The sequence below is a fragment of the Candoia aspera genome, chromosome 5 (assembly GCF_035149785.1).
Source record: "Candoia aspera isolate rCanAsp1 chromosome 5, rCanAsp1.hap2, whole genome shotgun sequence".
NCBI lineage: Eukaryota > Metazoa > Chordata > Lepidosauria > Squamata > Boidae > Candoia > Candoia aspera.
Window position 1 is genome coordinate 115,456,216 of NC_086157.1, and position 288,358 is coordinate 115,744,573.

The 288,358-nt window shown below is 48.3% G+C and overlaps 1 long non-coding RNA gene across 1 annotated transcript; it reads right to left on the bottom strand.

Moving 5' to 3' along the window:
* Window positions 1–8,241: 8,241 nt before the first annotated feature.
* On the bottom strand, window positions 8,242–134,109 carry LOC134499347 (uncharacterized). The gene is made up of 3 exons (XR_010068118.1): window positions 134,045–134,109; window positions 43,738–43,827; window positions 8,242–8,339 (listed from the first exon to the last, which is right to left on the bottom strand). It is a non-coding gene; the product is annotated as an uncharacterized LOC134499347 (long non-coding RNA).
* Between the last annotated feature and the right edge of the window lie 154,249 nt (window positions 134,110–288,358).

Below are 288,358 nucleotides of genomic sequence, written 5' to 3' on the forward strand. Positions count from 1 at the left end.
TGTCAATAAATAATAAAATCACAGCAATGCTCTGCATTCCACCAGAATGCTCACACCAGGGAGGGCTCTGTCATCAGATATGCAGGACCAAGGACCCACAGCCTCCCTCCTGGTCCTGCAGATGGCTTGTTTTTGGAGATGAGCTGATGGGAATCCTGGGAACCCCTAAATCAGTTTTCTCCCCACATTTCAGCCAAGCTCCAAGCTGGGAGGGTTCTGTTTTTGCCAGCTCCTGTTGTCTCCTCAAAGCATCTCTCTGCAAAACTTATGGTCTCCTGATCTTGCTAATCCCCCCCTGCCCGCCCCACGATGGGAGGGAGTCCCTAGGGCGGTGTTTCTCAACCTTGGCAGCTTTAAGATGTGTGGACCTCAGCTCCCAGAATTCCCCATGCTGGCTGGGGAATCCTGGGAGTTGAAGTCCACCCATCTTAAAGCTGCCAAGGTTGAGAAACACCGCCCTAGGGATTTTCAAAGCAGGGGGAGAGAGGAAAGAAACCTCTACCACTTCATTAGCCAAGGGTGATTTTGTTTCTAACGGAAAAAGGGGAGTGAAAAAAATAATTCAAGGAAGGCAAGGAACAGAAACTCCAGCGTGAACCTATGGGGGCCCTTGCACTTTTTCATGTCAGTCTCTGTTTCCAATTTGTCTTCGGTTCCGTCTGATGCATTTTGCGGATGCGATTAACAGTGGCTCGCCACACAGCTGAACAAGATGAAATATGAAATGCTCTGGGCGGGGGACGGGAACCTGACTCATCCGCACTGATTTTCAAAGAGCCCCCTCCAAATCTTCTGATTGACCCCCCCAATATCCAGTGGGTACGCATTTTCCGGCTTCCTGGCGCAGCCACCGTACTCAGCCCACATACTTGAAAAAAAAATTGTAATGATCTTTGCAAGGCTGGTTCTGTTCTTTCTGGACCCAGCGTAGACCTGATGAGCAATTTAAAAACCGCATTTCCTTCTCCCCACCCCCCTTTTTTTCTTCCCATAAAAGTGACAAACAAATTGACTCTTGCTGTTGTTTTAATTTGTTGCTATTATTCCCAACATGAGCTCGTTGTTATGTGGTGCAGAAATGGGCCTGCCACCTCTCAGAGGGAGCAATTTCCCACTTTCCAGATCGCCCACAGCAAGCTGCAATTATCCCAAAGTAAATAAGTGAGTGGCATGGAGCCCTCCCACCTTCCCTGCCTTCTAAGGCCCCTTGGCAAGGCGGGGAAAGGACTTCCCTCTCCTAGATCTTGCAAAGCAGGTATTATGACATCATAATGTAAAATATGGGCGGGGCTGGGGCTGGGAGGAGCACTTCAAAGGGAGCCCACGAAACTTCAGAGAGACCCCCAATTTCTCTGGGTACGTTTCTGCTGTGTGGGGGTTCTTGTTCAGGGAGGGCTGGCCACGTGGTGAGGAAGAAAGTTTACTGAGATGGGCATGGTCCTTGGTGCAAGGAAGAGACCCCACGATGCACCTGCAGATCCCAGAATTCCCCATCTGTGTGGCCAGCTTCCTGGGGAATTCTGGAAACTGCAGTCCCACCTAGAAGGGGCCAGGCTGACTTGCTGAATGAATAATCTTCTTCTACGCAGTTCTTCAAACGGTACATCCTCCACGTGCAGTGTGTGTGTGGGATGGATCAGCTCAGTTTCGGGCTAATGAGATTACTGCCCCCCTCCCTTGCAGGTTATAGCCCTGCCTGTTATTTACTGCAGACGCGTCAACAGCGGCCCAGCCAATCCCATTCCGGATTGTGCAATGCCTGGGTGGAAGAGAAGAAGGGCCCCAGCCCCTCTCAAATGACCGGCCCAACCTCCGGGGCTACATGTGGTCCTGGGCCAGCTGCTGCCTCTGATCCAGCAGAAACCCAGTGGGAAGGGCAGGTGACTCAGGCACTTGACCCCACCTGTCTGGGCTTCTGCAGTGCGCAAGGGCTACCTTGAAGACCACCCAGAAGCTACACTTGGTGCAAGATGCGGTGGCTTGTATCTTGACAACCCCAGGCCATATAGAGTTTTAGGGTCACTGCAGTGGCTACCAATAAGACGGCAGCTGCCCTGGTTTAAACCTATAAATGCATCTCTGGCCTGGCATCAAGGTACTTTCAGGACTGTTCCTCCACCCAATCCATTTCTAATGGCTTCCCCAATCCTTACCAGACGATTCCTCAGGGAGACACCAAATCTTGACCCTTCCAGGCCAAAAGGCACAGAAGGATATTGATAAGAGATCCAGGATGGAATCTACAGCGCACCAGGATTCTTCAAATCATCAATAATTCTCCCTTTCTAATGATTCACATGGGGACAAATGGTTCTTCCAGAAGAGACCTGGAACGGATCTCCAGAGACTAGGAGGCCCTGGGCAGGAAGATGAAGAACGGTGCTGCCAAGATGGGTTCCTTGATCACAAATGGTTCTACCTACATGAAGGATTCCTGGCCAGAGATGGGCTACATCTCTCAAAGACTGGGAAGGGTGTCTTTGACAAACAGGAGGGTTTTAGGGCAAAAGAAGAGCATTGCAAAAATCCAGAAATGAATGTCTCACCATGGGTTGAAGAGGAGAAGGAGGGGCAGAGATTGGCAGGAAGTTACATCAGCAAAGCTACTGGGAGATATCACTATCTTGAAGCATATATAGGTAGTCCTTGACTTATGACCACAATAGGGACTGGAACTTCCATCGCTAAGTGAGGCAGTTGTTAAGTGAGACATGCCTGATTTTATGACCTTTTTTGCTGCGGTCATTCAGTGAATCACTGTGGCCTTTAAGTAAATCATGTGGTCATTAAGCAAATCCTGCTTCCTCTATTAACTTTGCTTGTCAGAAGCTGGGTGGGAAGGTTGCAAATGGTGATCACATGACCCTGGGACACTGCAACCGTTGTAAATACAGGCTGGTTGCCAAGTGCCTGAATCTTGATCATGTGACCGCAGGGATGCTGCAGCAGTTGTAAGTGTGAGGACCAGCCGCAAGTCACTTTTTTCAGTGTTGTCGTAACTTCTAACAGGCACTAAACGAATGGTTGTAAGTCGAGGACTACCTGTAATTTGGGAAGCAAGCAATGAGAACTTGAAATCTTAACACAGGGGGACAAATATGAAGTCATAAGCACCACCTGCTTCTCCTTTTTAAAGATAGGACCTCCAGGAATTCTCAAAGATTACAGTTAGCAGGTCTGCAATCCCCTCTCCAGCACAATTCCTTCCACATCCCAGGATGAAATTTGTCTGGCCCTGAGCCTTGAATTCATTTTGAATAGCGCTGGAAGGCAGAAGATTAGGAGAGGCAAAGCTGACTATTTGACAAGGATCTGGATGTTGTAGTAAACGACAAGTTGGACATGAGCCAACAGTGCGATGCAGCTGCTAAAATGGCAAAGGCCATCATGGGGCGCATTAACAGGCCTACAGAGTCCAGATCACGTGGAGCAATTGTTTACGCGCATGCATTTCTCTAAAACTTCAGGGGACGGTCTTCCATCCAGACTAGAGTTGACCCCTGCAAGCTCTTCCATGAACAGAGTGGAAAGGAGCGCTAAATCAACTGCTCCTCACCCCTCTCTACCCCCTGTCCCTCCAGCAGCGCCACAAATCAGTGGCCTGACCGTGGAGAGAGCTCATCCCCAGAAGTCAAGGGAGCCAGGGAGCAATAGAGTGGCTGCTGGATTCAGAGTGATCAGCTGAAAGGAGGAATTGGGACCTCTCTGATCCTACGTGTCCTTGGCTTGGTGTGTCCCAGCAAAGGCTGGAGAGCCTCCAATCTGGTGGCTTTCCCCTGTGGCCATGCCCTAAGCAGGGGGTTGGACTTGATTCCTCCATGTCGTCTTCTAATTCCGGGCTTCAGGTTGGCTGACCCCTTGGGGTGCGCCAAGGAGCAGACCAGCCCGCCCTCTGAACCACTGGAAGGATCTGCTGCAGTGGGTCAGCAGAGGTCCCAAGCAAAGAGTGAGCCCCAGACGCGGGGAGACGTGTCGGTGGGATCCCACCACGCCTCCATGGGGCCGGGGCCAGGGAGTCAGCAGCCTTCTGCCCTCTGCTTGCACACCTGCCACATCCTGGGCAAATATTTGTTTACTACCAGGATTCTCATCCCCACGTGTCTTTTATAGCTCAGCACAAACCAGGATTTATGTCCTCTTTTTCCTTTTCAGACTGTTTGCTCAAAAGTCATTTAGCCCTTCCTGGTGTTAATGGCTGCAATTGATCAAAGAAGTTCCAAGCGGGGAGTTGCTGGGGAGCGATGTTTACTGCAAGGCGGGGGTTCCTTTGGTAGAGTCCATGTTCGCTGCCCTTGTGGCTTGGGGATGTTTGGAGATGCAGCCTAACACATTGTGATGCTGCTGGGTTGGGGATAGCTGGTGTGTGTGTGGGTGTGTGTGTATCAAAGAACCAAAATACAGCCAGATTTCCTTTTTCTGGACCTGCATTCAGCAGACTTCGCATGCAGTGGATCAAATTCTGCTGCAATCTACATCTTTTGCATAACCATGCCATTACCCAAAGGACATAACGGGCCATTTGCACAAGGACATCATTATACAAATGGGCCAAAGGTCATGCTCTGTGACCTACTGGACTTTGGAAAAGAGCAGACGCCCTTCCCTGCAAGTGACTTCACTTTCTCTCCTTTCAGCCACCTGATTTCTGGTGGATCTGAGCCACTTTTGCCCAGCATGCAGATGGCATTGGGGTGGTGCTGTTTGGCACAGGGTTGCCCTGCTTTCATTTGCCCACACTGCTTTGCAAACATATTCTCTGAGCAGGAGCAGCCCATTTTCCAGCTGATATTGCTAAGTTTCTCCACCTGAGCAACAGCGTTAAGACGCAAAGATGCTTCTGACAACCGGATTAAATGGCAACGGAGGGCAACGGAGGGCAACAGAAAGAAAGAACAACTCTAGGATCAATACAACTGGCAATGCTACAGGATAAGCGTGGCAGTGGGAGGTGGAGGAAGCTGGCAGCAGGTGGGGGGGCGTAGGTTTTTCTCTGGAGGAATTGCCCAAATGTGGCACTTTTGAACTGACTACAGAGGCAGAGATATCCCAGGGGTTGGAGGTGTCAAAAAATCAGAGTGTCAGCCAGGACTATGTGGTTAACACACACACCCTTTTAAATGTGTTTTGTGTCTGTGTCAAAAAGGAATGGGGCTCCATTGCTGCCCTCCTCTTGACCTTTTTGACCCCTCCGGGAATGCCCATGTTGGGAAAGCTTGGCCTTGTGCCACATAATCAAGGAACTTATTCTGCTTTTCCCACTGTAGCTCTGCTGATATATTATATTCCCACTGCCTTGCAGGGATCCCCTGCCACCACAGAAGGCATCTTGGCAGAATTAATCTGAGTTTCATGTCCCAGCAAACACATGGAGTGAAAAATCAACTCCGTGTCCATGTTAGCCTCTCAGGCAGTTCCTGGCAGCCTCCTGGAGCAAGTAATTAAATGACAGATCTGCTGTTTAAACAGAGAGACAAAGTGTTTTTTCATGGGAGGGGAAATGCTTTACAAGTCCAGATGGGACCCATCGCTGGAGCAAGGGATGTAGCTGCAGCTCAGTAAACCGTACGTCCGCTACGCCAGAGAGCGAAGAGGAAAAGTGGTTGAGAAGAAGCAGAGGAAAATTCACTTCAGAGATGGTCACAGACAATCCTGGGAAGAAGTTACCACCCAGAAAAATATTGCCCCGGATATTCTTCGTTCTGAGCTTGTAAGAAAACGGAGAAAGAAATATTCTTAAGGAATATGATGTTTGCACCATCCTTTGACCTGGATCGATGCATCTATTAGGGACGGAGGCAGAGGAGTAGTGGGGCAGTCAAAAGCGCTTGATTCGCACCAGGGAGATGCCAGTTCAGATCACGGTCAGCCAGGGAAGCGCCTTGAGTGACTTCAGGCCAATCGCTTTCTCTAACAGTTGCCTACCTGACAGGGCTGTTGTTGCAGGGAAAAGCTGGAAGGAAGATTGCTATAAGAGCCTTGCGTTCCCAGAGGAAAGGTGAGATATAGATCAAATGGAGAAAGGAAGTAAAAAAAGGGCAGGAATTTGTTTTTCCTTCCCTAAAAACAAATTTATCTCCAGTGCAGCAACAGTGATGGCCTCTCAAACCAGTCCACTGTGCAGAGAGCCAGACATCACTTGCACATCAAAGCCTAGATGTTTACATTTCAGGGGTGTCTGCAGCAAACGGTCAAAAAAGTCAGGAGGGCAGCCAGGATGGTGCCACTGAAGCACTGCCTGTTTTTTAAAGTGTAAGGCACATAATGTGCCATGTGCAGAAAAATGCACATCATGTTGAATGCACATTAAAAAAACAAAAACAAGCGGAGCTTTGATCATTCTATCTATCCTGGCTTCCCTGTTGACTTTTTTGAGCACACTGCATCTAAAAAACAGGCAGAGCTTCTATTGAGCCGTCCTGGCCACCATCTTGACTTTTCTGAACACATTCTGCGGACACCCCTGTCCCCCCCCGCCCGCCCTGTTCTGCAGCATATCCTCAAAGGCACGCTGCCATAAAAAGCTTCAGCCCCCTCCATTTGACGCGGCTGAAGTCCAGCCTGCTTTGCAAACGGGGTGAGGAACATGCCATTCGCCAGAGATCAGGGGCATTCAGACGGGGTTCCTCTGTGCTCAGCCCCTCCGTCGCCACCGAGAGACCAGAGCGCCAAACACACGGTGGCACGAGCCAAGGCCGCCGTGGGGTTTCTAATGGCAATTGTAGGGTAACTGCCACATGTTCCTGTAATTGATTTGTTAATGTAAGGCAAGTTAATTTGCAAGCTGTAGACCGGCAGCCAAGGATACAGCAGGGAGGTTTTGAATCAATATATACAACTATCCCATCCCTTTGCGGGCTCCTTCTTCCCGACGGTGGCATGAAAACAGGCACAAGGCTTGCAGGGCAGAGGAGCCAGCTTGGAAATGCCGGGGCGTGCAAGGCTTTCTCCCTGTCCGCATCAAACCAGATTTTCCGGTTTGGCTGCACATTCGGGCCACAGAGCATGGCAAGCATCTGTGACATCCCTCAGATATCTCCTCCGTGCCCACCCCAGCTGCGGGTTGCGAGGGTTTTTTCAGTGCCACATTTTTCATGCTGAACAGCAGACACATGCCGTGCTGCTGTTTTACATTACGAGGTGTCTGAATAAAAGACATCACGGGGTTAATTCAGATTTCTCTCAGGACTACCCCCCCCCCTTCTGCTTTCCTGTTAAGAGAAAATTAATTATTACAGGAATTGGCTTTGATGTCTCCAGTGGAAAGGAAATGCTCAATATACGGCTTGGCTTGCTTATGGAAGTCATCTGGAATGGCTTTCTAACAGTGTAGCTGGCCTTGTTTGCAAGGGGGGAGGGGGCTGGTGATCAACCGGGCCAGTGAAAATTAAGTGGGGTAGATTTAGCCCCCAGCAGCCCCTGTTTGGGGTTTAATTATCTCCCCAAATTCATCAGTGTCCTCCAATTATCTGAATAAGGGACTTAACTATCTCATTCCTCCTTGGCAGCAGAAAAGACATCCTAGAGGAGCCCTACAAACACGGGACCACTCTAGGCATCCCCACTCTGCTGCTCGTTTGGTATTATCCCTCCAAAGTGGCCATAGGCAAAATATAAAATGGGCAGAAAGGGGTGTTTGCTGCTAGCAGGAGCATCAGGGGGGTCAAAAATGTCAAAATGACAGCCATGCCAGTGCAATTCAAGAACCACCCCTTTTTTATTCATGTGCCATGATGGCCATCTTGAATTTTTTGACCCCTGAGGACATCCCTGAACCTGTCAGATAGGGTTTTGCCCTATTGTTTGACCACTCCAGGCAACAAGCAAAACAAAGTCTAATAACAATAACAATAACAATAATCCTTTAAGAGAACAGAATTGTATACTAGATTATAGGCAAACCATAGCAGTGCCTCCCTGCATTGGCAGCGGCTGGGTTTAGGTCAGTGTTTCTCAACCTTGGCCGCTTTAAGATGTGTGGACTTCAACTCCCAGAATTCCCCAGCATGCTGGCTGGGGAGTTCTGGGAGTTGAAGTCCACACATCTTAAAGCGGCCAAGGTTGAGAAACACTGGTTTAGATTATCTCCAGAGGCCCTTCCAAGCTTTACTATCTAAGGTTCTGTGAAAGGACCCCGATCGTCCCAGTGATGCTCTCTCTCTCGTTCCCTAAAGAAACCATCTGCCCTTGTAAATGACGGGCGTTCACATGTCTGTGGGTGCACGTGGGTACCGAGACCGAGTCGAGCCTCACCTGAGCTGGCCCTCCTGCGGAAAGTCATGTGGTGGGTCGCTGCAGGTCAGACGCGCTTCCCCATCCAGGAGGTAAACAAACACTCTTTCCTGTAACACAAAGAGTGAAAAACGCTGAAACTAAGATCTCTATTGCCCCAGCAAGTATCACCTGCAAGGATATATTAACTAACTTAGGGCAGCCCTACCTTGGCTGACCTGGAAAACGTTTAGCAGAATTGGACCTGGTTAGAGGGGCTCTGCCTGGGCTGCAGAACTCAGATGAACCACCAGGGGGCAGCAAAGCCACAGCACAAACTGACTTCCTTCCACCCCAGTGGCCGTGCGGAGTTTTGCAGCCCAACTATATGGTACAGAGGTCCCAATGTTGATAAATCCATTAAGGCAGCAATTCTGGACAGACTTACAGGTAGGCTTCACTTAACGACCACAATTGGGACTGCAATTTCAGTTGCTAAGTGAAGCGGTCATTAAGCGAATCAGACCCAAGTTTACAAACTTTTTGTGGCAGTCGTTAAGCGAATCGTGTGGTACCTCATTGATTTTGCATGCCAGAAGCTGGCCGGGAAGGTCGAAAATGGTGATCACGTGACTGTGAAGATGCTGCAACAGCTGTAAGTGTGAGGACCAGTCGTAAGTAATTTTTTCCAGCACTGTCGCAAGTCCGAACCATCGCTAAACAAATGGCCATTGAGTGAGGACTGCCTGTACTTAGGAACAAGTGCCACTGAATTCAGGCGGGCTTCCTGCATGGCTTCAGACGGTGAAGGCCCATGCTGTGGCTCAGCCTGTCGTCACTGCACATCTAGGAAAAGGAATGTTGGCAGGTGCAGGGCTGAAATCCCCACCTCTCCCCGACGGTGCAGCAACTGTGCCCGCTGCAGCTGTTGAGACGGATGTGGAACTGCTGGAAGGGCTTATTATAGGCAGGCAAAATTGGCCTTGGCTAGAAAATGATTCTTCCCCTCCCCCCCGGCATCCCAGAGGGTCTTCTGTGGCCGCCGAAGGCAACGCTTGCCATAGACTGATGCTGGGAATGGGTGCAACCCCCGACGTCCAACTGATTGCTGGATTGATCGATCGAGCGATTGAAGAAAAAAAGAATCTCCCCAGACTCTTCATCCAGATGCAAAACCCTGGGGAAAGAAAGTTGGCTGCGTTCGAGGGAACGTCGTCCTTTCTCAAACGGTGCTCTCGAGTTCACTCAAATTTGTGGGGCACAATTTGAAACGGCTGATCCTGGCTGGCAATAAAGCAATTAGTGGTGCTTCTCACCCTCGGCTGCTTTAAGATGGGTGGACTTCAACTCCCACAGCTGGCTGGGGAGTTCTGGGAGTTGAAGTCCACCCATCTTAAAGCAGCCAAGGGTGAGAAACACTCAACTATTGGCTTTGGGGGGAATAGGAAAATGAATGCAGGGAATGGAGGTGGGGGAAGCATATTTAACCTGCCCCAGATTTCTGCACTGATAGGGAGGGTCTGAAAAGTATCTTCCACGGGACTGGGAATCCCATGCAATCAGGAAACCCAATTATGCAGAAAATGGCAACCATGTTTGATCAGCCACTGCTACATTTCCATTCTGGCCTTTCCCGTTAAGTAGTGACCCACCTTTCCTTAAGCTCCTTTTCTCTGCCCTCTCTCCCAAATAGCTATTTACAGGTAGTCCTCGCTTAATGACCACAATTGGGACCAGAATTTCAGTTGCTAAGTGAAGTGGTCATTAAGTGAATCCAACCTGATTTTATGACCTATTCTTCAGCTGGCGTTAAGTGAATCACTGCAGGTGATGAGCAAACCATGTGGTCATTAAGCGAATCACGTGGTTCTACATTGATTTTGCTTGCCAGAAGCTGGCCGGGAAGGCCAAAAGTGGTGATCGTGTGCATGGGATGCTGAGATGGTCATAAACCCAAACTGGTTGCCAAGCGCCCAAACTGTGATCACATGATCATGGGGATGCTGCAACAGTCGTAAGTGTGAGGACTGGTCGTAAGCTGTTTTTTTTCCAGCCCTGTCATAAGTCTGAACCGTCACTAAACGAATGGTTGTTAAGCGAGAACTGTCTGCATGTTTCTCCTTCCCTTTTTCTTTCCCTCTCAACACCCCTGGAATGAGAACACCCGTTTTTTCCTCCACTGGTGGAAGACAGGCGATGGCAGAAAAAACCCAACGTTCAAGTCAGTTTTCCCCCAACCAGGATGGAACCACAGAGGGCAGCTCTCCTGTTGGGCACCAATCAATAGCTCTCCTGAACCACATCTAGCGAAAAAGATTTTTATCTATCTGATACTGTGCAAAATCGCATCGTTAGAGAGAGGCTAGCTCGGAGCAGAGAAATAACAACGAGTTATGGTAACGTCCATTATTTTCCTGGAAGGGAACACAGTTTGCGCAAGCACACCCTTTATTCTCACGTCGCACGTTCAAGCCTAAACTGTGCCAGCCGCAGGCCAGAAGGAAAACCCGGATGCCTGCAAATAGGTGGGATAATAAATGGAATAAATGAAATAAGAGGGAGGGATGGGGGGGCTGCACCAAGAGAGGCTTCGGAAGGATTCCAGCCTTGGAAATGAGAACCTTGAAAGTATCTGGGATGGTGCCCCAGTGGGCCGACCTTGGCAAATTTATCCCAAGATGGAGAGCAGAAAATCCAAGCCGCAATATCCTTTCGCAGTTCCTTTTACAAAGTATTCAGAGAAACTGGTATGGTTTCAAAGACAGGCAGGTCTGCCCAGAGGGGGTCAAAAAGGTCAAGATGGTGGTCACAACCATGCGATCAAAGCCCTGCTCCATGTGACGCCTGGTTGTGGCCCCCGTCAAGTTTCGTCACACGGTTGTGGCCCCCATCTTGTATTTGATTATACATTTGTGACTGCCATCTTGACTTTTTTGACCACCTCCCTGCAGAGATCCTTGTTCAGGGAGCTGAAGTCCACGCATCGTAAAGGGGCCGAGGTTGAGGAATGCTGCTCCAGCTGTTCCCCAGAGGCCCTTCCAAGCTTTATAACCTAAGATTCCATGAAAAGATCCAAATCTTCTAAGTGGATTTCAGCAGAGAGAGACTGGAAGAACTGGGAATGCTTAGCCTGGAGAAGAGAAACCCGTCCGGGATATAACGGCACTTCCAGAATGCAGGATGTGGAATAATGCAGATTCCAGATTAGACAAAATGTCCTCGCAGGGCAACTGTTTCCCCAAAGACGGGCCGGCCCCTCCTTCACTGAACGTGTCCAAAGACAGGCTAGTCGGCTGCCTTTCGGGGCACTCTGGCTTGGGTTCCTGCTCAGAAGAGGGGGCTGGACTGGATGACCTCGAGGGTGCCTGCCTTCTCCAGAATCACCTTGGAACAATGCACCAAAACGGCTAACAGAGTTTGTGACAGCCCCCCTCCCAACTCTAAGTCTTGCAAACGGTGCCTTCCAGCCCCACCATTGTCAGCCCTCAGTGTGACTTCTTCCAACGTTCACACTGATCCGAAATTGAGCTGTAATTATTGGATTAGTTCTTGGCTTCCTGGGCCTGTTGAGCATAAAGCTTCATTAAAAAGAGGGCCGCAGCATGGATGCCTCAGCCCTGGAGAGGGCTCGCCACCCCACATGGAAACACCGAGAGGCATCGTTGCGCTTCCCCGCAGCCTCTCCAATGCCCGAGAGCCCAGCATCAGAACTAGCTGGCCTGGGCACCCCGTAATGATTTCGCTTCCTTCCTAAAATGACTGCCCTGAGCTGGGCCAAAGGGTGAGGCGTTGTCTGCAGGAGACACTGTCAGGGAGCCCTGCTTCTGGCTCCAGTTAGCTCCGATTCAGACATTCGCATGAGCCAATTAAATTGTCAAGGATGGTGCCAACGACCCAGCCCAGGAGATGCCGGGCCATTAGCTGCTCCAGGCAGCTGGGAGAAAGGGCTGCCACGGCACCCACCTGGCCGTCCCCCGCCCAGCGTTCCGAAATCAACCCAGGCTTCCTGAGAGCCTTCCCAGATCGCCAACATCTTAACCTCTCAGAGCAGCTTAATGATATTTGGCATTATCTCCCAGTGTCTCCATCACTAATGAGCTTCACAATTAGTTCCCCTCCAGCGTGGCGGCCGCTGCGTTCCAGGGTGCCTGGCAAGCAAGCGTTTTCTTTTTTTTAATCTCACTTTCTTTGTTTGCTTCTGTGAAACAACTCAGGGACTGTGGCTGGAGGAAGTCCATCCTGGAAGAAACGAGGTCTTCAACATAACTGATGCTAAGGAAAAGCCACACATTTCATCTCCCCTCTTAATATTGGGGGGCACCGATAAGCAGAGCAGGCTGTCTTCATCGAAGAAAACAAGGATGTCACTGAGAAAAAGTATGCTGGGATCCAGAACTTTCTGCGGGTAACGCAGGATCCATAAATACCTCCCCACTGCAGATCGGATCCTTTGGGGAGCAGGGGTGGGTTTGTGTCTGTGATCCACGCCTGAACGGCCTCCATTCATCAAACAGATAAGCTTAACATCCCTTCTCTCTTGCTCAGATGAAATGTCAGCCTGGAAGTAGGTCTCACCCAGTCCATCACTATACCTGGACACTATTTAGACCATTCATTTTTTTTAACCCGTTCCTTCATGTCTGATTCTCGGCGACTGCCTGGACAAATCCCTGAAGTTTTCTTGGCAAGGTTTTTCAGGAGTGGTTTGCCATTGCCTCCTTCCTGGGGCTGAGAGAGAGTGGCTGGCCCAAGGTCACCCAGATGGCTTTGTGCCTAAGGCGGGACTAGAACTCACAGTCTCCTGCTTTCTAGCCTGGTGCCTTCACCACAACGCCAAACTGGCTAAATCTGATGAAGAACAGGATTGGCTATCTCAGTCCAGATCTCCAGAAAAAATCTGCCCCACAAATTCTGTGTTGCTGGGAAACAGAATGGAGGGCAGAGAAGAATCTTGAGGAACCCCAACCTGCAAATGCCTGAGCATCACCTTTGGAGAAGAGGCTGGGCAGCCCCCTCTGGAGGATGGTTTAATTGGTTTTCCTGCAATTGCAGAGGGTTGGATTAGATGATCCTTGTAGCCCCTCCCAACTCTATAATTCTAGGATGCATCCCTACAAGATGAGGGGTGGTTCCCTCACTCAGCTTGAGCAGCCTAACTAGTGAGGACCATCATGTATGGCAGGGTTCCCCAAAAAGCCTATAGTTCAGTGTTTCTGAACCTTGGCCACTTTAAGTTGGGGGGACTTCAACTCCCAGGATTCCCCAGCCAGCATGCTGGGGAATTCATGCTGGCTGGGGAATTCTGGGAGTTGAAGTCCACCGGTCTCAAAGTGGCCAAGGTTCAGAAACACTGACTTATGGTATCAGAAAATTCTGGGAGGCCGCTGAAGCTGAACGTTCAATTTTTTTGCACACTTAATACAAAGGAAAGATCCATCAGGAAAGGCCCTGAAGCTTGGAAAGCAAAATGACACTTGAAAATAGAGGCCAGCAGAAGATAAGATGGGGAGATGCAATCACTAATTGGAGCTTGCAATGACCGAGAAAAGGAGCCACTGGAGGCAATCTTGGGAAAATAGCATTTTCCCCCTCTCTAGTTATGTTTCATTGGGTCACGAAAAGTTAGCAATGATGGAAGAACAATACGAGGCCCAAGAGAATAATAACTTATCTTCTGCCTCCCTCCCTTGGCACATGCCACCACCTCTCTGCTCGCTGCTACCTCTGCCATGGGGTTCACAAAACAATTTTGTTGACAGGGGGCTCCCATTATCTCGCTATCATTTGAGAAAGATCCCAACAGCCTTCTCAAACCGAATGAGAAATCTCTAGATCTATGCCCCCTCCCCTGCCCAGATCCCACCCAGTTTCTTCCTCAGACGAGGTCAGAATGTCTCCCGGGTCTCGTCAGCCTCCAGTGGGAGCACCGAGCCAAGCTTGAAAACCTAAACGGAGCTGGTTTGTACCCGGATGGGAGAACCACACCCAGATAATCCCAGGGCTTGACCGGGAATAGCAAATTTTATAGTACTGCCAAGAAAACCACGTGGGCATTTTTCCCCAAACCTGTTATAGTACCAGGGAGATCTGGGAGAGGAGGGGAGAATAAATCAAAGGGACACACTGTCCCCCATTACCGGACCTGAGTGTCAGCCACTATGCATGGAGACCTGGGGCAGGGCTTTGATTGCACAGTTACAGAAGCTATCCTGACTTTTTTGACCCCCCAGGACACCCCTGATGACTGTGTTTGGGAAAAAAATAGCAAAGCATGCCCTAAATTGGAGACACTTTTGGGACACTGCTCAAGAAATGTCATGTCAACCAGCTTTGCTTTGTTATAACTACAAAATTGGGAGCGGAGATGAACTGCCTTGATTCCTTTGAAGTCTGGAAATATATGAGAAAGAAGGAACAACGAATGTGCTCGCATTAACTGTGTTCTTGATTTGGATAAAAGCTGCTCAGTTAACCATTTCCTGCCTACCTCGCAGTCCCACGGCTAAACCACTTGCTATCTGAAAAGTTACAGTGGAAGCCAAACTGCAGGAAACGTGTGCATTTTTCTTGCAAAGAAAAATGGCAGAAATTAAGCCACTGCTTTGGGGAGGTGAAGTTCTCTGAAAAAAAAATATCTTTTCTTTGGACTGAATTTAATCCGAAGCAAGGATGCTGCAAACTGCAGGTCGCAGGTGACGCTTACGGCTGAATTTCTGTTTGGTTAAGCCCCTGGAAGTTTTTTTTTTAAATTTAAATGCATTTTGGCACACTGGTTGACCCTGAAGGAAGCAGAGCTTACAAGAAATGGAAGCAGAGTGATAACTAAGGAGTGGAAAGTGGGAGGTTGAGCTTGTTGGAATGCAGTTGGAAGATGACGGCTCAGAATGAGGAGGGGTTGGCAGGAATGCAAAATAGGGCTTGGGGGTGGTGGTGTCATTCCTTGTGCCTTGCTCCAAATCTTGGTTGACTGACATGGCTTACTGATATCACTCAATCAATCACTCATTCACTCATTCACTCATTCACTCATTCAATCAATCAATCAATCAATCAATCATTCAGTCATTCAGTCATTCAGTCATTCAGTCAAGGTTTCTAGCAGCAAACCAATTCATCCTTGTGTGTTGAAAGAATTGGCAGAAGCGATCTCAGAATCGCTGGCTATAATCTTTGCAAATTTATGCAGAATGAAGTAAAAACAAATGTGGAGTCCTTGGTGCTCTCTGAAAAACAAATAAAATATAACCCCGTTTTCAGAAGACTGACAGATTGAAAATAAAAGAGAGGAGGTTGGGCTGAATTTTCTGACAGTGAATGGTTAAGGGGTGGAATGGTTGGGCTAGAACAACGGTGGTCTCCCTTCACTGGGGTTTTCAAAGGGGAGAATGGATGGCTATACTTGTTGGGGATGCTCTCATGGATTCCTCCACTGGTCAGGAAGTTGGGATGGAAGATCTCTGAGGCTCCTTCCAACCCTTAGAGTTTATGATTCTGGGATTCTAGGCCAAGACAAAGGTTGGGTTCAGGATGGTGTTAATCCATAATGTGGTTGATTGGGTTTGGCTGAACTCCACCACCCCACCCTGGTGGATGCTACAAAACTGGGCACCTTCTTTATGGCCACTGGTTTTATACCTCTGGGCAATTTTCTTCCCTCCACACTGCTTAGGACTTTGCACAACTGCACCACAGGGCGGGGCTGAGACCATTCCTGGCTGTCAGAGACAGAACCTGCAGGAGGCTCCAGAGCCAAGAGGTCCATTCGGGGCAATTGGGTGAGATGCAGACTCATTACCTCCAAATAACGAAGGGCGGAATGTGCCACATTGCTGCTGAGCGGTTTGACGTTATGGTGCCCCAGAAACATGCCTCTGTTTGTCCCGCATCCGGTCGTCCTATTCATCCAAGGCCCTGATTTGTCCAAATCATCTCACCCTGGCAGATAATGAGTTCTGTAGCCCCTTCATCAGCACCCTGTTGCTGAAGACGCTTTGCTCATGGCCCGTGGGTGAAAGCAAACGTGGCACAGCGCTGAATTTCTCCCAGGGAGAAGATGGGCATCCGGTGCGGGAGGAGCTATTTAAGTCTGACGCGGTGGCTCTGGACCCCACAACGTTCGCATGGAACGGGATTGCCAAAAACAGCATTTTGTTGGGGACGTAGTAAGGACAATGCCTCTTTAAAGCGTGTGTTTTACAACGTCCCGTCCTTACTAAAGTTTGGGGAGAGGGTAGCGGACTCTGTCAATGTGACTGTGCGACAAAAGCTAACTTTCTCAGAGGATCATCTTCTTTTGAGCGATATACCTAGGACATTGAATCTGACATCTGGAGGACGTAAGTGGATTCTCCGTGCCCTTACTGTGGCCTAAAGACTGATGTGGCAGCATTGGAAAGATAAATCTACGGCCCCATCGACTCAACGGACTGAAGGCCTGGCTGCGCTTGCGGCCTTTGAGCGGATCGCCCATAAATATAGATGCTGTAGGCGCAAGTGGAATGAAATATGAGACTCATTTGTGTGTGGGTGGGTGGGCGGGTGTGCTGTATGTACGTGTGTGTGTATGTCTGTGTGTATATATATATATATATATACACACACACACACATACAATGACAAGTTTTTTTTCCTTTGCTGAATCTCTTCCCTTCTTTGTAACAGCACTTCTTCATGTTTTTCTTTTCCTTTTTCTTGGAAGTGTATGTATCGTGATAGTATTATTTCTGTGTTCTGTTTTTGTTTTCCTTTTCCTGTTATTCATCAAAAAGCAGTAAAACTTCACTAAAAAAAAGTTGGAAGTGGCAGTGCTGGCCCATATGCCCCCGTCGGACTGCGCCTGGATTCGCAACCAAAGCACCAGAGGGGGATGCTGAGGAACAAGGGAGAGGGCAGGGCGGAGCAACGAAGATGGCGAGGGGCTTGGCGTCTCCACCCCAGGGTTTCTCAAGCTTAGCAACCTTAAGATGTGTGGACTTAACTCCCAGAATTCTGTGCTGGTTAGGGAATTCTGGGAGTTGAAGTCCACAAGTCTTCAAGTTGCCTTGCTTGAGAAACACTTCACTAGTTCAATGAGTTAATTTAACATAATCGAGTAAGTTAATCTAATTTAAACATTTGCATTCTCCATTTCCATCACTCCAGGGAGGCTCCCTTCAGCAAAGGATCATTACCTTGTCGTGGTGCTGGAGCTTGAGCACCTCAGTGATGCCGTGAGCTAAACCGTGAAGGGCCACCCAAGACGGGAAGGTCATGACAGAGAGGTCAGACTAAATGCGATCCCTGGGGAAGGTCATGGCAACCCACCCCAATATTTTTGCCGTGAAAACTAAATGGATCAGTACAACTTGAGATGTCAAGATTAAAGATAGACATTTTTGGCGTCAGTGAACTGAAATGGACTGGAATGGGCCACTTCACATCAAATGACCACCAGATCTACTACTGTGGACAAGAGGACCACAAAAGAAATGGAGTAGCCTTCATAATTAATAGTCAAGTGGCTAAAGCAGTGCTTGGATACAATCCAAAAAACGACAGAATGATCTCAATTCGAATTCAGGGCAAGCCATCTAACATCACAGTGATCCAAATATACGCCCCAACCACAAATGCTGAAGAAGCTGAAGTAGAGCAGTTCTATGAGGATCTGCAGCACCTACTGGACAATACGCCTAAAAGAGATGTTATTTTCATCACAGGAGACTGGAATGCTAAGTTGGGCAGTCAAATGACACCTGGAATTACAGGTAAGCATGGCCTGGGAGAACAAAACGAAGCAGGACACAGGCTGATAGAATTTTGCCAAGACAATTCACTCTGCATAACAAACACTCTCTTCCAACAACCTAAGAGACGGCTTTATACATGGACTTCACCAGATGGACAACACCGAAATCAGATTGATTACATCCTTTGCAGCCAAAGGTGGCGGACATCTGTACAGTCGGTAAAAACAAAGCCTGGAGCTGACTGTAGTTCAGATCACGAACTTCTTCTTGCACAATTTAGGATCAGACTAAAGAGATTAGGGAAGACCCACAGATCAGCTAGATATGAGCTCACTAATATTCCTAAGGAATATGCAGTGGAGGTGAAGAATAGATTTAAGGGACTGGACTTAGTAGATAGGGTCCCGGAAGAACTCTGGACAGAAGTTGGCAGCATTGTTCAGGAGGCGGCAACAAAATACATCCCAAAGAAAGAGAAAACCAAGAAGGCAAAATGGCTGTCTGCTGAGACACTAGAAGTAGCCCAAGAAAGAAGGAAAGCAAAAGGCAACAGTGATAGGGGGAGATATGCCCAATTAAATGCAAAATTCCAGAGGTTAGCCAGAAGAGATAAGGAATTATTTTTAAACAAGCAATGCACAGAAGTGGAAGAAGACAATAGAATAGGAAGGACAAGAGACCTCTTCCAGAAAATTAGAAACATTGGAGGTAAATTCCAGGCCAAAATGGGTATGATCAAAAACAAAGATGGCAAGGACCTAACAGAAGAAGAAGAGATCAAGAAAAGGTGGCAAGAATATACAGAAAACCTGTATAGGAAGGATAACAATATCGGGGATAGCTTTGACAGTGTGGTCGGTGAGCTAGAGCCAGACATCCTGAAGAGAGAGGTTGAGTGGGCCTTAAGAAGCATTGCTAATAACAAGGCAGCAGGAGACGATGGCATCCCAGCTGAACTGTTCAAAATCTTGCGAGATGATGCTGTCAAGGTAATGCATGCTATATGCCAGCAAATTTGGAAAACACAAGAATGGCCATCAGACTGGAAAAAATCAACTTATATCCCCATACCAAAAAAGGGAAACACTAAAGAATGTTCAAACTATCGAACAGTGGCACTCATTTCACATGCCAGTAAGGTAATGCTCAAGATCCTGCAAGGTAGACTTCAGCAGTTCATGGAGCGAGAATTGCCAGACGTACAAGCTGGGTTTAGAAAAGGCAGAGGAACTAGAGACCAAATTGCCAATATCCGCTGGATAATGGAAAAAGCCAGGGAGTTTCAGAAAAACATCTATTTCTGTTTTATTGACTATTCTAAAGCCTTTGACTGTGTGGACCATAACAAATTGTGGCAAGTTCTTAGTGGTATGGGGATACCAAGTCATCTTGTCTGCCTCCTGAAGAATCTGTATAACGACCAAGTAGCAACAGTAAGAACAGACCACGGAACAACAGACTGGTTTAAGATTGGGAAAGGAGTACGGCAGGGCTGTATACTCTCACCCTACCTATTCAACTTGTATGCAGAACACATCATGCGACAAGCTGGCCTTGAGGAATCCAAGGCTGGAGTTAAAATCTCTGGAAGAAGCATTAACAATCTCAGATATGCAGATGATACCACTTTGATGGCTGAAAGTGAAGAGGAACTGAGGAGCCTTATGATGAAGGTGAAAGAAGAAAGTGCAAAAGCTGGTTTGCAGCTAAACCTCAAAAAAACCAAGATTATGGCAACCAGCTTGATTGATAACTGGCAAATAGAGGGAGAAAATGTAGAAGCAGTGAAAGACTTTGTATTCCTAGGTGCAAAGATTACTGCAGATGCTGACTGCAGTCAAGAAATCAGAAGACGCTTAATCCTTGGAAGAAGAGCAATGACAAATCTCGATAAAATAGTTAAGAGCAGAGACATCACACTGACAACAAAGGCCCGCATAGTTAAAGCAATGGTGTTCCCTGTAGTAACATATGGCTGTGAGAGCTGGACCATAAGGAAGGCTGAGCGAAGGAAGATCGATGCTTTTGAACTGTGGTGTTGGAGGAAAATTCTGAGAGTGCCTTGGACTGCAAGAAGATCCAACCAGTCCATCCTCCAGGAAATAAAGCCAGACTGCTCACTGGAGGGAATGATATTAAAGGCAAAACTGAAATACTTTGGCCACATCATGAGAAGACAGGACACCCTGGAGAAGATGCTGATGCTAGGGAGAGTGGAAGGCAAAAGGAAGAGGGGCCGACCAAGGGCAAGATGGATGGATGATATTCTAGAGGTGACAGACTCGTCCCTGGGGGAGCTGGGGGTGTCGACGACCGACAGTAAGCTCTGGCGTGGGCTGGTCCATGAAGTCACGAAGAGTCGGAAGCGACTAAACGAATAAACAACAAAGGGAGGCTCCTGTTGCCTTCACATTTGCCTTTGACCGGTCCCTGCATGGGCTGATCTTTGATGCTTATTATTTTAGTATTTTTCCTTGTTCTGCCAAAAAGGTGTACCCTCCAATCAGCCCCAGATGGCTCCTTGCCAAGCAGAGGTTGATCCACGAAAACGTAACTGTGGATCATATCATCCTTGGCCCTTCAAAGCTCCAGTTACCATGACTAAATTAAGAACATTTTAGCACAAGGACAAAATGGAACAAAATGAGTCCAGGACACACTGGAAGTGCTGTTGCCCAATATTTGTACTACTGCTTCTGTCCCTGTTCAGCTACTGGGGTTTTGGTGAATCTTGCAAGTTACCTTAAGATAATGAATCAACCGCAGCTGCCCAGCAGACCACCTTGGTCAGCTCAGCCATGGGTGGGTGTTTTGGTCTGGTCTGGTCTGGTTTGGTTTTGTGTGTGTGTCTTTGTGTCAGTCATGACTCCTGGCGGCTGCCTGGACAAATCCCTGCAGCTTTCTAGCGGCATAACATTGCTCCAAGCAAACTTCTAGCACCACCACCCACAAGAGGCTGTTCACAAATTCTTCTTCCTTTTTTAAAGTGAATATCTTTGGTGCAAAAGTTCGGACATCGTAGAAATAAAACGGCTTCCAAAAATTTATTGTAGCCATCGGAATGTCTGCCAATTTTTGCGTTGGGAATGTTTTCCCACTCTTCCTTGCAGAACCCTTCTAGCTCAGAAGTATTCTTAGACTCCTTGAATGCCCTGAATATTTGTCTGTCTGTCTGTTTGTTTGTTTGTTTGTTTGTTTAATTTATACACCGCCCATCTCACTATAAAAGTGACTCTGGGTGGCTTACAAATAAAAGTTGTAAAAAAACCATTATAAAAATAGAAAAAAGGGAAGAAGATAAAAAAGGGAAACCAAAAGGCGGACAGAGTATCCTCAAACTGCCAACCACCCCCAGGGCTGCCCACCACTCTTGGACCCCCAAGCTAGTTGGCAGAGCCAGGTTTGGATGCTATTCCAGAAGGCCAGAAGAGTGGGGGCCAACCTCGCCTCTGGGGACAAAATGTTCCACAGGGCAAGGGCCACGGCAGAAAAGGCTCTCCTCCTAGACCCTGCCAGTCAAAATCCTGTAGCTGACGGGATCCGTAACATGCCCTTCCTGTTGGACCGGGTGGGATGGGTCAATGTAATTGGGATGAGACAGTTCCCCAGGTAACCTGGGCCCATATTGGAGCTCTTCCCACATATTTTCAATAATATTCAAATCTGGGAACTGGACATGGCATTCCAGACTCTTTATTTTTCTTTTCTCTAAGTACTTCAAGGCTGATTTGGAGATTGGTCTTGTCAAAACATCCAGCCTCTTTGAGCTTCAATTTCTTCACCAACTGTGGGACGTTAGCTTCTAGGATATAGCAATATTTAGTTGAACCCATTCTTCCTGCCACCCACATCATATTTCCTGGGCCACTGGCTGTCATACAGCCCCAAAGCTTAACGGAGCCACGCTTAATGGTTAGCAAATGTTTGTTCCTCAGACGCTTCACCCTCTTTGCTTCAAATGTATCTGTGCAATTGTGGCTGAACGGTTCAATTTTGGTTTCATCAGTCCAAAGAAAGCACTTTGTTCCAGAACATTTCACACTCATCAAAGTTTTCTTTTGAGTAATTTAGATGATGACTTTTGCAATGAGGTCAGAAAAAGGGCTTCCTCCTGAAAATGCTCCCATGAAGACGCTTGTTGTCGAAGCTATCAAGCGCTTCGCAGGCCAGCACGATCAAGGAAACAAGAGTTGCAAAGACTTCTAATAACGTGTTTTTAATGCAAGGGTTAGGGGGGAAGCACAGAATCTTGGAAACGGCGACAGACCTTCCAGTCCTAAGTTATTAATGAGTTTGTGAAGGTAGGTTCTTTGAGCAACTGGAATCTGGTCTTCCCAGGCTTTTGCAGCTTACGAGATACGCTCCTCTTTTATCATATGGTCGTTTATTTACTACATTCCTCCTATTACTTTCCAGCTTGATTGATAACTGGCAGATAGAGGGAGAAAATGTAGAAGCAGTGAAAGACTTTGTATTTCTGGGCGCGAAGATTACTGCAGATGCTGACTGCAGTCAGGAAATCAGGAGACGCTTAATCCTTGGAAGAAGAGCAATGACAAATCTCGATAAAATAGTTAAGAGCAGAGACATCACACTGACAACAAAGGCCCGCATAGTTAAAGCAATGGTGTTCCCTGTAGTAACATATGGCTGCGAGAGCTGGACCATAAGGAAGGCTGAGCGAAGGAAGATCGATGCTTTTGAACTGTGGTGTTGGAGGAAAATTCTGAGAGTGCCTTGGACTGCAAGAAGATCCAACCAGTCCATCCTCCAGGAAATAAAGCCAGACTGCTCACTTGAGGGAATGATACTAAAGGCAAAACTGAAATACTTTGGCCACATAATGAGAAGACAGGACACCCTGGAGAAGATGCTGATGCTGGGGAGAGTGGAAGGCAAAAGGAAGAGGGGCCAACCAAGGGCAAGGTGGATGGACGATATTCTAGAGGTGACGGACTCGTCCCTGGGGGAGTTGGGGGTGTTGACGACCGAGAGGAAGCTCTGGCGTGGGCTGGTCCATGGAGTCACGAAGAGTTGGAAGCGACTGAACAAATCAACAACATTACTTTCCCAGCCTTCCCACCATCTCATGCAGAAGTAACACTGTACTGTGGACACCTTCTTCAGTCTCAGCTCAAGTTCCCATCAGATCCTCACAGATCTGTGGGTCTGTTTTGCAGATGTGACCAGTTCTTGGGCAGTCCTAGCAGAGGCAGTTTTTGGTCTTCTACAGGGCTATCCAGAGGGTGTGCACAAAAAACCCAAGAGGGTGGCCACCACAGCGCAATCTAAGCTGCACTTGTTTTTTATGTGCATTGCACATTAATCCATTTCGGGTTTTTTGACCATACCCTGCAGCCACAGCTGGTCTTCTCGACCTTACCTTGGACTTCATCAGCCCTATGAAACTTCCATTGCTGAGCAGGGTTTCTCACAGTTGATACTGCTAGCTGAAAACACTGAGAGATTTCTTTGAAGCCTTTCCCTGGTTTACAAGAGTACAGGTAGTCCTCACTTAATAACCATTCCTTTAGTGATGGTTCAGACTTACAACGGTGCTAAAAAACCAACTTACAACTGGGGCTCCCACTTACAACCGTCACAGCGTCCCCACAGTCACGTGATCACGATTTGGGCACTTGGCAACTGGTTCACATTTATGACCATTGCAGCATCCCGTGGTCATGTGATCACCATTTTCGACCTTCCTGGCTGGCTTCTGGCAAATAAATCAATGGGGAACCATGTGAATCACTTAACAACCATGTGGTTTGCTTAATGACTGCAGTGATTCACTTAATGACCACCACAAAAAGGTCGTAAAATTGGGTTGGATTCGCTTAATGACTGCTTCACTTAACAACTGGTTCCAGTCTCAATTGTGGTTGTTAAGCGAGGACTACCTGTACCTTTCATTTCAAGTGCACAGGCAGCTGTTCAGAAGAGCCCATAGCAGTTGAAAGTAGAGAGAACAGTTACAGCTTGAATGTTGAGTGTCAGAGAATGTGTTCCCCTGTGGAAGTGTCTTCTCCTGTCTAACTGCAGTCCTAATGAGTCAATCACCTTCCGAGCTCTTATTAACAACTTTTCTGAACAGTATGATTAAAAAAGAGCACTGAAACAACTGGAAGGGTGTCCCAGCTTTCAAACCTGTCAGATTCACTCTTTAAAAAAAATGTTGAAGAACTGCATATAAAAGTAGTCAGCAGGCATTCCACTTTGCAGAAAGTCATTGTGAGTGACTTTGTACTATGGAGATGCTGGGTCAGCTCCTGTTCATTTGGGGATGCAGTGAAACACACAAGTTGACCATTGGGGCATAATTTAGGGGTGCCTGGATCTTTGTGGGCAACTGTATGCATAACTTGATTTGATCACATGTCACATAACCTGTCCCTTGAGCTTTCCCATGGCTCTGTTCTCTCGCCACAGCCAGGCTCTCCCAATCTGATGTCCTCCAGATTTTAGCTCCCAGAACCCAGGCAACCGAACATGCCAGCTACGAATTTTGGCAGTTGAAGCCCAGCCAGAAAAGAAGAGCTGCCACATCTTGGTTGCAGAAAGTGAGAAAGCCACCCATGGCAGCAAAAAGATGATTTTCTGTATCTCTTCACGGCAATCAAAATGTTGTCTTCTAGATTTGTACATCCTAAGTCTGTAAGCCTACCTAGCTGGGGAAAACTGCATTAAGATCACAGCCACCTTTGCACAACACAATTGATCTGGAAACCGACTGAATCCATGTTCTCCATTCACTCAACCCACCAAGCCACACAGACGCAAGCCTAGAGTAATGCTGACCAAATTTAGCTGCTAGGTAGCTGGAGGAGCAGCCTATTATACCAACACAGCCGATCAGTTCGGGAGAGGCAACTTGGATTTGATATTTTCTAGGTTTGATAGAACTTCATTGAGATGGATGGAATAAAAACTGGACGGAAACTGGATCTCGTTGTACCCACTTCTGTTGCTGCAAGGCATTGTTTTCAAAATTTGCAGTACTTGTTTCAGAAGCTTTATTTAACCTCTTCATAAAATTGACTAATTAACCACAGGGGGAGAGAAGCTCTTGGAAGAAGACAAATGGCATTGTGATCTTTCCTTTCCTTCTTCCTTCCTTCCCCCAGCCAAGCTTGTGCGCAAGGGATCGATCTTCACAACAATCAAAAGGTGACATCTGGCAAGAATGATTCCTGTGCTGTCAGATCTCACCTCTGCTGTGGTCTTACATATGACCAGGAGGCTTTGCAAAATGCCACTGGCTGTTAAAGCTCAGGCCAGCCTCCCCTGCAGATGAGAACGGGCAAAGGACGGTCGTAAGGAACACAGAGGGGCAGCATAGGTGATGGGTAATTTCAGAAACGGGTAACCTGCTTCTCAGCTACAAAAATGGATCGGCTTATCAGTTGGCCCTCCAAAATATGAAAAATCAAAGAGTTATAATAATTAAATTGCAGAGCCAGTTAAAACAGCAGCAATGGCCTCAGAATGCAAAGAACCCAAATTAAAAGTCAGAACAGAAAAGGGAAAAACTAAATGTCTAAAACAAATGTTGTCACATGCAAGAGTTAGGGTTAAGGTGAGGCACACTGTTGCATTACCTTTTCAAAGAACAATTAAGATGTGGGATTTTGGGGTCGCAAAGAAGGTATCTGGAAGGCAGTGTCTCTAGAAGGCTTAATCACGGAATTAAGCCCAGCCAGGTCCCCAACAGTTCCTTAAAATCCTTCCCCACGCAAAATTTCTTCCCAAGGAGTTGGCTTTGCAACTCCTAGACATGGTGAGCTGTCCTTTGTGAAAATCTAGAAGTGGAGGCTGGATGTTGGAGCATAGCATCTGTTGGAGAAGATCTGGCTCACTGTTTTTCAACCTTGGCCACTTCAAGATGTGTGGACTTCAACTCCCAGAATTCCCCAGCCAGCTGGCTGGGGAATTCTGGGAGTTGAAGTCCACACATCTTGAAGTGGCCAAGGTTGAAAAACACTGCCGTAGTGGATCCTGCAGTGAGCATAGAGTAAGTCTTCTGAAGTACCTTCCAAGTCTACCATTGTATGATTTTATGATGCTATGAATGCCTAGCCAGGATTGCATATCTCCATACTGATTTATATTTCCCTGCAGCTTGCAAATTCCGGGACTTGTAATTCTAAAACATCTGGAGGTCACCAGGGTGGGAACAACTGTTCTCAGCAAAGACATCTCACGGGTGACAGAGACAAACACCCGTGCACACTGCACCTTCTAAACCGGTGCGCCAGGGTGCAAGTCTTTGCAGACAGAGTTAATTAAATGTCTGAACTGGCTAACAGCCAGGCTGAGAGCTCTTTAATCATCAGCTGGCACAGCCCAAGTAGACAATTGTGATTCCTGCTTATTTTGACAATTGGCTGCTGGGACTAGCAGAGGAACATTTGTCCAGTGCCTTGGAGGATTTGGTGAGGATAGAAAAGGAGGTGGGCAGGCAGATGGCATAGTTCAAATGCCGTGATTCTCATAGCCTTGTGAGTTAACAGCCGGGGAGAAACTGAGGCACAGAAAGAGAGTGGGTGTGTTTGTAGTCATCCTGCAAATTCATAATGTCACTATATTGCTGTCAGTATTATTATGCAATTATCACATGGACACACATGGACAGTTTATACGCCTACATCTTTTCTCTCTTTTTGTTACTGTGATGCTTCTCAGCTTTAAGAGGAAAAGGCTCTTCGCATTTCCCTTTTTTTTTTTTAATAGCCATCCTGGCTTTTGAAAAGGACAAGTCTACCTCCCCATTTTCCTCCTCCTTGTTCCTCTACTTTTGAATTTCCCTCCCTGCTTTTCCACTGTTCTTCTAATGCATGCTCAGCATCGCTGGATCTTTCCCCACCACCGAAGAGAGAAGATTCAGCGAAGACTGGCCTTTTCCCAACCACAAGCTTACGTTGCTTGAAAGCCTTCCTGTTTACCACCCTCAAAACGTTTGTTAAGTGCCTAGATCTCAGCAAGTACTCTGCCTCATTGTGTCCAGCTCTCTCCTTAATCCCTGCTACTAGCTCAGCCTTTTGACCACGAATCTCATCAGGAAGTTCCCTCGGTTGCTACTCTTCCTTCCCCTTTGCTTGTATTTTAAAGTTTAGTGATGTACCAGAAAGGTATAAAAATCAGTAGCAATATGCTGGAGGTTCATGTATGTCTGTGTAGAGAGAGAGGGAGGGAGAGGTGCCTGTGTTACACTACTCCCAATTCAGGAATTTAAAATAAAGTATCCTTGCCTTTTGCTATGTCTGCAAATGTCCTTAAATCTCCCTTTCTTCCTCTCGAATATCTGTAGCTAGGAGTGGAGATTGTGTTCACTGAGATTGGTTGATTCCTTTACATTGGATTGTCAAAAGAACAAATCATTTGATGCCATCTGAAGACTAGAGAAAAGCGCTTGCTGGACGCACGAATAATGAAGCAAAGCTTAGATATTTTGGAGGCGTTGTGTGAAGACAAGAATCGTTGGAAAAGACTCCGGGGCTTGGAAAAATCAAAGGCCACCGGAAAAGCATCTGATGGGAGACAGGGTGTCTTGACCTAATCACTGATGACCCAAGCAGGGATTTGCAAGGCTCTGCTAGTGAAATGTTGCTCATCAGCAAGAATTGGAAGTAGCTAAATGACTGAACCACAGCAACAATGAATGGACAGGGACGAAAGGTGGAATACGCTGGTACTTCCTTCTGGATTTCGCACTCCAGCTGCAAGAGAGAAACAGCCACAGAAGGACGAGAATCATGCAGCAGTGTCCTTAGAGGTTATTCAAACTGTGGGTGGTCCCCCGTTGGGCGGGGTGGCCTTCTGCAGTCTGCTGCCCACTGATGGGCTGGAGGTCAGCTGATTCATCCCCTGCAGGGCCTGGTTGAGAAGGGTTGGAGTTGAAGATGTCTGAAGAAGAGCTTCTGTCCTGTTCCTGGCCGGGAGAAGGCAGCTGGAGAACCAACCCAGGTGGTCATAACAGCTATCAGCGGATGGCTAAACACTTCCAACAACTTCACACCATTCCAGCTGGTGGCTCAGAGGCACAATCAGAGGGCCAGAATTGAATCTGTGTTAGAAGGGAGTTGGAGGTGAATTTAACTGGGATGTTTTCTTTGAATGAGGCCACAATTGGATGTTCCCATAATGGTGGGATTCAGGGAGCTGCCAAGATCTGACAACTGAGGACATTAGGCTAATCCACACTTCTTCAACCAGCTGCCCTCTGGATGGGGCGGGGGGCGGGGAACTGTGGCTCGTAGAATGGCTAGCCCTGTGGGACCAAGTCAGATTCCCCAACCAACATGGCTGTGGTGACTATGGACTTGGGAGCTGAAGTTCAGCCATGACAGAGGAATTCTGGGAGCTGCGATCCAAACACACCTGCAGGGCAGCAGATTGGGGACAGACTGTCCTTGGCTTTTAGCTTAGTGAATTACTGGGAACTTATATGCTTCAAAAACCATGCGGCCTCCACTTCCCAGAGCTCAGTCAGGAGACACTGTGAGGCTTCTGTGTTGACTACTTGGCCTTCCCAAGCAGGATCTTTTGCTTCCTGATCTTTCTCCTCAGGTTCCAACCTCCACTCCAGACCTCAGGGGACCAAATGAGAATGCAGTTCAGTTTATCTTCCATATACTCAGGACTTTTCCTCCACGTCTTCCCTTGACAACTGTCTCAGTGTTGGCCTGTCCGAATTTTACACACGATGAGAGACGTCCTGCTGTTTATTTTTTGGGAAGGCAAGAAGCGAAATTCTGCATTCTTCTCCACGCAGCACACCAGACCCTTTCAAAAATGTAATTCAGGGGTAGTTGATTTACGAAGGACTAATGACGCTCTTGATCTTGGCTTGCTGAAAAGAATTTAATTAAAATACATGTGTGCGTGCGCAGAGGGCCTCTGCCTCTGGGACCTTCATCAGAAATGATGTTGTGTAGAAACAGTTCCCTTCTTGCTTGGCTTTGTTGTGGAATTACGCCAAGAACAAAGCTCTCCCCAGTTCCGTATGAGTGCGCATGTGTGTGCACACATGCTTGTGAAAGAGAAAAAGTGAGTGTGTGAATCATCCATCATTTTATTGCTCTGAATACACCCAGAGATATGGTTTCGGACTCACATAGATACAATTGTTGGGTTTTTAAAAAATCTTTGTATGCCGCCCAGAATCATTTCTGTGAGATGGGTGGCCGTATAAATTATCTAAATAAACAAACACATTTTACAGACATACAGAAATTGTAGAGGGAAGAGGGAGTGGCCTCGAGGAACAGAAAGAAGAACTACCAAGACAATGGTCAGTTAAGAGGGGCTTGAGCCTGAGCTGAGGAAAGAACGTGAAAAAACGTCTCAGACAAGCCCCTTCCTAGTTCTTCCGAAGATGCATTGGGGGACAGGGAAGCCCATCCAGACTTGCCAGATGCTGTTACTATAGCTTTACAATAGAAGTAGTCCTGACCTCCATGGCCTTTGGTTTCCTAGTCTGGTCTACCTTGAAGGGCTGATAGAAACATAGGGAGCTGTTGCTATCATCCCCCCAGAGATACGTCTTGTCTTTGATGGCTGCACTCACAACTCATGCTGGGACAGAGGGGGACTTGCTTGGTTTTTGGCTTAAGGTGTTGTTTGCATTTTGCCCACTGCATTTTGTAAAAAGGGATTTATGCGTATTATGGCTAAGTGCAATAGGCAAAACCAGTCCTTGACCAGGTGGAAATTTCCAGGGCTTGTCCTAGCCTTACCATGACATGGATATGGGGCCCCTTCAGCCTTCTGTAATCTGGGCTTCTCCAGATGTGCAGGACTAGAACCCCCAGTATCCTCAGGCATTTTCTTCCAGGCTGAACCTTCCTTTCTTATATGCTTTATTAATTTCACATTGCAAAATTGTGACCGTCATCTACTCAAAGGTTGCTACAAGGTGGAATAAAATAGATGGCCTGGAAGTCACCCCTAATTTCATGGAAGCCAAGGATTGAAGTCCAATTTATCTAGGGCAGTGTTTCTCAACCTCGTCAACTTTAAGATGGGTGGACTTCAGCTCCCAGAATTCCCCAGTCAGCCATGCTAGGGGATGTAAGAACATCAAAAGAGTTTCAGATCCCCAGCACAACAGAACTCATCAAGTCATGTGGCACCTTGTTACAGACCAGAAGCTCCTCCTGATATCTAGCCTGAACCTCCTGCCTTGTAACTGAAACCCATCAGACATGGTCCTGCCCCCTAGGGAAATTTTAAAAAACCAGTCCACTTTTCCATGTGAGAAAGAGTGTGAAATATCCATTGTGACTGGTATCCCCTGACAACCCATCCACCACGACTCAGCCCAGTTTAGTAGTGTGGTTTGCTTAATGCCCATGGTGATTCACTTAACGACCGCCGTAAAATAAGGTCATTCACTTAATGACCGCTTTGCTTAGCGACCAAAATTCCAGTGCCAATTGTGGTTGTTAAGCAAGGACTACCTGTATACAAAGCTTGGCTAGAGTTCAGCTTCTTTAGTGACTTCAGCCCATTGGTTTTTTTGATGATTTGATGTGTTGGGAGAACCTCAAAACTAGGTAATTCATGAGCTAAGTTAAATGTGTAATGTCCAGAGTTCTTTCCAGCATTATGGAAAGATGCCATGGATTGCATCTCTGCCTATAAAACAACTGTTCAGCCAGTGAGAATTCCATTGTTTAAAAATGATGCACCAGATTGGGGGAAATACCTGTAACTCACTGTCTGAACAATCAAACAAGCTGAACTCTAGCCAAGCTTTGTATACAGGTAGTCCTCACTTAACGACCACAATTTGGACCAGAATTTCAGTTGCTAAGTGAAGCGGTCATTAAGTGAATCTGACCCGATTTTATGATGGTTGTTAAGTGAATACCATGGGCATTAAGCAAACCACATGGTCATTAAGTGAATCATGAGGTTCCCCATTGATTTTACTTGCTAGAAGCTGGCTGGGAAGGTTGAAAATAGTGATCACGTGACCGCGGGATGCTGCAATGGTCATAAATGCAAACCAGTTGCCAAGTGCCCAAATCGTGATCATGTGACCTCAGAAACACTGCAACAGTCATAAGTGTGAGGACTGGTTGCAAGTCAGTTTTTTCAGCACTGTCATAAGTCCAAACCATCACTAAACAAATGGTTGTTAAGTGAGGACTGTATTACACAAACACAGCCATTTAGGTCTTTAACTGCCCTGGTTAAACCTGTGTTGTGTGAACACAGCCTCTTTGGGTAAGCTTGTGGATCTTCAGTGCTGGATACAGTAAAACCTCATTCTCTGTGAATAACACGTTAAAATCTGTGTAATTAGAAATTGGAGGTCCCAGAAACAGACCGAGCCTTTTTCAGGCTACAAGATTAGCCACGGGCATTTTAGAGCCTTCTGTTTTAAAGCTTCAGCCCAGCCAAGTTATGGCAGAATGTGTTGGCTCTTAAATATAACAGTGGGATTGTGCTTGCTCACCAAAGGGCAGACTGCTGCTGAAAGCGGGATTTATGCCCGAGGCATAAAGCAAATTTGCACTCCAAAAGATCTTTTAAGGCAGGGTTCCTCAACCTTGGCAACTCTAAGCTGTGTGGACTTCAGCTTTGCTGGCTGGGGAATTCTAGGAGTTGAAGTCCGCACAGCTTAGAGTTGCCAAGGTTGAGGAACCCTGCTTTAAAGGGGAAAAAAATCAGGGAAGTTTTTCTGGGTGGAGCAAGGTGTTCTTGAACTTCCGTGCAAATGTCCTGCTTCCACATGGTAGAACTTTCTCTCCAGATTCCCTTGATTCTTCTCCCATTCACTTCTAAGTAAGAGCAGGAGGGCTTTCCATAAAACTGTTGGAAGGGACCTTAGAGGTCTTCTAGTCCAACCCACTGGCCAGGGCAGGAATCCTCACAGCATCCCAGACAAATGTCTGTCCAACCTTTGTTTGGAAACCTCAAGGGATGGAGACCCCACGACTCCATTCCTCCTTATTTCAAGTCTGGATCCCCCTCTGTAAAGCTTCCACCCATTGGTTCTTATCCTACTTTTGGGCTCTGAATAAATCCACCCCCTCTTACCTGGGACGGCCCTTCAAGGATTGGAAGACTGCTATTATGTCCCCCCCTCCCGCCTTCTGCCAGGAAGATTTTCCTAAGAGAGACACGCAGGAAGCGTCTGAAGAATGGAAAGAGGTGGCCCGCAAGGCAACTCCCCCACCCCAACTTCCTCCTCCACCTTCAGCAGCAAATTTGGCTCAGAAACACCATCGAGAGAAGTTCTAAAGGAATTCTCAAGCAACCCGAGAATGAGGTGGAAAAACGGAAGCCTTTATTTCTAGGCAATGAGTTATGAAGCCAATAAAAAGTGATAGGCAAAATGATTTAAACAGATATTAACAATGAGCCTGATGTTCAAGGTAAAGTACAAATATTTCAGTTAGCGGCTGGGAAACAGACGGAAGGGAAGAAAGCATCATTAAAAATCTTTCTATAATGTATTTCACTCTATAGCTCTTGTTTTCTTACTCTGTGCTTGGTATCTTGAGCTTCCTAAAAATCTTTTTAAAAGCTTAAATTAATTAATTAATTAATTAATTAATAATAATAATAGGAAGGGAAATAGGCAACATTATGGAAATGATTTGCTTTTCTTCCATGATGTTTTGACTTTCTGGAACAGCCAACAGACCTAGAATTCCTTAATGGTCTCCCAACCAAATCCAAACCAGGACTGACCCTGCTTAGCTTCAAAGCCCAGACTTGGTCATCTGGAGAAGGCTGCACAATTGTTGTTTAAAGTTAAGCAGGGTCCCTGGTGCTCTCTGAGCTTGGTTCTTTGCTTGCAGATGCTTCATTACCTGACTAGGTAGCATCATCGGTGCGAGAGAGGATGGGGTTTGTTCCCTGCTTACATATAGTGGCTTGCCCTGCCCGTGTTGGCTGGTGGTGGTTTTCTCCTCGGTAGTTCCTTGGTTAGGGAATTATTTTCTGCTTGATAGTTTGCCTGGTGTTAATCCCTGCTAATCTGGGTGTAGGCTGCTGGCGAGGATGTGTTCCGGTCTTTTTGTTTCCTTCTTAGCTTTTTTATTGTCTCTTTTGAATGGTGTGCCAGTGTGGTTTATCTCCATGTTTCCATTGCTGGCTGCTTTGTCCGAGTGCCAGGCCTCCAGGAATTCTCTGGCGTTTTTGGATTCGGCTTGGTCTAGGATGCTCTCAGTTTCCCAGCTGAAACTGTGGTTGAGTCTGTCCGTGTGTTGTGAGATTCGGGAGTTTCCATCGTGTCTTCCGGCTGCTAGTTGGTGTTCGTGGCTGCGCTCGGCCAGTCTTCTGCCCGTCTGTCCTACACAGTGGCTGCCACAGTCCTTGCACCGTGTGTTGTAGATGATGCCTGTTTTTCCTTCTTGGGCTCCTGGGTCTTTCGGTTTACTGAAGATGCTCTGGAGGGCTTTGGTCGGTTTGCGTGCTACGGTGATGCCATGCGGTTGTGACAGTCTGTTGGTGGTTTCTGAGATGCTTCTGATGTACGGCGGTGCTACCCTTCTCAAAGCTTGGGTTGGTTGGGCTGTGGTGGGTTGAGGGGTCAGGCGCTTTTTGGTAAAGTTGTGTGCGTATCCATTTTGTTGGAAGGTGCTGTATAGGTGGCCTGTTTCCTTTTTCTGGTGTTCTGGGTTGCTGCAGCGCACATGTGCTCGTCTGAATAATGTTCTTACACAGCTCCTCTTGTGGGGGGTTGGGCTGTTGCTTTGGAAATGGAGCACTGGTTAGTGTGGGTTGTTTTTTGACAGACTTGCACTTAGTTTCCTCTGCTGATGAGGATAAAACAGCTATGGAGGAAACAGAAAGGCCAAAGAAAAAGAGGGCGGGGACGCAAGGCGTTTAGCAAATGCCAGAAAGAATGATTTCATGTCCTGAAATGGGCAAGCACACACCAAAGCTGCCTGCCAGCTGGGCAGAGAACCACCAGAAGGGATTTAAAGCAGAAGTAGACCCATCCAGACATGCACATGCACACCCAGGCAGCTTCCAGGTTGCCCTCTGGTTTTCTTTAACTGGGCCTCCAGAAGAGGAAAGGAGCAAGGTCAGAAGCTTGATGAAAAGGGCTGGCTGTTGGTTGACCAGAGACTGTGCAGGGAGTGGCAGCCATCCCCAAGACTTCAGTCCAGGGGAGTCCAGGGGAGGGGGATCAAGATGGGGGGCAGGATATCTGGAAACCAAGTCCTGTGGGAATGGTGAAAGGATCTGGGTGTGTTTAGCCTACAGGAGAGGAGACCGAAGGGAGATCTGAGAGCCATCTTCAAAGAACAGAAGGGCCATCACATAGAAGAAGGAATGGGCTTATCTCCCATTGCCTTCAAAGGCTGGACCAGAACCAGAGGGTGAAAACTGCAAGGAAGGAGGTTGTGAAGAGAGCAGAAGATGACCTTGATGGAAATATGCAGGAACTGTTTGTTTGTTTGTTTTCCATAGCTGCCCATCTCAACAAGTGACTCTTGAGGCCCAGCAGAATCAGACTTGAAAGATTCTGGTATTGTAGCCAATTTCAATAAAAGTAGATTTAGCCTTCCTGTGGAGTTGATTTCATGGTCCAGTTTTCCTAGTGGGGCTGGCATCAATCTTGCAAATCTGATTATGCTGGACCTCCACCACCCTCTTATGCTCTAGTGAATTAGGGAGGTGTCTGTCCGAGTGATTTCTGAATGTTATTTGGGTGTTCTGGACTTTAAAAATGCTTTAGCTCCTTTTGCCTAAGAAGTGGAGCCTGCATATCTCCATCAAGGTCATCTTCCTGACTCTCTACAGAGGTCCAGGCTAAACATCAGGAGGAACTTCCTGACTATACAAGCCATCCACCCATGGAAAAGACTGCCACTTGGTGGTGAGTTCTCCTTCCCTAGGGGTCTTCATACAGAGCCTGGATGCTCTAGAGCAGGGTTTCTCAACCTTATCAACTTTAAGATGCGTGGACTTCAACTCCTAGAATTCTGGGATTCTGGGAGTTGAAGTCCACGCATCTTAAAGTTGATACGGTTGAGAAACCCTGCTCTAGGGGATTGTGCACTGAGCAAAGGGGCTGGATTAAATGATCTCAAGGGTTTCTTTCAACCCTGTAATTCTGTGATCCCTGACTGGAGATCAAAGCAGAACCTTGCTGGATGCAGAGTGCTCATTTTCTTCCCAAAGGTCAATTGTTTATTTTTCTATGAGGCGCCTATATATTTCTTACTGATATTTCGCTTTTTCTCTCTTTTTTTCCTTTTTTCAAAAACAAGATTAATTCATAACCTTGTTCCCTCCCCCCACCCCACCCCAGGAGGTTCAGCAAGAGCCATAAAATTAGAAGATGACAAAATAGCCCATTAGTCTTCTAATTCAGTATGTGAAACGTACAGCTGCTCTGTAATTCAATCATATTGACTTAAGAACGGCTGTTAAACTCCTGCCAAGAGAGAGGAAGAAAAAAACATTCATTTTTCTGGCCGGTGGACATTACTGGCAAGACCAGAGGTTGGCAGCCAGCAGCCCCAGGCCACATCTGGCACATGGAGTCCCTATTCTGGGGCCTCCAGAGTGCCTCCTCACCATGAATGCACCGTTTCTTGCCATTTTGAGGTGGGAAACTGATGCAAACTGTAGGGCAGCCCTTAAAATAGACACATCACAATTGAAAGGGCAGACAAGATCCTTCAAACTCTCCAAACACCTGGCCAGCTCAATTTAGCCCCCTTTGCCATCCTGAGCTCCCCAAGTGTGTTCTTTGCCCATCCTTCCTCTGAATAACTGTATCTGCAGAAGTGACCCCATAGAGAACTCTTTCAGAATTGACCCCCGCATAGATAACTCTCCCTATGATCCCTTCTCTCAGGAGATTGGCTGGTTCACAAAACACACTTAGCCCTGCTTCATTCAACCAGGGCTGGTCACCAAAGTCTTGGTAGGTGGCACATCTGGCCAACTTCGTTTGGGCTTGAAAGCAAAATCAGAGACTGGCCTGGTTAGTGCCTGGATGGAAGACTTTCAGGAAATCCCATGTGATGAAAAAAACATCTTGGACTCCATACCCTAATTTGCAGTATTGATCTGCTGTATTGTTTACTATTTACAGTCCTTTTTAACCACTTGAACCATGTTAACCAAGTACTATTTGTTTAAATGTTATCCTAAGCTTTTAATGATGTATTAGGGTATGTTAGTTTTTTGATGGTTCAGAATGTATTGTGTCTCTGCCTGTATTTTACTACCTGCACTTGGTTCTTTTATTTGCATAATCTCTTTCTTATATTCCCTCAAAAATATATAGCAATAAATGAGGAACAAAGATCTGTTAAAAAAGATATCTATCTATCTATCTATCTATCTATCTATCTATCTATCTATCTATCAGAGGAAGGCAGCAGCAAAGCAGTTTTTAACCCAGCCAAGAAAACTGCAGACTGTATCCAGAAAACTCATTAGATAAACCACAATCAGTTGGGGATCACGCAACATGCCAAGCCTTTAAACTCTGGTTGAAAAATGCCAGTGGCTGCATTCACACAGCTCCCCCAAAGTTCCAAAACTATCCATTAATTTTATACAGTTTAGAACAGAAAATTCGGGTTTATCAGTAAACACCAACTTATTTTCTGCAAAAAGATGATGAATCAAACCATAAAGAAAAGACAGGAAAATGCCATTTTCTTCTTTTTTTTTCCCTCCAGAAAAAGGAGAAGAGTTAAAATACAACTGCATTGTCCTCACATAAGTTCAGCAGAATAAAACATTCTAATCCATTCTTAAAATTCTTGGCAGATTCTGTTATTTCAAAGAATAAAAAACAGGTATTGCTCATAATCCTCCTGAAGAAGTTCTATCGATGTCAGTGTTTCTCAGCCTTAGCGACTTGAAGATGTCTGGGCTTCAACTCCCAGAATTCCCCAGCCAGCTATGGAGTTGAAGTCCAGACATCTTCAAGTCGCTAAGGCTGAGAAATACTGATCTATGTGGTCACTAAGAATCAGCACTGACTTGTTGGCACACAATCAATCAATCAATCAATCAATCAATTGCCAAGAAATATGACCCAACACTTCTGCAGGCAATGAAACTAACCACAGTAGTAGAATCAACTGTAACCTGTGATTTAAAGCCATACCCTGCATCAGTCATCACTGGTCTGTGGCAAACTATAGCTTAAGCCCGGTCTTGCTTTTTCTGGAGCACAAATGCCAGATCATGTTTGAACATCTGCATTCATTCATTCAACCAACAGCTCTATCATCTTTCACCAAAGATGGTTTGGAATTTCATTAAGAGAAGTTGTCGAAGTACCAGTTTCAAACACATTGTAGAAGTTTGGAGACCAGAAGATTGGGGTCTGTGTTGTCCTACTCCGTAAGAAAAGCATCCATCCCTGGTGTGTTACCGTTCCTCATCCTAACAGCGGTACATTTAATTCCTTCTTGGAAAGCAGACTTTTTGTTGACAGTCCAAACACAGCAGGGTTGGGGGAGATGGGCGGTGATATAAAATTAAATAATAAATAAAATAAAATAAAATAAAATAAATAAAATAAATAAAATAAAATAATAAAATAAAATAAATAGCCTCGTAATCTTTGATGTATGGTTTGGCATTACATATACGATACATCATAGCAGTCCTGAATCCTGGAGTAAAACTTTGAACCAATTCTTCCGCAAATGGGCTCACTGGCTGAATTCACAAGCTATGGATTGTTTTAACCAAGCTTTGTAGATTAAGCCACAGTTAAGTCCCATTGAGGTCAGTCAGAATCCATGATTTGCCAACCACAGTGGTTGGGTTGACCCAACTTGCACAGCCATAACCCAGCAAATGGCCCTGGGGCTTAGTGTAATGTGTGAACTCAGCCCCCATCCTGCCCCTGCAGAGAGCTGAAGCTGTCCCAAGCAAGCAGTAGTCTCTCCTGGCTTCAGGCCTTCCAGTTGAGGTGGGCTACAAATCCCAGCATCCTACCCAGCTGAGCTGAAGTCTTTGCTACCCTCCACCCTGTTTCTATAATGAAGAAGACCGGAAGTGGCTTGGCAGAGTCTGAGTGGCAGTGCCCACGACTTGTCTGTCTGATGGAAGAGACGTAGGGCAGGTCCTGCAGGCATTGAGAACTACTGTAGTGAGATGGCTGCCAGCAGAGAGTCCCTCATGGAGGGCCTGTTTTCCCTCCTTTGCACCTCTCCCCTCGGTGTCATGTTCACGTTCCAATGTCTTTGATACATCGTAACATTTCTCATGTCATTAGCTGGATGCGTGTTTCATCTTTCTCGGGAGGATGGGAGTGTTTATCTTTTGGCTTCGCTCTGGAATGTATTTGCATTATCTACTGCGCTCAAGGTTACTTTCCCAGGCTAGCAGCTCTGACGATTGCTAGCACCTGTGACGGGCGGGGCTGTTGTGAGGGAGGCGGGATACGTTGGCACCAAGGGTTTAAGTTTGTATTTGGCGCGCTTTTGCTCATTCTCAGCTTTCTCTGTATTTGCCTTTAGTTCCTTAATAAATCAGATTTCATATAGCAGCCTCTTGTGAGTCTGAGTATTTGGGCTAGGGCAACCATTACACTCGGTCCCCTAGGTTTTGGGGAAGACCCTCCTGTGGAAATGTGCGCTTCAGTTCACCCAGACACAACACTGCCAGTAAGAAAATCCAGGATTCAGTCAACAGACCTCTGAAAGGAATTGTCGCCCATGTTCCTGGAGGTCTTCTTCAGAGCTGAAGAAAGAATCCAGTAGAAAAAAAAAATCTTACTTTGGATACATGATGTAAAGACCCAGCCCTCTGGAGAAGGCTCTAATGCTGGGAAAGGTGGAAGAGAAGAAGAAGAAGAAGGAGAAGAAGGAGAAGAAGGAGAAGGAGAAGGAGAAGGAGAAGGAGAAGGAGAAGGAGAAGAAGAAGAAGAAGAAGAAGAAGAAGAAGAAGAAGAAGAAGAAGAAGAAGAAGAAGAAGAAGAAGAAGAAGAAGAAGAAGAAGAAGAAGAAGAAGAAGAAGAAGACAACCAGCAGCAAGGAGGAGGGACTCAGTTACACTGGCAATGGGGACACCTTTGGAAGACCTGAAAGACCAAGTTGGGGGCAGATCCTCATGGAGAAAATCTATCTATGTGGTCACGAGAAATTCACACAAATTTGTTAACCTGGTTACATAATCAAGCTATGTTTCTGGGTTCACCAGAACACTGAGCCGTCAAGGAACACCAAACCACCATCAAAGGAAGACCTTTGGGAATCGTTATATACATTTCTCCAGAGGTAATATGAAAACAAATGCAACAACAATGATTATTTCACATCTAATGGGCACCTACATGCCTCTTTAGAAAGACACGGATCAGGTGGAGGTGCCAAAAGCAACCTTTATTTGTACTTTTTGTGATCTCGTTGTCTGCTGTAGTGGCTCCCTTTGGACCGAAGATATTTCACATCTTAATGTTGTTCTGGAAGACTCCATGTTTTCCTTTTCTTTTTAAAAGATATTTGTGTTCTGTTGAAGTATACACTGATGGTTTGAAAATGAACAGGAGAAGTACAGAAACGATGCAGCATGCATTTTTAGTTACAAGGTAATCAATACTACCCATCAGTTACTGAATAGACTGAAGAATTCACTTCTATTTTTCTACCTGTCGAAGCATTTTGTAACCGGGAGTCCCATCTGGAAACAATTTAGACATCTCTTCTGTATGTACTTATCTGTAGGGATGTGCAGAGCTTCAGGTTCTGTGCAGGTCCAATGCGTGACCCTTGAGACAGGACCACAGAAGCCATGGCCATCATGAGATGCTCTTAAAAGGCTGGTCTTAGTGGAGGCTGAAGCACCCCCAGGAGCAATGGCAGAGGAACTGTTGGGCAGGAAGAGCCATGGTGCACCAAGAAGACATCCATTGTGTCTTACTCCCCCTGCTCCAAATAGACACAATTGGAGCTCCTGGTAGGTTCTGCTCAGGAGAACAGAATCCTCCGCAATCATGGCAACCCCCTTCACGTCCCTGCTCCCAAGAACAAAAACCTGGTGGGAGAATCTGGAACCAGATGATATCACCCAGATCTTCCAGTCATGGTTTGGTCCTGTCCATCCAGGACCACATCTGCCAGACGATAGTCTTATTCACTACTGACCTGTTGTTCCACCGAAAAGCAGCTGCAGCAGGAACAGCTGCTATCTCGATTTTCGGCAAAGCTTTGGACAAGGTTCCACAACCTACTCTGGGCAGGTGAGAAGACTGGGCTGAGAGGAACAAGATGTCCTTTAACAGGAAAAAAAATGCAAGGCTTTACATTAGGGGGAAAAAAGTAGGGCAGGTGGACAAGATGGGGGATTTATGGCTTAGAAGCATTACATCTGAGAAGGACTAGGGTGTGGTCACTGACAAGAGTCAGCAGTGTGAGCCAGTGGCCAGAAGGGCTAACGCAGGTCTGGGCTGCGTCAGAAGAGTGTGAAGTCCTTTCTCCCTCTACTTTGCACTAGTAAGACCATACCTGGAGTACAGTTCTGGGCACCACATTTCCAGAAGAGGATCCCCAGGTTCGGAGGAAGGTGACAAAGATGATGAAGAGATTTGAGGACATGCGCTAGGAGGACAGGCTGAAGGAATTTGGGGTGTTCAGTCTGGAGGTAAGCATGTTCAGGTGGATAAAGGGAAGACACAGGAAAGATGGTCAGGAATTCTTGTCCATGGCCATAGAAACTAGGACTGGAAATAACAGATATGAATTTGCTCAGATAGAAGGGAAATCGTCCTCACTAAGTTCCATACAAGAGTGTTACAGCCTCTCTACAGAGGTGGTGAGTTTTTGCATTCCTGGAGGTATTTAAGGAGGGGTTGGATAGCCACCCCTTGAGGGTGGTTGAGTTGATTCTCCTGCACATTGAAGAGGGTTGGACTAGATGATCCTTGCAGTCCCTTCTAACTGCCCAATCCTAGGATTCTATGATTCCCTGGGATGACCAGGTCTGAACCCCTGCCTCCTGAAATGACCCTGCTCCATCCATCATAACACCCTGGAAGTCCACAGTTATCCTCCCTAAGAAACACTTGAAGATGATCTTCTTCACTGGAGGCCTTCAAGCAGAGTCTGGATAGTCATCCCTCAAAAATGCTCGCATTGAGCAGGGAGTTGAACTGGACGACCTGCAAGGTGCCTTCCAACTCTGCTATTCTGAGACTGAAGATACAAAGCTCCTCCGGAATGAAACAAACAAACAAATCACACAACTTCACAACCAACATACCACCCCAGGCCCTTGCCCTCATAGAGGACCTCTGAAAGGAGGAGGAGGAGGAGGAGGAGGAGGAGGAGGAATAATAATAATAATAATAATAATAATAATAATAATAATAATAATAATAATAATAGGCCCAGGCCATGATTTAGGTTCTTCCACAGAACAGAAGCCAGCCTCTCCAGGGACCAGTCTCTCGGTGTTGGCCCAGCACGTTGTTCCCTGATTGTCTTCCCACCAACAGACAACGCGCTGAAGACACCCGGCAGGGAGAGAAGCATCCATAAACTAAGAAAGCCGAGGAGGAACCAGTGGGCATGGCAACCACAACAGAAATGCCCAGCGGGGCCAGGCCTCCTGGGAAAACACCTGAACTGACATGCCAGCCCTTGCAGACTGGCAGAAAATGCCACAGCTGCGTCAGTGGCAAGGGCTATTAGCACCGTGTTGATGGTTGTGCCTGTTGGTCCAGAAGCAGCAAAAAGTGTCATAACAACAACAGTGGCACAGGGTGATGACCGCAATCCAAGCACTGGGCATCCCCATCAAGAGAGGTGCCCATTACAAGATAAGTGAAAACACTGATGCGGTGAAAGCAAAATAACAGGATCCGAGCAAAGATTAGCTCAATATCATAGCAATATATATTATATATATATTTTATATACATATATATATATATATGATTTTATTGTATTTTATACTGTTTTATTGTGAACTACCCAGGGTCCCCCGAGTGGGGGAGATGAGACATAATAAAAATATGATAAATAAATAAAAAAAATAAACTACCAGGTTTGCAGAAGAGGTCTGTACAGATTTGTAGATTCTGGAGTGATCTTTTTTTTTTCCCCCTGCATAGAATAAAAACGGCTTTTAAAACAAATGAGCTGGCAATATCCCTCTGTATCCAGATACTGGAATGTGCTGATGGAGATGAGGAGCCTGGCAGGCAGCGCCTGTTTTGACGGAGCAGGATAACCCTTTGGACCTGAAAATTCCCCGAAGCTGCTGCATCAAAGCCAGGGGATTTAAAAGGCCTTGGTGCCTTTGTGAATTTCTTACACATTGCTGACACCGACCTTGACATGCCAGATTTCATGCTGCCGAGTCAGCGAACGATTGAGAAAAGGCATCCCTCAACAGCCTCACAGCTTGGTCCTAAAAAGCACTTTTCAGCTGGAAGAATGAAAGAGCTCATTGACTTTCATCCCGGGTAAAGAACTGGGCTGTCAATCATCCAACAAATAATAAGATATTATTCATCTAAGTTCTAATGAGCCTACTCTGAAAACTTCGGCACACATGCCTTGTTAGAGATACTTGCAGGACGTGAGGTAAGGGCGTACAATTTGATATACCCATGATAATGCTCATTGGTTGGAAAGAAAAGCAATTTTTGATTATTTCCTTTTTCATTACCAGATGCACTAACACAACAGAAGCAAAACAAACCACAGCGTGCTCTTAATGCAGGAGCCACCCTCAAAATGAAATAGAAACCATTTCTTTAAAATGCCAAATACCTCATGATATCACAAAAATCAAAAAGACGTTGGTATTCATGCATGAAGCAGAGAAGATTTGTGCCAGACTGATGCAGGATTGCACAAGCTTTCATCAAAATCTCATGAGATGCGTTGATTTGCAGTGATTCGCCCATTTTAATTTTTTTTTATATTAATGACATCCATGCCCTTGCATAATTCTGTGTGGCAGAAGCCAGCACGTGAACAGGTTGCTGATTTCCATCTTAATCAGCTTTATTGAAAATAACTGCCCTACCACAATTTAATCAGCATGCTTTTTTGAGTTGATTAAGCTGCCAATTTGATCTCTGAACCGGAGGGTGCTAGTTCTGGGGAGAGATCAGTAAATTAGCAACAGAGGACATGGGTTGTCCTGGGCACAGTTAACCAAGGAGCAACTCAGATATTCTAAGCTGAGATGGGTGAAAAGCTGTTTTGACCCCCCTTTTCCCCCCCATAAGAACATATGAATTGGCAGTTTTCTTAGTAAACAGAATTTAAGAAAATTGAGATTTGAAGAAAATCTCAAACGCTTAAGATTGGAAAAAAGTGAAATTAGGAGAAAAGAAACTGTTTGGTTCCTGTCCAGGCAGGGGGCACTGAATCCCTCTATGGTCCTTCCTGAAATGGGAGTGAATCATGCGTGTTGTCACTGTTCTTTCCTTAGATGCTCCTCACCATTAAAACCTTCCCATCAGGCAGGTTCAACATTGCCTTCTGCATCCCAGGTACCTATTGATTTGGTCAATGAGGTAGGTGACACCTTAACCTGGTTCATTTTTTTCTCTCTTTGCCAATTAACAGAATCCATAATACCTATCTAACCAGCAGACAGAGATTAAACCCTTGAATGTGAACGAAGGAGAACAATCTGATTGTCCAGAGTTCAACATCAACCAAGGATGTCAAGGCAAACGATTTGACCTCTGTGCTTTGGAGGTTCTCAGGTGATTCCCACTGCAACCTTTCCAAGGAGTTGTAGTCTACCCATCTGCACAGGTGAACGTGGAGGGAAGAAGGTCCTGCCTGCCCCTTGGTCCCACCCTCTCCCTTAAGACACCGCCAGGACTTACCACTTTGGGGAGCACAGAAGCAATGGCATCTTTGATGGCTTCCCGGAGGCTGGAGATCTCAATCACAGAACCAAAGCTCAACAAGGCCTCCTGGGGAGAGAAGGAATTTCCATCAGCAAACTGAGGTGGGTGGGTGGGTGGAACTCTGCTAGTTTAACAAGGCAGAATCCTAGAGTGCCTTGACGGATCTAACCAATTTGCCCAAGATGAAGCCATAACGAATAGATGCATTCTTATTGTGCCAGAAAAACGGTTTTGTTGGAGAAGAACCCAAGATCAGGCTGCTGAGACCCAGCCACTCCTGCATGCCAACTCAATCCCTCATTCCTTTTTTCTGGAATTGCCAGTTTTGGTGGTTTCACTCAACTTCCATGAGGCACCACAGGCCAATGGCCTGACTTACAGCCTCCCCTACCTGTGCCCTTCCTTCCTGTCTTCACCCCAGTCCTGAACATGCAGATGCGGGATGGCCGTCCACCCCACCCCTTCAGTAACAAAATGTGCTCGAAGTTCCATTCTTCTTGCAACAGTCCAGCCCCCCACCCCCCCCAGCACTCTGCCTTTTTCCTTTCGCCTTTACAGCAAGCTTTTACTTTACTGCAGAATTCTCCAACTGCCAGAGAGCATAAAGGAGTTATGGTATGGTATGGGTAGATGATTCGGGATTTGAGAAAGTGATTTTAGTGGTTTCTATTGATTCCTAAGAAGGAGATGAATACATTATTCCCCCTCCTCAGTACCTCTCTCCTGTATGAAGGGAGGGAGGGAGGGATGGGAGAATCCTTCCTTACTGGGCTAGGGTGGAGGTCAAAGCATCCTTTGCTCACAGCATCCTGATTTCTACAATGAGCAGAAGTGATTTGCAGAAACTGGACCAGTCTCGAGCAGGCTGTGAGGTGGAATCGAAAAGATTTGGAATCGAAAAGATTTGCGATGGGTAAAAGGAAAGGAGATACAGCTTTCCCAGGCTGGCCGTGCTTAGGATCCCAGCTGGGGCTATGAAATCTCCCTCTCCACCCGCAAAGAAGCTGCTTGCACCATCGCCACAATGTTGTTCTCACCTCACAGAGCAACAGATCTGCCACGTGCCCATCTGTGCCATTCAAGCTCGTTGGGAACGTAGACCAAGCCAAGGGCGTGCACAGCTTCCCCTGAGCTGCAGGGCCTCATGTTACGTTATTAACCCCAACGTGATCACGGTAGGAAATCTTCCTGCAGCTCTCCATCTGCGGTCCCCTGTTCCTTACCCTCTTCTTTCCTCTAGTTGGCTCACCTGGCACTTCCTTTGCTCTCCCTGCACTAGGAGTCACTATTTAGCTAGCCAGAAACCAGCCGCTGCTTGTTCCATGGAAAGCTGACCGCATTTAGCACATCAGAGCTTCAGAAACCTGCCCCAGAAGTCTGGTTGTGATGCATCTCTCTCAAAAAAGGAAACAGCAGGCTTTTCTAAAGCAGAACCGAGGACAACTCATGGAAGACGGGCGGATCAGTAAGAATTAACAATGGTACTGCAGAAGAGCCAGCCATGTTCGGATGGTGGGAACGGACAAGAAGGGACAGTGGATGGCCCACTTGCTGGGCATCCAGGAAAGTGAAGCAGGAGGGATAATGAAAGCCTTTTCCTGGCTCTTGGCATTCCAAAGTTTACACGGACATTCTTGGTACTCTCGGAGCTGAGTCGTTTGCTTGCAGATGTTTCAATACCCAGCTAGATAACGCCATCACCCACCCAACCAGCCACCCAATCTGTCACCCTAACAGTCACCCAACCAGATAAGGTCATCTCTCGCACGGATGATGTTCTGGGAGTCGAAGTCCGCACAGCTTAGAGTTGCCAAGGTTGAGGAACCCTGCTCTACACAGTTGAAAAAGCAAACCATCTTTTGCCCTGCATGACCTTCCCCACCCCACTGGGGAAAAGTAGCAGGGCCACACGCTGGCATTAAGACTGTCCCAATCTCCATCATGCCAGGCAACCTTCTGGCCTGATTCTGAGTTGGACTCACTTGCCGTCTTTGGAGGACGCTCCGCATCAGCCTCCTCAAGTCCCAGCAAGACAAAGCAGCGGCGGCCCAATGGCATTTCCAGCCATTTAACTGGAAGATACTGGTGGCTACGCACAAGGGTGGGAGTCTGTGGGCAAACCAGAACAAAGGAGTCCCTTTCATGCAGTCAACCGCCCTGGCTCTCTGTGCTGTCCAGCTGCAAATTCCCAATAAATGGCAATTCCGTACGTTTTTCATGCATCCAGATTCTTAGGGGGGAAAATCGGAATAGCACAGTAGCCTCAGTTTCCATCACAAAAGCAAAGCCCAGGTCTACTTCCCCAGGAGTTGAAGTCCGTGCATCTTCAAGCTACTAAGGGTGAGAAACCCCGCTGTAGGCATCACCTGCTACGAACCCGAGGATGGAATTCAGGTCCATTGTTTTCTGTGCACCACTGTTAGGAGGGGGAGCCACTGGTCTAGCTTAGCTTCTCAGGCACCTTCCAGAAGGATACTGGATTGGATTGGATACTGATTCCTTCCAGTGGTTGGGTGGCCATGTCAGGAGAAGCACCCCTGTTCTCTTCTAGGCCACAATCACTGGTACCCCAAAGAAGCATTGTAGCAGACATCAGCAGAGCCAATAGGGTTCCAAGTGGTGGATAAAACTCTTGCATTCAGCCTGGTTCTTCAACATTTTGATCTAGCGCAGGTCAACCTGTTGAGGAATTTTCCACTCCTGCCCATCTCAGACCATCTGGTTAGCTCTTCTGCATGTATGTTGCAAATAGAGGCAACATGAGAGCATGGGAGGACAATAGATGCATCTGCTAGACGTCTTCATTGAAGGACCAAGCAGACCCTCTAGACCAGCGTTTCTCAACCTTGGGAACTTTAAGCTGTGTGGACTTCAACTCCCAGAATTCCCCAGCCAGCTTGGCTGGCTGGGGAATTCTGGGAATTGAAGTCCACACAGCTTAAACTTCCCAAGAGTGAGAAATGCTGCTCTAGACATAGATGCCACAGAAGAGCTAGCTTCAAAAATCCCCCCTAGAAATCCAGGGAATCCAAGATCCTTGTGTTCTGGGTTCTCACATGAAGCTTGTGTTCTGGGTTCTCACATGACCAAGGCCCTAATGCTTACTTTGAAGAATGAGAAAGCATTTTATGGCGAATGCGGGTAGGTAAAGAATGACATCCAGGGGAAAGGCTTAACCAAGAAATAGCTGTTAGCGAATGGTTCCTTCGAAATAGGGGAGAAACCCTCCCTAAATGGCCCGGACCCCCATCGGCTTATGCCTGGACTAAAAACATCCCCTGACATTCTGGTTTAACAGAATTTAATTCCTAAGGTAGCCACTATTTTGAATCCCTGATATTTGTTCGTTCTTTCTCGGAAATTCAGCATCACTAGCCTGCTTCCTCTGCACGCTTCCCGCAGATCTAGCCACCTTGTGCTCCGCGTGGCATTCTTGCAGAAAGGCAGACTCCAGCTGAGTACACAACAGGTGTGGACTGATTTTCTTCTGGGAAACCAGAAGTTGTTGTCTCTTTAAGAAAGAACTTTTTTTAAAAACGCTCAGGGCTACCATGGAGGAAGACGGGGCTTGGAATCAAAGCATATTCCATGCGCAAACAGAGGGCTCGGAGGGGGGAGCAGAGACACACCCCCCACAGCTGCAAGGAGCATGCCGTTATGTCTCTGCTTGACCCCAACCTTTTCTTTTCACATCGGTTGGAGTGTTTGTTTGTTCCCCAGCTGTGATTGATGTTATGCTATTACGCCCTCCAAAAATGTCAGCGGAGAAACACGGCTATATTGGTAGATTAAAATCAGAGCTGGGAGCCTGGGCAGAGAAACAGCTCTCGGAGATGCCAACCGACTGCCCGGAGCACCCATTGAAGTCTGGGCAAGCCCAGCTGGGGCAGAAAGTGACCGTGATACAGGCAGTCCTCACTTAATAACCATTCATTTAGCGATAGTTCAGTCTTACAACGGTGCTGAAAAACTTACTTACGATGGGTCCTCGTACTTACAGTCGTTGCACATCCTGGTGGTCACATGATCACAGTTTGGGTGCTTGGCAACCGGTTTGCATTTACGACCGTTGCAGCATCCCCAGTCATGTGATCATGATTCAGGCGCTTGGAAACTGGTTCGCATTTACACCCATCGCAGCTTCCCCCAGTCACGTGATTGCCATTTTCGACCTTCCCAGCTAGCTTCTGGCAAGCAAAATTAACGGGGAACTGCGCGATTCACTTAACGACCACTTGGTTTACTAAATGACTGCTTTGCTTAGCAACTGAAATTCCGGTCCCGATTGTGGTCGTTAAGTGAGGACTACCTATAACAATCACCAGAGGATGAAGAGATGCTATATTTTTCTTTTCTTCCCGCATTGCTCTATTTTTAGACTGGACATTGGTTGTTCTTGACTATTATTCCTCACTGTGCTCTCTGTTTCGTTTATTCAGAGTGTTTTCTGTTTGAGAGGAAGGAGGGAGCACATTCCAAGGGGATGAGCGTTCTCACAGCCTTGAGAGCCTTGACCAGCAGACAAAGATATTTAGAGTAGCCCTGCCTTAGAGTTCCTGGGGTATTTACCTTTAGGTTAGTCAGGATAGGTTTTAGTCTGGCCAGATTCTGTTTTAAGGTGAGAACAATGGAGAACTAGAGTTGAAATATCGGCTCAGCGTGGTTCTTTGCTTGATCCCTTGACTTCTACCCCCAGGAGCTGTCAGCCCAAGAGGACCACTAGACTGCCCATGGAATCCAAATGAAGCAGACTCAGGTCTCTCCAGTTCTAAGTCCAAAACCCATCTTGGAAGGGTTGAATTGAAGCCCCTGCTTCCCCATCCAGACCCCCACAGCTTCCACACCCTGAGACAGAACCTCGGCAACTTCACTTGGGCTCCTGGGAGTGGAGATACACAACTGAGCATCACCAGCATACTGATGACACTGCTCCCCAGGCTGATGGATGTCCTCTCCCCGAGGTTCCATGTAGATGTTAAAGGAGAGGGAAGTGGGAGAGCCCTGCAGAATTAGACTGCTCCCCACCACCATCAGCCTGACTGGAACTGGCCCTGAGGAAGGAGGAGAACCACCACAAATCAGTGCCCCCCACTCCCAACCCCCTAAGCCAGTCCAGAAGGATATCATGGTCAATCTAAGGCTACCAAGAGATCAAGGAGGGCCAGTTTTGGGGAGCAATAGGAAAAGCAAAACTCCCAGGTGGACAGGGCCAAGCCATCCACCATGATAAAGGCAGGCTTTCTCCAGCCTCCAAAATCAGGGTGTAGCCAAAAGAACAACTACTTTTGATCTCATTTAACTAGGAACCTAATTAAAATCAAATGAATCGACGCAATCAATATGATAACCACTCACCTATTCTTCCTTCCTCACAGGAAAAAAAAATAACGCATAGGGCTACCAGATCCGGGCTGAAGAAATTGGAAATACCACTAGAGGGCAGCAAAGAGAGCCAGAAAACTCTTCTTCCTTGCTCCCATCTAGTGGACATCACAGGTTTTACAGGCCAGATCTGGTGGCCTCCCTCTAGAAGGGGATGTGATAACCACATTCAAAACTGGGCATGCCATACTTTATTCTTGCTCTTCGCCTCCAAACGAATATTCAGGGTTTCAGGGAGAAGGGTCTTCACCAGGCTCAAATTTCCCTACTTCAGGCACATGATGCAAAAACCTGGCTCTCTGCAGAAGTCAAGAATGTTGAGAAAGGTGGAAGGAAAGAGAGGAAGAGAACGGCCAGCAGGAGGTGGTTGGACTTAGCCACAGTGGTGACTGGTTCACGTTGGAGGACCAAAAGGACCAGGTGTAGGACAGATCAGCCTGGAGAAGGTCTATCCATGTGGCTGCTAAGAGCCATCACCAACCTGACAGCAAATAATAATAATAATAATAATAATAATAATAATACCACCACTTGAATACCATTGGCATTGACAAAATCCCCATCAGTCAATTGCAAAAGGCAGCCTTGCTTGGAACAGCTTCCATCCTGCAACAACACCTTTAATTTTATTAAACACCAACATCTGCCTGTCCCAGGTCCTTGAGAAGGGCTCTATAGGTGGACTAACATGCCAAATCTAGTTTAAACATCTGGCTGACTATACGACCTACCATAATGACAGTAATAACACTGCACTGAACCGGTCCAGTGCAGCCCACCCACTCCCTCCCTCCCTCCCTCCCTCTGATTTTGCTCCTCGCCACTAAAATGCCTGCTAACACCCATTTTTTTTAGCATGACAAAGTTTCAGTGGCCCCGGCGATGGTGCTTGCAAACAAACCAGCAATCATGGACTAAAAACACACCCTGGGCTTGAAGCAAAAGTTGCTTCCTCAACAGAACGGAGGGGAAGAGCAGGAGCAAAGCAGCTGGGAAGATTTCTCTGGGAACGCAGCTTCTGATCCCCCAAATCTTTTCGTGGCCATGGCTGCCCAACAGCTCGGTAGCCTGAGGCTTTTCCTCTTGCAAACATCTGTGGCAAAGCTCCGGCTTCTCCTCCGGCTTCTGGCCTTGAAGTCAAGAGAATGAGGGGAGTTTGCACAACTTCAGGAACACCTTCCAAAGCTCGGCTCATGAACTTCCCGCCTTCTGTTTCCGCAGAGCCCCACACGGTCAACTCATTCATGAAGTAGCAGGAAGAAACGTGGTGTTTTAAGCAATAACATAGTTATAAGGAGCTTACCGGCTTAATCAACCTTCCACAGCCTGACACCCTGTTGACAGGTTGGATTGCAACCCCCATCATCTGCAACCCTTACAGCTGCTAACTGGGGATGACTGTTGCCCTCCAGTGCACTGGGAACTGAAGATTGCCCTTCAGCCTCGGGGAATTGAAATCAAGACTTGTTCCCTCCTTGATGGCTGTAGATTTGTAAGTCACCCAAGATCCTGGGATACCTTCCCCCTGCCGTGGCTGCAGAAAAGCTTCTAAACAATGCCCATAAAGATTGGATGCTTGCCTGGTTCTGCCCGGTTCTCAAGGGGCAGGACTGCTGAGCAAAATCAGAAGACCAAGGCATAATCACGGCTAGAAGTCCCAGTTGCCAGCATGGTGTGGGTTTCCCATTTTTTTGAGGTTCAGGACTGAGCTGCACCAGGAGAGGGACAACTAGTAGACTTGAGAAGCCTACGAGCCCCTTCCTGGCCAGTCCAGGGTCTGTGAACCCGTCTTGGCAGGAAGCTTCTTTTTGGTCAGCCATTGCATGTTTCTGGATCCAACGCTGATGGATTCCCATAGTTGCTCAAAGACCAGAGAGAGAAAAAATAGGGGACAGCGACTTGGCTCCTGGTCAAGGTGAGGATGAAACCAGGTATCGGCCATGGATCCAGCAGGCTCATTGCTCTGGCCAAAAGAAGGCAAGGGGTTGGGAATATTTAAAAGAAGCCAGAGGACACCGGTCTGGTCCTCTAATGCTATCTGAGTCCCCAGGACAGGAGATGGCTGGCATGGCTGCCTGACAACTGCTCTAATGTCACAGCAGAGAGCAACAAAATGCAGATCCTCTGCTTTTCCCTTTCTTCTTTCAGGAGGCTGCAAGGCTGTCCTTCTTTGATCATCTCTCCAAGGGTGTCACCTATCCTTCACTTTCAGCACCTACCCGTCTCTGCTCCTTCTGCAAAATCCATCCTTCCTGCAACATTAATTGCTGGACTGGAGGGCCAATAGTGATCCGCAGAGCTACATGAGGGCTTGAAACTTGCCAGCCTTGCCCATTTCCTCATAAATAATGTGAAAAATTTAACCTTGTTGGCCTTGCTTGGCCGGTTCAGCAGGCATCAAATAACAATCACCTCACAAGCCATCAAATATTGTCAAACACTAAATGCCACTGCATGCTACCCATTAAATGCTAAGTGTCATTACAGGTCAGCTATCAAAGGAGAGGAAAAAGACAGAAAACATGCAAGGTGGGGGGGGATCCTCCTTCCCTCTCAAGCTGTTGGAATTGGAGGTTATCCACTGAAATGAAATGCAGGGGAATTGAAAGCTAGCAGAGGGAGATACTTGTTCACACACTACTTAGCTAAACCATGGATTTCATTGCTGGCACTTGTGTGATGAGGATGTCCACCGGGTGTGGTCCAAAAAATCAAGATGGTATTCACGACAGGGCAATTGAAGCTCTGTCTGTTGTTGTTGTTTTTGTATGTGTCGCACACATGACACATGTAAAACACAGGTGGAGCTTCAGTCACAGTGTCATGATCCCCACATGCTCTGGACATCCCTGCATAAGGACAGCTAATTTGGAGGTTTCCAAGGGGGTCTGGAGGGGGCTCATGGAAGAGGCAAGGCGAGGGCATTCCTACTATCACACAATATTAAGGTCTGTCGGGACCTTAACACGACAGGTTGTTAAACAGGCTTAGGCCAACATGTTTGTGGCTTCCCACTGCAGCTAGGAGGGGGAGAAATCTACAGGATGTAGAGCTCATGAACACAGATGCTTCACTGGGGAACCGTGAGCGAAACAGAGAAAATGTTTCTGGATTGAGGAGAGGGAGAGGCAGAGAGAGGGGGAAAGGATCAATTTCCCTCTGCAGTGTTGGGTGGTTTGTACGCTCAGCTCTGGCCCTTGAAGGTCAATATTAAATGGATTGTCCAACAGTTGGGGAGAAGGTAGATCAGGGTCCCTGTCAATAGTTGGTTGCTAAAGCTCAGGCTTGATCTACACAGTTTCCTCCTTGGCTTTCTGGAGCAACAAAACCAGCAACAAAAATAGGAAGAGCTGAGGAGGGATTTCTGCACAATCTTAGTTTGTCAAGGTCATCCTGAGGTCTGTTTAATACCATTTTCATTCCCTTTGCTACTGGAATGGCAGGGCCCAAATTGTTATGGAGGGGGCTACGGAAGACACCCTCTTTTCCTTCAAACTGGGGTCCTTTGCTCAAATACTGTGCCTGCCCTGCAAACACCCTTGACCAGCATTGACTGGTTCATATCAGGTTGCACAAACTTTGAGGCAAAAGGGAGCGGGGGATGCAATTTAGAGGCAGGGGGCAGAGCAGGTAAGACCACCTCCTGTTGGGACATGGCTGAGGAAAGGCTCTCGGGCTCTGCATTGTGGCTGCCCAAGGTCGGTCAAGAGTCTGATGGACCTACGCTCTGAGAAATCCAAGAGCAGAGCCCACGCACGCAGGGCAGAGGCACAGGGAGAAGGCCTTGAAGCGAATATTCAGAAACCATTCTGCGGGCCAAGGGGACCCAAGCCATAAATCCTGGGAAGGGAGATAGCATGAAGAAGAGGCTCCGACTGGCTCACCCTGGACTACCTGGGGTCAGGGCTGGAGAAAGGCCAAAAGAGGCCCGAAGCCCAGCCCAGCCACGGTGCCCCTCGGACCTTCCGTTGCTTACCTGACAAGACATTCGGACTCAGTAAGTGCTGAAAATTGCATTTGGGGGTGACAGTGAAAGAGTTATGGGCCTGATAGCTAGGGGGAAAGTCTGTGGTGCCCCCCAACACCTGCTTATTTTGCGGGATGGTTAATCCAGAGCTGCCTAGGCCAGGGTCTCTCAACCTTGGCAACTTTAAGATGGGTGGGCTTCAGCTCCCAGAATTCCCCAGCCAGGCTGGCAACCAACGCAGCAATTTTAATACAGATGTTAGTCTGCATTGGAAAGGCTGCCTAGGCAATTATTTGATGCCAATAATTTTGCTGCTGCATTTTGTAACAACTACAGCTTCCAGGTCATCTCCAAAGGCCGCCCCACACAGAACGTGTCGCAATAGCCCATTTGGGGCATCCTGGTCTGGGTGGAATCCCACCTGGCACATCAGCCAGAGATGAGTCAACGCTTCCTGGCCATGACCTATTGCTGGAACAAGGACCACAAGTGCAGGTCTCCCAAGTCCTGAAACATCCATCTATAAGCATCTTGACAACAATGCAATAACTATCAAAGTTAGCCGGGGTTTGTCAAGAACATCTCTTGCCAGTCTAACAGGGACAGCATGCACTCGCCCGTGACTCTCTGTTATCCTGTCACATATATGTCCAGAGAGATATGTTGCTCTGTCTAGCTGATAGCAGGCTTGAGAGCGGAAGAGTTGTCAGATTTTCCCATAGGATAGGTGCGTGCTGCTGTCTGCTGGCAAGGGGGAAGAGAAAGCTTAAAAAGAAAAAATTATGAGAAGAGGAAGAGGAAGGAGGAGGAGGACAAGGAGGAATGGGGAGATAGAATGGCTGGCAAAAAAGCCGGAATAGCTTCTAGACAGCATTGGCAGTTGAAGGCTTGCTCCAGGAATCCCTGACTCTTCAAGTGGACCTAAGTGGGATTCTGGAAGAAGGTCCTTTTAAGGAAGAAGAGGTGCAATGAGGGACAGTTCTAATCATCTCAGGTGGCTTTCATGGAAAGGTGAAGAAGTCAGAGGAGAGAGTTCGTGTTCAGCCAGCCCTTGGGAGAAAACGCCATTCCGGGAGTAAAAGAGAAAAACCAGCCAGCGTAATTACATCATTACCCCTTGCTTAGCTCTTAAGTAGGAAATCATCCTGGGTCCTCAGCGACATTTCTATTAATGCCTTGGAGAGGTGATAAAAATGCTTCTTAAATTTGTAGATGACATAAGCACTTGACCCCACCTCCAGTATCCTATCTAGCTTCCGGCACCACGCTTTAAAAAGGATTTAGAGAAACTGGAACAGATTCAGAGAAGGGCATCAAAGATGGGGGCATGGCTAGAAAATTACGTCCTGTCTGCAGAAAACTAGGGATGGTTGGCCTTGAGGGGAGAAGGCAAAGAGATCCGATAGCCATCTTCAAGTACTTCAAGGGATGTTCCATGGAAGGAGTCGTGGCCTTCTTCCCCTCATTCCAGGTACAGGACATGGCATAATGGATTTAAGCTACAGTGATACAGAATCTGATGGTGGCAAAGAAACTAAGAGCAGTTTGACACCGGGAGCCAGGACTCTGAGGGTGGGTGGGCTCTTCTTCATGGATGTTTTCAAGCAGCGGTTGGATCGCCACCTCTCTCGGGGTTCTTGCACCAAAGAGAGGTTGCATTTGACGGCCTAAGTGAGAACGTTCGTCAGGGATAATTTGCATGTCATGCAAATACCGCCAAAGGCTGAATTAACACAGTAGGTGGAGCTCCACTTTGTTACACCCTTGATTTGTTCAATGAGATGGCAGTGCCAGAATTCAGACACCGAATTGACCCCTAAGCCGTGCTTCTCAATCCCTAATGGCTGGGTTCTCCAATGGGACTTATCCAAAGCCAAACAAGCCATGTTCTGTCTCACCGTGATGCAAGTCCCTAGCCTGAAGTGGCATTTGTCTTTAAGGATGGAGGACATGTACCATAGGGTGTCAATCCATGGATGGAATTTTCTGGTGCCCCTCTGGGTATTCAAGAGTATTGGACTTTGGAGGGCACTGCTGAGCTGTTTCAAGAGATACGGATCCTGTTCGTAGACTACGGTCCCATCTCTGCCTTCACCATGAACACCAAAAGCCCCCAAATCAAGGCCTTCACTTTCCCAAGAAAGGGTGTCCAAGCACCTTAGCCAACCTAGCCAACAGCAAGCCCTCTGCCTCCTTTGCGGCTGTCCTTCCCACAACTGACCTAGCCTGACAGTTGGGCAACAGAGGAATTCCTTCTCACGACTCCCTGACTCTTCCTTCCTGCTTGCAATCCAGAGTTCACGCCACCCACCCCACATCTGCCCTGCTTTATCATTTTCAATATTGTTAGCCCCTCAGAGCCATATCTTTGAGATGGGCAGCCATATAAATCTGTTCAATAAGTAAGCAATGAATGAAGCAAGCCAGCATGGCTAAGGTGAAAGGTGAGGTATCGGGCCGATCCCTGGCTAGAGGGATTTTTCCAGCTGGTCCTCTTGATGTGGACTGAGGCTGAAGGCCTTCCACATCCCCACAGAAGGCGTGGACTCGCCTGCGCCAATGGTGGGGTGATTTGGCTGGTGGTAGAATCGGCGCCTTTGAAGCTATTAGCTGCAGCCAGAGGAAGAACACGGATGCCACCCGTGTCTCAGGCAAAGAGCAGAAGGTGGACGGGGATCCTTCCCTGCTTATGGAGCTCTGGGGACACTCTGGAGGAGAGCAGGAGGTGCTAGGGTGGAACTGCCAAGCTTCCCCATTGATGCACAGATGGCTTGGACAGAGTCGGCAAATTGGCCATTATTCATTATTCACTCATTTGCAAGTTCACACAATCTGCTGCTCCATAACAGGGAACACTGCCTTCCATCTCATGGTTTTATTCTTCTCTCTCTTCCTCTTGGGAACAACTTTAGCTCAGCCACTGCTCACTGGGCAGTTTCTGGAGGGGTGGGATTGCAATCCCCATCAGCCTCAGCCAGCATGGCCCAAAGCTGGGGATAGTGAGATTTGTAGGGTGCAAGACAACAGACTGACCTAGGAGTTGTGTTATAGGTACAGAAGGTACTAGGCCTCGTGGGATGAACCTTCAAGGAGGTCGATGCAGGTTAGGCATTAGAAAGACGTGCTTGAGCTGTCAGGCAGCAGGATAGGCTACCTCCCCTTCACTGAAGGTTTACAGAGGATGGAGAGTCATCAAACGGGGATGGAATCTCCAGTGTGCAGGGTTGGACTTAATGACCTCTTAGGTCCCTTCCAATTCTATGGTTCCAAGATTCCAGGACTTCATTTTGTCTCTGTGAGGCATGCAGACCAACATGTCTGAATGTTTTGTACGATTTTCACTCAAACCCCTGACCAAATGCTAATCTTGACTGAATATGGAAAGCTAAGCAGGATCAGGTCTACTTTATACGTGGATGGGAGACCACCAAGAAAATCTAGGGCATCTGAAAAACACGTATTAGAAAAGGCAATAGCAAACCATCTTTGCATTGCTCCCAAGAAAACAATACAGTCACCTTGACTTTAATTTCTTAGGTATTTATTGCCTTCTCTTTTATGAGGGTCATAATGCAGATCAAAATTTAACCGACTTTCCCCTTGTACTTCTTGCTCATTTTCTTATATCCATTCCCTTTGCTTATATGAACTGTATGTCATTTTCTGCAAGGAGGCCTTTTTAAAAAAAAAAAAACTTTGTCTATATATTGTCAGGCGGATGACATGTTTTTTTTAACAGCGACAAATAATCTTGTCAGTCTGAAATTTTCATGGCAGCTGATACTTGACTTCGATTCCTTTTCCCGCATCTGATGAAGAGACAGTCCGTGCACAAAGAAGCAAGGAGCAGGTGCTAGAAAATTAAATCACACGTGGACATTAAAAAGCTACAAAAATCACTTAATGTCTTTAGTTTTGCAGCCTGACAGCCGCTCTTCCTTGCTCACCACATGCTTCAAACTAAGCATTTCAAATTCAACAAATATCCAGCCTATTTTTAAAAAAAATAACCATTTTGTTAGAATTGGAGCTGCATGACGAGGAAAGGTGCAAGAAGGGTAATCTAGCAAGTTTCTTGCAAGGAAACAGGCATCCTTGCAGGTGCCAAGATTGGAATAATCAACCCAGCCAAATTATCCATCATAGATATTAAACCTCTTGCACTGAGATGAGGCTTGTGTTTCTGGAATTAATTCATCCATCAAAGGAAGAAGGATGGCCGGCTTATGTCACCAAATGCGAGAAATCCCGCTCTCTCCCCCCCACCCCATACCATCTGTATTACTGGCCAGTGCTGGTCCACAAGCCAGCGAAACCAAATTTCTTGAGTTGGCAAGATTGCCACCTTTGCCCTGTGCCAACTCTGCTGCCGGGCCTTTGCCCGCATCGCCTTTGACAAAGGATTCCAGAAAGATTTCTCTTTAAGTGCCAAGTTCACATTAAAAGTAGTGGTTTCTAGTACGCTCCCGGGAATGGTCAAGCGAATTCAAGTCTGGGGTACCATCAGATCCTGCTCGTACATTCCTTACCGACCTAGCCTTGGGGCTGTGAACTTTGAGAAAGCAAAGTGGCTAAGAAACGACTAATTCTGCTCTCCGTTCCATTAAGACACGTTGTATCATGAACAACAACCACAGAAGATTAGGAGGGGAATTTCCCATAGCTCATTTAACATCTGCCAGGTCGGTCTTCACTTATTTATTAGCTATTTCATCTGTATGAATGGTCTACCAGTTGTGGAGAAAGTATCCCCCAGTCCTAAGACAACCCACTTATCCAACAAAATCAAGCAGAGTTTCTATTTCACAGGGCATTGAACCCCCCACCCCTACACCCACGTCCATTTAAGCATAACGTTTGCAGCTGTAAGGACTAAAGAAGTTTTGCGAATCCAACTTCAGAATGTGAAATATAATAGCCACAAACACATCCGACACTGAATTCTGTGGCAAGGGAATAGACATAACCCAGGCTGAACTTTTATTTGTAAGCCTCCCAGAGTCACTTTTCTAGTGAGATGTAGTAAAGGTAAAGGTTTCCCTTGACGTAAAGTCCAGTCGAATCCGACTCTAGGGGGCGGTGCTCATCTCCGTTTCTAAACCTTGGAGCCGGCGTTGTCATAGACACTTCCGGGTCATGTGGCCGGCATGACGACTCGGAATGCCGTTACCTTCCCGCCGAAGCGGTACCTATTGATCTACTCACATTGGCATGTTTTCGAACTGCTAGGTGAGCAGGAGCTGGGACGAGCAACGGGAGCTCACCCCGCCGCACGGTTTCGAACCGCCGACCTTCCGATCGACAGCTCAGCGGTTTAACCCGCAGCGCCACCGCGTCCCTAGTGAGATGAGTGGTGTATAAATTTAATAATGACTAAAATAGCAATAAAATAAAATGAAATAAACTGCTGAGTTCTGGTGCTCCCTGAGCTTGGTTGTTTTCCTGCAGACATCTCCTGCAATGATGGGAGGAGATTCACCAAAGAAGAAAAAAGAGAACGGCGTATCTCGCTCAAATGCTAGATTTACAGCAGAAGGCCTTTCCTCTCTGCTGAGGCACGTGCTGAAAGTTGGAGACGTATTTAAAATTCCAGGCATGCACCTGATCGGATTCTAAATCTGCTACGTGCTTCAGTCTGGAGGGACGGCCGAGTGCACGTTGAGTGTGTGCATGATGTACCTGTTGCCTTCAATGTTTTCTTCCCCCACCCACTCTGCAAAAGGAAGGAAGGGCACGTGTTGCAAGTGTAGATTTGAATTAAGCATTTCCATCTTGTCAGAAAACAAAAGGCAAGTCATGGGCCCGCTCAGGATTTCTGGTACTTATGGGACTGGAAAAATGCTAGGGATTTGGGGCACTGTAATAGCAAGTGCTAGGCTATTCTGAGCAATTCCTGGATTTCTTATTTCCCACCCCCCTTTCCTATCCTGTGCACCAATTTCACAGAGCCCCATGAATAAAGCCAAAGAGAGGCATCGTGGTTACTCTGACCAAACATTTTGGGGAGCCAGTGAAGGCTTACGTAACTTGAGGAACGGACTGAGCAGGTGGAATAACCGTCCGCAGCATTTTTCAGACCTGTTGCAACCCCATCTCCCAGATTTCCCAACCAGCCTTTGTCCATGCTGCCTGGAATCCTGGGAGTTGTAATATATTTTCTGGTTAGGAAAAGCAGCTGTAAGGTCCAGAGTCCATTCAATGAAGCACAAATAAAGATCTGACTGAAGGAAACAGAACCTTTTCTGCCTTGACTCACTTCTCTAAATGGCTGCTTTCCTGGAGGGTGGTGCCACTTTGCCCTCTTCTCAGGCCTTCACCCCGGTCACCTGCACGCACCTGGCAATGCTGTAACACTGAAGGCCATGTAAACCATCACATCTCAACCGGTCTCTGCTGCACTAGCCTGTTAATGCACAAATTGAAAGGGTGATGTCTCCCAAGGAGACTCATCTGCACTTTCTCACATCCTTCAAAACCTAAGCCTTGTATAGCACTGGTCACTGCTAACCAAGGCTCCGCTTTGGCCGAGATCTTTTAACTACTGTCCAAGCATCAGGGCTTGATTCAAAGTACTCTAGAACTCCTTCTGCATTATGAGAAAAGGCAAGTCAACCAACATTTCAGCACCATGGAGACTTCTTCAAATTCTAAGGGGTGACCACTGGGAAGCGCCGTTGACCGAACGCAAGTTTTCCTCAACCTGGTTCCTTCCAGAAGTGCTGAAATATGGACGTCATCACTCCTAGCCTCCTAGCTCCTGGAGATGATGATGATGATGATGATGATGATGATGATGATGATGATGGGAGCTACAGTCCAACCAATTTGGAATGCATCAGGTTGGGGGCTGCAAGCAAGGAAGGAAGGGAGCCAATTTTTACCCTCTTTTACACTTTCTCCTCTCCTGCTGCTGTTCCCTGCTCTTGAATTGCAAGGCTAACAGAGCTTTCTCTTCTCCTCCGCTTTCCCAGGAACCAGCAAGTTGAAAACAACAAAGCGTTGGCGGGTTTATGAATGAGCAAGCCATCAAATGCCTGGCACTGGAGTTCTGGCAAGAAAAGAACTGGCAGCCAGGCCCTCCTACCTGATTTCATTCCAAGCAGGGAAACTGGTTTCTATCCCTCCGTAAATGTCACTGAGGTGGGAGACAGATGCTCGAAGGAGGGGGGTGAGCTCCCTAATCAGAACCCTCTAATCCCCTTCTACAGATCGCTTTCTTTTAAATCCCTCCTGCAATCAGCGAGTTATTAGATAACAACAGGCTCAGAAAGGATGGAGGCAAAAGCCCCCCGTTACGAAATTCGGATTATATTTGGTGATTCATAGGAGGAGCCGTATCTTCCTATGGAAACCAGGCTGGCAACCAGCTCAGGAGAGTGAACCAAGCCACCACTTTGCTTCATGCAGCGAAGAACAGGGTATGAAAGGACCTGGAGAACTGCAACATGTTCTACCTGTGGAACTTTTCAAGAGGCGAACGTGCAGAGGTGTGTTGGGACTAACAGATCTTGCAAAGCCAAGAGAAGCAGCCTGGTGCTGGGCATTTTTACCCTGAGGCAATATCCACTGAATCCAGTGGGATGTCTCCCCATAAACATATCTAATGCTGACTTAAGCAAATGGGGAATTCCATTAGAAGATCTCAGGAGCCAACTGATGTAGGTTTATCATATAACAGCTAATGCAAAAAAGGAAGAGATACAATATTCCGTCCCAGGTGTACACAGATATAGGAGTGTCCATAAGTGGTGTCAAAAAAGTCAAGATGGTTGCTGCAACTGTGTGATTCAAGACTCGCCCCTGCCCACCTTCAGTCATGAAAGCTCATTAGATGACTTTCAGCCTGTGGTCTCTCTCAGACCAACCAACCTCCCAAGGCTGTTAAGGGAAAAAAGGGATGTTATATCTACCAACTTGAGTTTTTGGAGAAGTGGTGGGGTATAAACCTCACAAACAAAGCTCATATCAAGCAGCTGACTGGTATCTTGCACTATGTGCAGTAAAAGTAGTAGGGTGATAGGTGTTTTGATCAATAGCCATCAGCTGTCATAGCTTAGGATGTTGTGGTAGCACAGACATGTAGTACAAGGCATCATGGCATCATGCGTATCATCATGTCTTCACATATCATTTGCACAATGACACCGTGACACTCCAAATGGCGTTCCTTCCTTCCCCCTCACTATTGATGCTCATGCATGGAAGGGCATCCTCAGGGCATAACTCTTACTGGACCCCTTCCAGCCACTGACAGACACACAATGGAGTCCTTGTCTAATGATCAGATGGAATCCTTATCTAATAATACGTAGACAGGGTGGCCAGTCAGACTGTCTTTAATGTCTTTAATGTTCAGGTCACTGTTGGTGACAAGATGAGATTGCCGACATTCCACAGCTTGGTGCCTCCAGAGCTGATGAACCAGTGGGTGGAAGCTTTACAGTGAGAGAGCCAAACTGGACATTTTCGGACTGTGAGAGCCATCAAGTAGTGGAACAGCCTGTCTCTGGAAGTTGTGGGTGCTCCATCCTCAAGGAAAGACTGGACAACCATCTGTCCAGAATGCTACAAGGACTCCTGCCCAGGGCAGGAATGATTCTAGGATTCGTTTTATCTTTACCCATCATAGGCATGGCCTGGCATTGAAAGTAAGCACATGAAGGAGGCATCAGACTGGAAAAGGCTAGTTAAGTTATTTTCGCACGAGGGGAGAGGAATCTCACCATCAGCTGTATTCCATACAGGGTAGTAAAACTGCAGTAACAAACAGTGAAACAATGATCTATTTATGACCACCAACAACTGCTGCCTGAAAAGACTTCCTCACTCTGCCTCAAAAGGTTTTCAAGAGAATGGGGCTACAGAGCTTGCAGGCTGAAAATTGCAGCTAGATGCCCGCTCTTTTCCAGCCACAGTGAATGCATGCTGCAGCAAAGGTGGCCAAACTTGGCTGATCTCAAAAACCTAAGCAGGGTCAGCCCTGATTAGTATTTGGATCGGAGACTACCAGGAAATCTCAACTTTGCTGGGAAACTGAAAAAAATAAACCCAGAAGAAAGCAACTGTCATGCTTCTGGATGTGTCCATGTGTCCACCAGGGTTTTTGCTCATCTCAAGGTCAATTTTCCTGTGGCTGATCTTGAAATACTAAGCAAGTTGGGCCTGGTTAATACTTCAGTGGGAAACAACAAGGAATTACCAACTATTGATGACTGACAAGTCTATGAAATCACCAGGAGCTGAGTTCAATTCAAGGAATTTTTTTTGCTCACTTTATTGAAGACTTTGGGACAAGGGCTGGAAATAGCTCATCTGTTAAGGAATCTGAGATCAGCTAAAATGGAGTCCTTCCTCACCCTTACTTAGCAACAGTCTTGCTGTATTTGAAGTGGGCCTGCCCACTTTAAATCCCAGCTAATATGCACATCTTCTAGGACACAGCATCACGAAGGAGGTGGTCCCTGGTCTCACTGAATGACTGATTGATCGATCAATTGATTATGTGCCATCAAGTCAAGGTCAGCTCTTAGTGATCACTTAGGTAGACTTTCTCCATGACCATCTGTCCCCAACCTGGTCCTTCAGGTCTCCCAACGGTGCCCTCATTGCCCCATAACCAAGCCCATCCCCCTTGCTGCTGGCCGTCCTCTTCTCCTCTTTCCTGCCACCTTTCCCCTAGACTTCTCCAGTGCGCTGGGTCTTTGCATTGACTGACTGGTTATATTCCATTAAGTTGGTGTCAACTCTTAGTGACCACTTAGACCAGGGCTCCCCAAACTATTCAGCTCATCGACCCCTTCATGAAGTTTCAGATGGTTCATTGACCCCCAAACATTTATTATATGAAAATAATTTAATAAATAACTACTTTAACTAATAGTACTGCAATAACAATTGACCCCTTGGATAGTCCCATCAACCCTTGCGGATCGATATTGACCACTCTGGGGCACCCTGACTTACATAGATTTTCTCCATGACAATCTGTCCCCAACCGGGTCCTTCAGGTCTTCCAACAGTGCCCCCATCGCTACTGTGACTGAGTCCGTCCCCCTTGCTGCTGGTCGCCCTCTTCTTCTTCTCTTTTCTTCCACCTTTCCCAGCATCAGAGCCTTCTCCAGAGAGCTGGGTCTTCACATCTTGTGTCCAAAGTAGGATAATTTGAGCCTGGTCATTTGTGTCTTGAGTGAGACCTCTGGGCTGACTCTGGTCTCATAGGTATGAGCGATTAGAATGAGTGTGGCTCCTCCAGAGTTCTATATCAGCACATCCTATTTTTGTGAACCTCTCTGCCCATTACAGGCAGGACAACAGACCGCGGTCCCAAGCTTTCCATTTTATGCTGCTCTGGAGCAACATCCCAGCTCAGGCGCTCTGCATTGCCACTTCTCTATTTCTGCTCTGCACAGCAAGCCCGAGATCCACAAGAGAGCACTCTCCTCTTTCTAGAAATGTCTGCAAATCTAATCTTCCCACACCCCCTTCCTTGAAGTGCGCTGGGATCCAAGCAGGCCTCGAGACAATGGTGTTTACAAGATGTGCAACCTTGCTGTGTGGCGCAGTGAAAGGTGCCGCAAAGAGAGAGGAGTCAGGGGACAATAAGACATTTTCTACAAATGGCTTGGAGCAATTTTTCTACTTCAGGAGCACAATAGCCATCTGCCTATTTTAAGAATCTATTTTTTCCCTCTTTGTGGAACGGCAGGCTATTTGGATGAGTAAAGGGGATGAGAAAACAATTTTCCATGATGGCACACTCCGATTTTTCATCAGCAACTGGGCAGAGCAGGGAGGAGAACAGGTTTCCTTCAGAAGTGGAAATGAGAGTTTTTCATTTTAGGGCTAGCTCCTAATCCTGCCTCCTTTCACCTCCCGAGCAGCTAAATTATGGGGAAAGATGCTCCTGAGCTCAGATGCCAATTCTCACAAGGGCTGCATGAGGACTCGTGCCTTAGCCTGCCGTCCACAACACAGATGGTTTTACCTGTACTGATTTAATGTCTCTACTTAATCCAAATCAAAGAAAATGAAGAATGTATGTTTCGCTATTAAACATCAACTGATTAAGTTTTAAAAAAAAGCACTGCAAAGGAGAGCTACTTGTGAATTAGAGCCATTTCAGCTGGATCACCCAACTGCCAGAGTTTTTCATTAACCAGAACACCAATACTTGGCTCAATTACTAAGCAGATACACAGTTTTTCAGGACTGCATTGTGCTTGATATCGTCTAGGAAACCTATCCCATTTTAGCTACCCAAATCCTGCTTTCCTTTTTCTTCTCTATCCTTCCTGAGCAGAAAGTTTGTTCCTTCAGTCTTTTCATGATTTGCTTTCCCTTATGTTCTCTCTCTTGGTCAGGCAGAGCCCTCCCTCCCTCTCCTTCCTCCTTCCTCCTTCCTTCCTTCCTTCCTTCCTTCCTTCCTTCCTTCCTTCCTTCCTTCCTTCCTCTCATTCTCACCTTCCCTCCCTCCCTCTCCTTCCTCCTTCCTCCCTCTCCTCCCTCCCTCCCTCCCTCTCCTTCCTTCCTTCCTTCTTTCCTTCCTCCCTCTCCTTCCTTCCTTCCTCCCTCCCTCCCTCCCTCTCCTTCCTTCCTTCCTTCCTTCCTTCCTTCCTTCCTCCCTCCCTCCCTCCCTCCCTCCCTCTCCTTCCTTCCTTCCTCTCATTCTCACCTTCCCTCCCTCCCTCCCTTCCATCCTCTAGTGCAGGGATCCAAAGCATAGGCTAAAGGCAGGGCCCCCCTGCAGCTAAGCCCACATTTCTGTTCCTTTTCTACAGAAGAACGGAAGGCTGCTCTGGAATGCTGTGTTGTTTGCAACGTGCCACCATGCTGTGTTCTTATTAAAGACCACATAATCCTCCCTGGATGAGTTAAAAGCAGTTAACATCCTGTTGGGCCTTTGGCAGCCTATCAAAATAAGCTGATTTGGGAGTCAAAGATGCTGTTTCCAAAATAATGACATTTCACATGCAATATCAAGGCAACAAACATTCAGAATTAGACATTTTTGTCCCCAGATTAGAGCCTAAAGGGCAGGCTGGGGCACCAAACTTTAAAGTTCACACCCTGATTTTCTAGCTACAGATCCCTCCATGCTCAGCAGGGATAGCATTTTGTACCCACAGCAGTGCACAATTTTTCCAGCACAGGAATGCATCTGGCACCTGAGCAGCTTAGTAGGACCATACTGCCCAAAATAGTACTTGGGGCCACAACGAAAGCAAAATTTTAGTTCATTTCATGTACGTTGGAGTTTAGTTAAACTTTAAACTGAAACTGAAACTTAGGCTACTTTATTTATGACTATAAAGTCTATGCCTTCTCATATTGGCTCAGAAGCTAAGCAGGGTCAGACCTAGTTAGCACTTGGATGGGAGATCACGGGAATCCAGCCTGGAGGCTAGATTGGGAAATCAAGAGAACATCCCAGAAGAAAGGAATGGATGGGAAACGATTTCTGTACTGTTCAAAAGAAATTGGCTATAACATCTCCAGAGATCAAGGAATCTGCCAAAATTTTGGAGAGTTCATGGAGTGGCGCCTAAGTCTGGAAAGGAGAGGAAATGGCAATGAGAAGAAAACTAGCAATGAAACATAGAATTATAGAATAGAGCCACAGAGGCATAGAATGGGGAAGGGTTCTTGAGGCCATCCAGTCCAACCCCTGCTCAGAGCAGGAATCTAAATAAAGCATCTCCAACAGACAGCGGTCTACCCGTCATCCAGTGGAGGGCAGCCCACCAGTTCTCTGGCCCACTGGTTCCACCGTTCCTACACTTTGCAAGTTTTTTCCTGATATTTAACCTGAATCTGCCCTCTCAGGGGCTGAAATCCACTATGTCTGTCCTGCGTCCCAATACAAGAGAGAACAGAGTTTGACCCTCTTTTCTGGTATCTGAAGAAGGTGGCCACATCTCCTCCATCATCTTTTCTCAAGGCTACACATTTCTTCAGTTGCTCTTCATCGGTCACCCAACATGGCTGGCTGGGGAATTCTGGGAGTTGAATCCACGCATCTTAACATGGCTGAGGTTGAGAAACACTGCTCTACAGCGGTCCCAAGTTCATTCATTGGAATTTCTGAACGTATATTTCTCACAAAAATTGTAATTCCTCCTCCGTTGTACTGCTTCCTTTCCTTCCAAGCAAATGGGTCAAAGTTAAGGAAAGGAGAGTCTCAGGTACCTGAAGGCCTTTACTTATGCCTTCCTCCCTGCTAGCAAACCAGCTGAGTCAAGGAAAGGAGAAGGGAGTTAACCCCCGTTAGCTCACTCAGTGTGTGATGCTGATTCTTTTCAATTGTATATACATTGTCCTGATTTGGATAGGGGTTCCCCATAAAAAGCCTTTCCCATCCACTCTCTGGTCCTACATTTCCATTACTGCTCAGCTTGATGAGTTCATGTCCCCCAAGACATCTGCAGGGGGGAGCAAAGAAGTCAAGAGGGAAGCCTGATCAAAGCCCTACCCCTTTTTAACTTGCTCCATACCGTACGTGACACATGCAAAAAGGGAGCAGGTTGCAGCCACGATGTTGATGTTTTTCACCCACCCATCGACGCTCGGTCTCCATCCACCAACCCTGATTCAAGTGAAAGCAAATCTCAGTTTGTTTCAGAAACCAAGCGGGATGGGTGAAGTTGACTTTCCAACATGATCTTTCATGCGAGCATGGGGGTGGTTGATACCATGATGTGGCCCCGGAGAATTTTACTAAGACCATCTTGAATTTTATATTTCACATGTCATATTTTTACATACATACATACATACATACATATATATATATATATATATACTGTATCTTCTATGCTTTTTATTCATCTGTAAACCTCCCAGAGTCATTACATGAGATGGATGGTGAATAAATAGGATAAATAAACAAATAAACAAATAAATTCCAGAGTCTAACTTTGTATTGCTTAAGGCATTGGAATGAGTAGAAGAAAACTTTGGAGAAATATGGAGCCTATTTCAAGGATTATGAGCTGGGTAAGTACACATCCTGAACAAGACAGTTACGAATTTCGGCGGTATCACGAACCTTCATATTTAAGACTCCCGGCCTCCCTGCTGCGGCTTTCTCTCACCACATCTGTCCATAATTCTGTCCTTCCTTCCTCCACGCTTATCACCAGCTGGAGCAGAACCTAATCCTGTGTTCTGCCCCCACTTTGACTGGCTCCTGTCTTCCACCGGCACTTAACTCCCCAAGTTTACAACGAGGCTGTGGAATTGACTTGAGCAGATCAATTTGCCCGTAGCTATAAAACAACATGTCCTGGTGATGAATAATCCAGGTAAAGCGGATCAAAACAGCCGCATTCTCCGGACTTCTAGAAAAGAGTTTTCAACTAGGGAGCCAGGGCCACTAAAAAAAATCAAGGTATCAACTTCTTCCTCCTTATCTTTAAAGGTTAAACTTATCCGAACCATCATAGTGTTAACAATTTCTAGTTTATATTGCATAAATACCACTCTACCCAGCTAATATCTGTATTTCATAATGCACTATTTGCCTCTTATAATATAATAAAACAATTACTGGGGGGGGGGGAGTCAAAATGGCTTCAGCTTCCACACAATGCTTTGCAAGTGGGGCTTTGATCACACAGTTGCAGCTACCATTCTGACTTTTTTGACCCTGCCTATAGACACCCTCGGATGGTGGGGGCTATCCTGTTGCAAATCTTTTGGTAAAGCTAAATGGCAGAGCGTCATGTTCTAGATGTAGAATTTTGTACTTTCATATGATTGTAAATTAATCATGATGTATATTGATTTTATAGCTGTTTGTGTAGTTTTCACTTTTGTTTTAGCTTAATTGGTAATTCTGATTGTGGATGGACTGTTCCTGTTAATATGTTTTCTACTACAGATTAAGGTTACTATGGTAACTAATCATTTTGGCGGGTGAAGAGGTTGAATTTAATTGTCCCCTTTTCACGTGTTAATGGTTGCATTGCCTAAGGGAGGAACTTGCCTGAACTTGTTTTAGTTTCAGTTTCCCTTCTGTGTAGGCTTGCAGAGAATATGCAGCTGAGAGAAATCTCTCCTCTCAGCAAACAGCCTTTAAATATGTTTGTTTTCTGTAAATAAAATTATTTTTATAGATATGCCTGGTGTGTGACTTTTCTGATCTCTCCTGGGCCAAATGCTTTCTAGCACTCTGCCAACAGTTCCCTCATGGGAGTGTATTATAAATAAAATGTTTGATTGCTTGTCCTGGGTTGAGTTGGTGGTTTTTTGTTTTGGCTTCTTGGCTTTCAAGTCTGAGTTGACTCCTAGCTCAAAAACCAAAAAGAAAAAGCAAGATATTATCAGTTTTCTAAGCAGCATTTCCAGAAGCAGTTTATTGGATGTTTTCTTCTTGGGCTGAGAGACAGGGACTTCTAGCCCAACATCACCCAGCTAGTTTCATGCCCAAGGCAGGACTAGAACTCACGGTCCGCTGATTCTTAGACCAGACCCAGTAACCACTACACCAAAATAATTCTCCTTTATCAGCAGCAGCAGCAGCAAATGGATGTGAGGAACAACCACACAACAGGAAAAGAAGGCATCCGAAAAACTTATCAGGCCATGAAAACACTCACCAGGGGCAATCTAAGCAAACATAGCTTGTGTCTGAACGTAACTGCTATGTCTTCATCTGGCTGGGTGTGGTGGAAACCCAACATGAGTGTCCATCAACCTTCCACAAGCTGGTGCCCTCCAGATGTGCCTGGTTCCTCTTTCTCTTAACTCCCCATCCACCACTGGCAACAAGAAAAAAGGTTCAGAAACATCCCCCAGTCACATTCAGAAGAAACCTCAAGCATAAGTTTCATTCACAGAGGAAGGGAACTTTTCGGGAACCCGAAGACATTTCTGCACATGGTTACTAGGACGCTATAGATGCATAAATAAGCTGAGGTCCCCGACGCAGGGAGAAGTTCTCCAATACACGCATCAGCTGAATGGGGCAAGAGCTTCTCAGTTACTTATCCACCCCACCCCACCCCAGGAAACTCATTCAGAAAGACCCTGAAAGTGACTGTTCCATTTGGCTTTCAAAGTCTAGAAGTGACTGCTTCATCTGGCTATCATGGCCAGACCCCCTTGACTGATCTACCGTCATGGCATTTTAATTACTCCTGTCTTCACAAGTGAAGCCTCCTTCACCTACATATTAAACGATGCCTTTCTGGAGATCTTGTGTTTTTAGATAGCGTTCGTTGTCTGTAATCCTTCAAAGTCTAGCTATTTTGTGAGGAGTGCAATGTGGGAGAAATGAAATCCTTTCGCCCGTAAATACAAGGGGGGAAATATGAAGCCTTGCCACTGTGGCACGCACAGGCATACGCTCCATACCAAGTTGTGCAGCAACTCAAGTCAAATGAGGGTTACGTCCTAAGCCCCAAAGACCCATTTTTGCCCTTTTTTCCTTCAGGTTTTAATAGCCAGCCTGCCTGAGCTGGAACAAATGAATAAATATTCTTGCCAGGCCAGCAGCGAAGCTCGCAGCTCAGATGATGGCTGCGTCTGGCCTTTGATATACACCACAGTGATTCCTTCTTCTTCTTCTTTTTCTACAGTGCTTCATATCTCAAACAATTTTATACCTCATTTAAGAAAAGAGCGCTATTCGCCTCGAGAATGTTAGATTTTTCCTGGGAAAAAATAATGGAGGAAAGAGATGGAACAGACTTCCTCAAGTTCCCACCATCCTCTCATCAACCCAGATGGGGCACGAGAACCTCAGAACCCATGGCTGTCCACACCCACGGCCCACTCCATCCTCTGTGTCTTCAAGCCCACCACAAGGGGATGAAGGAGGCTCCTGGGGAGAACTCAGAGGCCACGTCCTTGCGGGCCCCGACGTCCAGCCGGCCCCAAACTGATCAGCTAAAGTGCTTCAGGACTTCAGGCAGCCCTCCCAAGCAGGGAACCACAACTCCCATCATCCCCGCTCAGCAAACCACTGATCCGGAGTGTCTCCTGATTCAATTATTTTTGTGTCTTCTACTGGACATTGGGGGAGGGGGCGGAGGCAGGTCTGAGGGGTGTTGGCTCAAGAAGCTCTACAGAATGCAAGATGGGGGCTTTACAGCATAGGTGTTTTGCCCCCCCCCATCCCTGTTTCAAAGTCCTCACATTCATCTCCCTTCCCATTCAACACCTAGGAAGCAGACGTTCCATGCAGATGAAGCAGCCAATTCCCAGGGGTACGTCTAAAGAGTGTTCCCCCCATTTAAAGAGCTCCCTCTTATTGAACCATCCCTCTTGTCTGCACACACCCACACCCGCCCAATCTCCCCTGATCCCTGGGAATGTGTCTCCCCCTCCCTGGCTCTCAGACCACAATTCACCTCCAGGATGCCAACATCTCCCACGGCCTTCTTCAGGTGGCACAACCTTTGATGCTTTTAGCTCTGGCTGTTATTCCAACAGGGCCATATCTCCAGCTGCTTACAGATGCTGGAGACACATGCACTGTAGAGTACAGCCAGGCCATTGTTGTGTGGTCTCATCGATGCCACCACCTTGGATGGGGATCCCCGTGGAGAGGCAGATGGCTGGTTGCATTCAGCCTGCGCTCGCTTGATGGACCCGGAAGGAATAACACTGGGGCGGCCACTGGTTTGCCCACTCCCTTGACCAGCAAGGTGATGTAGAGGGCAGAGGGAATGGCCTTGAAGGACAGGAGGAAGAGCCACTACCAAGCAACAGTTAGATAAGAGAGGCCTGAGGCCAATCCAAGAAAGTAACTGGAGAAAACGTGTAGATGAAGGGAGGGAGGGGGGAAGCGCATCCAGACTTGCCAGATGCTGTTACTATAGATTTACAATGAAAGTAGTCCTGACCTACATGGCATTGGTTTCCTAGTCTGGTCTACCTTGGAAGGCTGAAAGGAGACCAGTGGTGGTCCTACTGGATTCAGTTTCCTTCGGATGAAAGAGCAAGAATGTGCAAGAATTATTTCCACAAATGCTCCCTTCATTCAGAAATACACCGAACAATTTAAGGAAGCAGCAAAACCACTAAAGCTGCAACAGATGCCCTGAGAGAGCTCCAAGGCCCACCACTTTCAGCCGACTTCCCCTAGAAATGCACAGCAATTTCTCCTTTTCTGTTTCATTCTGCCTGATTAAATTTGAACTACAAATCGTTTCCCAGATTTCCCTCCCCACAGTTGCTGCTTGAGAGATTCATTAGGCTCGCAACGTTGGAGGTGGGTAGCTGTTCCGCGTTAAGCCAGCCAGGGTGCAGGCACACAGCTACAGACACAGGGCATAACAACTCCCAGCCTATCAATAATGAAGTGGACAATTCTGTTTGAAGAGGACTGTAGGCCTTCCCGTAAAGGTAGGAGGAGCCAGGGAACAGAGCAGGAGCTGAGTTGTGTGTTGCAGGTAGATTTATGGACCAAGGGAGACCAATTACATCTGAAACAGGAACATGAAAGCTGAGAAAGAAGCTTGGTTCCCAGCTGCTATTTAATTCTGCTCTCCTTTCCCATGTCTGAGGGAATAACTTCTGCTCCCACTTCGATGCGTGGGGGCAAATGAAACATTTCTAGGCATCTTTTGCTGAAGATGCAAAAAAAAAAAAGTGCTTCTGAAGCACAGATTCACACCTACGGCAAACACAAATTCAGGGAAGGCGGTCAGGTGCTATTTTCCATCACCACCTACCGTAAACTAGGACCAGGAATAGTGACAGCTACCTATATCTCACTGAAATAGAAGGAAAACACCCTCTTCCCAAAAACATCCAGAGATGGAGAATGACAAACCCTATAGGAAGACAGTTCCGCTGTTGTGTAGATCCACCATCAGACGTTTTTCCTTACATTTCAGTGAAATCTAGGTAGCTGCAAGTTACATCTGTTATACCCTAATTCCTGTGGCCATGGAAAGCTGTTCTTGACCACCTTTTCTGTGGCTTCTTTTTATGTACCTGAACACAGTAATTGTGTCTTCTTTCCTCCAGACTGAACATACCTAGTTCCTTCAGCCTGTCCTTGTAGAACATGTCCTCCATTCCTGCATTCTCTTTATTGACCTCCTCTGAACCTTTTCTAACTTGTCATTATCCTTCTGGAAGTGGGGTGCCCAGAATCGCACACAGCATTCAAGCTGTGGTCTCTCCAGTGCAGATTGGACGAGAAGAAGGACTTCAAGAAATTTTGGAATGATGTCGGTTTTTTATGCAATCCAGAACTGTGATAGCCCTTCTAAGAGTCATCTCATTCTGCTGGCTCGTGTTCAGCTTGTTATCAATGACCACATCCAATTCCTTCTCCAAAGCAGGACTTCCAAGACAGGAGCCCCCATACTGTGTATGGGCCCCACATTTCTCTTCCCTTAATGTCAGATATTACATTTAGAGAGGTTGGGACTTGCACAGGGATGACACATTTAACCAACTTGGGTCTACAGCTCGGTCCCTCGACTTCTGAAGATTGCAGGAAGCCCCAAGCTGAAAATAGCATCATTTGCAGCCTTCCTTTGCATTCCTGGATTTGTCCTAGCCTAGTCCTAGATTTTTGGATCCTGGTCTGTCCTTGCCTGCATTCTAGGGCTAATCTTCTGGTCTAAAAGCTATGTCCTCTGCTACAACTGTATGCCTGACCTTGGTTGGTTAGACAAGGCCATCCTTCCACAACCTATAACTATTATTACAACCCCCAGAATCCCCCAGTTAGCATGATGTCTGGAATTTTGGGATAGTAGCACCAACGCATCTGGAGTATGTCAAGCTGGAGAAGTTGGATTAGATTTTTCCAGTTGGGGCCTCTGGGCGGTAAACATTAGAACATAAGCCATGCCCTGCTGGATGGGACCCTTGGCCCATCCCCTCCAGTGGTCTGTTCTCCCAGTGGCCAACCAGTGGCCCAGGGAAGCCCACGAATCTCCTAGCAGATGGCCTTCAGAGGGGGAGGAAGAGGAAGAGGAGGAGGAGGCACAGAAGCTGGGGCCTGCTGAATAGACTCCTGGCCCATCTAGTCCAGCAGTCTGTTCTGACAGTGAGCAATCAGCTGCAAGTGGACCATTGCCATTCTGACCCCCAATTCTTCTCCATGCCTGCTATGGAGGCTCCTTCAATCCCTCCCTCCTACTCAGAAAGGCCATAAATACAAAGCTTAAAAAGATGTCAGGCTTCCACCAGAGATCTTCCCTTGCTGTCGACCCATCAGCTGGGAAAGGTCACAGCTGGCGGTGTGGAACAGCCCTGATGCAGCTAAGGCTCTTGGAGCTGACAGCTGCTTTGAAGAGATTGTCAGGCTGGAGCCCTGCGGTTCATTAATAGTAATGACACAACGCCCACCCCCTTTCTACACTGTGGGGAGGAAGAAGATGAGGCAGCGCAAACCACTGGCTAGAGCCTTGGATGTGTCTCTACAGCCTGAAAAAAAGAACGCAGGATGGAGATTCAGCGCAAAAGAGGAACGGAGGACTGGCCCAGAGAGGAATCTGAACGAGGCAGTTGCCCCATGACACACCATGTCTTCTTCTGCATGAGCATCAGTGGATGGGTGAGGGCTGCCTATCCCAGAATTCCCAGCAGAAATGGTTGCCGACCCCACCCATGGATGGTGCCGAGTGGCAGGCTGGAATTCCACGTTCCCTCCTGCTTCTGCGGCCAGCTAGCTTGCAAAAGAATGAGATTCAGCAGACTTCTGTTAATGGCTTGATGACATGACCCTAAGCATGCCAGCGCCCAGGGGGTGTCTGCAGAGCATGGTGAAAAGAAGTCAAAATGGCGGCCACGATGGTCCAATCGGGCCATTGGACCATCGTGGCCGCCATTTTGAGTTTTTTGAACACACTCTGCAGACACTCATTGGTGCCTTCATTATTCATAAGGAAGGCATTCAACTCCACTTTGGGAATTTCTAGCACATTTGGTGAGGGAAGCGTAGTAGACTCCCCCTCCCCATCTTTCTTTGTAAAAAAGGCTCTGGGGATCCATGCGCTGGCAGACCAGAGACTCTGGTTTTCTCCTCCTTTTCTCCAGAATGGCCACTTGACCGTGCCATCTTGCACAATCACCTGTCCAACACAGAGGGGTGACCACCATTGCATAGCTGGGAAGTCATTGAAAAAGATTGCAAGACAGGAGAGGGCCAGGGCCATGCCAAGTGCAGGCATGGGAGAAGTTTTATTTTTTTTAAAATAAAAAAGAGGGAAAGGAACAGTCTTTCCCACCTCTGGAAATTCTAAAAGGAATGCACCTCCCATCCACCCCCACACATCCACCCCTTCTGTTTACTTCCCTCCCTTGAACTCTCTCTTCCACCTTGCAGAACCAAGCAAATTAAAGGTGAGTGAAAAACTTGGCCTAGCATTAATTACAATAAACAAATATCTGTGCACAACCTCTCTCTCTTTCACTCCCCTACCTCCTGCTCTCCCTCCTTATGAAAATGAATAAACACTCAGTTACGAGGGAAGAAAACAATCATGTTGATGAGAAATAGCTACAGGTAGCCCTCTCTTAACTACCCCAACCGGGATTGGAATTTTGGTTGCTAAGCGGAGTGGTCATTAAGCAAATCCAACCCAATTTTATGACCTTTTTGTGGTGGTCATTAAGTGAATCACCACAGGCATTAAGCGAACCATATAGTTGTTAAGCAAATCACATGGTTTCCCCATTGATTTTGCTTGCCAGAAGCCAGCCAGGAAGGAAAAGAATGGCAATCGTGTGACCACAGGATGCTGTGACGGTCAAACATGTGAACCAGCAGTCAAATGCCCAAATCATGATCATATGACCATGGGGACACCATGATGGTCATAATTGTGAGGACTGGTCGTAAGTCAGTTTCTTCAGCGACTGTCACTAAATGAATGGTTGTTAAGTGAGGACTACCTGTACATGCAAGGAGCTGAAAACGTGGGCACTGGACCAACTTCAAGAAGCAGTTCATCATCCATTATAATGAGCCAGAAATGCACATGGTTACTGCAATTCTCACAGGTGGCTGTGGGGCCCTCTGCTCCCCGAACCCATTGGTACATGAGTTCCCAATGCAGGCTGGGTGTTGTTTGCCTTCAACCATCTACGCAGAGGCACCTGCATGGTCCAAAAAGGTCCGAACGGCATCTGAGCTATCAAGCCTCCGCCTGTTCTTTAGGTGCATTAAAAATGGATGGCGCTTCAATTGCACCACTGCCGCTGCCACCTTGACTTTTTTGACCCCACCCTGCAGACGCTGTGGCATATATGCCAACCAGCATGTGTCCCCATGTCTTTGCATGTCCTGAGAGACCATCACAATCATTCAGGAGAGGAAGAGAAAGGAGGAAACTCTGTGCATGTCCTCTGGACAGGGAGTTGGGGCTTGGGGTGGGCTCCCCCCCCCTGCCCCGCCAGCTTCACAACAGCAGTACAAACGCCAGTGGCTCTGCAGGCAGGCTAGATTGGGCCACATGAAAGGGAGCGAGCTTCCGTTCATAATGCTCTATCTGATTTGGCTTTTCAGCTGGGCATAGATAGCAACGGGTGATACTTGATGCCAATAAGAAGACGCAACGGCAATCTTCCCAGGGACAAGACGGGGTCCTCCTTTTATTAGAAGTCTAGCAAACAAAGGACACCCAAACAATTCTTGGCCGTTTCCACGGGGAAAATGCACCATTTGCTCCTTGTCAAATTAATTGTAGCAGTGATCGGGAAATGCAGATTACTCTACGTTTATTACACACTAATATGGCATGAATGATGCATTATTCCAGGCTGTTGCGGGCTTTGAAAAACAATCCACGTCCTTTGCAGTTCACAGCTTTCTACAAAAAGCAGAGGGCATGCAACATCCCTACACATATTTTGGGAATTGCAACTCTGCCAAGTGATTGTTCCTTTTCAGGTGCCCCATGGTTGTTGTTTTGTTGAAAATTTTCACTGGAGAATGGCGGTCAAGAGCTGATTCTCTTCACTGCTATCTGTCCGTCATGTTGCAGAGTCTCCTCTGGGGTATGGTTAAACCCACTGGATACTTTTCTATCTCTCTTTGATGTTGTGAAGGTGAAGGGTCCCCTGTGCAAGCACCGAGTCCTGTCTGACCCTTTGGGGGGATGCTGCTTTTGCGACGTTTTCTTGCCAGACTATAGAGCATGGTGGTTCGCCATGGCCTTCCTCAGCCGTCCCCTTCCCAGCCGGGTGCTAATTTTCCCAACCCTGGAAGGATGGGAGGCTGAGTGGACCTGAGCCTTTGATGTTACCTCCAGATATTTTCAGTCCAAATTTCATAGCCCAAGCACAGTGCTAATTTATATCGGTACAAATTTATGGCACCATTTCTTGCCTCCCAAGCAGGTGGAGCGTGAAAATAAAATTATGCAGCTTTCAGGACATAAAATCGTAAAATAAAATAATGTATCAATTACTGTAACCTGGTTATAGAATCAATCCATTTTCTTAATTTGCACAAAATATATTGACTAACCAAATAGGTCAGGTTCACCCAAATGATTAACAACCCCTTCCCACACACACACACACACACACACACAAAAGCTAAGGTTAAGCTTGGTGAGTTGTTAAGTGTACCTGCTCAGTCTTTAATTGACCTGGTTAAGCAGGTTGTATGAATGCAACAATTAACTCCCAATTGTTCTCTGCTGAATTGATGGCTAATAACAGGGTTGGGACTTCGGGGAGCCCTGGACCTCCAACCTTTACTGAGAAACCCACATTGTGAAGCTCTGTGAGAGGAACTCAAGATTCGCCCCCACTTTCCAGCCCCGCCTTCTCATCCTGGTAGCTCCATATTCCATCTACCTGCAAAATTTTGCTTGGCTGAAAATTCCCATTGAGTGTCCTTCCTTCCTTCCTTCCTTCCTTCCTTCCTTCCTTCCTTCCTTCCTTCCTTCCTTCCTTCCTTCCTTCCTTCCTTCCTTCCTTCCTTCCTTCCTTCCTTCCTTCCTTCCTTCCTTCCTTCCTTCCTTCCTTCCTTCCTTCCTTCCTTCCTTCCTTCCTTCCTTCCTTCCTTCCTTCCTTCCTTGTAATGGAAAACCAGCTAACGGATACATCTGTAAACCCTTCAGCAAAAATCAGCATATCCTGACCAATGGGTGCATAGGAAGCACAAGGCAGGTTGCCTGCACTCTGGACTGGATCATGTGACAGGGAGGGAGGGAGCGAGGAAGAGAGAGAAGGAAGGAAGGAAGGAAGGAAGGAAGGAAGGAGCCTAGAATGAAGCAGTCGGCAATATTCTGCGCCACTGCCTCACTGCCTCTCTACCTGGAGGCATCCAAGGCATTTTTCTGGATTTTTTTTTTGTCCATGGCCCACTTTTCAACTCCACCTTTCTTTTGCTGATTTCTCCCCCCCACATCCCAAATATGGTCTTGTTCTGCTCCATTTTTGAAAAGTTCTGCTGATGGACAGACAGATGGACAAACCAAATCCTGCTCTCCTTGGCATAATTTCTTTCCAATATTCTGTTGGGTTCAGAAGAAGACATAAGAAGACCCATCTGCTGCACTTCATTTAGTTCCGGCTGGATTCTATATTTATTTACTGTATTTTATAATAACTGTTTTTATGAGATTTTAGTGTTTATATTTCGTGCTTGATTTTATTGTAAACTGCCCAGAGTCCCTCTTTTGGGGGAGATGGGCGGTGGCTAAATTTGATTAATAAATCAATAAATCAATAAAATTACCTGACTCGGCCACGGAACTGCCCAGGTCCCCTGATCATGCTCTCCCTCCTTCCTGCCCCCCATCACCTCCACCACCAGAAGAATGGCCAGAAATGTTCAAGGGCTAAGGGACCAAGGAGCAATGACATGACTGTGTGCAGACTTCAACTGTGGCTTGCAGTGCCAGGATACAACCCATGACGAGATCACTGGGGCTTGTGCTGTGCAGCCAAGGACAGTCACATCCCACATTATTTGCTCACTCCAGGCTTCCCCCAAGTGCTTTGCCACCTGATTCCCATTGCAAGACTACAGCAATAAAACCAGAACCCCAAGCCTCATCTCATGTTAACTCTCTACTCCAAAAAGGGAATGCACAGCCTTGTCACACATATCAGATGCCCCGGCTCTGTTCACACAGCACCCTTAACGCAGCTCCTCCGTAGGGTTCCATGCCTGGTGCGAACGGACAAAAGGAGAAACTTTGGGAAGCGTTCATTCGATTAAAATGGCTCAGTCCAGCTTTGGGGAGGGCAGAGCATTGTGTGACAGTGTCGGAGACATCCTGTGGGCTGGCGGTGGTGCCAAGCGAGCCCTCCTTGAGGCGTTGGTTAAAAGAAAAAGAAAAAAAGGGTATAAAATTAGGGGCGCGGAAGAATTTGGATTCGATTCCAAAAGGCTGCACGATGCTGATAAAGACAGTTGAATGTGAAGCCGAAAGGAACAGTGGAGTGGGCATTTCGAACACAATGGCAGGAGAAATACCATGTATTATGGGTTATTTCTCCAATTAATTATAAAAGTAAGTTAACTCAGAAGAAACTTTGCAAAGCCTGCCATCATGATACAAAAGGCGGTCCCAGTTTGTAACTTAAACCGTTCCGTTTATCAGATCTGCACACATTTAAGAAACATGTGGAAACAGGGCTGGGTTTGAGCAAGGTACTTAACTCATTTCCTGAATTATTCTCAGGGATCGCATCGTATGCTGAGCCACAAGGCTGAGTTTGCACGCTGCACCAAGTAACCAACAATTACCATAACTGCCAAGGGTTAAAACTAACCAAACGCAGCATCTATGAAGTGTGGCTGGGACCTCAGCCTAACCAGGCTAAAGTGGGCTTAAGCCAGCGAGTGAAGCCAGGGTTTCAAACAGGGTTAGCAAATCAGTTCCAAACAGCTTTGCCACCAAGACCCTTTCTCCTTCCATGAGTGAGCAGATCCGAAAACAAATAAAATCTCCAAGGAGTCAACAGGATTCCAACCGTCTCCAACTCTGCGTCGGACCGAGCTAAGGAGCAGGCAACGAGGATAAAGAACCAGGGAAATGCAACCCCATTTCAGGAATCAGGCACAGGCCACACATCTCAGGGAAGAAGGAAATGGGTGGTTTCATTTCACAAAGTTTCAGAAGCCCAAATAAATAAATAAATAAATAAATAAAAAACACAAACAAACAAATGAATTTTGCTGCCCACCCTGAAGGCCTGCTATAATTTAAATTTTGATTGCAGCAAAATAAAAGAGATGGAGGAAGGGAGGTCGAGAAAACAATCCACAAAGCCAGACGGCCGCTTGGAGGCAAGGGACAAGTGACGTCACAGGCAATATGACATCAGGGCACAAGTGCAGGGCCGCAAGTAGCGTCTGTGTCACCCGGGGCAAACATGGATTCCACGCCCATTTCAGTGCCCCCCCCAGCGTGGCGCCCAGGGCACATGCCCCACTTGCAGCCCTGCACATGTGGCAGGTGGTACAGAGCACCTGAATCATAGAAAGCATATAGTGTTGTGTTGTTTAGCGCCTTTGTGTAATATGGCTTTTTGTGATGCTTAACAGCAATAGTAAATAAACTAACTCCCGGTGTTGTGGTCCTGGAATGGAGATAGCTAACATAACCCAGACAATTGCCCAGCAGCACCTGGATGTAGGTCAGTGTTTCTCAACCTTGGCAGCTTGAAGACGTGTGGACTTCAACTCCCAGAATTCCCCAGCCAGCTATGCTGGCTGGGGAATTCTGGGAGTTGAAGTCCACACGTCTTCAAGCTGCCAAGGTTGAGAAACACTGATTTAGGTCATAAGTTTCCCTTGACATTAAGCCCAGTCGTGTCCGACTCTAGGGGGCGGTGCTCATCTCTGTTTCAAAGCCGAAGAGCCGGCGTTTGTCCGAAGACACTTCCTCTGTGGTCATGTGGCCGGCGTGACTAAACAGAACGCCATTACCTGCCTGCCGAAGCGGTACCTATTAATCTACTCACATTGGCATGTTTTCGACTGCTAGGTCAGCAGGAGCTGGGACTAGCAACGGGAGCTCACCCCGACACGCGGATTCGAACCGCCGACCTTCCGATCGGCAAGCTCAGCAGCTCAGCGGTTTAACCCGCAGCGCCATGTAAACACCGATGTTGATGGTAATATCAGGAAGGATGCTGCAACTGTGAAATGTAAAAGTAAGCTCAATCTAATAGCTTATCAAAGCATTTACCAAAACCCTTCTATGGGTCACCTACTGTAAGTCCCAGGGACCCACCCCTTAATAGTAGTAAATCCACTTGGTCAGTTGTAATCCTGCTCAGAAACAGTGGTTGCCCAATGCCCTGATTCTGGTGACTGAATGAACCTGTTTTCTGGGTTCCACCATAAACAGGCTTGCTTTATATAACACACAAAGACCCACACACACACACACACACACACAAACCCAAATTAAAACACATTTTGCAAATTGATCTCCCAGGATCCTAAGTGACCTGGTTAAGGGTATTGTATGAATATAACCATAGAATATTTTTCTTGGGCAGACTAAAAGGTATGTACCCAGTAACAAAAGAATATCAGCAGATGCAATTCTGCATATCTGGGGTTTGTTTCAGTTAGATGGAACGATACTGAAGCTAATCCAGGCTTCCCTGACTTGGCCTTCTAGATGTGTGGTAGTACAACTGCCATCAGCCCCTAACTGCCATCATGGCCCATGAAGGACAGCAGGTGGAAGAAAGGTGAGTTAAAACCAAGGTTCTACAGTGTGATTTCCTAAATTTCTAGGACAAGAAGCTGGGGATGGATGCTCGTCAGAGGGAGACTCAACCTGGAAACAAGGAGGAATTTCCCGACCGTGAGAACTATCAAGCGGTGGAACGGCTGGCCTCCTGGAGCTGTGAGTGCTCCATCGCTGGAGGTTTTCAAGAAAAGATTGGACGACCGTTTGTCCAAGATGGTATGAGGACTCCTGCCTTGGGCTTGGGCAGGGGGTTGGACTAGAAGACCTCCAGGGTCCCTCCCAACCCTCGGATTCTGTGATTTGAAAAAATAAAAAGAGAAAATGAACCCCTGGAACTGAGCTGGAGATGAAAAGTTGTAAAGGGATCCTTCTGAGGGATCCGGAGGACAGATCGCTAGCCGAGTGACAATGCCAGGACTTGCCTCCCCAGCACACCAAACGGGATTTGCCCAACATGTGGATCCTCACAGTCATACCTTGTCACCCCCCTTCCATCCCTCTCCAGCACTTCCCTCACTCACCTCCATCAGTGCTTGACAGGGGAAGCAGATGACTTTCAACTCGGTCAGCTAAGCCTTTCTAGTCGAGCCATGAACGAGTCACTCCTTCACTAGCCTTGGCAACTGTCCTGTCCTGGGAAGGGCCACTGAAAGGCCACTGTCAGAGGTTTAGCAGATCATCTGAACTTGGAAGACCATCTCCCCACCACTGACTTCTAGCATTTTCAGAGCATCACCTGTCCACCACTGAATTGATGTAAAGTTGGTCCCCAACTTATGTAAAGTTGTTACTATGGCTGGCTACTAGGAAATGCTAAAAGTCACTAGTACAGAAAAGAGCAAAGACAATTTGCCTTGACTGGTAGATTTTTAAAGTCAAGGGCACCTTTCAGTAGGATGCAGTGGAAATAATACAATAAAAGCTGGTTTGGTGATTCGGGTTTGGTGATTCGGATTTGAGCTTGTGAAACCAACTGTACATGTTGCTTGTTAATTTAAGCTGGGCCTTGACTGTAAAGACCCACGGCTCACATCAATGTAGGGAACACGTTAGGGTCCCTCCCTCCTGCTGATGGGCAAATTTTGATGTTCAAGTGACCTTCCTTCAGTTGGGTGTCTGGTAGGGTTACTTGGCCCCCGTGGCAAGCCATGTGCTCAGATTTCTGAACCGGTCACAGCAGCCCCAAAGGCCACTCAATGCTCAGCTTTCCAATTCTCTGCTGCCACCAGCATCTTTTGACAATCTACTGCGCAGCTGCTGAAACTGGAGGCTGCTGTGGGACATGTTATTTCACAGTAGGGAGTTGACCACAGTGGCAAGTAGTCCAGTGCCTCCTCAAGGTTCCCTGCAACTCTAAAACAGAGCCATGCTTTCTGCCAGGAGCCAAAGCATCTTCACACATCAAGGGTCCCTGTAGACGCACTTCAAATGCAATTAGGTTGACCCACAGAACAGGGCTGTAAGGGAGGCACCAAGGAATTAAGCTGAAGAGTGCAGAAGGACCTCCGAGAGCTCACAAGTATCACTTTGCCCTGACCTCCCCCAGATGCAGTCTTCCAGTTCTGCTGGACGACATCTCCCATCATCACAGCCAGTGGTCCTGGTGGCTGGGGATGACAAGATTTAGGAAAAGCTTCTCTCCCATGAGCCGTACCACTATAAACCTTGAAGAGATGGGTGACACGCTGTGGGGAAGCAGAGGGAAAGAAGCAGATACAGCAATCTGAACGTCTTTTGTGATGCTCTGAGCATTCAGTGGACCATCACATTTGCAAAGTCTCTTCAAGCAGAAGTTACTGAACTGAAATAATAGGGCCCTGCTGGGCACACATCTTAGGGGCTCCAAGCATGGATGAACTTGGCAACTTCTCCTTAAGTAGCTACCTATGCAACACCCTTCCCTTTCTTCCGGTTACGCAAATTTTGGACAATGGCAATAATGGAGAAGGAGTTGAGTTTGACGTCGCTGGCCAGGTAGCATGTTCCTCTGTGACCCATTTCCAGGCACCTGAAGACCCAAGAAATCCACAGGCCAAGACCTTCTGGGGGAAACTCTTCTAAATAAGACCCGGTATAAATGATTTCTTAAGAGATGTAGGCAACCCGGGCGCTAATTTTGTGTTTACTAAGAGCTGTGGGGGCAGTTGTTGGTGCAGAGGCTGCCTATTAATTGGCTGAAGAGGGTGAAGGTGCACAGAAACAATCCCGGTGTTTTGTTTCTGTCCTGCAGTTGCGTAAAAAGTATAGAATTTTTCTAAGCTTTTTTCTCTTTTTTAAAAAAAAGCTTTCCCAGAATTATGCCAGTGGCCTGGAAAGATAATTTGGCAGCATCTTGACTCTCCTCCCTGCTGAGAAGGAAATAGAAATTTCTGTAACTACTCCTGCCATTGTCATTAATCATTTATTTTTTGACAGTAAGTTCAGCACACCAACAAATCACCAAGCTCCCCCTACCTCAATTGGCAAACCTCATCTAAGTTCACAACAGCCCTTTGCCAAGTCGTACCAAGCTTCCTGTTTCATGACCGAGAAACTGAGGATTGTAGAAGCCCAGCCGTGGGGGGGGGGGGACATGCAAAGGCCCCAAAGGGCCAACTGCTTTGTGAAACAGAAAGGAAGGGGTGATCAACGTGCTGCAAATTCAGACTTCCAGCCTGTGCTACTGGTTGCCACCAGCAAACGTCATTCTTGGCCCTTCAAAGGGTAGCCATTCAGGCCGTTGAACCTTCTCAAGGAAAACTTTACCAAGAAGCCATTCCAGGGGTCCTCCTTGACCAAGCTGCCCTTTTCAACTAACGTCCTTCCCCTTCAAGAGTTGGGACCCTCCCTCATTCCAAGCCGAAGCCGGACCGTTCTCTTCTCATGGTTACAGCGTCTTGTACAGTGATGGTCCGGTAGCGTTTCTGTTGCCGCAATGTGATGCCAGTTGCTTAGCAACATCCTGACAAAATTAGTGCTGGGAACTATTTGGGGGATGAGCAGTATTCCTGGGTGCTTCTGACTGGGGGTGGGGAGGCAAAGGAGGAGGAGAAGTTCTGGCCAGGAATCGGCTGGGGAGGGAGGTGATTCAGTGCTGCAGCACCTGCTCTATGGGCAGATGGTCCCGGATTAATTCCGGCCTCTCCCCAGAGGGCTGGAAGATGTGGATACCCATTGCTAGTCACTGCAGACCAGAACAGGAGGGAGCAGTTGTCTGATGTAGCTTTGTGAATGTATATCCCAACTTCTTGTCCACTGGGGACTCTAGATAAGCAGATGCTGAAGGCCCTTTTCGACCCAACACCTACATGGCCTTTCTGGCATGTCTCCACTTTCCATCAGGGAGATGAACAGCCTTTCTTGAGTCCCCTTCACTGCCTTCTAGCTAACCTGAAATTGGTCCCCTGCCAATGGCTGGACCAGACCCATGGCAGCTGCTGCATGCTTTTTCCAGCCATCTAAATCTCTGGCTGCAGACCACCAGGAGGCTGAAACGAGCAATGGGGAAGGAATGGTGGACACATCCTGCAGTTCCTGAGATAGAATTAGCAGAGGCTTCAGGGGCCATAAACCCAGAGGACATCTGGAGCTTTGCTGCTAGGGCTAATGAAAGTCTCCAACTCACTGGTAGATCATAGGGTGATTCAGATGCTGATGGAGACACCCTCTGGGCCAGTGTTTTTCAAACTTGGCAGCTTTAGACTATCTGAAGTCTAAGATAGGTAGACTTCAACTCCCAGAGTTCCCCAGCCAGCTTCTTAAAGTTAAAGTTGCCAAGTTTGAAAAACACTGCTCTAAACTAAGGAATCCAGGAGTGGGAGAGACGGAGGTCCTTTTTTGCTCAACCCCGGGACAGGCAGTGATGACAGTCAGGGCAGAGGACACTGGTCAGAGAACCTGATGCTTTCCAGATGTGTTGGGACTGTAGCTCCCTCAGTTCTCAATCATATCAGTGGGGAATTCTGGGAAGTACAGTCCCAACACACCCAGGGGATGCCAGATTGGGAAAAGCTAACTTGGAAAAACCAAAGTTCTACCTTGGGCTAGAGGTCAGATATTGTTTCTGGACTTCTCGGCATGCAGAACAGCTCAGTGCAATCAGAGTGAGGATGGGAAGGTGTAAACTTACACCTCTCTGTAGGAAGGTGTAAAATGCAAAACATCTTCACCCAAAAAATGACAACGGAAAGAATCAGCAGCAGCAGCAGCAGCAGATTTTCTGGCATGGTGTCTCAGGACGCCTGGGCTGCAACCCCAGATTCTCTTAGGGAACTCACTGTGGAAAGAAATCCTACTCACATGGCATTAGAAAAGGTTCATCAGACTTGTTCCTGGGGAAGATGGCTATCAAGAGATGAGGACCTCCCCACCAGTCAGGACCTCCCACAGCAGAGGCAGTGCGCCAGGTCTCTGGATACAATTTTTGGGAAGCAACAATGGAAGACAGGTAGCTGCCCTCCTGCCTTGCTGGTGGTTTCCCTTCCGGTATTCTATGACTTGACCAGGGTGCTGAAGAGCCTTGGGGCTGGATCCAGCCCTCATCTTCTCACCTGGGGGCAGCATTATTTTGGGACACAAACCTTCGCCTTTGTTCCTGGTACCACCTTTACTCCCTCCAGAAAGAGTGTCAAAGAACTGTCAGAGGAGGTAGAATGCCTCTTTGGCAGCCCAAGGCCTCCCCGTCATTAGATTTTCCTGAAAGGAGAGGGCAAGATGCATTCCTGAACAGGACACCGTTGGTGTCCCAGCCTAGTGGGACAGCCCAGATCTGCTGAAGCCTCCACGGAGTCTGCCTGAGAGCTGCTTCCTGCTCTTGCTAGCTGTCCAGCCATGGTGGACTTGGCTGAGCTGATCCCCCAATGGTTCCTCTCTCCAGCAGCGCTATAACTGGATTTCCCAGAGCCGTCTTAGCTCCTACCATCATGAGGACCTCACGGGCGATCCTCAAAGACCTTCTGCCATCATTTGGGTCCCCGGGGGTGGGGGAGGAATCCCAAAGCAAATAAAAACCAGCCTCCTCTCTTCCCAGGCAGCCTTCCCACTGCTTTTCTGATTCAATGTCATTTTCTTGACCCATGAACCATTAAATTGAAAGAATATACGGAGCATCCTCAAGCCTGCAAATGCCTCTGTGTTCCTGCTAATGAAGGCGTGCACCCCCTGCCTCCCACCTCAATCCATTAAGTTCTTGTTTTTCACCCAATACACCTCTACACAAAAGCCCCCAAATGCAAGGTTTTATTTCAACAGACACGGACGCACAGAAAAGAAAGTGCCGGCAACAACTTCTTAAAAGCCACAAGAACACTCCATCAAGATGTCATGCCATCCCAGGGAAAGGTCTGTAACGGTGCTTGCAAACTTGATTCTTTGAAGCAAGTGGTTCAGTTCACACAACTGCATTGTCCCAGTGACACAGTGAGGGCCCTGCATGGGGTGGGGGCACTTTCTCAGCCCGTTTGGGGGGTCTTTTAGTGGGAGTAAAGGACAAAGCAGGAAGGACAACCCCCTAGGATGCCAATTGCTCCCGTTCCTACCTTTGAAACCTCATCAAAGTTCCCCAAAGAGCCCAGGATTGTGCTGCTGAAATTCAACACTTTTGTGGTCAAATTTCTTCAGCCTCAGTTCAGGCCTTTGGGGATTTGGGAGGGCTTAAAGATGGGAGTGGTTTGCCTCCCGACAATCGCCTGCTTCCTGTGCTAAACCTTCAGGGGCATCCGCAGGGTATGGTCAAAAAAGTCAAGACGTCAACCCCAAGGGTGCAGGGGAAGCTCCGCCTCTTTTTTATGTGCAACACCATCCCGACTTCGTTGGCCGTGGCCTGTGGACACCCCTCTCTAGAGCTTAAACCCAGGTTAGCAAAATGCCATGGCTGTAACATGCAGTGTGGAAACAAATAAACCACATTGTGGCTTAACACAACCCTGAGAGAACAGCTTGGCTTCCAGAACCTTTGGACTCCCAAATGACCCCACTCCCTTTTAGCCTGGCCTGTTGTGCAAATGCAAATCACGACCTGTTCATCTTCCCCTTCCTGCCCTTGGATTAGGATAGCCAATCAGGGAGGTGGAGCTGGCTGCTAACCAATCAGGGAGCTGGCTATGGTCTTCTCCCGCTGCCTTTCAAGTCAGTGATGCCTGGTCAAGTCAACCAAGCTTTGCACAAGACCCTTGAGATCCCATGAGCCAGTACAAGCCTGGTTGGTTCTTCCTCCTCACTCCCTACACCCTGCCAAGCTGGCTTGTCTTCTTGGTCTCTCAGCTAGGGGCCTGTCACTAACTTTGGCAGAGGCAGGGAGAGGCTCAACATGGGAAGTCTCTTCCGGCACACCTGGGTGTCACGGCATGAAAGGGTCAGAGCAAATTCCTCTGTGGCTCAGAGGAGGAGCATCACTGACTGTCAGGCTGGAGAGCTCCTTGTAGAAACGCCACGGTGGCAAGCCAAAGAGTAGCATCTCCACCGACCCTCTGCCACCTTGCGGAGACAACACAGCTTCTTGGCAGCCTGTCAGGGCGAATCTGCTCCCGTTCTCTCCAAAAGACAGAGATGGGCTGCAGGATCAGCTGCAGGGTACTGGACGTGTCTGGACGACAGCCTCTCTTGGCATCTGTCACTCGAGACCTAATATCTGGTCCTTGTGTTTGCTGATTGGTAATGGAAGGGAGGGAGCCAGCCAGGTTAGCCTGGCCCAATGCTCTGCTGGCTGGGAAGCCTGGGAGATGTAGTCCTCCACACATGGAAGGAGGTAGGGGGCCTTCAAGTCTACCTCTTGGTCCTCCCGCTGGGCTCCCTTAAACTGCCATTAAGTATTTTTTCTTTGCTTCCATTCAGAAGCATACAGAGGCAAGGTCAAAAAAGTCAAGACGGTATCCACAGCCACATGGTTAAGGCTCTGCCCCTTTTTTTACATGAAAAAAAAAATCAGACACTCAGCCACAGCATCCATCTTGAGTTTTTTCGACTTCCCCTGTGGACACGCCTGCTTCTCTTTTGTTTTTATCTGCTGGTTCATAATTCTTGCAGGCCCTTTCCCCATGCCCCCCCCCCTCTTTTTCAGGTGGAAAGTACAGTATTGCCTTTTCATTAGTTTGGACTTGGGCTGTAAAAGGGAAGCAGGGATATCAATGTTTCAGATAAGCAATAAATCTCATATAGCTGGTAGGATGCTCAGGAAATTCACCCTTTCAAACAGCGGGGGCCACCTTTGGATTAAAAAAAGGACTGTCCTATATTGTTCACATCACACTTACTTTCGCTTCTAAGCATACAGCGCGTGAGTGTGTGTGTCTGTGTCTGTCTATACTTTCTCCCCAGATAGAAACAAAAAGGAATCTGGCCAAAGAGCTCCAGAACATGCGGAGAGTATTTAGAAAGCAATTTTCGAAAATCAAGACTTTGCAGACACCGTGGAACAGCCATCCTACTTGGTTGGGACTTCAGCGCAAGGATGCCAGGCTGTTGGTCAACAGATATAGAACTTCTGTCTGGGTGGTGGCATCCGGGCCCCTCGATAGCCTGACTCCAAGCAGAAAAGGCTTCTATAGGTAGTTCCAGACTTACAGTCACAATTGGGACCAGAACTTCCATTGCTAAGCGAGGTGGTTGTTAAATGAGTCACGCCTGACTTTATGACCTTTTTTGCCGCAGTCATTAAGCAAATCACCATGGTTGTTAAGTGAATCACATGATTGTTAAGTGAATCCGTCTTCCCCCATTGACTTTGCTTGTTGGAAGCCAGCTGGGAAGGTTGCAAATGGTGATCATATGACCCCAGGACACCACAACCATCATAAATACACGCCAGGTGCCAAGAGCCTGAATTGTGATTACGTGACCACAGGGATGCTGTGATGGTCATAAGTGCGAGGACTGGTCATAAGTCACTTTTTCCAGTGTCGTTGTAACTTCGAAGAGTCACTAAACAAATGGTCATAAGTCGAGGACTACCTGTATGTCCCTCTGAGAACTTAAATCCCTACCTATTGCAGAGGCAGAAGAAGAAAAATGTGCACTGCCTTTGTAGGTCCTGATTTTGCATGGTCAGATCTTGGCAGGAAAGCAAAGATGAACCTCTCTACCCAAGTCTCACTTAGCCAGCAACTGCCTCAGTTTCCCCAGCAGGGGAAGGAACAGAGCAGCGATCAGGAAAGCACAAGGGTTGATTAATTGCTGCCAAAGCAATTTCAGGTGATCAGCTGGAAGCAGGCCCATAAAGTGCTGGGCACATACTGTAAGGGAGGCTTTTCTGCTTTTCCTGTCCTCTTCTCGATGCAGCTGTCAAAACAAAACACCAACTTCTCGGAGAGGATTCTGGCAAATGTGCCAGGCAGAAGCAGATGCTTTGGGAAAGGGGATGCGAAACGAGTGCAGCAGGTCGTTTTATGCCTCCCCCAGCGCCAGGCCTTATCTCCAAGGGTGGCAGGTGGCTTGGCCTCTATTGGGCATCTCTCCAAATTCTTCCCGACAACCAAAGAGGGCAGAGCCGGCTACTTCAGCAGGTCATCTGCCTCTGCCCAGCTGGACCCCTCTCCCTCTGCTTGCAAAAACCAGCCCACATCCAGGCAGGAAGGTGGACAATAGCGAAAGAAATCACAGCTCAGCTGGCTGCCTCTTCAGGAAGCGGTTTCAAAGCAACGCAAACCCCCCACCCCGCCATTCTCCTCTGGACCCGGCAGGTCACAGACCCGGCCCAAGGGAGGGGCGAGATCAAAACGGACAGCAAATTTCTCTATTTGTTGTGGAGGAATTATATATTTATGTACTTATCTCATTTTTCCACCTCCCATCTCAACAATGACTCTGGATGGTTTACAAGCAAATTTAAAACTGTAAAAAATTAAATCTCGATTTTAAAAAAGATACATTATAAAATATACATATACAAATATACTAAAATTAGTGCAAAGAGGGGTTGTGCGCTCCCAGGAGTGGCAGTGAAACCCTGCTGTGGCACCAGCATCATTCAAGGGAACAAAGCTGGAAGGCGCACAAGAGCCGGATGCCAATAAATCAGTGTTTTTCAAACTTGGCAAGTTTAAGGTGGGTGGATTTCAACTCCCAGAATCCCTCAGCCAGCCATGCTGGCTGGGGAATTCTGGGAGTTGGTCCACCCATCTTAAAGTTGCCAAGTTTGAAAAACACTGCAATAAATAAATAAAATACGTTTTTGAAAAATCTCCTGGCTAATTTCAAAAAGTGAAAGAGGGTTACTTTCTTGGATGGGGGACTATTAGGAAATCAAAGCTGTTAGCTAGATTGAGAAGACCAAAAATACCATCAACTCCCTTCAAATGATATGCCATCCACATCAGGAATCAGCACTGGGATATCCATGGGGCCCCACAAATCTCTCTCTCTTTCATCTCTGTCTCTCTCTCTCTCTGTCTCTCTATCATCTATCTATCATCTCTATCTATCTATCTATCTATCTATCACCTATCAAATCTATCTAAGAATTTTTAACATTGCCAGATCTCCTACATCTTTCACTGAAATCTCAGAAGGCATGACAATCTTGTACAACTTCACACAGGGACAACAGTGAACGCTTTGCAAGGTTTTGGACTGTCATTCATTCTTTCCTTCCTTCCTTCATTCAACTTTTTGAGTGCCCAGACCAGCATGCAAAACAAGCCACGGTGTCTGAGCCCGAAACAAATTGCTGACTCCCACTGAATGCAAAAGAGACGTGACAAAACAGAGATCATCTTCCACCTGTAGAATTCATCATCATTACTAAACAGAGAAATTATTTAGATTTAATTGTATTGTAAACTGCCCAGAGTCTCCCTTTTTGGGGGGGAGATGGGTGGTGATAGAAATTTGAATAGTAAATAAATAAATAAATAAATAGGAGGAAACTCCATATTTCTGCTGGAGGGATGCCTGAGGGATGCCAGAACTGGGGTGATGGATTTTTCTTCTCTGGGAAGCCACTGACCCTTTAGAAAAGTCAAATGGGCGGTGCAGCCAATGAGAGGGAAGGCTCATAGCAGTTGGCCCCTCATTTTCTCCCCTCTCCCATAGGTTGTGGGCCAGCCCACCCAGATTAGGTGACAGATTCCACTTACAACTGATGGCCACACAGGCACTCTTTAGACCAGTGTTCTCAACCTTGGTGAGTTTAAGATGGGTGGGCTTCAACTCCCAGAATTCCCCAGGATTTCTGGGAGTTGAAGTCCACCCTTCTTAAGCTCTCCAATGTTGAGAAACACTGCTTTAGACCTTATGAAGGATGCCTGGAATTAGAAGCAGGACCAAACTGGTTCTAGGTAAAGGTAAAGGTTTCCCTGGACATTAAGCCCAGTCGTGTCCAACTCTACGGGGCGGTGCTCATCTCCGTTTCAAAGCCGAAGAGCCGGCGTTTGTCCGAAGACACTTCCTCTGTGGTCATGTGGCTGGCATGACTAAACGGAATGCCGTTACCTGCCCGCCGAAGCGGTGCCTATTAATCTACTCACATTTGCATGTTTTCGAACTGCTAAGTTGGCAGGAGCTGGGACTAGCAACGGGAGCTCACCCCGCCACGTGGATTCGAACCACCGACCTTCCGATCAGCAAGCTCAGCAGCCCAGCGGTTTAACCCGCAGCGCCACTGTGCTTATTGACTGACTGACCAAACTCTATGCTGCCAAATTCTAATCAACTCACAGTGGCGTACAGCTATATGAAACACACTAAAATCCCTACAAGATCAACAAATATTGTCTGATCAAGGCTATTTATTTTGCTCGCAAGGGACCTGCGCACCTCTGGCTCCCTGTAGTGATCTCTCTGCATGGACTAATCTCCTAAGATTAGTCGATATTAATTGTTTATCCAACTCATTGTTGCTTTCTCTGACTAATAACCGGCCTCCAAGGTCTTGGATCTATGGCCAGACTTCCCGTCAGGCAGTGCCTCAGGTGGTAAAAGATGGGTCGTGAGCAACACGGGTGGCATTCCGACTCTTCATTTGGGGCTCTCTAGCTGGCCTCTCCCGTTGAAGACAGAGTTGCATACAACTCAGACTGCTGTGGGCCGCAGGTGTGATGCAGGGACTAGTCCCAATATCTTTTTCTTCTTCAGAACAGACACCCAGACAACTAGTCGGAGCCAAAAAGCATTCGTCATGACTGCCCAAACTCATCACAACAATGCAGGCTTCTTTCTAAGTCATTTCTGACTTCAGACTTCAGTCAAGGATACAGCTTGGTTTCACAAAGGCCCAAAATGCACTGTATAGGAGGCTGACTTGCACGGGGTTGAAATACCCATAGATACGGTGGGATATATTTTCTGCTGGGTCCAACCTTCTTTTATCAAATAAATCCTCCTTTAGATATAGCTGACTTCGGTGGGTAGTTCAACCCTATGCGAGTCAGCCTCCTTTACAGTCTTCTCTAGAATGTCTCACCACCGTCTTCCCCATGTGCGAGGCCACCTTAAGCTGGCCTTTTTGCTCCTAAACTATTTTATAAGCTTCTATGAAATTCCGTATTATCTGGGCTCTGGAAAGCTAAGGCAGAGTTATTTTCTTCATCCTATTTCTAGAACTGGGCTGGAAGAAGGAGTCAGCTGTCAGACTTGGAAAACCCCCTTTCAAAGGGGGTTGGAATGAATATTTCACATCCGTTTCAATCTGCATCGCAACAAAATAGAGATCAGTCCTCCCTTGAGTCAGTCTAAGCTCCCGATGACTTTGTAGACCAGCGTTTCTCGACCTTGGCAAGTTTAAGATGTGTGGACTTCAACTCCCAGAATTCCACAGCCAGCATGCTGGGGAATTGTGGCTGGGGAATTCTAGGAGTTGAAGTCCACACATTGTAAAGTTGCCAAGGCTGAGAAACACTGTCATAAACACTCCATGGAACAAGTGGTCTCCCATCTGATCTTTTTTGAGATTAATCCTGGGATTTCCCGGTGTTTTCCCAGCCATAACTTATCACACCCAACGTTGCTTGGTTTTTGAGATCAGTGTTTTTCAAACTCGGCAATTTTAAGATGCGTGGACTTCGACTCCCAGAATTCTCCAGCCAGCAAAGCTAGGAGTTGAAGTCCACACATCTTAAAGTTGCCGAGTTTGAAAAACACTGTTTCAGATCAACTAAAGTCGGCTTGGTGCTCTCACCTGAACCAGCATCTTATCAGAAAAGGAGATGGCCATTGTCTCTTGAGAAAATGGAACATCAAAAGAAGCCTGTGCTTCAAAGCAAAGGAGACTTTTAAACAAGGGGGTGGGAGGGACATATAGTCTGCCTATATTTTCCCTTTGCGGCAGACCCCAGCTAGAACTAGAAACGATTTTCACTCCTGCACAGACCTTCTTTGACATTCAACAGATGGAAATAAATATCTCCCCCCCCCCCCATAATCAGATAGTAAATCTTCACTGCAAGGGGGCAAAAAAATCTTCCTCAATGTGATGCTCTCTGGGTGCATTGAGACTTCATCCCCTATCATCCACAGCCAATGGAGCAATGCTACCTGGGAATGATGGGAGCTGTGATTTCCAACCTATTTAGTGCACACCAGGATGGTCAAGGCTGTCCTGCAGGCTATGTAAACTGAAGTCAAGAGAGTTTAATTCCTGCCAGGAGAGTTGTGGGCTGCTAATGTTTTCTTGCTAATAAAACATTAGCAGGAAGTACCAGATGTGCTAGACAGATCAATTCTCCTGCAATTTTTCTCCTAGTGGAAAGAACCTGGGAAAGAGGATGGCGGTTTGCAAACTATGACAAGCCGCACCATTTGCATATTCTTGCTTTATCGGGGAAACAGAGAGCCAATTCCCCAGGGCATTAGTGGGTGATTAGCAGGAAAGTCAACAAACCTGACAAAGTTGGAGATAAATTGGTTGCTAAAGTAAACATATCCAGTTGCCAAGATTTCTGCAACCAAATTGCCTTTCCCTTTCATAAATCTGATTCGGGAAAATTCTGAAAACTGGCTGTGGAACTGGTGGCTAAGGGCTTAATGTCCTTTAGACGTTTGTTTTCAAAGGGGAAGAGAAATGGAGATCCCCTCCCCTGTTCTTGCCCTTATTTAATGAAGAAGGTGGCCAAGGAGGGTGTCCAAACGTCCTGAGTTTCACAGTGGAACCTTTTCTTCTGCTCTTTGCAGCCTCCTCGCTTCTCATCCTTCCATTCGACCTTAGCAGAAGGGAAATCTTCCCAGGGAGCTTTGCAAAGCATGCAAGGGGGTGAGGATCCTGCTCTTGAAAAGCAGTTGGAGAATTTCTCCTTTTCTTGGAGGAATTTCACAAGCACATCCATCCAATTTCACTGCTCATACTTCATGGGGTCAACTTCAGAAGGCCCCTGGTGCCAGGTCTGGATCCAAAGGAGCAGAGACATCTGCAGACTGGCAAATGGAATGGGCAAGGCCAGGATGGCCCTCAGCCAGCTTAAGCTGGGTCTGGATCAGACCCAAGACCCTCGAGTCCAGCGCTCTGTTCCCACAGCATCGAACCAAAGCAAAGCTTCCTTGCTTCTCTTTCACTCAAAACTGGGACACAGGTAGGGTTACCAGATGTCAGGCTAAAGGAGGACACAGCCTCCTTTTTGTCCTTATGTCCTCTGGCCATCAGGCATAGCCTTAAAATCCAATATTGTCTGGCTTTCAGAGCATCTCTTCCTGAACAGCTTCTCTTCCTTAATCATCACTAACCACAAGTTAACAAGCACTGCTCTGTGACCTTAATTACTGTTGTTCAGTGTTTCTCAAGCTCAGCAGCTTTAAGATACGTGGACTTCAACTCCCAGAATTCCCCAATTCTGGGAGTGAAGTCCACATATCTTAAAATTGCTGAGCTTGAGAAACACTGCCTCAGAACCAGGGCCTTTTGCCTAAGACGTTGGAGGCAATCCTTACCTATCGACCATCCCTCCTTTCTGCCCGTGGAGCTCCCACCTACAATCTTCATGCCCCGTAACAAGCCGTCACATCCTTCTCAATCCACTTCCAAAGCCACCCGGTCTGGTTGCCCTGCACTGCAGTCGAAGGAGAGATGTTGATTAGAACCAGTTGTTCACCCCCTTTAGAGGCAGGATTGGCAACTTTTCTGGGGTTCCCCCTCCTCCAAGGCATCGGAAGAAATCTTATCCAAGCAGAAGTATCTGTGGCAGGGTCAAAAAAGTTGGAATGGCAGCCAGGACCATAGGATAAACCCTGCCCATTTTGTACTGCCTCATCCCTGCAGCCAAGATTCCTGCCATTTTCCCTACAAGATTTTAGACAGGTGAGAGGAAGACCGGCTGCCAAATCATTCTGATTCTGTGAGGCTTACAGCAAGATAAAGTACAATAAAAAGCATCCTCTGCAAGAAAAAAACTAAAGCAAAAATAAAAGCTCCCTAATAGGAAAAGGGGGAAAGTCAATAAACAATAAAGATTTACTTCCCAACTCCCAGAACCCAGAACAATTTGAGCCTGCAGACCAGTAGCATGATAAAAAGTGAAGAAACTTAATGAAGATAAATGGTGGGGGTGCAGGATTGCCCCCCGCATCTCCACTAATCGCTTACAAGATGCAGTTAAATCATGTTAGTTAGCCTCAGCAGCATGACTCCAAAACTGTGTCTGCAGGGGATGGTCCAAAAAGTGTGCTCTGCACACAGAAAACAGGTGGCGCTTGCACCATCGCAGCCACCATCTTTTCTGGGCTGCACCCCGCAGACACCCCCATGTGGCAGGTGCACTCCTGCCTTCGCTTTGGCATCCAAGCCAAATTCACTTATTTACAGGTCGTGGAAACCAGGCCGAGACAACTCTGGTTTGCTTTCCTAAACGCAACCCTGCAGGCCAGCGGTTCTCTCTACGGCAGGAAACATCAAAGCTTGAAACACCCCTTTTCTCCCACGTCTGCCCAATGAAGTTAGTTGTTCCCCAGGGCAGTGCCCACCCAGGGCATCGCTACTGACCTCCAGATGGCACTGGAGAAAAAGGAATCTGCAGTCAAAACTCATCTCTGGACATTTCATCTTTGATTACCGTCTGCAGACTTCCTCCCGTAAGAAGACCCTTTCTTTCACTCCTCCTCATCCCCAGACAGCATAACGGGGGATTGCTGACTACAATCTGTTTACGCAAGAGAATAATATGCTAGGCTGGGCAGATTAACCCGCTCAGGGAGAGGAAATCACACCAAGATCAGATGGTGCCCAAAGCAGTCAGCACTGTGTGTTCCTGCCGGGATGGGCTCTGTGGCCCCCAGTAATCCTGGAAAGGCCTGGCTTTGAACCGTCTTCTGTTGAGACACTTGTCACTTGGCTGGCAAAGATAAGGCAGGAAGGCGCACAGCCTAATCTCACAATACAATTGCACAAGCGAGAAATAAAGGTGTGCGTCGGCGTGTAGGCTGAGATAGAGATTTTAAAGGAGATGCGGCCTCTAGCTATTTTTTGATGATCATTATTGCCACTTGATTTTTTTTTTAATACTGCTCTGGAAAGTGAGCGATAAAACTAACTTCCAACTTCTGCATTGGTCCTTTCCTCCTTGAGCTGGTGCCCACCAAGTCTGCTGTGCTGAAAGAGCCAAGCCAAGCCAGCCTTCCTCGGAGAAGTGAGGTCCCATGTAGCTGAAGGGCACCCGGTTGTAGAAAATCTTTGGGCAGGAAAAGCTTGGTTGCGGCTGGTTGCACAGAGGACTTGTGGGTGGGAGGCCATGGATGTTGCCAGCTGGATGGGATCTGAAGCTTACATGAGATGGCAGAGGAAGAAGTCGAGGGGTGAAGCCAAGGATGGGCAGGATGCTCGAGCATAGAGAACAGCTCGAGAAAAAGGATCCCATCGGTGAGTAGACAAGAAATGGGAAAATGGAGAATGGTGTTAATTAATCAGGATTCAGAAGAAAAATTATGGCTCTCAGAGGAGAGTTAGTTGTACAAGAAGTGCACTTGCACAAGGAAGTGAAACACCAGGACACGTGAGGAACTGTGGTCTGGAGGACAGAGCTCCTTAAGAAAAGCTGGGGTGCAAGGAAGCAGCTGGGGGGGGGAGGCCATGGGATTGCAGTTCTGGCCCCGCCAGGGGTACCTTGGAGGGCTTGGCTTCAACCAACATCCAGCTGCAAACCTACAAAGGATGAGAGCAGGAGACCAGGATGCAAGTTGAAAGGGGGCAGGCTGCCATCTTGATTTTTTTTGACCACCGTATTGTGGCAGGACTCCAAGGAAGATGGGTTCTGATAGTTTTTCACACCGAGACCTGAATTACTCAGCCGATCTTCAGTCTGCAAGCTGCTAAGAATTTGGGAACATCCTCCTTGCACAACCCAACATCCACAGGCCTCAAGCAATGGCCTCACCTTCCCAGGTTCACAAGACCTTTTTGGGTGGAGGTAGGCTAAAAGAAAATGCACACGCACACACGCACACACACCACCCAGACCTTCTTGAAGAGGTTGATGTTAGCTCTCTGATCTGTCCTGGGGTACATAAATATGCTCTTTCTTCTGGAGGACAGGACACAGAAGGAACTTCTGGAGATGCAACTTGTCCTGAAGTGTGAAGATGTGCCTGTGTGTGTGCTTGAGAGACAGTGGAGAGTTGCTGACCCCAGCTGTGACTGCAAACACCACACCCTTTCTAATTGTTCCTCTCCAGCCGATTAGATCATGCTGCCCAGGGAACGACGGGAGGGAGACGGCTGTGCCGCAAATTCAATTGCCAGGCCCCCCTCTGGAGCCAGAGCACTCGGACTCCTTCCTTGGCAGGCAACGCTTGACATTCCATCTAATGGAACGGCTTGTTTCCATTTGTCTGGGCTGATTCTGCTGCAGTTCCTCCTCAGTATCAGAGGGAACAGCAGTAGCAACAACCCAGCTGGACTTTGCACCTGTTGCTAAAGAAATGGTCCTAGAACTCTAAGAATCCAGAGATCCTGGGCTTTTGAGACTTGGGCAACTGGATTAACTACCAGAGTCTTGGGCATAGGACACGTCAAGCAGTCCTAGCTGGGTCAGGCAATGGGGCAGTGTTTCTCAACCTTGTCAACTTTAAGATGTGCGGACTTCAACTCCAGAACTCCCCAGCCAGCTATGCTGGCTGGGGAATTCTGGAGTTGAAGTCCGCACATCTTAAAGTTGACAAGGTTGAGAAACACTGCAATGGGGGGACACCAAACAAAATGTTATTAAGATCAGGAACCCAGATCAGGAATGGCTGGGAAATTGTGGGAATTGAAGCCCACACATCTTAAAGTTGCTGAGAGTGAGAAACCCCATCTAGGGAGATGTTGTAAAAAGCTGCAGGTGTGGAGGAAGCCAGGATGTGGATTAAGGCAAGTGGTTCAGGTGTACTTGAAGCCAGGCTGAAAGTGGAGAGGCAGGCTAAGGATCCATGCACATGGTAGGTCTCAGGAGCATCAGGTCAGAACAGAGCCTTCAGCTCTGAAAAGAAGCTCAGAAGTCCTCCATCTTGGGCCCAGCCCAAGAGCAGAAAGAGTGAGCCACAAGTGTTTTGGCCAGTTCTGATCCTGGAGCTACTTCTGTAAAAAAATTTGGAAAATCTCACTGGATTATATATTCGCCATCCAGGCTGCCTTATCTAGCTCAGATGACTGGCCTGTTCCTGTTCCCCATGAATTGCAAAACTCTTCACACCTCTGGCCCAGGGACACTTGCTTCTCCAGGCCTGCTGTCACCACCGAGGCAAGATTTGACTAGAACCATAGAATCCTTGGGTTGGAAGGGGCCTTGGAGATCATTCTAGTCTTCTAGTCCAACCCTTGCCCAAGGCAGACCATCCCAGACAAATGGCTGTCCAGTCATTTCTTGAAAACCTCCTGGTGGAGCACCAAAACTTCAGGAGGGAGGCTGCTCCGCTACTTTGCAGCTCTCACAGTCAGGAAATTCCTCTTTATGTTGAGTTTGGGTGTAAAGTTTCCACTGATTGGTTCCTGTCTTGTGGTTGGGTGCTAGGGAGGATTAATCCGCCCCCACTCCCCTGGGACACCCCTTCATGTGTTGGAAGACTGCTATCATTTCTTGCCTTGGACCTCTGCTAGGCCAACTTTCTTCAACCGTTCTTCATAGGCTGGAGCCTCCAAGCCCCCACCATCTTTGTTGCTCTTTTCTGCTCCCTTCCCAGTTCCTCAGCATCCTATTTCTTGTATTGGGGCCACCACAACTGGGCACAGAATTCCAGATGTGGTCTGACCAGGGCAGCTTAGGATGGAACTAACAGTTCTCATGATCCTGACACCACACAGCCCAAGCTTGGACCTGTTTGGTGAGGGACAAAACAATAAGTATTTTTTATAAAAGTTTGGAAAGCTTTGATGAGCTTTTTGCTGACAACAGAAAAAGTGAAATGGTGATTTGTGGATTTGCTGGTTGAAAAAAGCGTGGAATTTGGGACCAAAGGGATCTCTGTAATGTCATCTGAATGAGGAAGGAGGGATAATAGCTTTATCTGCAGCTGCTGCAAAGAAGACCGGAAGTCACTTCTTTAATTTTCTTTTTCTTTTTTTCTTTTTCTTTTCTTCAACTGTATTGCTTTCTTCACTTTTCCTTCTCTTTTTTCTTTCTCTAAGTCAGGGTTTCAAGAGGGAAGTTTCATTCTTTATTTCTGGTTTAAGGACGCTTATTATATAAATGAATATAACAGTTTTGGAACTTCCGGCCTACATTTGAGCCTGAACGGGCAGGGGTTCCTTCCCTGAGGCCTGGAAAATATTTCACGGGTTCCACCGGGGTCAAAAGCTTGAGAAAGGCTGCTCTAAATTTTCTTTATATATTTTCATGTTTATCTTTTATTTCTCTAAAAAGTTCAATAAAAATGATAGAGAGATGAGAGAGATGATAGATAGATAGATAGATAGATAGATAGATAGATAGATAGATGATAGATGATAGATGATAGATGATAGATAGATAGATGATAGATGATAGATGATAGATGATAGATAGATAGATAGATAGATAGATAGATAGATAGATAGATAGATAGATAGATAGATAGATAGAAAGAATGCATTAGAAAGCGTGCATTAGCTATTTTTGGCTTCTACAACATCCTGCTGTCTCATGCTTCATCTCTGGTCTACCAGGACACTCAGCCTAGAGACCCTGCGGCTTGGATATGAGATCTTCTGAATGCCCCTACAAGCCATGCCGCATGAGCGCGCCTGCAGCCCCTAGCCTTTAGCCAAGTTTATCTGCACTCACCCTGGCTTCCTGGACCACCCATGGCTTGTTGTTCTTCACGTATCTGCAAACAAAGCAGGGACCCTGCGGGGTGTCAGAGACCATTCAGGTTCACCTGTTCCGTGTTGGGCAAAACACAACAGGCCATGGCCCCTGAGTCTGTAAGGGTCTGTCTTTTCATTAGTGGATTTGTCTGTTGCTGGGACTCAGGATGATGTACGTGGCTCAGCAGACAGGACTTCCCATTTGCTTGTGTGCGTGCGCGCCCGCTCTCTCGCTCTCTCTCTCTCTTGAACAAGTCTTTCAATTCCTCTCCAGACACCAGAGGCTGCCAAGGTAAACGTTGCAGCTCTTCATAGAGAGAGCCCCCAGGTTTGCACAGGCTAAACGAGAGTTTTTCAGAGAGTTTAAACAGACTGCCAAGAGACACCCCCTTCAATGGCGTGCTTCTCTCACCACCACAAGTAGCTTTGGGGAAGTGTCCACACGAAGCCCTTCTCATGAGCCAGCAACTACGCTTGCGCAATGCGCTAAGCCAAGTTAATGTTCAACTTGGGTGAATATTTTCATTTTAATGTGTTCTCTGAACTCAGAAATTGGCTTAATTCAGTAACCAGATCAAGTGTGCTGGGCAAACACAGCCTAGATATCACAGGACATATGTTATATAAATCTTAAATCATCCATCGGGTAAGAGGCAAAACAGGGTTGAGTGTAGAGCTCACATAGGGGGAAACTCCACCTTCTAACCATTGTCAGACCTCTGAGTTAACTGTCTATATCAGTGTTTCTCAACCTTGGCCGCTCTAAGATGTGTGGACTTCAACTCCCAGAAATCCCCACCCAGCACGGCCACAGCCTGAGGGTTGTGCTTACTGCAGTCCCAAGACATCTTGAGAACAAGCCGTTTGGAATGGCTGGGCTACAATATTTTACTTATTTATTTATTGTATTTTTATACTGCCCATCTCAGAATGACTCTGGGCAGTTTACAAAAGATTTAGAACAGTAACAGTTGAGTATCAATTAAAAGTACATTATAAAAACATGAATCTACAAATATAATAAAAACTATAACATATAATATATAATATATAAACCCAAGATGGCGAAACTGCAGTCTTGTTAAAATTTCCTGAGGCTGCGTCAGGGCGCCAGCCATCCCCGTGACGAACTGTCCCCCCTCCCACCCCAAGCGAGGTGGCACACCACCTTTTGAGCCCCATTCGGAGGGCTGGGAGGGTGGGGGCCTGCCTCACCTTTGGGGGAAGAAGAATATTCCATAGGGTGGGGGCCACAGCAGAGAAGGCCCTCTTCCTGGGCCCGCCAATCGACAGCCTCTCATGGAGGGGGTCCATAACATGCCCTCTCTGCCTAACCGGGTGGGGGTGAGGCGGTCCCTCAGGTAACCTGGACCCATGCCATTGTCATTCGGGTGAGGCTTGCCTGCAGCTTTCAGAGATGCCAAAGTCTTCCCCAAATCAGAGGTAATCCAGGGGTTGGGGAGTGGAAGCAAGACTCTACATGGCAATGAGGAGTTGTCTAAGGTGCCCCACCCTGTTTTTTCAGCCTTTAAGAAAGCCAGTAATGGCTCAGTTGCTTCTTCACTTGGAACATCTCACCTCAAATGCCCTCAGGAATGAAGCAGAGGTCTTCTGACAGAGGTTGGATGGACATCTATCAGAGATGGATTCTGTATTGAGCAAGGGGTTGGACTAAATGATCTGTAATAGACCTCCCAACTCTGTCACAGTATGATTCTTAGGGTCCCAGACCACCAAGGGACATTTCCAGGAGCATTCACAGTTTCCTTTTTAGGTAGCCTGCTCAGAAGATGGCAAGACATGGTTTGGCTTTTTAAATTCTCAAAAGCACAACATGGTAACAGTGACTGGTACCCTCACAGCAAATGCTCACCCACACCTCCCCGCTTCATGGAAACACTTTGGCAAAGATCAAAGAATCTGCACCTGGCCCCAGTTCCCACTCTTGCGTGTGTCTGGGAGTTGAAGTGCCAAGACCTCTGAAGGGTCAAACAGAGACGTTAGCAAGGAGCTGCAGGAACAAGGGAGACTTCTGGCAACCTTGCTAGATGAACACAGCCCCAATTCTCCTGCATTGCTTTCTATCCTTTTTCACGTAAAGGCATGGAAGAGAAATGGTCCTGCAAATTACTTTGAAGGAGCCAAAAATGTCAGAGGCATTCTCCCAAGCAGTTTGTTCTGGTTATTACAAGGTGCTCAAGGATGGGGGTGGGGTGGGGGTAGGTCCATCAATGTCCTGTCTATGATTCTCTCCCTGGCTTCTCATACCACTGAATCCATACCAGTTCCCCTGAATCCTATGAAAAGAGATCAGGAGAAAATGTGTCCCTTGGGACTCGTTCCAACTAGGACATGTGTGCAGGCAAGGAAGCTGAAGAGCAATGGAAAGAGGTGGACATTCAACAAGATCTTCTCAAAGCAAGGAAAACGAACAGGCTGCACAGATGGTCACTGCTGAAGCCCAGCAGAAGTGGGGAGGGGGTCAGTCTAACCTGCAGCCCCAAACATGGGGAAGCCACAGAGAAACCACTGAGTTTTCCTTAACTGTGGTTCCCATGAATTCCAACAACCGGATTCATCACTTGCCTCTCCTTCAAGAAAAACTTGAGCCTACAAATTCAGAAATCACGGCACACAATGGTAGGGGAAAGTCCTTGCCTTCCTGGGCATCAAAGGTCTTCAAGCGTAATGAAAAAAATGAGTCCTACCAGGAAACATCACAGAATCCAAATTTGCTTAGCCCACAGAAAGGAGGAATGATATCTAACATAACATGTCTTCAGCCTGACATCAAAAGGCCAAAGGCTGCTCAAGAAGAGGATGTCAAAGGCAACCTTCCCCAGCCTGATGCCCTCCAGATATTCTGGGACTGCCCTTCCCAGAATTCTCCAGCCATGCTGCTGATTAAAGGCCCCATGTGACCCCAAGCTCCATGGCTTCGCCTCCAAACATCTGCCAACTATCAGCAGCCAGGTTTCCCATCATTTCAAGGCAGGAAACACATACAAATTGCCGTGCAGGCCTTAAAATATGCTTATCACAGTTTTAAAAGCAAAATAAAAGTGTTTTTCCAAGACCAGGAAATTAGAGAAATGGCTGAGCCCATCCACTGACTGAAGAGACTGGCTTGTCAACATGGAGAAAAATCCTGTAAGTCTCCCTTGATCCATTGCACCATAGGGAGGCCTAATTAACTCCAGGGCTGAATGTGGCCAACATGCTAAATCCTAAGCCAGGTTAACAAAACACAGTTTTGGGGTTCACTCAACCTGCTGCCCCCAGACCAATCAGTGGCACACTGGCCCACAAGCTACCGAAACCAAATTTACTCTCACTGAATGAGTTGTGCAAATTCAGCCTGTGCTTCTAAAGATGTGGATGGCTTCTCCAGGAATTCATGCAGGAGGCTGGTGATTTGCTAGGGTGGAGATGCTAGAAGCAAGACTGGTAAGTGATTTGCTTATTAAGGTCCTTCCAGATACGTCTGTAGATAAATATTTGCACGGAATGCAAGCTTTAGATCCCACAATTCCATCACCTGTCCGTAGAATAGAGCTTTTGGAGCGGGGGCTGAAGCTCTGTGCCCTTGTGCCCGCTGGATAATCTTATTTATTTATTATTTAATTTGTTTCGCTACTGCCCACTGCAATCTACAGGGACTCCTGGCAATTAAGAGCCGCAAACTCAGTAAAAGTGACATTAAAAGCGTAACAATGCTATAATTCAGCACGGCAAAAACACAGATGGCTCCATTTCACTCATCGTTCCTCCTCCCAATAATTCCCTCCAGAATAGCTCGATTTTTACGGATTTCTGGAAGGCTCTCAGGCTAGGCACCAGCCTCAAGGGAGAAGCTATTCCAAAGCAGGGGGCTCACAACAGAAGGTTCTCCGGGAGCCCCAGAAAATGGAGGCCGTTTTCAAACTAGCCTATTTTCCAAATGTTCAGGATCATTCCTCTCCCTGTGGGGTCCCAACGAAAGAACGGGGAGGGAGACCCGTGCTAGCTGTCACCAGTGCTGTGCTGGCGCCGAGGTTTGGACTCCAACTCCCATAATCCCTAGCCTGCACAGGCAGTTGGCTGGAAAATGTGGGAGTTGAAGTCCACACATCTCCAAGTGGCCAAGGTTGAGAAACACTGAAATAATGAGTGCCAGAACCACCCAAATGCTTTTCTCCCCTGGTTTCTCTCCCTCTGATGCCTCTTCTGGGGCCCAGGAACAAGGTTGGAGATGCTACCCCCCAGTAAAAGGCTGAGTGAGCCCAGCCAGCCTCCATTCCCTCTTGCAGGCACTACCGGCCCCGCTCGGTCCACCATTCACCCGGCTTTGCTTCAGCCACAGAGGCTCCAAGCTCTGCAATCTTTTCCTCACTGCTGGACCATTTCTGGAGCGAACCTGCCAGAACCATTGGCAGTGCAGGGGCTAGGAATGCGACGTTGACAAAACCAACATTGGCTTGAGAAGGAAGGGGATGGAGATTTGGCTAGAACAGGAAGGAATGTGGTTGTGGGCATGCGGTTATGTCAGCCGGCCACACGGGGCCTCTCAACGTTTTCCACCTAAGAAATCGGGTAGGCAATTTCTCAAGTCTTTCGCCAAAATCTGGTAAGCAGGAGGCTGTTGATGGCTAGGACTGTTCAAGGAAAGAGACGATCTTCGCCCACACCCACGTGCAGAAAATGCAAGAAACGCCAGATTAACGCCAGACAAACAATCAAGCAGCAAACAACACCCTAATCCAGGAATTACCAAGGAGAGAACAACACCCCCACCAACTCTGGCAGGGCAAGCCACGGTATATAAACAGAGAGCAAGGCTCGCTCCCTTCTCGCACTGAAGACGTTGCCTGTCGGGCAACGAAACGTCTGCAAGCAAACCAAGCCAGGGAGCATCAAGGACTCCACCCTTTACCTGGTTTCAGAAGTAACCCATTTTCAGCCTCAAGGCAGTAAGTTAAACTAAACAGGCTGGGTGGGCAAGCAGGTGAGGCCAATAACCCTGATGAAGATTTGAACATTGCGTGGATGCAACTGCTAAGATTTTTCATGGCAAACTCCAGATGTGTCCTCCTTAAGGCCCGAAGCAAACCCTGGATCCAGTGAACGTTTGACCGGACATCACACCCAGTCCGAAGAAAACAGCCGAGCACGTTCGTGGCTCTGATTTTTATTTGCATCCGCCCATCGCGGCCTCGCCCCCGTCTTGTCCCCCCCCGAAGCTCACGTCAGGCCCGTCGCCGGACAAAAAGTCAGCACGGCCATTACAAAAAAGGCCCCGGTGTCAAGGCCGCATCCTGTTGATCCTTTGCTGTCAGCGAGGACAAATGGGGCTGAGGACGCCAGGCCGTCCTCCTCAAGGATTTCCCGTTGCCCGGAACATCTCGCTCTGCTTGGAACGGCCCCAAGAAACACAGGGCCGAGCAGAAAACGGCGTTCCTTGTCACCCGTCATGTAGCGCTGATAAGGGAGAGGGCTTCGGTCCTTCAGAGTCAGGAAGTTGTTGATTTAGGAGGTAAACAAACGATCAAGGGTGGACAAGCCATTGGGGAGGCGAGGTGCCGTCGCCGCCACGGCCAGCAGCCTCCCTCGCCAAGCCAAGCGTGGAAGGAGGTTCTCCTCCTGGCCTCGCACAGCCTTGGACATCCGCTCTTCCTTCCCCGCCCAGCCGCCCTCCAGCCCCTGCTGTGCTTTGTTTGGGGAGATGTCTGACGGCCCCGGACTGAGAAATACACGTGCCAGGATGTCCGTGTGGCCACAGGGGTTGGGAGAAAGGTTGATCTTTCCAACTCCAGGAACGGACAACTCGAGGGGCAAAATGCAGAAAGGGCTGAAGCTGCACCCTGAGATTTCTCTCCAACACCCTAGCTGGGTTGGCTAAGAACCATGGACGGATCGTGGCAACCGTCCTCCTCAGCATTTCTACGTAGTCTTCCCCCCTCCCCAGACTTCACCTGTTGTTCTGTTGTGGTGCAAGCTGCCAGGAGCATCCTTTTCAGTTGCAAAATGGGGTGGGGGGCAAAATTCCAAGACACAATAAGAAATGCACACAAATGCCAGAAGGAGAGCAAGTATTTACCCCAAAGTTACTAAATCTGCTCCAGTGGTATCCTCCAAGCCTCTAGAGCAGCGTTTCTCAACCTCAGCCACTTTAAGATGGGTGGACTTCAACTCCCAGAATTCCCCAGCCAGCCTGGGGAACACTTGCCCAAAGCATTTCTCATGAACAAGCAGCTACCTCTAAATTCCTTGGGGCTTCTTTCCACTTCCAAGCGCCCTTACCAGGGTTAGCTGAACCGTGCCTTACTCTGCTCACCTCCTCTCCTGGGATTTCCCAACTGGGATTGTCTCCAGGCTGGACTTCCCCAAATGGCCAGGCTCCAAGGGAATTGGCACGCATGGGGGCCGGCCAGCATAGCCCAGCCTCCCTATCAGAGCATCTGCCTTATGATCAGGCAGGTAGATCAGCTTGAAAAAAGGGAAAAGAAAGGATACTGCCTGGGAGGAATGGGGGAGAACCCACTTTCTCTCTCAAGGCCTCCCTATGCTCCACCGTCAGCCCTCGGGGCCAACCTCCCGCGTTTGTGGTCAAGCTGCACTGCTCCAAAAGGAGAGATGACGGAATATACCTGGTTCTGCCGCCTCGCCTGGGATGGGAAGGGCAATAGCTCTTCCTGGGGGTGGCTGGTGATGTAGAGTTCTCCCTGCTGAATGGAAATCTCCCACTTGGATTCCATATTTATATTTACTTATTATTTTAGTATTGTAGTGTTGATTTGGTGATTTTATGATGTTGAGGTTTTAAGGTGAATTTTACTGTAAACCGCCCAGAGTCCTCCTTTTAGGGGGAGATGGGCGGTGATAGAAATGTGAAAAATAAATAAATAAGTAAAGGAAGGAAGGAAGCCTAATTGTACGGACCACATTCTGCTCACTGCAATGAAACCAGAGCCAGCTTTCCCTCTGCCCGCTTGTCCATTTCAAGGGAATGGCGGGGGCCTGGGGCAAAAAAGGTGATGCGGCTCCCTGCCCCACTGGCTGTGTGGCTTGTAAGCCTCAGCCAGCTTTTTCAGTAAGGCTCTCGGGCCTGGCATTAGTTCAAAAAGACCCAGGCAACTTGTTGACAGGCATCTTCTGTAGGCAGCATGCGCACACGCACTTACACACACACACACACACACTAGCTTCCAGAAGCCAAGGAGGAGAGTGTAGAGCTGGCCATCTGTCAGCAGCCGATTAGGGGGGACTTGAAAAGTAATGGAGCGGGTGGAGAAAACACCTCCATTGTTCCATTGTGAAGCCCTCCACACGCTTCTGAATGGAGGACAAAAGGGGAAAGTTAACAAGGACCCGGGCGAGTTGTTTAGCGCAGCTACATGCCCCAAGTGCTCACTCGCTTCCTTTTCCATCCTCCCTGACAGTTTTGCCCAGTTTTTGCACAGCAGAAAGCATGGAAACTTACGTTCCGGAAACAGAAGAGGAACAAAACTGTGCACAGAATCAGCAACGCTCTTAAAATCCCTCGCTCTCTTAAAGCCAGCCATCCCTCTCCGGCTATTTCTCAAGATCTCTCTTCCCCAGCCAGATGCCCTCCAGATGTGCAAATAATCGGAAAGAATCTGGAGCCCCCTTTTCCGACTAACCAACCCCACAAAAAGGAATCTGCTTTCATGAGGGGCAGCTTCTGCCTTCTCATAAAATGGGAAAAGGGGCTACCGGGCTCTTTCTGATTTTGGGTTGCCGTAGACCAACACGGCTCTCCTCCTACCTTGTCTCCAGATGTGCAGGGCTTCGACTCCCCACACTCCGAGCCAGGGCGTTCTGGGAGTTGAAGTCCTTCACATCTGGTGGGTGCATGCAGTTGCTCTAAGCCCATAGAATTATGGCTAAGCTCGCTGCAACAGACACCTTCATCGGGCAACTCGGAAAAGGTCATAGGCCAGCGAGGGAGGCTGTGCTGGCAACAAGCCAGGGGGTTACTGGTCTGGCCAAGAATCTGCCCTGCAAGATTAAACGATCTCACAGATGGGGCAGAGAGCAGAGACGTCCTTGTCCCTTGGAATGGCGGAAATCCACGCACACCCTCTCACTGGGTCAGGGGTGGAAGGAGGCCGCGGCTGCTCCAAGGACCATTGTTTATCGGGTGGAAAATTCCCAGGAGAGTTCAAGTGCTTGCCGACATCAAAAGGCGCACGTCACTGGAAGACGGAGAATTGTTTTCTTTTGCCACCATAGCTGGCCTGCAGGAGCCGTTCCTTCAAAGAGTCTCAGCCGGGTTACTCTCACAATCCACCAGGGTTACCACCCACAATCCACACAATCCTCCCTGCGCAAGCCCTATCGATTTGCCCAAAGCTGCCCTTCTGGAAAGGGGAAGAGGATGACCAGACACAAGGTAGACCAGGCTAAGAAACCAATGCTGTGTAGGGGCAGGGCTAAGTTTATCGGAGCAGCGTCTTGCAGGTCTGAATGTGCTTCCCCCCCACTCCCTTTATCTCCGTGTGAACTAGGGAGGGGCCTGTCTGAGACGTTTCCTCACGTTACTTTCTCAGCCGGGGCTCAAGCCCCTCTTATCTGAACGTTGTCTTGGTAACAGCTCTTGTTCCCGTCCTTCAAGGCCTTTCCCCCCGCCCTTTACGCGCAGTTAGCGTTTCAAGGTCACCAAGTAGGCTAGTCCTCATGAAGATAGCTTATACTGGGGCCGGCGTTACGAAACACAGAGAATCGTCTGTGCAGATTCTGTAGGTAGACAATGAAGGTCTATCAAAGAAGCAGGAGCACGGCTGATCGTTTTCTATCTACTTTTCTTATTCTACAAGCATATGCAAAAACATTCCCAAGCACATGCTGTATGTACTGTCCCCCAGAGGAAGAAAAATAGGGAGAAAAAGAGACAGCACCTTTTTCTTACCCTGGGCAAAAAGAGATGCCAATCCTGGGCTTTCACTTCAAACTCCCACAAACTTTTTCTTTCAGCTGGGTGATTTGGGACAGCCACTCTCAGCCCAAGGAAGGCGAAGACAGTGGCAAAACACTTCTGAAAAGCTGCCGTGAAAAAAAATCTCAGGGACTGCAGGTTGTGCAGGATCCTCTGCAGGGGGGAAGGTTCAAAAAATCATGGTGGGGGGCTTGACCATCACCTTGACTTTTCTGCATGCTCACACAGATGCCCCTAGAGATCTGAGTGTGTGGTATGATGAGTATTCTGCAAACTCACTCCTTTGGGTTAATTCATAGTTCATTTTCTGGTGTTAAACTAGAAAATGGGTTCATTTAATCATCAAATTAAGCCCCAGCTGGTCCAAAATTCCTTCTTAAATGCCTAGAGCAAATCAAGAGAAATGTTCTGGAATTTGTCCTTCTTAAGAGTTCTCTTCTTGATGGTGGTGGTGGTGGTGGTGATTTTGAATTTATTAGCCACCCAATTCCAATGGACTCTTTCTCCAAATTATCCCTGGCATTTTCAGAACTACCCACTTGCCTTTCTTTCATTCTATTTCATATCCATTTTTCAGGGAAGGAGGGACACCGATACTCTTAAATCTGCAATAAAATTTAAAAATTCCACTACTGCTACTCTGTTGTTTAGTGCTATCTTCACATTATGCATTTTTAGCAACTGTTCTTTCTTTAAAATGCCAAATTGTGATTTTCAAATGTTTGCAAGCCTTGCTGGAGAAATGCTTTGGGAAGAGCAGCATATGAAATGTTAAAATAAAATGAATTCAAAGCATGAGTGAAGAATCGTCCAATAAATGGTTCATTATTTAGCATGGTCTTCAGACAGCTAATTAATGCCATCTTTTTCAACATCTCTTTCCTTCTAGGATGCTGGATGATAAACCACATCATCCAAGCTACCTTGGTCATTGGCTGGTGGAGGATGATGGGAGTTAACCATTCAGCCTTGATGCAGAGGGTGATGGCAGCTGTAGTCCTAGGACCCAGGTCTTACAGATTCCCCTCTGGGCCTTTTAGAGTGCAAGTAGAAATTCACATCAATGAAATGCCTACTCTAGTTGTTTCAACATAGCAACTGTTTATGTGACAAGGGCAGCAATCTCAACCTTGACTAGCAGGAAGCACCAAAAAAAAAAAAAAAAGGCATGCAACATTTTGAACCTGATCCCAACAAACGAGGCGATGATACCCCATTCAGATGTAACGGGATCCGTCCTCAAAGCTTCAGTTTCTGAAAGAGAAACCCGGGTGCTGAATGGAGCAGAGCAGACTGCGGGGTTTGCTGGAATGCAAAGCATTAAATTCAGCTGTTCGGTTCTTGGGCATCCGAGGTGTGGCCCAGGGGCCTGAAAGGCATTTTTGGATGGTAGAACATCCGGCGCATGCTATTTTCAGGAGAAGGTTGTCCTCCAAGCCACAGCAGAGACATTCTTGTCACAAGAGACAAAGGGATGCGTCTAATTCTCAGGAGAGCCAGATTCCTTATGCAGCACACATCCCAAATTTGTCTACAAGCATGGACGTTTTCTGGCAGGTGTAACTCATGTGAACCTACGCAAACCCTGGCTTGTCCACCCCTCACCTTCTTGGGAGCCGCCTCAAGCAATTCTCATTAAATCCCTTCACCCCTGCCTCCTTCGGAAGAAAAGAGCATATACTTCTTCATCGTTCAGGGCAGATTCGTCCTTTGCTTTCTAAGAAAGGAAGGGCTGAGAATTTAATCTCTTATTGTAAGGAAACCCTGATCCCCTTTCAGCCCTGGAACTTAATGCAAACCTCTCAAGGTCATCAAAACCTGTGCTGGATCGAGCCAAAGGTCCTCTGTTTCCCACATTCTCCAACCAACTGTTCCACTGAAGCAAAATCTGGCTGGGTTCCTACAGCACACGGGCCAGCCAGATTTTCATCTGGTACATTGTGCAAACCTAGCATGTCATTAGTTTACGGTTCAGGGTATTGCTGATTGCAGAAAATTGGATGGACTAAACCATAGTTAAATATAAGTGAGCTCTGCAAACTGAATATCCCTTCCGGTCCTGGCTATGTCCTGCAAGAATTGGCACTGAGAGAATTTCTCGGATCTTGGAGACAATAGATAATTATATTAAGTCTATCATCATCTTGACGAGTAACTATTGATAGTCTTCCATGATGGTTTTTCTAATGTCCTACACAATCATCAATATTTTAATCCTTGGTAAGAAAAGCAAACAGGAAGTTCAGTGGTAGAATTTAAAGAGGTCCTTAATAAGTGTCCCTTCTAAGCTGAGGATTTGTACTCAGCTAACCTGAAAGAAAACAAGAGGAAATATCAAGCACCGGCCGGTGCTCCCCTAAAATCCAAAGTGAAGCCACGATGGCCTGGAGTGCTTGTCGCTGGTTTGTTTTCCTGCCTGGAAACAAACACGGGACACGTCTGCAGCAAAAGCAAGCTTGCAGCAATCACGGAAGAACAATTCAAAGAACTGGAGCAGCGAATGGCCACTCTTTTACCAGATGACAAAGGACAAAGGTGGGCCAGATCCAAGGAAAGGTGCCCCAGTGGAAACGAACTGTAGGAGCCATGCCCCGTCAGGAAGACAGTCAAACAGTGAAGCAGATCCAGGGAATGAGAGTAACATCTGGAAACAAGACTTTCTGCACCACTGGACCTCAGCCCTTGAAAATGAAACTGGCTCTAAGCACTTCAGAAGAAAATGAGGTAGTCCTCAATTTACAACCACAGTTGGGACTGGAACTTCTGGCACTAAGCGAGGCAGTCATTAAGTGAGTCACACCTGATTTTATCACCTTTTTTGCCACGGTTGTTAAGCAATCACATGGTCGTTAAGTGAATCCAGCTTCCCCCATTGACTTTGCTTGTTGGAAGCCGGCCGGGAAGGTCACAAATGGTGATCACATGACCCTAGGACACTGCAACTGTCATAAATATTATATATGCTGATTGCCAAATGCCTGAAGTTTGATCACATGACAGCAGGGATGCTGTGACGGTCATAAGCATGAGGACCAGTCGCAAGTCACTTTTTTCAGTGCCGTCATAACTTTGAATGGTCACTAAATGAATGGCCGTAAGTCGAGGACTACCTGTAAATAAAGAAGAAAGGATGGATCCCTAAAGGGTGGAGGGGAAGCAGCTGTGCCTTGCAAGAACACAGAGAGAGGTATTGTGGCAGTTAACAACTGACTACTCTGAGTAACTGAAACAAATGTTGCATGTTTGCAGGAATTCTGGAAATGCTTTTGAAATTATATGTTTTGATTTCAGCAAACCGTTTGACAAAGTACCCCACGGCGCACTGATTAGCAAGCTCGTTATGTGTAGGCTGGGTGGCATGACAATTAAGTGGTTCCATAGCTGGCTCAAAAACTGTGCTCAGCGAGTGCTCATCGGTGGCTCCCCACCAAACCGGGAGGCAGGGGCATTCAGTCCTGGGCCCTGGACTCTTCCACACTTTTATCAACCGCATGCATAAAAAGGGAGGAGGCATGCAGATGGGTGGGAGAGCGAATATCCCGAAGACAGAAATAAAATTCAAAACGGTCTCCACTGAGAGAAATGGACTGAAAATAGCAGAATGACATTTAGCAGAAAGACTTGCAAAGTCCGTTGCTCTGGAACAGCAGTCCGATGCGCTGCTGCAGGCTCAGGTGGAGGGTACCTGACTCGGTGGTACCCTCGGGAGGGTTGGTGCTGTTAACGGCAAAAGCAAAGAACGCGATTCGAGACAGGATCATCATCAAACATGGACCCAAAGGCTGAGAAATAAGCAGGAAGAAGTCAGGAAGAGAAACCCTAAGATTTAAACATCAGGGCTGTTATACAGGTAGTCCTTGACTTGCGACCACAATTGGGACCAGAACTTCCATCGCTAAGTGAGGCAGTCATTAAGTGAGTCATGCCCACTTTTACAACCTTTTTTGCCACAGTCGTTAAGCAAATCACTGTGGTCATTAAGTGAATCCAGCTTCCCCCACTGACTTCCTTGTCGGAAGCCAGCTGAGAAGGTCGCAAATGGTGATCACGTGACCCCAGGATGCTGCAACCATTGTAAATACATGCTGGTTGCCAAGTGCCTGAATTTTGATCATGTGATCGCAGGGATGCTGCAACAGTCGTAAGTACGAGGACTGATCATAAGTCACTTTTTTCAGCAACGTCGTAACTTTGAACATCACTAAATGAATAGTCATAAGTCAAGGACTACTGTATAGACTGCCTGGATTGCTGGATTCTGCAGTGGCTGCTTTTGTTACTGATACTTCCTGGGTCTGAGGCTCAGTGAAGTTCTGGCCACATACAACATTTGTAAAAAAAAAAAAGGGGGGGGCAGAGTTTCAATTGCATGATGCAACCCCATCGTGACTTTTTTGGCTTCCACTGCAGGCACCCTGGCTCTGACGTGTAGAATAGGGGACACCTAGCTTGGAAATAGAACCCGTGCAAAAGGTCTTGGCGTTGTGCTGATCACAAGCTGAACACAAGCCAACAGTGTGTTGCGGCTACGAAACAGGCAGATGCAATTTTAGGGTGCATCCGCCAGAAGGCTGATTTTCAAATCATAGGGATTCGTACGTTTGCTGTATTTTGCTTTAGCCAGACCACAAAAGAGACACACAACTATCCTTAGCAGGGAATGCTGCCTGGGCCCCCAGGGTTGGAAGCTGGTCCACACCTTGTCTATCTTACCAAAAGGCTCCATGCACGGTGCGATGGATGCGGTGGCTGATATCTCTGTGCCTGTCTGGTGATGACCACGGCTTTGGACAGATTGCTACGGAGGAATGACTGGTCAAGAGCAGGAGAACAGAGAACGAGAGTTGGGCGCCTGTGAAAGGGAAGGGATGCGAGAGAACTGAATGAAGTGGCCTGATCGGGTGGACTGGAGTTGATGAATGTGTGTGGGGAAGCGAAGGAGCAGGTTTAATTATGAATGAAAGGGCTAATGTCAGAAAGCATGAATTGGTATCATCTGGGCTGTTTCGGGCGCACACAAAAGGAAGCCTTCATTGGCTGGGCGATAATGGCATATTACGCTTCTGTGGATGCTGATAACGGAAGACACAAATCAGAGTCTTCAGAAAAATTGTGCAATATTGTAGATGAATGTGATCCAGGGGAAAACACATTCGGTTAAGTGGCATGAATGAATGGGTGTGAATGAGACAAGAGACTGCAGAAAAAGTGATTGGGCCATTCAGAGACCCAAGAATGAACGAGAGCGGGGACTGTTTGGTGAATATCAGCACAGAATAAGGTCCATTTCTTTCAAATGCCCGATTTAAGCACGTCTATTCATATGTACAGATGGCAAAGGAATGAATACGAATCTAAAAGCGTGATTAAATTGTAAAAAGGAAGAGAATCAGTGGCAGATACAAGGGTGAAGAGGGATTCTGAATGTGGAACAGACCATTTTTGGGGATCGTGGGGGAAATGGCCATTAAAAGGAAATATAAAAGGGAAAGAAAATAGAGAGAAAAATAAAATACTGCAAGAAGAGAAAATGAGGGTCCTTTATGAAAAGGGACTAGAAAATAGGGAGTGAGTAGAAAATGACACAAAGAAAAAGGACATAGAAGTTGTTTGGATGAGAGTGAAAGAATGTCTGCTGGTCTAGGGCTGAATAAAACTCGATTTGATTTGATTTGTCTTCGTAGAGTGCCACAGAAATGTATGGAGTTACTCTGAGCTGGTTTTGATCACAGGGAGGGAATGAGTGGGAACTGAATCCTGGAATAAGAATCTGAAGGCAGAGGGAATAGGTCAAGAGGAAGGCGAAGACGGAGAAAGCTGAGCTGAGGAGGTCCTGAACAAGAGAGATGTTTAAAGAACAAAAGGCAGCACATGAGTCTATGTGGGAATGTGATGGAAGCAAGGGGGGTTTGCCACGGGTAGGAAGGTGGGCAGAAGTTCCATGAATGGGGTGGATGTAAATTAGATTTACCTATACTTGTTTTTCTTTTTCTTGTCTCATGCTTTAATTTCTTAAGTTTGGTATTTTTTTTACTTATACAACAAAAACAGAACACTCACCCAAGAACAATTCAGATGAGGAGCGACTAGAAGCGGCTGCATTGGAGAGGGTCCCTCTTGGACCCCATAAACCTATTTTCTGCTGCTTTTTTGTGCTCTGCAGAACATGTTTACACGAAAGGAAATCATGTAGTGGGTGTGGGTGTATGTAGGTATGTCAAACCCCACCTCAGACACTGTGTCCTGCTCTGGGCATGGCGTTGTAAGAAGGATTCAGACAAACCGGGACAGGGTCAGAGAAATGCAAGATGGTCAGAAAAATTGAAATGAATTAGGCCTTGAGAGGAGGAAACCAAGGGGGCAGAAGTTAACACTCTGAAAGACTCCTGAAAGGTGATGTGCAGAAGGAGAACAAGAGCTGATCTCCATCCTTCCAGAGTCACATGGAATAATGGCCTTCAGGAAGTCAGGTTCCAATCAAATGGCAAAAGCTCACAGTCACCACACCCTAGTCACCTCCCGTCTTGACTACCGTAATGCACTCTACATGGGGTTGCCCTTGAAGAGTATCCGGAAGCTTCAGCTGGTTCAAAATGCAGCGGCCCGCATGGTTTTGCACCAGTCTAGATTTGCACATGTGTCACCTCTCCTATGGGAGCTGCATTGGTTGCCAATTTGCTTCTGGGTCCAATTTGGAGGTGCTGCTTATCACTTTTAAAGCCCTCCATGGCTTGAGGCCAGGTTATTTGCAGGACTGCCTTTCCCCAGTCACATCCAACTGGCCCACCAGAGTGGGGAGGCGGGGCATGTTGCGGGTCCCCCCCCCCCCCGCCATTAAGGAGGTCCGTCTACTGGGACCGAGAAGAAGGGCCTTCTCCCGGGTGGCTCCCTCCCTGTGGAGCATCCTCCCTGCAGAGATAAGATTGGCCCCCACCTTAACACTCTTCCGAAAGGCCCTGAAGACCTGGTTTAGCCAGCGGAGCCCATCAAGTGGCTTGTTTGAATGTACTGTTACCGCCGGGGGTGTGGGGTGTGGTGGGTTTTATATCTGGAGTTTTATTTTTGTAAGCCGTCCAGAGACACTCTGAGTGAGTTGGGCGGCCACAGAAATCTCTTTAACAAATCAAATCAAATCAATAAATAAAGTGTTCTAACAGTAAGGGCAGTTTGACCCAGAGAGGCAGTGGAGGGCTGGGTTTAAGCAAGGGCTAGACTGCCCCTTCTCGGCAATGTGTTCCTTTGGATCCCTGCCCTGAGCTTCTCTGGGCTTCTCCGATCTCTGTAGTGTGCATCAGGGAGTGTCACAGCCACACATCCCAAAACTGCATTAATGGAGTACAATTATGGGATCCAGGCACCGTACCCTTGAAACAGACCCTCACCCTATCCAAGTTCCTTGCCACTGGATTGGGTGGCACATAATCATGCTAGTTGGGTCAAGGGCCACCTTTGGGGGAACGGAGGAGCCCCAGACCCTTCCTCAAAGCCTGCCCCACATCCCGTTAGCCCTCGGACCAGGCATCCGGTTCTGCAAGGGTCTTCCTCACTGGCCAAGCAAGCATCCCTGAAGCCAAGCAGGGTTGGGGAGGCAAGGTCTCTGCTGGATGGGTTGCTTTCCCTGCACAGTGCAGAGGGTTAGACTAGATGATCTTTGAAGCTCCTTCTAGCTCCGTAATTCTCTAATTCTGGGATTTTGCCTGGCCTTGGCACTGGTTTTGCAAGACATGTCTTGTGTTTTTGGCTGGAGTTGCTGTTTTTCCTTGGCATTTTGGTTGAGCAGGGCTTGTACGTTGCTTATTGGGTTTGGGATTCGCACCACACAGCTAGCCAGGACAAGATACTCTGAGCCCCGGTGACTACAGACGAGGTTGGGCTTCCAAAGGCCCCTTTCCTGCCCCAGATGCAGGCCAGGCTGTGCTGTGGAGATGGTTATGTGAATCAGGCCTCTGCGCATTTAAAACTCCCCTCCTTCTCCTGCAGTTAAGAATGACCATTTGGTGATGAATTTAAAATTGGGTGGGGGGGATTCACTCCAATGGGGGGGAGAGGGGGAGTTGAAGTCCACCCATCTTAAAGTTCCCAAGGTCGAGAAACACTGCCTTAGAGGGACTGGATTCTGACTGGATCTCTTTTAATTCAGTGTAGGAGCAGAACCATGTTAGTCTAGGGTGGCAAACAATCAGGAGGACCCCAATAACCCCTTTTTCCAACTAGCAAACATTTATTAAAAGGCAGAAGCTTTTGTGAGCGCAGTTCACTGTATCTGATGCATGAGATGCTGCGGCTCACGGAAGCTTAATAAAAGCTTTTCCAGTTTGTTAGCTGGAAAAGGGGTTATCGGAGTCCTCCTGATTCTCTGAATCTAAGTGTCATTGACCCAGCATCCAGTCCTGGACCAAGGCAAGCCCACAGGAAGGGTGCAACGCCCCTCCCATCCTTCCATCAAGTTCCTCCCCCGTCAGGCCCAGAATCCCCCTCTCCTGCTTGAGTTTGCAAGCTTCTGATCCCCGTTTTGCATCCGTTCAGTGCCACGGATGTACACGGTGAGAACAGTTGCGTCCTCACCCCAAGGAAGCTAGGATTTGGACTCAGAAGTGATAGAAGGGGAAAGAGAGAGGGATGCGTGATGGGGGGCGGTTGGTGGGGGGAGAGAACTGTATATTAATTAAATAGAAGGAGGTGTTTGAAAAGGTGGTAAACAGAGGCTGGGTGGCCACCTATTGGGAATGGTGTGGTGCAGATGCCTGCACTGGACAGTGGGTTGGGCTGGATGATCTCCAAGGACCCTTCCCACCCACCCTGGCATCCTAGAATTCTAAGAACAAGCAGGGTGTCCTCAACGTGCATGCAAAAGGTCCTTGGCAAGAGAAAATCTGCTTTCTGCTGGAGATATTCCCCACACCCAAGTTTTCTTAGTGTGCTTATAAGGAAACTAGAGGCTTCCATACCCAATTCGCTGACCCAGGGTGGTTGGTTTTACCCACCCTGCTATGCCTGACCTCAAGGCTAACTAATCTCGGGTGTTCACAGAAGACGCGATGCTCAGTCCGAAAATTCTGGCCACGCACTGATCCACAAAATACCGAGCTCCACTTTAATTGAATCTGGTCCACCGTGTTGTATGAATCCATGCTAAGTGCATTACATCCATGGCACATGCATGCAGATGAGTCATGTCAATTGTTCTTAAAATATCAAATGTATAATGAGTGGTGGCGGAACATAATGTTGAATACCTTTCCATACCAAATATTCCCTCTTATTCCTGATCCCCGCTACAATTGTTAACTCTTTCTGCGTAATTTATTGTGCTTGTGGGGAGCTCCACAGGGCACCAAAGGCCCTGGGCTCGAAACATCTAACTGAGCCCTGTTTCAAAGCTGTCTGCCTCCCGGCCTGGTTCTTAAGGACTAGAACCTTGCCTTTGCTTTTCAAAAGACTCCCAGGTCCCTGGCTTAGAGATCCTGTTCCGTTGTCAGTTGCGCTCTGAGGGCAGCTAAGCCTTTCTCCTGCATGGCCGGCCCCCGTCAGAGCAACATTTTCTCCACACCATGCATTCCTCACCAACCTGTGCTCCCTTTGCCTGTGGGGCCACAACCTGTTAGATTCCTCTGGGGCTGTTGAGCTGCTCTGCTATTTCGTGGGGGGCTGTGACTTTCCCCATGGGGGCGGCAACCCCGCCTGTCTGCCAGAAAGTCCCAAAAGAAAAGTATTCAGCAGGGGAGCAGCAGGCACAGAGAGGAGAAGATGGCTTTTTCCTTCTCCCCCCCCCCACCCCCGGACAAAATAGGTCCTAAATGCCACCGATGCGCGCCTCCTTATGGTTTTCCAATCATATGCCTTGGCCTGGACCTGAGCGAAGGTCGAACCCCCCCTTCTTCGATTGGACCCCTCCCATGGCGTGGGACTGCCAAGCCAATCCTGACTGGCAATTCTGGGCATTGTATTCCAAGACCCTGCTGGGCCCTTCAGTTCAGGATCCATCAGATGTTAGCCAGATGTTCCCTTTGAGACCTCGCACACAAAACCTGGGGGCGATCACGTCCTGTTGTTTGTGGGGACAATCCCAGGGGTTTTCTGCTTCCAAACGGTGCCCAGTCCCTGTTCCCTTTCCTAATTCGGTTTCCTTCAACGCTGTTTAAGCCAGAGACCATTTTCCTGTCTTTGAATGGTGCCTTGTCAGTTGCGTGACCATTTCTTTTTCTACGCTGAATTAATTCTTTAGCCACTGCCATGTCCTTTCTCCTACGATGGCATTTCTTCCTTGGGACGAGGTGGGATTACATGCAGATGGGTTTAAATTTCGACTACCGGTTCCTCTTGGCAGTAAGTTGTTCTGCGTGGATTAGGCCTTGAATACCCCCTCCCCTGCCAGTTAGGACCCTCTAAGGAGGCTTTCATTTTCTCTTTGGAGCCCCTGTAAGAGTTGGCCGCCCTGTTTTCGATTCCGCTCATTAATTTTGACCCACGGTGGGTGGCAGCACTAGGCAACCTAGCAAAAAGCTTCCACAGTACATGGATGGGAGACCACAAGGAAACCCCAGGGCTTCTGGGAAGTCAAAGGTTATGAAAGAAGAATGCAACAGTTCGGTCTGGTTGCCAACGACATAAATAAGTTCATGAAGCCACTAGCTCAGTTCAAAAGAGATGTTACTCCTTGCAAGGGTGTCTGCAGGGTATGGTCAAAAAAGTAATGAAGGTGGATGTGAAGTGCAGCTGAAGCTCTGTTCACCTAAAAAACAGGTAGAGCTTTGACTGCACCATCACAGCCTCCATCTTGACTTTTTTGACCAAACCCTGACTTTGCTGTTTCCTTCTTATGCTTCTATTTCATTTCTTTTTCTTTTAAATTTGCTGCTTTTCCATTTTTATTTTCACTTTTTCTGGGGGCATTTTGTTCTCTTTCGGCTACCGTTCTTGTGGCTTTATTTCCTATTATGCTTTATAATTTTTTTTTAAAAAATCAGGTTTTTATTGTTGCTTTTCATTCTTTTTAAAAAAGCTCAGTTCTTCTTCCAAAACCCTTTTTCAGGATTCAGCCTTTGGCTTTTTCAGCCAGAAGCAGTCCACCCAGACTTTCCTCTAAAACTTGCTTTTAAAACATGAAAAAAATTCCACAATGAGCCCCAGAATGTTGGCACACTTCTTTCTCTTGCTTTCTCCATCCCCATGCCCACCCCCCCATCCCACAATTATCTTGCAACGAAAAAGCACTTCGCCATGGGAGACTATTAGCGCATCCATGCCATGCACTGATTAGCACCTGACTATGTGCCTGGGAGGACTGGCAGAACAGAACTAGTCTGGCTGGATGGGAAGAAGGGAGTGGGTTGGATGCAAGATGCCAACTTTACAAAGCAATGGGGGGGGTATCTTTACTTGCCTGGTGTTTGGTCCCTTTACAAGTCCCATAATGGCTCCCTTGCATCCTGTACAAATCCGGAATTCCCTGGCAAAACTATGGGAAAAGCATGGAGAAACGCTCAGTCCCTGGCCCTGGAGAGCACAGCTGCTCCATGCTCTGATAGGTGTGAACCTGAGTCAAGAGCCGTGTCTCACTCGGCTGGCATTTTCAGAGCTCAGCCGTGGCTGGATTCTCTGCCCGGGCTCCTGGCAGCTGCACTCTTCAGCAGCGTTGAAGCCCTCCCAATGTTTCTTGGATGAGTGAATGTCCCTGATATGGAGCGTTGCTATTCTTGGCTTGCTTTTTCCAGGGGTCGGGCTTTCTTTCCGGGCCAGTGCGAACCTCGTGGGACCGGCCCCACACTGTGGCGCTTGCTGATAGCCCTTGAGTTTGCGCAAAGCTTCCAAAACTCCCTTTGCAGTGAAGTCTCGGGTGTGGCTGGAGACACCAGGAGGACTCGGTTGTCCCCCGTGGATGGGTGGGGGCTATTTGATTTCTCCAGAGGGAGGTGTTTTCTCCCCCAGGGAGATGTGCAGGCCCCAGATTCTCCTTGGTGAATTGCTCAGGGCCAAGGACGATGTTCACACGCTTTTTGGTAGGCAAAGAAGTCACAATTGGCCCAACGTCTGGCCAGGTGGCACAACCAAGGGATGCTGAAAGCAGGGCCTTGGAATCCTGTCTAACCCAAGTGGGCTTTTAATAGCAACTATGTGGGGTCAGTTTTAATGAATAAAGAGGGCCAGGGGGAGGCTGTTTTGAATTGGTTGATTAACCCTTCAATCTTTTCTACTGCCCCCTGAGTTTTAGAGTGCTGATGGTTGGGGGGTGGGGGGCAAGGGACTGGGCAATACATACAGTGTGGTTGTGCTGCCCACCTCCCTTTTTTAGATTATGTTGGCCTCTTGGGGCTTTCCCCAAAGTGCTTTGAGGGCCCTCTCAAACAGCTGAAGGGCTGCCCCATAAAAGTGGGACAGGAGTAACACTCTTACGTTACAGGAAGACTCTGGCTGAATGTTAGGAAACACCTCCTCAGAGTTAAGATAGTTCTCCAGCATAGCAGGTCCCTGGTTTAAGAACATCCCAGTTTACAGACGACTCCTAGTTAAGAACCGACTGCCGTAAAGACTATTATATTAAAGACTTGAGTTAAGTACGATGGTTTGGGTTAAATGCACAATACTACTCTGTGTATTACTATGTTTAAGATGTTTTAGTGTATTTGGAAGTGTTTCTTAAGTGATTTATATATTTATTATTAGAAAGGTAAAAAATATATTATATACTAAGACAAACATTTGCCTGATGCTAAATAACCGTTCCGACTCACATAGAAACTCGACTTAAGGACAGACTTAAGAGTGGAACTCGTTCTTAAACTGGGGGCCTGCTGTACCCTATCTGGTCAGCTCCCCTTCCCGGAAGGTGTTAAAAGCAGAAGGCAGACATCCGTTGGCCTGGGATGCTTCAGCCCCCTGCCCTGAGCAAGGGGTTGGACTTGATGGCCTTCGGGGTCCCTTCCAGCTTGAACAGTCCACGATTCTCCTTGTGTGCCTTGAAGTGAGCTGCATGCCCTGATTGGAGCCTGGGGTCCACCTTGCTCACTGGCAGCCCCTCTCCTGTGGGGAACTGTGGAGTCTTCCTCCGCCTCCCCTGCAGAGACTTGAAGGTTGAGTGTGGCCCTTGGGGCAGGGGCTTGGAAGGGCTTGGCTAAAAGTTCTCCGCAGGCAGGAACAGACCCTTCAAGAACTTGGTCCAGCCCACCAGGCCAGGGAGCCAGATCACATTTTCCTGCTATTCACCAAGTGGGCGGGTGGGGAATGACCCTTCGCCCAGGGAAATGCGCTGCTGATGGTCATTCCGAATCTGGTCACCTCCCAGGGCCCTGCCCATCCCAGCCTCCTTGGCCAGGGACTGCAAGCGAAAAAGCGCTTTTTTTCTTCGTACGGTTTCCTTGCAATGCATCTGCCTGTCAGAGGAAGTGTCGAAAAGCCATCCAGCGCCTCCTGATGGGCTCTGCATCCTGACCTCTGGCCCATCTCCGGCTGCTGCACACAGGAGGCTGTTTCCTGACCCACGAGGAGTCAGCGGGCTGCCATTCCCCCCCGCCCCCGAAAACACTGAGGTCCATCACCTCAAGCGAGCTCAGGAAGGTGGAGGAAAACTGGCTGGGTTTCTTACTGTTTTTACTCTCCAAGAAGTGCTTCTCTTCCATGGCTGAGCTCCAGTCCATCCCTCCTGGACATACATTTTCTCTTGCAAGGATAAAATTGCAGCTGGCAATAGCCGTGGCTGGACTGGCAACGATCATCTGCAGTGAATTTATTTATTTCTGCTTTTAATCCACTTTCCTGTCCTTGGTGCGCTAGAGCAGAATATCCCAAGCATGACATTGATACAAGATTTAGATCAGTGTTTTTCAACTCCCAGAATTCCCCAGCCAGCCCTTTCTGGGGTCTCCCAATTCTGGGAGTTGAAGTCCACACATCTTAAACTCGCCAAGTTTGAAAAAGACTGATACTTTCGCAGATTTGTGGATTTCTGGCCCCAGGATACCCCAGACTGCAGGACTGTTGCTGAGGATTCTGAGACTTGAAGTCCATATCTCTGGATGTAGCCAGGTTGATGAAGGCTGACTTACATTAACCTATACTGTCTGTCTGCTCTTCTCTGTCTTTTAAATCAGTATGAAAACTACAGTCCAGAATTTGCAGCTTGGCAACTGTCCTTTAACATGCTAGCTGTGGTCCTTTTTCAGAGACTTTGTCAAAAGTGGGGCACGGCGGCTGTTGTTTCTCTAATCGGGGTGAGGAGGAGCCATTCCCAGGAGACCTACATCCTCGCTGAAACTCGCTTCCCATCGCTAAAAATTCCCGGGGCCGTGCAATGCTGTTTTTGCATGAAGGCTGAAATACGCCAGAGCCACAGGGTCCTGTTTTATGCAGCTGCTTGCATCTTCTGCAGATGAGAAGAGTCCACCAAAGGACAGCATCTTCAGTCTGAGCTGCTCAGTCTTGCTTTTAGCCCAGTGACTACTTGGAAGCAAGGAGGGGGGCCTCCCAAAGAGAGCCCAGCATTTAGCCATACGGTACATCCATCCCTGTTGGTTATTTTAAGTCATCAGTGGGGAAATGCTTTTTGGATTGACTTTGGAATGGGCATGGATTTTGTGAGCATTCCCAGCAAGCTCCTGAGAAAACAAGGACATTTTGAAGTGCTCCAATTGCATATTTTACCCCCCTGTTTTACCCCTCCAAAAAATACACTTTATTTATTTATTTTCTACCCCGCCTTTATTTTATAAGGCGGCGAACATGCCTAATCTTCCTCCTCCTATTTTGCCCACAACAACGTCCCTGTGAGGTGGGTTGGGCCAAGAGAGAGGGACTGGCCCAAGGGCACCCAGCCGGCTTTCACACCTAAGGCAGGACTAGAACTCACAGACTCCTGGTTTCTACCCAGCACCTTAACCACTAGACCAAACTGGCTTCCTGGATGGTCATGCTGGTGCCTATGGGCTGATTACGGGCCATCAAGTCACTGTTGACTCTAGCGACTACACAGATTTTCTCCAGGAGGATCCGTCCCCAACCTGGCCCTTCAGCTCTTCCAATGGTACACTCATTGCCACTGTGACTGAGCCCATCCACCTTTCTGCTGGTCATCCTTCTCTTTCCCAGCATCAAAGCCTTCTCCAGAGAGTTGAGTCTTCATATCATGCGTCCAAAGTAGGATAATTTGAGTCTGGTCATTTGTGTCTCAAGGGAGACCTCAGAAGTGATTTGTTCCATGATCCGTGTCCATATTTTCTTGGCTAACCATGGTATTCACAGGTATCTTCTCCAACCCCAAAGTTCAAAGTCATCAATACTTTTCCTCTCCTGCTTCTTCGAAGTCCCACTTTCACTTCCATAGTGTGTGTCACAAGAAATACCACATCTTGCACAATTCTCATCTTTGAAGGTATAGACACACCATCACATTTGAGTATCTTCTCCAAGGCCTTCATGGCTGCTCTACCAAGTGTTAGTCTGTGGCCTATTTCTTCAATGGGCTGATTACCTTGTGGGAATTATCCTTTCTAAGGGATGTTTGGAAATGCTCCCTACCTCTGTCCACAGCAAGATAATTTAGAACTAGATGCAGGAGTGAATTGAAATAATTGCCCCAGAGGAGAAAATCTTCCCTCAAAAGCAGCAGCCTTCCACAGATGGTCTGGCTGAGCAGTTTACTTAAGTAATGTTCAAAAATGGATTTTGATTAAAGTGTTTCTGTCCAGAGATGCTTCAAGCACCCAGTTGGGAAGACGTGTAGTTTCATAGCAAGGAATTATGAATACTGTTAGCTTTGGATCTGAAAGGAGCAGGGTTCAAGCCCAACAGCTCCAGGGCTGGCTGGGAAGACTCCTTGCCTGCAATGCCAAAGAGACCAACGGTTGAACATGACTGAACAATTCAAGATAAGAATAACTTATTAAGGGATGGGAGTCAGCAGCAATTAACCTTCTGTGAAATTCCTCTCACTTTGGGGGATGACTGAATAACCACAAAGTCAAGCAATTTCACATGAATAACTTAAAAGGTAACTTTTTTTAAAAAGAAAAAGCTTTTCTTTAAAAAAAATGGATCCACCGAACTCTTCTGATATTGAAAAACTGACAAAAAGTATGGGCAGGGCTGGACCACCACCCTAACCCTAAGGCCTGGGAACTCAGCTGGGTTTTAAAAGATGTTAAAAACAACCGGAGGGTGGGAGCCACGCAGATCTCCGGGGAGGATGCTCTTCCAGGGGGCGACAGAGACGACGTGCTTTCAAAGTCCGATAGATGCCATTGTTTAATTGAGGGGTCCCACAGCGTGCACACCCTTTCTGGGCTGGCAGAAAATTGGAGAGAGGCAGTCCCTCAGATAACCAGGCCCCATTCCATGAAAGGCTTTATAACCAACACCTTGGACCATACCCGGAAGCCACTGGTAACCTAGTGTAGCTGTCAGCCCTTCGAGGTAGAACAGGCTAGAACAAAGTTGTGAATGCTAATACTATTTTTATTATAGGGATACAGTAACCGAATCTTGCAGGTCTGAATGCGCTTCCCTCCCCCCTCCCTCTCTTTATCTTCACGAGAACTAGGGAGGGTCAAGTCTGAGACGCTTTCTCGAATTACCTTCCTGCTTTGGACTCAGCTTTCTCTTATCTGACCATTGTCTTCGTTGCAGGTCTTGCTCCTGTTCCTCAAGGGTATTCCTGCACCCCGTTACTTCAGCTCACATAGCAGTGGTGGATGCATGCTTGGGTTGCCTTGTGCCCAGAGGACTGAATGCCCTTCTTGGATACTTCTCTCTCCCCCGTGATCTTAGTCCACAACAGAGCCATTTGACTTCTTCTGGACCTTCCATATCATTCTCACCACAAGGCACTTTTAAGCCAGAGCCCAGCTGCAATTAGTGGTGCTCGTATTTAAAGGCTCTGAGGATCTGTCTGCCCTGATTTCTGCCTGCGACCTTGTTTTTTTCCTTGAGTAGGGTGCTGGATCCCCACGGGGCCATTTTTCTCCCCCAGACTGAACCCACTCCTTCCTTTCAGGAAGGCATGCTGAGAGTCCCCACCCCATGAGAGATGAGGGAGATGGGGGCTCAATGATGCACCTTCTCAGTGGTGGCCCCTGCTCTTTGGAGCACTTGCCTCCTGAGATAAGAAAGCCCCCCATCTCCTATCTCCTGGCCTTCAGGAAGCCCTGAAAACTCTATTGTTTGGCAAGGTGTATAAGCACTGGAAGTACAAGGCTTGTCGTGAGCTAATTAGACTTGGTTAGAGAGAAGATTGGTTTTTTCTGGCTTGTTGTTCTCTGTCTGTAAACCACTCTGCATCCTTTGTGGAAGTGCATGGCCTTTAAATAACTGAATGAATGAATGAGCGAGCGAGCAAGCTAGCCAGCCAAACTTGGTCTTGGCTGTGCTGCTGGGAAAGTGCTTCTCTCCAGTGTTACATCTTAAAGTCCCCAAGGTCGAGAAACACTGCTCTAAGATACCCCTTTGATCTGGGCACTTTCAAATCATTTTACAGGGAACTTAAGGTGAATCAAAACACTGGTGGATTCTTTGGCAGACACCCACCAATCCAGCCTCAAATGAGCTAGAATCACATCGGGTAGCTTTGAAGTTGCAAGGCCCCAACCAGAATCTCCTTGCCTGGGAATCCTGCCCCAGACCCTCGACTCCACTTCCAAATCCTGACCTTCAACCCGCCCAAGGCTGATTCACACACCGTTAGCATCTCGAGCATCTTTGCAGGGCCCTTGCTGCAGCGAGAGCCGATCCGGGCTGGGGGTGGGAAGGGAGGGGTGACGAGGGTGGATCTTAACCCTCCAGCTGAATAGGGCACCCCCCACAGTCCCCATGGCAACTGCAGAGTAAGATGGGTGTTTCCTTCCTGTCAGCCCAGGGCTTCATCCTGTTTCATTCATCCACAATTTGCCAATTCCCTGGCCGCGGCAAAGCGCCTGCTGACAATGTGGGAAATTGTATCGGCTTCCTAACAGGCTTGGGGTTGGGACTGGAGAGAGGGCAATGCCCAGATTCCACTGCCTTTGCCCAACTCGGATGGCAAGGTGAGGAGAAGGCATATATCTGCTTGTTCCAAAAGTCCAGACCCAGAGGTGGTACTTCTACAGGTCTCTGCCATGTCCACATCCTGATTCCTATGCAATTTCCTTTCCACACGGAGGTGGGATGGCTGGGCACGCAAAGTGCATGGGAGGGTAGTGGTTAAAGACGGGATGCCTGTAAACACACAGCCTAGCGAACCACCGCTTTTCAGCCTTACCCGTGCTGTTTTGCAAAACAAGTTTTCACTCAATGTTTCTCTGTATTTTCAGGACTGTCAGAGACTAACAGCAGGAAAGACTCGGCCAGAGTTTGTATGCCCTGTCAACTTTGCCACTGTCTTGGGGACCCTGTCTCTGGTGCTTTTGAAAATCTTACCACCCTCTGCTCCTCTGGGGCTCAACCTTGTTAACTTGACGCCTTGTTTCGGTTTTTTTGCGGCATGTAAAAAATTGGCCAGTCACAGCTTCCCTCATACTGCGGGTTAAAAAAGGGCAAATCTGTTCTTTATTAAAGAAGAAAACACAGGGAGCTAAGTTAGAAGAGGAGGCCACGGGGAGATGGGACAGCCATCTTCAGTATCTCAAGAGCTGGCCTGCAGAAGGTGGCCGGAATTGCTCCAAGCCATTCCAGAAAACAAGGAAGCAGATTTCAGCTGGACGTTAGGAAGAGTCCCGTAGGGGAAACAGCTGTTCAACAACAGGACAGGCTGCCTCAGGAGACTGGAGGCTCTCCTTGGTTGGAGGTTTTGAAGCAGTCTGGAAGGCCACCCCCACGTGGAGGGCATGGTGTAACAGTGGACACCTGCACTGGGCCGGTGGTTGGACTAGATGATCTCTCGAGTCCCTGCCAACCCTTACATCCTACGATTCATGAGCTTCCACATGGACCCATTCACGCAACACACTAGACTCAAAAATAAATAAATAAATAAATAAGCCACGCTAGGCTAGACATTCCCCATTTCCACCGCCTCCAGGGAATCTTCCAGCCTCTGGACAAAGGTCCACTAGGGACAGACCGGGCCCTTGGCCCTCAGTGTTTTGTCCCAACTTGCCCATTATGTGGAGGCATCTGCAGGGAGAGGTCAAGTCAGTGCGGGGGCCATGACCTCATACCCAAGGCCCCCCAGAGATGCCCCTGTGTTATGGCTTGATAGATGTAGAAGGGGATTTGGAAAAATAGAGGCAGGAAACCTTGGCTTGGCTTTGACCTTTTGGCGGCTAACAAGGACAGCTTCCAAGTTCACCAAGGGGTTGCGGCCATTGTTGATTTAAACTGGGAAGTTTGGAAAGCACTCGAAATCTCAAATCTGACTTCCATTCTTTGAGTTGGGTGGAGATCAAGAGTCCTCCACTTGCACCAGCAATTCCCACCCTTCGGCTCTCTGAAGCAGCCAAACTGGGTTCTTCTCCCTGGAACCAGAATTCAACCCAGGAGTCCTGCCTCTTTCCTCTCCCCCCTCCACCCCCCCTTTCCCCAATCTGTTGCTGCTCATCACATCACACTCCTTCCCGTCAAAGAAAGTGCTTCATCCTGAATAAGTGCCATCGTGACAGAAGGACACATTTTTGGAGCAGACGGCAATTCACTACAATAATTAGATCTGCTAAGGAAGCACTTTTTCAAAAGGAAAAAAAAAACCAGTGGGGGTGGGAAGGAACTCATATTCCATTTTATTAGTCATTCTGCCAGAAGAGATTCAGGGCATTTTAGAGGGATTTGACCCCAAAGGCTGCCGAGTGTCTCCCTACGGCCCTCCTGGGCTTGGTGATCCGTTCTCTGCACCCGGTTTCACTCTGCAATTTGGAGGCGCCAATTAAACCCAGTTTTATCCACAGAATCCATATGGCGCCCAGGCTGGTTCCCACCAGCCTGCATGGCACATCCCAGAATTCATGTGACATGCAGCACACTTGCAGTACAGGCAGTGAAAATGGGACAGTGCACACCCATGCTCACCCCGCCCCCACGCAACACTGCCCAGTGCAGCCTCATGGGTAACCCCCAGCCTGAAAAGAATAGCCCACCTGCCCCCTTACCCAGCCTGAAGATCAACAGGTCTGGACAACTTAGGTGAGCCAAGCCTAATTATGGACAAATATACCATTCTAAATCAATCAATCAATCAATCAATCAGCCAAGCTTGCCAGGGACATAGCAGATATCTCCCAGATGCACTGCACTACTTCTTTTAGTCATTCTGGTTGAGGATGATGGGAGTTGTAGCCCACTAGCTCTGAAGACAAAGAGGCCTTCACCTCTTCACCCACCCCTTGTTACACCCACCCCTAATTTCTCAAAAGGTGGGCCGTCCTTTGCAGGGCCCCTTTTCTTCAAGATCCCCCCCCCAAATCTGACGGGATTGTAGCTTCCAGACTGCCCAGCCCCTCGAGAAGGGATGAGGGGAGGGAGGTGGGTTCGAGGATGCTCAGCGTCCTAACCTGAGAAGGAAGTCCCACTGAATGCAAAGGAACTGATGTCTAAGGAAAACTGGCGTGGTGGGTAGAGGATTGCAGCTGAACCACAAAGCCACAAGGAACCATCTTCTATCAGAAATCCATGCAAAAGGTGAGGTTCCCCTCCCCCCCCATATCTCCCATGGAGAGGATCTGGAGCCAACAGACCTCCTCCGCTTCCAGGTATCCTGGGTGATGCCGGGGTGCTCTCCATCCTTTAGAGCAGTGTTTCTCAACCTTGGCAACTTGAAGATGGGTGGACTTCAATTCCCAGAATTCCCAGCCATCTTGAAGCTGCCGAGATTGAGAAACACTGCTTTAGGGTAGCCTGCCTTGCAAGATCATTGCGAAGGAAGAAAGGACTCCAAGGTCTTTGGAAAGTGGGGGGCCTCGAAGCCACCCTGCTTCCCCCCACCAGCCCTAGAAGCTGCTCCAAACAGTCACTTCCGGGGGGGGGGCATTCACCTCCAGACCCCAGAGATCCTCCCTAGGGAAACTTGCAGTTCTGTCTCGGCGTTTCCCGCAACCTGCCTGAAACTTGCCCCGCTGGAATGGCTGGCTTTGCGAGCAGAGCGCAGCTCCAGAAAGCCGGCAGGATCTTTAATTGTCCTGCTAATGGAGGATCCGGCTCTCGACCGGAGTAGGAAGGCAGAGCCCTTTGGGGAATGCCAGCATCTGCCTCCAACAGACCCAGGAAGCGGGGGGCTCCAGGTCGGGCATCGCGTTCCCCGAAATTTCTCTCCGTGGTCAGCCAGGCAGGGGCGGTCCTGGTCTTCCTGCCGGATAGGAAGGCGAGAGGACGCGCCCCCCGCCCTCTAACGGCTCTCCATCCCCTTTCCTCGCCCTGAAGTTCTCCCGCCTGGCATCCTTGCCATGCCAGCCTCAGCTCAGCCTCCTCATCAGATTAGCTCCTTCGCAGGGCTGCTAACACGTATCAATTAGGCTGTGATTTACAGGAACGTCAGCCGGCAATTGCGCTGAGCCGCAAGCGGAGATCCAGCCAGCGGCCGAGGGGACCGAACGATTGCGCGGCTCAGGGGCGGGGAGAGAGCGGGATGGGACCGCTGGGCTTCCACTCAGAAATCCGGCCCTTCTTTTGCTCATCCTTGAAATAAGAAATACGTTTGAGCTTTTAGGAACTGCAGAACGCAGCGTTCGTGGCAAAGGTTTTGCGCGGGAGATCTGGTCCAGGGCCGAAGGAGACGCTGGGCTGAGATTCACAACCACACAGCGGTGTTTCTCGACCTCGGCTGGTTGAAGATGGGTGGACTTCAGCATGCTGGCTGGGGAATTCTGGGCGTTGAAGTCCACCCATCTTCAACCAGCCGAGGTCGAGAAACACTGATGCAGAGAGTCCTTGGGAGGCTGAAAGAGGGGCTGGGAGGCTGAAACCTGGGAGCCCCCCAGAAACTCTGCTCTTTGCCACAGGCCACTGGCAAAACTCTGGGCCAGCCCATCTCTTTCAGGCAGGCCCCCAGAAGTTCTGAAAACACCATCCTTCTGCCAATAATATTTTTTATACATATAATTTTAAAGATTTTTTTAAGGGGATAAAAACTAAGAAGGGAAGGAAGGAAAGAAGGAAGGGAGGGAGGAAGGAAGGAAGGAAAAGAAAAAAGAGAAAGAAAGAAAGAGAAAGAAAGAAAAGAAAAGAAAGAAACCAATATAAAGAAAAAGAAAGAATATAAAGGAAAAAAGAAGAATGAAAACAAGCCAAAAGGGCGAAAGGAAAGAATGAAAAGAAATAAAAAGAAGTGGCTTCCAATTTTCTTTACAGCAATTAAAGGTACAAATACAAAATTACCTCTTACTCTATGGGTACAAAAAAAAATCCCATTTTTCTATAATCTATTTTTTCTAATCAGCAAAACTATAAATCATGAGTTCATTTTTTCTGTCACCTTCAGGAAGTGTATACTGTAAGGGGTTTCCAATCAGCAATAAACGTTCAGCCAATAACAGAAGCGACAGAAGGGTCTCGCCACATCACTGAAGACAAAAACGTTCACTTTGGTCAAAGGGCCCCAGATTCGCTAGGGTTTTCGAGAATCCACATCCAAAAGCATAGCTAATTCCTGGCATGGTGAATCGTGCCAGGAATATTTAGGGCTGGGCTGGTAAAAGATGCCTAGATTGTCTCAGCTAGCCGGAAAAAATAACCTTTCTCTGAACATTTATCTGGTCGAAAGCATCCTGCCAGTATGAGCACTGGGCAGAGAAAGTCTCGGCCTTTTAAAGCAATTGTCATTGAACTTGATTAAAAGTTGCCTTGGAAGTTGTTTCAAAGGAGATATTTTTGGAAATTTTCTCCTGGGCATGGTGGAGGACCCCTGCACTTATTAATAACATGGTAACCAAGGCATGGGTGTGATTAACCTGCCTTTCATTCTAAGTCAGTGTTTTTCAAACTTGTCCACTTTAAGATGTGCGGACTTCAACTCCCAGAATTCCCCAGCCAGCATGGCTGGCTGGGGAATTCTGGGAGTTGAAGTCCGCACATCTTAAAGTGGACAAGTTTGAAAAACACTGTTCTAAATCTTTCCTCCCCTTTCAGGAAATCCCCAGGAAGACCATCAGGAGGGAACAATTTTATTTATTTATTTGCTTGCTTGCTTATTTGTTTATTTATTTTGTTTGCTTATTTGTGTATTTATTTATTTAAGAAATTTATTACCACTACAGAAGGATTTCCCCTTCTCTGAGAAGGAGAAAACCTCCCACCAGCTCCTGAGCTGCAAATCGGGTGGGGAGTTTTGAGAGGTGATTTGCGTTTGCCTCTCCCCGATTCCCCAATGTGGGTTCAGAGGCAGGGAGGGGCAGCCCCGCAGCCATCCTCTCTGGAGGAACTCACCCATAATTTTGTTTCTCTGCAGGGGTCCCCAGAGTCTGGAAATATTGGCACCTCTCGCTGGGAGGGAAAAGGCAGGTCATTTCTGCACAGGATGGAGAGACTTAGAAAGGGGAGCTTGAGATTCATGCATGTCCCACCACAAAAAAATCAGGGCCATTGTTTGCTTAGCTTTTTACACTCAGATATGTACAAATAAACCCCTGAGCTTTGTTGCTGCTGTTCGTTGTACAAAGGCTGAGCAGTAGGATGATGGGCTATGGGGCAGGGGGTGAGCGCAGGGTGCCCCAGCTGGATACGCCCCCCAGGAAGCAAAATTACATTTGCAGAACTCTCTAGCAGTGTATCTGGGAATTATGGAAACCCACCAGGTTGGGGGAAGTTGGATTATTATTTTCCCTGCCTGCCATGCTCATGAAGAAACACCTACCCAGCTCCAAGCCGGTCCCCTCTAAATAAAAGATAATTTCTCCTTTCTGTTTTTTGGTAGCCAAAAGGCAAGAAATAAACAAACATGCTGCATTTAGACATTTCTTTTCTTTCTCCTCCCTCTCTATAACAGCAACAGCAGGCCTGTCATCTAGGCCTTAAAAGATGTCATTTGCCCCCAACGTGGCTCTAATTAACTTGATGTCGTACTTGGCCCCTCTTTTGCACATCGCCGAGCAAAAGCTGATTTGCATCAGGGAACGAGCTTCTTGATGGCATCATAAGACTCAACTCTGGGCAGGACAATTCTCATAAAATGTCACCTGTTCTTCCTCTCTGCTAAAGTCCACCTCACTCCCACCTTGCTGCAGGCAGAGGAGAAGACTTAGATACGACAGCCGGCTTCTCTTACGCGGGTCGCACTTGGGTACTGCGTAAATAAAACAGCCAACACAATCCAGAGGCTAAGTTCACACGACCCTCTTAACCTTGCCACTGAGTTAACCTGTTCTCTACATTGACACAATGCAGGGAGACCATACAGTAACTTAGTGGTTGGGTTCACACAAAGACAATAAGCCACCCCCAAAGAGGTCAAACTTAATACTAACCAAGATGAGTCAGTTGTGTGACTATAGTCACAAGGTTTCAGACTAACCCGGTGAAGGGTTAGGGGCGAACACAGCCAGTGAGAAACATCAGCCCCAGGCTTAACCCAGCCCTTGGACCTCGGCAGGTCAATTGCGGTCTACCAAGTAAAAGAGCTCTGATCAGAGACACGGTTTTCTTGGAAAGTCAGTGAAAATCATCCCCGCCATGCCCTTGACTGGGGAGAAGAGGCAGGGGGAGGGTGGGGAGCTTTGGGATCAGAAAGGGGAAGCAGCCGTGATGGGAGACGTAGTTCTGGGGAGAAAGTCCAGATGGTCTGAGAACATCCATGTCTAGCTTGCAAGAGGCAGGGGAACGCTGCTTCCTAATTCTCAGGCAGCTACTCAGTCTTGGCACAAAAGCTGCTCTACTGCCTCGCTCTGCATCACCCATCAGTCCTTGATCGTTGACACTACTCTTCCCCCCACCACTTTCTGGAGGTCCGGAACACTCCCATCATCCCCAGCCAGCAGGCCCCCTGCCTAGAGGGCAGGAGGACGGGGAAAGCTCTTCCACACGTCCCCAAAGGAAATTTTTAAAAAGTGACGCGGCAGAAGGGCATCCCGTGCATGGCCTTACGGACCCATCCCTGTTTCGAAAGGGAAAAACATCACAGAATCTTTTTCTGGTGTGGGAGGGAAGGAAGGGAGGGAGGGAGGGAAGGAGGGCACTTCAAGAGTACAGATTAAATCAAAGAAACCCTCCTCCCCAAAGATCAGAGAAAACAGGGAAGCAACTGAATTCAGGCGAGGCATTTCGGTGGTCTGCAAAACCTGCAATCTGTCGCCCTTCAGCCCACGGAGAAATCAAAGAAAGCTGCTTACACTCACGGAGAAAGTCTCCATGTCCAGGACCCATCCCCGGAGCAACCGCCTGGCCTGCCAGATTCCGTGGAAGTGCCGGAGAGGGAAGCCGAGCCAGCCCGCCTGCCCGCCTGAGCACGAGGCTTGCTCTGCCCACTTCCTCAGCCGGCGTGGCTCTTCCCTGCGAGGCAGCCCCCCCCCCCAGCAAGCGAGCGGGAGAGGCTGGGTTACCACTCACTGCCTGGCATCTGGGCCGTGAAGGAGCAGGAGACCCGGCCAAGCTCAGCCCCGCCTCCTTCCCCCGGACCCTCGCCTTGGGCTTTGCGGGGGGGGGGGGGTGTAAACAGGGTGGTGCATTTATGCCAATATCTTGTCCTTATCCGTGGATTTGGCCTGGAAAGGACATGGCCATTGGGCACGGGCAAAGGGTGGCATAAATGCATTGCCCCTGTTGAGTAGGGTGGGGTGGCTATGCCAGGAAAGATCTTTGGAGCACCCTCTGCTAAGTTCCCATCCTCAAGCAGCTGCTCTTCAGGTACGTTGGACTCCAGTTCCCATCTTCCACAACCCAGAGCCCACCAGGACTGATGCCACATGTTGAGAGGGCACCTGGCAGGGAAAAGGCATGCTAAGGTGAAGCACGGGTTTGCTTGGGGCAGAAAGGGGGCACTTTTTGAAGCAGTGCCCAGTAGGCGTGTCTTTGGGGCAGGGGCAAAAAAGTGGAGGGGGTGGTTGCAACTGTGCAATTGAAGCCCCGCCCCTTTTGGCATGTGTCGTGTCTGGGACACACTTGACAAAGGGGTGGGGCTTCCCTTGCACAACCACAACCGCCCTCTTGACTTTTTGACCCACCCTCCCCCCACACAAATGCCCCCGCAGCCCTTCCAGATGAATGATGGAGGCAGGGAAGGAGGGAATTGGAAGACCACAGATTGAAGGACACCATGCCCACCTTCCCACAACCTTCTTAACCCAGCAAGTGAATTAAGCTGTTTTCTAAGTTAGCAGAATACTCTGAACTCCAAACTAGGCAAGCGGGCCAGGTTTACACAGCAGGCCAAACCACAAAAGGTTTACCAAGATTAGCAGGTCATGTGAATGCAGCCTCTCGAGCAGCATTTTTCCACCCGGGAGAGTTTAAGATGGGTGGACTTCAACTCCCTCTGGCTGGGGAATTCTGGGAGTTGAAGTCCACCCATCTTAAACTCTCCCGGGTGGAAAAACGCTGCTCTAGAGACTTGCCTGACTTAACTACACATGAAGCTGCTGCCTCTTCCTGCCCCCTGCCTTACTGCCAGCCGAGGATCTCCAGGAGGTCCTTATCTGATCCCTGGACACTTGCCCAAGCTGAGCAGGGCCAGGATGGTGTCCTGGGAAGGCTCAGCCTGACTCCGGTGCCCTGGCTCCTGCCACTCCCCCCTTCTCTTTCCCAGCTACTTGGAGGCAAGACCTTCACCCCTGCGAAGACGGCCAGCATCCAGCCCTCGAGTGTGACTTCAGAGGGGCCCCTCCCGGCCCCTGCCGGCATCCGCGTTTGCAGAAGGAGGAAGGCAAACATCTCCAACGCCGGAACTTGACCTTCCCCTACGCTGCATCTGCTGCCCGCTGAGCCAGACAGGGCCCTGGGAGCCACGGGCTCAGTGCTGCCTCCCAGTGGAGCCTGGCCCTCAGACAGGGCAGAGGGGCCAAGGCAGAGGACGGGAGGAGCTGGGAGGTCTGCTCAGCTCAGGGCCCACGGCTGCTGAGACTGTGGGGCCATCCGAGGCACTGCTGCCTGCTCTGGCCGGCAGCAGGCCTCGGGCTTTTAGGCAAGGGGCTTGTCCAGGGCTGGGAACGGAGGTCCTCCAAGGCCAGGGAGCATCCCTGTGCCCAAAGAGGGTCCTTTGTCCTTAAGGGAAATGGCTTCTCCAGGCCATCAAGGGCCTCCCCTCCCCACTTTGACAGTGCAACAGGCACACTGGTCATGAAGCTGAATCTGGCAGAGGAGGGTCCTTCGAGTGAAACCACACAGCGTGGCTGGCTGGGGAATTCTGGGAGTTGAAGTCCACCTGTCTTAAAGTTGCCGAGTTTAAAAAACACTGATTTAAGTCCTCTTGAGGTGAACGTGTGGATCTTTTTGGCCCAGAAACCCAAGATCATTCAACAAAGCTGAATGCAGAGAAAAGAAGGACAGACAAAAGAATCAGTTTTGCTCACGTTAATTGGCCAGGATCTCCAATTATCAGGACAAGCAAAAGGCCACAGTCATTAGATACATCACGTGGCAAATCTGGCTAGTGATTGTTTTTAACTTTTCCTTCTGTGGGTTGTGCAAACCCTGCTTGTTTGATGAGACACCGGTTCTGTGTGTTGTGCGAATGCAGGAAATGGACTGATGCACACTGATGGGGTTTTCTGGGGTTGCAGCTGTTGTTCCAGCAAGCTAGCAGGAGACAGTGGCCCATTTGGGCAGCTTAAAAAACCATGGAGGTGGGGAGAAGAATCCCACTCACCTGATGCATTTCTTTACCAGGGATTTGTGTAAAATTCCATTGGAGCCATGATGTTGTGGTACATATGCATATGATGTCATTTGGGTTTATAACAGACACTAAGGCTATCAGCGGTTGCTGTGATAGAGCCTCAAGCGTCAGAAGCAGTATACCTGTCAGCAGCTGGCACTCAAAAGCTTAAAGAAGAAGGCATTTACTCAGCCACAGCTGAACTGAAGTCTGGACTTCTTCATGGGCCTTTGGGTTTTCCAAAATAGCTGTTTTTAGGTTCTTAACTGCTCTGGAATAACCCTATAGATCTGAGCTGGGTCAGACTTTATTCATCTCTTTTTCAAAAGGCCATTTTCTACCAGTCAAAAAAGGTAGCAATATGTTTTCCTTTGGACAGTTTTCATGTTATTTCACAGCAATCCACCGCTATCATTTATTCTGTTTAAACCTTTCTACACTGTTTATTACCTAATAGATATGTGGCTTAGATAAATTGCATTTTTCCCCTTTTCTTTGTTATTGTTCATGGTGGCCTTTCCCCCTCCCCTTTTTTTTTTAGTTGTGTGCATCTGTCTGTAAAATGTGTGATGAAATTACACAGAGAGAGAGAGAGAGAGAGAGAGAGAGAGAGATAAATAAATAAATACAAAGCCAAGTCAGACTTGTGAGCATTTGGATGGGAGGCCACTTGGAAATCTTGGGGCTGCAGGTTAGACTTGGGAAACATCCCAGAAGAAGGTGAGGGTGAACTTCCTGATTGCTACCCTGAAGAAAGAAGGGAAAATGTGCTCTATTTGGGTGTATTCAAAGAGTAAAATGGTCTTCACCTAGGTTGTTAAGGAGAGAAGAACGCGGGAGAACTTGGAATCCAGAGGTGTTCTTGACTTGATGGGAACTTGATGGGAACCTCTACCTTCACCTTTGACGTCAGCCTGCCCCAAGCAGGGCGGACAACGGCGAAGGAGCTGCGCTAGGGCGGGAGCGCCTCACTTCGGGTCCTGCGACCCACCGGGCCAGGGGCCAGCCCCGCCCGCTCAGCCCCCACCCCGCCACCTGGCAAGAAAGCGGGGCTCCGCGCGGCTCAGCCGGACCAGGCGAGCCGCGCAACGCGCCTGGTGCGAATCCCGGGCGGGCTGCCGGGGCGAGAGAGCCCACGGGGGGCCGGGGGGGGGGCGCCTCGGCTCCCTGCAGCGCGGCTCTCCCTCCCCGCCGGTCCCAGGGCGCGCAGCCTCCCTCGGGGGCTGCCCGGCCGCCGCAGAAGCGGCCCCCTCCTCTCCCTGGCCCCGGCCAGCGCTCCTCTTATTAATAGCTTGAGAGACTGCTTGGTCCTATTTGTGTGGCCGCCCACCTGCCAAGAAAGTGACTCTTCCCCTCCCTCCTCCAGGGAGACCCCCTTTGGAACCGTCTGCGCAGCCACCAAGGCGGAGGGTGCGGGAGCAGCGGCGCTTCCGGCGGAGCACGGCCCTGGCCCGACGGACTCGCTCGCAATAGGGGGCGGGGGGCGCGATCCGCCTTGGCCTCCCCCTCCCTTCTTCCCGCACAGCCCGGCCGCGGCTGCGGGGTGCAGCTGCCCCCCCGACCCCCTCTCTCTCCGAGGGCGATCAGGGAGCCACGGGGCGCAGAAAGTCAACGACGCCCCCCCCCGCAGCCTCCCCGCTGCTGTCTGCTCCGCCCGTAACCCGCCCCCACGCCAGCCCCAGTGCTTCCAGCCGGGCCGCCTGGCACGCGTGCCCTTGCCGGAATAGAATGGCATCCTCGGGCACCGGGCGACGGACTCCAGACAGGCTGTGCGGGGGGGGGGGGGGGAGACGCGGTGCGCTGGACGGGGGCGTTATTTTCGCCCACAAGCAGGGAGGGGGTGAAATGGAAGGGCACTTTGCCCGTGTCCCAAGGTAGGGAGGGCAATAAAGACCCGGCTTTCCCGACAGGCAGGCCGAGAGCAGGAGGGGCACCCAGAGCAGAAAAGGACACATCTGCCAGCCATGGAACAGGGACCTTGCAGGACCCAAGGGGACAAAGCCATCCAGTGCCACCGGCTGCTTTTAACAGGTGAGCCCTTGGCCACCTTCAGCCACCCTGGGGGAGATGCCACTTGTGGGTCTGGCACGCTGTCTTCTTCCTCCTGCCTTCAGCAGAGAAGAGGGCTTTGCCCACAGCAGGGGTGTCCTCAGGGTGTGGTCAAAAGAGTCAAGGTGGCAGCCATGATGGCATGGTCGAAGGTCAGCCATCTTGACTTTTTTGACCACACCCTGTGACACCCCCAGCCCAGAGGGTTAAGCATCAGATCCAAGGTTGTGGGAGAGGAGAGGAGAGGCACAGGGTGGGTGGGGGAGGTAAAACAGGCCCTCCACTTCCATCTTTTGTTCCTAATCAAGTGTCGAGGTCCTGCAACATGCCATTGTTTCTCAACCTTAGCCACTTTCAGCTGTTTGGACTTCAACTCCCAGACTTCTGGGAGTTGAAGTCCACACAGCTTAAAGAGGCTGAGGTTGAGAAACACTGTGCTAGACTAAGCAAAACTGGGGTTGACTAGTAGGGATTCAGGATGTGGTGGGAATCCGGGCGTGATGTGAATCAGTCCACCACATTAAACAAGAATATGATTTAATGGAAAGGGGTGCACAGACATTCTCCAAGCACAGCTATTGTGTTGGGTTAACTAACCTGGGTTTGCTGTAAACTAACCTTGTTGGTCTAGTAAAGAGGATAACTTCACCACCACCACCCCTTGTCTTCTTGGGCATCTTAACTCCCACAGATGCACATCTCCAGGCTGGTCCCACCCCAACTTTCAGGGTCCTCTTTTTGACACAACTTCAAGCAAAGCCACCAGGCTGACTTGGAAGAACCTTTCGAGTTTGGAGCTGAAGGCACTGCACCCTAGCAGCGTGGCCACCAGACAAAGAGACAAATTCTTCAATCAAACCAAGTGGTCATCGAAGGGCGCAAATAATGGCACTTTGTTCCCCCCTGGTGCCCATCTGTAGTTGTGCAACCCAACTGGGGAAGTCATAAAAGCAATCCACAGAAATCTCAGAGCACAAAGCTATGCCCCAAGAAAGCAAATTCCTGCTCTGGAGGCCACCACCAAGAAGGCTCTGTCTTGTGGACACTCACCACAAACCCAGAGGACCTCCAGCCATCACAGTTTCACAATTTACGCCTCATACTCACTGGGCTCCAAAGCTGCAGTTCCTCCTGTGGAGAAGTCAGCAGTAGGAAAGAAATAGCATCCCCTTTAGAATGTACTGTGGGGCGTGGCGGCTCAGTGGTTAAGGCGCCAGGCTTGTCGACTGGAAGGTTGCATGTCGGCGGTTCAAGACCCGAGTGCCGCGTGAGGGAGTGAGCTCCCGCACTCGCCCCAGCCCTTGCCAGCCTAGCAATTCGAAAGCACGCCAATGCAAGTAGATAAATAGGTACCGCTTCGGCGGGAAGGTGACAGCGTTTCGTGACTGTCATGCTGGCCACGTGACTGTGGAAGTGTCTTCAGACAACGCTGGCTCTTCGGCCATGAAACGGAGATGAGTACCGCCCCCTAGTGTTGGATGCGACTAAATGGGAACCTTTACTGTACGTTTTTTTAGAAAGTATTGCAGATAGTCCTCACTTAACAACCATTCGTTTAGTGATGGTTCGGACTTAGGACAGTGCCGGCAAAAATGACTTATGACTGGTCCTCACACTTACGACCATTACAGCACCCTGTGGTCACGTGATCACAATTTGGGCACTTGGCAACCGGTTCACATTTATGACCATCGCAGCATCCCATGGTCACGTGATCGCCATTTTCGACCTTCCCAGTCGGCTTCTAGCAAGCAAAATCGATGGGGAACTGCATGATTCACTTAGCAACTGAAATTCCAGTCCCAACTGTGGTTGTTAAGCAAGGGCTACCTGTATGACTGGTGGTGGGGCAGAACTGCCTCTCTTGCCTGGTGGGGGCGTGGCTTCCAAAGGTGTCCATGCTGGGTGGACCTTTCGTGGAATCCAGAGGAAGCATGCTCAAAAGGGGCAGGCTTGGCCCCATGATCCTGGTTGAGCATCGCTGGGGTGGCCAACGCCAAGAGACCCACCCCAGATCCCTCGCACTGGGGGACCACATGTGACTGGTGATCAGCTGCTCACACAGAGCTGGTCTCTCCCGGCTCCGTTAGCCCAGATCCCAAAAACAAGGCCATCAGTATGGTGAACCGCCACAAAAATAAACCCAGGGCAATCCAGATCTTGAAAGGAAAGCAATGCCCAGAAGGGAGAATTTAAAAGAGATGCCATTTTTCCCGTCGCAGCAGGTCAGGAATGAAGGAAATTGTCCCTGATTGGCCAATGGCTGTAATAAAACATGTTGTTCTTGCTAGAAATGGTGCTGGGCGAAAGTCTGAGCCAGGGCCACCCTCCCTTGGCCACTCAATACTGCGCTGATCCAGTGGACACACTTCACGAATCCCGAGGAGAAAAAGCAACATGTCCACGCACTAATGGTTAAGAACAAGAGCAGGGTTGTTTTTTAAGTCCCTTGTTTTTCCTGAAATCTTCTGCACTTGGACTAGGATTGGTCCAAATCCAGCTTGAGGCACAGGAACTCCCTGGACCACTTGCTCTCCCTGAGTAACCCACCTCGCAAGGTTGTTGGGTTGGGATTAAAACCAAAGGAGATCCCCATCTAACACTCCTTGAACAGCAGGAGAAAAAGCAGGAGATAAATATAATATGTACGCAAGCGTTCCTACTTTCAGACTGCTTAATGCCATAATACACTGGAGAGGTCCTGAGATTTACATTCATACTTAAATTATTACCTTTTTATTTCCTTACACTTAATAAACAAAAATGGAAAAAATTATTTCTGGGATGTGGTATTCTTGGACACCCACATAAGAGGAAGAGGGGATACACTTTCATTTAAGACAGGCAGATGCACACTGTCCTTCCTCACCACAAACTGTGATTCATTTTTAATGATTTAGGGAAGAAAAAGCAAGGACGTATTGCAATGGTCAGTCCACATGAACCCTCTCCAGCCTCTGTTCCCCTCTCTGTTTAAAAAAAGTGGTCCAGATTGAGAAGGGAAGGAGACAGAGGCCCTGCCACCAGCCCTGGCATGATCTCAAGAGGATCTCACCAGAAAGTTGTTGCAAACACCCATGAGTCTGTAACCGAATCTCTTCCCAGGCTGTTAAAAACGAGTGTGCGCACGTAGACGAAATGGACACCGCCCCACTGAGAAAGTGACACCAGGCAGCAAAAGGCTTTGGGGGGTGTTCAGATTCTTCCCAGCTGGCTGCACAAAGGGGGAGCTTCTGATCTGCTCCCTCTGCCTGCCCGGCCTTTGCCAAAGGTGCCCACCCCTAAATGCCCTGGAATGCCAAGGCATGAAGCCTGCCCCCATTCAGTTCCTTGGTGGCCCCGGCAGGCAGGCAGAGAGCTGCAGAAACTCAGGATGGAAAAGCACAATCAATCCCTGGGGGTAGAAAAAAGTTGCAGCAGGGGGTGTAAATAAGTCAGAAATGCCACCATGTGCAACGGTGAAGGAGCTGCACTGGAGAGTGTCCAAAGATATCTCTCTCTTTCAAGCTCACTGCCATGCCGAAAGGGCTTTTCCCCAGGGGCCCTGGGAATAGTCCTCTGGGGAAGGTGCAGTTCTTCAGCCACTCGGCATCCCTTACCTCTGCCCCTTCCCAAGACCCCCCCAGGTATGGGTGATCCAGCTCCATCAGCTTACAGGAGGGATACAGCCATGGCTGGAGAATATTTGGGGGCACCATTCAAGGGACCCAACAGCTGGGTCCAGGTAACGGGCTAAACTCCAAACACCTGTTCACAAACTACAATTACTGGGTCTGCATATAAATATGCAGACCCAGTAAGATATATTCTGGCTTATTGGAATGGTCTGGTTCAGACAATATGCTAAGATATCACTGCTTCAGCCACATAATAGAGAAAGGTTTCTTTGGGTGCAGCTCCTGGTAGCCTCACGAACACATCCATGCACTTTTCTTGCCAACAACAACAAAGTGGTTTGCCCCTGCCTTCTCCAGAGCTACCCAACCACCCTGGGATCTCCTGGTGGTCTCTCTTCCAACCTGGTTAGCTTCTTTCAAGGTGAGCCAAAATCAGCTAAATGGCACCCCCTGCTGTAGGCCAGCCTCGGCCTCTCCCCACCCATTTTAGCCAAAATTTCAGCTGCGGGATTAGATGTAGCCACATTCGCTGAAACCCATTTCCATTCCAATCAGGATGGGGCAGGGCAGGGAGGGAAGAGATTTTACTCAGCGCTCAGTGATTTTAACTGACTTTGTCTGGATCCAAGACTCAGAGAAAATTCATGGCCGGAAAAGGTTCTCGGAAACCAGGCCCACCGGCCATGGTAGCTGCAGATCAAAACCTTTCCGAAACAGCCTCTAAGCACCTTTTCTTCTTCTGACCACTGATGCAGACAAACTTGGTTAACAAGAAATCATACCTAAAGTCTCTGGGTGAGAGGGCCAATTTACACAGCCCTGAAGTGGCTAAACCAGTGTTCCTCAACCTGGGCAACTTTAAGACGTGAGTTGCCCAGGTTGAGAAACACTGGGCTAAACCATTCAGTGTTCCCATTGCTACAGCTCTGGTCCTCTGGCCTTGCCAGGAACGCAGAAGTGGACCACTTCAGATGCACACAAAGTTTTGTTTTAGCAGCCTGCTCCTGTATCTCTGGAACTCGCTGCCTCTGCTTTCTCCCTAAAGCTGCAGCCCCAGCATTCATGGGAAGCCTCAGAAACACACTTGGCTTGGGCTGCCTTTACAGGTCAGACTGAGCAGAAACAGCAGAGGTGAACTCTCAAGGCTATCCTGGCCCAGAAATTCTGGACAGGCCACTGACTGGCTGTTTCCCTTTGCTTCCCTCCTGCAAACTCCCTCTCTTATCCCAGCTGGATTCATTTCCTAAACTCAAACAGTTTGAAAGAACTGGGGTGCCCAGCAGAATCAGAGGGGGACAAAAGTGCTCGGCTTCTCCACCAGCCCCCTTGACCCTAAACTGCACCCTCTCTGCACCAAAATGCGCACCCATTCTCAGGAACATGGTTGCTTAGCCCAAGCACAGCTTCCCCAAAGCATCTCTTATTTTCCTTACTACTCATCCGCGGGATGCATGTTCTGTACGTCATAAACCGTGTCAGGACTTAAGGCAAAGCTAACTAGAGGCACAAAGGAATTGCACGCTACAGAATGCAGGCCTGTTTCAGCTATATGGCGATCAAGCAACAAGGGAAATCATCTCCGCTGAGAACAAACCTTTCCAGGAGAACAAGGTTAAACTGACGGACGCTTGCGGTGGATATTTCACACAAACGCTGGCCCTGATGGTAAGCGAGGCGATTTGTGCCACAGGAAAAGATCTCCGCGCCTTGCGGAACAGATTGATTCGACTTCGCTGTCTGCTCTTGGGAGGAACGGCAGCAGGGGAGGTGGAAACAGGCAAAACTAAGGGGGGCGTGTACGCTTTTGAACTTCACAACCCTCTGCTTTGCACCAAACAGAGAGTGTTTGGCATCCTGGTAGATGAAGAGCTCTGTGGGACTCAGAAGCGTGCGGACCCAGTCCCGCAGAGAGTTGGTTCAAAGAGATCCTTAAAGAAGTGGATTTCAGGTCTTGGGATCAGCGGGTTAACCAGCCAGAGCAGTGTTTCTCAACCTTGGCAACTTGAAGATGTGTGGACTTCAACTCCCAGAATTCCTCAATTCTTGGAGTTGAAGTCCACATATCTTCAAGTTGCCAAGGTTGAGAAACACTGAGCCAGAAAATGGAAGTGGGTCAGCAAAGACACCTCCTGTCGCTCCAGAAGAGTGGGTGTGGCTGTGTGCGTGTGCGTGTGTGTGGCGGGGGGGGCTCCCCCCCGGCGCAGTTTGCTGCTAGCAATTCTTGCGCTTTCATCCCCCCCCTCGCCCCCAAGCATGCAGTCTGCAGAGTCTGAAGTTCCCAGAGCTGGGCCGGGTGCGGCTTCCCTGCTGGTGCTCAGGAGCTGCAACTTTCAAAGCCTTCCGCGGCCTCTCTGGCGTTCAACGCATGGAGGACGCCTGCATTGCAGAAACGGCGCCGAGCGGGCAGCCTGCAGACGAGCCGCGCGCGGCTGGGACTCCGAGGCCGTCCAGAGCCGGGCAGCCCGAGGAGGCAGAGCGAAGCCCGTCCCCCTCCGCTCCGGGAGGCGTTTGTCAACTTAACCAGGCTCCCGAGGAGCTAAAATTGGCAGCGATTTTTGAAAAGCAGGCAAGAAGATGTGTGTCAGATGAAGGAGAAGGGAAGAACTGTGGGAGGGAGGGAGGGAGGGAGGGAGGGAGGGAGGGAAGAAAGAAAGAAAGAAAGAAAGAAAGAAAGAAAGAAAGAAAGAAAGAAAGAAAGAAAGAAAGAAAGAAAGAAAGAAAGAAAGAAAGAAAGAAAGAAAGAAGCAACTTACTTCCGAGGAGAGGAGAGGAGAGGAGAGGAGAGGGCAAGTTGAGTTGTACTGCAAAGTAAAGAAGGCTGGATGGAGCACCTCGGACCAGCGAAGCGCGAGACCAGGCCGGGTGTTTCCATCTGGGACCTCATTCTAAACCCGCCCCCGCCGCCCCTCCCGGGCCAAGCCGGGCTTACCTGCAGGTTGTCGGCCCCGCTGCCCGCATCCTCCGCCTTCAGGAAGACCTGCTGTCCCCGCCTGAAAAATTGAAGGGCAGCAATGAGCATGTGGGGCAAGATCAGCACCATGTTCTCCTCGCCGGCCGCTCCTCTGGCTACTGGCTCAAACCCTCCGAGCAGAGGGACTTTCGCAGGCAGGCAGGCAGGCAGGCACACGTCCGCCCTCCCCCCCCCCCCCGCCCCGCGGCTGCTGTCACACACGGTCGGCTGGCCGTCCCCACCTGCCACCGGCAGCCCGCCCGGGCATCCCTGGCCGGCTCCCGTTGGAGCGGGACTTCGGAGAGTCCCTGGACCAGCAGAGAGACTTCGCTGGGTCCTGAGCAGAGAAGTGTGTGTGTGTGTGTGCCTGTGCCTGTGTGTGTGTGTGCGTGTGCGTGCATCGCGCACTCAGAATGCAGGTGCGCACACCCACCTTCACACACACACACACACACACACAGCCCCTCCTGAACCTCTGGAATCATTAACCCAACCAGGCTCAAAAGCCAGGGGATTCAGCTCTCCGGGCACTTACTCCCCCCACCCCCGGTGCTGATAATAATTTAAATCGTTTCTTTTCTTTGTTTTGTTGTTGTTGTTGTTGTTTAAGAAACCTCTGAATTCCTGAAAAACAGCGTCTGCTATGAACAATTCCCCTTTGCTCAGAACAGGATGGGTTACCGTGTGCATGCAGCGTGCAAGGCTGACTTTAAACTCTTTTCCTGAGCTGGTCCAACAGAAAAGTTCTAATCGAGGTGCAGCCTAAGCAAGCAAGTGGCCCCAACTGCACTCATGGGGCCCTGAGCTGGCCCTTTCCAAAGCATGTGCAGTGTTTCTCAAGCTTGGCCAGGCTAAGATGCGTGGACTTCAACTGGCTGGGGAATTCTGGGAGTTGAAGTCCACACATCTTAGCCTGGCCAAGCTTGAGAAACACTGGTGTGGAGGAATGTGGAGCTGACCGTGGGGACCCGGAAGTAAGGAATCACTGGGGCGGGCAGGCTTTTAGAAAAGGCGACCCAATCTTGAGAAAGAAAGGGAAGTGTGAGAAAGAAACTCAAGTCTGCTCTGCCTTGATTCTCTTTGGTATAAGGTGGGGCAGGGAAAAACTCAAACAGGCCTTCAAGACTCTGCTATTACACCCTACCACAAGAAAGGAGCATTCCTGGCATCTCCGTGGGGTCTGTGGCTTGACCCAGCCTACCCCAAAGGGCTGACCTCAGTCGTGAAAGTCTTTCCAAGATTCTCTCCGTCCCAACTTACACCCAACAAAATCAAGGCAGGGGTTTTTTTTTTTTCTTTTCTACACATCCCCCTTTCTCCAGATTATATCCTCATTTTTGCAAGCCCCCCTCCCCTTAACTTCTCATCCCCTACATCCCGGTGCCCAAGGTCAATGCTGTCTTCCTGTCCAGAAGAGAAACCCCAAACTTTTTATGGCCTGTGAGGCCTTCCAATCCAACCCCTGCTTAATGCGGGAATCCAAAGTAACGCTTCCTGAGGTATGGGTGTCTGAATACAACCAATGAAGAGAAATCTATCCCCCACCCCCAAGCCATTGCTTCCACTGTCCAACTGCTCTTAGTTAGGAAGCTCTTCCTAGTGTTCCCTCAGAATCTGCCTTCCTGTCACTTAAATCCATTACAGGTTGTCCTCGACTTATGACCACAGTTGGGACTGGAATTTCCATTGCTAAGCAAGGTGGTTGTTAAGTGAGTCACACCCAATTTTATGACCTTTTTTGCTGTGGTTGTTAAGTGAATCACCACAATCGTTAAACGAATCCGGCTTCCCCCACTGACTTTGTTGTTGGAAGCTGGCTGGGAAGGCTGCAAATGGCAATCACATGACCCCAGAATGCTGCAACCGTCGTGTGAGCCGGTTGCCAAGTGCCTGAATTTTGATCATGTGACCACAGGGACGCTGTGACAGTCATAAGTGCGAGGACGGGTCACAAGTCACTTTTTCCAGTACCGTCGTAACTTTGAACAGTCGCTGAACGAATGGTTGTAAGTCGAGGACTACCTAAATTCTACATCACACAGTTTGGGTCAAAAGAGAATGGACCTTGACCTTCTTCTGGGCAACATCTTTTCAGGGATCTGATGTAGGATCCCCCTTCATGCCCTTCTCTGAACCTGCTCCTGTTTGTTTCATTCATCATTTCTTCTAGTGTAGATAAAATGTTTGACTTACTATCTGCACTGTGCAGAATAAGATGTAATGATTACTCTCCATGATTTGAAAATTATATCTCTGTGGATGCTACCTAAAATTGTCTTTTTTTGCATCCACATTACATTTCTGGCCTGCCATCAATGACTGTTCCAAGATTTATTCCCCCCCCCAAAATGAGGCCAGGTATCCCCCATCCTAAACCCATGCATTAGATTTTCATTTGCTAAATAAAGAACTTTTCCCTTGACTCTGGTAAATTTCGTTCTGTTGTTTTCCTCTGCTTTCTCTAACTGTTTTGAATTCTGCATCTGTGTGGGCAGGGATCCTTCAAATGTGGGTTGCAACTCCCTGGATAATCATGAACAAATTTGAGAGGGTTGCAAATTGGGGGGGGGGAGGTGTGGCTTGTAGAGAAAAGGGTAGGAACTGCACCAGCCATGTCGAAGAACCATCCACAACAATCCACGATCCGTACAGGGTTTATTAGGGCCAACAGAAGTTTTACAAAATCATTGTGTGAGTTTCAAGAGGTCTTCACTGTGTGAGTGAGTTAGGAAAAAAAGGGGGTGAGAAAAACATGTCTAATCTTGTTAGTATAGATCAGTGTTTCTCAGCCTTGGCAACTTGAAGTTGAGTGGACTTCAACTCCCAAAATTCCCCCTCTGTCCCTCCTTTTCCCCCAAATAGTTTGATGTTCTTTCCAGTTTTAAGCCAGAATCACCAGGGCCTAACAGAGGCATTGCCTCTAAGGATTCAGACCCCCTATGTGCCCCTGAGTCTCCAAAAGTGGGGGACTCATCATTTGACACACACCCCAGATTTCTGACATTTTTCTTTTATTTCATCCACGCATAAAAATCCCAAAACGACTCTGAGATTCTATCCTTAAAGTGATGGGACTGCCCTTGAAGGCCACTTAGAAGCTGCAGTGGGTCCAGCACACAGCAGCCCCAGCAGAAATAGCTGGGCTTTGCTACACCTATGTAAACCCTCGGTGTTGCGATGCTCGATGATCAGTTGTGGGTGCCAATGAAGGTGCCAGTTTCACCCTTATCTCCAGGACCACCTTTTCCCCGCCCCCAACCAGTTCTGCCCATCAGAGGAGATCTTGGAGAAGGTCCCTTCAGGTCCTTCCCTTAGCCATGGCATCTGCAGGGGGCTTGGAGGGGGCCCCTCCCAATCACTGCCCCCTTCTTTGGGGCAGATTTTCTGCCAAGGCAGGATGACCCTCACCCTGCTGGGTTTCAGAAAGGCCATCCAAGCCTGGCTTTTTCAACAGACTTTGGGGGCAAATAATTTCAATTTTGTAAGCTGCCTGGAGTCACCGTGGGTGAGTTGGGCAACCATATAAATGTATTAAATAAATAAATAAGCAAGCAAGCAAGCTGCTCCCTCTGGAAATCTGGCGATTATTGAATGCAGAGTCTCATTTACCTCTGAGGTTTTGCGTTTTAGTCTGATTTCAGACTGCAGATTAGGGTGCAAAGCCCGGCTGCATCCGTCATGGGTGCTTAAACTGCCCTACAAGGAGTCAAACCAGTCTGGTGAGGAGTCCTTCGGGTGTGGTTCTCACCAGCCCTCTCCCCCCGCCCCCCCCCCCAGCTGTCTTTCTGTTATTTTTACCTCCAGGAACTAAATGTGGAATTTCTTCATTCCAACAAGTGGCTTCCGTCAGACTGGCTTGCTCTGTTTGGAGTGCTGCTCCCTCCTGAATTTACAGATGCTATTAAGCCATAGTTTGTTTAATTCTGGTTTACTGATAAGCCACAAGTGGCTGGACTCACAGTACCTGAGACAGCCTTTCCCAGCTTGATATCCTTGGATATGGGGAGACTGCAATATAGTGCCTATGTTCCCCGCCCAGCCATGGCCTGCAGAGGTCACTTGCTTGGGGAAAGCTGTTGTAAACCATGGTGCACGATCCCCAGGCTGGCTCTGCACAACTGGTTAAGCCGTGAGCAAGCAAAGCATGTTTCTTCTTCCCCCAGTGTCTGGATCCATCCGTGAACCTTCGCGAGTGACCCAGGCAGAGAAAGGTCCCCCGGCCATTTGCTTCCTTAACCTGTTGTGGAGAGATGCGTGGAAAGAACGGAGCGGGGATTTTCCCCGGGTGAGCAATTGCTGCTGCCCAGTCCTTGAAGCAGACACCAATCAACCCGCAAGCAGAACATTTGTCACCTCACACCCAGCGCAAACACCAGGCTGAATTAATGGATGGTTTGATGGGGGCGATGATTCATTTTCCATGGATTTTGTTTGCATTTCTTCTCTACATCACTCTAAGCACTATTAGCTGCAAGGGTGTGAATAACTCCTAGGTATAAATAAGAGGGCCCTTTAGAAGTTGACGGCTGGGGAAGGCCGTGGCAAACCACCCTGCTATTGTCTGCCGAGAAAACGGCGCGAAAGCGGCATCCCCCCAAAGGGTCAGACAGGACTCGGTGCTGGCACGGGGACCTTCCACCTTTTCGGCCAGCAGTTGATACAGTAGATGGATATTGGAAATATAGCTCATGGCCCATCCTGGCAAATTAAGAAACCAGTGACTGATTGGAGAAACTCAAAAGATCATCATTTCCTTCCTTCCTTCCTTCCTTCCTTCCTTCCTTCCTTCCATCCATCCATCCATCCATCCATCCATCTCTTCATGGAATGCTTGTTCTAGATAATTTAGCCGAACAATGACCTACTTCATGCATCTTGTTAAGCCATGCTAAATAAGCCACAACTGGCTGAGTTCATGTTGCATGCTTGTTTTACAGACCACAACTCTAGATTCACACAAGCTCCTGAACCCCAAATGAAGAAGCCACGTTTTGGCTTAGCAAGATGCATGAATACCCCCTACACGTTCCCAGTTAAACAAGCATTTTGGACCTTCAAGTTTTCAGAAGCAACGCAAATCCGCTGCCAAACACCCCAAAACCAAATCTAGGTACACAAAAGGGAACCGCAGCTCACGGGTCACAACTTGAGGCTTGCCAACAGTCCTTTACTGTGTAGAAAGTCTGCAGGTGAGACTTGGCACGGTGTGGAAATAAACATTCGCCTGTTAATTGGGAGTCCACAGGGGTGGGGGGAGAACAATAGATAACGCCCAACCAGAATTTTTTAGGAGAAGCAATTTAATCCCATCTTGCATTTATTTTTATCAGTCCTATTTCTTCCAGTTGCTTGGGTCACTGGAGGACATGAATTGGAGATGGGTGGGGGACCCAACCAAGTTGCTCCATGGGGCTACCTTCTCAGCACCCTTCAGTCCAATGCAGAGGCCTCCAGATGTGGTGGCTGGGGAGGTGAAACAAGTCAAGATGATGATTGAGGATGTTCTTGGCCCAAAGCAGTGTTTCTCCACCTTGGCCACTTTAAGATGTGTGGACTTCAACTCCCAGAATTCCCCAGCGAGCCTGCCTACCAGGCGGGGTAGGAAACTCCGTTGCAACATTTCACTCAGATAAAATTACACACATGGAGTTCTGGAGGATAAAACCTGAGCTTAACCAGTCACCTGAGGGTCAGAGGTGTCCACCGGAGGGGGGTCAAAAAAGTCAACATGACGGCCACAAGCAGGCGATTGAAGCCCCTTTCAAACCTGCACTGAATGGTTGGGGTTACCATCTTGACTTTTTTGACCCCCCTTCCTGCAGACACCTCCACTGATGGTTGAAATACTGCTACTCCTCTGAGTCTTTTGGATGAGGAAATTGTAAAAAAAAAAGAGTCCTCACTCTTCTCCAAGAGTGAGGTCTTGAATCTGCTCCTTGGGATCAGAAGAAATCACTTTTGTCTTCCGTTGAGAATAGCCTTTCCCCAGTGGCAGGGCTAAGGCGGATCATCCAGAGGGCTGTATGCAGTTTAATCATGCAATCACGTCCTAAAGAAACGCCCACAGCAAATTCTCATTATTGAATAAAACTGAACTGGAAGAGTTCTTGGAAAACAGGCAGCCCCTGCACAGACATTGCAACTTGGGTTCAAACTGCAGCAGCTCTATCTTTCGCTGCCCCCCCCCTTTATCTAAATGTTTAATTCCACGAATCAAGATGACACAAAACAAATCATCCTGCATATCCAAGAAATCCAACTTAATCAAGATTGAGAATAAACTTCCCTTCCACCAGCAAATAAATACATCAAACTCCACCAGGAATCCTACAGAGTAGAAGTAATAAATGAGAAAGAGTTTCTGGTTTCATTTCAGAGTTCTGGGTTAGAAGTCCGGCTCCTTGTAAATGCTAATCATTTGGCAGCCCTGCCATTAAGATAACAAAGCTTGAAATGACATTCCCTGCAAATGTTAGAGTCGCAGGGTGTCACGTATCTTGGCTAAAGCTATTTCCTCTTATGCTCAAACACCCAGTTCAGACGTAATAGGAAAGCCAGGTTTTGCGTGGACACAGCCAGCCTTGGCAGCCCCGTCTGCCCACAGTTGCATCTGAGGTTCAGCGTGGGGAATCCCAAAGCCAAGGGTGGTGCTTTGCTGAAATCCTCCTTAGCAAGGAGAGACTGCTTTGGGACTCCCTGTTGCAATGAGGAGGCTGAGCAAGGACCAGAAAGATTCTTCCAAGCCAGAAGGATGGCAGAGCCTTCAGAACAGCGGCCGAGAGGCCACTGCGGGCACACTTAAATTCACAAAACAATCTGGTTCCTGCCCACTGCCCCCCAGCCCCCTTGGCACACTGTTGGTCCCTTTTTCCTTGGAAAGGGGCTCCAACTCCCCAAATTAACTTCTGGTCTTTCCAGAGATTAGAGCAGTGTTTCTCAACCTCAGCCACTTCAGGATGGGTGGACTTCAACTCCCAGAATTCCCCAGCCAGCTGGGGTGGAAGGCAGGTTGGCCAGTCTGTCCAACGGATGTAGCCAAGCTCACCGTTCCTACCTTCCTCTGGCTTACCTGCAGTAGATTACAGAATCACAGGATGTAGGGGTTAGAAGGGACCTTGAAGATCATCTAGTCCATCCCCCAGGCTGGGGCAGGAATTCCCCGAGATCGCACAGATCGGACCACGCTGGCCAGATTTCCAACAGCGAAGCTCCTTAGGCCATATAAGCAGACTCACTGATTCACAGGCTGAAATAAATCCCTGGCTCACAAACGTCTTTCCCCCCAATAAAGTTGTTTCCTCCCCCCCCCCCCACTCCATCAAATTGACTCGGCTTTCTAATCGACAGGATCCCAACAGGGGAGTCATGTTATCATTCTGGGAAATGACTTTTGAAAGTTCTGATGCAGCAATCTTTGTAGCTGTGCTTACAGACGACATGCCGCATGACTTATCTGTTCTCATTAATGCCTCTGCAGAAAAAAGACCGTTTTTCCCTCTGTAGGAAGCAGGGATGGAGGGGGGGCAGCCTGGGGTCTTTGGCCTAATTGCTGAAAGCTGGTTACTGTACTGGCAAATTGTTCAGCCCGGCGACTTTCTCTCCCAGGATCCTGCTGGGCAAATGAAAAGGACCCTTCTCTCTCCAGCTCTCTTGGGATACCCGGTGGAAGGCTCCGCGTGCAGGGTCCAACTGCACAACCCCTGGATCTGCACACACGCCACCCAGCTCCCTCGTGAAGCTGCCCTGCCCTCTCAAGAGGATGCGCCCGAGCGGCAAATGCAGAAGCAAAAGCAGAAGGCCGCTGTCTCTCAACCTCTGAGCTGGAAATTAGGGTGTCCTGGGGAATGTTGGCCACCCTGAGCAGTTACGTTATGCAACGGAAGTGTGCGCGCATGCTTGCCAACCATTTATTTGGGGAAGTCCACCAGCCCCCTTCCCCCAAAACGCTCCCACTAGCTGCTGTCTAGAGGTCTAGATCAGAGTTTCTCAACCTCGGCAACTTTAAGATGGGTGGACTTCAACTCCCAGAATTCCCCAGCCAGCTGGAAAAGGGGTTAGCCATGGTGCAGGGGGGGCGGGGGGGCTGAGAGAGGAAGCCTTCACAACTTCAAAGGAGAGGTACCCTCTAAATGGAGGGGCTTCCTGTCTGTAGCATCCAGAAACACTGCACAGCAGCAGCAGCATGAAAGAACTAGCTCCTGCCCTGAGTGTGGGTTGGAGAAACTTCAGTGCAACTTCAAGATGGGTGGACTTCGACTCCCAGAAATCCCCAGCCAGCTTTGCTTAAAGTGGCTAAGTTTGAAAAAAACAGCCCTAGACCCTGGATTTCCACGCCTTTCAGGGTACCAGGCAAAGCACCCCCAGATGCGTCCATCAGGTCTTCTAAGCATCAGCATCACCCTCAGCCAAGAAGCAAGGCAGACCCTGGCATTGTCCTCCGCCTGGATGGAAATCCAGCTCCACAACTGGGCAGATGGACAGCGACGGGGTTCCCTGACTCCTTGCCACCACACAGACAATCAGCTGGCCAAGTGGTTACAGGGTCTGCCAAAGAGCTCAGTGCCCTGATGGCAGCTACCGCAGTTGCTCCTTTCCTGGGGAGAGGGCATCCGATCTGGGTCCCTCTCCCCACCAGTTCGGAGTGGGGAGGAAGCCTGGCAACCAGATTTTTTGGGGCGGGGCGGGGCAGGCCAAAAGATTCGCTCAGGAATTTCGCAGCCATTATTTTAAGAGGAGGTGGCAGCGTAAAGCAATCTGGGAGCGCAGTGCCCTCTAGTGGCTGTTCTGTGGAGGCTCCGCGTGGCTTCCCTATAGCAGTCAGTTGTACCTTCCTTCCATCTGCCCCACTTGGGCTAATGAGGTTTGCCAAATGGCTGTTTCCTAAATTCAGGCTTCAGAAGCGACAGACACATCCCAGCCCTCTTTGTCACCCCAGTGCACAGTCCCACCTTCCCTGTGAACGCTTCTTACAGCCCCTGAGATCCGCGCATTTAATTTATGTAGCTTTATGGTGGGGGAAAAGAAAGGAAGGTGAAGCTCAGCTCCCACGCAGGTCGCATCTCACCGTTCACAGTCACCCTTCCCTTTATCTCAGCTGGCATCCACTCAGATCCCACCCACCCCCACGTGGCAATTTCATCCCTTTGCTTCTTTGTTCCCCGAAACACACAAGCCGCACCTCCTCAGGTGTAGAGGGTTGTCAAGGAAAGCAGCAGCAGCTAAGGTCGAACACTAAGCCGGCTCTAATTAGCTTTCAAAGGTGCTTGTTAGAGGCTCGGCAGCAGGAACGAACAGTGCGGGCTTTGGAGGGAGAAATGGATGGAGGGGAGAGGGAGCGATGGAGGCCCCGTGATCCTCCGTGGCTCATCATTTAAGATCCAGCAGGCATCAGTGGGCCTTAGGATGGGAGGACCAGCCAAAGGGAACAGCAGGTGAAGAGGGAGAGGCGAACTCCTAAAACAGAGTTTCTCAACCTTGGCAACTTTAAGGTGGGTGGACGTCAACTCCCAGAATTCCCCAGCCACCCACCTTAAAGTTGCCAAGGTTGAGAAACACTGTGCAAAAGGTCAGAGCGGAGTTACCGAGGTTCAAACACACACACACACACACACACACACACGTGTAAGGAACGAAGCTAGCAAGTCGGGAACCAACCGTTCCCGGGCTAAAGAAAGCCGTTGGGTCAATCCAGAGCAGGGACTTTTCAAGGCCATTGAGAAGCAGCCAAAGAGCTGTTAACTCAGAGGGGCAGGAGGAAAGCCCAGAATTTAAACCCAGGTACCACGACATTGACTGGATTCAAAGTTTTCATCAGAGTAGCCTCATGCCTTTGAAATGCAAGCTCAACGTCTTCTGTACATGCATGGAACATGCATGGCCCTGCGTTCACCAATGACTTCCCTGCAGACACTTTTAGAGCTCTGATTTCAGCTTCTGCAGTAGAGGACTCACTTGCAGCAGGAGTTTCCACAGCTTACAGGTAGCCCTCGCTTAACAACCATTTGTCTAGTGATGGTTTGGACTTACGATGGGGCTGAAAAAAACAACTTACAAATGGTCCTCACACTTACGACTGTTGCAGCATCCCTGCAGTGACGCTGGGCACTCGGCAACCAGTTCACATTTATGACTGTCACAGCATCCCATGGTCACTTGACTGCCATTTTCGACCTTCCCAGCTGGCTTCTGGCGAGCAAAATCAATGGGGAACCGCATGATTCACTTAATGACCACATGGTTCACTTAATGCCTGCTGTGATTCACTTAACAGCCACCACAAAAAGGTCATAAAATTGGGTTGGATTTGCTTAATGACTGCTTCACTTAGCAACCAAATTCACCAGTAGCTCATGCTTCATCTGTGGTCTACACCTCGGTTTTGTTATTTAGCTCATCTAGAAGCCATCGCAGTGAGGCATTGTCCCTTCCATAGCCCTTCCAAATGAGCAGACTTTCGGTTACCAGCTTATCTCATTCGACAAGTAAAACCACATTGGAATGACAAGCTTGTTCAGACGATGTCAAGATGCTATGCCAATTCTTTGCTCATGACTCCAGCATCTGAACGAGTCAGTCTTGGCCAACAGAGGAGCAGAGAGGTCTCTTACCCATCAGCACTCCTCTGTGGGCCAGTAAGGTGGACCTGGTTTCATCTCTTCAGAAGCTCTCTCCCCCTTCCGTAAAATGAGAGGGGAAAAAACCCCAGCTGTTTCCTGTGTGTTGTGATGGGGGCCGGCTGCCAAGCTACGCCTGGTGTTATATTTGGACCTCTTTAGCTCACAACCTCATTAGGGTAGCAGAATTCAGGAGGTGGGACCTTCCTTTCCAAGAGCTGACCAGGCTACGTCATGCAACGAAATGGGCCCAGACGCTGGGGTTTCTGCACCCATTGCAGAGTGTAGCTCCCTGTTCGATGCAAACATTGACACTGCACAGGGAGGGAGCAAGATCCCAGGACAAGGATGCCTACCCATCAATGGCGTCACTGGATCACTGGAGTGGTCAACTCATCCAGGGGTGTCTCTGCCCCTAATTGATCTGGAGGTGGCCTACCATTTTATATCCACACCACCCCCGACCCAGGGGCCCCACTGGCTTTCTTCATCTCCCCAGACCTAGACAACGTGGGTAGGATCTGTTCAAGAATTACGATCGGTAGTCAAATGTTATTGTTTCGACCATATGTTAAGACATTATTGCTTCGCCCATATGTTAAAACAGAATGACAATAAAAGGGCTAGCATATGTTACCCAAAAGATTAATGGCTTCATGAGAAAAAGTATTCATAATATCTGTAGTTCTGGCTTATTTGTTAACGTGCTGGGCAGGGGGAACAGATAAAAATTTAGCCTGGAGTTTACAAACTGAGAAAGCAAAATCGACACATGCCGGTGGGATTACTCAAATCTGGGAAGTCAAAGAAATTTATTTTCTGCCTGTGTGGGTAGTTCACTTTCCCCTTAACAGCAACATCTTAAAAAAATAGAATGTCAGGGAAAAAACCCCAAAGGAAATCAAAACAGAATGGCTGTATTCACATAAGTCAGTTAAGGGCCCTGGGGTTGCATTCATACGTACTAAACTTTGGCTTCAGGTTCAACTGAACATGTGGTGGCATTGTTAGCAGCGTCGAAGACGTTGTTTAGGCCTCAGAGAGTATTCCTCTATCGACGTGTGTCGATACAGCAAAGAGCAAGCTCAGCCTTTGCTAGTTGCAACGGCACGTAAGGTGAATGGAGCTTCTGATCCCTAAAAATGTATTTGGAAAAAATTCCCGGGAGGAGGCACAATGCTAGATTAGATGTGGCTTTTGGAAGTCCGGCTGAGCATCACTGGCTTAGCATTCATCTCTGTTTCTAAGCGTCTTCTCATAACTGAATGAGCAATTGTGGAGCCCCTGGTGCTCTCTGCACTTGGCTGTTGGCTTGCAGACGTTTCATTACCCGACTAGGCAACATCTTCAGTGCTGGTGAGTGCGGCATTTGCTCCATATTTACATACCGCTGCTTGCCCTGCCGGTGTTGGTGGGAATGTGGTTTTCTCCTTGGGAGTGCCTTGATTGGGGTATTGTTCACCGCTTGACTGTTTGTCTGCTTGCTTGTTTGTCTCCTTGGCAGTTCCTTGGCTGGGGTTCTATTTTCTGCTTGATTGTTTGCCTGGTGTTGTTCTCTGCTTATCTGGGTGTGGGCTGCTGGAGAGGCTGTCTTCTGGTCTTCTGGTTTCCTTCCACACCCCCAGCAACACGGGCAGGGCAAGCGACTGTACATAAACAGGCAGCAAACCCCACCCTCCCTCACACTGATGATGCTCCCTAGTCAGGTCATGAAATGTCTGCAAGCCAACAGCCAAGCTCAGAGAGCACCAGGGACTCCCCAGTTCAACCCTGAGCTCCAGAGATTCTCTTCTGTTGAATAAGCAGTCTTAACTGCAGTAGATACAACACCAGTGTCCGTATGTTAAAATGGAATTGGTGCACCAAGAATGATGAACCACGGGTTTCAACAATCTTTTCCTGCTCTGTAGGGAAAATAAGCAAGATGCTTCATTAACCTGGCCACATTGGACATCCTGTACGAGAACACCGAACCTTAACTGCTGGTCATCCTTTGATTGTACAGACTGATCATGATTAGTTTAAATTGCTGGATAAAGACTGTAACAAGCCTGGATACATACCAGGATGGGGAAAAGCCAGCCCTGTTGGGTGGGATCCAAGCTCCCCCTTTTGTTTTAAAGGCTTTTGATCCACCACAATAAGTCTTGCTTTGCCATCACTGAAGGCAAGAAGATTTTCTGCCAAACTTTGGCCCAGGCCGCTGTAAATATATATATAGTGTCCCACACAGCCCGTATTTGGGGTGGCATAAGGCAGAGGGATTTCTATCCATCTCTGTCTCTCTTTCTCAGAGGGGATAAATTAGGAGGCCTGATTATATATAACTATGCCATTTACACTAGAGGTTACAGATGCATGCATGCTTATTTCAGAACAAGTTCTCTGAAAATAGAGCGTGTTGTGCACTTTTGCAGAGGACTGGGATTGCGTAATGCTGTTTTGTTGGGTTTTATGGAAGGGCTAAATAACTGGCATAGGAAACCTGGGGGGGGGATTGAAAGGGTGGCCCTTCCCTGCCCCACAGCCTTCTCTGCCCTCCTTGCATCACCCACATGTTGGACTTCCACCTGTCTCCCACCCTGCAGCTGCCTTCCTCAAACCATCCCACCTTGCATCCTGCTCCCCCCCCCCCCATGGAAACAGCTGGCTGGGCCCAGTGGGCAGCAGAACAAAATCCCTCCTCCCCAGCGAATGTCTTTAGCAATGCTTGGAGCTTCCATTCCTCCAGAGAGGCTCGCCGGGTTCGCGAGCTTCCTACCGATGCCCAGCCAGGTGCCCGTGAAGACGGAAAGGCCTGGTCCCACCAGGCGGGACAGAGGCTGGAAACCGCTATTTCAGGATCTTTCACAAAGCCAGGAGGAGCCTCTCTCCCCCTCTCCCCCGTGGCAAGATTTCTCCCAAACTGGCAGGTATGATGATCAGCATTACTCACAGCGCAAGGAAAGCAATCTTCTCCCCCCACCCCACCCCACCCCACCCCCCCACGTGTGCCTGCCAAGGGTGACTCAATCTGGGCATGGCTAAAATTAGAGCCCTTGGAAGAGGACACTGCAGGGGGGATCAAACTGCGCATTTCGTCAGATGCTCTCTGGGAACTGGAGACGAAGGGGGTGATGGAACGGGGGCTTCTAGGAAATTGGGACAGGTGTTTGTCTGGTTTTTTAAAAGAAAGGATGTGACACACACACACACCCCCAAGACACTGCTTAAGTGTTCTGGTATCCTAACACAGTGTTTCTCAACCTTGGCAACTTTAAGATGCATGGACTTCAACTCCCAGAATTCCCCAGCCAGAAGGGAAGGGGAGGGGAGGGGAGGGGAGGGGGGAGGGGAGGGGAGGGGAAGAAGGAAGGAAGGAAGGAGATAAATATGAAGAAAGGTGGAGGAATTGGTTATGTTTAGAGAAGACAAAGACAAAGCTGCTGGGATACGTGGTGGCTGCCTTCCAGGATCTGAAGGGCTGTCATGTAGAAGACAAGGCAGATTTATTCAGAATCATTACTGAAGACAGGACAAGAAATTAAGAGTTTAAATTACAGGAAGGTAGATTCAGCTGGGCCTCAGGAAGAATTTCCTAAGGGTTAGAGCAGTTCAAAAGGACTAGAATGCTTTGGGAGGTGCGGAAAGCGTTTAAACAGAGGCTGGGCGGCCATCAGTTAGGGATGCTAAAATAGCGGTGGATTTCTGCCATGGGCAGGGGACCGGACTAGATGATCTCAAAGATCCCTTCCAAAATTTAAATCCTTATGAAAATCCCAAGACTCTGCAAGTGGAGCAAAGAGCAAAAGAGAGAGAGATCTTTAGCAAAAGAACAAAATTCGAAGTATAAATAAATAAATATAAACAGACTGGCTTCATTTTGACTATTTTGAGCCTCTCCCCCCCTTAACTATTTGTGCAAATGTGAATGCTGAGCCTCGAGCATACCACCCCTGGCAACCTTTGAGCGTTACCCCCACGCCCCCAGGCTTCACCCACAGACAGGACCCTAGGCCGCCAGGCGCAGCACACAGCTGCGTCTCACCCAACGCATTTTGCCAGGCCAGTGTAACGGGCTACATTTGGGTAGCGTTAATGCTTAGTTGTGCACAGGCCGTTGGGTTCCTTTATGGATCAACAGATTGTACAAGCCCACAAAAGGAGTTTCAGTAATCTGGGAAGCAAGTCGAGCACCTCATGCAAAGATGGCGAGTGACGATCGACCCACACTGGCTGCTCACCCAACACAGGCCAAAGGGACCCTTATCTGCTGCCGAAAGAGCAAGACGGGGAGAAGGGAAGGGCTCAGACAGAGCAGACGATCCCCTGCGGTCAGTCCTTGGCTGTCGGTCAGCCTCTCTGGCCCCTGGGGAGCCCCTGTCCCATCCGTGGGGGGGGAGGCAGGTTGCTCAGGGGAGAAAGGAGGCCAGGAAGGCCAAGGGCATTTTGCCATCTCTTCCAGATTGCTCGCACCCCGTCTGGAGGCCACCGTGCCCGCCCAGCGTAGCTGCTGTGCTTCGAGGGGACCGTAATAACTGGGCTGCTGTGATTTCTCCACCCTCCCCACCGCTCTTAACGACAGGGCACTGGCAGGTAAAGGGCACAATTCCAGCTGCTTTAATGAGCACTTTTGCCAGCCGCCAGAGGGCAATTACAGCAGAGCGCAGCGGACGTTTCTGCCGGTCGCATGCCGAGCAGAGCGCAAGGGCCCCGTCGGAAAGCGGCGGCTGGAAGCGGTGCCAGCGAAGGAGGGGAGGTGGGTGCATGCAGGTTGGAGGAAAACAGGAGGAGGGGAAGGAAGGGGGTTGCGCTTGCCTTGGACCCCTTTGGGTGTGGCACAAAACAGGCTCCTCAAAGGCAGGGAAACAGAGGGGCATTCGAACTGGGAAGAGACCTGGGTGTGTTTTAGGATAGGTGGGCGCCCTTTTTGGATCAGCCGAGCCACAGGACCACTCAAAAGCAGGGCATCTGACCAACTCAGCCCTCCCGGACAGAGAGTTGGGGCCATAGAATGCCCAGAAAAGGACTCCCTGGTGGGGTCTTCCCTCACGCCGATTGGCTGCATCAGCCTCAGTCAGCAGGGCCAAAGACGAGGGGTTGTGGGAATCGTAGTCCAAATATGGGGAGGAGGCCACATTGCCTGTCACTCATCCCAGAACACCAGGACGGCCCCTTCTCTCTTCTGTTATTAATTTATTTGTGTTATCAAATGTATACACCGCCCATCTCACTATGCAAGCGGAAGTTGTGTAAAGGGAAGGTTAGGCTTAGGCACTGTGGTTAACTGTAGGCTCTGCCCGTGTAGATGTTGTGGCTAACCCCAGGTAAGATAAGAAACATCTGTGCCAGCTGGCAGGGAGGTGTCCATGCGAGGTAGAGAGCAGGAACAGGTAAAGGGAAGTTACATGTATTGCACGGTGTGAGTCCGCGGTGTGTCGCAGAAAGCCAGCGCAGTCCTGGGCTGCACCAGCAGAGGGACAGTATGAAGAGCCCGGGGAGTGATGGTACCACTCTCTATGGTACTGGTGAGGCCACAGCTGGAATGCTGCATCCAGTTCTGGTCACCACAATACAGAAGAGATGTTGAGGCTGTCCTATGACAGAGGCCCTGGAAGGAGCGCAGAGGAGAGCAGCAAGGATGACCGGGGGCCTGGAGGCCAAATCCTATGAAGAACGGCTAAAGGGACCGGGTAGGTTTAGCTCAACAAAGAGAAGACGGAGGGGAGACATCTCCCCATCCTTGAAGGGCTGCCCCAGGGAAGAGGGTCTATTCTCCATGGGTGGGACAAGAAGCCCTGGGCGGAAGCTCCTCAGAGGGAGGTCTGACCTGGAAGCAAGGAGGAATTTCCCGACAGAGAGGGCTACTAAGCGGTGGAACGGCTGGCCTCCTGGAGCTGAGGGTGCTCCATCGCTGGAGGTTTTCAAGGAAAGATTGGACGACCATTTGTCCGAGATGGTATGAGGACTCCTGCCTTGGGCTTGGGCAGGGGTTGGACTAGAAGACCTCCAAGGTCCCTTCCAACCCTACAATCCTACAATTCTACAATTCTACGATTCTACATCCTTCCATCCGCATTGTGGATGATTGGCTTAAAGTTTTGGATCCCCTCCCAACAGCTGTTACTGAAGGGAGATGCCGAAATGCCCCTTTTGAACAGGGACTGTGTAATAATTGAAACGACGGAACATGTTATTTTGTATTGTTCCTTCTACACAAGTGTTCGCCAGGAACTATTATCTCCATTCTTTACAAAACATCCAGGTCATTCCTGGATGTCCTTCCTGGTCTTAAGTCGCTTCTATCAGATCAGTCTGATTCGTTGACCACAGCTAAGTTCTGTTCTATAGTTTGTACAGTACGCTGTAGTATCTCCTCAAATTTTTCTTAGATTTTTTTGAAGTGGTTGTGTTTTTTATTCTAATTAATTGTGACTCTTCTGTTTTATTTGCTGGTCTATGACCGAATAAAAATTGATTGACTGATTGACTGAACTTTTGGATCAGAAATCTATAGGTGAGGTGGCAAGGAATGGTCGTGGATGGCCACCGCCCATCTCTGCCTGCTTGCTGATTTGGGCTCTACGGCAATGCACCGTTTCCTGACCCTCCACAAATGTCATCTTGCTTTCTGTTGTAGCCCATCTTGGGAACAAACGTTTTAATTTCTAGCTGCATCACCTAGCCTGTATTTTACCTTTTAGAGAGGGAGAACATCATGAGGCTTTGCTGCAGCCCAGGTACACCATGCCTACGGCAGTCCCTGATCTCCTGAGCTGGTAACTTCATCAAAGAAGGGAACAAGGTGAGTCTGGCCCACTGTGTTGCCACAAACTGTTAATGGTGTCCTGCCTGTCCCAGTACTCACAAATACGCAGTCTGATCATCTTCGGGAAGATCTTGCCCAACGCAGAGGTCAGGCTGGCAAGTCTTTAGTTTCCCAGGTCATCCTTCTTCCTCCTTTTGAAGATGGGAAGGACATTTGCTGTTCTCCAAGTCTTCTGGGAGCTTATTAGCAATTGGAGAGTTGTCAAATGTAATTGAGAGCAATTCTGCAGTCACTTTTGCTAGTCCCTTCAGTACTGAGATGTAATCCCTCTGGCCCTGGAGTCATGAATTCATTTAAATTAGCTAAGTTCTCTTTTAACCTTGTCTGTCTTAAGCTGAGGGGCCTCTTTCCCACAGCAGCACAACCATGACCAGACGGGGCTTCCGCCCCTTCGGAGAGAAGACAGATGCAAAATAGGAGTTCTGTCTTCTCTCCTCTCCTTAGAGCTTCACTGTTTCTCCTCCCAAAGAATCTACACTCTCTTTGGTTTTATTTTTGTGGTTATTGTAGGTGGCGGTGGTTTCTTTTGCACGCCTCTGCTCACTCTGAATTTGCGGTTCTGACACCATTCCCAGTTTCTGGAGACCATCTTGTCTTCTTGTTTGGTTATATCTCCCATCTTCAATTTCATATATGATACTTTTTTTCTTCTTCAGCATTTTAGAAAGTTCTACACATATCCATGTTGGCCTCTTTAGATTCCTCCCATTTTTCCTTCTTATGGGGAGAGCTTGCAATGATGCCTCGAGTGTCCCATTCCATAGAATTTCCCATCCTTTCTGGACACTTCTTTCCTTCAAGATTTGAAGCCACTGCAACTGACTTACATTCCTTAAAGTTATCAGTTTAAGTCTACTACAGTATATATGTTGGGTGACATATAAATTTAATAAATAATCTCCTCCTCCTCCTCCTCCTTCTCCTTCCTTCTCCACTACCACCATCATTCCTCCTCCTCCTCTTTCTCCTCTTTCTCCTTCTCCTTCTCCTTCTTCTCCTTCTCCTTCTCCTCTTCCTCTTCCTCCTCCTCTTCCTCCTCCTTCCAGGTTTTACTCTTCTTAGTTCCTCCTCCTCAGGATACCACAAACATGGTCACCTCCTCTCAAACAAAGTCACCTTCCCTGCTGGCGGGGTCCAGGACAGCAGATCCCCTTGTTCCTTTTTCACCTTCTGATAAATGTGGTTGTCAGCCAGGGAGGACACGGATGCGATGGGCCTCTGGCTTCTGGCAGAGTTAGATTCCCAGCAGGTGCCGTGATAGTTGAAGTGCTCCATTGTCGTTATCACACGCTGCTTCAAAGAGCGTTCGTCCCATGCGGAAAGGTCTCTGCCTGCCCAAGTAGGCTCCACAGTGAGGTCTCTTCGGTTTCCCTTTCTTTTCATTCTTGTCCTCACGCTTTCAACGGGATTTCTGTGCTCTGAATCCTACTTTTCTATTAATACGTCCTTCTGTGTTTCCTCCTTTCTGTGAGATGCCTAGTCGTTAATTGGGTGGAAAGCAGAACTAGACTCTTGTGTTGTGTTCATCAGTAAAAGGAACCCTTTTTCTGGTGGAAGTTTAACGCTAATCGTAACAATGATTATTTTTACCCTGCTCACAAGCATTTCCACAGCGTTATCCCGTGGGACAGAGCGGAGGGGCTGCAACACACTTGCCTTTAGCAATGCTGTTTCTATGGACATACCCCCTCGGAGAGAATATATTTGGGACAGGGTACCTTTGGGTTCATCAGAAAGCTACCTGGTCTGGGGTACAAGAATCTGATGGACCACTAGATGGCACCAAACAGTTAGAGATACTCTTTCTCTTTGCTGCCACCTAGTGGGCTGGCAGGCTTTTGTAGCTCAGATCAGTATAAACCCCTTAGAGCAGTGTTTCTCAACCTTGGCAACTTCAAGATTTATTTTTTATTTATTTATTTATACATTTATTCACCTCCCATCTCCCCCTCACGGGGGGACTCTGGGCAGTTGCACATGGACTTCAACTCCCAGAATGCGTGGACTTCAACTCCCAGAATTCCCCAGCCAGCCATGCTGGCTGGGGGATTCTGGGAAGTGGGGAATTCTGGGAAGTGAAGTCCACACATCTTGAAGTTGCCAAGGTTGAGCAACACTGCCTTAGAGACTCCTTTGGAGCTGGATTCTCGCATTCCTGGGACCTTGGCATCCTGGCTGGAAGGACGATACCCAACGTGCTTTGCTGGCTGCGAAGCTTCTTCTTTGTAGGAGAATCCTGTCATGCAGTAACGTTAAGCCTGGGTTCACGGAGTCTTATAGGAGTATCCATTTTCACAGCCATCCCTGTGCAGTTCGCCATGCCGCTGTGCATTGCTACTGCTTGCGTGTGTTTGGGGCAGATCAGCCTTCAGCAAATGCATGCGGTCCTCACTGGTCAGACCCTCAGGCTTCTGGCCAAGGTCAGAGCTGCTGGGGCAATTAAAAGAAACCGCCTAAATAGTGAAACGTTTTGGCATATAGGCCAACCAAACAAGCTGGCTTGGCAGAACACGCTAAGCCATGAAAGAATATGACCAGAGGTAGAACAAGCGTAGGGTGTGGTGTGGGTGCCACAAATCTACCTCACCTGGTGAAGTGTGTTGCGTGGACCTTCCCTTAGGACTTGCTCATATCCCACCAGCCCTTGTACCAGGAGAGGACTCTCCTCCTCTCTTCCTCCTCCTCCTCCTCCTCCTCCACCACCAGCAATGGGGTTGCAGCCAATGACGTAGGGAGGCATATTCAGTTCTGCCCACAAATTCAGAGGGGCCGAGAAATGAGTGAGCCTCTTTCGCCAGCTCTCCTACCTGGAGGCTTACCACTTTTCCCCTTGCAACCGTGCTGAGTGTTTTCATAACCCAAATAAACCAGAGGCTGTTTGGGGTTAAACCGAACCCGTTCTTGCCCCACTGCTACCTTGGTTAAGGTGTTTGAGCAGCACGTTCACCGTGATAACTAACCCAGCGAAGCCAGCATATGAACCCCACACTGAAAACACGCTTAACCTGGTTACCGAATTGACCCGTTTTCTGGCTCCACAAAAACCCTGAAGCATAAACTAACCAGCTGGGTGAAGTTCACACAACTGGCTAAGCCACAACCACCTAACCAGAGTTAAGCCTACCTGAGCTTTGCGCGTTGTACGAATGTAACCAAGCGGTATCGTTTTCTCTGGCTGAGCTTGTTCTCGCAGCCAGTGAGTTTCCAGCAGTAGCAAAATCGGGATTCGAATAAGCTGGGTACACTTCCCTTTCCAAGGTGCTCCACAAATAAATACATCCAGAGATTGACTTACAGGTAATCCTTGACTTATGACAGTTCGTTTAACGACGGTCCAAAGTTACAAGCTTTAAAGCCTGTAAAGCACTTCCAAGCATCAGCGAAACGTCGTACCCACACCCCGGGCCACATGAATGCATTTTGGGTGCTTGGCAACTGGCTCACATTTACGACCAGTTGCATTGTCCCACAGTCATATGATTGTGTTTTGCAATGTTTTTTGCTGTTTTCTGGCAAAAAAATACTCATTGGGGAAGCTGGATTTGCTTAACGACCCATGTTTCACTTAATGACCATGATTCACTTAACGACACCATAAAATGATCGTAAAATCGGGTCCAGTCACGTGGTGACTCGACTTATGACTGCAATGACTTACGATGGGAATTCCAGTCCCAGCCGTGGTCATAGGTTGAGGACTACCTGTACTATAACTATTTATACCATCCCTAGCATCGGCATTAGATTGAACCATGCCTCAATTCCACAGCTCAGTGCACATTCACAGGCCCCACATTTCCTGGGTTTGAACCAGAAAGAAAACCACGCCATATGCATGTTTTGCTTTCTGCCCATCTCCTATATATTAACTATGGAATTATATGTCTACTGAGATTGAGATACCAAGATGACCCTCTAGGACTCCTCTCACCTGAACCGTGAACTCTGACCTCCTGCAATGGTGGCTACCAGCATTTCCTGTATCAGGCTGATCATCAAATCTTCCTTTGCAGGCAGGAAAGGCTGTATTGACCCCACTGGCCACACCAGCCACACCACAATCATCATCATCACCATTATTTTTGCCGGTAGAACTCATTAGGGATGGTATTAGCTGCAGCAGACTCCGGAGGAGCGTACAAAGCCTTTCCCTTGACGCTTCTTCCTCATCTCCCTCAACTTTGCAATACAGCTGCCATATTTCACCGAATTATTTTTTCTATTATTCGTTTTATTAGATTGAAAGCTGCCCAGCTCCAAAATTACTCTGGGTAGTTTACATGGTTAAAATGGAAAAAAATGAAAAAGAAGGGAGGGAGGGGGAGAAAGAGAGAGAAAGGAAGGAAGGGAGAAGGTAGGAAGGAAAAATCAGAAAAAGAATTACAGCATCCTCGAGTTGGAAGGGACCACTGAGGCCATCCAGCTCAACCCCCTGCTCAGGGCAGGAATCCAACTGGAAATGTTATATGGACTTTTTGTTGAAAGAAGAAAAGACTGAATTAATGATTTTTGGGATTTGGGGATTAAGAAGGGATGAAGAGGATGGGGAAAAGATTCAGATGATAATTACTTGATAGAAAGAAGGGTGGAAAGCATTTATATGTTTTCTCTTTTGTTTAATTTCCTTTCTCTTTCTCCTTATTTTACTTTCTATCTCTTTTTTATTTGTTTTGTATACTTATGTTATATTGAAAAATTCTAATAAAATACAGCACAAACAGATTAAGGCATTCCTATAGATGGCTGTCAGCCCCTGTTCATCTGGTAAAGGGGAGCCCCCCACTTCCCAAGCTGCTTGTCCTGCTGGAGAGATGTGTCTTGTGGTTAACATCCTACCAGAATCTCTCTTCTTCTCTCTTAAATCCTTTATTCTGTGTCCTCTATTGCAGGCTCATATTCTGTCTATCAGCAACTAGGCTTCCAAGATGTTTTTCACAAGTCCTCTTAGCAAGCCAGGCACCCACCAGCCTGTATCTGTGCCCTGAATGTGGAGAACATTGCATTGCCTTTCCTGAATTTAGTAAGAGAGAATCTCTGGAGCTCAGGGTTGAATTGCTGGATTCTTGGTGTTCTCCGAGCCTGGCGGTTGGCTTGCAGACGTTTCATGACCCAACTAGGGAACATCATCGGTGCAAGGGAGGGTGGGGTTTCCTCTCTGTTTATAGTTAGTAGCTTGCCCTGCCTGTGTTGCTGGGGGTGTGGAAGGAAACCAGAAGTCCAGAAGACAGCCTCTCCAGCAGCCCACACCCAGATAAGCAGAGAGTAACACCAGGCAAACAATCAAGCAGAAAACAATACCTCGATCATGGAACTACCAATGAGACAAGCAATCAAGCAGATGAGCAATCAAGGAAAAACAATACGCTAACCATGGAACTACCAGTGAGATGAACAATCAAGCAGAAAACAATACCCCCCAATCACGGAACTACCGGGGAGACAAACAATCAGGCAGAGAAACGGTCAAGCGGAAAGCAATACCCCAACCAAGGGGAAAACTCCACCCCCACCAACACTGGCAGGGCAAGCAGCGGTATATAAACAGGGAGCAAAGGCCACCCTCCCTCGCAGGGATGACGTGACCTAGTCAGGTAGTGAAGCATCTGCAAGCCAACAGCCAAGCGCAGAGAGCACCAGGGACTCCAGAGTTCAACCCGGAGCTACAGAGATTCTCTTCTACTTCTATAACCTGTTAGTTTTTCTCTGTGTTCACTAGGCGGCTGGTATATTGAATTTTGGGTTGTTTGTTGACTTTCAGAGTATCAGAAGCCACATTTGTTGTTTTTGCCAACCCCAGCTTATTTTAAGCTTCAGGTTTTCTGACAAAATCTCCACAACCTGTAAGCATTCGTCTTAGATGACCTCTTTCTCTTTCCATCCTGAATGTCTCTCCCCTCCCCAGATCTTTATTACCTTTTTGTACATCCTCTTCATCTGCCCTCTATTTTATTTTTCCTTGTGGAACTGGGCTTTCAACGATGTCATTTCTGAGGAACCCCTGCCCACCCTGAGCCCACCTGTAGCTTCTCATGCCACAGACCCCTCTTTATCGTCGCCCAGCAAGTCTGCTTTTTTGAAACCCGGTTATGCATTTAACTCCGCTCTGTTTTTGTTTCCCTTAAAACAGTATTTTATCCTCCCTTTCCCCCGGTTCTCCTTCTCTTCCACTTCCTTCTGGTTGGTTAATAGCAGCAGGAAGGGGAGCAGAACCTCGCGCCTCTTAACAGATGTTGAGCTAATTAAAATCCCTGATCACACAATTCCATTACTTTTTTAAAGATCTGAAATTTACTCCTGGAACGCACCATCCACATCTTCTCTTCGCTGGGTGGGTGATGGTAGACCCTGAGAGCAGTCTTTTATTTGTGTCTTTGCTGCTTCTTTCAACCCAGATGTTTTCTGCAGCCTCACCACATTCATTCACTTGAATTCTTGAACGGGAAAGGGGCTCTTTCAATAGGCACGGCCATACCGCCTCCCTTCTGTTTCTTTTGATGAGTCTCTTTAATTGTGAGACTCATCAAGTTTCGGATGAAGCTATTAAGCTGTATTTCAATATCTGTGCAGTTTTCTTGGCCATGTGTCATGGGAATCCTTATGGGATTTTTAAAAAGATGTTCTAGTGAAGCCTCAGCTTTGGAATCCCCTGGTGATCTCCCACCACCCCAAAACTAGGCAGGTCCAACTCCTCTCAATTTCTGAATCCAGGTACGTTTGGCCCGATGTTGCCATCTGCTGAGGTACTCTGAGCGTTTGTGTATTTGAAGTTGTTTTGCCATATCCCTGATCTTTGCTTCCGGCAGACAGCATCTGTCTGCAGTGGGTGGACCAGTTAGCACAGGTCTTCATCAGTCACCACCATTCTTTTGCATTTTCCTGGAGGGCCTGGCTGCATTGCTTAGCCCTCAGGATCCACCATCCGTCCCCTGTTCCACAGTTCTCTTTTTCAGAGCGTCTTTCTTCTCTTGGGCCTGAAAACCTTTCCGGATTCCAGAATATCTTCTACATCTCTTGCTTTTGGTTCTCATTCTCACCTGCTGGGCTTGCCCTTTTTTTCTTTTTCTCTTTTGGTTATCTTTCTTTTGGAGAGTTCCTTCTTTTATCAGCTGCCCCTTCCTTGATCTGATGAGTCGGTGTTTCCCAACTTTGGCAACTTTAAGACAGGTGGACTTCAACCCCCACAATTCCCCAGCCATTCTGAGAGTTGAAGTCCTCCCATCCTAAAGTTGCCTGCTCTGCTGGGGAGTAGGATGGAGATGTATCACAGTGTTTCCCAACCTCACTGGTAGAAGGCTGACTACCTCTCGTACTGCTTCAAGGCGAGACACAAGAAATATCCCCAGGGTTTGAGGATCTTCCTGTAAAGAGGCCCTTCCTCAGTTTCTGGCCTCCAGCTCTGCTGCTCTTCGACTCCAGGAATTGGCCAAGTGTTTGGCCCTCTGCACTCACTGCCCATAGCAACTTCTTTCAGACAAGCATGCACAGAATCATGCCAAAGAGTATCATTTCCCTTCTGCCTCAAAAGCTGGGGATTTGACAATCTCCACCATCTGCAGGTCAACCAAATGCTGCAGATCAATATCCATTTTGTTCCTTTCCGCGAAAGGCATGCAGCCATTACTTTCAGCCCAGCTCGGCACATAACACATTACTTGGGATCATGTTAATAAATCACATTTTGATTAGGCCTCTCTTCCATATGGAACTGAATTGGCTCTCTCCCTGTCCCTTGGTTACCCATCAATCTGGCTTGAAAGGCACCTCACCTGGACAGTTTTTACGCAGCAAAAATAATTTTTCTAAATGACTGGGTTTGGGACCATCAGCTGCTTAGAAGACAACTTCAGGCCCATTTCGCTCAATCAGCCAGCCCCTCCCTTTCAGGGAGCAGAGGAGGAGACTGGGGCCAGAAATGGGTAGAAGATTTACAGCGAGAGACCCAAACTTGAAATAAGGGGGAATTTCCAGGCTGAGAATCATTAAACATGGAACAGCCTGAACCCTGAAATTGTGGGTGCTCCATCACTGGAGGTTTTCCAGAAAATACGGACAGCCATTCATTCAGGATAGTACGAAGATTCCTGCCCTGGTCAGAGTAGAAGACCTCCAGACTATGATTCCATGCTTCATTAAGTACTGTATATGGCAAAATACCCATCAAGTTATTAGCAAACCACGATGAGCTTTGTTAAGTCCAAACAACCAGTGCTGAAGATGGCACAACACACACTGTAGTCACCCTTTTGCCCCTCCCCTGGTCTGGTGAGAAGGAAAGCAGGCAGAATTGCTTGGGTTGGACCTGGCAAACACTATCATTGATGTGGAGCAAGAAAAGAGGTACAGGTAGTCCTCACTTAATGACCACAATTGGGAAAGGAATTGCAGCTGTTAAGTGATGCAGTGGTTAAGTGAATCTGATCTGATTTTATGACCTTTTTCGTGGGGGTCGTTAAGCAAATCACACAGTTTCCCGTTGATTTTGCTTGCTGGAAGACAGCTGGGAAGGTTGAAAATGGTGATCATGTGGCTGCAGGGACACTGTGACAGTCGTAAATGCGAGGACTGGCCATAAGTCAGTTTTTCAGTGCCGCTGTAAGTCTGAACCATCACTAAGTAAATCGTCATTAAGTGAGGACTACCTGTATGGAGTCTGCCTTCCCTGAAGCCCAGGGGCAGGTTGAGGACCACCATGTGTGCATTCACCTCCTCCAGAATTGTCAAGTGGTCCGTTCTCTTGTAGGGCAAGCAGGATGTATAGTTAGGCCCTCAGACCGCCACTACTCTTGAGATCTTGCTGGTTGGGAATTTGGGGAATTCTGCAAGCAACAAATGGAAGGAACCACCTTGAAGAAGACCTCTTGACAGCACATCAAGAAAGGGAAAACAGGGATGTCAAGGCAGAAGTTGAATTAGCAACTCTGGGTCACACCTCCTTTGCATACATTACTCCGCTACAGAATAAAAGCACCCTGTGAATGCTTTGCAAAAGTATGAAATAGAAGAACCTTCATGTGAAAAGGAGGAAGACATTAGCACAACATTTTGGAGAGGCAAGATTCAGTTTCTGCATCAAAAGGTGCTGAACGTGGGGGAGGGAGGCAGGATGGAGCCAAGCAAATAGCCCTTATTTAAGACCAAGTCCTATCCGGTGTGAGAAGGAACCTCGCTAGCCAAATGTGGTTCTTTACGTAGAACCATCAGTGCACAAGATGAAGATGTTAACGATCTGGGAGAACCCCAGTGTCACACGAACGGGGGCAGAATAGCTCCAAGGTGGGAAAACCTAAGGCGAGGGGAGCCAACGGCCATCTAACGAAGAAGACTGGATGTGCTTAATGGTAGCCAAATATGGCTTGACCGTGTAGCACAGGGAGAGGACAGGAGGAGGGGAAGGGGGGAAAACATGCTTCCCCAACCTTGAGCCCTCCAGAGGTCTTCGGCGGGAAATTAACTCCCAGAATTCTTAGCCCAGCGAAGTTGTCAGGCCAGGAGAGGCTGGAAAGGAATGTCCTGGAAGATGGTAGCGATAGCTGGTTGGCCCACTTGTAGTTTGAGGTGGCGCCGATGTGTACACAGGTGAAGCTGTTCTCCATCATCTCAAGGAGACATCCCAAGATCCCTTGGGCTCAGAGTCATCCTGGGCCAGGGCACGCTCTGCGCCCCACTTCCAAGAGTCCCTGGGTGCAAATGCTTTAGATGATTTGGTTAACCTCTCATGCAGACGTCCTTCCAGCCTGAGCAGTCAGCCCTCCAGAGCGGTGCAATAATATGAGGACTATCAGACCAAGGGCCTTACCAAACAAAGACCCCAGAGAGGGCACCCGCTTCCAATCACCAGTCTATCTCATGCCACGAAGGCTAGGAGTGAAATTCTCTGGTTGCTTAGCTACGGGCCGTACAGGAAGAGGGGAATCAATAGGGGCTGACGGCAGACATTCATCTGTCACCCCGGTGGCTTTGCCTGCCAAAAAGTAATTCTGAAAAGGGTTCACATGTTAAGATGGAGGCCACCACACCTGGTGCCCAGAGGCTTTCTCCGAGCCTTTGGAGGGCCGGACACCCGATAGTGGGAACAGGTGGGGGAACCCAGATGCCCACCCCAAGAATAATCCATAGTCTAAAGTGGGAAAGTATTCTGCATGTTACCTGTGGCATCAGGCCCTCTCTTCTTCACACAATACGTGTCCTGAGTACGGATGGTGAGCAGGAGGGGGCCCCTATCCAGCGGGGAAAATGCATGTGTAGTTTAGAGACTTTGAGCTGTCAATCAAAGAAACCCAGAACAGACCCGCCTTGACTTTTGGGTTTATCTGTCTGGGTTTTCCCACGCTTCTTCAGTTTGGTAGGATTTCCTGTCTACAATAGCAGTAATAAAGCACTAGAGGCTTTCTCCTCGTCTCGGCGTGGTCTTTGCTTAGTCAGGACAATACGGTGCTAAACCCTGGCGTTTAGAAATGAGCTAACTAAAGCAAAGCCTCAGACAACAGACTGTCCACCATTTATGAACTATAGTCAGGCACTGATAGATCCAAATTAGGTCTCCCTTTCCTCGCATGAAGAAAACTAACTTCTAGACCAGAGTTCCTCAACCTTAGCAACTTTAAGATATGTGGACTTCAACTCCCAGAATTCCCTAGCCAGCCATGCTGGCTGGGGAATTCTGGGAGTTGAAGTCCACCCATCTTGAAGTCGCTTGGTTGAGAAACATTTTTCTAGAGAATCTGCATCTTTTCTATGCAGTTATTTGATATGCAATCACTCAATTCCACTACCTAACCCCAGGTAGAGGTGGCTTAACACAGAACTGCATTCTCCACAAACACTATAAAGCCTCTCAGGGCCTCTGCCTGTCCCTGCTTATTCCCCCAGCCCAGACCACTACCTGCCTGTAAACCCGGTGCCGCCGTCCTCCTCTAATGTGCTGGTTGCTCCACAGACACCTGGCCTGCAACGCACACCGGAGCACAGCATGTCGCAAGGACCGTGCAGCGCCCCCGCTCTCCAGCTCCTAATGGCTTTCTGATTGCCTCATTAGCAGTCTTGGGGACCCAACTGCTGTGCGACAGACGTCCTTCCTTCTGGCTGTCTCCCGCTGCACGGATTCGTGGCGGAGGTTCATCAGCCCCCTACCGTCCCCTTGGGGGTGGCCAGCCATTACCACTTCCACTGAACCCTTGAAGAGGGCTGCATGCAGGAAGCCTGCAAGTCCTAGAGCGAAACGGAGGGAAAGAGAGCGTGCAGAAGCCAACTGGGGGTGTACTCTGCAAGGCCACTTCTCAACTCCCCTGACCTTGAGCGGCCAACGGCATTAAAGAAGCCACTGCCCTGGATTTTAGACCGTGGGCATGCACTGAGAACATGCTGGATGCCCTTTAAAAAGGGAAGGGCCTTGACTCAGGACTTCCTGCATAGAAGGTCCCAGGTCCAACCCACACCACCCCCAGAGAGAGATTTTGGATCTGTGAATATCTGACCCATTTTGCGGCTTTCTGGTGCAATTTCCCACATTGGCAGATGGATGTCCAGATTTTTAATAAAAGGTTTGGGCATTTACTGTAAGCAGCTGCTTGACTGGACACCCTTAAGAGATGTTGGTAGTCATCAGCACCATGAGTTTAATACCTCAGCAAGCAAATAAATCAACTCACCGGCCCATTTAAAAACTTACTTTCAAAGCTATAAAAGTGGGGACTTGCTTTTGTCTTATTTATTTTTCCTTCTCTCTTCCTTTCTTGCTTTTCACAATCAAAACCCTCTGCCCACTGCTCACAGCAGAGGGCTCTGAGCAGAAACTGGTGCAGCTTTGAGGCACTTCCTGCCCTGCCAGTGTGAATGTACGCTGGCCCAAAGTGCACCAGTTTAGTCCCAGAACTTCTGCAAAGGGGGAAAAAAGCAGTTTTTGTGGAGAGTTTAGCACTTCTGTGAACATGGGGGGCATTTTTCCTTTAGAAAGGGATGGAAAGCAATATGGGCACTTGATACATGCCCCAAAATAGATGCAACATCTCTTCAGCTCTTATAAAGCCCAGTGAATTTATCTCCAAACCTTTTAAAGAGAGTCATTTTTTTAAAACTTTTGGCTAGTTTTTGCCCCCCCACCCCCCATGGACCTGCCCCCAACCCCATATCTGGTCTCACAAGAGAGAAGGGGGGGGAAATAAATAAAAGACAAGACAAAACCAAGTCCCCACTTTTATAGCTTTGAAAGTAAGTTCTTAAATGGGCTGGTGAGTTTATTTATTTGACTGTGAAAAGCAAAAAGAGAACATCTTTATCCCTCCACGTGTCCTTTCTTGCTCCTTGTCCGGACACTCTGTTTACATGGCGTTGTTTCTCGCAGAGCCATAAGCACACGTTGGTTTCTTTAGAACAGGCTGTCCCTCTTTCTGGAACCACGCCGGGTGGAGTCTCGGACACAAAGTCCTAAGAAATAACCCTCCAGCGCCAAAACGGTCTTTTTCTTTTTTGCTAAAACATGGAAGTATTACAAGTTTTCCTTGCTAAATCAGCTCATTAGCTGTGATTCAGCTCTACGGCACTCACAGATAGCAGGACGTTTATGAAGAGCCGTAATAACATCTGTCAGAAACAGCAGCAGCTCATGCTTGCTGCTTCCCAGGAAGCGGGGCTGGAATTGTTCCTTCTTTTTCAGAAAACCGAAAAAACGGCCTACGCACCAACCATTTTCACAGGCTTTCCCTCCTCTTTACTAACAGCAATTTGTCACCCTTTGTGACAATTCAGTAGTCAAAGAAGTAAAGATATTAGACGTAGCATCGCCCGGAATGAAATATTAACTGTTGCATGAAGTTTCTCCAAATTTATTTTTTTATTTTTTAAAATGATTTGTGCAGCCGATCATCTCACAGTAGCGATTCTGGGCAGTGGACAGGGATTAATACAAATGCCAGTAGCTCTGCAGTAGTCTGCTTGTGGGGCACTGTGATCTTGGTACATAAAATTCCATTACTAAAAAAAGACTGGCTCGCTTTAAGATCATTAAACTGTTCACCTCCCCTCTATGACCCAGGACATCTGTATATCAGTTTCATTTCTCACTTTCTGGCTAACTAATTGGACTGGCTGGCTCCTCTCTCTGTCATCATTCTTAACCAACCTAAATCATTACAGCCATTTGCATTACGGGTTCCCAGCTGTCCAAGTGGCTCACGTAAAGAACGGGAAAACAGATGTTATGATTCTCCAGTTATTCAGTGCGGATGTGCCAAATGAGGACGATTACAGTCCTGCAGAAGATGAGGCAGTCTGGTGCTTCTCAAAAATAATTATTCAATTTGTATATCTAGGGATGGGTCATCCTTCATAGGGTTAGGTGGATCCCTGTTTTCCCTTGCGGCAAGGCAATTTTTCTTATTTCCATACAGTTGCTTGGATATAGGAATCAAAGCTGCTGAGCGTTTCAAAACAGGGTCTGTTCAAATGCCACCATGGTGTCCTGAAAGCAAAGGGAGCCCATAAGAGTGTGAAAAGAGTGGAGGACCACACGTGGCCATGTGTCCCTGGTCCCAGGTGGTCAGACTCCATGGGACACGAGCAGAACAGATGGTCAGAGTCCAGGCAGGACATAAGCAGAACTGCACACACTGAGTTGTGTTCCACATCACCCAGTAGCCACTGCCCACGGCCAAATCAAGGATTATGGGGGCTGTAATCCAAAAGATCTAGAGGGCACCAGGTTTCTGAACTGTATTTTGTCTTGGCCACATGAAAACTTCTATACAATCTGGTTGGGCAGAAGCCTCTGCAACAGGGGAGTCTGCAGGGAGGGAGTGAAAAAACTCAACATGGCAAATACAACCATGCGATTGAATCCCCCCCCCCTTTTTCATATGCATCATGCATGCCAAAAAAGGGTGGGGCTTAATCGCACGGTTGTACCCCCATCTTGACTTTTTTCTCTGTGAACACCCTTATTTTGCAAAAAAGCTGCAGAACCCCATGGGACCTTAGTATATTTTAAGCTCAGCTTAAATCTAGGAGTTTAAGGCAGTCTCTTCTCTGGAGCTTGAGGTTCCCAGCTCTGGAACCGGACAAGATTTCTCAACAGAGAACAAGAGCCGAGTTGACCAAGTCTTGTGTTCATTTTCCTGCACACCCTTCACAGAGCATAATTTTTCAATGCACCCCTGGCAGTTTAGACATCTGAGACAGCGAAGCGTGAAGCTCATTTGCTCTGCGGAGAAGCAAAAGGGAAAACATAAAGTCCTGATTGCCTCCATAGGGTGAGGAAGGGGTGCCCTCAGCTGAATCACACTCCTCCAGCAGGTTCAAACTTTGCTGAGTTCCCAGGCTCTTCCGCTTTCTGGAAGAGATGGGGGACCAATCTGAGCTGAATCTAGAGTCGCCTCTTTTTACTATGGAGCTACAGGACCAAGAGAATATCTTTTGGGAACCTGACATCCCCCAGATCTGCAGAAACAATTACAGTAGCTGTTCCCCTTTCCTGCAAGTACAGATGAAACCCTTTGGTCCTCTGAGTCACAAATGCAACAGAGGAGAGAATGGGAAGATTTGGGTTATTCTCCCCACCCTTTTCTTTGCCATGGCTATATTCAGACAACATGTTTACCTGGATACTGAATTAACCACTACTGAAGTTCACATAATATTCTGATTATCCAACAAACCCAACAAAACAAAGTTTGCACAATTCACCAACCCACACACAAGCAGAAACCCACGAGGGTTTGTGTGCATGCGCCTGCTTGGCCTTCAATCAACTTTTCTGGCAGGGATACGGTAGCCTACAATCCTTATTCTCTTTAGCCAGGATGGAACAAGGCTTGCGCAATAACAGCAACTTCTACCCAAGATTACTCGGGTGCTTATGATACATTGAACTACGTCAGTTAAAGTAAGACTGCAACTTGCTAAACTTGGTTAGTGTTAGCACTGGGTGCGGTTTTTGTGGCTCAGTGCCTGAAGATAGGTTAATTCTGTAACCAAGCTAAGGGTCTTGTGTGAATGCGGCTAAGTAGTTCTGGGTCTGGACCTGCAAAGAAAATGCATTTTCTGTTAAGCCATGGAAATACGGCTAGTCTGTTGTAGTTTGTTTGTTTTTAACCACATGGCCTTTTCATGAGAGTTGAAAAGAACCATAGAGGTTTCTTCCTCAGAAATAAGCCTTTTGCTCTTCGATTAATTCTTAATTTGCCATTTTACTCTTACATATGTTTGTCTTTTCACAACAAATACTTCTGCATTTCACTATACATGTTAAAGCCAGTCAGATCAGTTGTTTAATTAGTTTCATTTCCTGGATCGACACAGTTGTATCTTGAACTGGATGTATTTACACTGGGCTTGTTGAAAACAGTAACATTTAATCACCACTTAATTCCCATTGACTTTAGTGGGCCTAAACTGCACCTGGATCCATCCCATAGAATGCAAGATTACCAAGCTGTTAATTTCAATGTAACATAAAATGTTTACTATGAAAACATCTTTTGCAATTCTTCCTTTAAAACATCATGATGAGCAAGAAGGACCGTTCAGATCCCTAGCTATTCCCTTCTTCCAATCTTGGGTTGACATCAGATAATGAAAAACTAGCTGACTAAGGCAAAAGGAAGTCACAACTTTTGGAAGTTGTGTTAAGAGCACCAAGGTGTCCTTGTGAAACTGCAAATAAGCTAATCCATTCTCAAAGCAGAGTTCTTCCCTGTCCTTCAAGCATGACCACTAAAAAGATTCCGACTTGGAAGCCAGAAGCTGGAGGATAACAGGAGCGAGCAAGCTCAATCAGTTTTGAGAAAACTGCCTTGATCACGAATGAGAGACTCCAGGCTCCTGCTGAAGGTGCATCTGGTGGCTATGCATTATTCAATTCTTTTAACAATCTTTTTCTCAGTGGATGGGGAAAGCAGACACATATTGAATAAAGTCACGAGACACAGAAATTGCAGCCAAGCAAATTCTTTCTGGAGATAGCAAGAGTCCTCATCGTGGCTTAGTCAGGGGGAATGAAGACATCTTCCACAAACTGTGGATGACGCAGTTAGAAGTCATGGAGGCAGTGAACAGGACATCATTTTGGAGCAGAAAACTTCTGCAGAGAACGGCAAGATGAAGTCTCTGTCTGGGATGCTGCTTATCCCTCCAGAGACAGAGATCGCTTTCTGGGAAGCTTACAGTCAGCCTGAGGGATTTCAGATTCAGATAATATATACAACCTTGGTCTCCAAGGAGGAAGCCCAGTCTATGAAGCAAGAGGAGATAAGTCCTTGAGGACCAGGAGAGAAGAACTGAAAATCATGGCTGTCTCAGCCAATAAAGTAAGAGAGGTTGCCACATCATCTCTATCATATCCTTGTTATGGGTGGGAATTGGAGGTGGGGAGGGAATACAGTAGAGGCTTGACAGAATGATTGATGAACATTCCCAGATGACTGGGAATTGTGACCAAGGGTAGTACACTGCACTGTCTCCTTGGGTGCAGCCAAGTCAATAGTTGGGTTCCCCAGGAAGAAAAAAAATGTCCAGGGCTGCAATCTTGTTCAGTATCCATTTGTGAAAATACTCCGTCCAGAGACTTGAGGGGAGGCCCGCAAGATAGTTGTGTTGACTTGCCGTTGCCACACAGACATCCGTGAGCAACATCGGACAGTTTAAGCCCCGCTCCCCAAAGTGGAGAGTTTAATATAGAAGTTGCAAGAAGGTGTCATGAGCACCGTTGCGCTGATTGTGTCAGCACAACGGCACACACAACTATACAAGGCAACAGGGGCAAAGGATTAAAAGATGTGAAAGCAAAGACAAAGGCAAGCAACAGACACCGGCAACAAGGTAACGACTCCAGCCGGAAAAGCCATTCAGAAAGATACACTGTAACAAAGGGGGAAACTGACAACGCCTGAGCACGAGGCGCGCCTGGAGCTGTCAAGGAAGCACGGAAGATCATCGCCCGGCTCAAAGTCATCACCGGCCGGAGGAAGAAGGTTAAGCAGACGCCCGGGGCACCAGCAGGGGCCCCGTGACCCCTCACCCACCGGCAACGGAACATTCGGGGCTTGGGGCTTACACAACCCAAGGAGGGGGGAGCGCTGACCGGCGCGGGCTATTTAAATCCCGTACCGGCGCGCTCCCTCCACTCTCAGCTTTTCACTAGGCGTGCACTATACTTAAATAAAACCAGAACCTGATTTCTCCCAAATTAGCGTCTGTATTTTATTGGGTAGCAGGCAGAGCCTGACAGAAAGCTGAGAGTCACAGAAACCAACCTCGCCAAGCCCCACCGGACAGAGACAAGCCACGGGAGGAACCAGACGGCGAGAAGCAGAACCGGGAGCAACGATGCAGCCGGCAAACCGCACCCAAGACGGACGAGACGGTCAACAAGTGGCGGAGGTGACCCAACGGCGGCCGGGGGTGACATACCCCACCGGAGCCACGGACACCCTCCTCGCCCACCCCACTCTCCAGTCTCGGACCCAGCAAGAGGCAGAGGCGACCCCGCAATGGCTGGAGATGACGCACTCCACCAGAGCCACGGGCACCCTCCCGGCCCACACCGCACCCCAGTTCCAGTCCTGGAGCTTCAGCCCAGCCGCAAGAACTGCAGCAGAGGATGAAGTCGCAGACCAATCACTCCATTATGGGCCGATGGGGTAGAACACCGGATGGAGCCACCCTACCCGAATTTGGAGCTCACCTACCCCGAAACACCGACCGGACCATTCCCAACAACATCACGGCCAGCTGACAGGGACACGCAAGCCAGGCTCACAGCCATGGAAGCCCAACTATGGGACCTAGGAGCCCTGTTACAGTCCCTGATAACCAATGGACCCTACAAGACAATGCCAACGCAGGTACCCACCCCAAACCAGACCCCGAACGGGAGAGGGCACGCCTGCATGCAAGTCGCAGCGGCGAGCGCATCCACGCCGGCAGAGCCCACGAGCCAAAGCACGTGGAGGGGCGACCCACAGCACGTGAGGTTCCCAAGGGACTTTTCAGTTACCTTCGACGGGAACCCCACGAAGCTGTCCTTCTTCGTCACCAACACCAGAGAATACATGGCCCGCCACGGACACTACTTTGATTCAGAAGCTGAAAAAATCTCGGTGGTAGCCATCAAACTGCAAGACAGGGCGGCGGACTGGTACATCCAGCTATACGAGTCCAAGTCCCCAGCCCTATCAAACTTCCATACTTTCCTCGCCGATTTGAAACACTATTTAGAAGACCCAATGGCGAAGGAGAGGGCGAAGTGCGCACTGCAAGCACTGAGACAGGGCAAAAGAACTGTAGCCGATTACGCCCTGGAATTCAAAGCCCTCATGGGCAAAATCACCGAGTGGTCAGAGGCCACCCTCACCAAAATGTTCAAAAGGGGACTCAACCGAGAAGTGCTTCAATGGGCACTTTACTGGGATGACCCAACCTCACTTTATGAATGGATTTGCCTCGCCGGCAAAGCGGAACACGCACACCGCACGTTCCTGCTGTTGACCGAAGACGACAAATCCCTGCCCTACCCAAGAGGACCCCCCACGCACACGGGTCCAACCGGACACGCGGACCAACAGCGGAGGTTCGCCCACGGACCGTGCGCAAAGTGCGAGAAAATGGGGCACAAGGCGGCAGACTGCTTCGCAAACAGAGCACTGGACCGCAAACCCCGACCTGCACCGAAAACGCCGCTCAAACCAGCAAACCCACACACACACACACACCCGGCAACTGACAGGAGCTTTAGCAGCCCCAGAGGAGGACACGGACGCCTACCTCGCTGGGGACGACAGCGACGCCCCGGCACAGCCGGCGGGAAACGCTCCCCGCCTGCTCTAAGTCGCGCCACAGAGCAGGTGGTGAAAAAGGGGTGCAACGCACACAGAGAGAACGATGACAACTCCATCTTGACAGGAAAAATCAGACTCACCTACGGCCCCAGAGCCACCGCGGCCAAGGCGTTAGTGGACTCTGGGTGCTCCAGAAACCTGATTCATCCTAACATCGTTGCGAAGCTCAAGCTGCCTTGCCTCCCCCTCCCCAAACCGCTGGTGTTCCATCAACTGGACGGCTCAACAGCGGGGGGGAAACCAGCCACCCAACAGACCAAGACTGTAACCCTAACAATGGGCACCCACAAAGAACAAATATCCTTTGTGGTGACCCAAATTGGGAAACCCATCATAGTGCTGGGCATACCGTGGCTAGCCAGCAACAACCCATGCATCGACTGGAGGAAACGGACCATCCAATTCAGCGATGGCACATACCAAGCTCCAGCACCAGAGAAGGTACCCACCCCGACAGTAGGGAGGGCTGAGGGAGTCACCCAAGACAATAACCCAACCCCAGAAGGACTACCAGACCAATATGCCGACTTCACAGACGTCTTCGGAGAGGAGGAGGTGGACCAACTACCCCCCCACCGCAAGACGGACTGCAAAATTGAACTATTCCCAGACGTCCCCCTACCCAAACCAAAGATCTACTCCATGACCCAGAAGGAGCTGGCAACCCTCTGGGAGTTCATCGACAAAAACCTTGCCAGGGGTTTTATAGAGCCAGCGAATTCGCCCGTCGGAGCGCCCGTCCTTTTCCGAGAAAAAAAGGACGGCACCTTACGGCTCTGTACCGATTACCGGGGACTCAATGCCGCATCCTCCTCCAATAAATACCCACTGCCCCTCGTAAAGGACATGCTCGCCCACCTGTCAACGGGCCGCGTGTTCTCCAAACTCGACCTCCGTGAGGCATACTATAGGATCCGAATCAAGGCGGGGGACAAGTGGAAAACAGCCTTCAACTGTCCCCCCAGCGCCTTTCAATACAAGGTACTGCCATTCGGGTTAGCGGGGGCCCCAGGGGTGTTCATGCAACTCATCAACGAGGTGCTACATGAACACCTATTTAAAGGGGTACTAGTGTACATAGACAATGTCCTCATTTACACAAGGACACAGGAAGAACACGAACGGCTGGTCAAACAAGTACTGGACAAATTAAGGGGGGCTAAACTCTATGCCAAACTGTCCAAGTGCGAGTTCCACAAATCGCGCTTGGACTACCTAGGGTACCAAATCTCCGGCAAAGGCGTGGAAATGGACCCCGCGAAAGTCCAGGCAGTTTTGAATTGGGAACGCCCACGTAATAGGCGCCAACTTCAAAGCTTCCTGGGATTCGCAAATTTCTACAGGTCCTTTGCCAGGGGGTTCACGGAGATAGCCCTCCCCCTAACAGATCTACTCAAAACCAAAGGAGTTGGGGAAACACGCAGAGTCAAGAACCCGGGGGCCGTGCTTAATTGGACTCCCGCATGTCAAGCAGCATTTGACAAGCTGAAAGCGCTGTTCACAACGGAGCCAATCCTTGCACACCCGGACCCAGAACGGCTGTTCGTAGTTCAAGCTGACGCGTCTGACTTCTCCCTGGGTGCCATACTGCTTCAAAAGGACCCTGCAGGAATCCTTAAGCCATGCGCCTACCTGTCAAAAAAATTCTCGGAGACGGAGAGGCGCTGGCACGTATGGGAGAAGGAGGCGTTTGCGGTAAAAACGGCACTGGAGATATGGTGGCACCTGCTGGAAGGGACCACCCACCCGTTTGAGGTCTGGACAGACCACCGCAACCTCGAGGCACTCCGGACGCCCAGATGCCTCAGCCCGAAACAGGTCAGATGGGCCCAGTTCTTCAGCCGGTTTAACTTCCAGTTGAAGTTCATACCAGGCAAGAAGAACTTCCTGGCCGATGCACTCTCCCGACTGCCCCAAGACGAAGAGCCCATCCCTGATATGGTAGGAACGGTATTATCTGCCTCCCAGCTGGGGATGGCAGCAACCACCCGGAGCAGTGCACGAAGACAGCCCAACCCCGCGGCTCAACCAACCGCAAGCCAACCTGGTCCTAGACGGCGCCGACCGCAACTACCAGGGGGGATACAGGCAGACCTCATCGCCGCCCTGAAATCCGACCCCTGGCTCCTATCCAACCCCGCCAAAGTTACAATGGAGCAAGATCTAGCATGGGGAGAAGGCAGACTATACGTCCCCGCATCACAGCGACGGGCGATCCTCAGCAGATCGCACGACAGCAAGCAGGGTGGACACTTCGGATTTCTAAAAACCCTGCACCTAACTTGGAGGCAGTTCTGGTGGCCCTCTTTGAGAAAGGACATCAAGGAGTACGTGGCATCTTGCCCAGTGTGCGCAATGGCCAAACGGCCACCAGGAAAACCCCAGGGACTGCTGCAAGCGGTGGCGGAGCCCTCCCGGCCATGGGAGGAGATCTCCATGGATTTTATACTCGATCTACCACCCAGCCAAAAGAAAACAACCATTTGGGTGGTGAAAGATTACTTCTCCAAACAGGCGCATTTCATCCCCTGTGCAGCGATCCCGACCGCCCAACAGCTGGCAAAACTCTTCCTCGTACACATGTACAGGTTACACAGATGTCCCGTATGCTTGGTGACCGACAGGGGCACACAGTTCACCTCGAAGTTTTGGCGGGCCTTTTTAAAACTGATTGGGACCCAACAAGCGCTATCCACGGCCTGGCATCCCCAGACGGACGGAGCCATGGAGATCCTCAATGCCACGCTAGAACAATTCCTCCACTCGTACATCAATTACCACCAGGACAACTGGGTCGATCTGCTCCCGTTCGCGGAGGTTGCCTACAATAACGCCATTCACACGAGCACAGGGAAAACCCCATTCGAGGTGGTGTCAGGCCGCGAATTCATCCCCATCCCAGAGCTGCCGCAACCCCCGCCCCCCCCAATGGGCGCAAGCGACTGGGGACAGAAGATAGCAGACTCATGGCCAGTAATCACAGAAGCACTGAAAAAAGTGCAGACAGCCTACAATGAGCAGGCAGACAAGCACCGGCGCCAGCAACCGACATTCCAGGTAGGAGATATGGTCTATCTCTCTACCAAATTCATAAAATCACCCCAACCCTCTAAGAAACTGGGCCCCAAGTACATTGGGCCATTCCGGGTAACACAAATAGTTAACCCAGTCACAGTACACCTGGACCTGCCACACAATTTAAAGAGACTTCACCCGGTATTCCACTGTAGCCTGCTAAAGCCGGCAAGTCCCTCCCGGTGGCACCCTAGCACGCCCCCACCACCCCCGGTGATGATAGACGGCCAGCAACATTTCGAAGTGACAGAAGTAGTCGACTCATGCAGGCAGCGGGGCACTCTACACTACCTGGTGAAGTGGAAACACTTCCCCCACCCAGAATGGGTTGCTGCCCGACACGTCAAGGCACCGGACCTAATGCGCGCATTCCACACTGCTTACCCCAACAAACCCGCGGGTTAACCATTTGGAAGGGGGGCAGTATGTCATGAGCACCGTTGCGCTGATTGTGTCAGCACAACGGCACACACAACAATACAAGGAAACAGGGGCAAAGGATTAAAAAGATATGAAAGCAAAGACAAAGGCAAGCAACAGACACCGGCAACAAGGTAACGACTCCAGCCTGAAAAGCCATTCAGAAAGATACATTGTAACAAAGGGGGAAACTGACAACGCCTGAGCACGAGGCACGCCTGGAGCTGTCAAAGAAGCACGGAAGATCATCGCCCGGCTCAAAGTCATCACCGGCCGGAGGAAGAAGGTTAAGCAGACGCCCGGGGCAACAGCAGGGGCCCCGCGACCCCTCACCCACCGGCAACGGAACATTCGGGGCTTGGGGCTTACACAACCCAAGGAGGGGGGAGCGCTGACCGGCGTGGGCTATTTAAATCCCGTACCGGCACGCTCCCTCCACTTTCAGCTTTTCACTAGGCGTGCACTATACTTAAATAAAACCAGAACCTGATTTCTCCCAAATTAGCGTCTGTATTTTATTGGGTAGCAGGCAGAGCCTGACAGAAGGCATCCCATCTTCTCTGTTGACATAGAATATAGCAGTGCTGCCTGATGTTATCTGGGTTCTGTGGTACTGAAGGATGGATTCAGATCCTCAGAGAGTCCTGAACACAGCTAGGAAACCATTGTTTGTGATCCTTGAGATCTTTGTAGCCCATCAAGGACCTTCCATTGTAATGACACAAGCAGCAGGGGGAGATACAAACAGAACACCCATGGGAGATACCGGTGGTCCCTCCATCAGACCACTAGGAGAGAAGTCTCCAAAGAGTCCTGATCTTCACAGCATACCATAAGGAGCCAGTCCTGCAGGACTCAGTAAGAACCTTGTTCTGTTCTTACAAACAGAACAAAGGCAGCCATTCCTGCAATGGGTCTGAGAAGATGCTGGATGTCTCTTTCAGGCAAGCATCAACAGCCCAATTCAGCCTACTGAGCAGCAGAGTTGGGTCTACCTGGTAGGAGATAAGAACTTGCTTCCGTGGAGTTACTTATTTGTCACTGCATTTATTTTATTTTATTTATTTTATTTATCAAATTTGTCATCGCCCATCTCCTCCGACCGGAGGGACTCTGGGCGGTTTACAGCACAGAATAAATATACAATAAAAACTCAAATAAAAACACAGTAAAATTCCAATAAAATCCCATTAAAAATCAAAACAATTTCTTAACTACCCCAGCTCATAAAATCCAGATGGCTATGATCTCTTCAACCATCATGTAGGAGGGGCACTTCAAGGCACCAGCCAACCCCAAGTATGTCGATTCTCCTCCCTGCCCCAAGCCTGGTGGCAGATCCAGGTCTTCAACTTCCTCTGGAAGGCTAAAAGTGATGGGGCCAATCTTATCTCCGGGGGCAATATGTTCCAAAGGGTGGGCGCTACAGCCAAGAAGGCCCGCCTCCTGGACCCCGCCAGATGGAATTCTCTTATTGACAGGGTCCGCAGCATGCCATCTCTGCATGAACGGGTGGGACAGGCTGATGATACGGGGAAGAGGCGGTCCCTCAGGTAACCCGGTCCCATGCCATGTAGGGCTTTAAAGGTGATAGCCAACACCTTGAATTGGACCCGGAAGCAAACTGGTATCCAATGCAGCTCATGTAGCAAAGGTGTTATGTGCGCCCTTCTAGGGGCACCAAAAATAGCCCGCGCAGCCGCATTCTGGACCAGCTGAAGCTTCCGGATACTCTTCAAGGGTAGCCCCATGTAGAGTGCATTGCAGTAGTCTATATGGGAGATAACAAGGACATGAGTGACCATCCGAAGGGCTTCCCGATCCAGGAAAGTGTGCAACTGGTGCACAACATGAAGCTGTGCAAAGGCCCTTCCAACGATGGCTGCCACCTGCTCTTCCAGCAGGAACTGTGAGTCCATGAGGACCCCCAGGTTACGCACCGGGTCTGTCTGGGGCAGTGCAACCCCATCCAGAACTAAAGATGACAAAGTCCCGGATACGGAGGAACCCTTAACCCACAGCCACTCCGTCTTACCGGGATTCAGCTGAAGCCTGTTGTTCCCCATCCAGACCCCTACAGCCCCCAGGCACCAAGAGAGGGCAGTCACAGCATCACTTACCTCACCCGGGATGGAGATATACAATTGAGTATCATCGGCATACTGATGATACCTCATCCCGTGGTGACGGATGATCTCGCCCAGTGGTTTCATGTAGATGTTAAATAGGAGAGGAGAGAGGACCAAGCCCTGCGGCACCCCACAAAGGAGAGGTCGAGGGCTGGATCTCTCCCCCCTATCACCACCGACTGGAACTGGCCCTGAAGGAAGGAGGTGAACCAGCGCAAAACTACGCCGCCCACCCCCAACTCCCTGAGCCGACCCAAAAGGATACCATGGTCAATGGTATCGAAAGCCGCTGAGAGGTCAAGGAGAGCGAGGATGGATGCACTACCCCCATTCCGCTCCCGCCAGAGATCATCCATCAGTGCGACTGATGCCGTTTCTGTCCCATATCCTGGCCTGAAACCTGACTGAAAGGGGTCTAGATAATCCGTTTCCTCCAGAATCCTCTGGAGTTGTAATGCCACCACTTTCTCAACCACTTTCCCCAAAAAGGGGAGGTGGGAGACTGGATGAAAATTATCCAGTACGGTAGGGTCCAGCGATGGTTTCTTGAGGAGGGGTTGTACCAGCGCCTCCTTAAAGGCAGCTGGAAACACCCCCTCCCTCAAGGATGTATTAACCATCGCCTGGACCCAACCACGTCACCTCCCGAGCTGCTTTCACCAGCCAGGAGGGACATGGATCTAATTGGCAAGTGGTGGCATTTACTGTCTGGAGGATTCTGTCCACTTCCTCGGGTCCAACAGGATCAAACTGTTCCCAGATAACATGGTATGTACGATCCCTTGGTATCTCCACAGACCCTGCCTCATGCTTGGAGTCTAGCGTAGAGCAGATCCGAGTGATTTTGTCTTGCAGATGCTTCGAGAACTCCTCTGCATGGCCCTGCAGGTGGGTCACTGCACCCACCTTCCCCAAAAGGGATTGAGTGATTTTAAATAGGGCCGTTGGGCGGCATTCTGCAGATGCAATAAGAGCGGAGAAGTATTGACGCTTCGCCGCTTTTATTGCCACCAGGTAGGCCTTAATAGCTGCTCTAACCAGTGTTCGGTCAGATTCGGTCTTTGTCTTCCTCCAGCGGCACTCTAGACGTCTCTTAGTCCTCATCAAAACCCTCAGCTCCTCCATAAACCACAGGGAGCATCGAGTGTGATGAGGCAGGAGAGGTCGCACAGGCGCAATCCTGTCCAAGGCCCCGGCCGCTTCCCTGCTCCAGGAGCAGCCAGGGCCTCCGCTGGACCGTGCAGCAGATCCTCGGGTATAACCCCCAGCTCCCTCTGAAACCTCACTGGGTCCATCAGTTGCCGGGGGCGGACCAACCGAATGGGTCCTGCCTCCCTGCGGAGGGGAGCAGCATAAGAGAATCTCAGGGCCACCAGGGCGTGATCTGACCACGACAATGGGGATAGATGCGGCTCTCCCCTCAGATCACTATGCCACTGCTCCAAGAAGAAGACCAAGTCTGGGGTGAGGCCACTGTCTCGAGTCGGGTCCTGAATAATATGAGCCAGGCCCACGGCTGCCATGGTAGCCCTGAACTCCCGAGCTGCCTCCGAGGCACGCCCCAGGGAGGGCAGATTGAAGTCCCCCAGAACCATAAGTTTGGGGAGCTCCACCGCCAACCCTGAGACGGCCTCCAGCAGATCAGGCAGGGAGGTTGCCACGCAGCAGGGGGGCTGGTACAGCAGCAACACTCCCACTGCTCTCGTGCACCCAACTTGAAAAACAGGGTCTCACAACTGGCCACTTGTGGGGCAGGGCCCCTGAAGGCCACCAGAGACTCCCGGATGACAACTGCCACCCCTCTCCCCCTGCCCTGGAATCTCAGCTGGTGCCATACCGTAAACCCGGCCGGGCACATTCCCGAAAGGGGCACCCACCCTTCGGGGCCCAGCCAGGTTTCAGTAATACATGCCAGGTCTGCCCCCTCCTCAGTGATCAAGTCACTTATGAGGGGGGCTTTGTTGTTAACAGACCTGGCATTAAGTAGCAACCGCTGAAGGCCAGGGCCCCCAGGAGTCTGCTGACCAGGGCCTGGGTCTGAGCGCAGAGGGCCGGAACACGCCACCAGCAACAAACACCGGGGGCGTCTTCCCTGAAGATGGCCCGCCCTCCAGCTGCCGCCATAACGTCCCCCACCCATCACCACCTCAATAGTATGGCCCGCCCTGCAGCCCCCAGAGACTCCAAATCCACCTAGCCCCGCTCCAGCACTTCCGGAGTCTCCCGCTTGGAGTAGAGGTCCCTCCATCCACTCGCACACCCTCACACCTACACAGTTACCCACAGGGCAATGGCAAGCCCTCTGGTGCACCAGCTCGCGCTCTCGGCGCCATCTGGGCCCAGCCATCACCCACCCACGCATTCTTCAGTCCCAATGCTCCCTGTTCGGGCTCTCTCATCAGTCGGCCAGGGGCATCTCATTCGCTCCCCCCCTCCTCCTGCCTCCCACTCAGGGGGTGAGTGCTCTCCCGCACCATCAGACACTTCCTGACTCCCCCCTCGTCTCTCACCCCAGGAGGGAGTCCTCATTCACACTGGAGGGGCCCCAACAGCTCTCCACCACTTCCAGCAGGTAGGGAGGGGATGGCCCAGATCTCCTTGCCCAGCTCCCTCCAGGTCTCCAGGCCTGCAACACCAAGGCCTATAGCCCTAGGCCTATCCCGGGCTCTCCCAGTTCGCTGTCTAGCTGGTAGTCAACCTGCCCCACCAAACCGGGCCTCCAGGCTCGTTCCGCCGGCTCGCTGCGTTGCTGGGCTGCTGCACCGCTCACCCGCTCTGCCAGGCTGGGCCTCCAAAGTGGGTCTGCGGGTCTGTCTCGCCACTGGTCTGCTGCGCTGCTGAACCGCTCCACTGGGCTGGCCCTCCGAAGTCGGGCCATCACACCACTGAGCTGTCCATCTGCCGCGACGCCAAACCGTCCCACCAGGCTGGTCCATCGAGGCCGGTCAGCTGGCCCACAACGCCGTCGATTCACCACGCCGTCAGGCCGCTCCCCCGTGCCTCCAGGCTGCCAGGCCACCACAGGCCACCATCCAGCATCCCCAGGGGTTGCCCTGCCGACACCCCTCAGGCCATTTGAGCCTCCTCCGAGTCCCATGCGCCGCCAATCTGCTGCGCCGCCAAACCTCCAGGACTCGCCGCGTCACTTCGCGCCACCGGGGCTCGCCCAGGTCCGCTGCCCCTTCCCACTCCGTCCAGGGTGCTCTGTCCAACCCCAACCCATCAGGTATGAGGGCCAGGGAGTTTAGAAATCCCCCTCCAAACCCCCCCGATCAGGTGAAAGCCGGGGGGGGGAGGACCCAGGAGTCTTCCCCTTAGAGCAGCGGTTGGCATCGGCATCTGCTCCCAGTCACCATCTTGGATTTTTTTCAAGATTTTTGCAATTTATACTCTGCCTGTCTGCTCAGATAAGCACTCAAGGCAGCGTTGCACAAAAACAAGTCAGATGAAGAGGATTTGGTACCTCTTCACAGTCAGGACTTGCAGGAGCAGAGATATCCTAGGGGGCTTGAGGAAAACCTGAAGCCTTCTCCCAAAGAGGATGGAGCTATAGATGATGAATTGCTGAAATAAGCTCCCCCTCTGAGTCTGAGAAAGCCTATGAGACTGGGCTCTGCAGGAGAAAAGGATGCTCGAAGTCTACCTCTGTGGTCACGGAGAGTTGACAAGAACTTGATGGCACATAATCAGTCATGCAAGATTGATGGATGGGCGGATGGATCGATGGATTGATGGACGGTGCCCTGAGCCCCTGAAGTTTTGAGCTGGCAGGGTCAGAAGAGGAGACACCTTGCTGGCAGATAATTGCTGCTCCTCTGATTTCCTGCAACTGATAGTCTGTCCTGAGCATATGCATCTCTCTCCAACAGCCAGATCCACCTATCAGGGCCAGACTGTGACTTCTGCCTCTCAGTTCCCCCTTTGGACCAGACTCCTGTTACTGAGCGGAGCGGAAGACCAGCTACCAATAACAGAGATGTCATCTGAAAGAAGTTCCTGAGCTCAGCATTTCTAACCAGCTCCTCTTGGCTATTTTTCTGTATTAGATTAGCTCCACCAATTAGTTAAGGATGATTTATGGCCATTGCAGCCATAAAACAGGATGGGAGTCGAGATCAGCTCTGATGAAATGAAGGGAGGCAGAGGGGAAGAAGCAAGGCATCGCACTGTGGACGCAAAGGCTCACAGAGGCAACTCTTTATTTGTTTCTTTGCTCAATTTATATCCTACTTTTCCTTCAGAAGCTCAGCAGAGCTTCCATCAGCTCTCTTTGCACCCCCACACCAACCTTCTGTGGGGTGGGGTGGGGTGGGGTGGGGTGGGCTGAGAGAGACTGACTGGCTCAAAGTCTTCTATGGCTGAAGGCCTCCCTGGGCTGGGTCCAACAGCTTCACAACTACACTGAACTGGGCTCAACATAACTGTAGCCCAGAGAGGACTACAAAGAGCTAATCATCCCAATATACAGGTTTGTGTGTGTGTGTGTGTGTGTGTGTGTGTGGTGTCAGGCTTCCCACCAGCTCAGCTGTAAATGTCAACCTTCCAGATACTTAAAATCACAGGATCATAAAATGTGCAGGTTGGAGAGGATCTCGGAAACCATCAAGTCCAACCCCCTGGCCATTGCAGAAATCATAGAATCAAGGAATCATAGACTCACAGAATCCCAGAATCAAAGGGTTGGGAGGGACCCTGGAGGTCTTCTCGTCCAACCCCCTACCCAAGGCAGGAGTCCTCATACCATCTTGGACAAACGGTTGTCCAATCTTTTCTGGAAAACCTCCAGCGATGGAGCACCCTCCGCTCCAGGAGGCCAGCCGTTCCACTGAATCCCCTCCTGGTACTTAATTCCATATTCAAGAATGGCTTATTTGCAGAAGGCTGATGGACACAACTAGCCTCCTTACTGCAGACTTATAGACTTAGAAGTTCTTCCCACTTTAGTACAGAGCTACAGCTCTATGCTCCAGACCTTGAACTCTAGGCCTTTCCTTCCTGCCTTTCCAAGCCAACGGATATTTGGCCATTATCCTTCTGGCCTTGAGATCTATGTTGGCATGCTTGTTCTCTGTCGTCTGGAAGTTGCTGGTTCCTGCTTCAGCAGTTTCATTCCTTACTCAGGGATTCCTACTAGCTGGAGTTGGGCAACTGTGATGAAGCAGCGTCATCCAACATTTGCGGTGTGCATAAACTAGTTCCTAAATTAGCAAACACGTTTTCTAAGGTCAAGTCATGCACACAAATAGTCTGGGTTTACACAATAAGCTAAGCCAATACCCCAAAACCAGCCAGGGTTAAGGAACCTGGCTTAGCAGGTTGTGCAAGTGCAAACATGCTGCCTTTAAGTGACTTGGTTAAGTACCTTGTATGAACTCAGCCATAAAGCAGATATGTAAAGAAATGCAAAATATGTAAACTTAAGAAAGTAAGCAAGGATGGTGGGATGAAATGTAAAGGCTGGGTTCGCCCAACATGGATCACCAGGCTGAAATGGAGTTTGGTCATTTGTAGTTCAGCATGTCATGGGAATCCGATCAATAGCTTTAGCATGAGGTACGAAGCAGGCCATCACGGCAAGCCAGAATATGATTTCTTTGCTTGGACACAATGTGTTTTGTGAATGCAGCACCCGAGTTACTATGTTATAGGGATGAATGGGTCCTTTGGTGCCTACAAATAAAATGTGAAGGCAGCCCGTTAACTCAGATAAACTCAGCGGTGGCTCAAAGTACCGGAGTGCCTGAACACACAAGTCTATTTTTCTGTATCTCTATCTCAATTTTGTCTAGCAAGGATGTTGTGTGCTTCTGTTGTGTAGATTCCGGGCAGACATTCAACAGGCACAGCTCTCGTTGCCAGTTGTCAATTTCTAAGCCAGTGTTTCTCAACCTCGGCAGCTTGAAGTTGCGTGGACTTCAACTCCCAGAATTCCCCAGCCAGCCCTTCAATTCTGGGAGTTGAAGTCCACGCATCTTCAAGCCGCCGAGGTTGAGAAACCCTGCTCTAAGCTTCCTATGAGCCAGCAGCTTCTGGCTAAGGAGGGATGAGAGCATGGTTCGATTTGTTTCTGAGTCAGACTTTAACAAAATGTGTGTTTCATCATTCTCAAAGAATCTGAGAACAAAACTTTCCAAATGCAGAAGAAAGCAAAGCTGACCGGTTTGGCTGCCCGTGGCTCATCCCCTGCCCAGCAAGAGAAGGAGAAGGGTCCTGCTGAGTCCCATCTGACAGTGGGGAAATTCAGCTTTATCAACGCTGTGCTAAAGAAGAGCATCTTCAAACCGTCAAAGATTGTCGTACGAGGAGGAGGGACCAAAGGCATCCATCTCCCCACATGTTCCCCAGAAGTTCTTGCTGCAGGAAAGCAGTTTTGATTTTAGAATGGGAAGGACGTTCCTGTGGTCTGATTCCAGCCCTAGGCCAGGTCAGAAGCAGACCCCGCAGCACTGCCAGGAAGGCTGCTTCCAGGACTCTTGAAAGCCTCTCCAAAACCTTCACTGCCCCCTTTTAAGGACCAGGAGATCAAGACAGGGCTGTTCTGAGCCTTTCACACACTTCCTGCCTCCCCAGGGCCAAGCAACGGTTTCCCGCCCCTTCCTCCGTTGCAAGGCCGGACCTCAATCCCTTCACACCTGCAATCTGAACATGGTAGAACTTGGTCTACAAATCACAACGGTTCTCTAGTTTGGCTCAATATCTTTTGCTGGATCCACCCTCAGGAGTAGGGTAGGCTCTCTTGCCCCTCACCCAGGCCAGACCAGCTTCAGCCCAACCTCTTGGGCTGGCCTGAAATGCAGAAAATATGATAACTCTGACTTTAACCCAACGCCCTTGGTCTGGCTCTGGGAGATAAATGCGACCTGGCAAGGCATCCCTACACGGTAATTTGGGATGGAAATTAGAAGCTAATCACTTGCAGAAATCTAAATTGACCCAGTTAGGCGTCAGTGGTCCAGCTGTTCCCTGAGAAGGGACGAAGCAGAATTGCTGGTGGGGGGGGTGGGCTTGCTCAGGCGGGCTCTTATGGGCAATACAGGCTGCAGACGTCTTTGGTTGAGAGGGCACCCTTGCAGGGCACAGGCAAGCCCCTTGGGGAGACTGCAATAGTTTTAGAGCTGCTGCAGGAGCAGCCGAGTCAGGGCCGTCCATAGGATGTGGCCAAAAAAGTCAAGCGCACACAATAGGTGGGCAGAGCTGTGGCTGCACTGTTGTGGCCATCCTCTTGACATCTTTGACCAGCCTGGAGAAAGCCATCAGAATCCACACCCCTGGCAGGACAGCCAAAGAGGCTTGGGGGCAGAGCTAATGAGAAGCTTGGTGGACTTGTTAAAAGGGGTCAACCGTTTGGCCAACCTCCAGCATGCTGGACGAATTCAGCCCCAGAGTAGATAGCCATCTGTAATAAGGACGCCGCCCCCTTGCTCCAAATAAAATTGATTTCACTGAAACAGGGATGACAGATGTAAATAAAAGCTCCAGAGCAGAGAAGCTTGGAAAAGATGGCACAATGCAAGGTGAGCAGTCAATCCAAAACCAAGGAGATTGATCCATGTATTTATTTATGACATTTATGGGGGCATATTTGCCTTGGGGATGAACAGGATGGAACTGAACGGGGAGAAACGTCAGCTTCTGCATCTGGGAAGGAAAAATAGAGCACGCAAGTCTAGGATGAGGAGACCCAGCTTCACAAGAGGACACGTGAAAGAGATCTCGGGTCCTTGTCCACTGCAAATTAAATGTGAACTAGCAACGTGTCATCCAGGTGCTAAAAAGGCAACTATTATCTTGAGGTGCATGAAGAGGAGAACAGGTTGTGCGAAGGGATTGTTCAATTCCACTCTGCCCTGGTCCCAGCTCATTTGGATCCCTGTGCCCAGTTCTGGGCACTACAGTTCAAAAAGGGCTACCAAGTTGGTGGAGGGTCTGGAAACCAAACCTTGTGAGGAAGAGCTGAAAGATCTGGGTACGTTTAGCCTGCAGAGGAGACAACTGGACAGAGAGACAAGAGCCGTCTTCCAACATCTGAAAGGCTGGCTCCTCACAGACGAGGGAGTGGACTGATGCTCTTTTTGTTATTGTTTTTATTGTTTTTATTGTTTTATGATTGTTTTTACTGTCGTTAGCCACCCAGAGTCACTAGTTTGAGATGGGCGGCAATATAAATTGAATAAACAAGCAAACAAACAAACAAAAAGCAGGGAAGAAACCTGTAGTTGTGGGTCACAACTACAGGGAAGTAGATTCCAGTTGGATATTTGGAGGAGGACCGTCCTGCCTGTAGCACGACAAGGTAAGTGATGAGAGAAGCAGAGTGGCATCTCTCAGAGATCCTGCACTGAGCGGATGGTTAGCCTAGATGACCTCTGAGGTCCCTTCCAACTCTAAAGGTAAAGGTAAAGGTTTCCCTTGACGTAAAGTCCAGTTGTGTCTGTCTCTAGGGGGCGGTGCTCATCTCCGTTTCTAAGCCTTAGAGCCGGCATTGTCCATAGACCCGTCCGTGGTCATGTGGCCGGCATGACGACACGGAACGCCGTTACCTTCCCGCCGAAGCGGTACCTATTGATCTACTCACATTGGCATGTTTTCGAACTGCTAGGTGAGCAGGAGCTGGGACGAGCAACTCTAGGCTTCCATGAAATGACCAGCAAAACAATCCCCATTCTCCATGCAGACAAAGCAACAACTCTGCCTGGTTTAGTCCTTCCTGATTCCCAGACCACGACTCACAGCAATGTGGGACAGGATTCTCTGAGTGCCTCCCTCCCTCCAAAACCGCATTCAGTAGAAAACATTTCACTGCTTCCTTATCCGTGATACTTTTATGCAACTGAGCGCATTTAACTATGGAAAGAATTGCAAATCAGCTGCACAAAAGAAAGGAAAGGTAATTGCTCCAGCGGCCCGGAGGTCCTGGTGGGCAATTCAAAGGCCCCTGAATTGCAAGACGCCATCCTGGGACAGTGGAAGTGCTGATGCATTTGGGGCCTTTCTCCATTCCCAGCTGCCCCCCTCCTGCTCTGCAGAGGCACACGCACACAAACTCACACACACACACACATGGATACACATGGAGTGCTTAGAGAACATAAATTAGTATTTCAAATAGGCAGCCAGAGGGCTTTATGCAAATTATTATAAGACTTCTGCAGTTGTACAAACAATGCTAAACTATAATTACAGCAGGTCCCAGTGGCCCAGGGGGACCATTGGGGAAGCGAGGCATTAATGGGGAGAAGAAAGGAAACAAGCGGAGGGGGAAAAAAGGCAAAATAGGATCATGCCCAGGAAATGTTCATAAACCAGCATCTAAGTCCAGGGTGTGCATTAAGGTGACATTGCCAGGAACTGACATTTCTGCGGATCAATGGGGAGAATTCCTGTAAGCATTTGGCAAAGCCTTGCATAATTCTTGAATGCTGTAGTTAATCGTCTTGTTAATTATTTTTGCTCAATTTGTTTCTGCCAGCCCTCCTTGGACTCCTGGCTCTTTAGCTCTCTGGCTCACGGGCTGTCACCTTCCCCAGCGCCCCAAAGAGCTCAGGATGTTCTCGGTCTCCCCCAGCAGTTACAGAGAGCTGATCATTAGCAACTGTGCTTCCTTGCCTTGGGGTGGGCCCTGCTATTCCGTGACATCACAGAAGCTCAGCCAACCACACACAAGGGGGTGAAGGGTGGATTAACCTTGGATGAGTGTCTGGAACGGTATGTGGGAATGACCTTGGGAGACAGGAGGAAGAGCCACGGATTGCACACCCGTCATGCAAAAGGTATCTCAGCCCGCAGAAGGGGAGGAAGCGTGGGAAGCGTTTCAGAAGGGACCCGTCCTAGTTTTCTGGAGAGTAAAAGGAGAGGAGGGGAGAAATACCTTTAGTCTCACAAGATTATGTTAATCTAACCTTACAAGATGGGACGCGGTGGCGCTGCGGGTTAAACCGCTGAGCTGTTGATCGGAAGGTCGGCGGTTCGAAACCGCGCAGCGGGGTGAGCTCCCGTTGTTAATCCCAGCTCCTGCCCACCTAGCAGTTCGAAAACATGCAAATGTGAGTAGATCAGTAGGTACCGCTTCGGCGGGAAGGTAACGGCGTTCCGAGTCGTCATGCTGGCCACATGACCCGGAAGTGTCTATGACAACGCCGGCTCCAAGGCTTAGAAACGGAGATGAGCACCGCCCCCTAGAGTCGGACTCGACTGGACTTTACGTCAAGGGAAACCTTTACCTTTACCTTAACCTTACAAGAAAGATAGAGCTGGTATTCGCTGTTGTGCTTCCCCATCTGGACTGCCTTGAAGGGCTAACACAAGTATGTGGTCTGACAATGTCCAACAAGGGTGAAACCAGTCACATACTGCACCTTAGTGGTCAGCATAACTACAAACACCACGGGGGATATACATTATGTAAAAATAGAGACATACATACATACATACATACATACATACATACATACATACATAATTAAATAGGGAGAGTGGGAGGCAAAAGGAAGAGGGGCCGACCAAGGGCAAGATGGATGGATGATATTCTGGAGGTGACGGACTCGTCCCTGGGGGAGCTGGGGGTGTTGACGACCGACAGGAAGCTCTGGCGTGGGCTGGTCCATGGAGTCACAAAGAGTCGGAAGCGACTGGACGAATAAACAAAAAAAAAATAGAGACCCTGCCCCCTTCCAGGGGGATGGTGGGATAGTAGTCATGTAAAGCTTAGTACATGGGGGCGTGACATAATGTAACATCTGTAGGTCTTTCTCTCTGAGGGCTTAAGGGAAGGTGGACTAGACAGGCCATTCTGATAGACTCATGACTCAAAGCCACTCGTAGATTAAACTCCCAGGAATACATGGAAATACTTTTGAGAACAGCCCAAGCGGGGAATGCCTCAGCCAGTGGCATTGGGAGACTTGGGCTGATCGCACAAACTAAACAGGGTCAGGACTGATCAATCCTTGCACGAGAGGCCACTACCAGGAAACCCTCAGGGCGTTAGGTTGCCCTAGAACAACGTTGCTTAAAATGTGGTCCAAGGACCACTGGGGATCCACCAAGACCCTCTCAGGGGTCTGCAAAATCAAGATGACTTGCCAGATAGTAAAGATATTTCCAAAATTTTAAAACAGTGTCTCTTATTTGGTTTAATTTGTTAAAAATATAGGATTTTTCATGGAAATTATTTTATTTAGGTTCAAAGGTAATGGGTTTAATCCAATAGAAGAGAACCTCTGTAGCTCAGGATTGAACTGTTGGGCTTTTGGTGTTCTCTGAGCATGGCTGTTGGCTTGCCGACCTTTCATGACCCACCTGGCAGCAAAGCCCACCCCCACTTGCACCGATGATATTACCTAGCTGGGTGATTAAATGTTTGCTGAATCTCCTGTCATTCTGTTATTTTCAGCCCATTTTGCTAACCTGTTCAGATCGTTTTGAATTTCATTTCTGCCCTTTAGAGTCTAAATTATCTCACCCAATTTTGTGTCATGTACAAACGTGGAAAGCGTTCCCTCTATCGCAGGAGCTTCTGCAGGGAGGGGGTCAAAAAAATCAAGGAAGGGGCCAGTGCCATGATGTGGTTTGAGGCACATTAAAAAAGGGGGGGCAGGGATTTGATTGCATGGTTGCTTCAGGTCTTGGGCGTGATTCATGGGCACCCTGATTGATGCTTCTTCTACTTCAGTGTTTCTCAAACTTGGCAGCTTTAAGATGTGTGGACTTCAATTCCCAGAAACATCCTTAGTGCAACCTGAATCAAGGAAGAGGGGAGGGGGCAGCTATTCATGGGGGTGGTTGGCCCTGAGAGGGTGCCAAGGTTAAGATCTTCCCATCTTGAATTTTATATTTTATATTTTGTACTTGTATTTTGTAACTTTATGTATTTATATTGAATTGTTACCATTTTTATTATTTGTAAGCCTCCCCGAGTCGTTGTGCATGAGCTGGGTGGCAGAGAAATTTAATAAATAAACAAATAATCAAACTACCAAAGAGAAAACAACACCCTCACCAACACAGGCTGGTCAAGCGACTGGATATAAACAGGGAGCAAACCCCACCCTCACCAGCACTGATGATGTTCCCTAGTCGGGTAATGAAACATCTGCAACCCAACAATTCAGCTCAGAGAGCATCAAGGACTCCACAATGGGTTTAATGTTGTTATTTTTTCCTGATTCAATAAATAAATATTCTACAAATGCGTCAACTGTCATTTTCAATATGGTAAACATCAATAAATGTAACCCATACTGAATAAAACCTCTTTTGGAATCCTCCACAATTTTTAAAAGTGAGAAGGGGTCCTGAGAGCAAAAAGTTTAAGAAACACTGCCCTGGGATGTGGAAAAACATATTGGAAGGAGTCAGTGGGCACACCCTTCCACGCTGCAACCATCTGAGCTTGCCTTTCAGGCACCCCTCCCCTTCCTTAGTAAGTTGGCAACCGTCAGGAGCACGGCCCTTCATTTAATGAATTGCTGCAAAATGTTCATTGTTCTGACTGTCCTGTTCCCCACCATTAAACTTAATGGATGGTCCTGGGGATCACACGGGGGGGAACATGTCTCCCTCTGCAGGTAGTCCTCGACTTACGACCACAATTGGGACCGGAATTTCCATCATAAGTCATTGCAGTTGTAAGTTGAGTCACCCACATGACCGGACCCGATTTTACAACCATTTTTATGGTGGTCGTTAAGCAAATCCAGCTTCCCCGATAGGCATTTTTTGCTGGAAAATGGCAAAAAAATCACAAAATGCAATCATGTGACTGCTGGGGGTGGTGGTGCAATGTTTTGCGACACTCAGAAGTGCTTTACAGGCCATAAAGCTCCCATTCAGAGGCCGTCATAACTTTGGACCATCATTAAATGAACAGTCGTAAGTCGAGGACTACCTCTATTCCCCTACTCACCTACTTTCTCAAGGAGATGCTTGAGTTTGCACACACCTCCATCCTAACACAACCCTTTGATCTGGCTTTTTTTTCTTGACTACAAAGCCCCAAAGGTTGTCACCTCCAGACCCATTTGTACTGGGCTTCACTTTTTCACTTTCCATTTCTTCAGAGTATTTGCTTTGTGATACAGCAATAGCTGGGATGCAGTCTTCCATCTACATTTACGCTAAATGGGTTGTATTTTATGTAAAAAAACATTAGCTTGTCGTTCAATAAGGTAGTCCTCGCTTAACGACCACAATGGGGACCGGAAATTTGGTTGCTAAGTGAAATGGTCGTTAAGCAAACCCAACCCAATTTTACAATCTTTTTTGTGGCAGTCATTAAGCAATTCACTGTGGGCGTTAAGCAAACCACATGGTTGTTAAGCGAATCACATTGTTTCCCCATTCATTTTGCTTGCCAGAAGCTGACTGGGAAGCTTGAAAATGATGATCACGTGACCATGGGATGCTGCAACGGTCATAAATGTGAACTGGTTGCCAAGTGCCCAAACAGTGATCTCATGACTGTGGGGATGCTGTGACGATCGTAAGTGTGAGGACTGATCATAAGTTGGTTTTTTCAGCACCGTTGAAAGTCTGAACCATCACTAAACGAATGGTTGTTAAGTGAGGACTACCTGTATCTATTTGTGGTATCTGCAGCAACCATCTCCCCCGCCCACACACACACATACCTCAAAAGCGCTTCCAGGATCAAAGACTCTTGCTTAAAAGAGGGGGGTGCAACCAAGGGCCCCTTGCACTGTGAGATACAAGCTTCCCACATTTTGAGGTGAGAAATCCATGAAAACAGTGATTTAAATCTTAAATAGGCTTTAAAAGAGAGGGAGAGTGGGGGGGGGGAGAGAGAGCATCCTCATTTCTTCCCAAGAAACAGAAAAAAAGCAATAAATGCTAGTCCTTGTCCAGAAGCATGAGAAATCACTCCACATTAGTGGTTTGTCCTTGCCTGCTTCCAGGATAATTTTTGAAATCCCATCAACTCGAGGAACAGGCCACAGAAAACACCATCAGCAGATTTATTGCAATTTTCCACACTAGCTACTGACCAGAAAGGGGGGGAAATCTCTCCTTCTTTCCTAGTTCCATCTGTCCCCCAACCACAGCTTGTCTGCAATGGATTCGACTTCGGTTGCAGATTTCTTCTCTGGCAGGAGATCAGGAGGCCATGGAAGAGAAACTGAAACCATCTCCCCATGCAGGAAACAGATCCTGATTTGAGTTTTCCTTAAGAGAACAGAAACTCCCTCAAACTGAGCTTGACTCTTCAATGACTTCACGTAGTTTTCTCGGCAAGCATTACTCGTCTGCATTTTGGGGGAGGGGGTCAAATTCCCAGCCGTGGGGTTCCGTGGTGGTCTCCCATCCAAGTCCTAATCAGTCCAGCTCTGCTTAACTATCCCACATCAATCCAGGTCAGCTGAGGCCTGCCATTGCTCGTTTCTGAAAAAAGAAGAATCTCCCAGTGTTTGGCCAAGAAAGGTGCTCAGCACAGGTTTTGTCCCTTGGGGATAAAGCAAGATGGAGCAGAAGGAGGTATCTAGTGGGGTAGAGGAAGGTCCTCAAGGAGATCCAAGATCATGTTGAATCACAGAGCGCCAGTGTCCTCTTTTCTAAACTGAAACTCTTTCACCACTCTATCCAACGTGGCTCAGATGAGTTTACATTTTTACGAAAGGACTACCTTGCTCAAAGTCATCTTCAACTTTATTTCCCTACCAAGTCAGTTCAGGAGAAACAGGTTCCAAGGCCATCCACCTGGAGGACTCCACAGGACTGGACCACTCCATAAAGGTCAAGGCTGTATTGGGGACAAGTTGGATGTGTGGCTCCAATATTGATGACAAGCCACCTTTAAACCAGGATGTGCTACGGCCTTCAGAGGGCTGGATGACATCCAGGAGGGGTCTTTATTCTTAAGAGAAACATCTTCACTGTGGAAGTTTTCCAAACAAGCGCTTGGCTCAGTTGCAATCAAATTTACTTACTGTTTGTTCTGGTTCTCTGTGTTTCCATTACGGCTTTTAGCTTGTTGCAAACACGGTTTTAACTATAATCGTTTTTGCGCTTTTAATATCCTGCAAACTCTCTGCATGAAAACTTTCTTTGATGAGAAAAGCAAGATATCAATTTCATAAATAAGGAAAACCAGTATTTATCTCTTCCAGACGCAAACAGGAAATGGTGGGAAATATTCCCTTCCACATTCATTGAGCAGGTAAGAGGTAGGAAAAAAATCAAAGAGCTACTTTTGATTATCAGATAGTGATCTTACTTTTGATGAATGGAAACGCCAAAGATTTTGATACATTATGCGAAGACCCAGCTCTCTGGAAAAGGCTCTGATGCTGGGAAAGGTGGAAGGAAAGAGGAGAAGAGGGCGACCAGCAGCAAGGGGGATGGACTCAGTCGCAGAGGGGATGGGGGCACCATAAAAAGACCTGAAGGACCAGGTTGGGGACGGATCCTCCTGGAGAAAATCTATCTATGTGGTTGCTAAGATACAACACCAACTTGATGGCACAATATCAATCAATCGATCAACCCGAAGAAGTTAAAATAAAGCAAGCAAACAACATTTCACAAAATGTAAAACTATTGATCATTGCCATAATGAGAATGATAAGCGGCACACAAAATGACACAACCACAGCATCTCAACACGGCATTTGTAAAAAGCGATCGGCCTGTAGCTAACTAGACCTGGTACCTACCATTACTTGCTATGAGTCCCTCCCAACGTGGTGATGTGCACATGAAATAAACTAGTCTGGCTGTGGAGCGAATTGCGTATCTGAGCCACTTCCACTGAGAACAGCCCCCTGCCAGGTGCAGTGTGTCAAATGCCTGGCAAGTGTGGCATCTTTGGGACAACATTCCCATTTGATCATAATGGCCAGGCAGGTACAAGCAATAAGGTGAGCGAAAAGATATCCAGCTGAGGAGCCATGTAGGGCATTCTAGGTCATCTGGGTGCTGATTTGTTAGCGTGCTGGCAGCCAGTGCAGCTGCTTCAAAATCACTACAGCCTGCTCATGGTTGTGGCTTGATTTAGCAACTTAGCCATGGCACTGGCTAACACTGAAGATGTTTCTGGATTCATCCCTAAAGTCGCCCCACACAGAGTGCATGGTAGGAGATACCTGTGAGAGAGATAAAAGTGTAGCAACAAGTTGTCACTTTAGGATGCCCAAAGAATGTTTCACCCAATCACTTAACCATCTCTGGTAATCAGGATCCCTGCTCCCACCATCCCCAGTCAAGAGCAATGAAGATGGCCTTGGTGATTGGATCTGCCACGTGTGGCTTCTTCGGGATGCCCCCTCAACTTCAGGCGAAGTGTTCACATATCAGATGAGATGGGGGCACCTGTACTCTAGCCAGTGAAGTCAGTTGGCATAACTTGATTCCTGGATTTTTAAAAAAAAATCCAAGCAGATGGTGCTTTAACTATTCCTGCCAACAGCCGGTTGCAACCAGTCCACTCTCAGAAATTGGCAATTGCTGGCAAAGGAACAAGCCAGCTGGGCTGCCTGGCTTGTTTTTTGCTGGTAAGCAAGGAACAAGATGTGCTTTTGCAATGGCTGAACGTCTGCAGTGACTTCACCGTGCAAACCCCTCCCCACAGTGACATCACCACACAGACATGTAAAGGGAGGGTTGTGCGGTGATGTCACTGTGGGGCGGAGCTTGCACACCTTGCAGACACTCCATAGTGAGAATTAGTGGACCAGAAGAAGCAGTTTTAGCTCCAAGGAAAACCAAGAGTGTCCAACTTCCTTTTGGTTAAATGGGTCATTCAAGGGTGCACAACTGGTTTTTCTTCTACAACCCAGTAAAGTGTGCTGAGTGAGGAGGATCTGCCCCTTCTCCTTTCTGGCACGCCTTGGTACCCATTCCTCATTCCTCATCCTCATTGTCCTTCTTCCCCCGCGTTCCTTTCTAATGCTTTGCCTAGCAATTCAACCTGGATTAAGAGAGGATCATTTGTCTCCAATTAATTCATTCAATATTTATATTTCCAAATTAATTTGCTCCTGCTGAGAGAAGCTCTAGAAGGGGGATCATCTTTAATTGCACTGGCTGGAAGTAACAGAGAGTAGAGTTACCATGGTTAGATAGATAGATAGATAGATAGATAGATAGATAGATAGATAGATAGATAGATAGATAGATAGATAGATAGATATATATATATATATATGTAATTTTTTTCAGACATGACCAGAATTATAAGGCACTCAGCAGTGCAAACTGTTGCATGGTAAATTCAACTGCTAACAAGTCCCTAAAAAGGCACCATGACATCACATTTGTTATGATCTTGTGCAAGCGTCTGATAAAACTTACGTAATTGGTGTCATTTGCTCAGTGATGTCAGGACACACATGCTGTCACTTGCCCCTGTGCAAATCCCTACCCCTGGGGACACCAAGACACCAACGTCAGCCTGATCTGCAGATCTCAAGCTGAAGAACGCATCCCAGAGTTTATTGCCATGCCAGGGTAAGTTTCTGATGGTGAATTTATTCATACTGAACTCTGGAGCAAGGGCCAAGGAAAGTATTGGCATTTATTTACACGCCACAGAGCAAGAGAACCCAAAACTTGTTCCCAGAATGAATAAGACAAAATGGATCAGGGAAGAATGTCAAGTTCTGTGTCTGGGTAGGAAAAATGTAAGACAAGAGTCTAGGAGACTTGGCTTGGCAGCAGAACGTGTGAAAGGAACCTGGATGTTCTTCTCAAGTACAAGTTAAACATCAGCCAGCTGTGTGATGCAACTGTTGAAAAGCCAATGCTATCTTGGGTTGCATTAATAGGAGATGAAGTCCAGATCAACAGAAGTCATTGTTCTGATCAGATCAGAGAGGAACAATGACTTACGTTGATCTGGACTTTATCTGAAGTTCAAAAGGACAATGACAAACTGGAGAAGTTCAGAGGAGGGTTACCAAGATGAAGGTCTGGAACAGTGTTTCTCAACCTTGGCAACTTTAAGATGTCTGGAGCTCAGTTCCCAGAATTCCCCAGCCACCCATGCTGGGGAATTCTGGAAGTTGAAGTCCAGATGTCTTAAAGTTGCCAAGGTTGAGAAACACTGGTCTGGAAACTAAGCCCTTTCAGGAACAATTCTGGGAGCTGAAGTCCACACATCTTCAAGCTGCTGAGGTTGAGAAACGCTGCGATAGACATATGGTAGATGAGATCCTTCCAGTAGCATTTTTAGCTTGCTTGCCCCTGGAGCCCTAACTGCTCCTCATCCTGAACCCAGGATCACTAAATGGGATTAAAAGATATCAGAGGTTTCCAACCCCCACCCAGTGCCTCAGCTCCGGCTCTTGTCTGGGAGATAATCTTGCAGACTCATTCACTGTTTACCTCTGAGCTAAAATGCAGCTTTCAGCTCCGGTTGCTGCTGATCTCATACCTTTTCTCTAAAAAGCTTCCAAAGTGAAGCATAGGATCATTAACGCACAACGGCCCTGGACCGCAACTGAAAAGCCTTCCATGCAAAGCTAAAAGGATATGGGGAAAGCTTTGTGCCAGGAGGCCCATAGGAGTGTCCCAAAAGTCAGGATGCTGGCTCTGACTGGGTAATCGGAGTCCTGCCCTCTTTTTACACACATCACACATGCAATGTATGCAAAAAAAAAAAGGTGGGGCTTTGATCCCATAGTCATGGCCACCATCTTGACCCCTCCCTACAGGCAGTCCCGACCCCAAAGCTGAATAGGCACTGGGCCCCTCCAGTCCAGTCCTATATGTCAAGCGGGGGCTGAGTGGCTGTCCTTGGGGAGGGGACACGCCTGGACTAGAGAACCAGGGACCCCCTCCCCAGGGCTGTGGGCTGCTGCTGCCTGGGATTCAGGAGGTGGAAAAGTGCCCTCATTATTAGCAGCCTTTGAAAGCTTGATCCCACACACTACAGATCCAACCAGGCCCCGTTTCTGACCCCCAAATTGGCTGCTATTCCCACAAATGCTTTGCATGAATTCCAGCGTTGGACACCACCCTGGACGAACAAGGGTCCCTTTTCGAGTCTTCCCACAGCTCGTTCCGAAAGAAGAAAATGAATCCGTGATGTTCAAGAGACCAGGGTCACCCAACAGGTCTCAAGGGCATACCGATGCTCAGGAACCGCTCTCATCTCACAAACAAAAATGAGGGTTATTTCTAAGGGTTGTCTAAATGGCTCTACCTCCAAGAGAGATTCCATCACTTCTCAAATGGTGGGAATATAAGCAGGGCAAACCCTGGCTTATCTCCAAGGAAGGGAGGCTCAATCCGTCAGTTTTCATGGAGTCCCAAATTCAGGGAATGTAGGACCTGGGAGGGACTATAGAGGTCATCTAGCCCTCTCTCTGCTCAAAGCAAGATCCACTCAACCATCCTGAAGAGACGGTCGTCCACCCCACCTGGAAGCCCCCAAGGATGGCTGCTAGTATTGAGGACTCTTTTCCACCTCCTGGACCTCCTTTCTTTTAATTTCAACCGTTGGGTCTTTGCCCTGCTCTCACTTTTGCCAGATAGCAGATCTACCTCCTCTTGCTGATGACAACCATCAAGATCAGTGTTTCTCAGCCTCGGCAGCTTGAAGACGTGTGGGCTTTAGCTCCCAGAATTCTGGGAATTAAATTTTAATTCTGGGAGTTAAAGTCCACATATCTTAAAGTTGCCGAGGTCGAGAAACACTGATCTAGATGCAGTGAAGCTTCGTTTTAACCAACAAATTGAGGATGGGGGGGTGGGGGGTGGGATGTCTGTTATTCCAGAAAAGCTGCAGAATCAAGCATATCAACAGGACGATGCAAATGATGCCAACAATGTGTCTTTTGTGTAATGGCATTGTTGATGCATCATTTGCATCACCGCATCGTAAACAAATGATGCAAACCTCAGTGGAATTACCCAAAGTCTACTCAACTGTGGTCATTGTTTCACTGTGTTTGTAGACTGCTATCATCCACTTCACTGCAAAGCTTTCGCTTTATCAAGCTAAGCGTGCCCACTTCCTTTCACTCTTCCTCACAGGCTTGGTGCTGAGGCCTTGTGTCACCCCAGTGTTTGGACCCACTTCAGCTTCTCTCTGTCCCTCTCAAAGTGCAGTGCCCAGGACTACCCACAGTCTTACAGGTGCTGTTGACTTGGCACAGAGCACAGCGGAACAGTTGCCTCCCGTGAGCTTCTCTTAAGGCAACCCACGCTTGCACTTTTTAGCTACCATGTCCAACTGTTTGCTAATGTCCAGCAGGTGGCCCACTAGAAGCCCCAGGCCAGTGTTCCTCAACCTTGGCGACTTGAAGATGCGTGGACTTCAACTCCCAGAATTCCCCAGCCAGAATAACAGAGTTTAGAGACCCTTCTGTTCTTCTGGAGATGTTTTCAGCTGCTCTTGATGGCCGATTTTGCCACCCATGTCTGGAATTTTGGTTTTTGGTTTTTGGTTTCTCTCTCTTCTCATTTTTGTAGCTATGTCAAATTCAGCTTCTGGGCCTTGAAAATATTTTTCAAAGAGTTTGCACCAAATGGCTGTGTATTTTGGTGTGTGTTTCTATAAACACACACGTTTTCTTTTAAAGATTGCCTTCTGAAAATTGTGCAAACAATTTTCCCTTACAGAATATATTTTGTAGATTATTTCATGAATATGTAAATTATGTACAGGCATGTCCCGAATATCCTTTTTGCTAAAATTATTGGCAAACATTATTGCCAGTTCCAAGAACTATACCTTCTAAATGACCGCTGAGTTTAGCAGTTTCATCTGAAAACAAAAAATGGGATAAGCTTGCGTTGAAAAGCTAAGGGACCTAATTTCTGCCCATCTCCACGCAGAAACATAGAGGTGCTCTCCTCAAGCATCACAAGTCTCAACAGCCTGAACTGGGCCCAACTGCCCATTAATAACCAATATAATACCTTAAGGATTGATGTCCCATAGATCTTAGATGCTTTCTATATTCACACACCATTCAAAAGAGACAATAAAAAAAAACAAAGGATAGAAAAAGACCAGGACACATCCTCTCCAGCAGCCAGCACCCAGATAAGCAGGGATTAATGCCAGACAAACAATCAAGCAGACAAGCAATACCCCAATCAAGGAACCACCGAGGAGAAAACCACATTCCCACCAGCCCTGCCAGTGTTGGTACTGTATATTAAACAGGGAGCGAACCCCACCCTCCCTCGCATTGATGATGTTACTTGGTTGGGTAATGAAATGTCTGCAAGCCAACCACCAGGCTCAGAGAACACCAAGGACTCCCCAGTTCAACCCTGAACTATAGATATTCTCTTCTGTTGGATGCTTCCTTCTACCCACTACTATAAGCTCTGATAGGCAAGAGTTCACTGGGGCTTCAAATAGGGGTCTTTCTGCAAATACCACAGACTGAAACTGGGAACTCTAAGTCTAAATTTCAGCCAACCACCAGCTGCATTTTGCACTCATTTTATGTATTTCTTTGTTTGTTCAGTCAATCGCAGCTTCCAGACCACTACCAAGACCACAAACAGCTTGCCCATTCATGAAATTACTATCAGAGCCTCAAAGCAAACAGATCAGATGGGACACAGAGTCCGGAGGGCACCAAGGAGAGACTGGAGGGCAACTGGTGCCATAGGCCCCATGATGGAGAGTTTTTGTCATTGCATCAACAGCCTCTGGGACATCTAGGAGAGTTCCCTCCCTCCCTCCCCCACCACCTATCTTTTCTGCTACAGGTCATCAAAGCCTTGTACCTAGGCCTGGAACCAGCCTGAGATGGATCTTGAGATACCTGGCCTCACCTTTTTCAACAAAAAGCTATTCAATAGTGAGAAACTTAGAGTTCTGCACTTAGGTAGGAAAGATCAGATGTACGAGACACGGGGTAGCTGGCTCAGCAGTAGTCTTTGTGAGGAGCACCTGATAGACCAGAAATGAAGCATGAGCCAGCCGTGTGTTGCAGCTGCCAAAAGAGCTAATGCAATTTTGGGCTACACCCACAGAGGGAGAGTGTTGAGATCGCAGGAATAGGCAGTTCCACTCTACTCTGCCCTGGCTGGACCTCGCTTGGAATAGTGTGTCCAGTTGTGGTCGCCACAATGCAAGAGGGATGTTGAGGAACTGCAGGGAAGAACAACAGAGATGCTGTGGGGCTTGGAAGCGCTGGGTCTGTTAGCCCAGGGTTTCTCAGCCTGGGCCACTTTAAGAGATGTAGACTGCAACTCCCAGAATTCCCCTACCAGCATGGGTGGCTGGGGAATTCTGGGAGTTGCAGTCCACACTTCTTAAAGTGGCCCGGGTTGAGAAATCCTGGTTTAGCCTAAAGAAAAGAAGGCCAAGGGTAGATACAACAGCAGTCTTCCAATCCATTTCCTCTCTGTGGGTCCTGTGCTAATAGAGCATTATGGGAAGACGCTGAAGCAGGAAGCCCCTTGGGAATGCTCCCCCTCCCAATAAGTCAAGTGGCCCCCAACCGTTAGATCTTCTCTCCCTGTCCAAATGATAGAGTCGGTTTCTTCATTTTATTCTTCCCCCCACCCCCTTTCCCATCTATTTTATATTCACCAAGTTAGTGTGGGTTTTTTTATTACTCTTTTAAACATGGTTGCAAATTCCTTTGAATTATTCTAGGAGAAGCAGTAGAGCAATGCTTTGAACAAGTCAATAAATATAAAAATGAGCCTTTATTTCATCACCTTCCGTCGCTGGGAGTGCCCCGAGCCCTAGACAAGAAGCTGCTTCTCCATGGAGGGCCAAAATCTGGCCATTCTCCCTTACGGTCCCCACATTCACGCCGTCTCCTCCCCCAGCCTGACAAATCTTCATCATCCTGCAAAATCTTATTGTATTAAGCCATGCATTATTAATGGCTGTGAAATTCCATGTCGGAATTTGCTTGCCTTTCCTTTCCCTTCTTCTTGTTCTCTTTTCTCCTCTTCTGGCAGGCACAATAGACTGTAAGCCTGCAGAGATGGCTGTCATGTTATTTTTAATTTCTGCCAACCCCCTAAAAAACTTCAGGCACTTTATGAATAGTCAGAATTAACACTTGAATGACTTAGGATGAGATTAGCAAATCAAATGGGCATACAGCGAGCCACCCTCTGGAGCACCCTTAGATTTCATCACCTTCCCCCACCTGGCACTTTAGGGGGAGGGATTACAATGCCCATCATCTCCCCTTCCACCATGACAAGGGACCATGATTGTGTGAGAGGGAGGAAGTCCAAGACCAAGCTGTGGCCCACACACTGGGCAAGACCATGTAAGAGCCCAGGAAGGTGGTTTTCCAACCTGGGGACTGCACACACACACACACCAAGTGTGGAAGCCCTTCTCCCCCACCCGGCTACCCGGTGGTCCTTCAAGCATTCATAGACTTGTTGCTTTTATCCAGAGGGTCCTGCAGTTTGGCTCTCAATTGTCCTTAATTTATGAGTTTCCAGCAACACAGGTGAAGGTGCCTTCAAGTTAAGCTGGACTCTTGAAGAACACACAGATGCCACCATGCAGTTCCTGGGCGTTTGCCCTTGTCTTGTCTTCTTCTGGGATGTCTAGCCTACAGCTGTGGATTTCCTGGTGATCTCTCCCCCAAGTTCTAATCCGGCCCGACCCCACTGAGCTTCCAGAGCCCAAGAAGGTCAGCCAAGTGCTCACTTTGCTGAAACGAGTTTCCAGTGCTTAGCCTGAATTCCTGTGTGCTGTGGTTAGCTGGTCTGAGTGCTAATAGGGGAAAGAAGGAGGCATCTGGAATAAAGACGGTACATTTCATGCAGAGGGGTTCACATGGAAGCTCTCTGAGTGACTGTGGGCCAGTTGTTGGCTTGTCACTCAGTGTTTTGCAGGCAAAGATGAGGAAAAGACAGAATCCAGGCATGCTGTCCTGAACTCTATGAAGTAAATACAGTCCTCACTCAACAACCGTTCATTTAGTGATGGTTCGGACTTACAATGATGCTGAAAAAAACAACTTACGACTGGTCCTCACACTTAAAACCATTGTAGCACCCCCATGGTCATGTGATCACAATTTGGGCACTTGGCAACCAATTTATTTATGACCATCACATCGTCCTGTGGTCACGTGATCGCCATTTTCGATCTTCCCAACCAGCTTCTGGCAAGCAAAATCGATGAGGAACCAAGAGATCAGCTTAACAACCATGTGGTTTGCTTAATGCCCGCAGTGATTCACTTCATGAATGCCACAAAAAAGGTAGTAAAATTGGGTTGGATTCGTTTAGCAACTGAAATTGTGGTCGTTAAGGAAGGACTACCTGTACAGTTGGCACATAAGAAGCAAAACTAACACACTGCACATCTTGGAACTGAGAAAGACCTTGGTCTGATAACATCCATCTTCCCTTTTCCAACAGGTTGACACAAAACCTCTCAAACACACAGTGTCACCTAAAAATATTCAGGGACTTTTCTGGGCTTGCTGCGATGAGTCACCACTTTTCATATTTTATTGCAGGTTATGTAATTGTTTTAAGGTGCTGCGCAGGGAAGAAAATATTTGAAAAGACCATTTGACAAATAGGCCATCCGAATCATGCAGGCACCCGTTCTGACTTTTCTGAAACCAAATTTTCTTAAACAATAAATTGGAAAACTTGAGGAAGAAAGGTAGCAGTCCCTCTTAAACCCAGGAATTTGTGCAAAACCTCTGCGAAAGGCAAGGCGACATTTGCTCACGCTGAGATGCTTTTCTTTCAAGCTGGCCCCACTCTCTCTAAATGGAAGGTCAAGCCAGAAAGTTCTGCGGGCCGAATTGAGAATTGGGGTTGGAAATGCTGTTTTGGCACAACTGGCTCGCTTTCTGCCCACCACCCTGCCATTAGTCAATGTTTGTTTTTTTCTCCAAGCAGCTTAAAAGGGGGAGGGCAGGACAGAGCTGTGCTGGCATCCTTGCAGAAGAAAAGCCTTCTTCCACAGGTGTCTGGCAGAAGTGGCTGTGAAGACCCCTGCACCCCTACCACATCATGCAGATGACCCGGATGATATTGTTTGCGTAAATGGGCGTGAGGCCATGGCACAGGTGGTGTCCTGGGACCTTTGCAGACCCTGGGGCATGGAGCTGCACTTGCTGAAGTCCCTTTTTCCATCTGAAGCCCAATGCTCTTGCTAACCTTCTGAATCCCTTGGCCTGGAGGGCCACTTCGATGTTCGTCTGCTGGGAGGGGGGCAAGCTCTTTGGATCCTCCTCTTCCCGCCCAATCAACCCCAAGGGTGTTCTGCCCCCATTCCTGGGCAGCAAAGACTCTCTTACATTTCCTTTCTTCCTTGGAAAGGGTACCTGTGCCTCACAGAGCTTCCAACCATCGCCATGGCAACTGGAGAATTCTTGTGTGTCCGCTTGATGCCCCCACTTTCCATGGCTGCCTCCCATCTCTATGGTAACACCCCCTCCCCACATCTGACTCTCCGTCCTCACCAGGAGGGACGCCTCTTTTTGGTAGAGGAACTTCACAGAAGAGGCAGTCCCAGTTCTCCCCATGGCCGCCCTACAAGGCAACAGGTTGTTGCCATTGGCTCTCTGCCCCCAATGCAAAGTACATGGGTGCTGGTGGTCCCCCCACCAGGAGCCCACCAGATGCATTGGGACCACAGCTTAGATCCTGGTGGGAATTGCAGACTGAACCCATCTGGAGCACTCCAAGTTGGGGACGACTGTTCTGTGTTTTCCGTTCACAGCAGTGTTCCTCGGCCTTGGCAGCTTGAAGATGTGTGGACTTCACCTCCCACAATTCCCCAGCCAGCATGCATTCTGGCTGGGGAATTCTGGGAGTTGAAGTCCACACATCTTCAAGCTGCCAAGGTTGAGAAACACTGGTTTAGAGAATTCAGGACTGGGGTCTCTGGTATGAGCTGACACCCCGTCCCTACAATAGCTTCTTCGGTCATCTGACATGGACAGATCATTTTCTGGATCACAGAGACATTGTTTCTGCACTTGACTACTGCATGGGTGATGGACCAGTTAAAATGGGAAAGGGCAGGGACGGAGGTCCTCCAGAAGCCCATTGTGACATGTCTGCAAGTCTTTTCACCAATAAAATTGCTCTCATTCACTTGGAACTTGATTCCACTTGGGCAGGTCCAGCAAGATGGCTTGGGTGACCATCTGGGATTCTTCTGAGCTTGTGGAGATCAGGAATGTGGGTTGCACCTTCGGTAGCATGGGTTCTAGCACCTGTAAGCTGGACCTTCACCCCACTTGAGTTATGCATGCAGCTGGGTGGGCCATGCGTGGTCTGGACTAGGGAGATGGCTAATGCCGTTTCACGTATGGCAGCTGCCTAACGGGAGGCAGTGGTGTGCCCCCTTCTGAAGAGGCCATATCTCAATCCAGCCGATTTGGACAGCTATCGGTTGATCTGCAACCTTCTCTTTTCAGGAAGAGAAGGTGTGTTTTGGAAAAGGTGTGGGACTCCAGCTGCAGAAGATCCTAGAGCAGTGTTTCTCTTGCCGGCTGGTGAATTCGGGGAGTTGAAGTCCTCACATCTTCAAGTTGCCGAAGTTGAGGAACGCCGTGCTAGAGCATACCGATGCCCTGGCCCTCCTGGAGTTAGGATTCAGGCCTGGGCATGGGACTGAAAAGGCATTGCTTGTCTTGGCGGATAATGTTTCTTGGCACCTGCTTGGGGGGACTGTCCCTCTCCTGATCTTATCAGGTTTCTCAGCAGCCATCAACCGTGGTGCATTTCAGTGCTCACAAGGTCTTGGGCATAGAGGCACTGTTTTGTAGTAGTTCTACTCCCTCCAAAGCAGGCAGCGTGCAGGAGGAGTTGGGCCCACGGATGATCCACCATTGGGTGGTGGCTTGATCCTCTCCTCCAGGCTGCTTAATGTCTACAAGAAGCTCCTGGGGAGATCATCGTTTAATTTGGAGTGAGGTAGCATCAAGATCTTGCTCATACCCAAATGTACATCACCACTCCAGGCCAGACTGGGGCTGCTGTCGAAGTCTTGTCCCAGTGTTGGAGGTTGTATGGACCTGGATAGATCCAAAGAAGCTCAGGAGCAAGATATCAACCTGAACTGAGCTCCATTCAAAGTTTAACTTTGCTTAGGACTATACTCCCCCTAAAAGAGCAGGTCTGTGATTTGGGGGTTCTCTAGACCTGGTATCCCCACCTGGGGAACTTTAAGATGTGTGGATGTCAACTTCCAGAATCCCTCAGCCAGCACTGCTCAGGACTCCTGGCTCCCACCACATGTAGGCTTCGGAGGCCGGGAGGCCCTCTCAACAGTGACTCACGTCCTCAGCATCTTGCATATAGTCCTAGAATGTGAGGCTTCTTTTGAAGATGACCCAGAAGCATCAACTGGACCAGATGCAGCAGCCCATCTGCTAACTTGGGGTATCCGACTCAGCAGTGTTGTGCCAATGCTGCAGTCACCGCACCAAATGCCAGTTTGCTTCTGGGTACCCACGTGACCTTCATCCTGTGCGGTCTTATGGAGGGGACACTGAGGGTTCCCACCCCATGCAAAGCCTATTGATGTGTCTTCTTGGTGGCTGCCCCCTTACTCTGAAGCCCCTTGATAGCAGGGGCATCCCCTGAGGAGGGTTAACCCTAACCCTAACCCTAACCCAAAAAGTCAAGATGGTGGCTGCAACCATGTGATCAAAGCCCCACCCCTTTTGTTATGTGCATAGTTTCAATTGCGCAGTTGCAGACACCACCTTGGCTTCTTTGGACACCGCCCCATCAACACTCCTGCTTCATACCATTCACGCATTCATTCATTTTTGTCTTTGCTCGGAAACCACACAGGGGTGTCCATGAGGGGGTCAAAAAAGAAGTCACTGAGGGAGACAAAACCATGTTTCCCACTCCTTTCGTTACGTGCATCACACTGCACATAAAAAAGGGTCGGATTTTGGTTGCACCTTGTGACTGCCACCTTGACTTTTGTGACCCCCCCAGGGACACCTCACCCAGGTCATTGACCAAAAGACAGTAATAAGGTACTGGCTGGCCCCCTCCTTGTGGACAATTGTGACCTCGAGTCTTAGGAAGAGGGGGCATTTGAAATTCTGGATAAATAAATAAGTCTATCCCTTTTACTACGGAGCAATAAAGGCCAGGGTTGCCATGGTAGGGGGACGTGTGTGGGGGAAGTTGGGAAGAAGACATGCCCTTTGGAAGCTAAAGGACCCTATCTAAGCTGGGCCCCTTTGCTTGCTCAACCTCCTGATGTTTTGAAGCCTCTCCCTGCCATCTCTAGCTTTTTAAAATGCCTGGCAAGCTCTCCCCGTCATCCTCCACTATTACGGCTGCTCCATCTCCTGTCCAAGCTTAATAAAGATGAGCCCAGTTGATCCCTGCTTCCCAGCCAGGGGGATTTCATATTTCATGCCATGCTTGGCCCTGTCAATGCCAGGTAGCTGCGGTGCTGGAGCAGCTGCAATTCCGAGCCTCGCGTCGTCCACAGGCCAGCCATAGAGCATCTGGCTGACAGCACCATCCCCACCACTGGCTTGGCCGGGGTGTGATTATTGCTGTAAAACTCAATGAGATACAACAGCCTTTCCACCCCAGAGTCCCCCAAACACACACCTTTCCCGGGCTGTATTTCATCTGCAGAACGGCAGCAATAAAATACAGAGGGAGGGGGAGGGAATTCCAGGTTGCTGACTGATGGGTGAGCAGATTAAACCACCTTAACTGAGCCCCAAGCCGCTGGCGGCTGAAATGGATTGCAAGTCACAATCAGTTTCACGGAGATAAGGCCAAAGGCGAAACAGAAATCAAAGACAGGGTATAGGATGGGGGATGACCTGGCTGTTTGGTGGTAAGACTTGTGAAGAAGCCCTTGGATTATGTCTTGAATGCGAGGCAGCAGGAAGCCATGGCTGCAAAAAGGGCAAATGAAACAGAGGTAGAGTTTCCAAATCACGGGGAGTAAGAGCCACTTTATCCTGCTGCAGTCAGGCTGTCCAGTTCCTGACCACATGCTTTAATATGGATTCAGAGAAACTGGATCAGAGAAAGGACACAAGGGTTATCAGAGAGCAGGAGTTATGTTCTTTAAAGACAGATGGGATGAAATAGGAACATTTAGCCTGGAGAAGAGAAGGCTGAGGTCATGAGGTGGTATCTGATAGCATCCACTGAATACCTGAAAGGATGTCAAGTCGACAAACATCCAGATTTATTCTGCAGAATCGCCTTCCAAAACACATGGCTGATCCCTCAGCTGAGCACTAAGAAAGCTCAGGGGTGTTAATGCTCAGTAAATTTTGGATGGTTTGGAGAAAAACCCACTGGCCTACTGCTACTTTTTCTAACGTTCACTTTCTTTACAAAATATAAAGCCGAAGGTTTAGAATGGACGATCCACGCATCACTTAAGTTCTTCAGAAATAGTAAACTAGGTCTTCACTTGGCAACTGATTTCTGGAAATAAGCGTTGATGGTTCCTGTTGTGTCCAACCCAACTCCAACTTTGCTCTGGTCTCCTCTAGAGGAGCAAGACAGTCATAACTTGGGAGTCCAGACATTTAGGGGACACCAGGTTGGAATGTTTTCCTACTGTGGACAGTCCACTGATATATTCCACTTCTGTTCCATCTTACTACTCAAGACAATTAGCCACCATTAAACTACAGAATTGTCAGGCTCAGCCCAACAATGACGAAGAGTCAGTCCATTCAAACTCCAGTTCTTTATCAGCTCACACTGCATAGACAGAATCTTGCCAGACTAAAGCTACCCTACCTGACCTCAGGGGAAATAACCTGGGAGACTCTGGGGTGGGGCTATCCTGAACCTCTTCATTTTCCCACCATTGCCTCCCAGACTGTGCCTCCTCTTATCTCCTCCACCTCCTTGGAATGTGCTCCTTCCTTCCTGAGAACCAGCAGCACCACCAAAATCCACCACAAGCATTTTTTTAAAAAAGTAGATGAAAGTTAAAATTAATAATCACATGAATTAATAGAGACTAGGCTTTTTAGAGGTCCTAAATGCTGAGAGATCAGCCAAACTTCCTGAGAAGGTGTGTTCTGTAGCCTGGCACTTTCCCAGAAAAATGTCTTCTGACACTGGGGGCATCTTCAGAAAGACTGAACAGGTTGTAAGGAGAGAGGGTCTCATATGTAGTCAAGCCATAGGCTGTTTAGATATTTAAAGGTTAATGTCAACCTCATAAATTGTACCCACTAAGTAACCAGTGCACGTCTTTCCCACCTCCAAGACATGGTGGTGACCACTGACATGGATGTTTTCAAGGGGGCCTGGATAAATCCACGGAATATAGAACTGTGAAGAGTTTTTAGTCTTGAATTACCTCCACAGGTTACCAGTTGCAGAAAGTATGAGTGGAGAGGGGTGTCTCTCCATCTCCTGCATATGGACATTCCAAAGACTTCTAGATGGCCACTGAATGAAACAAAACTAGACTAAGATGGGCCTTAGCCTGATTCAGCAGAGCTACATGTCAACCCTCCGAGTTAGGCCAAACATGGAAACCGAAGACACACAAGCTTATGCTACTGTAGAACCTTGCAAGTCTGAATCTGCTTCATAACTAAGGAGGGTCATGTCTTAGATGCTTCCTCAAACTGCAGTTCTGCCCCAGACTCAGATTTCTTTTATCTGACCATTGCCTTGGCTGCAGCTCTGCCTCCTGTTCCTCAAGGCTATTCCTTCTTCCCGTTGCATCACCTTACATTTTTAGTAAAAGAGGTTTGGATGAACTCATGGAGGACAGGTCTACCAAAGGCTATTGGTCTGCAAGTTTCCATGTTACATCTGGGCTGGGGGCAACCAGCCTCCTACTCCTTGCAGAGGAACGACAGCAAGGGTGGAGCAGACTTCTATCTCCTGCTTATGAGTGCCTCGGACATACCTGTTTGGCTAATGTGAAAGGCCAGAGGCTGGATTACGGTGGGCCTTGACCTGATCCAGCAGGGCTATTCTTAAGGGATATTAGCGGTGGCCACCAAATTGTGTGGGTTTCGAAGAGGACTGGATCCAGGGATTGGAAGTCAAGGCTACCAAGGGTTGTCTGTCTTAATGACTCTGGGCTACCTCTGGGTTGAGGGCAGCCAGCCTCAATACTTCCAGGGGAACAAGGGTAGGAGAGCACCCCAGAAGCCTCTAGATGTGTGCTTTGAGAAGCAAAATGTGACCTAAGATGGGCCTTGGTCTCATCCAATGTTCTTATCCTGTGTGCCTTCCCTGTGCCTTGTTTGCAGTCGAGCTGCCTCATTTTGTACCAACTGCAACTTCAGGAATCTTTTCAGAAGCAACCCCACACAGCATGTGTTGCTGTAGTCAGGACTGGGTATAACTAATTTCACACGCACAAACCTCTTTGCCAGTGGCCATTTTCCTTTGATCGTAACCACAGTGGCTTAAATGAAAGAGCTCTATTCTCCAAAAGCCACCCAGATGAATCAGACCAAGGAAGGATCTAAAGAACACTGTCCTGTTTCCCGTTAGGGGCCCTCCAGAAGACTTCCTCTCTTCTCTCAACTCTGTTCCATTCAGGAACCATCTCCACTGTTTTGGAAGAAAGGTGGGATGAATTTTAATGGGAATAAGCAAACATCTGGTTATAGCCAGGGTCCAGGAAGGACAGCCTTCATCGGGGCCTGGAGATTCAGAGGAATCCTACCAGGGCTCTGACCTGTTTTTTCCACCACCAGAGAAGAAGCCCAAGCCTATTTCAGGTGCTTGATGAACATTCATCTCCCTGGATGCATTTCTAGACCTTGTGAGGTTGGCTAGAGACAATTATAAGGGAAGTTTGAGCAAAATGAGCAACATTCAGCACTGATGAACCATGGATGCACGTCTCCAATGTAAAATGTGCACTAGGCTTTACCCAACTTGGAGCTCTGCAGGGGTATGGGGTTTGAGATACCAAAATCAGGAGCCGGGAGGACCACCTTTAGAAAATAAATAGTTGGGGAAGACTTGGTCTGCACATCTTGCTGCAAGATGAAAAACCCAACATAGATTATGCCCAGACAAGAGGTATGGAGAAATGGAGGGTCCCAGGGACAAGGAGGCCATTATTTTTATTTATTATACTTCTAATCTGCCCAGTAACTGAACTCTGACCATGCTTTGATGGTAGCCTGTAGAACAAAAGGAGACAAATCATCATTTCACAGTGAAAAAGACCCCCTGCAGAAAAGCTGTGAGGAGCAGCTGGCGATCTTTCCAGGCTCCAGCCCTTATTGTAAAAAGAATGGGCATTTTATTTACATTTTTAAAATGTATTTTTCTGCAATTCTAAAAAAAATGTGTGTTATGTTGAGGTGCAATAGATAGGCACCAATTTAAGGTACAGAAGACCCCTTGGTTCCAGGCTGCAACTATTATTTTAGCATGAGTTAGTCTATTTATCAATTATTTTCCAGGTGCTGATCAATTAGACTTTTAAAAACATTAAAAGAGGGCCAGATAATATCTTTTATTGGAACCAAATAAAAAGTTACATGATAGCTGACAAGTTTTGTTTGAATCTTTTAAAGTAGGGGGTCTTAGAGCCAGTTTGGTGCAGCGGTGAAGGCACCAGGCTAGAAACTGGGAGACCGTGAGTTCGAGTCCTGCCTTAGGCACAAAGCCAGATGGGGGACCTTGGGCCAGTCCCTCCCTCTCAGCCCCAGGAAGGAGGCAATGGCAAACTACTTCCGAAAAACCTTGCCAAGAAAACTGCAGGGACTTGTCCAGGCAGTCTCTGAGAATCAGACACAATTGAATGGATTAAAAAGGAGGAGGAGGAGGGGTCTTCCAAATGAGAGGGATGTTGTGCTAGGAAAGATCCAAAGTGGCTCTTCATGCACTTTTAGAAACTTCAAAAAAGCAGATACAGAAAAAGCAACCTTTCTTTCGTGGCTAATGAAACCATATAGGACATGTGTGACATGGTTATGGCAGAAGGCTATGAGCTTCACTCACACACACACACACACACCCTGCGATGGCTGACCTCCTGATTTTGACCACAGTAAGACTCTGGTCCTTCTACAGTGAGTTCCACAGCACACAGACCATCATCCTGTTCTCACTAGCCAACAACCAGCAAAGATTGTGTTGATCCTGGCTTAACAGAACTGGACCACATGAGCTAAAAACGTGAGGTTCCTGCTAGATGAGTCCAAAACTCTTTCCAGATTTGGTAGAAGCCTCCAGGAAGCTCATGAACACAACCAGGGGTGTCCACAAGGTGTGCTCCAAAAAGTCCAGATGGTGGCCCCAACAGTGCAGTCAAAGCTCTGGCTGGTTTTGTTATACCCGCCATTGTTGCAACTTTTTGACCACAGCCTGCAGACCCCACTGAGCACAAAGCCAATGGCCACTGGCCCTCGCACCCACCAGCGCACCCCAGGAGGGGTTGCTAAAGAGCTTTCGTGCCTGTTTCTCTTTTCTCACAGGGAGAGCCCCTGACTTAGGCTGCAGAAACACATAAGGCTTGGCAAGAGGTAGAAGGCAAAAAAAGGGAAGGTCAAGCAGGGGAGATGCTTGGGGCTTTCTTGCAGGCATCAAGGTACACGATTTGAAATAGATTATTCCTGTCCTCTGCCACTTTTCTAACTATTGCAAGAACAGGACATGCACACTTGGGGCCAAACACCACCCCAGGAAAATTCTTGTTTCTGCCATTGATACTTCCGGCCAGAAAGGTCAAAATGGCAATCACATGACCATGGGATGCTGCAACGGTCATAAACACAAACCAGCATTTATGCCCAAATCATGATCACGTGACCGTGGGGATGCTATGACGGTCATAAGTGTGAGGACAGGTCTTAAGTTGTTTTTTTCAGCGCTGTTGTAAGTCTGAACTGTCACTAAATGAATGGTTGTTAAGTGAGGACTACCTGTATCTATTTGTGGTGTTTTATTTATTTATTTATTTGTTGCTCAAATTTAGCCACTGGCCATCTCCCCCAAAAGAGGGACTCTGGGCGGTTTACAGTAAAATCCAGCGCAAAATATAAACATTAAAATCACATAAAACAGTTATAATAAAATACAGTAAATAAATAAAATCCAAGAAAGGTATAAAATCTAGGCTGGTGGGAGGGACTCTAGGGTGCGAGCCACCCCCAAGAATGGTTATTCACTTTCCTGCCCCAGGCAAGACGGCATAACCAGGTCTTCAGAGCCTTCCGGAAGGTCAGGAGTGAGGGGGCCTGCCTCACCTCCGGGGGCAAGATATTCCAGAGAGCGGGGGCCACCACAGAGAAGGCCTGCTTCCTGGACCCCGCCAGATGAAATTCTCTTATGGACGGGGTCCGTAACATGCCCTCTCTGGATGATTGGGTGGGGCGGGCCGATGTAATGGGGATGAGACGGTCCCTCAGGTAACCTGGCCCCGTGCCATGTAGGGCTTTAAAGGTGATAACCAACACCTTGAATTGGACCCGGAAGCAAACTGGCACCCAGTGCAGCTCGCGCAGCAACGGTGTTATATGTGCCCACCTAGGTGCACCAAAAATAGCCCGCGCAGCTGCATTTTGGACCAGCTGAAGCTTCTGGATACTCTTCAGGGGTAGCCCCATGTAGGGTGCATTGCAGTAGTCTATGTGGGAGATGACCAGGGCGTGAGTGACTGTTCAGAGGGCTTCACGATCCAGGAACGGGCGTAACTGGCGCACAACCTGAAGTTGCGCAAAGGCCCTCCTGGCCACGACTGCCACCTGCTCTTCGAGCAGGAGTCGTGAGTCCAGGAGAACCCCCAGATTACGCACTGAGTCTGTCTGGAGCAGAACCACCCCATCCAGAACTAAGGATGACAGTTTCCCAGAAGATGAAGCCCCATCAACCCACAGCCACTCCGTCTTACCAGGGTTCAGTTGAAGCCTGTTGTTCCCCATCCAGGCCCCCAAAGCCCCCAGGCACCGAGAAAGGGCAGTCACGGCATCACTTGCCTCACCCGGGATAGAGATGTATAATTGGGTATCATCAGCATACTGATGATACCTCAACCCGTGATGACGGATGATCTTGCCCAGTGGTTTCATGTAGATGTTAAAAAGGAGAGGGGAGAGAAGCGAGCCCTGCGGCACCCCACAAAGGAGGGGTCGAGGGCTGGATCTCTCCTCTCCTATCACCACCGACTGGGACCAGCCCAGGAGGAAGGAGGTGAACCAGCTCAGAACTACGCCGCCCACCCCCAACTCCCTGAGCTGTCCCAAAAGGATACCATGGTCAATGGTATTGAAAGCCGCTGAGTGATCAAGGAGAGCGAAGATGGATGCACTGCCTCCATCCCGCTCCCACCAGAGATCATCCATCAGTGCGACTGATGCTGTTTCTGTCCCATATCCTGGCCTGAAACCTGACTGAAAGGGGTCCAGATAATCCAGGTATCTGCAGCAAATCCTGCCCCCCCCCAACACACAACCCTCAAATGTGCCTCCAGGATCAAAGACTTTTGCTTTAAAAGAGTCAGACTGTCTCCTCTGAGCCGTCAGCCCTGAGCTCCCAAAGATGGGGTGAGAATCTGCCAGTTGTATTTGCAGGCTAGGAATTACTAATAGGCTGAACACTTGATTTGGGCAGAAATGCAATTATGTTAATTAAAGCTGAGCGGCAATTGCAGCATTTCATGGCCCACGCGTGGACATGCTCTGCTGATACCAATGGGAATATCTGCAGAACAGGAGCCACGGGGAGGTCCCCTCGCTTGCTCCCGTCTTGGGGCAATGTCGCCCTGCAGCCTGGGTGGCTCATTTCCTTCCCATGCTGCTCCCAGCTTGTTCTTAAACCATCATCATCATTGTCACCATCTAAATTTATATGCCGCCGGACTCCCAGCGACTCTGGGCAGCAGGGACATGGATACACTCCAAATGTTCTGGGTGGCCGTGGGTTGAAACGGGAGCGGGCCAGCGCTCTGTCTGGACTACGGACACTGCCAGGCCAGGTTGGGCGTGCCCCTGCTTCTTCCCTCCTGCAGGCTGGTGGGAACCGGGTGAACCCGTCGGCCAGGGCCTGCCCCCTCCGGTTAGGGACTGTTCGTAGACAGTTTGAGCCCCATAGAATAAGATCTTGCTGCCAGTCTCTGAAGAGTCCCAAACAGGACGAATCCAGTCCTGAGGTGCCTCCTGGTGGTCCCCGTAACTGACATCAGTTGATGGGAACAGAGCAGGGGTTAGGGTTAGGGTTAGGGTTAACGCAGGCTGGGGGATTCTGGGAGTTGAAGTCCACACATCTTGCTGAGTGCCTGCCTCCTCCGGTTAGGGACTGTTCCTTCTTCCTTCTTCCCCATTCCCGTATTTCAAAGGCAAGAGGAAAAAAAAGACTTTTCAGTGGTCCTCCATAAAAGGAGGACAGAGAAACTTTGCCCCACAAGGCTAGGAGAGGAGACCCAGTTACAACCCATTGGAACAGAGTTTCTCAACCTTGGCAGCTTGAAGAGGGGTGGACTTCAACTCCCAGAATTCCAGAGTTGCCATGGTTGAGAAACACTGGTCTGGAGGGATGGATTTAATCTGATTTAATTTGATTTAGGCACCACCTGACTCCAGATCGACTCTGGATGGCATGCTTGGAGGATCTGGCCCTTCACCAGCTAATAACACCCAGAGTCACTAGTTTGAGATGGGTGGCAATATAAATTGAATAAACAAACAAACAAACAAACAGACAAACAAAACACCGAGGGCCATTTCAGGCTGCAGCAGCTGCAAATATTGAGTGCTGGGGAGGGACAAGGGGAGGGAGCTTCTGCCCTCCACTCCTGGCTCGTGACCCCCCACACACACACCATGTGCCCAATAGGGCCCTGCTTGGCCAAGTGGGCTGAGGCCAGATCCAGCCTCAGGGCCCATCCAATGCCTTTAGGCTCGGGTCTGTTTGCCAGCAGAGTTATTACAACCGCATTTGCGCCAGAGATGAGTTGGGCTTGGACGTTTATTTAAGGTACAGATGCTGTACACTGGCCTTCAAGGTAAAAAAAAATATCTGCAGGAAGGATCTAATTGAAATCATAAAACATGAAGTGAAAGTAATGGAATGGAATGCTTTCTCTCTCTCTCTCTCATACACAACCAAACACGGCATGGCCATTTGGGGAGCAAATCTTGAGACCCCTGCCACAGATCCCAGGAGGCCACCAGCAGTGGCAGAGGAACATCCGTGGGTAAGGGTCAGCGGAGTCTCGTCATATCTTCCAGACTAACCAAGTTTATCAGGGAATACATTTTTGTGAGCAGCAACAGCAGCAACTCACTGCTGTTTGTTTGCCTGCTCTTTCGTTTGCCTATTTTTGTTTTGCCTGTGCTGGCTGGGGGATTCTGGGAGTTGAAGTCCATGCAGCTTAAAGTTGCCACGGTTGAGGAACCCTGCTGCAGTCTCTTTTCAACCCCACCCAGCTGGTAGCAAATTCTACTGTCAAACTGTGCCCTGTATGAGAAAGGGTTCTGCCTTAAACCTCTCTGCCTGCAATCCCCGTTAGGGATTCCCTTCCAGAGGAGGACCACTTTTCATGCAGACGTGAGCCTCCGTTCACCTGGGTTTTCAGGCAGGTACAATAAGAGGCGATGTGGGCCTTCAAAGAAAGGAAGCCTAGTCCAATCAATCATATTTAATCTAAGGTACTAATCCACATTGTAATTCCATAATGTGCGGAAGCCACTCCTCCCATTTCTCAAAAGTTAATTTCACTAGGGAAGGGGCTTTCTGTTTTTCTGCTCATTTTAAGGTTCGGCGGGAGCATTTTTGAACTTATTTCATTGTCTGGGCTACAGGGCTGTCCCCAGGGAGGGGGTCAAAAAAGTCAAGATGGTGGCCGCAAGGCAGTACAGGTAGTCCTCGCTTAACAATCACAATTGAGACTGGAATTTTGGTTGGTAAGCAAAGCAGTCATTAAGTGAATCTAACCCAATTTCATGACCTTTTCTGCAGTGGCCGTTAAGCAAATCACCATGGGCATTAACCAAACCATGTGGTCGTTAAGCAAATCACACAGTTCCCCATTGATTTTGCTTGGAGAAGCTGGCTGGGAAGGTCGAAAATGGTGATCATGTGGCCACAGGATGCTGTGACGGTCATAAATGTGAACCAGTTGCCAAGCGCCCAAATTGTGATCACATGACCATGGGGACACTGCGACAGTTGTAAGTCTGAGGTCCAGCTGTAAGTCGTTTTTTCAGCACCGTCATAAGTCCGAACCATCACTAAACAAATGGTAATTAAGCAAGGACTACCTGTAATTGAAGCCCCATCCCTTTTTATAAGCGATGCATATTAAAAAAGGGTGGGGGCTCAATCACATGGTTGGGCCACCATCTTGACTTTTTTGACTCCCCTTTCCCATAGACACCCTGGCCAAGCCTAAAATAACATGGCAGTCGAGATAGAAAAGCTTTGAGCAGTTCAGCTGCCTTGGGCCACCATGTCCTGACTGCAGCATTCTGAAAAAATCTTCTCCCACCACTTGAATTATGGCTTGATTCTGTTTTTATATTGTTCTCTTCAGCTGTTTATTAGCCACTCTTGGTTCCTGAGTTGTACTTGTTATTTCCCTGATGGAACTTAAACTGACACACAGATGAGATTAGGTAAATATGTTCCTTGTTACAAGATTTAAATAAAGGAAAGGAGGGAAGGGAGAGAACACTCCTTGGCCTTAGCAAAGCAGAAAATTATTATTATGTTTCCTATGCTGAAGCATCCCAAAACGGTTGATGATACAAGCAGCTGTAAAATGCATTCAGCACCCTTAAACCCTCCTTACTTGCATCCATTCACCCCTTCATACCTTGCCTTTGAGGAAAACACAATCAAACAGTAGATGAAAACAATAAAATTTGCCGGCCACTGACCGAATAGATACATACATACTACTACAACAGTAAAAGATGGCAGCCGGGACCGGGCACCCCAACCTGGCCTCCAGTACAAGTGTTGACCCCCATTTGGAACAGCAAATTCCCCCAGTCCTAAACCCAGGGCTGGGCACAATGCCTCTGACTCGTCAGGTGCGGCCTGTTTTTTGCCCTTCGTCCCCTCCTAACCCAGCTTCAGAATATCCATAGCTTCAGCTTATATTGATTTGATTGATTGATTATGTGCCATCAAGTCAGAGTCGACTCTTGGCAACCATATAGATAGATGTTCTCCATGACGATCTGTCCCCAACATGGTCCATGGCCAACAATCAGATCCACCTGACTGCTGATCATCGTCTTTCCTTCTACCTTTCCTAGGATTATGAACTTCTCTGGGGATTGTAAGTCTTGCCTGGATAGAGATTGATTGATTGATTGATTGATTGGTTGATTGATTGATTACGTGCCAGCAAGTTGTTGTCAACTCTTAGCAACCACATAAATAGACCTCTGTGATGATCTGTGCCCAACCTGGTCCTTCGAGTCTCACAACACTGCCCCCATCGCCACTGTGACTGAGTCTTCCCCCTTGCTGCTAGTCTTCCTCTTCTTCTCCTGCCTTCCACCCTTCCCAGGAGCAGAGCCTTCTCCAAAGAGCTGGGTCTTCACATCATGTGTCCAAAGTAGGATAACTTGAGCCTGGTCATTCGTGCCTTGAGTGAGACCTCTGGGTTGATTTGTTTGATGATCCATTGATTTACTTACTTATTTATAATACCCATTTATATAGCTGCCCATCTCAAATTGCAACTCTGGGTGATACGCATAGGATTAAAACCAAAGAACCACAACAATTAATAAAGAAATAACAGCAAGTGAGGACAAACGCAATTCAAGTCATAGAAGGCACTGAGTCACATGGATGAACTCACCTCACCTCCAAAGCCCACACCTGAAGGAACATCCAGGCCTCTGAGAATTTAGGAAATGCTAGCAGGGTCAGGGTCCCACCAATCTCAGGGGTAGGGTGTTCCAGAGGGTGGGCACTATGAGAGAGGTGGCACACTTCCTGGGTCTCATCAGATGACCCTTTGCGATGGAAGGGATCCAGAGCATGTTCACCTTGTCACATCTCCTGGGGTGGGCAGAAACAATTGGGCAGCTATCAATAAACAGTTATTTAGCACCCCTTCCTCAAATTTTCCCCACATGAGGTCTTCCTTTGGGGTCTAATGGAAGTAGGGAGTGCCAGGGAGGATGCTGACTGCCAACGAAACCATTGCACAGTGCAAGTTGGCACACATACCCAAACACGTGCCATGGCGCATCAGGATTTCACCTGCAAAAACAAATTCCAAATGCAGTCCCTTTCCCATCAAATAGAAGGAGAGGGGTGTTTTTAAAAATTGCAGAAGAAACAAGCCACACAGGTCTTAGGCAGACCAAGTTCTCATGGAGGATTAAGAAGGCCTTGGCTGCAAAGAGGGGGATTTAGAGCTTCCATGCCAGAGAGACTGAGAAAATCAACAATGCGGGAGATTCGTTCTGCTCGGGTTTTTGCATCCAGAAGGGATCAGGCTGTGCTCCAGGCCCCCTCTGCCCACCCAAGGAATTCCAGGGAAGGAAAGGCGGTTCATCTTGCAGAAGAACAGCCACCTTTAGCAACATACTCTTCGGTCTTAGCTATTGGCTTCATTCTTACATCCCAAACTTCACATCCATCTTCCAACACATCAAAGAGGAAGGCCGGTTTCCCCATCACGGTTGTTGGTTCTGAGCAGCCCAGGGGCTGTGTTTACAGGTCAAGCAGAGGCTTAGTAGAGGCTTTAAGACCTCGTGCTATGCCCAGTTCATATTAACCTGGATTAGTTTTCTTCTGGCTAAGCCAGTTGTGCAGACCCAGTTGGTCTGGCTATTTATATTTCAAGGTGTCATAGGTTACTCCGAGAACCAAGTTAAGGGTGTTGTGTGAGGTTGGCCTAATGAAAGTTGCCTTCTCACGATACTATGTCTGCAATGGGGTCACTCAGTAAAACCAAACCTTGGAAGATACAGGTCGGGGAAAAGGAAGGTTTCATACAGCACAAGGGGTAGAATCCCACCCAAGGTCTTAGAATGGCCACCAACGTGGACAGATTCATAGAGAAGACTCCCTAGGGCAGTGTTTCTCAACCGTGGCAACTTGAAGACATGGGGACTTCAACTCCCAGAATTCCCCAGCCAGCATGGCTGGACTTCAACTCTGCAACCCTCATTGCAGGGATGGTGGGAGCATTTTTTTTAGTAGGGAACTTTGGCCTGGCTTGTGCTGACCATTACTCTCTCTTCCCTTTCCCAGTAGAGCAGCGTTCCTCAAGCTTGGCAACTTGAAGATAGGTGGACTTCCACTGGGGAATTCTGGCAGTGGAAGTCCACCTATCTTCAAGTTGCCAAGCTTGAGGAACGCTGCTCTAGAGCTACTGTTCAAGAGGCCTGTCTTTTATCTCCATGATCAAGTAAGATCACAGTTCCTTATCAGCAAAACATTCCAGAAACAGTCAGGTGGAAGTTCAGAGCACAGCCCTGAAGCTGGAAAGGTCAATCAGACAAAGTAAGAGCTGATGCATCCATGCTCAAGGTTGTACCTTTTTATGTAAATGCAGAGGGGGCAAAGGAAATCATGCCCCCACAAAAATCCTCCTCAGCTCTTGCTCCCTAGCCGTTGGCATTTAAGGGGTGCAGCTTTTGACCCCAGGCATTGCATTCAGCCCTCAGGACTCGTGGCCCTGGGTCCCCCGGGGTCTCCTTGGAGCTGTCCTTCTGCCTCTCCTTGTCCCAGAACAAAGGCACTCCCCCACATTACTCATGGCTCTGTCAGCCTTCAGCTCATCTTGCAGCGCAATTATCTCAACGTGCAAAGCACAAAACCGTCAGCCTTTCAAAACCCCAAGAAAACCAGATTTTGTACTTTCCCCCTGACTCACAGAATGCCAACCCAGAAAAAGTAGGTCAGGGGAATGTTAATGATTCCCACTGTTTGGATCATACATGCAGAAGAAAGGAACAAGGATAATCATGTGCCAGAGAGCAAATTCATGTTTGGGACTTGGTGGGATGTGATCAGAAAAGAGGCTTGTAAAGAACATTAGAGGCTTCTCAAATCTCCCGAGTACAAAGAACAGATTCAGAAGTAGAAGGCAACGATAGAATCAGAGCCAAAACAGAATCATGGGTGGTTCTGTGCTTCTCACTACACAATTCTTCCAAAGTTTGCCTGTTTTCAGTTCCCTGGCAGCCCTTTCTCTCTCCCTGTTTTCACTATTACACAGCAGAAAAGAAAGCACTGCTTTTGCTGAAGCATTGCAAGGAAGCAAGCTGTGCATAATTGCACATGGAGCTGCATCAAGACTCTTGATCACATGGCTATCAAATCAGGGAGTCTATATGGGTAGACAGCCTTGGGGGTTCTTCTGATATCCGTCTTGATGGAGTCATTTATGGAACTGATGTGGGAAACAAGAACACTGAGAGCCAAGGACGTGGAGAAGCAGCATGCAGAAAGTGAGGAAGGTGTTCTTAGCAGAGTTATGCAGGCGCCATTGCCCAGGCAAAGGGGGTGGAAGCCTTTTTTAAGTCCCGAACATCCAGATAACATTTGGAGGAGGCTCAGACAGACACCTTCCTAATTCACCGGAGCATAAGAAGGGGGGTTTCTCACACATCTTAAAGTTCCCAAGGTTGATAAACACTACCCTCGACACCTTCTCACTTCCTCTGTCTTTGATGCACACGTCTTGGTTTCAGACCAAACTTCTGCACCTTTTGACCTGGTGGTTGCCCCAGACCTCATCCTACCTTACTAAGACTTCATTCCCTCCCCGGAAAATTCGCATAGAGCCCCCAGGCTGGGTCAACCCATGATGTGAGTTCAAACCTCTGATTCTTTTGACACCCCTTTTCATCACTGTTGCCTCTGTGCAAAATTCTGCCTTGCAAGAAAAATCATTCTGGGATCAGCCAAGCAACTTTTGACCCACTGCAGGTATGGTCTTGAGCAAATCAGAATTCTTGGTTATTTGAACATTTATTCAGTTCAACTGCCTGGCTTTGGGCTCCTTCACAAGAGCGGCATGCTCTTGGTCTTCCCATCTTCATGGCCAGAAACAGTCTGTCTTTCTGCCTTTCTTATGAACAACACTATTTTGGGCGGTGCCTAACAGCTTTAGGTACACCATTTGACGTTATTGTGGTTTGTGTTTTACAAAACGAGGTTTCAGAGTAGGGGATGCCTTTGAAGCCTTTCCCAAAATTTGCTGGCCAATGGCACCAGATGGCAAAGAGGATTAAATATATAGGGATGCTAACTGTTTTGTTGTTTATTCGTTCAGTCGCTTCCGACTCTTCGTGACTCCATGGACCAGCCCACGCCAGAGCTTCCTGTTGGTCGTCAGCACCCCCAGCTCCCCCAGGGACGAGTCCGTCACCTCTAGAATATCATCCACCCACCTTGCCCTTGGTCGGCCCCTCTTCCTTTTGCCCTCCACTCTCCCCAGCATCAGCATCTTCTCCAGGGTGTCCTGTCTTCTCATTGTGTGGCCAAAGTATTTCAGTTTTGCCTTTAATATCATTCCCTCAAGTGAGCAGTCTGGCTTTATTTCCTGGAGGATGGACTGGTTTGATCTTCTTGCAGTCCAAGGCACTCTCAGGATTTTCCTCCAACACCACAGTTCAAAAGCATCGATCTTCCTTCTCTCAGCCTTCCTTATGGTCCGGCTCTCGCAGCCATATGTTACTACGGGGAACACCATTGCTTTGACTATGCGGGCCTTTGTTGTCAGTGTGAGGTCTCTGCTCTTGACTATTTTATCGAGATTGGTCATTGCTCTTCTCCCAAGGATTAAGCGTCTTCTGATTTCCTGGCTGCAGTCAGCATCTGCAGTAATCTTTGCACCTAGGAATACAAAGTCTGTCACTGCCTCTATGTTTTTCTCCCTCTATTGCATTAACTGTATTTAATGCAATTAAACCACTGCCCCTTCCATCTTTCTGAAGCGCAGCCATCCAGCTGGCCAGTCCAGGAACAGTACTGTTCAGCCAGAAGAAGTTGAACACCCTGCTCTGGAGGGTGGCATGTCTGTAACAGATTGCCTTGATCCCCAACAGATCATCTGAAAACAACGAACACTGTTGGGATCTCTCCTTTCTGGAACAGGCAGTTACGCCTGGCTTTGGCTAGAGTTGTGTGCTTTTTTGTGATTTTCACTAGCATCCAAGTTTCCCCTCATGTCTTCTCCCACCTCAAGAACATTGGGAAACACCATTTCCTCCCTCCCCTCCCCTCCCCTCCCTCCCTCCCTCCCTCTCTTTCTCCATCTTCTCTATTTTCAAATTAGGATAGTTGTAAGTACTGAGCTGCTGCGCCTGCTGAGGTGGGCCTACTGAACAAGCTGTTTTCTCCCTGCACATTAATGACTGCCTCCCAGGGTTGTTGTGCAGAAACCTAGTAAATCTTCTAATGCCTGTCGGAGCTAATTTTTTTTCCCCATTGCAAGCAGAAATGCTTTGTGACTCCAGAACGAGAGTCTAAGCAACTTAATCCCCGTTTGCTCGTCTGAAAGAGCCCTCTCCACATCAGTGAAAGAGCAGTCTCTAAAGCTGCCCTGCGTGTGCCACGCTGCAGCAAGCAAATCCCCTGCTTTGGTGGCTGGGGACGCATGTTAGTTCTTGGGAATGCCTATTCACCTGGAGGTCTGCGTACGGACACGGAAAGAGGCAGCATGCGACGTGCTTGGCCCTCGGACCTCGGCGAGCCATCTGGAGTCACTCCATCCCACCGTCTCTGCAACATGGTGGGTTGTATTGAAACGTGCTCTCCCATGCTGACCCTCCACACAATCTGGCTCCCTGGGTCAGCTCTGTCGCCTTCACCAACACTGCCCGACCCTCCTCCTTGTCCTGGCAGAAGACCACAACGTAGGCTGGACTACATCTCTGCTCCTTCTCCAGGACCTTGTGGGGGAATGAACCGCCCTGGAAGGAGGAATCGCTCTGTGCGAAAGTCCAGGACAAAGTGGTCCTCATTCTCTCCTTCTTCTCTCTCCCTTGGTCCGACCGTCAGGTGCACAGTTACAAAGAAAAAGCGGGGGGGGGGGCGTGCAGTTCAGATGCCTTAGAATCGCCTGAAAGCTGGTCTGTAGGTCTTAGAAGCCAGAAGAGTGAGTGGGGTCCTCTAAGTCAGTGTTCCTCAACCTTGGCAACTTTCAGATGTGAGGGTCCACACATCTGAAAGTTGCCAAGGTTGAGGAACACTGCTCTGAGCTGGTCAGAGCTGCTGCTGATGTTTCTGGCTTGAGAGGTGGCTGGACAGGATGTGGAGCAGAGGAAGCAGGGCTGAGAGGCCAGAAGAGAAGAACCTGAGATGGCTGGAGCTGGAGAAGGCATCTGCAGAGAGGTGGTGGAGAAGGAAACCGCCCTGGACTTCAGCTGGGGCAGAGCAGACCCTGAGCGGCCCAGGCGATGGAGAAGCGGGCTGGAGCAAGTTCAGAAGGAGCGAGAACAGAAGATCTTGGGGTATTTACAGGCAGGAGAAGCTGTCAGCCGCCCTCAGCGGTGCTGTGGATCAATAAGTGTGGGAGGAGGGCATGGTCACTCCGGAAATTGGGGGATTCTGGGAGTTGAGGTCCACACATCTGAAAGCCACCAAGGTTGAGGAACGCTGCTCCAGATAAAGAGTTTCTTCGCTTTCCCCCAGCTGATTTTCACCTCCGGCCAGAGAGGGATGCCCTATTCCTTTTTAAGGTGGGGGGGGGGGTCTTCATCCTACCTTGTTCTGCTCTAGCACACGATTCCCACTGCGGTTGATCTGAAGAGGAATCGTTACGGGACTAGAAGCTGGATCTTCCCAGTGGGACTGGATCCAGCGCCTTCACCACTAGACCACAAGAATTCCTTGGCACTGCAAAGACAGCTAGAAAAACTAGGCTAGGCAGAGAAACAGGGGGGGGGGGTGTCATATTCACCGTCGAATGAGCAATATTACTCTTTGAAGGAAGTGGAGACTTTTGCACAAGGTCCCTCTGCCCGGGATCCTCCAGCCCATAGGTCTCATCGGCTCCAGCTAGCGGAGACTAGAAACCACGTGGTTGCCCCTTGGAGTGGGGAGGAGATCAGGGATGGGAGGGGGCAGGCAGAAAACCAAGCTGCAGCATCCCCCAGATGTCTCGGGGGCTGGCCAGACAAGGCAGCAGGTTCAGATGCTTTGTGAAGGTAGCCCTCAGGTAGAGGTTCACGCCTGCAGACTATACAGTACAGCTATGTAGTTTTCTTGGCATTGCCCTTTCATTTTTCCAAGAGGTCCTTCCAATTTCCAGGCAAGTCCACAGCCCTGGAACCTCCTGGTGGTCTCCTATCCAAGCCTCACCCAGCTCAAACTTGCTGAGTAGCCATGGAGACTTAAAAAAGAATCCAAAAACCTTTGCCCTGAAGTAGAAAATGACCTGGCTCACCCACACTACTAAATCATGGTTTGTTGAAGCCACAGGGGGCTGGGCTTGTCCCTTGTCCCATCAACAGCAACCTCCCCAACCCAGGGGTGGTGGGGGACTTAGCACCCAGAATGGCCTAGGAAGCCAGAAGCAGAGAATTTGGAGAGTTAAAAGTCTGTATAAGTTTCGGTGCCGGTGTGAAGCCATCAGCAAACCACAATAGCTGGTTCACATCATATGCAAAGCCACAAAGCGGTTTCTATGGTTTCGTGAACCTGGGCATTGTAAATACCATTTGCTAACCTCTCTACCAGAAGGACCCCGTTAGCAGGAGGATTTTTAAAAGCTGCTGTTATTGAGCAAAGGCGCTGCAGGGGGTGGGAAGGTAATCACGCTCCTTCGTCCTCTTCTCAAAAAATCTTTCATCCCCCCCCCCCGCAACAGTTCCCCTCTGTTCCAGCAGAAAAGTACCTTCCTCTCCAGCATTCTTTTTAATTCAGTTTATGATCAATTCAAATGTCCTCGTTAGACACTGTCAATGGCATTGAGACGGATGACATCTCAATTCAGTTATTTATCTGGTCTATGCTTCATTCTGGTTTCCCTGTGGCAGCCCCCTTGTTTTGGGGCTTTGGGGAAGGGAGAGAGGGAGAAAGTGGTTTTTTTTTTTTTTTTTTTTAGGATCAGTGGTGCAGTGGTAATCCAAGGGCTCATGCTCTGGCAGAATTTTAGCATTTTGGTTTAAAATTTCTGCAGGACACCAAAGAGGAGGAAAGGTGTGTTGGTCTATAGTAGCAAAAAATCAGGGGCCTGGGAGCACCTTTTCCGCCGAACAACTTTTATTACAAGGCAGAAGCTTTCGTACGAAAGCTTCTGCCTTTTAATAAAAGTTGTTCGGCGGAAAAGGTGCTCCCAGGCCCCTGATTTTTTGCAGAATACAAAAATAACAGACCCTGATTCTTTTCTTGCAGAATACAAAAATAACAGACCCCTGATTTTTATTTTATTTTTTTCAGAATACAAACTTATTTGGGAAAGTTGGTTAAAAGGCTCCAGTGGCAAAGCATGGGAAGGTCTGCCTCCTCCAGATAATTCAAGCAAGTCATTCAATTTCCCTTTAAAATTAACATTGAGCGTGATGGCAGAGGATTTGCCTGGCATGGAAGAGGTCCCCCCTCTGGTTCAGAATATCGAATTGCCCCCATGAGGCGCGTGAGTGGATGAAGCAGTTTCTGCCCTTCCCACCAAATCTCTTCTTAAAGGGGATCTTCTTGATGGCTCTCAAGATCTACAGTGACTGGGGTCCCGCCCCTGCAGTAGCCTTCAAGGCCACCAAGAGGCTGGCATGAAACTTCTTTGGCCCCATCAGGTAAAACAGTAAGGAAGGAATCTTCAGGTGGAGGTAGAAGAGTTCAGATTTAGGGGCCTGCTTGAGAAGGGGGCCAAGCTAGAGACCCATTTCTTGATCATATTGCGATGTATTTGAAAGCAAGGTCAAGTCTGCCCCTAATCTCATCTGGGGAAGGTCATCCAGTTTGAACTGCATGCAGAAAAAGTCATGGCTATTCCCCACAATAGGCATCCAGTGCGCCACAGACCTCCCCTTGCACCATCCAAGGTGGACAATAAAGTCCACTGAATAAAAAAAAATTCCTAGTGTTCCAAGACGTGGATACTGCTGGCCTTCAACATTTCTGACTGCATCCTGAACTGAATCAGAAAGTCCATTCAGAGTCCCAACTTGGGCACACAGTCTTCAGCTAGAAGGTGCCTCTGTTTTTCTCACCAGAGAAATGGCTCCCGTCTGCTTCTCCAGCCCCGCCAGGATCAGCCCTCCCACAAGCTGGCCCCGCGTTTGGCACTGTCTCGAGCTCCAGAGGCAAAGCGCCAAACAGCATTTGGCAGTTGGCCCCCAGCCGTCCTTGCTTGTCCCTGGCGTTTCTTGGCTGAACAGATCGGGGTGTGCCCAAGCTAGTGACTGAGGGAGAAAAAGCAAAAAGGTGGACCTCTGACACCATTTGAAGGGGGAAGAGATCACAAGGTGGATTCTTGGAATCATGCCCCGCACATTGCTCATGCCCACCAGAGTCTGCCCTAATTATGTGACGATTATATACCATCAAGTCACTGTTGATGCTTAGCAACCACAAAGATTGTAGAAATTTTCTCCAAGGTGATCTGACCCCAATCGGATTCTTTGGGTCTTCCAACTGTGTACACATCACCACTGCTGTTGAGTCTATCCATCCCTCTTGCTTCTTCTTCTCCTCTTTCTTTCCACCTTCCCCAGTATCTGAATGACCTCGCCCAGCGGTTTCATGTAGATGTTAAAGAGGAGAGGAGAGAGACCGGCATCCTGAGGCACCCCACACTGCAGAGGCCTAGGGCTCGACCTTTCCTCCCCCCCCCCAACACCAACTGGAACTAGCCACAGAGAAAGGAGGAGAACCTCTACAAAACAGTGCCCCCTCCTTACAGCCTTCCCAGAACGTTGGGTCTTCACATCATGTGTCCATAGTAGGATGATTTGAGCCTGGTCATTCATGCCTCAGGTGAGAACTCTGGGTTGACTTGTTTGATGATCCATCGGTTTGTTTTCTTGCCTGTCCATGCAATTCTCAAGCATCTTCTCCAACACCAAAGTTCAAAGGCATCGATACTCTTCCTGTCCTGCTTCTTCAAAGTCCAACTTTTGCTTCCATACAGTGTATTAGGGAATACCATGGCTTGCACGATTCTGATCTTTGTAGGTAGAGATACATCCCGGAATAATCTTCTCCAAGGCCTTCGTGGCTGCTCTACCAAGTGCTGGTCTGCGGCGTATTTCTCAACTGCTGGTTCCTTCACTGTTGATGGTTGATCCTAAAAGGCAGAAGCTCTCCGCCACTTGCATATCTTCATTGCCAATTCTAAGGCTAGTTGCTGTATCTGTTGTCATTCTTTATATTTAATCATAGTCCCATTTTTTCACTGTGTTCCTTCACGCTCAGTCCTAGAACTTGCAAGTCCTTTGCATTTCCACCTGTCAAAGTGGCCTCATCAGCATAGCGCAGGTTGTTCAAGTTCCGTCCTCCAATTTTAAAACCGTTCATCTTCTTCCAATCCACCTTCCCTCCATATATATTCAGCATATAAGTGGAATACATAATGGGAGAATATATAGCCTGGTCTCACTTCTTTGCCAACCTGGAGCCAGTCTGTTTTGCCTCGTTCTGTCTGGATGGTTCTTCCCTAGCATTATGCCGAGGGAAGAGATGGATGCTCAAAAGCTCTGATTTGATGGGGAGGGGAGAGACTCATTTCCCCTATTAAGCAGGATATTTGCCTTCAAGCTGAGCTCATCCCCCAGTGACTTCAAGGTGACTCCACGCAGATTTCTTGGCAGGGCTAGAAATGGTTTGCCACTGATTCCTGCCCATCCCACAGTCTTAACTTCCAGGGGGTCTCCATCCAAATTCCAACCAGAGCTGTTGCAATGTTCTTGTGCAAAAGAGGCTGCTGATATTTGTTGCTACCGGAGACAGAATATCTTGGCAGTTTGAGGGAATTATGCTTTTTAAGGCTGGGCAGGGCAGAAATGGGACCCAACTTCATCTCCACTCCACTTCACTTCATCAATCCTTTCTGCTTCTACGCAGGTAGTAACAGACTAAAGCCAACACACAGGATTCAGAAGCTGCACCCACAAAAGGCAGGAGTCTGGTTTTAGGGTGAGGGGTCACAACAGCAGCCTGGAATGGGGGAGAAATCACCTTTTGCATCTGCAGATCTAGCACACACACAAACCCTTAAAAAGGAGGGGTCCAGCATTAAAGGGGGGAAGCATCGGGCAACGAGAGTGCATTGGTCCCCTTCCCCACACACTGCTTCTGGCTGTGTCCCAGGGGTGTCCTCAGGCGTGTGGTCCAAAACATCAAGATGGCAGCTATGATGGAGTGATCGAAGCTCCACCTAATTTTATGCCCGATGAGTGAACCCTGTAACCCCACCAGCCATGGCTCCTGCAGAAGGAAAAGCAGCGTTGGAAAAAGTCCGCCCAGGGGTGTCGAGCAAAAAAACCCAGGCAGAGCTTCAATTGCATCATCACGGCCACCATCTGGATTTGTTCGACCCCACCACGTGGGCACCCCCGGTCCTGACCATAAGAATTTAACAACAATGGAAGAGTCAACTTGTGGAGGTTGTGAATTCTCCATCTCTGAAGACCTCTGATGGTTTAACAGGTTTTCCTGCGCTTGGCAGAGGGTTGGGCTAGGTGATCTTTGGGTCCCTTCCAACTCTACCATTCTAGGATTCCATGAGCTGCAGCCCCTGGGAGGAAGCTGCCCATTCAGACAATGCTCTTGCACCATGCAGGCCTTACAGTGAGAGGCAGGGAGGTGCTCTACTGCAAAGATCCTGCTGTGATCAGCAGACTGTTATGCGCCACCAGGAGTCACGAAAAAGAGCGAAGGGTGGGGAGGGGTAACGGGGGCAGGGGAAAACAGTGAATCAGGATTTGACTAACAAAAGTCGTGGGCATCCCAGCAACCACCCAGAGTCACTGGGAGTCAGTGGCATATAAATTTAATAAATTATTGCTGTTGTTGTTATCTTGGTAATGGGCCTGGATGGATCATATCCCAGTATTCTGAATTACAGGGGATTTGAGGGTGATGAAGGGCAAAGAGAAATGTTTCCTCCCTCCCTCCCTCTGTTTCCTTCCTTCCTTCCTTCCTTCCTTCCTTCCTTCCTTCCTTCCTTCCTTCCTTCCTTCTTCCTGTCTTCCTCCCTTCTTTCTTTCTTTCTTCCTGTCTTCCTCCCTCCCTCCCTCCCTTCTTTCTTTCTTTCTTTCTTTCTTTCTTTCATTACTATTGTTTAAGTTAGGAAGGAGGCAATGGCAACCCACTTCCGAAAAACCTTGCCAAGAAAACTGCAGGGACTTTTCCAGGCAGTCTCTGAGAATTGGATACGATCAAATGGATTCTTTTAAAAAGTGCTTAAGTAAACTGCCCATCTCACAACAGTGGCTCTGGGCAGCAAATCAGACAATAAAACTCAACACAGAAAAACAACCCAATACATTGAAAAACACCCCCAAACGATCAATACGCATGAAGTCTCAAACATTGATCCATTTTACAGTCAGGGAAAATGAGAACCAACAAAGCAGCTGGACTCGCCTAACATCCCAGCCCAAGTGCCCAAAGGGACAACCGGGTCTTTAACACTCTCGCGTGGACACACTCCCATTATTGCGGTACAGCAAGACTGGCGTTTGTCTACCTGCACACAAATGGGCGAAGGGCACATTCCTGCACCCAGGAGTTGGGGTGTGGGGGAAGCGCACATCACATGGTCCGGTGTGCTGTGCTTCTGCTGGGCAACTTTGAAAGGATTTCAGCATTGCAAACCTCATGGCTCAACAAGGTAACTCAAAATCCTTCAAAAAGTAGGAAGAGTTGCATGTTCCCCCCTCTGATTTTTGTGCCCCCTACCTGGCCCTATTTAAACAAGCCCTTGAAACCTGGCTCCATCCTGGGTTAGAGGGGGTGATGAGGCCCATGGGGTGTTTTGGTGTTTTCCTTGATGGCTGTTTTTTCTAGATTCGTTTGGACGATATCGTCTGCATTATATCTGCTGTGCTATTTTGCATGGTGCCCAGAGTCATAACAGATGGGGAGCTATAAATCTCATAAATAAGTAAACAAACAAACAATAAACAGGAACGGACCCCTGTTGCAAATGATGTGTGAAGTCGCTTTTTGAAAATCTGAGCCCACCGCTGCTCTGAATTCCTTCCAGTTGGCTTCCATTGGTTGGTACAGAAAGAAATGATTGCATTGCCCAGCGCCAGGCCAAAGGCCACATCTTTCCTCACCGTAAACCACTATTAATTTGGGATCAGCATTACCATCCCGCTTCTTTGCCTGAGGAATCCTGGGAGTCGTAGTCCAAGCAGCCTAGGATTCTCACCTACTTCTTGCAGGCTTTGGCAGGATCCCCCACCTCCCCGCGCCAGACCCTGAGCTCCCGTGCAAGGGCCCTTGGGATAAGGGATGACAAGCGTGTGTGCCTGCTGCACAGCGTGGCTTCTTAAGCATCACTGTTCACCTGCCTACCAAGCCAGGGGCTCACCGAACCTTCAGCGGGCCTGGCAAAGGAGCGGTGAACGATCCAGCGGGCTCTCCCACCTTCAAAACAGCACAGAGGTGAGAAAGCCCGGACCGCCCGTGCAGAGGCCAGGGCCTCTGCATGGCCGGGAGACCCACAGTCCTGTGGCGGAAAGCTGCTCTCTGGATCACGGCTGGCCCCGAGCCCCTTCATCCCGCCTCCTCCTTGCAAACTGGGTTGGTGAGTGGCACTTGACCCTTTCGACTGAGGTGACCACGCAGAGCCTGTGCAGCGCACCGGATTTCCCCCAGGCGCTCTGACACCTGCACAGTGCTGGCAAGCTCTCCTGTGAGACGAGAGAGAAAGCGATTCCGGGGTGGCTTCACCCACAGTTCCGCCTCCCCCGGGGCATTGCGGAGGGAGGGGAGGAGGGGAAGGGAGCCTGGCCCTGCGGCCCACACGCAGCCCTCAGCGACCTCTCTGCTCTCACGCGAAGTTGAGCCTCTTGTCTGCACTCCTAAGATCGGGGATGAACTCAAACGATCCCCCGGGCCTGCCTTTGGACAACAGGCCAGCAGGGTTGGCACAAAGAGATTCGTTGCCTCTGTCCTTCCGCTCTGCCTTTCCAGGGCCAAATGGACATGGACGTATTTGCTGCCCGGAGATACAGTAGCAGGCTATGCAAATCCATCAAAGCCTGTAATGTTTACCTGCAGCCAGTTGGGATTCATAGATCCAATCCAGCATCCACACCTGCCAGGAAAGCATTACCGGTAGTCCTTGCTTAACGATCACAATTGGGACCGGAATTTTGGTTGCTAAGTGAAGCTGTCATTAAGCGAATCTGACTTGATTTTACAACCATTTCTGTGGTGGTCGTTAAGCAAATCACCACCGGCATTCAGTGAACCATGTGGTTGTTAAGCGAATAATGCAGTTGCCCATTGATTTTGCCTGCCAGACGTTGTCTGGGAAGGTCAAAAATGGCGATCACATGACCGCTGGATGCTGCGATGGTCATAAATGCAAACTGGTTGCCATGTGCCCAAATCATGATCACATGACTGCGGGGATGCTGCAATGGTCGTTAAGTGTGAGGACCAGTTGTAAGTCTTTTTTTCAGCACCGTCATAAGTCTGAACTGTCACTAAATGAATGGTTGTTAAGTGAGGACTACCTGTATTTATTTGTTCATGTAAACTTTAAATCCCACCCTTCTCCTTCACTTCTCATTCCACATGATAGGAATTCATTTCCCAAGGGAGAGTGCCTAGAGAAGTCCCCACTCCGCGTCTATCTTCACCTGAACGTTGCAAACGTGGGCAGCCCTGCCCTTGCCCCATTTAAGGGAAGGCTCATGGTCTGTTGGGTTGAATTATTGCAAAATGTAGGTCAGCTTTTGAAGAATTTCGGGAAACTGGGAATGCAACTGCAGGGAAGGGCACGAGGAGACGGAAGGCTGACCTGGAAAGTGACACATGGTAGATGTCCTGCAGGAATCGTGGCCCGAGAGCAGTTGTTCTCCTCTGCGTCCTGCCACTGCCCTGCCTGCACTCTTCTCCCCTGGCTGTGCGGAAGGTGAAGCCCCCTTCGTGGGCAAAGTTATTCCTGTGTCCACAGACCCTCCCTGCGGGCCTTCTAGGGCCACCCACCGGGGCAGCTCAAAACCGAACCAGAGAGGGGGTTCCTAGGGGTTTCCCTCTTACACCAAGGGGGGTCCCCAGCTGCTGCTGGATGGCATTACATTAGGAGCCCCTTTCCAGCAGATGCAGCTGTGACCTGGGCAGGGCATTTGGGGAAGGCTATGGAGGGGCATCTGCAGGGGATCTGCAGGGGATCAAAAAGTCACACCCCGCAAGGGCGGCTTCAGCGGTGAGCACCATCCTGACTTCCCGGACCTCTCCATGGTGCCCTTGGGGGTGCAGCAGAAACAACACATGGGAGGCCAGTGGGGAAAGGTGCACATATCAGTGGTGCCTATACACATGCAAGGAACCATGGCCTGTTCACACATCAAGCCAAGCTAGAGTTTGTTGGACTGTGGTTTATTGAACAAATCATGATTGGCTGGGTTTCCCTCAGGCCAACTCATAAATCACGTTCCACAAATCACAGAGGTTGGGTTCACAAAAGGTACTAAGCCCAGAAGAGTCTGCAAGGGCGATCAAAAAGGTTGAGATGGTTTTGGGCTGCTTTCTCAGCCCGTCAAGCTGCTGAAGAACCTATTACGGCAATGCACATTTCCCAGATCCCTGGAGTTGTCACGACTGCCTTTTGCATCCAGGTGCTGAGGGCAGAGCCTGACTTTTATTTTCCCCTGCAAGTGGCACCTGGCCAACACTTTCTGAAGTGCTCTATAAATAAGGATTACATATATTTTAAAATACCCACGATTGACATTAAAATTTCATGTCCCCGGCACAAGATGCTATATTAACCCAAGTCTTTTCAAATGCATTGCCAACAAAAGCTGGCCTTAGTGACCCCAGTGGGCAGTGGTCTCAGTGCCCCAGCCTCTTCACCTCCCCCTTTGCCTCTCCTTGTGTCCAAACGAAACGCCACCTTAAACAAACAGGGTCTAAAAAAGTCAAGATGGTAGCCACAGTTGGGAGATCAAACCCCACCCCCTTTTTTACATGTGTTAACTGTAAGTTTGTATGTTAAGTGTGGCCCCTTCAGCCCTGAGGCAGGCAGCTGCCCACCCCACCTCTCAGTCTTCGAACAGCCCTGGCCACGTATGCATTGATGTGCAGTTGCCGCCAAGGCTCTCCATGGCAACGAAGAAAAACCCAAGAAGGATCCATCTAGATGGCAACAAAGCAGATTTTAAGTTGTGTTCGGCTCCCAAGAGTCCCGAAGGGAGAGCACAAGGCAACTCCGTTCCAAGGAGTTTTAATAAAAAAGAGCCAGGGGAAAAAAAAAAGACAACTGGCAAAACTGTGTCCTTAAAATATAGCCAAATTGTGAGAGTCAAAGAAAGGTCTCTATTTTATGAGAGGCAGCAGGTGGAGGGAAGGTTCTGGTATCCCCTCTGCCTGCAAAGGTATCGGTCCCTCTGCTGCATTTCATACTGGACAGGAGAGAGGGGGGGGGGGGCGCCTGGCTTAAGCCACGAAGGGAAGTGTGGACAATGCCCGTTCCTGCTCTTCTTCACTGCCAGTTGCAGCCATGCGTTCCCGATCTGGGTTTAGGGCTAGCAGTATAGGTGGCCAAACCCTGGATGACCGCTAGAGGCAGCAAGGAGACATAGACAATACTCTCAGCCGCCCTCGAAGGGGATCCAGGTCTCAGAGGATGGTAGCCCTGCCCCAGATCTCAAACGCACCAAAACTTTCATAGCTAGAAACCCAGCGGTCCAGAAAAGCTTAGCACTTGGGTATCTATTAGGCGATAAAGAATCCAAGGGTCCTACAGACAGGAGGAAGCTTTGGTTCTAGTGAGAACAGAGAGCAAAAGAAACCATCTCTGGAAGAAGTTCTCCAGTCCACACGGATACCTCCAGGAAGGGAAGTCCACACCCCTCTAGAGCAGTGTTTCTCAACCTTGGCCACTGGAAGATGATTGGACCAACTCCCAGAATTCCCTAGCCAGCCTGGCTGGCTGGGGAATTCTGGGAGTTGAAGTCCACACATCTTCCAGTGGCCAAGGTTGAGAAACACCGCTCTAGGCCATCTGCTTTGGAAGCTTTTTCTAACGTTCAAGGGAGACTCAGCCTCTTAAATCCATTATTCTGCATCCTGAACACCTCTACAATGGAGCACAGGGGTGCATTTCTGCGTGTGGGAGACACTGCTTCATATACTTGAGGAGTGCTACCCTACCCCCTCCCGGCCTTCTCTTCCCAAGGCCAGACGAGTCCAACTCCTTCCATCTTGCTTCACAAGGTTGGGTTTCAAGCTTTCAATCAGCTCCAACGTCCTTCCCTAAACCTGCTCCTGTTTCTCTGACTCCTCCTGAAAATTCATCTGCTGGAGAAAGGGCGTCCTCAAGAGAGAGAGGAGGAGTGGACGGAAATAGCGGGCTTTCTTCCTGTCTGGTTCTGGCCCGCCGCGGTGAACTTTCAGCAGAGCTGGGAAAGCTTCTGCGGAGCAATGGAATCCCAAGATGACTCCAAGGCAGCTCCCACCGAAGCCGATCTGCAAAGTCTGGTGGGGCTCTAAGGGCCTTCTTAGGAGCAGCTGCACCACTTCTTTTCAGCCCTTTCTCCGGCCCTTCGGTGCCCACTTCGGTGCCCACAAGCCTTTGCCTTAAAGGGAAACCACCATTCCTAGATGCTTTGCGAGGTGGATCATTCCGATGTGCAGAGAAAAGTGCTGAGACAGAATTGCCCTGCTTTGCCAGCAGAGAACCGTTTTTTCTGCACCGCCTAAAGATCTATCCACCCTTCACAACCCTTTGGCTAAATCGGAGCCGCTGTGAGTTCTCTTTAGCTATTTATGATCTGGTTGGTCTGCTCTGCGTTATGGTGTTGTAGAGATGGTTGGTGGGTGCTGAAAAATTTAGAGGGTTTAATTTTTCATGGTAAAATTATTCTTCTTGCAAAGTGTTTAAGCCATTGCTTCTCAGCTTTGGGGTTGTTTTTAATTACTGAAAAGCAGGCTAGAAAGTTTATAAGGAAGTCAGAAAATGTTGCAGAAGCTCTGTTCTCTGTGAATTTCTATCTTGCCTGTTGGATATTCACATTCACCAACCTGGTGTCTCCCAGATGCATTGGGAAGAGTGTGGAAAGTAGACGACTTTAAATCCAGCTCCCTGCGGCAGTGCTTCTCAGCCTTGGAGGCTTTAAGATGTGTGGACTTCAACTCCCAGAATTCCCCAGCCAGCCATGGGGAATTCTGGGAGTTGAAGTCCACACATCTTAAAGCCTCCAAGGTTGAGAAACACTGCCCTGGGGTTTGCTAAGATGAAAAGGAGACACTGGTTTACTCCAATAGTCTGTCTTTTCCCCAGTTCAGAAGATAAGGTAGTTCTCAAATGGAGATGCCACCAATCTCACTTTGCTTTGTAGCTCAACTGTTGTGTCCTGCTTGCTTGCACCCTCCATGCGCCTCTGACATCTCATTTCTAGGAAACCAGGGGCGGAGGGGAGAAGCAAGCCTTGGTGGAACCGGACAGGGGACGCAGAGTCCTCCAGATTTGATGGGACTCTCAGCATCCCTCATCACTGTCCAGATTGGCTGAAGCTGCTGGGGATTATAGTTCAGCGGCATCCCAGCCTGCATACCTTCCCCACCTGCTGCAGAAAAGCAGGCAGGTGAGTCATTTTTAAGTAGGCAATGACCAAACCAAAGGCAAAAATTGGGGAGAGCAAGTAACAGAAAGGGGAGGAGAGATTGCTGTGGGTCCCACTAGCAACCTCTTTAATGTGCTTTCCGTACAACGTATTGCAAAATGGTGTGTGCATGTCTACGCATGAATGATCGTCCCTGCATCCAGATAACACATGAAATCTCAGGATTTTATTCACCCATTTGCTAAGTTTGCCATCGTATGTTGAACTACTAGCTCACAAAAACAGGCTTAGGTTGCACAACATACCAAGCCTCGATAATAAATCAGGGTCAACACTAGCCAAGCTTTGAGTGTTGTGTGAATGCATCTCCAGCTCTCTGACTAAGTTAAGTGTATTACATGAGGACAACCTGTTGTGCTAGACTAACAGAGGTGCAAGGAGAGGAGAGAAGCATCGGTGGATGCCGGCAAACAAATCTGATTCTGGGCCGGTTGAAAAGAACCAGCATCTAGTAAAGGCGGAAACATCTGCCTTACTGAAGCATTGCAAGGGCTTTCAAACACGGGTCCGTTCTGTCCTCAGGAGGAACAAAGCTTTGCAAAATCACAACAGGTTTAGAATTTATCATTTTAGGGGAGGAAACCAAGGGAGGAAGGAAACAGAACTGTGATTTTCCTTAATGGTTAGGCAATAATTACAGTAGTGAACGAAGTCCTTGAGAAGAAGCTAAAATGTTGATGTGTTGTGAAATTATATTCCAAAACTTTGGAATCTGGAGCTTTATCATACCTGTACTGTTGCAAAGAAAGTACTATGTATTCCTGGAAGGCCATCTATGTAACAAAGTTTAGCAGTTGGCTTAATGAAATTTGTCAACGCTTAGTCTTTGGATTGGCTTTTGCACCAGAGGATTGGCCAGACACAACTCAGTTCAATTCATTGCTTAAAAACTGAATGGCAATGATTTGTATTAATGTTATATCAAAATCTTAATGTTATACCATTTTGATATTGAAGAAAAGTAGTAACATGCATTGTTGTTGTTGTTGTTGTTGTTGTTATTATTATTATTATTGGATTTTCCCCCTTTTGGGTTGTTTTTTCTACTTGATTTTTAAAATGTGTTTTCTTATGCTTTTTATATGTGCCTGCTGCCAGCAGTTATCAAATGCACTATCTCAAAAGAGTCAATAAAACGTGTTTTTTTAAAAAGGGAGGACGGATAAAAGTGCAGTATAAATGACTGGCCTTCTATGCCTTTTAGATCATGTTGCCCTGCTGGATCTAATAATTTTTATTGATTTTATCTCTACAGCTGCAGTTTTGTTTTTAACCGTTGCAGGCCACTCCAAAGGTCCTTGGATAAGAAAGCAGATCCTCAAGAACTTCCAGTTAAATAAGCACACAACAGAGACTGTGAGCGGGGGCGATTCCCGGTCTCCATGCTGCTGGAAACAAAGATGAATTTCCTACTTTATCGGAAATATTTGAAAAAAGGGATGTTTGACCATTCAAGCCAATCAATGCAGAAGACGGGGGGCTAAGAATCAGTCTAACTGGCAGAGAAAGACTCACAAAATCAGCCTTATGCAAGGGGCCACTGTGTTTTCTCCCTCTTTCTCCTGCACAAACACACGCATGGCTTTTGTGTGCATAATAGCAACCCGAAGTGGCATATTGGAAGCTTCTGTCTAGGACAGTGTTTCTCAACCTTAGCAACTTCAAGATACGTGGACTTCAACTCCCAGAATTCCCCAGCCAGCATGAATTCTGGGAGTTGAAGTCCACGTATCTTAAAGTTGCTAAGGTTGAGAAACACTGGTCTAGGGCATCAAGAGAAGTCTGGGTTTCTTTGCAAACTGCAGAGAACAGGTCCCTCCCTTATTATTACTTCAGCTTCACTAACTCACTTGCTTTGTGCACTCTTACTCCACGTAGTTGTCACTACAGGGAAAAGCTGCACATAAGAGGGTGATGGATACCCTGCCAGATCCCGGTTGGGCTGGACTACAACTCCCATTCCCCAAGCTGCAAGTCACTGGTCCTGGGAGGGCTGGACCAAGGATAAAATTCAAAGATGGGGAAATTCAGATAAGTTCAAAGGAACCTATTTGGAGGCAGAAGAGGAGAAAGACAGGGGTCTGCTCATAGTTTAATCAAGTGTGGGATTGGTGTTTTTTCATCCTTTGAAACCAGCTTTGACAAATGCTTAAAAAAATAGGCACATAACTACCAAAAGAAGCACAATAAAAAGAAATGGTAAGCAGTAAAAAAAAAAAAGAGGGTGGTACATTTTAAAATGGGTTAGGGGGTTTTATAATTTTCTGCATGCTGTCTCTAAATGGGGGCGGGGGCGGAATGTTTGTTGTGCTTCCTGAAAGTTGCAGGCAGGAGCAACGAGCCAGGAGATCTGCAGTGATGGGTCTGTGTATGGAGCTCTTTGAACAATGATGGGAAAGGCACATCACCGAAGTGGGGAAAGGGTGCCAGAACTGGGACTACAACTGCAAGCCCCAAATGAGAAGGAGCATAATGAACATCATTCACCCCCAGCCCGGGGGTCACTCCAGCCCTTTCTATTCACCACTGGAATCCAGGCGTGGCTGGTGGAGAGATGCAGTGGCATCATGAGACCTATCGTTGAAGCGGGGTGCAGACAACAAGCCGCTTTGTTTTTCCCTCTCTGCTATGCAGTCAGCTCCATTGCAGAGTTCTCCTCGGCATATCCCTTCCAGCAAGAGTGTGCACAAAGGCCATGCGTGTGCACGCACACACACGCACACGGCCCTCGTTGCTTTAAGAAGCAGGCCGTTCTGCAAGAACAGGGCTGCGGTTTTGAGCATCACACAGCTTCTGTGTTTTCCATTCATTCCAGAGGATCTTGCACCTTTGCTTCGATTTTAAAGTCAAACAGAACATCTCCCCTATATGAAAACCCCAGACAGGCTGCAAAGTGGGGGGCAGGGTGGGGAAATAGGGGTGTCCACATAAGTCTTAACCAGGTTGGTGAAAGACCAGGGAGCGGGGTGCATTTACCCAACCTATTCCCCACCATTAACCTTGGTTAGCCTTTTGCTTTTACAAGCCGAGCACACTCAGCCTATTTGATTACTTCATGATTCAATGTGCAAGCCCCAAAAATGAGGTAATTCAGGAGCCACATTAAGTGTTCTATGCTAACCCCACCAGGGAGATCAAAGCTTGTGTGAGCCAACAGGTTTCTTCCTCGAACAGTTTGGTCTAGTGGTTAAGGCAATGGGCCAGAAACCAAGAGGCTGTGAGTTCGAGTCCCGCCTTGGGCACAAAACCCAGCTGGGTGCCCTTGCGCCAGTCACTCTCTCTCAGCCCAACTCACCTCACAGGGTGGTGTTGTGGGGACAATAGGAGGAGGGAGAAGTGTTAGGTATGTTTGCCCCCTTGAGTTATTTATAAGAATAATAAAGGTGGGATAGAAAATAAATAAATAAATAAATTCTCTAATTTGCACCCCTTTCCACAGCTTGTGCAAAGCAGCAATTCCAAGCAGAACATAGCTACGTCATGGGCTTTTCTCAAGGACAACAAACTGGAAGAGGTGATCGCCAGACCATTACTGATCAGGACAGGCTAGCCCTAATTTAGCCTTTGCCTAACATGCCTAACATGGTGACCTCAAGATATGTTGGCCCACGGTGCCCATAACCCCCAGCCAGCCCATCTGACTTCCTAATTTCAACTCACTACACCTGGAGGTTAGCAGCCAGGGAAGCCTCAAACTCCAATGGACTCAAGAAGAGAGCAGGAAAAAACACCTGGAATGTCCCAACTATGTGATCTTCTCCAGAAGACCTGTGCTAACCAGCCAGGCCACGTGTTGCCTGAAAAAGGAAGTCCTTCCAAGATCACTGGTTCCTCTTTGGACCCCAAGAAGTGCTGTAACTATTTTCAGCCCTGTGCCAGAAATGTATATAAATATCACCGTAACTTTGTAGGAGTTGAACATCCATGGCAATTAACTCACAATCCTGTGAGTAGAAGAGAACAAGCAGATTTCCACACTCTCTCCACCTCAGTCCCCAGGTTGGGTTGTGAATCTGTTGCGTATCTGCAGGTTCTCTTTGCCCCCAACAGTGTGTGTGTGTTCGTTTGATGGTTTGTTTGGAGTGCCTAGACTTAGAAGGTGCACCATTTTGATCAGCTAGATGTGAAATTCTTCTTTTTTGTTCTTTGCACGTGGCACACATTTCTGCCAAACATATCCTCAGGATTCCTTTGCCCTCTCTCCAGCCTTAGGACCCTATACCCAAAAGCTGTGTCAAGCGAATCCATCTCCTTCCGCCTTTGCTGTTAACAATAGCCCTTCTGTTTCTCTGCACGCTTGTCAATTGCCTGAATAAACTTCAGCCTGGACAGAGGCCCCCGGAAGCTGCGTTTTAAGGCATTTGGGAATAACACCTCCACCATTCTAGCTATATTTACCTTGTGGTGATTTCACCATGTCAAACATGAGGAAGGCAATCAAGGACTGAACAGGCTTTTGACATTGCCTGATAAGCCGATTACTTAATTTACGGTCTCTGTTGTCTTGCAATTTATTTATGAAGCATAATTGCTCCCACCCCGTGTACCTCCAAGCTGCACAAATAAATGTTATGCTCAGTATTACAGTCTTTTTATCATTCAAGTTGAGATTTTAACATCCCATCCCACAGAGGCTCTTTCACCATCCTCCGGAGCCACGTATGCAAACCCGCAGTATAAGGCTTCTGTGTCAGGCAGGGAAATTTTGTTCAAAGCAGATTTGGTGGGAGATACAAAGGCTCAGTTGATTAAGTGCTATTCACTTGAAAAAAGACCCCCACCATTACTATGAATTAGGATACGTGGCTGAAGAAAAATGACTCTGAATTTCCCAAGAAGTCATGACTGTGACTTATCACCTGTATTGAGCATGGACAGTTTCACTGCTAAAGAACAATGGAAGTGTGGCAAAAGACCCCATAGCTTTCACAATGTATGGAAGAGTTTTCTAGGCTGGTAAGAGAAGCAGAGAGAGACGGGAGGGAGGGAAATAAGTTTACCAATTAGGCCACAGGCCGATCAGTGCAGAAGTCAGCAAATGACGTTTAGGTGCAGCCCTTCCAACCAAAGTGGATTATTCTCAGCCCACAGCCCCGCCCCCCGTGGTAAATTAGCAGAATGTGTTGGAAAACATCATACCGAAGCCAAACAATTAATTCTTCATAAAAGAGAGCCACTTCCAGCCAGTTTGACATCCATTTTCTCTAAGCCAGCAGCCTCTAGGTGGTTTGGCTAGGCTGATGGGTGTTGTAGTCAAGCACAGCTGAAAGTTGATGGCTTGGGTAAGGTGGTGCTGTAAGATCAGATTGCTAATGAATGTCCTGCTCAGCAAGTCCTGTTTTGGAAAAACCCCCACCCCCATTTGAAGACTTTTTGTGGCTTCTGTAGCTGAGCTACTGCATGGCCCCCAAACTTTGGCAACAGATGTATGCATGTAGAATTTTGTGACATATTACCGACGTTCCCCCCCGATGGATGGCTGTGGCCAGACTGAAGACATCCCTCTAGCAGAAGGTGGACTACTGATGTTCCTGTCCACCACACTGCATCACCTTCTAAGCTAGGTTCTACCACTTCGGTCTCTCTTTCTGGCCAAAGGGGACTTGGTCACTGGCATCCTAGTCTGAAGATACGTCCTGCTGTTGTGGATCTACGGCAGGTAGACCTAGTCCTGTGCTTAGGACCTACTGTAGCTACGTCCTCCTCTTCCCTCTCCCAGGGTCTGAGTCAAGAGTGGCTTTGTACATCCACGCTGGTGCAAGTAACAGAAGTTGTGTTTGGCAGTGATATGAGATGGTGGGGCCCCTTCTGGGCTCGCACCACCCCATGCCACGCAAAGGCACTTTCGCCTGAGCTTTCTCCCTCTTAATCCTGTGTAGTCAACCTGCCCACCTTTCAGAGCCAGTGTCCACACTCTGTGGCGTGGCGTCAGACTTTCCTACACAGAAGGTGGCTTCTGGAGACAGAAGGGGGAAGGAGGAGGAGGCCTTCAGTTGCCCTGCTCGGAGCAGTTGCTCCCCACAGGAAAAGCAGCACCGCTCACTGCAGGGTGCTGGGAAAGAGCTTCCTTCTGCCTAGTGAGTTAAGAAGAAATGGACTCTCAGCAGTTTAGCCAAAGACTGGACCAAAGGGCAGCCTGTGCAATGCCAGTAAACGGTCGCCACCATCAGCCCTTTAGATGGAAGAGGTGTAAAGCTGGGGTTTCTTTAAGAGCAGCAACCACGACCCTATTTCGTTTTTCTTTGCCCGTGCCAGCAAAGCGAAATCCCGCTAACTTCTAAAGGAACTAATGTCACCACGTCTTGATTTTTGCACACCCATATAGTGTCCAGCGTCAGCCACACGAGCAGAAAAGAGTCGGCGCGGTTTTACTCCCCAGGTTCCCCTGGAGGAAACAGGCGACCGAACTTCGCCCAAAGTCTTGATTTTACTCCCGCTCCTTCCTTTCGCGCCCTGCCCGCGCCCACCGAGGGGGCAATTCCTGGCCGGGCAGGACCAAGCCACAGCCGCGAGTGAACGAGGCAAGGCGCGGGGAACTAGGCAACCCCGCATCCGTCTGCCCAGCCCGGTCCTCCACGCGCTGCTCCCCAGCCCCACTCCGGCAAAGTTCTTCCGGCGAAGGGCGCGGCCCCCTCCCTCGCCGGCCGGCCCCCTCCCGCCGCAGGCGTTTCAGCACCGCGGACAGCGGCGCGACTGGGCGCGGGGCGGCCCCCCTCCGCATCCCTCCGGGCGTCCTAGCGACCCGGGGCGGGGGCGCGGGGAGGGAAGCCGCCCCGGCCACCTGGGCCAGGTAACTGCTGCGGGCGGCGGTCCGCCTCCCGTCTCGACTTTTCCTCCGAACGGAAACTTTTTCTCTCGCTCCCTCCTTCCCGTCGCCTTCTCGGCTCTCTTCGCCCTTCCAAGGGAAACGCGGTGCAGGCAGGCGCTGCCGCCGGCTTGCCGCCCGCCCGCCCGCCCCCCCCCCGCCACCGCGCCCGCCCGCAAACCCTTTTGTTCTTCCTCGCTGCTATTCCCGAACAATTTCCTTCCTTCCTCCCCTTCGTTCCCCTTTCTCTCCTTCCTTCCTCCCTTCCCGTCTCCTCCGCGGCTCCGTTCCGCCCCCCGCCCCCCCTCCAGACAAGGCTGCTCCGGTTCCAGTCCCGCTCGCGTCCCCTCCTCCGCCCCCCGCCTCCCCCTCCGAATTCCCCAGAAGTCTCCCAACTCCTGGCGGCGGCCAGGGATACCCGGAGGCGCACTCACAGGTCAGATGCCGCGGGCTGGTACTGCTGGCTCCGGCAGAGGATGGAGTGGCCGCAGGCTTGGCCCATCTCTCCTCATCCTCTCCCCGGCCCCGGCGAGAGGAAAGGGGCGGCCGCGGGGGGCGGGCGGGATGCCAGGTGCCTGGCCGCGGCCGACTCCGGCTCGCCTTCCCGCCGCTAATGGAGCTCTTCGGAACTGGCTCCTCCGCTCGCCTTCCTCTGGGAGGGAGTTCGAAGGCTGATGCTGTAACAGAGCCTAATGCGGGCTGCTGAAGCACGCCGGGGTGGGGTGGGGGGATGGGGAGAGCGCGCAGCCAGCGAGCAAGCATGTGGAGCGAGCGTGTGAACCGCCAGGAGCCGCTCGGGCGGACCGACCCCGGCCGAGCAGTTGTGTAAGGCGCTTGGGGGATCTGGACCCGAGTGGGGCTCGGTCGCGGGGGGGGGGTGCAATCCCTCCCCTGACCCTGCCCTGACTCTCCCCTGCTTCGGGAAGGAGGGGGAGGGCCGGCCAGGGTTCTCCGCAGATGCTAATGGGGCTTCAACGCCCGCACCTTTGAAACGAAAAGAAAATGGCAGGGATCCGAGGGGGGAACCAGCGGAGCGGCTGGCGGCGGCGGCGTTTCGGAGGCCGCGGCGGGAGGACGAGGGAGGAAGCAAGGATTCGTGCGAGCGAACCTTTTCGGAAAACCGGGGCTCAGGCCCGGGGTCCGTGATCGTTCCAGCCAACGTCGCCCGCCTTCTCTCCGGCCCCTGGGGCAGGGCTTGGCTGGGGGAGGACAAGGCTTTTAGTGCAGGAAGCCCCCCCACCCCCCGCCAGCATTCCCCTTAGGCCAGCCAGGAACTGTGGGTATAGGAACGGAGACCCCCGCCTCCCGAAGAACTCTTCTGAGCAATGGGGGAGAAAAAGCCGGTTTAGCGTCCAGGCCCCAGAAGTGTGAATTCTGCACTGCGGGGCTGTGGTCACACAATCCTATACCCACAACCGGTTCCCCCGCAGCTGCATTGCACCGCTTGCTTAGAGGGGCCCTCGGCTCGTTTGGTTGGGCTATGATTCAGGAGCATCCGCCAGCCCAGAAGAAATGGGTTGATCCAGTAACTGGGTTACTGAGCGTGTGAACGCAGCCTTTGGGGGAGAGGAGGAGAGGGAGGGAGAACTGACGGCGGTGCGAGCACGTTCGGAGGTGCGCAGTGGATCCACTTCCCAAGTGTCGCAGCTTCGCACCACTTCGTTTATTTACAGCACTTGCAAATCTCCCAAGTACGCGCGGGTGCACACGCGTTCGCGCCTACTTATCTCTTTCTGAATCCTCCTCCCCCTCCTCCTCCTGTCTACTTAGATTTTGCAACTGGGACCTATCTTGATCGTTCCTTGCAACACTCCCCGACTCCCCCTCGCTTTTAAAAATAAGGTCTTTTCCGGACGCTGCAGGCCTTGCTGGCACCTTCTCTCTCTCTCTCCCACACACACACACACACACACACCAGGACCAGCCTCAACCTCAACCCCTTCCCCCACTCAGGACTCCTCTTCAAGCTGCTCCCCACTTCCCCAACCCCAGCCTGACGCTCCCCCAGAAGATCCAGAGCGAGGGCTCAGTGGGTCCGGAGGCTGCTCCCCTGGAGTTGCTGCTGAGCTCGTTCCGGCCCCGGTTGGCCATTTCATTCCTGCTGGGTTTTGCCCCGCCTTGGGAAGGAGAAGTAGCCACTCCGGGTGGCCACCTGCTTTTTGCTGGAAGCAAAGGACTTGGGAGAGAAGATAGCTTAGCTGAGTGGGTGGGGAATCCCGGTGCCAGCTGTCTCCAAGACCAGTCTTCTTCATCCCATATAGGAGGTCTTTTCACACCAGCCAGCTCTCAAGGGTAACTTCCCTATCCACCCCACAAGGAAGATGGTGCAGAGGCTGCCCCTGCACGGCACTCTAAACCCAAGCTGGCAAAGCATATAACATGCGGTGTGCAAATGAATGGTTCACCCAACCTGTAAAGGCAGTGGCAGGGTTTCCTGTAATGCACTGTGTGGCGAAGTATCAACTCCAGCTTAATCTAGGCTAAAGGACCGTGCAAATCCAGACAAAATATTTTTGGCCCTACTCCTTCTCCGCCCCCAGCTTCCCCCTCCTTTGGCTCAAGTGGACTGACAACCTAAAGATGGCACGCTTTTTTTCCACCAACACAATTGGGTGCAGGGTGTTGGGTGCTGCCAAAGTTGCCAGCATTCCCAAGATGTTTTGCAACCCTCTCTAAAAACTTAAGTGCTGAGGTGTTTCTCTTCCAAGCCTTGAAACTGAGAACATTTGGGCAGCAGGTTCATCAGTGTTGGCTGATGGTTGGAAAATCCAGGTGTAGAGCAAGGACATGGCATGACCATGTTCATGCTGGCAACAGTAACTAGAATTGGCTCTCTCTGGTTCAGTCTCTTCTCGTTAGAGACTTAGGGAGGGCAGCAGGCCAGAATCCTGATGCAGCTCATCACTGGCTGGGTGCCCAGTGCCCGCTGCATTATCGTTTCAGCTGCTAAGTGCCATCAAAAAGGGAGGGGGAAAATCCCTAGACCAGTGTTTCTCAACCGTGGCAGCTTGAAGATGGGTGGACTTCAACTCCCAGAATTCCCCAGCCAGCTTTGCAGGCACTCAGAGTGGCTTGTCTGTGTGCAAAATCACTCTGGATGACACTTCATCCTTGCTGGCTGGGGAATTCTGGGAGTTGAAGTCCACCCATCTTCAAGTTGCCAAGGTTGAGAAACACCACCCTACACAATCTCTTCCACATCAAAGAGAAACTGCAGAGCAGGTTTTTTGATAAACCACTTTTCAGAAGAGGACCTACCAGTGCCAACAAGTCACAGCGTCTTTCTTAAAATGGGGCTGCGGGGGGGAAGCATCCCTCATGATTCAGGGCCTGATTGCCTGCTCCACAGTGAATCTGTCCATCCTATAAGGTCTGATAGAGAAGTCTGGCTGAAAGTGCCATACCCAAGGAGTTCCATCCACAGGGGCCCTGTGGTCAAGCTTCCTCAACAGTAGCACCTCCTGTGGCCACATCACGTATAAACCACACCCTGAAGTTCTGGGGGTGATGTCAAGTTTGGGCCTGCCCTGGCAGATGGCAGATGGTCTACTGGTTAAGGCAACAGGCCAGAAACCAGGAGGCCATGAGTTCTAGTCCTGCCTGAGGCACAAAAGCCGGCTGGGTGCCCTTGGGCCAGTCCCTCCCACTCAGCCCAAGAGCCAATCAGGCGTGGTAGGAGAGTTCTAGTCCCGCCTGAGGCACGAAAGCCGGCTGGGTGACCCTGGGCCAGTCCCTCCCTCTCAGCCCAAGAGCCAATCAGGCGTGGTAGGAGAGTTCTAGTCCCGCCTGAGGCACGAAAGCCGGCTGGGTGACCCTGGGCCAGTCCCTCCCGCTCAGCCCAAGAGCCAATCAGGTGTGGTAGGAGAGTTCTAGTCCCGCCTTAGGCACGAAAGCCGGCTGGGTGCCCTTGGGCCAGTCCCTCTCTCTCAGTGCAAGAGCCAATCAGACGTGGCAGGAGAGTTCTAGTCCCGCCTGAGGCATGAAAGCCGGCTGGGTGCCCTTGGGCCAGTCCCTCTCTCTCAGCCCAAGAGCCAATCAGGCGTGGTAGGAGAGTTCTAGTCCCGCCTTAGGCACGAAAGCCGGCTGGGTGGCCTTGGGCCAGTCGCTCTCTCTCAGCCCAAACCCACCTCACAGGGTTGTTGTTGTGGGGAAAAGAGGAGGAGGAAGGAGTATTAGGCATGTTCCCCGCCTTGAGTTATTTATAACAATAATAAAGGTGGGATAGAAAATAAGCAAAATAAAATAAATTTTGGTTTTCCTGTTGTTTTTAATCCATGGTTTTGCTGTACACTGCTCAGAACCACTTGAAGCAGAGTGGCATGGGCGTGTTGGTAATCAATGAATAAATATATTTTGATCACGAGGCATATGCAGAACTTTGGGTCAAGTTTTTTTCCTAGAACTGAGTGTCTTCTTGATAATGGTGACAACCGTCCCCAGATGAGCTGGGAGTTACGTTCCCAGCTGGGCAAAGAAGGCGGGGAAGGGTTGAGCCTTCCCCAAACATCAGAGGCAGAATCTGGTTAAAGAAAGCACCACCATGAACTGGGCATCTGTTCAGGGTCTCCACTGCCACACACACACTCTGAAGTTGTGGTCTGTGCATGGAAGGACACAGAAATAATTATATGCATCCTGTTTAACTTCTGGATTAAAAAAGGGAAAGTCTCTTCTCATGACTCAATGGATACATCCATGTAATTTTAATGGCAACATGCACCTGTAGTTGGTCACTGCCTTCTTCTGGAAAAAAGCCTTTTAACCAGTCTCAGCAGGGTTCCCTGACAGTCTTCCATCCAGGCCCAACCTGGATAGCTTTGCAAATTGATCCAAACCCAACTCAGTGGTGCAACATGCGTGGACTAAAGGCTCAATTCTGTTTCTAGTGGATCTCAGCTCCTGGTAAATTCACGGGCACAGCCCCATAAAGGGATGGATGGTTGGACTGATTGATTTTCCTATACTTCTATGCCACCTCCATTTATGCTGATTCTGGGTGGCTTATATCCCTAACATACATCAACAGGGTTAAAACTTCCATGGCAACAGAAATGGCTTGTCATTGTTAAAGTTGGCGAAATGATGCCACCTACCTGGGCAAGTCTGGATTAGATTACTGCAATTCTGAATAATGTTTACAGTAGAAAGGGCTGCCTTTGAAACTCCTTCTTGTCCACCAAACAGGTGTAATTTACTGCAAGAGGTAGCCAAACTAAAGTGGCTGCAGAAATTCTCTTACTATGTGACTGCTTTCTCAATTCTGTGTACAACTAAAAGTCCTCTTTCTAATCCTCAAGAAGGGTTTTTTGGGGGGGAAGGGGTGATTTCCCCAAAGATTGCCTTCTCCCTTCTTCTGAACCTAGTTCATCAGCCCCACATGTCCTCTTAATTCCTCCATTTTCCGAAGCTGGTCAAGCAGTGGCTAGGAGAGGGGGCTTCGGTTGGGACCAGCCTGCAGGATCTACTCTACCTAGACCAACCTGTCTGTAAGCAAAGACCAGCCCAGGCATCTCTGAAGGTTGCGTGCACATCTCAGAGGCAATCTGCAGGGTGAACCCAACAAATCTTCAAGCTGGTCTTAAGGAAGGGTTCTTCGGTTCTGTTGAATTTCATCCACTGCATTCCTATTTCCTCTTGGTCAGGAGTGAAGCCATTGTTCAGGTCTACAGTACCTCTTGCAGAGTGCTGGAAAGCCTTTGGCCCAGAGAGATCAGAAAAATCACACACCAGGCATTTCTATAAAAATAAATTTATTTACAGAAAGCACAAAAACATATTTACAGGCTTGTGCATTCACACAGGCTCAGAGAGGAGAGAGCTCTCTCAGAGAGCTGCTTAGGCTGCAAGGCTAAAAGAAAACTAAACAAAAGTCCTGCAAGCTGCCTTCCCCTCAGGCAATGCAACTATTAACACCTAAACTGAGGACAATTAAATTTGACCTCTTCACTGGGCCAGAATGATTAAGGAAGTACTTAATTACCATGGTAGCCAAGAGCAGAAAAAAAATGCCAACAGTACCTATCCTCAAAGCTTCCCTTGCTGAGCCAGCACTCAGCAGATACAAGTAACACGATGAACTCTTTCCTTTCATTAATAGCAACACCTGGAAATGGACCCTTCTCAGACCACAGGAATACAGGCCCCCATGAATGCAAAGCCCACTGGAAGCACAGTTGTAAATGACTGGAAGTGAAACTCGTCTTCCTGCTGCTCCTTGCAATTTTCATGGAAGTTGGATGGATGTGCTTTGGCACCGCCTTCTTACACAACGGGGCAGTTAATATACCAGAGTCTATCCCAGAGGTTGGCAGCGAAGCACCTGCAGGTTCTGAAGTCCCAGGTCACCCCCAGATGGCGTCCACACAGCTCCTGATATTCTTTCCTTTAAAAAAAAAGAATTAAAAGGGCCCAAATCTTGGGAGATCACAAAGTCTTGCAACATTTTGGCCTTTTCACATGAGACCTTGCAAGCTTTCAGCTGAGAATGGATGATCCCATGAGATTATGGCATTCTGAGGGCCAGGAGGCATCTTGGTCCTCCTTCTGAGATCATCCATGATCCTGAAAAAGATTGCCAGGCCCTGACCCGAAGTATGTAATGCAGTTTTAGCTGCAGTTCTTCGTTTGATTGCATTTCGCGGGGTACTACTTTTTAGGCTGTTGTTTGGTCTCATCTCTATTTATTAACATAATTATTTTTAGCAGGGTTGTTATTCTTGACCCACCTTTCTGCCCATAAAGGAGTCAGTGGTGATTAATATATGGTGGCATATTGTTCTTTTGTAGGGAAGATCCTACCCTAAAAGGCAGGCTATAAATGTTTTAAAGAAATCAATATATTTTCCTTTCTTTGTCATAATTCTTTACTTGAAGGTAATTTCAGCAGAGACATAACAATCATGGTAAGCCATCCTAGCACAATGGCAACGTGTTTTTATGTGCATGATGCATGCACGCTTCAACCTGAGCATTTCTGCAAACGGCAGATCCTGAAACGCGGCAAGGAAAAGAGATTTGGTTGCAACTAACTTTTGCCTGTTGGTTAGATTCTCTTCCTCTGCCAGTTCCTGAGCTCTTCCATTCTTTCTCTTCCTTTTTCATATGCAAACTCTGGCAGATTATGCATTCCGCACTTGCTAAAGCGCAGTGCAATTATCTTTTGAAATACCTTGGAAAACGCTAATATCAAACTGCTCACCTTTCAGTGTGCAGCCCCTAAAACGGTGTATCATGTCCTTGTGCTGCTGTGGCTGAAAAACATGTGATTAAATTCATATCCTGCCTTGAGTGAGAATAATATCAGCGTGCTTTTTGGAAGCTGTATTTATTATTTATTTATTTATTATTCAAATTTAATTACCGCCCATCTCCCTCAAAAGAATATTCCTGTTTCTGATGTTCTAAGTCTGCAGTTTTCAGCATTAGCAGCTTCATTTAAATTGCCTGGACTGATTTATACATGTTCTTTTTAAATCAGAGCTTTCAGTTACAAACCAAGGAGATAAATCCTTCTCCTCCCAAAGCACAGGCAGTTTTCAAATTCAGCTTTGCTTAGTTTTGAGAAAAATTGCCCGGTTAGACTATAGCAATAAAAACAATAGAGCCTTGCAAACACGATAAATATTATCCAATTAAGGAACATGATCCACAACTGCTTATGTAGTTATAAATTAATGATCTTTCTCTAGAACAGTGTTCTCAACCTCAGCAACTTTAAGCCGTGTTGACTTCACTTCCCAGGAGTTGAAGTTCACACGGCTTAAAGTTGCTGAGGTTGAGACAGACTCCTCATTCTTGCCTACAGACATTTTGTCCCCTTTCCTTCCCCCTCCTTAAAAGGTTAGGGAGACAGGACCGACATTTGCAGAAGCCTTATTGATCCCTTTTCAGCAAGGCTCATTCTTATATGTACTTGCTTATTTTCACTTTAATCGTATTTCATATTTCACCTAGAACAGATGGCCCTGATTTGCTTTATTTGTTGGGATCCTTTTAGCTCTTGCCTGATCCTTCAGGACAGATGCAGGTATTAAAGAGAAGTTTCACTTTGGGGAAAAGACCAGCTATTTCCTGCTGAAGTTTTCTAAGACCTCTTTGGTGATTAGTGTCTGTACCCATGGATTTATCTATTTTTATTTTGTCAGCTTGGCTTAGGACTTTGTCTATTTTTACCTCTCCTTGCCTCCATTTGTCCCATCTGAATTTGTTCCATTCTTCCTCCAGCTCAAAAGTAGGTGTCTACCCTACTGCTTAGCAGTGAATTCCTCTCACACCTTCAGAAGAACTAACCTGACATCGGATCTGTCTGTTACCAAAACAAGGTGCAAACCACCCTTCCGCCATGAAACAGGGCGGCTCCAGTGCACATGAGAGAAAGGAGCACAGCAAGCTGGACATTATTTCACCATAAGCAGGATTCAGCTTTGATGCACAGTCCTTGGAATGCTTTCATGATGGCTTCTGAAATTTCCTACAATAAATTTTACTCCTCAGAAGAATTCGGGTTGTTGTGTGCCCATTTATCCCATTTTGCTGGGAGAAACTTGGCAGGATTCACTCTTGGATTACCTCCAAACAAGCCATGCTGCCCACGGATAAATAATATTGTAATCCAACCTATCTGGAAGTTGCAAGTTGGAAAGAATGGTCTAAATGGTTGACCTCTCTCTGAAGGCCTGTGCCTTTTTCCTTGAACAAATAGCTGCCTCGTGTTTGCAAAGTGGGGAAATGTATGGATTTCACTTCCCGTGTTTTAATCCAATACCTCATTCCTTTTTCTATTCCCCCCTGCCTCCATAGCAAAGGCATGCAACTTATGGGGAACAATGGGGCGGGAGCAATTGAATGCTGCAGGGGTGGAACGAGGGCGGATGGGGCCAGAACGCCAAATGGGGGGGGGGGAACGGTCTACCTTCTCCTTCTGGTGTGCTTTCCCTCCCTCCCTGTTTCTTTTTTCCTCTCTTCTGACATTGCTTTTCCAGTGTCAAAGCAACTGATGGAAGACCACCTCCATAGTGTTATCAAGAGCATTACATGGTCGCATCCCTGAAGCTAGAGTAGCTGAGCTTGCTTTGAAGGAGACTTTTCTAATATACCTCCTCCCCAGGCTGATGGCCCTTGCCAGACATCTGCATTGCTTGCAAAGAGCTTCTGAAACCATGCCAAGGGTTTGCCTGTGGAACCTCTTATGAGGAGTGATGCCAAGTCCACACAAACTCAGAAAAAGGGTGTTGATTGCCCACTTTTGCCCGTAACTCTGTCCTAGGTGGTATCTGGGTAGCTGGAAACCTTCTTTCTTCTCCTTCTTTTCTTAAGTTTGTTTTGGCCGATATGAAGCACAAATAGATTATGCTCCCTCCTAAGATTGTTCCTTGCCCTTTCCTTCAAAGAGTCGGGCTTTGCTGGGGCTGCCTGTGATGATCCTCACCAAATCTCTACATCTTTCTTTTTTCAGATCTGCTCATTTTAGAGATTGCATTGCGATGCTTGGATCGGGTGACAAATGGCTCTTGGTTAATCAGATCAAAGCTCACGTGGATGTTCCTAATCTGAAAAGCTAAACAGCTCTCTGTAACATAAATGCCATCACTACCCTCAAAAAAAGCCCAACCAAATAAATGCAATTATTTTGTATCAGTTGGGGAGTTTGGAAAATGTGTTATCCTGGAGAGAGGCTGCATAGAATCACAAGTTAAGGCTATTAAAAGAGTCTTAAATCACCATTTAAATTTCACGTTGCCTCTGGAATGGTGTCACTGCAACCTTCAGTAGTGTGAGTTATCAACATTACGGTGTTCAGCCATAAAGGAAAAGGAAGATTAGAAGCCCGTCAGATAGAAACACAAGAGTTTCTTCAATACAAGCAGCTGAAAAGTCTCTGTTCATTTCTGCAACTGATGCCTGAGCATTTACATTATTGTTTCTTCACAGAGGAAAAATAAAAATAAAATCAGACAATCTTTTAAAAAAGGAATTCAACATCTGCCACGTTCAACTGAGGCATCCCTGCCCGCTGCTTCTGTCGAGGGGGAAGCTGTGTTTTTCCCTGGCAAGTGATGGTGTTTGGCACTGGTACATCTTTAGGTTTTTAACTGGAGTTGGACAAACAAATCTCCACCAGATGGTTGGCATTAAATAGCCGCATTTCTCAAGATGATCTTTCACATCCAAAACGCAGCAGCCACAGGCTGGAGTCTGAAGTTGCCTGCCTATTTTATTTTTGCTTAACTGTTAGATTTATCCCCTGGCTTTTATTCAGGAGGTATGCATAGTCTTCCTCCTCCTCCACCATTTTCATAACTGGTTATTTTTTGTCTTTTATTTGCCTTTTCCCCCCTTGATTATTTTACCAACTGAGATAGTGGAGTTTTATCATGGGGGAGAGAGGTAGTGGTGAGTCTGGATAATCAAAATTACCATCATCCTGAAAGATTAGGGTGTTATGAAAAAGTCACGACTGAAATAATCATTCCTCTGTCCCCAGACATCGTTGCAAGAGCTGTGTGTTTTTTCTTAATTCATCCAGACAGCCAGGCTGCCCAAATTTCTCTTCTCCAAACAACCTTTCAGATTTTGACATCTTAACATGACCTGCTCTTCCTTCTAAAGAAGAAGCAAATGTATCAAATGTTTCTCATTTTGATTTCTACTGATTTTATATTTACTTATTCGATTTTTAGAGCTGCCCGTCTCACCAAGGAGGCTCTAGGCGGCACACAGAGATAAAAACCAAAGGAACAGGAACAAAATATTTCTTAAGCTTGGAGTCCAAACAACCACTTCCTCACTAAAAGGGTAATTAAACAGCCAGTCAAAGGGTCAACCTCCTGGCCTAAATGTCCGCGGGAACATCCGAGTTGTGAACGCTTCAAAATCTGGGCTCTCCAGAAAGGTGGTCTACATGTGCCATGACGGAGGCAGCACCAGCACCCTTGAAATTGGCACAGAGATTAGGGTTGGAAGGGAATCCTCAGGAGGGGTGGGTGTGACATCACTGCACAAATAACCTAATGATGCATTTCATGTCATTGTGGCTTACAACGGGGCTGATGGCATCTCGCTGTCTCCATTCTGCAACTGTGCCCACCAGACCGTGCCCACCAGACCATCAACCCTTGGAGCCCTTACCGTGTTCTGGTTTACCAAACCCCAGGAGGACCTCTTCATCTCATTACAACATCACACGGAAAGCTCCCATTTTACTTTTTGCAGTGTTTTAATGATATGTTAATATTTTAATGGTACGCTAAAGTGCAGGGAGAAAGATGCAAATTAGTGCAAGGGAGAGGCAACCTTTTATTCTCAGATGAACCACAGAACCTCAAAATTCAGGAGGAATGAAAAGCTGGGCTGAAAGGAAGCTCTAGGGCATCGCAGGAAGGGGATATGGAGGCAAGGGGGTCTTTCTTACCAGGGATGTCCATTGGGGCATCAAAAAAGAGTCAAGAGGGTACCCACGATTAAAGTCCCATCCCTTTTTTCACATGCTCTGCCATCTCAACGTTTTTGACCCTCTCCCTGAGGACAACCCCCACCCCATTCTTATCCCTACTTAGAGGCAGGTGGCAAAATCTGAGCATTGCTGGCTTCCAGATGGAGTCAGGATGATGGGTCTTCATCTTCTTTCCCTGAGGAGAGCAACCTCGAAGGAGGTGATGCCAAGGAATGCATGTGTTGGGCACAATAGTCACACTGGAATGAAAAGCAAGCATTCACCAACACATCTGTGTGTGGGCAGGGTCAGATTCCACAAATCAGAGCAGATTGCTTAGGGTGTGGGTGTGGGCGTGGGTGTGGGCGTGGGTGTGGGTGTGGGCGTGGGCGTGGGTGTGGGTGAGGGTGTGGGTGTGGGCGTGGGCGTGGGCGTGGTGTGGGTGTGGGTGTGGGTGTGGGTGAGGGTGTGGGCGTGGGCGTGGGCGTGGGTGAGGGTGGGGAAGTCTCCAGCCCCTTCTTCTACCAATACTCATTCAGGCTGATGAAGACCAATTTGCTTGATGAAGTTCTTTCAAAGAAGAAGAGAATTTGGGGGAAATGCTCATGGTATTCTTGCATCTCTTTAACGAGGAAGAGGAGGAGATCAAAGTGGGTGCCTTTCACCATCATCTCTCCCTGTCCTTCCATGCAATCTGAAGAAAGGGGAATAGAAGGAAACTCTTCCCAAGGTGCTTCTTATCAGTAGTGCTCCTTATCTCCAAGGGAGGGTCCTATCCTTGGGAAATAGCTGAGAAATATTTTCCTTCCCCAGGCAAAATCTAGAAATGTTGCCCGCCCAATTTCTCTTCCCATAAATTTAGGGGAGGATTTAGAAAAGCCATGTGTGTCCAGCTCTAGAGGAGGCAACCTGATGTGCAACATTGCTTGGCAGCCTGAGTGTTTTTCCATTCATTTAGGGACATAGATGGGTAGGAGAGGCGTGGATGTCAACTGCGAGAGGCAGGGTGAAGATGAACAAAAAGAACCAAACCAATCCCTTTACAAGAAAAAAGTCACAATGTTTGGACAATCTGAGAAAAAATCTGAGTAAGAGGGAAGACATGGTAGAGATGAATAAAATAATGCATGGCATGGTGAAAGTGGATTGAGTGAACCTTTCCTCCATTTCTTAGGATATTAGAATTAAGTGGGTTGTCTAAATGGGGAGAGATCTGATAACAGAAGGACTTCATCATAAGCACAACATTAAGTGATGAAACTGAACTGGAGAAAGCCACCTTTGTGAGTGGCTTTAAAGCAGAATTTGGCATAGCGGTGAGAAGGAGACAAGTTCACAAATATCAGCCTTAATTCCAGTAATTGAGGAAAAAGACTGAGAGACAGATAGAGCTGCAGTCCTTCAGTGAGCTTCCCACTGGTCATTGGTTCTCCTGGTGGGACATGAGATGCTGGACTTGATGGTCTAACTCAGTTTCAGGGCACTTCTGAAGTTCTTACAACATCACCATTACTCCTCACACATTGTGTGGAAAAAGAAAGACGAATCAACCTGGTGGATTTATGGAGGATGTCCACCTAGATAACTTGAAGAATTGTATCTAATGCCAAGAAGGGTCTTACACATCCTGGCCCCAGGCCCTCCACTGCCCTCATCCCTAGGACTCCAGAAGTAGAGAGATTAGTGAACAAAAGGCAAGTCTGAGATAGCACAAGACCTTCGGCGTTTGAGTCCAACTCAAGGGTAGGAAGCTCAGACCTGAGCATGGCCATCAGCTGGACAGCACTGATACTTCATGAGGGGGGTGAAATCATCAAGATGGGTCAAAAATTCTGTTCTGCTGCCTGCCTGTTTCTGGAACAATATATCCTGCTGATATGGTTCATCTTGGACTCCTTGGGTGGAGAGTTGCCCTGCTCTTCATAGAGAACCTGCTAGTCATCGACCTCCAGGCTGGCATGGAGAAGAAACGTGCAAGGGAATAGCCTAAAGCCATCTAATGGTTTCCATCATCAATGTTTGCCTTGTCTGAAGAAATGCTAGGGAATTCTGGGAATTGAAGTCCACACCTCTTAAAGTTGCCAAGGCTGAGAAACACTGCCCTAGAGGATCTGCTACCTTGGATTTGGCCCTTATTATCAAAGAGGAGTAGATTGAAGATATTAAAGGGATGGGAACTTTGGGTGCAAGTAAGCACACTTCATTAGAATCATCTATTTTAACAAATAATTTGGTTTTTAAAACCTGTCAAATATAAACCATAGATTTTAGGAAGGCTGATTTTAATAAACAAAGATGAATAGTAAGGAAAATGGCAACAGGGGAAAACTTGAAAGGCAAAGGTGACGTAGCCAGCTGAGACTTCTTGAAAAAGGAATTACGGATGGTGCAGCCTCAAACAATATTAATAAAGAAGAAAATCAGGAGTCAGAGTGGTTCAAAAGGCAGAGCAGCTCACAAAGGCATTGAGACTAAAGAAAGAGGCTTATTGGAAAGGGGACGAAGGGTTTAGGCCAAAGCAGTCTGCAAAGCTTCAGCCCAGAAATTAGGAGTGAGGTCAGGAAGGCAGGCAGAAAACTAACTAGGCTGTCTTCAAATATGTCAACAAGAAGAAGAAGACAACAGAGGTCATGGCTCGCTGCTTACCTCAGATGGAGAAATTTTAACAGATGGTCAAAAAAAAAGAAAAAACCCAGAGGAAATCAACTCCAACTTTACCTCTGTATTTGTATCCAAAGGAAACTGGGAATGAACTGGGAACAAACACAACAGCAGTAAAGTATAACTAAAATCTCCCACCTGATTGGCATCTTAGAGCCACTTGGGTTTTATATTTATCTACATTGTATTTTATATTGGTAAATTGTTTATTTTATCATATTTTAATGTTTATTGTAAACTGCCCAGAGTCCCTCTTGGGGGAGATGGGCGGTAACAAAAATTTGAATAATAAATAAATAAAATACAAAATAGAGAATATAGAAAAGTTAGAATATAGAACTAAAGAAAAAAGAAAGAACTATAAAGGTGCAAATAGACAGAAAACAGAAACGGAAAGGTGATTTCTGACTTTCTGCAATACAGATACAAGTAAATTTACACATATAATCTCTTACCATTAGTTAAGCCTTAGTAACATCATTTTTATCAAAACAAACCATTTAATCACTAAAACCCAAAGTCAAAGCTTCATTTTTTTCTGACACAAGCAAGTAGTCTAAAAGCGGTTGCCAAGCAGAAATAAATCCAGAAACGGTATTTTCTCTTATTAGTGCTGTTAACTTAGCCATTTGGGCCAAATCCATTAATTTAATAATCCAATCTTTCACTGTACATATTTGTGGATCTTTCCATCATTGTGCATATAAAAGCCTTGCTGCTGTAATCATATATAAAAGCAGAGTCCTGTGTTGTTTCTCGAGCTGCTTCTCCATCACAACCAAGAGAAACAGTTCTGGGTTTTTCTGTAAGTTCACTCTGAGGATCTTTTGAATAGTTGTACATATTTGGTCCCAAAACTTTTTAGCCTTCTCACAGGTCCACCAAAGATGATAAAAAGTTCCTTCACCTCGTAAACATTTCCAACAAGCATTCATTACTCCATTATACATTTTGGACTACTTCACAGGGGTCAAATACCAGTGGTACATCATTTTACAAAAATTCTCTTTTAACTTGTAATTCAAAGTAAATTTCAACTCTTTGTTCCACATATTTTCCCATTGCTCCAACGTAATATTGTATCCAAAATTCTTAGCCCATTTAATCATACATTCTTTGACATGTTCGTCTTCCAAATTCATTGGTAACAGCATTTTATACACCTTTGTGATAACATGTTCATCATTTATATGGAGTTCTACTTCAAACTGAGTTGTTTCATTAAGAAATCTAAAATTCTTTTTATCCACTTTAAAAAGTTCTAACAATTGTACATATGTAAACCAATGACATGTAAAACCTTCCAACTCTAACAGTTCCCTTGATCTACATTTTGGTTCTCCCTCTTCAAAATTTAACAAATCTTTATACTTTAACCAACTTATTCCCCCCACATTTTCTCTTCTAACAAATGCTTCCTGAGGTGACAACCATAATGGTATGTTAGGAGACAATCTTACCTTATATTTGTTCCAGATCCTCGGTATGGCACTCCTGACAAAATGAATTTTATAATCTTTATTAACTTTAACTTTATCATACCACAGATAGGCGTGCCACCCAAATCTCAATTCATGTCCTTCAAGCTGTAATAATTTCTTGTTCCTCAAAGTTATCCATTCCTTCATCCAAAGCAAACAGCAGGCATCAAAATACAATTTTAAATTAAGCAAGCCCAAACCTCCTGGTTCTTTGGCATCTTGTAACAAATTATATTTAATTCTTGGTTTCTTTCCTTGCCAAATGAATTTCGAAATATCTCTCTACCATTGTTTAAATGGTAAATCTGTCAACAAAATTGGTATGGCTGAAAAAGAAACAGTATCCTAGGCAAAACATTCATCTTAATCACAGATATTTTCCCCACGAGAAACAATTGTAATTTTTCCCATCTTAATAGACCTTTTTTCACATCGTTCCAAATTTTAACATATTTGGAAAAACATTCAGTTATTCTGAAACAACCTACTGTTCTTAGTTGACAAAATCATCCCCAAATACCTAACCTTTTTTTAATGTTGAAACCCATCTTACCCATCAGCAATTCTTGATTGGACAAGGCCATAGTTTTAGTTAACATTTTTGGTTTTTGTTTATTTAGTTTAAGACCTTCGCAGTATCCAAAGGATCCTGTAATATCAAAACTAAATCATCAGCAAAAGCCCTCCGTTTAAAAACCTCTTGTTTAATCTTTAAGCCCTTTATTTGTTCATCTCTTCTAATGTCTCCATTAAAACCTTCCGACATCAAAATAAAGAGCAGAGGTGACAAAGGGCATCCTTGTCCTGTTCCTTTTTGTATATGACATGATTCATTTAACTCATCATTCACAATGAGGTTTGCCTTTTGATGTGTGAAAATTGACTTAATTCCCTGGATAAGATGTTCTCCAAAGTCCATAATTTCCAAGACTTTAAACATTTTTAAAGCCTTTGAACAGGCTTTTTCTGCATCTAAGAAGATAAGAGCCACCTGGCATCCATTACACTATTGTAGATACTCTGTAATGTCCAAAACAACTCTTACATTGTCTTTTAGCTGTCTTTTAGGTAGAAAGCCACATTCATCATGGCGAATAAGTTCCTGTAGAATTTTCTTCATTCTTTCAGCCAATACGGAAGCAAATATTTTACAGTCATTGTTCAGCAATGAAATTGGTCTATAATTCTTAATAAGGAAGGGTCTTATTTTTTCTTCTTCTTCTTTTGGTAAAAAGTGTAATATTAGCTTCTTTCCATGAAGCTGGCATTGCAGAGCCTAACAAGATAGAATTCATCGGTCTAGTTTGAAGAATGCGATCCTCAAAACATCTATAACATAATGCCGATAAGCTGTCAGGTCCTGGTGCTTTTCCCAATTCGGTTCTTTTTACGGCTTCAACTATTTCAAAAGTAGTTATGGGACTATTCAATATTAGTTTCTCTGACTGAAAGTTTTGGTAGATCTTGTTTATTCAAATATTCATTTATCTTCTCCAAAGAGACTTCTTTTTTTTTTTATATAAGTTAGAAAAAAACTATGAAATGCTTTCTTAATCTTCCCATTTTCCAATAATTCCACATTTCCTTCTTGAATCTTTAATATCATTTTCTTCTCTCTTTCTTTCCTTAATTTATATGCTAGCCATCTTCCTGGCTTATTAGCAAAGTCAAAATGTCTCTGTTTGGCATATTTTAGCTTTTTAACTACTTCTGAGAAAGACTTGGGTGTGGCAACCGACTACAGGCTGAACATGAGTCAGCAGTGTGAGACAACGGCTAGAAGGGAAGTTCTGGGCTGCATTAGAAAAGCATCATATCAAAGTCCTTATTCCTCTCTGCTTGGCAGTTTTGAGACCCTCTTTGGAGTACTGGATATGACTCTGGGGTAGTCCATTTCCAGAAGGATATTGACAGGTTACAGGATGAACTGGAGCAATGTGGGATGTATGGCCCCACTGCCAGATGGATTCACAGCTGCCTGAACAACCTGAGCCACTGTGTGGCCAGTGGGTCTATGTCCACATGAAGGGAGGTATGCAGAAGGCACCTGTCCTGCGCCAAGGACCCGAACCTCATAAATGACTTACATGAGGGAATAGAAGGGATGGATATAACATCTGCAAATGATGCCGAGCTGGGGGTGGGGGTTTGCTAACACCCCAGAAGGAAAGCTCAAGATTCAAAAAGATCTTGATAGACTAGAATATTGGGCCTATCCAACAAAATGCAGTTCAGTGGGGAGGAATGTAGGGTTCTGTATTTAGGTTGGAAAAAACAGATGCACGGGTACAAGAGAGGTGGTACCTGGCGTAGCAGTAGTACTTGCAAGAAGGATCTGGGAGTCTCAGTGGACCAGAGATGAAGCATGAGCCAGCCATGTGCCACAGCTGCCAAAAGGGCCAGTGCTGTTTTGGGCTGTGTCAACAGAGGTGGAGTGTCAAAATCATGGAAAGGGATCATTCCTCTCTAGGCTGACCTGGTTGGACCCCACCTAGAAAAGTGTGTCCAGTTGTGGCCACCACAATACAAGAAGGAGGATGCTGAAGAACCAAGAAGAGTGCAGAGGACAAAGATGGTGAGGGGCTTGGAGTCCCCATCCTATGAGGAAGGGTGGAAGGAAGGGGGTCTGTTTAGCCTAGAGAAGAGAAGGCCGAGGGGAGACAGGATAGCAGACTCCCAGTGCGTGAAGCGATGTCCCAGGGAAGAGGGTCTGGATTTGTTCTCCAGAGTGCCCGAGGGTAGGACAAGAACCAACAGGTGGAAGCATTAGAAAGGGAGATCCGAACTCAGAAAAAGAAGAGGAATTCACTGACCGTGAGAATTATGAAGCAGAAGACAGCCTGCCTTCTGGAGTCCTAGGAGCTCCATCATTGGAGGTTTCAAGAGAAGACTGGACAGCCATTTGTGTAGGATGGCCTGAGGATTCCTGCCCTGGGCATGGGTTGGCCCAGAAGACCTCCAAAGTCCCTTCCTACCCCATAATTATATGATATGGTTTACAGAATGACAACATCTGGGGATCTGAGGAGAATAGAGGACTGGCTGAAGAAACTCAGATGTTCACTCTGGAGAAAAGAAGGCTAAGGGGAGATGTGATGTCAGTGTTCAGGTACATAAAGGGAAGCTTCAGGGAAGATGGTCAAGAAGTCTCTCAAGAACTAGGCCAAAAAATAACGGGCATATGTTGCAGCTACCTAGATTTCATTTAAGGAAAAATTTCCTGATGGTAAGTTCTATACAGTGGTGGAACCACCTACCTACAGAGGTGGTGGGGTCTCCATCTCTGGACGTTTTTAAGGGACTGGACAGATGCCTCTCATGGAGGGTTGAACTGGGCGTCCTGCATATTGCGACCCTTCCAACTCTACAGTACTATGGTTCTGTGGCTGGGAATTCTGGCAACTAAAAGTTGGAAGGTGCCAGCGGTGAAGGGTGACCTATGGGATGAATTCCGCCACGTCCATTCTGCTCAATTTGAGCTCCAGTTTGCTGCAGTTCTCCCACTGACCAACAGCCCAAGTGGCACACGGGTTAACCCAGCATGCTGGCTGGGGAATTCTGGGAGATGAAGTCCACACATCTTGAAGTGGCTGAAGTTGAGAGACACTCAGTTAAAATGCCATTAACTGGTACAAGTCCCCAGAATTTCTGGCCAACATCCATGGGAAACCTCTGGCCAGAAGTCATATTGCCCTTGCTATTTCTGGGAGAATGGGGCGTAGGTTTTGTTGTTCTAAATGCTGGCTGCAGCTCTCAAGTTGTTTGCCAGCCCCTGTGTTTTCCCTCCCTTCTGCAGTTAATTAACACTTCAGGGACTTTTCTCTGAGATAAGAGGAGATGCAGCTTTGCCACCCTCTGGGGGAGCTGCTAATGACGAACTGATCCTGTTGGCATTTGGTGAGGGAACCAGAGAGGAAATGCGGGCTGGGATGAAGGGCTGAGCAGGACGTTGATGGGGCTGAAGTGTGAGACCCCTGCAGGGGGAGAGGCACCCCGTGTGATCCCTCTCCCACGCTCCATGGACTAGCCCGTAAGCTTCGGAGCGGCCCACTGTTGCTCTAGGCTGGGACTGGAGCTGGCTTGGGACATGTGGGGGCCATCCTTCCCAGGAGCTAAGGAAACGGGAGGCAGAAGAAGCAGAGGGCCACCAAGACTCCCCCAGTGGGAGGAGATGGGCAGGGACAAATTGGATAGATCAATGAATAAATAAATAAATAAGATGCCCAAAGTCTCAGAGCAAGATTGTGCCAGCTGGTAGAGAAGGTGGTGGCCATGCCAGAGAGGTCTGATGTGAGTTTATTCTTGCTATTTTCCCCTCCTTCCCTCCTCAGCTGCTCCATGGCCCAGGATGTGGCCCATGGAATGGGACAAAAAGTCTCGGGGTAAGGCTCAATCCGGCATTTCAGAGATACACCATCCCTCCGTCTCCGAGGGTAAGCGTGAAGAGTTCACGGCATGCCACAGAAGCGTCCCTGATCATCGCATCCCCCTCTCTTGTTCTGTGTCATAAAGTTTAAGCACCGGCTTTTCTCAGCAGCTGCTTTGAGGTGTGTTAACAATCCCCCTTTCCGTGGGAGAACACAACGGAGAGGCAGGTTTGAATAGCTTGTGTAGAATTACCTTGGAGACAGATTGGAAATAACAACCTTTGTCCTTTCAGAACACAATCAGCCATTATTCTTTCTTCTGAAAGGCGGTTTTAACCTAACAACTCCTACGATTAGCAAATTTGCTCGGTCTACAATCCCCGTTTTGAGACACCAGTTTGAGCAGCAGAATTCATGGCTGGGACCTCTCAGTTAATGTTGGCCATCCCAGATTCTTCTCCATCTCCTGATTTTTGTGCTACTTTGCCTAAGGAGCAGCTCCAGAGAACTTGAAACATGGCCTCTTCTGTGGCATTTTGGGATAATTGGGATCAGGGGCATCTAATGGGGGAGGTCAAAAAAATCAAGATGGCGGTCATGACCATGTAATCAAAGCATCATTTCATATTCATATGTTGACCATGTAATCAAAGCATCATCACATATGCATATGACACACATAAAGGGGGAGGGGCTTCATTTGCATGGTTACAGCTGCCATTGTGACTTTTTTGACCTCATCCCCCAGTTGGGATGTTTTAAAAGTTGGGTGACCATGTGTATCTCCTCAGTTGACTCTTTTTGATGATGGACCGTTTATTATGGTTTTAATTTAATTCTACTGTAAACTGCCAGGAGTTGTTTGAGCTGGGCATGAGGTCTTGACTACCATCTCCATCACAGGTCACAAAACCTCCTTAATTCTCTTCTTTGCCAAGCAGCAACCCTTGCATCTGGATCGTGGTTCAATAGGCATCTGGATCGTGGTTGAATCTACCTCATCCCCATCCGAATAAACAAAAATCCTTGCTCTCTCAAGGGGTTTAATAATCAAAATAGAGGAGGGGGAAGGGGAAAAAGAGACACCTGAACAAACCACAGTTAGGAGGGACATGGGAAGAGAGGTAAACTGCCACCATTGCAGGCTTACCTTTCATCTGGGATGAGAAAGAAGCTAAGATTTGTCTTTTTATAGCAGTGTTTCTCAACCTTGGCCACTTTCAGATGGGTGGACTTCAACTCCCAGAATTCCCCAGCCGGCTGGCTGGGGAATTCTGGGAGTTGAAGTCCACCCATCTGAAAGTGGCCAAGGTTGAGAAACACTGCTTTATAGCAAGGTAGGTAGGAAAAGGCCCAGGAGCCACACAGCAACGTCCCTATCCAACTTTTGCACCACGCACAAAGCATTCCAAGATAATGCCACCAAACAGAGTGATGAAACTGTCACGTTTTGGTGGAACCATTTTCTGTTCAGAAAAGGCAAAATCATGAAATGAACACGAGATGGGACTGTGGATTCCATCCTGCTACCGCACAGGAATCCAGATGAAAGCATCCAGGACAGATGGCTGCCTAGAGTCCACTTGAATGCCACCTCTGATGGGAAGCCCAGCACCTCTTAGACCTCCAGTTCCATCATTTAATTCTTCTTACTGGAATGTCTCTTTTTTCCTAATGTTCAGTCAGAAGCTGCCTATCTAGCTCCCTCAACCTCTCTTTTTCTATACCTTAGAATAGAGTCTGTTCTCTGAGCATCCCCATTGCCTTATAAGGGGGAGGGCAGAGAGAATGGGCTTTAGCAGGTAAAACATCCCAATTGTGCCCTTAATCCCCTCCCATCCTTCCAAAAATCCATTTAAAATGCTGAAACGTGTCAGCTACGTCCCTTCCCGTGACATCCCCCATGTCCCCAGAAAGCCCCCGGTGGCCTGCTGGCTGGTCAAAAAATTGCAATCCCCCCCTCACCTCACACCCACACAAACTAGTTTGCCCATCTTTGTTTTTTAAGTAGCTTCCAGGGAAGGACAAAGCATTTTGTACTGGCTCTTGCAAAATTCACAGAGTTATGCTTGAATCTGTTTCACCACATAGGTGGGCCCCCAATTTCCTTTGGGAGAAACCTGAGCCTGGAATAATGTACATAAGTTCACCCCTAATGCTTTGTGCAAACTAATTGGATTCCTGCTGGACACCATTCCTTGTACTCCGCAGGGAGAGCACAGGAGCTGTGCTGCAATGCAGACTCTTGGGTCTGTGCAATCCACACACATACACATATCCAGGAAGCATGCAAGTCTCTTGGTGGACTGCATGATGTTTGTTCTTGGCTGCCATGTTTGGGCTGGATGAGTCAGCTGCAGCTGGCCAAAACACCAGTAATCAAAGGAGTTAAAAGGGACATGATTAAAACCAAGGAAGATAAAATTGAGCAACATTGAGTCAGGACCACAATTCCAGCTTCCACCCAAGACTGGCTGTTGGAAATAGATTCCTCAGGACAGATTGCTTGTGTCTGTGCGTGCAAGTGCGTGCCTGCACACACGTAAGCACAAACATGCTCACAGGGGTATGGGAAAGCGAGTCGCCTTTTGTGCATCACAGGCTTTGAACCCCAGCCAGGATGGAGCTGAAAACGTCCTTGCTTTCGCTCTGATGGAATCCGGAAGCCGATCAATGAAACGCTGTTTGCTAGGAGTGACCTCGCTGATTCCACCCACACACACCCCGCCCGCGCAGCTCCAGGCTGGTCTGCCCTGGATTGCAGAAAGGCGCGAACCCCCAGCACGGAAAATCTCTGCCATTCCCAGGAGAGAAATGCCCATTCAGTCTTTTTCTTAATTCAAAAGAAGGTCGAGGTTTGTCCTGTCTCACATCAGGGTGCAGCAGGATATGGAATTATGGGTTTAAACAACAGGAAAGTAGATTCCAGCTGTATGTTGGGGGGGAAACCCAACGTTAAGAGAAGTTTGACCACAGAACCAATGACCCGTTGGTGGGGACTCCCCTTTGCTGGAGGACAGAGGCTGGAGAGCTATTGGTCAGTCGAGCTTGAATTTGACTTCCTGCCTGAACAAGGGGTCAAGCTGGATGGCCTCAAGCAGCCCTCTCTGGCACCAGAACTCCATGATTATGCCAATGTAACTTTAATGCAGCTTCAGCATTCATGTATTTTTTTTTCTTTCAAGTTGTGAACAGTGTGGGTGGCCTGTCAATGGTTACACAATTGTGCATGAATCAGGAAAAAAGCAGGGCTGGGAGCAGAAGAAATGAGGAGTATGTTAATACGTTTTCTACTACAGATTAAGGTTACTATGGTAACTAATCATTTTGGCCGGGTGAAGAGGTTGAATTTAATTGTCCTCTTTTCGGATGTTAATTTTTGCACCTGGGGAGAAGAACTTGCCTGGACTTGTTTTAGTTTCGGTTTCCCTTCTGTGTAGGCATGTAGAGAGTTAAGCAGCTCTCACTGAGACCCTGTAAATAGGTTTGCTTTCTGTAAATATTATTTTTATAGAAATGCCTGGTGTGTGACTTTTCTGATCCTGGGCCAAATGCTTTCTAGCACTCTGCCATCAGGTTATGGGCCCAGTAAGCAGCCCAGTAAGCCCAGTAAAACCCAGAGACAATAGAGAGATCAGCTCCACACCTCATGCACAATTTAAAGGCAGGTAGCAAAGACCTGTGAAGATTTTCTCTGGAGCCACCTGGAGATTTTCCAGCAACTGCCAGTCTACAGGACAAAGAAGCCAGCTGAGGTGACTTGCAAAAGAAGGAAGAAGCCATGGCTACCTCCCAGCCCTCAGCGATGCCTCTGGAGCGCCTATCAGAGACCAACTATTTGAATTGGGCCCTGAAGATGGAAATGTATCTTCGCAGAGAGAATCTTTGGCTGCCAATTGGTGAGCAAAACCCCCACAATCCCAGTGCTGAATGGCTGAGACAGGATGAGCGGGCTAGAGCCACCATTATCTTGGGAGTTGAGGACAATCAGCTAGTCCACGTGCGAGGCATGCAGTCTGCAAAGCAACTTTGGGACGCTTTGAGAGACTTATATGTAAAGGCAACAGCAGGGAGTAAAGTTACCCTGACAAAAAAGTTGTACAAAGCCTACCTTGCAGAAGGAGATAGCCTTCCTGAGCACCTGCATTATATTCAGCAGCTGTTTGTTGAGTTGCAGGAGAGAGGGATGGAATTTACACCTCTCACAAAATCCTATATCCTCCTGTGCTCACTGAATGAAACGTGGGACACGCTGATTTGTACCCTGGAGGCTATGCCTGAAGCAGACCTCACCTCATCGTATGTTACACAGTGCTTACTCACTGAATGGGAGAAGAGAGAGGAAAGATCCCCCCCCATCTCTTCTGGAAAGCTGCAGTACCAGAAAAGAAGGGAAAGGAAGCTGAGGCCACAGCACTAGCCAGCCAGCGATGCTTCAACTGTGGTTCAGCTGGACATTTGCAGAAAGACTGTGCCTTGAGACCCAAGAGTAGAAAGACAGAGAAGAAGAACACAAGGGCAACACAGAAGAAGGCTCTTCAGACAACCCAAATTGCACAGGTTGCTGAGAAGGGTAATTCTGATGTATGGGTGTTAGATTCTGGGGCCAATTGTCATTTATGTAATTGTAAAAGCTCTTTTGTGTCACTGTCTAAAACTGAAAGACAAAGTGTATCTTTGGCTGATGGGTCTGTGACCAAAATTATGGGACAAGGTGACTTGTATGTATCCTGCTTGGGAGAAACTGTAAAAGGTGTGTTGTATGTGCCAAATTTACAATCAAACCTTTTATCTGTGGCACAATTGGCTGCAACAGGGTATGTCATAACATTTAAGAAAAATGGTTGTGAGATACGTAAAAATGGGAAATTGTGTGCTACTGGTATATTAAAAGACTCCTTGTATATTGTGCAAAATGCAAGGAAGCCAAGCTGCAAGGCTGCAGTTGGCAACACTCCATATCATGACCAATGTGTACACCTGATGCACAGGAGATTTGGTCATGCTAATTTCAAGTATATAGCACAAATGCCACAGCTGTGTGCTGACCTAAAGATAAAACCCTGTGATAAATACTTGGACTGTGTAGTTTGCAAAGAATGCCAAACGCTAAAAGCTCCTGTGAGTAAGCACAGTGACAGAGTTACAACTTTGTTGTTTATTCGTTTAGTCGCTTCTGACTCTTCGTGACTTCATGGACCAGCCCACGCCAGAGCTTCCTGTCGGTCGTCAACACCCCCAGCTCCCCCAGGGACGAGTCCGTCACCTCTAGAATATCATCCATCCATCTTGCCCTTGGTCGGCCCCTCTTCCTTTTGCCTTCCACTCTCCCTAGCATCAGCATCTTCTCCAGGGTGTCCTGTCTTCTCATTATGTGGCCAAAGTATTTCAGTTTTGCCTTTAATATCATTCCCTCAAGTGAGCAGTCTGGCTTTATTTCCTGGAGGATGGACTGGTTGGATCTTCTTGCAGTCCAAGGCACTCTCAGAATTTTCCTCCAACACCACAGTTCAAAAGCATCGATCTTCCTTCGCTCAGCCTTCCTTATGGTCCAGCTCTCGCAGCCATATGTTACTACAGGGAACACCATTGCTTTAACTATGCGGGCCTTTGTTGTCAGTGTGATGTCTCTGCTCTTAACTATTTTATCGAGATTTGTCATTGCTCTTCTCCCCAGGATTAAGCGTCTTCTGATTTCCTGACTGCAGTCAGCATCTGCAGTAATCTTTGCACCTAGGAATACAAAGTCTTTCACTGCTTCTACATCCCTGGGGAAGGTAATGGCAACCCACCTCAGTATTCTTGCCGTGAAAACTAAATGAGTTACAACTAGACCTTTGGAAATTGTACACTCTGACATTATTGGTCCTTTTGCTCCAAGTCTTGGACAAGCAAGGTATGCAATGACCATCATTGATGATTTCTCAAGATACACATTTATCTACATCTTAAAACATAAAGATGAGGCATTTGAGAAATTTAAAAGTTTTGTGACATGGGCAAATGGAAAATTCCCTAGGCCTGTATCTGCACTCCAATGTGATAGAGGAGGAGAATACCTTTCTCACAAATTCAGAAGGTTCCTAGTGGAAAAGGGGATAGAACAAATTCTTTCTAACCCATACACCCCTCAGCAAAATGGTGTTGCTGAAAGAAAGGGCAGAACCTTGCAAAATGCGATGGAATGCATGTTAAAAGATTCACGATTATGTTTTAAGTACTGGGGAGAAGCTTTATCGACTGCTTGTTATGTTCAGAACAGGTTGTATAACTCTATGATTCAGGACACTCCATTCCATTTGTTTTATGGTGTGAAACCAAATGTAAGCCATCTTAGAGTGTTTGGTAGCACTGCATGGGTTCACATTCCAAAACAACAGAGAAGGAAAGGAGGCCCCACAACAAAGAAAGCCATCTTTGTTGGCTATGAACAAAGCCAGAGGAGCTACAGGTTCATAATGGGAGAGAAATTGATAATTAGCAAAAGCGCTTCTTTTGCTGAACAAAACTGGGGGAGCATTAAAAGCAAAAAACAAGAGAATCTGGTTTTCAGTGCCCTGCAGAAACTTGTGGGGGTGGGAGCGTTTGAATCTCGGGAGGAAATGCACAGTACGGGCTTACTTCCCCCCCCCCCGAACTCATTTGGGGGTCTGACTCTTAACAGCCAATCTGGGCTGAAGGTACTGGAAGGGTCGGTTCCCCCCAGGACAGGCAGTCCTTGTGCCAGGCTTGGAAATGCAAAGCAGAGGTGCCACAACTGCAAACTCAGTGCGCCTGTGCTGAGCACTGAGATCCCCCCGCCAAGTCTTTCTTTCCCCCCTCCTCCAGGAGCCAATTCCCTCCAAATAGCATCTTCTTGATCACCCCTATTCCTCAGCTGGGTGTGTTTCTGTTCCTCACCTGTGTGTGTTTGGGTCTCATGGGAATTCCCCACTTCCCGATCTTCCCACATGCGCGCACGTGCACACACACCCCAAAGAACAAGTTTCCTGGCTGACAGATCTATCCATCTCCTGAGACATCAATCATCCAGGGCAAGAAGAAAAGGGCCAGGTGTCTGGTCTCTCTCACTGCCAAGGCCGAAATGGCCATGAGGCCCTGGACCCAGTGGGCAAGCAGAGGAAGCATTTTTGCAGCAGAGTTGCCAAGCCAGGTGGAACTGAACAGGTCACTATCCCTGACCGCATCTTCCCAGCTACGTCCCCAAGTTGTCCAGATGGCCGTCTTGGTGCTGGGATAAGGAAAAATGCCGTCTCCCAACTGGAACAATGAAAGATGGCTGTGGGCTGAGGATGAGATGGAGGGGATGTGATGGGGACGGAGGGTCTTCCTGCTGCAAGCAGCAGCGTGTGAGGATGAACCTAGATGCTGCAGAAGGACCAAGTCACCAGAAAGCAAAGGTGGGGGAGGGAGGCATTTCAAGCAGGTTCTCGGAGCAGCTGCTCTTGGATACCTACCAGGTCCTCCTGGATACCTCAAAAAGCAGGTCCTTCATGAATTTCTCCCATCCCTGTTGAAAGCCATCTGAGTTACTGGCCACCATCATCACATCCTGAGAGCATAAGAACCAGAGATTACCTTTCCTGCTCTAAATGCTCCTGTTGGAGTTTGGAGATGACTAATCCCACCTTCCCTATGCTGGTGCTTTAGGATTCCAACAGTTGAAATGCAGAACATCTGGAAGACATCCATACGGGGAACAGCCTGTTCGTTGCTCAGTTGGGAAGGAAGCAGTCCTTCTGCAGGATTCACCCTTCCTCATCACTCCACTCATTCCTCGGTGCCCATGTCTTAGGACTGAACTCCAAAATAAGGCTCTGGGGACACCTTCACTACCAAGGCCATCACAGTAAAGCCTTGTGTTTAACATTGCTTGCTTCCTGTCCTTCGACCCTCAGGGGCTACACATCTGACAGGAATAATAGGGCCAACCTTCCTTCCCTAATTTCTTCAGTTCAGTAGCTAGGCTTCTTTAATTTTCTTGAATCTGCTTCTGCCTTTGATCTCCTTTCATGCCCCAATTTCTTTTGAAAGCTCTAGTTGAGACAGCACCCGTTCCTTGCCAGTGCTGCATTTTTCTATCCAACAGGAAATCTTCAGAGCAATTAGTGCTGAAAGTTACACTGGGGTGAATTGATTTGTCTGAGGATCAATGAAGGCAGATCCTTGCACAGTGCAAGGCACTTATTTAATTTGGCAGTTAGAGGCAGAAGAAAATGAGAGGGACGATGTTCACATTAGTTCCTTCTCTGGAGAATCCAGGCCATTTTCTGCCTGACCAGGGTCAGAAAATACACTTAACCGGGCCATTGAATTAACCTCTTTTTCTGAGTGGATACAATACATTGATTCATCAGCTAATCAAGCCCACTGGGTTCTCAATGTCACAACTCACAATTACAGACTAAAGTTAACACGCACTAGGTGTAACATGTTGCAAAAATGCAGTCTCTTGATAATTGACCACCATGATTCAGTACTGTGTAAACAATGGGCCTTTCAGTAATGCCACCAAATGCAGTAGAGAGAGTGGCTTTAAAATTGCACATCTCAGCTTAAGTGTGACATCCCCACTGACGTCCAGCAAGTTGCCTGCCCCACCTGATTTGGTCAGATTTAGAAAGAACGAATTAGAAGCTGGCCGGCTGCAAGGGAGTGAGACCTGGCACCAGCTTTACTAGCAAATGCCTTAGAAAACAAAAATGGCTCTGGGCTGTGTTTCTTTCAGCATCTCATTCCTTCAAAAGCTGGCTATGTCATTTTGGCCCCCAAAGGTGCTGGGAGGGGTCAAAAAAGTCAACTTGGTGGTAACAACCACATAAAGCCCTTCCCCTTTTTTGCATACATCAAGCATTCAACACATATAAGAAAGGGGCGGGGCTTGATGACATGAGCACAGACGGCATATTGATTTTTTATTTTTGCACCCCCTGTAGACCTCCCTCTGTCACCAGCAGAGACCCAGGACAAATTCTGCTGCTGTTGGAAGAAAATGCTGGACCGACCAGAATGGGTCTGGGTCTGATCTTGCAGTCCAGCTGTCTGCATTCTTACAGATGTGTGAATGGACCATCTGCTCTCATTCTGCGTATGTTGACGTTCTGTAGGTTGAATTTTGTACATCCTTGCGTTTGGAAGTACAGGGGATGGGAGAAATGTTTTTATTCAAAAGACATGATTCTCGGAATTTTGTCATGCAATTTGTTAACAAATGGATGTTATGGAAAAGTCTGCAGAAATGTACCCGTCCATACAACAAATGTACAACAAATTCCCCTTAGGGAGAATTATTTGCAAAAACTGATTGATTGATTGATTGATTGATTGATTGATTGATTGATTGATTGATGGCTATCAGAATAGTTTCAGCTCTTGGTGACCACATGGACAGGTCCTCTCCAGAATGAGAGAGGGCTGAATTCACAAGTACGTTTGTCAAAATGGTAAACCAAGATGCCTGTGCTTGGAGAAGTGTGCATCAATGTGCATAAAAACATTACTCCAGCTTTTAAAACCATGCTCAAGTCCAACAAATTGGACAGATTCCCAAGCGCAAGAAATGGAAAGGATCTGAAATTGGTGAAGTTCCCCATCTCTAATGCATCCTGAAATACCCTCTGTCAAACGTTGCACTGCAAGGTCCCTGGGCCGTGAGTTAATTGGACCTGCTCTATAATAAATCTGTTGGGTTTTCCTGTTGCCAAGAAGCTGGCATAGCCAGCCATTCTGGAGAAAATCCACAGACAAATTCTGGGATGCGTTGAAGGTAATTTGTCCTGCATGGGGTCAAGGCTCGTCTCGTGTCCAGTAAGCCCAGCATAAAGATGTCTCCTAACCTCCTCTTTCTCTCTCAAATTAATACGGCTGCCTATCTCAAGGACGTGACTCTGGGTGGCCAGAAATTAAAAACAGAATAAAAACAGTACCCCAAAGTATAAATAACATAACATAGCAGCCAAGCAACAGCACCGACAATCACCCCAGTCAACACAGCCAGGCAACAGACTCACCCACAATACCAGGGCTCCAGGCAGGATGGCAAAACCAGGTGGTGAATGCCTTGCAAAAGGCCAATCGGATCTTCAGGAGGAGGGTGTTCCAGGGGGCAGGCACCATCACAGAAAAAGCTCTCTTCCTGGGTCCCCCAGATGGCACTCTCTTGTGGACAGGCCCCAGAGCATGCCTCCCCTGCCAGATCTAACAGATAGATAGAGACCCCCTCCCCAGGACACAGCCTTTGGTTCATTCCCAGCCCACTCCATGTAGGGGGCAGCCCACATTCATCCTGAGCATTCCAGTTTTACAGTAGGGTATTTTAGAGTTTTCTGTCTTCTCACCACACTAGCCTTGGGTAGGAGCAACCTGTGACGCCTTCTTCACCACCTTTGGGGTGGCTCAGCGGGACCAGCACTGGCTGGTTGGGACACTGGAGACACGCCTGTCTCCTCCAGGCACTGGTGCTGGCTTCAGCCACAGGAGAAACTGGTTTCCATGGAGGTAATGCCTGGCCCACACCTCGCAAAGCCCCATGACGAAGACCGCCTTACGGTCTTCTTAAATACGCTGCTATCGGCGGTGCGTGACGCACGTAGAAGCAGTGGGAGCTTTGAGGACACCGCTGCTGTTTCCACCACACCCTGCAGACACTCCCGATTGCTGTTCTGGTCTTCTGGAAGACTGCTGGATCTACTATACTTTTAAAGAGACAGTCTGTAAAAAAGGAGAAGGGAAGAGCTGGGCAGCCGGGCAATTTAAGCTGGGAAATGGGGGTGTTTCTGGCTCTGTCCCCTGTCAGCACTTTTAAACTCTTCTGCTGCTTCTGCCCGTCAAGGGGCTTTACCTGGCCATGCTTTTAGCGTTTTTATGACTTTGTGAGTGAGACAATGCCATTTTCCCTACTCTAGTGTCATTTTGGTGACTTCTGGGCACCATCACTGGCTACGGGCAGTGCTGTTGCCTTGCAGATATGGATACAGCTAATCCTCGCTTAACGGCCATAATTGGAACTGGAATTTAAGTTGCTAAGTGAAGTGGTCAGTAAGCGAAGCCAACCTGATTTTACAACCTTTTTCGTGGCAGCCATTAAGCGAATCACAGCAGGCGTTAAGAGAAACACATGGTCATTAAGCAAATCACACAGTTCTCCACTGATTTTGCTTGCCAGAAGCCAGCCAGAAAGGTCGAAAATAGTGATCATGTGACCACGGGACTGTGAGGTTTCAGCCTGCTTCTGACTCCAAAAACAAAACTTACTGGAGTCAGAAGGGGAAAACGAAACCTATCGGCACGGGCTTGAGGAATCTAATCCAGGAAGTGGCTCAGCAGAGCGGGAGAAATCGCAGGAGAGGATTGGACAAACTCTGGAGGGAGATTTGAAGCCGCCAATCAGTGCTCAAGAGGGGAGAGCAGAGAAGTGCGCAAAAGAAAAAGAAGTGCAATTGGCCAGTAAGGGAAAAGGGCATGAAAAGGAGCCAATAAAAAGGCAGGCGTGCCAAGAGCAAGCGGCCGAAGACGACTTCACAGCATCTGCGGGGGAACCCTTACCAGCGTCAGAAGCCTTGCCTGTAGCCAGCGTGGAACCAGCGCCAGCGCCTTCTGCCTTTGGGGCACCTCCCTCTGCACGGGTCGCTCCAGTAGGGCCTCTCTCTGCCGTCCCTGCTGAGCACAGCCTCGCGTCCAGCTCCAAGCCTCGTCGTGCGCTCCAGCACGATCCAGGCATTCCTCCAGACCTCGGCCTTGCTTGAATGCTCCAGCCCAGCCCAGCCTTGCCTCCAGGACCAAGCTCTGCCTAGATGCTTCAGCCAGCGTTGTCTAGCCTTTGTGTGCCAGCCGGATCCAGCCTGTGTGCCAGGGCACCTACCTGAGGGTTCCAGCTCTCCTTTGCCTCACTCCATAGCTCCTTCCAGTCTTGCAGCTTTGAACCAAGGATTGTCCCAGTTCTGCCTCGCTGCCTTGCCTCCATCTGACTCTGCAGTGTTGCCTGGGTGTCCTTTGCCAGCTGGGTGGACTTGATTGAATTATATGTTCTAATCCATTGCAAGAACTTTTATGATTGTAAATAGTTTGTTCAATAAAGAATATTATTAGTAGCTCTGCCTGGCCACCTCATAGTCTGAACAGGACAGGGATGCTGCGACGGTCATAAATGTGAACCGGTTGCCAAGCGCCCAAATTGTGATCATGTGACCATGGGGACGCCATGACAGTCATAAGTGTGAGGGCTGGCCATAAGTCGGGTTTTTCCAACACCATCGTAAGTCTGAACCATCACTAAATGAATGGTTGTTAAGTGAGGACTACCTGTACTTGGAAGCTGGGGTGGAATTGACAAATTGCCAGTCTTCTCCTTTGAGATCAAGTGACAGGAAGACTGGGATGCCTCTGTCCAAACTAGCATAGTGGGCAGATTCATGGGACAATGTCAGCCCTTCAAGGTAGGCCAGACACAGCAAGAATGCCCTTGTAGGATAGAACAACAGAATCTGGAAAGTTGGTCAGAGTTTCTCCCTGCCCCATCTTATACCAAAATCAAGGTGGGGCTCTTTTTGAGCTTCTTTCTCACATTTTCTTGTTTCCCGGGACTGAGGGATCTTCTCTGCAAGTCTTCTCTGAAGGGCTCATTCCTTCTTCCAGCTTCCCAAGGCCAGATCTACCGTCCTTCACAGATGGAACTTGGCTGGGATGAAGCAGGAGCTCTCCCAAGGGGCCGTGCCACAGGCCAGGCACACTTCACCCTCTTGCCGTTCCTCAGCCCTGCCAGCTGACCGCCTGGGCTTTGTGCCAGAAGACTGCTAAACCATTTTCAGATAGAGTCAGAGTGATGGGTTAGTGGCACAGAGCACTCCCCTCCCAGCAACCTGTCACTTGGACAGTTTGAAAGATGGACATTGCCTCTCTCCCAGGCCCCCTTTAAGGAGAACAACTGGGGGTGTCTTTTCCCGTGGGCTGGTGATTTATGTATTAATGCATTAAATGTATGTAGCCACCCATCTCGCATATGCAACCCTGGGCAGCACACACAATTAAAATAACAAAAATCAAGCAATGAAGACAATTACAAAACCAAACCATTAAAATACAATTAAAACAGTTAAGAGCTGTAAGAGCTGCTGGGTAGGGGGGTGGGGGGTATCCAGGGAAAGCCGCCAATGGATGCCTTTAAATTCTCCCACTATAAAGCTGTCAGGAGAGACCCCTCCCAGCTTCGTTGCTGAGGCAGATCAGAGCTGGGCCATCAGGAGAGCATCAGTTCTGCCAGCCAGTTTTTTTGCAGCTGGAGAAGGAGGCAATTCTTGTCTTCGTTTCAGAGAAACGAAAAGAAAAAAAAACATTCTGCCTTCCTTCTCTTTCTGCATCAGTCCAGATTTTATAAAACGTCCAGACTTGACCGTGAATTGTTTTTTCTCTGCTGTCCCTTTCGAAGCGGAGACACGCGGCAAATAAGGTGGCCCTGCTGATTCAGCTCACGCCTGGCTCCGCTTGGCTGCTTCCCGTCTCCTCCAGTTGCAGACCCACATCTCCCCTGCTGCCCCAATTCCGTGGGACCCCGCGTAGGGGAGGGGATGTAGCTGGCTTCCTCCCACTGGGAACAACAGCGAGTTGTGCACCCCCAGCAGGACAGGAGCAGAAGGAGGCCTGATAAGGTGGGGTTCTGATTTAGTCAGGAGTCCCCACTCAGTGCATCTGAGCGGCCTTCATCTAATTGGAGAGTAACTGGAAAGCCCAGCTGCCCTCCTCCAAAGAGGGCATCTGGGCCGAAGACTGCCTGGACCCCTTCTCAGCTTGCTTCTCATCCACGGTTGGGTCAGCCCAACCTGCTGCATCCGGGCTGAAAGGTGGGAGACAGGTGGGACTCCAAGCGTCCTCTTTCTCGCCGCCTTCTGCTTGTGGGCTGGGGGTTCAAGGTTCGACCCCGCTGGGAACAAAAAGGCAGAGGAATGGCCTGGCCATGGCAAGGAGACCTGAGAACGTTATCCTGACATGGCTGGTGTCTCTTTGGGTGCTGTTTGGTGGGAAAGCACATAGAAGTAGATCACCAGCCGTGTGCTTTGCCGGCAAATCAGGGCTGGGCATTTTGTGGCTCCAGATTGCCCGCGGCCTCTGGAGAAAGCCTTTTGTGCCTGTTACCTAATTACGTGGTATGGGATGAATCAGCCCCGCAGCCAGCCGTTGTCTTCCTTTCAGACAAATCAATGATCCCACTCCTCCACAAAGAACTGGGGTCAGTTTGCGATGATTCAGATTAAATTCAAATGACGATGCTAGATCTGTAACTATAACAATATACTATGGCAGGTATTTTTTTCCTCATTATATTTCCTTCACTTTTTTGTCACAGCACTTTCCCCCCCCCCCTTGGTAGTGTATGTATCTTAACACTGTTATTTTTGTGTTTTGTGTTCTTTTTTCTGTTAGTAATTAAAAAGCAGGAAAAAAAAAATTTAATTCACAGGATGACGAACAAGAATCTAGAAAAGAGGCACGACTCCAGCCCTAGCGAGCAGAAAAAAATAATATCAAGGAAGAAGATAGGGTCTGCTACAGACCAGAAAGTCATCGGGGAAGGATTAAGATTGCTCCTCGTTCTTGCCAGCTGCCAGCCCAAACCGTGGACTTTGTAGGTTTTCCTACAAAGGAGGTTGCTTCTGTGCAGTGTCATTCTGGACCTCTGCAGCCCTGGCTGGAAAACACTGCTTTCCCTCAAGTTGTTCCCAAATTGTCCCTCAAGGCCCCTTCAGACAAGAACGCCGCACTGGTGATGCACGGGGCCTGGTTCTCTGCATCTCAGGTCCAGCCCTGCCATCAGGCAGAGTGAAGTGGGGGGCTTCTCTTCAGGATCCTAAGCGAAGTGGGCTGAGGGGGAAGGTCAAGAGCAGTCCAGCTGCCCATCTGTGTAGCTTCCAGGAAGAAAGAGCTCAAGCCAGCCTTGCAGCACTGAGACGAGATCATGCCCCCTGAGGAATTCTGGGGGGGTTGTAGTCCCAATATATTTAGGGAGCACCAGATTGGGGAAGAATGCTGTCTAGAGCAGTGTTTCTCAACCTTGGCCATCAAGGTTGAGAAACACTGCTCTAGACACAAGTTTGGATCCCTAGATGAAAACTGGGGTGAGGCCAATAGCCATGTTCCAACGTTCACACACCCCACGCATTTTTGCAGTCTTGGGGTTGTGCGGAAAGGGCGTTGGATTTGAAGAGCTGCCAAAAAGAGGGACTTACTCGTTCTTCCCCATCGTGGCGTAGGGCCCCTAAGAGAATGAGGGTTCCCCAACATAGATAAAAAGGGTTTGTTCATTTTGGGAAATTATCCCCTGCAATGCGTGGACTGCTTTTCCCGCTTACTGGGCCATGAAGCTGACCATGGGAGACACCCTCTGTGCCTGCATGTGTATGAGCGAGGGACAGAAATCAGCTCATTAACACAAAAACATTATTGCTGCTATTTATAAAAGGTTGCATTTAGCACCATTTGGGCCCAAAGCACTTTTTCTTGCATATTTTTAAAGCCTGTTGTAAGTAAAAGGCTTAATTAAAAACCTCTGTAAAGATGTGAATTAGAAATACACGCTGAAGGTTAAGCTGATGAGTGTGGGTGCCCTCTACAGGCTGGCTGCAGAACTGTGTGTAAGAAGGTGGCTAAGATGCCAATCATTCGGATGATTGAAAGATGGTTTTCTTTACGTTCTTGGCAACATTTACCAGAAATCCATGCCTTTCTGCTTTCCCATTATCCTCCAGGTATGTTGGACCACTGCTCCCATTGTTCCCAGCCAGCATAGCCTGTTTCAGTAAGAGTTGAAGACCAACACATTAAAAAAATATAGGTAGTCCTCGACTTACGACCGCAATTGGGACTGGAACTTCTGTTGCTAAGCAAGGTCGTTGTTAAGTGAGCCACACCTGATTTTACCACCTTTTTTGCTGCAGTTGTTAAGCAAATCATTAAGCGAATCCAGCTTCCCCCATTGACTTTGCTTGTCAGAAGCGGGCTGGGAAGGTTGCAAATGGCGATCGCATGACCCCAGGATGCGGCAACCATTGTAAATGCACACCGGTTGCCAAGTGCCTGGATTTTGATCATGTGACCACAGGGATGCTGCGACAGTCGTAAGTGCGAGGACTGGTCGTAAGCCACTTTTTTCAGCACTGTTGTAATTTCAAACGGTCACTAAATGAATGGTCGTAAGTCAATGACTGCCTGTATCATGATGGGGAAAACTAACTAGGGGCAGTCAAAATAGTCAAGATGGCAAGCTTGACCTGTAATCAAAGCCCTGCCCGTTTTTGTGTGTGCTTGAAAAAAAGACAGAGCTTCAATCGCATGATCAAGACTGCCATCTTGACTTTTTTGCCACATGCATCCCCAAGCTATATTTGCAGAATGGCAGCAAAAATATTCAGGGTAGCAAAATCCCATCCAGACAGCAAAAACTCAGGAGAGTCCAAAGGATATTTCCTACCCAGGCAACCAAACAGGAGGTGAAATTTAAAAAGAAAAAGTGCAAAGCCATGCATTTTGGGGCAAATTCCAGGAGCGTAGCTGGATGCCGTTCCATTAATTCATATTCTCTTGGAAACAAGTGGAGATCAGCAGGTTTAATTCCCAAATTGGTATGCACAAGACTGTGGTCATCACTTATTGCAGCAGAAACTAAGCCTCTCATGGCAAAAACACAAGACAGCTTATTAAGTTCGCCGTTCAGCGCTGGGCCTCTCACTTGAAAAGGGACGGGATGCAGCAAGAGACGGGGTTCAAAAAAGAGACAGCCTGGTCTGGAAACCAGGAATTGTTTAAGACATTGAGTAAAAGCCTAAGGGGAACTATTGTAGTTTATAGTCTGGACCAGTGTTCCTCAACCTCACCAACTTTAAAGTGTGTGGACTTCAACTCCCAGAACTCCCCAGCCAGCTCTGGTTGGTGAGGTTGAGGAACACTGGTCCAGAAGACTGCCCCATGCAAGAGACAACCAGTCTGCTTGCTGATGAAAGCAAGAGAA